This window comes from Danaus plexippus, chromosome 24, assembly GCF_018135715.1.
Source record: "Danaus plexippus chromosome 24, MEX_DaPlex, whole genome shotgun sequence".
NCBI classification, from domain to species: Eukaryota; Metazoa; Arthropoda; class Insecta; order Lepidoptera; family Nymphalidae; genus Danaus; species Danaus plexippus.
Window position 1 is genome coordinate 546,222 of NC_083552.1, and position 288,358 is coordinate 834,579.

General features: G+C 34.6%; 18 protein-coding genes, 1 long non-coding RNA gene and 1 other non-coding gene across 49 annotated transcripts; 10 read left to right on the plus strand and 10 right to left on the minus strand.

Annotated features, from left to right (window-relative positions):
• The first annotated feature begins 1,935 nt into the window (after positions 1–1,935).
• LOC116776071 (talin-1-like) lies at positions 1,936–32,000 on the plus strand. 3 transcript variants are annotated; one of them, XM_061524272.1, is made up of 93 exons: positions 1,936–2,018; positions 2,750–2,888; positions 3,241–3,393; positions 3,606–3,709; positions 3,948–4,086; positions 4,216–4,407; positions 4,488–4,569; positions 4,667–4,832; positions 4,942–5,114; positions 5,301–5,456; positions 5,536–5,621; positions 5,700–5,803; positions 6,091–6,184; positions 6,337–6,414; positions 6,694–6,812; positions 6,888–7,004; positions 7,577–7,699; positions 7,842–7,953; positions 8,298–8,375; positions 8,515–8,636; positions 8,727–8,819; positions 8,955–9,116; positions 9,323–9,536; positions 9,967–10,088; positions 10,231–10,336; positions 10,410–10,487; positions 10,567–10,688; positions 10,863–10,955; positions 11,210–11,368; positions 11,614–11,827; positions 11,902–12,002; positions 12,263–12,371; positions 12,447–12,524; positions 12,602–12,723; positions 12,909–13,001; positions 13,210–13,368; positions 13,474–13,687; positions 13,768–13,871; positions 13,963–14,071; positions 14,137–14,214; positions 14,306–14,427; positions 14,501–14,590; positions 14,713–14,871; positions 14,966–15,176; positions 15,276–15,388; positions 15,493–15,595; positions 15,673–15,741; positions 15,867–15,982; positions 16,060–16,152; positions 16,386–16,544; positions 16,856–17,060; positions 17,251–17,469; positions 17,551–17,628; positions 17,743–17,864; positions 18,047–18,139; positions 18,471–18,644; positions 18,763–18,976; positions 19,203–19,270; positions 19,356–19,496; positions 19,566–19,691; positions 19,808–19,912; positions 20,001–20,096; positions 20,169–20,288; positions 20,368–20,486; positions 20,552–20,681; positions 21,037–21,173; positions 21,241–21,364; positions 21,493–21,626; positions 21,710–21,872; positions 21,948–22,040; positions 22,110–22,181; positions 22,270–22,420; positions 22,511–22,620; positions 22,687–22,815; positions 22,891–23,064; positions 23,135–23,277; positions 23,349–23,477; positions 23,601–23,637; positions 23,708–23,745; positions 23,823–23,922; positions 23,993–24,102; positions 24,517–24,638; positions 25,360–25,499; positions 25,963–26,028; positions 26,240–26,351; positions 28,114–28,192; positions 28,399–28,546; positions 29,118–29,204; positions 29,713–29,833; positions 30,083–30,195; positions 30,524–30,614; positions 31,218–31,282; positions 31,691–32,000. In XM_061524272.1, exons 2-93 carry the CDS (start codon positions 2,753–2,755, stop codon positions 31,787–31,789), a joined length of 11,196 nt encoding a protein of 3,731 aa, XP_061380256.1. In that variant the 5' UTR covers positions 1,936–2,018; positions 2,750–2,752; the 3' UTR covers positions 31,790–32,000. The 3 variants fall into 3 exon arrangements, with proteins under 3 accessions (XP_061380256.1, XP_061380257.1, XP_061380258.1); XM_061524273.1 differs by having other exon boundaries at positions 10,231–10,333; XM_061524274.1 differs by lacking the exons at positions 11,614–11,827; positions 11,902–12,002; positions 12,263–12,371; ... (2 more) ...; positions 12,909–13,001; positions 13,210–13,368.
• Positions 24,958–25,030, plus strand: Trnar-ccu (transfer RNA arginine (anticodon CCU)). Its single transcript has one exon. It is a non-coding gene; the product is annotated as a tRNA-Arg (tRNA).
• Positions 32,001–34,080: 2,080 nt separating the features above from the next.
• LOC116776002 (uncharacterized) lies at positions 34,081–36,387 on the minus strand. Its single transcript, XM_032669073.2, has 2 exons — positions 36,194–36,387; positions 34,081–34,776 (listed from the first exon to the last, which is right to left on the minus strand). The coding sequence occupies exons 1-2, from the start codon at positions 36,345–36,347 to the stop codon at positions 34,295–34,297; spliced, it is 636 nt and encodes a 211-aa protein (XP_032524964.2). The 5' UTR covers positions 36,348–36,387; the 3' UTR covers positions 34,081–34,294.
• A 1,296-nt stretch (positions 36,388–37,683) lies between these two features.
• Positions 37,684–38,782, minus strand: LOC116775976 (uncharacterized). The gene is made up of 2 exons (XM_032669048.2): positions 38,565–38,782; positions 37,684–38,405 (listed from the first exon to the last, which is right to left on the minus strand). Exons 1-2 carry the CDS (start codon positions 38,710–38,712, stop codon positions 37,816–37,818), a joined length of 738 nt encoding a protein of 245 aa, XP_032524939.1. The 5' UTR covers positions 38,713–38,782; the 3' UTR covers positions 37,684–37,815.
• A 453-nt stretch (positions 38,783–39,235) lies between these two features.
• Positions 39,236–66,561, minus strand: LOC116775884 (vinculin). Its single transcript, XM_032668905.2, has 25 exons — positions 66,370–66,561; positions 53,000–53,107; positions 51,796–51,941; positions 51,435–51,540; positions 51,229–51,330; positions 50,649–50,781; positions 49,656–49,737; positions 49,138–49,255; positions 48,666–48,787; positions 48,326–48,392; positions 48,147–48,259; positions 47,918–48,020; positions 47,548–47,684; positions 47,347–47,477; positions 46,477–46,625; positions 46,182–46,247; positions 45,957–46,068; positions 45,511–45,604; positions 45,103–45,292; positions 44,495–44,734; positions 44,033–44,162; positions 42,433–42,545; positions 42,005–42,095; positions 40,718–40,782; positions 39,236–40,178 (listed from the first exon to the last, which is right to left on the minus strand). Exons 1-25 carry the CDS (start codon positions 66,424–66,426, stop codon positions 40,071–40,073), a joined length of 2,883 nt encoding a protein of 960 aa, XP_032524796.2. The 5' UTR covers positions 66,427–66,561; the 3' UTR covers positions 39,236–40,070.
• A 2,781-nt stretch (positions 66,562–69,342) lies between these two features.
• On the minus strand, positions 69,343–85,728 carry LOC116775887 (gamma-aminobutyric acid type B receptor subunit 2). Of its 2 annotated transcripts, none has more exons than XM_032668910.2 (31): positions 85,515–85,728; positions 82,205–82,357; positions 81,606–81,709; positions 81,173–81,310; positions 80,211–80,378; positions 79,894–80,069; positions 78,765–78,939; positions 78,126–78,204; positions 77,898–78,052; positions 77,580–77,728; positions 77,293–77,439; positions 77,009–77,118; positions 76,190–76,320; positions 75,950–76,096; positions 75,544–75,654; positions 75,276–75,404; positions 74,853–74,948; positions 74,507–74,692; positions 74,241–74,358; positions 74,051–74,144; positions 73,762–73,933; positions 73,333–73,488; positions 73,081–73,219; positions 72,553–72,654; positions 71,799–71,903; positions 71,579–71,651; positions 71,147–71,202; positions 70,979–71,055; positions 70,833–70,913; positions 70,403–70,766; positions 69,343–70,189 (listed from the first exon to the last, which is right to left on the minus strand). In XM_032668910.2, the coding sequence occupies exons 2-31, from the start codon at positions 82,350–82,352 to the stop codon at positions 69,939–69,941; spliced, it is 4,137 nt and encodes a 1,378-aa protein (XP_032524801.2). In that variant the 5' UTR covers positions 82,353–82,357; positions 85,515–85,728; the 3' UTR covers positions 69,343–69,938. The 2 variants fall into 2 exon arrangements, with proteins under 2 accessions (XP_032524801.2, XP_032524804.2); XM_032668913.2 differs by having other exon boundaries at positions 75,974–76,096; positions 85,515–85,727.
• Positions 85,729–86,973: 1,245 nt separating this feature from the next.
• On the plus strand, positions 86,974–100,420 carry LOC116778664 (protein transport protein Sec24C). Of its 3 annotated transcripts, XM_061524192.1 has the most exons (19): positions 86,974–87,089; positions 89,136–90,823; positions 90,916–91,037; positions 91,358–91,475; positions 92,168–92,253; positions 92,460–92,649; positions 93,043–93,152; positions 93,347–93,460; positions 94,136–94,225; positions 94,301–94,486; positions 95,027–95,174; positions 95,531–95,691; positions 96,347–96,515; positions 96,758–96,970; positions 97,571–97,765; positions 98,031–98,213; positions 98,552–98,745; positions 99,012–99,142; positions 99,582–99,723. In XM_061524192.1, the coding sequence occupies exons 2-19, from the start codon at positions 89,155–89,157 to the stop codon at positions 99,583–99,585; spliced, it is 4,083 nt and encodes a 1,360-aa protein (XP_061380176.1). In that variant the 5' UTR covers positions 86,974–87,089; positions 89,136–89,154; the 3' UTR covers positions 99,586–99,723. The 3 variants fall into 3 exon arrangements, with proteins under 3 accessions (XP_061380176.1, XP_061380175.1, XP_061380177.1); XM_061524191.1 differs by lacking the exon at positions 99,012–99,142 and having other exon boundaries at positions 99,582–100,420; XM_061524193.1 differs by lacking the exon at positions 99,582–99,723 and having other exon boundaries at positions 99,012–99,146.
• Positions 100,412–103,638, minus strand: LOC116776028 (uncharacterized). Of its 5 annotated transcripts, none has more exons than XR_004353887.2 (9): positions 103,528–103,638; positions 103,060–103,214; positions 102,678–102,953; positions 102,328–102,446; positions 102,050–102,146; positions 101,833–101,987; positions 101,269–101,434; positions 100,924–101,091; positions 100,412–100,666 (listed from the first exon to the last, which is right to left on the minus strand). It is a non-coding gene; the product is annotated as an uncharacterized LOC116776028 (long non-coding RNA). The 5 variants fall into 5 exon arrangements; XR_004353886.2 differs by having other exon boundaries at positions 102,050–102,190; XR_004353888.2 differs by lacking the exon at positions 102,328–102,446.
• A 2,997-nt stretch (positions 103,639–106,635) lies between these two features.
• Positions 106,636–174,467, plus strand: LOC116776027 (voltage-dependent calcium channel type D subunit alpha-1). 10 transcript variants are annotated; one of them, XM_061524448.1, is made up of 48 exons: positions 111,732–111,934; positions 128,811–129,010; positions 149,317–149,534; positions 152,312–152,417; positions 152,645–152,784; positions 152,987–153,093; positions 154,060–154,212; positions 154,755–154,951; positions 155,110–155,213; positions 155,311–155,486; positions 155,879–155,997; positions 156,419–156,534; positions 156,943–157,045; positions 157,295–157,446; positions 157,853–157,970; positions 158,186–158,278; positions 158,458–158,578; positions 158,899–158,984; positions 159,066–159,181; positions 159,250–159,401; positions 159,711–159,846; positions 160,942–161,077; positions 161,161–161,327; positions 161,445–161,532; positions 162,545–162,652; positions 162,869–162,921; positions 163,001–163,138; positions 163,210–163,324; positions 163,396–163,526; positions 163,645–163,870; positions 164,282–164,380; positions 164,698–164,730; positions 165,638–165,823; positions 165,899–166,001; positions 166,132–166,295; positions 166,443–166,540; positions 166,610–166,698; positions 166,876–167,016; positions 167,155–167,320; positions 168,470–168,638; positions 168,924–169,023; positions 169,115–169,190; positions 169,271–169,354; positions 169,467–169,504; positions 170,948–171,048; positions 171,155–171,261; positions 171,328–171,394; positions 171,594–174,467. In XM_061524448.1, exons 3-48 carry the CDS (start codon positions 149,323–149,325, stop codon positions 171,774–171,776), a joined length of 5,673 nt encoding a protein of 1,890 aa, XP_061380432.1. In that variant the 5' UTR covers positions 111,732–111,934; positions 128,811–129,010; positions 149,317–149,322; the 3' UTR covers positions 171,777–174,467. The 10 variants fall into 10 exon arrangements, 9 of the variants coding, with proteins under 9 accessions (XP_061380426.1, XP_061380424.1, XP_061380431.1 ...); XM_061524445.1 differs by lacking the exon at positions 162,545–162,652 and adding an exon at positions 161,669–161,776 and having other exon boundaries at positions 111,733–111,934; XM_061524446.1 differs by lacking the exon at positions 162,545–162,652 and adding an exon at positions 161,669–161,776 and having other exon boundaries at positions 111,733–111,934; positions 171,616–174,467.
• Positions 174,468–176,823: 2,356 nt separating this feature from the next.
• LOC116775992 (STING ER exit protein) lies at positions 176,824–177,668 on the minus strand. Its single transcript, XM_032669063.2, has one exon. The coding sequence runs from the start codon at positions 177,551–177,553 to the stop codon at positions 176,903–176,905; it is 651 nt and encodes a 216-aa protein (XP_032524954.1). The 5' UTR covers positions 177,554–177,668; the 3' UTR covers positions 176,824–176,902.
• A 251-nt stretch (positions 177,669–177,919) lies between these two features.
• On the plus strand, positions 177,920–182,145 carry LOC116775852 (mitochondrial import receptor subunit TOM40 homolog 1-like). The gene is made up of 8 exons (XM_061524174.1): positions 177,920–178,145; positions 178,775–178,842; positions 179,054–179,245; positions 179,478–179,609; positions 180,003–180,114; positions 180,540–180,616; positions 181,097–181,193; positions 181,274–182,145. The coding sequence occupies exons 1-8, from the start codon at positions 178,016–178,018 to the stop codon at positions 181,411–181,413; spliced, it is 948 nt and encodes a 315-aa protein (XP_061380158.1). The 5' UTR covers positions 177,920–178,015; the 3' UTR covers positions 181,414–182,145.
• An 83-nt stretch (positions 182,146–182,228) lies between these two features.
• Positions 182,229–187,940, minus strand: LOC116775851 (ubiquitin-conjugating enzyme E2 H). Its single transcript, XM_032668849.2, has 5 exons — positions 187,751–187,940; positions 186,313–186,389; positions 185,537–185,704; positions 185,127–185,255; positions 182,229–184,658 (listed from the first exon to the last, which is right to left on the minus strand). The coding sequence occupies exons 1-5, from the start codon at positions 187,801–187,803 to the stop codon at positions 184,516–184,518; spliced, it is 570 nt and encodes a 189-aa protein (XP_032524740.1). The 5' UTR covers positions 187,804–187,940; the 3' UTR covers positions 182,229–184,515.
• A 578-nt stretch (positions 187,941–188,518) lies between these two features.
• Positions 188,519–197,615, plus strand: LOC116775860 (adapter molecule Crk). The gene is made up of 7 exons (XM_061524351.1): positions 188,519–188,981; positions 189,775–189,897; positions 190,129–190,378; positions 193,063–193,191; positions 193,572–193,679; positions 194,209–194,304; positions 194,956–197,615. The coding sequence occupies exons 1-7, from the start codon at positions 188,932–188,934 to the stop codon at positions 195,058–195,060; spliced, it is 861 nt and encodes a 286-aa protein (XP_061380335.1). The 5' UTR covers positions 188,519–188,931; the 3' UTR covers positions 195,061–197,615.
• A 745-nt stretch (positions 197,616–198,360) lies between these two features.
• Positions 198,361–206,843, plus strand: LOC116775854 (oocyte zinc finger protein XlCOF6-like). The gene is made up of 11 exons (XM_032668852.2): positions 198,361–199,018; positions 199,784–199,890; positions 200,111–200,156; positions 202,180–202,373; positions 202,696–202,901; positions 203,024–203,140; positions 203,433–203,645; positions 203,766–203,816; positions 204,292–204,390; positions 205,085–205,298; positions 205,803–206,843. The coding sequence occupies exons 1-11, from the start codon at positions 198,757–198,759 to the stop codon at positions 206,136–206,138; spliced, it is 1,845 nt and encodes a 614-aa protein (XP_032524743.2). The 5' UTR covers positions 198,361–198,756; the 3' UTR covers positions 206,139–206,843.
• A 629-nt stretch (positions 206,844–207,472) lies between these two features.
• LOC116776069 (carbonyl reductase [NADPH] 3-like) lies at positions 207,473–208,362 on the minus strand. Its single transcript, XM_032669163.2, has 2 exons — positions 207,731–208,362; positions 207,473–207,663 (listed from the first exon to the last, which is right to left on the minus strand). The coding sequence occupies exons 1-2, from the start codon at positions 208,359–208,361 to the stop codon at positions 207,473–207,475; spliced, it is 822 nt and encodes a 273-aa protein (XP_032525054.2). The 5' UTR covers position 208,362.
• Positions 208,363–209,543: 1,181 nt separating this feature from the next.
• LOC116775858 (carbonyl reductase [NADPH] 1-like) lies at positions 209,544–210,836 on the minus strand. The gene is made up of 2 exons (XM_032668856.2): positions 210,123–210,836; positions 209,544–209,971 (listed from the first exon to the last, which is right to left on the minus strand). The coding sequence occupies exons 1-2, from the start codon at positions 210,754–210,756 to the stop codon at positions 209,778–209,780; spliced, it is 828 nt and encodes a 275-aa protein (XP_032524747.2). The 5' UTR covers positions 210,757–210,836; the 3' UTR covers positions 209,544–209,777.
• A 9,421-nt stretch (positions 210,837–220,257) lies between these two features.
• On the minus strand, positions 220,258–225,726 carry LOC116775856 (nuclear receptor subfamily 2 group C member 2-like). Its single transcript, XM_061524282.1, has 11 exons — positions 225,546–225,726; positions 225,042–225,181; positions 224,513–224,662; positions 224,132–224,229; positions 223,770–223,878; positions 223,502–223,603; positions 222,786–222,878; positions 222,053–222,218; positions 221,790–221,976; positions 221,223–221,370; positions 220,258–221,150 (listed from the first exon to the last, which is right to left on the minus strand). The coding sequence occupies exons 2-11, from the start codon at positions 225,160–225,162 to the stop codon at positions 220,918–220,920; spliced, it is 1,407 nt and encodes a 468-aa protein (XP_061380266.1). The 5' UTR covers positions 225,163–225,181; positions 225,546–225,726; the 3' UTR covers positions 220,258–220,917.
• Positions 225,727–226,041: 315 nt separating this feature from the next.
• Positions 226,042–227,875, plus strand: LOC116775855 (U3 small nucleolar ribonucleoprotein protein MPP10). Its single transcript, XM_032668853.2, has one exon. It carries the CDS (start codon positions 226,157–226,159, stop codon positions 227,858–227,860), a length of 1,704 nt encoding a protein of 567 aa, XP_032524744.2. The 5' UTR covers positions 226,042–226,156; the 3' UTR covers positions 227,861–227,875.
• A 9,483-nt stretch (positions 227,876–237,358) lies between these two features.
• On the plus strand, positions 237,359–266,474 carry LOC116776068 (nuclear factor 1 B-type). Of its 11 annotated transcripts, none has more exons than XM_061524213.1 (14): positions 237,359–237,491; positions 255,270–255,425; positions 256,508–256,699; positions 256,941–257,148; positions 257,434–257,505; positions 258,194–258,289; positions 258,529–258,690; positions 259,864–259,965; positions 260,298–260,407; positions 260,880–260,988; positions 261,299–261,438; positions 261,637–261,725; positions 262,109–262,212; positions 262,846–266,474. In XM_061524213.1, exons 1-14 carry the CDS (start codon positions 237,414–237,416, stop codon positions 262,995–262,997), a joined length of 1,770 nt encoding a protein of 589 aa, XP_061380197.1. In that variant the 5' UTR covers positions 237,359–237,413; the 3' UTR covers positions 262,998–266,474. The 11 variants fall into 11 exon arrangements, with proteins under 11 accessions (XP_061380197.1, XP_061380198.1, XP_061380200.1 ...); XM_061524214.1 differs by having other exon boundaries at positions 262,124–262,212; XM_061524216.1 differs by having other exon boundaries at positions 258,245–258,289.
• Positions 266,475–272,439: 5,965 nt separating this feature from the next.
• On the plus strand, positions 272,440–282,776 carry LOC116775928 (hepatocyte nuclear factor 6). Of its 2 annotated transcripts, XM_061524422.1 has the most exons (5): positions 272,462–273,205; positions 277,548–277,692; positions 279,422–279,445; positions 280,323–280,429; positions 280,929–281,061. In XM_061524422.1, exons 1-4 carry the CDS (start codon positions 272,485–272,487, stop codon positions 280,426–280,428), a joined length of 996 nt encoding a protein of 331 aa, XP_061380406.1. In that variant the 5' UTR covers positions 272,462–272,484; the 3' UTR covers position 280,429; positions 280,929–281,061. The 2 variants fall into 2 exon arrangements, with proteins under 2 accessions (XP_032524873.1, XP_061380406.1); XM_032668982.2 differs by lacking the exon at positions 277,548–277,692 and having other exon boundaries at positions 272,440–273,205; positions 280,929–282,776.
• The last annotated feature ends 5,582 nt before the right edge of the window (positions 282,777–288,358 follow it).

The window sequence follows — 288,358 nt, forward strand, 5'->3', positions numbered from 1 at the left end:
GAACTCACTGACCACTCGCCTAAAAAAGTGTCGCACTCTGGAATAGTATTGAGGCAAATTTTTACCGAAATTACTTCATGTCATTCCATATATATCCTGAATACCTTCCGTCTTTGATAACATCTATTAAAAAAATATGTGATAGAATTAAAAAAAAAACTAATAAAAAGTATATATGTAGATCCGTTTTTAAGTACATTTCCTTAAAAGTGGACAGAAAATTTTACTTACATAATTAATATTTATACGTAATATTATTTTTTGATACAGAGTGTTTTCATGAAGTATTTTCGTGTTATTAATCCACTGAACAAAAATAAAGAGATGCTGTATTGACTAAGGGATACATCAGTGCGGTGGGCGAGGCTTGAAGTGGTATGAGGTTTCGTGGTGGGCAGAGGAGTGGAGGGAAAAGTGATTTTAAAGAGAATATTTAGATACAATTCATCATTATATTCTGTGGAAATTGAGAATAAACAAATGATTTACGAATAACTTGTTCAGTTGTTAATTATTCTCTTTGAGAAGTTAGTTGTCTTGTTACTAAAATAATACAACTTTATGAACCAACTAAACCGAAAACTGTAACGGTCAAATTTACGAAAATACTCAAAATAAGAAACAATTAAACTGGTTAAGTTTTTGTAACAACAATACTATCAAAAGCACCAAACTGGTAACTGGATAGCGACAGTTCTAATGTTTCCCAACATTTTTGTAAGAATTCATTTAAATAAAACTAATATACTACGCGTTTTTTAATATTTTAAACTACATACTCACGACATTTCGGCAACATTGCAGCAACCGTGATCACGGGCAGACGAAATGAAATTTTTTGTCACTTGGTCTTGTTACATTTCATCTACAGCCCACGACTTCTTTATTTCCTATCGTACCGCTCTGGATACATGGCGAAACCGGTTATTGCGTTTTGTGGCCTTTAGATTTTGTCGTTGAAGTGAGGATGTTTTTTAATTTCAATAGCCTCGCGACTGAGTCTCGGTATATACCTGTCATCACGAGCAAGCATCTGTGGTTTGTCAAACTGAACGTAGTGGCTCGGTTTGTCAATTGTGTTCACACACCGCTGACTTCGACGCGCGCCTATTTTTAACGTCTGAGCCATGTTTCTTCACCCTTGTACCGAAGCTCCTCTTTGTCTGTCCAATGTATGACGAGCCAGTCTTAATCAAACTTGTATACACCCGCTAGTTGTAAAGGATTAACACTCGTAATTGGTCTCAGTAATTGGCTCACTTCCTTGCGTGGTTTGTGTTTGGTCTTGATAGAGATTTTATGCTTTATATCAATTTCGCACTAGCTATGACCGTGACTTCGTCCGCTCGGGATAGTTATTTTTAAGGCTCTATACTTAAAATGAATGAAGTATTTAAAGATGAACAGTACGAGTATTTATTCAAAGAAAAGACGAATGTGAGAATTTTTTATTTTTATGTTGATCCTGACCAAAAAATGTATGAAATATGAGTTATAATTCATGTAATGTAATAATTTTGTTATTCGTCTTAAACAAAAATGTGTTGGCGCCCATTTTCAAAAATTAACCAACTTTGTTGTAAGAAAGAAATTTCTGAAATGACGTTTTTTAAAAATAAACCGAAGCCTAAAATTTATGACATTAACATTTTTGTTAACTAAGACTTAAACTGGGATTTACAGACCCATATGTACCTTACTTTCTATTCAATTGTTTGCAATAATCTTCCGAATTAATTGGCAAATCTGTTGGTTAATCATTGAATGAACAGTTTTTTAAATAAAATATTTATTGTTCAATGAAACTACCCACTTATTCAGTTAACACAGTAAAAATGTTCGTAATACTTATAAAATCAATCATTTTTATTAAATAAATAAATTTAAAATAATAATAAATTAATTTAGCATTAAATATATATACGATAAGAGCATATCAGTGTGAGTCAACTTACGTTTGTGAGAAGGATAATAGCTAGTCAGTTTGAAATATTGACGGACGCAAACAACACTGACACGTACGTACGATATTAATTATTAATAGTAAATATTGATACTATATACTTATTTATATTTTAGCAAGTAAATCTTACTTGTAACATAATAATTTATAGCTTAACGTAAGTTTGATTTTAAATGTGTTTTAATTTTAGTTAAAATTATTGTAATAACATTTTTTTTTATGTTATAAATATAACGGCAACTATGTTTATGCACGGAACTTAAACCGTTTGGGGAAATAAGGTGTATGCGGGTGTATTTTTTGTTTTTTGTTTCTCTAATACATGTTTTTATTTGATTTTCCTATACTAACATAATATTCATGTCTTAATGAATAAATTATTGCATGCTACCTTATAATCTTTATCGTACAAATAAAGAAGACAATGCATTGAACTGTTTTCACACAGACGTATCGGGAACGTTATTTATGACATATGTGCTTTATAAATATAAATAGTGACATTAAAATAAAAGGAAAATCCATCAAAATAATATTGAGTGCGTGACATAAACTGATACTAATAGTTTCCTGCTGACTTTAGATATAAATACTTTATTATTCCTTAACCAACAAATTTTTACAGCTTAGATGATTGTTATATTATTTAAAAAGATAATTTATTCTGTGGCATATTAAAATTTGATCAATGTTTCGTAATGAGTAGATTATGCATTTTTATTTTGATTACGTTAGTCTGCTATATTCTGCTATATTAAATCAAATTAATAAAAATCAACATTTCAGACAATGGCACCACTGTCGTTGAAGATAATTTTGGGGGAAGGTGCAGTTACGCGAACTCTCATGTTTGATACAAAAACTACAGTGAAAGAAGCTCATGTGATAGTGAAAGACAAGATCCTGGCTTTAGAACCTAACAGAGGTATTAGCAATAGCTTAATATTTTAACTAACGTTTTAACTTGTAATGATGAATCTTATACTTCTTCCTTCTACGAAATTTTTAAGTTAACTATTTCGTGTTTCTGTACAAAAACAAAACAACGACATAAAGTCCAGTTGCTAGTTCCTGAGATAAAAGCGTGTAGACAATCATTATATTAATTTTAGTTGTATAAGTAATAATAAATTTGATGATGTTTGAGGGTATACAACATTATTTATACAATAAACTAACATGAAATGGTCCTTAACTATTTCTTAAAATTTACCAAATACTTCGGTTCCTAAAACTATATTCGATAATTTCCTCACTATTCCCTATGTATTTTATAGAGTACGGTTTCTTCCTTCCGTCGGCTGACAATGAGTATTCGGGAGTATGGTTGGAAGACGGTGGCAAAACTCTGGAGTACTACATGCTGAGAGAGGGTGACTCCCTGCATTACCTCCCCAAGATAAGAAATATGAGACTTCGAATGTTGGATGGTACTTATATTAATTTACATAAAAAGTCCTTATATAATGACACCTCATTGTGGAGTGTCTCAATCAGCCTTGCAAACCTTTAGCAGTTCCTCGATCCGTTAAAATTGAAATTTTATAAGAATTATATTTTATTTCTAACAATTTTTCTTCTTAGATTATAAAGGGCCAATAACAATCAATGATTAAAATTCTAATGAAAAATTAATTGACAGGTGCTGTGAAAACCCTTCAACTCGATGAATCCAAGAAGGTTGGCGATTTGATGGTCTACATCTGCGAAAAACTGCGGATTAGTAATTCAGAAGAATATGGACTGGTCGGTTACTTTTAAAAGTCAAAATGTATATATATAAAAAAAATATATTTGTAGAACTTAAATTATTAACTAGTTTTTTTAAATATTTAAATTAATACATAATAAATACGCTCAACAAGTTTAGTGCTAAAAGTTAACTCGTCTATTTTTAAATTTAAAATACAATTTTATTAGTTGTAATCTTTTTAATATCTCACAATACGTCATTTCAACCAAATATGTTTTCCATCATCATCAGTGTCGAGAAGAGAAAGAGTCTCTTGATGATCCAAAGGTCAATGCAATGGGGACTTTGACGTTAAGGAAGAAAACCGTGCAGAGAGAAAAGGACGCTAAACTCGAGCAACTGAGCAAGAAACTCAAAACTGATGACCTTGGTAAATTTTTATATACTCATCAAATATTTGCAAATACTATTGTTTTACATATTATCCCTTCAATAAATCTAATAAGATTACAATCGATGGAAATTGGACAAAACAGAATGAAAAAATATATAATTTCAGTGGAGTGGTTGGACCAGCATAAGACTTTAAGAGAGCTGCAAGTAGATCCACACGAGACGTTGTTGTTTAAACGGAAGCTTTTTTACTCTGATCGCAATGTCGACTCCCGAGACCCGGTTCAGCTCAACCTGCTTTATGTTCAAACGAGAGACGGAATTTTAGAAGGAAAACAGGTCGTCACTGAGTCTAAAGGTAATATTAGTGATTTATAAGGAAAATCGCGTTTAAATTTATTGATGATACATAGTGCGCTACTTTATTGATTCTTGCAGCGCTTGAATTTGCCGGCTTACAATGTCATATACAGTACGGTGATTACGACGAGGACAAACACAAACCAGGATTTATTCAAAAGTATGTTACTTAATCCACATTCTGTAGTAGCCTGATATGAATTTAATACGATGATAGATTATATTAAAAGTTTAGACAACAATAAATATTATTTCAGTTTAAAAGAATTTCTCCCAGAACAATACGTGACTTGGGGCGCCGAGAAAAAGGTTATCAGAGAACACAAAACGCATATCGGACTTCCTGAGATAGAAGCCAAACAAATGTACACAAGGATGGCGCGTGAGTTGCCCACTTACGGAGTCACCTTCTTCCTAGTAAAGGTAAAATAAATTTGTGACTACAAGAACTTTACATATATATGATATGACAAAAAATATGTGATCTTTTGGATAAATGATAACAAGAACTCAATTTTTTGGATCTGTTCAGGAAAAGCAATTAAAAAAGAAGAAGCTAGTACCCCGTCTATTAGGAATAAATGCAAATTCTATTCTACGTCTCGACGAAGAGACGAAGGAAATCATACAAGTTTGGCTACTGACTCAAGTAAAAAGTTATAGGGCTGATTACGAGTCTTTCGCTCTAAATTTCGGAGATTACAGGTGACTAGTATATATTAGATGCTTTTTTATACAAGTTTAGAATATTCCAAAACTAATGTTTTGAAAAAGTTCGCTTAAGTGTTCATAGTTTTTGGCTCTAGTATAGTTGTGTTTTTATTTTCAAATAATATTATTAATGAAATTTTTGTATACATTTATAATATACGTATTGTACAAAAAATTTAGTGAAAAAGAATATGTGGTCAAGACCAATGAAGGCTATCGCATTAAAGACATTCTGGAAGGCTACATCGACATTATAAAGCGAAGTCTTGCTGGTCCTAGAAAAGTTAATTTTATTGAAGGGGAAGCCATATTTGAGGATAATGTTGAAATGTCAAGGTACAAGTACTTGTATTAGAAATTTAAAAATTAATAAAATGTTCTTTTGAATATAAAATTATTCAATTCTCTATTGCAGAGGCACAACCTTTGTGAATTATGCAGCAAAGAAGGCAGTAGAACATTCCCTTGTTGGACCAAGCCAAATAATATCGGTGGAACAAGGTAAGATTTTGTCCACCATTAAACTAAAAATTCTATTCAATACAAAATATATGAAGTAACTCGATTATTCCTTTTTAGGACAACAATTCAAAGAGGGCACTCAAATTGTTACGGTGAACGAATTGATGAAGACCAACATAGGCAGTAAAAGCCAGCAACCAATCACGACCCATGGCGCAAAAGTAAGAAATAAATATTTTATTTTTTTCTATAATTAATTTCAATTCACAATGACACATATTGAAATCACATTATACATCTAATTATTATTAATAAGAGTTATCTTTTAGTCAGTATGATGTTTGATATGCGAATGAATTGCAGTAAAAATTATAGATAAATATAGAGCATGACAATATAAAAAATATGCGTTATTCATTAATTTTTTATCATCTTTAGATCTCCTGATAGATCAGGAGAATAGATAGAACACTAGAGTGTTTAAAGCATATAACCTTTTTATATTTAGGTGGAACCCCCTAAACACCACATTTCGAATGGGATTGAAAATAAAATGAAGACCTTCAACTCCAAATGTGTAACAAGTGTAGTGTATCTATCAGGTAAAAAATTTGATTATTATTTGTGTAGAGACAGACCCTATCTCATCATAAGCCGAAATCAACCCAAAACTGGACCGAGACCTATCTCATAGCAAGCCAGCATAAAATAAATGATAAAAATACTAAAATAACACAACAAATATTTTTTTTAGATCCCACAGAACTCAATATAAAAGAAGCAAGAAAAGTTGTAGCTTTTATGGAAGCTGCATTGCCCGAGTTAAAAGAAGGTATGTATGTCTGTATTGAGAACTGAATTTTAAACTTAACACGTTATCCTGATTTTTTTTCTCAGATCTTTTCTTAACCTCGGTTCTTCAATCGTTTTCTTATTTATTAATGAATCTTCTATAACGAAAAACTTCGGAGACAAATTTTAACACTTCATCAATTTGCAAATAACATACCAACATTATATGATAAGCTTCATAAATTCATTGTTTTTTACGAAAAATTGCATTCGTTTAATCGAGAATGTGTTAAGAATGACATGAATTGTGTTCTTCCAGGTGTGAACGAAACTGCTGCTAACTCAAGTCCATTAAAAGCTAAAATGCTTCTAAATAACCTTAACGACCTTTGTTTCTATTTGGACAGTTTATCGTCTGAAGCAAAAAATAATGATCTGGTAAGTACTTCAAGCAAAAAACAAAAGATTTCCATGATTACTATACCAGAGGCTTATAAACACCCGTGCTTATAGACAAATGAAGAAAACCTTACTAAGGCTCTGGATGCCGCGAACAAGTTAGCAGATTTATCAACGCAAATGCACCTATCTTTGGATCCAAATACCAAGAGACGGAGCAAAATTCTTATGGTACAGTTTTATATTTTTTGTGACACAATACATTTTAAAAAGTAGTCTATTTTTTAGCCCAAAATAAGGCTATATAACTGTAGGAGGTTTTGGAAATAAGGCACTGATATTAGTACTTAAGTTACTGTATTGAAAAATAATAATTGTACAAGAAGTTAATTACGAAACATATCAGTCATTTTGTCATTGCACACGATAGAGAGAAGTGGCGCCGTGAAGCGGCAATAATTGGAACTACTCCGATTGCGTTCCAATTCTACCTATATTTCTTACAATAACGCTTATTTACACAGGGACTACTATTACAATTACGTGTAGTTTGAGCGTAGAATATTGTAGAGCTATCCCGCCTCTCTGCTTGAATACAATGTGAACTTACTACCTTAAAGATCCCCCAAAAATATGCACGTATCCAGCTTTCTTTCTTCTCTTTCTTCGCTCACATTCATAATTTCACAAATTTAAGTATCTTGCTCATATTTACCTAAAAGAAAACCCAAACTTTAAATAAAATATTTTTCCAAATAACAACGAGTATTTGAAATCCTATTTTAACCTTTTCTATATTCCAGCGTTCTCGCCATAGTTTTATACAGGACGAAAAGACAGAAGCATCTTTGCGACGCGCTTCTTTCCTGACAGCAACCGACAATGCTTGGACTACTGTAGAAAATGCAGCTCACTATTTAGATGAGGTGCGTAAACTACGAGAACGTAGTGCTATATACTAAACATAAATTAAAACTTAGTAGCAGCCTATCTTATTAAATGAAATAAGATTAAATTGCCTGGATCTATTCAATTATAATTAATTGTCTATTATTAAAACATTTCCAGCCCAATGAAAGTCCTCTCAGTAGTGAGGAATGCCAATATTTGGCGTTAAAGTCTGAAAAACATTTGGGCAAACTGCAAGCCACGATTGCAATGATACTGAATTCGCACGCAGGTAAAAAGAACATAAAAAGACTGCCATTATTAACGCAATGATCTTATTATACTTGTCCGTAGTTATCATCTCATTTCTTCATTCTCTATTTGTAAGCAAAAGCAGGAGATTTATCCTAAGTGCTTTAATTTCTTCTTGATTACAATTCATATTAATTTTAATACTAGGTCATTAATTAATTATAAGTTATATAAATAAAGGACTTTATTGTTTACAATTCGTAACGCTGTATTGAAAAATGACCTCAATTAAAATTTTGAGAATGCTTACTTATTTAGATCATTATGTAAATGTAATTATAATAACCGTTATATTCTTTATGTGTTCCTTGTTGTATTTTACAGATCCATCTAATATAGATTATGAAAGCGCTGTTATGTCTATGAAAACACTTTCTGAACTGATACCCAGTTTTGTCCAAGGTGAAAAGATATTGATATACTTTGTGTATTGCATATTTAACCAAATTATTTTATATGTAAAAAGAGCAATAACTATTGCTAAGATGCTTTAAAAAAACATTTTATACCTTATTAATATCGGTCTCATTTCTCTGTTCAGATGTAAAAGCTCTAACAAATGATGAAAATAAAGTAAATGGAAAAGACCTGAAGGAATATGTGAAACAACTGCTTGATTGTACCCGAGCTATGTGCATGCTGACTGGCTCAGATAATGTTAACGTAAGTTGTTTTAACACAAACCAACACTAAAATCAGTTCTATAAAAATTGTTATAATTAAGAGATTTTTTTGTTAATTTTTTTTTTATAGAAAATGTACGACGTCGGAAACGATTATGCCTACGTTAGCACAAAAATCACTGAAATACTCAAATCACCTGACACATTCGATAAAAATGAAGAAGTAAGTTGTTTAACAAGACTTCTATTATATAATTATAATTCCATTAAGTCCTAAAAGCATTTTCAAAAATAATATATAATAATTTTATGATCAATTCATATGTTAACGGTTAAATTACTTCTTTTCACGTAAAAGTTCATTAAACTGGTCCAAAATGTGGGGAACAAGGTTCAGTTGCTACTAATGGGTACTAGTGAACTGACAAAATTGGAAGCCTCTGACCCCCGAGCCACCGAATTGGACGCCGCAGCCATCAAATGCACTGATGCCACCGAGGGCCTATTAGCTTGTGCTAGAGTAAGTCGACATTACATTTCTATTAGAACCTTCTACAGTCGCAAAACTAGTACTGCTTTTAATTTTAAGCAAATTCAATCACTCCTCTATTTAAGTAATTATACCCAGAGTATAATTAATCATCCTCTCACACTCATTCTAGTCATACATTTTTGTACATTGTCTAATCTATGTGTCTATTTAAAATTCACGTTGTCTCTGTCCAGTTGACTTCGTCGTCCATCCGTGAACCTCACAGTCAGAGTGCATTAACAGCTGCAACTGAAAATCTTGCGTCATCAGCCCAAAGAATGGCTTTATTGTGGAAACCCTTGTCTGAAAAACCCGACCGGAAGTCGTTCGCTAAACAATTAGCAAACGGTACCTTTGAATTGGCTAAAGCATTAGATAAACTGAAAAATGCATTTACAAACATCCCAGGTAAATCTTATTTTGCATCTATTATATAAAACTACAACACTTACCTATCTATATATATATATATTATAGTAAGAATTATATAGTAAAACTTATAACTTATACCAACGACTTCATCATTGCCCCGAAGTTACGATAGCAATGTCATTCCATTGCTTCAGCTGTACCATCAAAATTCTGGCTAACGAGGCCAGGTGTCCGTTTCAAAGAGCAAGTCAACAACGTCGCTCGTAATATAATATTTCATTATAACAACCATATTGCTCTGGGATGAACGTTTAATTTTAAATAATATTGTATGTAAATATACAATGTAAATTTTCATTCATAAGTACATTCAGTTTAATAAATACTTGCAACTAGCACTAATCTATCAAATGTAACCAATCATAAATTATACTTGTATATTGGAAACTTATGATTGGACTTCTAGTTCCAGATCAAGAACCAGAAATGAAACGTTTGAAATTCATTGCCACGGCGAGATCAGCCGATAAAGTTATGAGTAACTCTAACATAGAGCTGCAAAAGTTGAGTGACTTGCCTGTTGCGATGGTAAGTACCACACAATATCACTTTTATTTTAAGCAAGAACTTTTTTGCTAAAAATATATAAGCGCCATCGAACAAAGTGTTACTTAAGACAACACCATCGCTGTGCATACAGATTCCTATTTCAACGTGTATTTCTTAACAGATGCCCAAAAATGTCAAAAATGACCATCCAGGATTACAAAATAATTTATCGCAAAAACTGGCACACCTCAATGCAGCTGTTGCAGCACTACTACAGGCCACAGGCAGTAACTCGTTGATATTTTTCTAATTAATACCTCATTAATGTGGTAAATTTCTTATAATATGTCTTCTTTACAGATCCTAATAACGCTGATTACGATAACGCAGAAACTGCTGTAGATATCATCAGCAAATTGACTCCCGATATTATTCAAGGTTACAATTTTAATATTAAAATATATTAATTCTAATCATTTGTACTAAATAAGTTAATTTGTAATAAATTAATTTATAGATTCCAGATCTTTAAATGGACAAGTTGATGAGGCCACGTGGAAGAAAATAACAGAATATCTCAAAGAGATGCTTGAAGCTACAAGAGATATGTGTTCAAATGCTGAAGAAATAAACGAAGATGTAAATTTATATTATCACATAATTATTTAAAACATTTTTTATATAAATTCTTATTTAATTTTATGAAAATTAACTTTAGTCACTGAATAAAGTCTATGTAAGAACGAGGGTAAAGTTCTTTGGTAAGTGATATTTGGACTTAAAATATATTTATCACTCTATTTTTAATTTTAGGCTCGAAACAAAGCTGCGTCTAAATTTGCCAAAGCTTCGGGCCAACTGACTTACATTTACAACCCAAGGAAGAAATATGAACAAGAAGACCAGGTAAGAAATATCTGTTTTTTTTTCTCAGACTTTTGGTAAGTTTTCATATAAATTATTAAAAAAAAGTAAAGTTTTAGCAATGATTATTGTCTGGGAAACGTCTGTCTGTATCATAAATTTTTTAAATATATATATTTTAATCAGTAAATACTTAAGAATTCAGTACATTCATACATTTATATCTAAAAGCAACTGATATTCGATTAAAATACTAAGAATCAATAAAATTCAAACCAAACTACATTTCATTTAAGATTCTTGATTTGGCTAAATCTGCGGTTGATCAAATAAGTCAGATGCTGACCCAGGTCTATGATCTAGTTGAAAAAGTTGATAGAAGTGACGGAGATTTGCTTGACAACGCCGGTGTTAAAGTTGTTGGACCTGCGCAAAGAATGCTTAAAGTGGCCGAGGTAATAGAATTTAGTTTAATAACGGCATTGTGCTTAACACTTCAAAAGCAATTACACTATGAAATCAAATATTAAATATTTTCTATCAATTTCAATCTGTTTATTACACAATGTTTAAAGTGAAACAATATTGTATTACATTTAGTAATTTTTTCATAAATATATATAAATAATATCAAGATATATATATATATACATATATATGTATATCTCTTGATATTATTTGCATTTTCATAAAATTTTAGTTAACAGCACCAAATATTAATGAAGCTAGATGCCAAGAGACACTTCTCTCAGCAATAGATCTTGTATCTAATGAAATCCAGAGTCTGAGAGATACTTGGACACCTATAATCCAATCTGAAATATATAAAGACACCCACAATCAACTCGACAATAGCGTGCAGCTTGTACAAGAAAAACTTAATAAGTTAAGAGAAGCCTGCACTAGTAGCAATGGTAAAACAATTTTTTACACAATAATATAAAGGATTTTTGTTCCCATCGTAATTAATTTAACGATCATCTCATAGGTGACGAAAATCTGAATAAACAAAATTATTTATCTGCGACGTCTGCTGTTGATAGAGCATTAACAGAAGCAAGCAAAGAACTTGAAATAAATAACTCTAAAGTAAGTTTATGATATTAATCTGATATAAGGCTTTACATATATTTTTTCCTGTCTTGCTGATTAACCTACCATTCATCTCGATATTTGAACAATGTTTTGCGAACTTATTACATAAAATAAAACATTTTTGTTTTAAAAAGACCCATAATTTATGGTCAAAAATTTAAGCTTTATATTTAATACAATATAAAACATAATGTGCCCCTGAGATAAATTTCAAATTATGTCTAATTCCACATGCATACTATTACAATTTCTAGGAAGGTAAAAGGCTAACCAGAAACAATGATCCGGAATTACGAGCTAAATTATCTCAAAGTCTTGGACAACTAAATGCTGCTATAGCAGATCTTTTGCAGTCAACGAGTGGTAAGAAAATGTCTTATCGGCTACAAAGGTGTTCATTTCTAAATAACTCACAATTACTTATTTATTTCCTTTAAGTACCCAATCATTTTGATTATGATAAAGCAGAAAATGCCATGCAGTTCATCAAGAAATCAGTTCCAAATATTATAAAAGGTATATATAACAAAAATATATTTTTGCTAATAACCTGCTTTAGTTTAAATTTTGTTTAAAAAATCCTCTGTCAACAGATTCCAAAGAATTGAATGGACAAGTTGACGAAAACTCTTGGAATAATATAAAAGAAAATCTAAAGGAACTCCTTGAAGCTACTCAAGACATTTGTGCTAATGCCGATGAAACTAATAACGATGTAAGATTTATTAAATAGTATATTAAATATTTTACAAAAAAAAATACGTCAATACTGTCAGATTCAATATTTATGTATATTTTTCTTTATTTGACCTACAAGAAAACGAATATTGGAAATATGTATACGATATATTAATTATGCAAAGCATCGTATGTTATATGTAACTATTGTACTTATTTTAGACGTTAAATGACGCTGCGACTAGATTTGCTAAAGCATCTGGCCACTTGACTTATATTTATATCCCAAGAAAAAGATTTACGAAGGAAGACCAGGTAAAAATTGTTTTTACATATTTTCATATATATTTAATAAACAACGATGTTCTACACAAGTTAGATCAAAGCAAAGTTACGTTATTCGCTTAATCTCAGGCCAAATCCCGTTTGTTTATTGGAATAAAAAACAAAAAAAAATCCAATAATAATTATTATAAGACATGGAAAATTTTAAATTATTACTAACTATTCATACTTTTTATAGATATTGGATTTGGCTAAGTCTGCGGTTGATCAGATAAGTCAGATGCTGACCCAGGTCTATGATCTAGTTGAAAAAGTTGATAGAAGTGACGGAGATTTGCTTGACAACGCTGGTGTTAAAGTTGTTGGACCTGCGCAAAGAATGCTTAAAGTGGCCGAGGTATTAGAATTTCATATGGAGGATTATGCAAAAAAATGTTTTTAAATTCTTCTTTTTTATGTGTTTATTTTGATAACATTTTTCTATCTTTGCTTGGACCGTCAGATCACTGCACCAAATATACACGAACCAAAATGCCAGACATCACTGTTATGTGCAATTGATCAGGTTTCTGGTGAAATTAAAAATTTAACGAATACTTGGAAACCAATACTTCAATCACCTTCATATAATATATCAAGAAACCAACTTGATAATAGCTTAAAGACTATCGAAAACAGTTTAAATTTATTGAGAAATGCATGCACAGCATCCGATGGTAAGAAAATTCCGTATTGTCAATTAACTTGTTTCTTGTTCTGCCAAAAAATTCTAATACGATATAAATTATTTTCTTAGATGTTGAAGAAATGGGCGAACGCAAATGCATTGCTTCCATATCAGCTGCTGAAGATGCTTTAAACGGAGCTTATGAAGAGCTCCAACAAATAACTGTTCCTCAGGTACCGTAGTTAACGGTTAAAACATAATAAAAAAGAACTGTAATTAAGTTGCGATGAAGTATTTTATTTTATTTTTTTCTCAATATCATAGGTACCAAAAGGAGAGATCAGATATGAAAGTCCAAAATTACAAAATGATTTATCTAAAAAACTCTCTAACCTCAACGCCGCAATCGCAGCTCTATTGCAAGCTACAACAGGTATGGTTTTAAATATTCAAACTTAAAAATATATATCCATTGATAATAATGTGCTCTTGTCATAGGTTCAAATAATCCTAGATATGAAGAGGTGGAAGCAGCGATGGACGTCATTAGGGAACTTGCTCCGGCTATAGTTAAAGGTAGGAAATGATAGAATTATGAGTATACTTATTAAAGAGGGCAAAAGGTAATAATAATCAGTTACAAGCTTTACTGTCTGTTTATTTTTAGATTCCAAGCAATTACAAGGACAACTCGACGAACAAACATGGAAAAATATAAGCGATAACCTCGTAGATATGCTTGAAGCAACTAAAGATATCTGTACCAACACAAAGGAATCAAACGATAAAGTATTTTTTATTTTGTTTCATTATAAATTGCAATTTACCAACAAATTCTAATTTAAAATTATTTCATTATTAGGATTTATATCGCGCTGCTTCTAAACTAGCAAATTCGTCTAATAAATTACGATTTATTTTTAATCCTCGCAAGAATTCTCAGGAAGAAAAGGTATTTTTTCCCTATGTTCATGGGGTCTGTATGATACATATAGAATTACATATTTATTATATTTCTTTATCTTTCAACCAAATTGATTATTTGATAACTTGCTGTTCTGTCATTCGTTGCAGGTGAGAGATTTAGCAAAATCTATCTTGGATGAAAGTTCAAGAATGTTACCTAAAATGTCAAAATTAGCCGATGACGTCGGAGGGGAACATCGTAGTAGACTTTATAAATTGGGAAATGAACTGACAGATTCTGTGCAACGATTGCACAAAATCGTTGAGGTTGTATGAACACAAATTTACCTTTTATTTTTATCGAAACATATAAAATGATTACTGTAACTTAGTTGCCTTTAAATTTTTTATTACTCACCAGCTAACTGTACCAAGTCTTAGAAACGCCCAAAGCCAAGACTTACTGGTATCCTCAATCAACGAGATGTCTAATAGAGAGAAACAATTTCTGGACTCTTGGGAACCTTTCTTACTAGAACCCAATTGTATACAAAATAAAAAAGAACTTGAAGACAGTATGAAGATTATTGACACAAATAAACTTAAATTAGCAAAATACATTAACGAGTTCCGTAAGTAATTAAAAAGGATTGTCTCATTCATACAAAGATTAATTTATATATCTGGTAAACTTTGCGCATTCCTGTAACTTGCTCTTCCTTGTTTAATAGTTCATGACCATCCCCAAAATAAAGAATCGTATGAACTCAATGAAACTTTAGAAGAAGCCAAGAAGAATTTAGCTAAGTCAATGAAGGAATTAAAACATATTATGTCAGTAAATGTAAGTATTTATAGAACTTGACTATTATTTACTACACTACTGGCGACAAACTCTAAAGAAATATGCAGTATGTTTTCACTTTTTTATTATTTTTTCTGTTTCAGCCCACAAAATCAAAAATAAAACACGCCACATCAACGGAAAGTTTGGCAAAAAGACTAGCTCAACTAAATGCCGCCCTTGCGTCGCTTTTAAATGACAGTAGAGGTAAAGTCTTATAGAAAAAATAGCCTGATGTAATGAAATTTTATTTAATAATACGATATGAATGTATTTGTTTCTAGATTCAGACTCAAGCCGAAAAATACCAGCAATAAATAATTTCTCCGACCGGCTATCAGATGTAATTAAAGGTATAAATAGGATAATAATTGTTAATTTTCGCTATAGCTATAATTAAAATTTTTGTGGTTGTTTTTTTTAAGTATTCCATGTATATATTATAAAATCCTTTCAAAATTTTCTGTCCATAAATTAGATGTGGAACTTATCAACGGCTCTGTTGACCCGCACACATGGTCAGTTATATTGGACAATCTCAAACAAATTATTGATGGTTCAGAGGTCATCTATAATAGCTTAGAAGATCCGGAGGTAGGATATCAAATAACTATATCAACTAACAACGTACCTCCAGACTTAAGTTATAGTAACGTGTTACAAAATTTCAGGAAGTCGATTCTGCTTCTGGCGTCGTCATGAATTCCTTATCTACACTAAATTCTGTTTGCAACCAACGCGCTAATACTAGGAAAGAGAGCCAGGTGACTGAATACTTACACTAAAAATATGTTTAGATCATTTTCAGACGAGCTTGTGTCTGCAATTTAACATCTAATATTCTAGAAGATAGTAAAAAAATCATTTTTAAAACTCTTTAACTAAAAAATATCTGACAATATTTTAATTGTGGAACACTATTTTCCGAATCAGTTTTCTTCATCCATTATTACAATTGAATTTATGATTCAAATCAAATGTTCATAAACAATTTCAGATACAACATCTATCGAGAACAACCGTTGAGCAGATATCTTTATTGCTCCCACATGTGTACAATCTAGTAAAATGTGTTGGTGGGATTGAAGGCACAAATTTAGATCAGAGGGGCGTTGTGGTTGTGGATGGAGCGAAACAATTCCTAAAAACAGCTCAGGTATAATAATATCTAACACTTTCGCTATATTCATTATGTAAAACTAATATTATCGGATGTTCTATTGCTATTTTAAACTACATAAACCCAAACTTGTTCTTGTTATTTGTCATTTAAAGCCAACGATCTCTTAATTTATACGACAAATCAACTGACAGACATTCTCATTTCGTCTGCCTGTAATCACAGTTGCTGCAAAGTAAGGAGTATGTAGTTTAAATAATAAAAAATGCGATAGTACAGCTCAGGTATACAAGGTCTTTAATCGTGAGGAAGTTAATACGTTGACATTTAATTGATCATACTTTCAGATAACAGCGTCTACCATTGATAACCCTGATTGTAAAGAAGTCCTTATGTCTTCGGTTGATCATCTCAAACAACTTCTTCAAAATTTGAAGGAGACTTGGGAACCATTAGTTCATACTCAGAATAATAATGATATCAAACATCAACTTAACCAAAATTTTGATATGGTTAACGGCTCCCTCAACAAGATAAAGACCACATGTTTAGGTAACACGTCGTATATTTTTCATTTATTGCGTATAAAATTTATTAATGACTGAGCTTAATTCTTTCATACCTACTTTCAAACTTATCCAGTACAGATATTTATATCACATTTTATGCTCTATTTAGTAACGAACACATATATTCACTTTTACATGGTACCATTCATACATCACCCAATCTTTTTGTATAGATGATCCAGAAAACTTAGATATCCAAGAGAAACTAGAAAAAATAAAAATATGTGAAGTGAAAGAAATACTTAAAGACGCAGAAAAACTTCTTTCTGAGGAAAAAATTGCGTTGGAAGTAGATAGAAATGAAAAACCGCTTTTGGACCAAAGAAAGATGCTGTCTGAAAAAATAACACTACTCAATGAAGCCGTGGCTCGTTTGATACTAGCGATGTTAGGTAATGATAATTTGATTTGAAACCTTAATGACGATTCTTTTTTACACAAATGCTATATTAAAAAATTTATTCCAATTACAGATCGCAAAAACCCAGAGTTTAAAACAATCGAAGAATCTCTGACAAATATTTCCAATTTATCTCCGGCTATAATTAAAGGTAAGTATTAAAATATTTTTAAAGGCTTCTTACTTAAAACAAAAATGAGAAAAAGAAAGAAAATTCTGAGTAAAAAACTTGCACTAGAACTAATATTCTTGTAATATTTTATAGATATTATGTGCCTTCAAAACAAATTAGACGATGATTCTCGACAAACCATGTTCGAGGAGGCAAAATCATTGTGTAAAACTAACCAGTCGGTTTGTAGCAGTATAGAAAACAATAATTTGGAGGTAAGACAGATATTTTTTTTTTACTTTTAAAACAGCTCATACTAAATATCACAAATCTTTTATACCTTTATTTGAATAATGTTTAATGTGTCCAAATACAGAACCTATTTTTATTTCTTCGTGTAGAAATTCAAAATGTAGAAATTTGAAACTTCCTATTAAAAACTTTTCACATACTTTAGGAACTCCTACAAGAAGCTTCAAAGTACGCACAATCTTCAGCAAAATTAATCCACATAACAAATCCGCATAGCCACCCCAATAAGGAGAGAAAGGTAAAGGGAATTTCTTTACATTTTATTTTTAAACCTGAATTACTTCTTCAAAGCAATTCTTTAATTTATAGCTTTGATCTATGCAAATATGGAGATTATATTGCACCAAAACGCATAGAATGCAGATGATATGGAAATATTTATTTGCAGCAATTTTTTGAGCCTTTAACTTTATAACAGCTAAGTTTGGATCACACTGATGATTACGATTCCCATGCTATCCGCTATAATTTTAAATTTTCTAAATTGTTGTTTTACATTTATAAAGAAACTTAACCTTAGAATCGCAGTATATATAATAAGTTAAATGTATGATTCACCAACCATATAGATACTGGATCTGAGTCGCAACGCGTGCGAGAGGACGTCACTAATGCTGTCGCGTCTATCCCGGTTGGCTGGTGCATCTCAGGGTACAGAGAACCTAGAGGACAAGGGACAAAAATTAGAAGCCGCTGGAATTACAGTCGCTAACGCTGCCCATGCTCTCCTTACTAATGCTCAGGTATATGAATGACAGTTTGAGGACGATAGGCAATAAATCAATAAATGTTACTCCTTTAGTACCCCTCAGCGGTCTTCATTTCCGATTCCATGTATATTAAATTGGTTTTGGTCGTTAGATTACGGCTCCATCCATCAATGAGAAAAATTGTAAGGCAGTTTTATTATCGTCTACGGAGAGACTGTCAGGCTTGGCTCAAGATATTAAGGGACTTTGGCAGCCTTTAAGTCAGAATACTGAATCAAAAGAAATTATTGCTCAACTTCAAAGAGATCTTAATTTGCTAGACAAAGACTTACTGGACTTAAAAGATACCTGTCAAGATAATTTAGGTACTAAAATTTTATTCATAATATGCTCGCTATATAAATATCAAAATTAGCAAAAATGTAAGGACTTAAATTTTTGTCGTGACTTTCTCTTCTGTCGGCGACATCAAATGTCTTTAACTTTACCTTGAGATGACTAGGCTATTATAACTAATTTGAAATTGAATAACAACTTCAAATCTCTTCATCATTTATTGAGCAAATATAATTCGTTGCTTTATTTTTTCAGACCATGATTATATTAATTTGCATTACCAAAATAATGTACCATTAACAAAGGAATTACAATTGGAATCGGTTTGTATATTATTAACAATTGCTAAATAACAACATATTAAAAACTTTACTGCCAAAATGTCATGTACCTGTTCAACACTTGCAGCAATCAAATGTCGGGAATTTCCAAGACTGTTTACCAAATGATAGTAAAATAGACAGCAGTGAGAAAGGCACGAACGAACCGCTGGTTGTAGTTAACACGCCTTTAAGACAGTTGGCGCTGAAGATACTAGAGTTGACTAAGGTGAATCAAGTGATATACTCACATATTTCTTCATAGCATAAAACTTAAAATTTTACTCCCTTTTTATAGATGAAACTTAAGTCAGACAAACTGAAACAGCCAGAGCACAAGGACTTAGAACGTTTTTCTGAGAATTTATCCGCTGCATTGAATACCTTGGATTTATGTTATGCTAAATGTGTAAACAAACCTCTTGTGAGTACATCAGAAAAACTATAAAACAATGATGAAAAAACACTATTTAGATCAAGTATAAACCAAATTTTTTATAAAAGTAGGACGAATATTACTAACACTTATTTATTTTTAAGGATTCCAAAAAACATCAAGATTTAGAACTTGCAATTATGGACTTACAACAAATATGCCTACTCTCAAGACGTGGAAATTCGTCAAACAACATTGTAGACTTGACGGTAAAATTGGTTTATCCGTTCCTTGGAACTGCTGATTGTATTTGATCTTATGAACTTTAATTAGAATGAGTTAAAACAATGCTTTCAGGATTACGTTAATAATGTTACATCAGCAGCAAACGTTGTTTTGGAAGTTGCTGATAATCTTCACCTCACATCTGATAAAGGAAATGAATCTTTGAAGGTAAATTGAAAGCTGATCAGAATTTTTTGTACAGTTTGGTCCAACAAAAATTAATATCGTTTAAAATTACAGATATTGAAAGAACATTGTAATAGAATACAAGAAAATGAACGAGTGTTACAGAATTCTGAATCGCTTGAAACTCAAGGAGGCATTATTGACAATATGACACTGGTTGATCAATTCGCGAAGGTAAACAAACAATCGTAATAAAATCATTTGCGGTAAAATCAAAATTTAATCTGTTGTGCTATAACATACATACTTTTAGGACTGCGATGAACAAATCCAAGAAATGGCAAAAATTATTCCTAACATAGACTCAGAATCCGCAAGAAATATTCTGAAGGAAAAAGTTGATAATTTAACAGAATGCTGCGACCTATTAAAGTTTGTATGAAAATTAAGTATACATTATCAAAATTCAACATTTTTATTTCGTCGTATGTTATTAGGTTTGCTACCAAAAGCAGTATATCCAGTGCCGCAAGTGTGGAATTTGAGGATAATATTCAAAACCTTGAAAGCGTCGCTAGTAACATTGAAAACATATTGGAGATAAACGAAGGATTACAAAAATCTGATGTAATAATATTTACTATACTGCAATATGTTTGGTAAAATAAATACAAAAATTGAGTTCTAATAAATTAACAATTAATACTATTACTATATAATGATATTTAAGATTGTTCCGTGTATTCATTTAAATGAAACAAAATTTTTCGGATACTTGTTATTGGTCATCAGATGACAAATAACAAGACTAAAAGACACCTTCATCTCGTCTGCTTGTGATCACGGTTGCTGTAAAGGAACTAAAACGTAGAGATCATGTACATATAAAATAATTAATAATTAAAACACGCGGTGCTTCCGAAAAATTTGGTTTCTTTTAGTATATGTGTTTACGTTTTATTTTTCGACCAAAATATCACAGAATCCCTCAAAACAAGATGTGCAAGTTGCCCAAACGAAGCTGACTGCTGCGATCCTGGCAGGAAATGAGTGTCATCTTCCAAAGGAGCTGACTCGGTATGCGGTCGCCATTCAAAGCAATGAGGGGGATAATAGAAGGTACGCTTTTTAAAACATATTTAAATTCAACTTAATATAATATTTCATTACTATTATCTCCTTTAAGACTAAAAGAACACCTGCAAAAATTATTGGATCTCCTTAAATTGCAAACAATCACAAGGAGCCATAGAATAGCAACGTGGCAAGATGTGGATAGTAATAATACTATAAGAGAGAAAATTTTAGAGGTAACGTATGGGAAATCATACTGACAGAATATATACATAAACTTTAAATTGTACGAGTATACGTAGTAATTTTTATTCCGGCCAACTTCGTCTTTATCACTTTTCTTGATTTCATTTGTAATTTCAAGGAACTTGAATCCTATATACGTGATATAAAAAGTCCACATACAGAAGGAAATGTTTCGGAAGCTAGTTTAATATCCAACAATGATATTAGAAGACTATTGATATCGAATACACCACCAGCGGAAGGAGACAAAGAGTAAGTTAATTATAATAATTATACGGCTACACTTTATTTTATATCACACAGTAACAGTCTAATAAGTTACACTGTGTTTTCAGAGGTCTAAAGCATAAGTTAAACAAACAAGTAGACAAAATGGCCTCAATAACAGAAACAATAATGCAATCGTTCCAAAAACCTGATATGCTGTCTAAAAGTCTTCATATGGCTTTAGAAACTACGGAAAATATAACTTCTCTGTCAAAAGCACTAAAAGGAAAGGTAAATCTAATATATGTTATAAATTTAATAAATTTTAAAAGCGGCTCAGATAGCAACTTTCTCGACTCCTTACAGGATTTACTGCAAAGTAAAAAAATTGATGAAGCGTCCCAAGAAGTCAATATGGCTACATATGATGTTATAAAGACTTCAGAATCATTATGTCAGGTAACATAAAATGTTAGTTATGTTCTTACACGAACGAATAATTAATTTAATGCGATATAATATTTTCAGTCCCCAGTTCCTGGTTCAAAACGAAAGTTGCTAGAGGCGTGTAAAAATTTAAATGACGCGTTGAACAAACTGGTATGTACTCAAGAGTGTCTAAAATAACAACTTAGTCAACTTACTCCAATGCCTTAAACAAAAAACTTAACAAACGTTTTTAATTTAGGCTCGAATCTCATGTGCCGATTCAGACGTCTGCATAGAACTACAGCGCGACCTGAAGCTTGTGACACAGCTTGTACAGCACGAGACTGCTCCTATATCAGCATCACTCACTGATTGCGCGGACCAACTGCACAGTCAGTTGGAAGTCATGAGTAAGGACCTTTTTTTAGTATAGCATAATAAAACTAGGGTTAAAAACATTATATTAAGAAACGTTATTTTGATTTTAACCAAATTTCCAGACATACTACGTTCGTCCGACGATATGGCTAAAAATTATCGAAATCAACTACGTCACGTAACATCCGCTGTCTGTAACAGTGCTGAATTCGGAACACAATCTGCTTTCTTGGTAAATAGTTCATTTACCCACCTACAATTTCAAAACTCCAATACTAATATCCCCTTTTTTTTAAAGTTGTCCTTGTCTGATGAAGATAAAAACGTGGCTCGGCTTGGTGTTGTTGATGATTATAAAATAAGTAAATCGTCGGAGGCTATTCAAGAAACATGTCTTCAAATTATTTGTTCTAGAAACCCAGAACAGGTGACAGATACATCCTATGACTCTTTATAATAAATTATAAAGCGTGACTTTTACTGACAGCTTACTTAACTACAGGCGAAGGAGTTAGGGAATGGACTTAATAAACAAATTAATCAACTACAAGAATTGGTAGATGATACGACTGCCAAGGTGAATGACGAATATAGAAACGAAATAGTAAAAAACAATGAAGCAATCCATGAAAGTTTCAAAAAACTTCAAGATACATTAAATTCCACAAATTTTAAGGTGATATAAAAATAGTCAAATAGAAATTACACTTAATACAGTCATATAATCAGAATTGCTTGTGTTCTAGGAGAAAGAAATAACGTCACATTCTTTTAAATTAATGGATGCCATCAGAAAACTAAACAGTCAGATTGAAAGAATTCCCCGACCCAAAATCGATGAAAGCTTCAAGAAAAAAGAGATATCAAGAGAAGTCAAAGAAAATGTCAGGTAACAATCAGAAATCTGTTCATCATTTAACATCATTTGAAAATAGCTAAGAATAAATAATTATCCTCCAGAAAATTAATAAGCAATGCTTCGACAATGGTCAAAAAAGCAAGTTGCAGTGTTGAGGACAACATCACTTGGGCAAATATCGGCGGAAATGACGTCATTCAGGCTCTCGAAGCATTGATCTCGTGCATTAAGTAAGAATATAAATATTCATTTATAACACAAATAAGATGCTTTTGTGACAACCCATTTAATACGATTTAGGTTGTAGTAAGTAGTCCTTAAGAGATACTAAATCTTTTTTATATATTTTTCAGAAAAAGAGGAGTTGAAGCTGGCCTTATGGAACCAGAGGTATTGTATTAATAAAAACAATGGCAGATTAAATACCATATATTTTTTTAAAACCAAATTAATTTTCCAGGAACAAGATATACCCTCAAAGAGTTATGTTCAAACCCAGTAAGTAATTTTGATAAATAAATCTATGCTACTCATGAAAATTAAACATGAATATAAAACATAATATTATTTTGCAGAGTTGATTTGGCTAACACATGGCTAAGAAAGCCCGCGTCCAAAGACGACAAAGTCGCTGGCGTAGAAGCTGCGGAGTCTTTATTGGAATTAGCTGAAAAGGTACAAATCCACCAGTGTCCAGTTGATGAATTGAATAACTACTAAAATTAATTATTCTAACACGCTTTAGATGTGCGAAGATCTCAGCGGCGGTGAGAAAGAAGAGCTGAAACATCTGATTATTGATACCAAACAACTTCTTAAAGAATGCTCTAACAACTACAATAGCGATAAAGCAAGGTAAATACATACACTGCCAGTGTCGTCTTTCAACAAAGACGACATATATATACATATATCATATATATATATGATATATGTATATGTATACACGTTTGTATGTAGGTATATTGAACTCATAGTATACAACAGTAGCCACATTGTTTTAATAAAAACATGAAATGAATTTTTCTTATATATTTCTGACAGTAGACTAAGTTTAAGTTTCAATTTATAAAAAGTGAAGAAAGTTTTTATATTGGCAAACAGTTTTTTTTCCTTTGGCAACTAACAAATAAACTACTTCTTATGAGAAATAGTGGAGTACTGTTAAGTTAAAACTAAAAAATATTCTCACATAAGGTCGGGAATAGACCCAAAACTTCATCAAAGACTATCATTATAACCACCGTACCACTAATGTGTACCTTACAGCCAGCTACGTGAGCGTCTCCAAGATATTCGTAAGCTGTGCGAGCGTGGTGCTGTCACACGAGTGGTGGAAACCTTCCTGATGGAGCCGCAACATGATCTGGATCAAGTTACACAGGAACCAGGTGAGAAAACACAAGGAATTTTATTAGAATGTGTAGATGAATGAAATATTAACACAGAATCCTCGTAAAAAAGTTCAGAATTGACAATGCTGGTAAAATTTTACTTTTAACAGTGTAAATTAATTGTACAAATAAAGATATATTGTGAAATATTGTAATAGTGAAAGTTACTAACACATATAAAACCTCATTTCTAATATATTTTTTTCTATAACAATTATTTAATTTATAATAATTTTATTTGGGAACGGATGTGCACTAAAATGTAGTTCATGAAAATTACAATTTATTCCAAAGAATTTTATATCAATAAGCAACAGCCCCTGTGGCCTAATGGATAAGGCATCGGCCTCCTAAGCCGGGGATTGTGGGTTCGAGTCCCACCAGGGGTACGGGAACAATCCTTTTGGTTATGCCAAAATATAATTTAATTAATAACCACACTACAATGTATACACGTAATAGTAATAAATTAGATCATTAAATATCAAAATTATTGTTTTAATGAGTTGTGGAAATTAAAAATATCAATAGGAGGTTATAAATTTAACTGTAACAAGTTAACTAAACTCGGAATATAGTTGTACCAAACATTATTTTCTGTCATAACAAAATTACGGTGATAGATATGAGCTGTTGCCTTTCATTACAAGTATTTTGCATGCAGTAAGCCTTTAAGCAAATTTATGATAAATATTGATGTTTTAATTTTTACTTTCAGATGAAAATAAGAGGAAATTCCTTCTTGAGAGGAAAATAGCGGAGCTGCTGACACACTTGGCTAGTGTCTCCAAGACAGCACGTTTTGTAGCCGACACCGGCTTAGCCCCGCGACAAATTCTTATGAACAAAACTGACCAGGTATGTAAATTCTATTGGTTTATATCCTGCCTTCTATCAAATCTTTCTAATTTTTTTTAATGAGAAAAGTGGCAAAGGAGCAAACGGCCTACTTGATGGGCAGTAGTCGCCGTCGCCCTAGGACACTTCCCAAGATATTATGTTGCGCATGCGTTGCCAACCTTGGTTTTTGGGGAAGAGGGAGGGGTGGGAATGTGGAGATAGCAGAAAAGGGTGGAAATAGGGAAAAGGCATCCGACTTTCTCACGTATCGGACGATACGCAGCCATTAAAGACTACTTCACGCCGATCTTCTGTGAGAGGGTGGTACTTCGCCAGTCGAGCCAGCCCATGTTCGAGCTGTAGTTACTTGACCACAGCTAGGCTCTACCTCCTTAATATTCATTATTAATTATTCATCAAATGCTAGCAAAGGAATATTTCAAAAATGTATTATTTGTGACACATTTTTTTTTATCCTCAGGCTGAACTCTTGGCACCTGCGCTAGTAAAAGCTGCAGAGAAGAGAATCCAGCATCCAAATGATGAGGTAAATAAAAATACATTACTTTATATTTACATGTTATAGTTGTGAGTGAATTTGTTATAATAACATTGTAGAATAAGGATAACGTCGTGCAGAAAGATAAATCAATAGAAAAAGTACATTATATATTTGTGAACATGCCCACGAGTGTATATTAAAAAATCTTATAACATGTGTGAGCAATCGCTATTCATATTACCGTTGTCTCTCACAGGCTGCCATAGCACACTATCAGGAACTGCTGGCAAATTACGCGGAATCCTTGACAAAGATTCGCGAGCTGTGCGACCGCTCCGTAGACCCTATCGACTTCTCGCGAGCGGCTGGTAAAAATATCCTACCCTATTACATGTGAAAATTTGTGAGGGGATATAGATGTTTGCTACCCTGTCACACTAAAACTACTTAACGGATTTTGATGTAACTTTGCTGTAATATAGCTGGAACACTACATAACATATATAGGGTTTTCCAATAGGGACGCTTGAACTTTGACAGCTGATTGCGGCCATGTTGTTTGAGTGACAGCTGTCAAATGCAGTGTGTTATATTCATTCCGTCCTCCCAAACCACCATGGCAGGTTACAGTGTCGAGCAGCACGTGCAAATCATAATATTGTTTTATGAAAATGGGTCTTCAGTTCGAGCAACGTTCCGCGCACTTCGCCCGTTTTACGGTCGCGATGATCGTCCTGCCGAGTCGATTATCCGTCGATTGGTGGACAAATTCGAGTCAACCGGGTCAGTTAACAATCAGCCGGTTCCCGTGCGTCAACGTAACGCGAGATCTGCCGAGAATATCGCCGCTGTGCGCGACAGTGTCCTCGAAAACCCGCGGCAGTCAATTCCGCGTCGCGCACAGGAACTCGGCCTTTCGCAGACGACAACTTGGCGAATTTTGCGTTGTGACTTGAGCCTGCACCCGTACAAGATCCAGCTGACCCAAGAGCTCAAGGTTAATGACCATAGACAGCGCCGTGTGTTCGCTGACTGGGCATTAGAGCAGTTGGAAGTTGACGCCGATTTTGGCAAAAAAATCATCTTCAGCGACGAGGCGCATTTTTGGATGAATGGCTATGTCAACAAGCAAAATTGCCGTATTTGGGACGAGACCAATCCACACGAGGTTCACCAAGTGGCAATGCACCCGCAGAAAGTGACTGTTTGGTGCGGATTTTGGGCCGGAGGCGTGATTGGTCCGTATTTTTTCGAAAACGATAATGGTGTGGCCGTCACCGTCAATGGTGAGCGATACCGGTCGATGATAACCAACTTCTTTTGGCCTGAAATCGAGAATATGGATCTGGACAACATGTGGTTTCAACAGGACGGCGCTACGTGCCACACAGCACACGCTACGATGGAAGTTCTGCACGAGCAATTTCTGGACATGGTCATCTCGCGCGGAGGTGACGTGAACTGGCCACCGAGATCGTGCGATTTGACCCCGCTGGACTTTTTCTTGTGGGGTTTTCTTAAGTCGCAGGTCTATGCCAACAAGCCGAAAACCACCGATGCCCTCAAAGTCAACATACGCCACGCCATCGATCAAATACAGCCCGATTTGTGCGCCAGAGTCATCGAAAATTGGACCTTTCGTGTGCGCGCCACCAACCGAAGCCGTGGCGGTCATTTGAATGATGTCATATTCCATACATAATGGGGTCGATAGACCTTCCAAATAAAAAAAAATTTCGCAAATATCTTTCCTACATGTATTTTTTTTTTTGCATTTCAAAGATCAAGCGCCCTTAATGGAAAACCCTATATTAATTAAATCAATAAAAAAGAAAGAAGCGTATATTTTGTATGGTGTTTATTTTCTATCAGATAAGAAACCGACGTAAATTCAGGATATTAGCTTGGTAGCTAGTGCTATATTTAACAAAAGATATTCTAAGCTACTTTACCTCAAATATATATTTTAGTCAGTGTTTCAAAATTGCAAAGAAAACATCATGTCCAAATACTCTTGTAACGATGCGTCCTTTTTTAGTTTAGTGATGTCTAAAAATTATTAAAAGCTATATATATATAATATATTGAGTGTCGTAGGGTCCTAAACGTTCGTGAAATATATTTTTTCAGGAGAAACAATGCACCGCATCACAGAGGAGAACAGCAAGGATCCCCAGAGAAGCGTCTACACTTCCACTGTTATTAGAAAGTAAGTTGCGAGACATTTTATGCTAACATTTATAATTTCTATAGATTTATCTACCGTTATCGATCGTTAAATTATCGTCCAAGTAACAATCCTTAATTTAGCATGTAATACAAATGTAAGTTCCATGATTCAGATACATATGCATGCATGTTTTTAAGCATGCATTGATATTTACATATGATAGATTTATATGATATTTAACACAGGTTAGGTGAGCGTGTCGTGGAAGCTGGTATGCAGGCATCTCTTGTGAAGAAGGACGTTGAACTTCAACGTACGCTCGCTAATATCAAAGAGTCCCTAGACCGTGCTGCCTTGGAACATCATACCAATTGGAAACAAGTGGCTACTGAAGTTAGTCTCGTTATAATATGCCGATCACATCACCTTCAATTGAATAAAAATTTTAGGAACTAGCTCCAACTATTTCTACCTTTTACCTAGATATTTTGATTACTTAAAGTACTAAATATAATATGTTAAGAACCATTATATTATTACCTTTATAGTATTGCGACATAAAAATGTCTTTCAATGTATGAAATCAAAGTGGTGGTGGCCTAGAGGTTAAAAGCTCGTGTCTCATGCATGATGGTGCGGATTCGAAACCTAGCAAGTGCCCATGTGTGTTTTTTACGAATATATATGTACTTTCTATGAGACACCACTGACACATGGTGAAGGAAAACATCGTGAGGAAATCTGCCGCCTGGACTTATAATTTCAAAATATAAGTTTGAAATCCAATCCCCTTGAGCAAGCGTCGTGATTAGTGCTCTAACCTTTTCTACGTGAGAAAGGGTCTTTGCTTGGCAGTGGGCTAGGCTGATGATAATGATGATCACACTATCTAGATTTGTTATTTTTTGACCCACGTTACGCTTTACAGAATGGTTTATAATGTTTTGGTTAATATTTAATACAGGTATTGAAAAAAACTGGTGAAGTGGAGTCTGTTCTGGGTGGAGAGAACATATTCCAGAAGGAGCCAGAATCAGATCAACCTATTTATGTAAGCATGACTCATTACACTTGTATTAGAGACGGTGTTGATGTAATAACTCAAAATATGAAGTATACTCTCCAACGATAATTCTTAAGTATTAGGACGATTGTTCGTAAAAATCATCAAAGGAACATCAGTTGAAAACTTTATTTAATAGCTACTTCTAACTGCATATGGCTGTGGAAATTAATTGCGAGATTTTAACTAAACAGATTCAAATAACAAAATAATTAAGACTCTTATATTTTGTTTAAGAGAGGCAATTATATCCCTTACATATACAAACTAGTTAAAGGCCAATAAGAGTTTAATGGTAATTGGAAAGGTAATGTTAACTTCAATATTGTAACAACTTTTAGTATTTCGAGATAAAATCGTGATATTTCTATGAAAAATCTTGAAAGAACATCCTCTATGCCTATATAATTATAGTTTTAGTATAGCTAGGCTAAGAACAGGCACCAGCATAGCTTTTACATTAATATATATATAATTTTAATAAATTTTTGTTCAGACTGCAGCTCTTCAACTCCACGCGGCTGTCCGTGGTTGGAGCGCGCGCCAAAATGACGTCGTAGATGGCGCCAAGTTACTGGCGGTGCTGATGGCGCGGCTCTCCCACTACATGGACACCGGTGACATATCATTACATACATATTTCCCTAAAATAACACTTCAAACAAATAATTACTTTTCGGTTTCATAAGAATTTTTTTATATATTATTTTTCATTCAAACAGAACAATGTAAAACAGTTTAAACAGTGTACGTAAATTAATTTATTGATAAATTAATGACATGAAAAGTAGTTTTTTTTGCCGTTAGCGTATTTTTCTTTGTATATCATTTCATTATTATCATTACAATGTTTGTTTAACCTTCAGATAACACGAAGGAGCTGATCGCCACATCGAAGTCGATCGTTGAGAGATCCCGCGAGATCGTCATTATCGCCAGAAAGTTAGCGTTGGAGTGTACGGACATGAGAATACGAACAGTAAATATCGGTTATATTACTAGATTCCGAATCCCCTTATTAATCGTTTAAACTCATTGATAATGACGACATTTTAATTATATTTCTTAATTACACTCAATATACAGGTACAACAATAATCTACATCAGAATATCCAGACTGTTTAGGTGTAGCTTAGTTGACCTTGATTGATCTTTTACTTTAAATACGAGGGTAGGCTAAGTTTTCAAGTGATAGCTGACGAAACATTACCTTGTAATTATATATCAGAATTAAATAACTATGGTTCATGATTTGTAATATGTAATATTTTTTTAGCCAAATTTTGTATAAATATTTTTCTCATAGAATCTGTTACAAGTTTGTGAAAGAATACCTACCATCAGCGGACAGTTGAAGATGCTGACAACAGTGAAAGGCGCCTCGCTAGGACAACAGGGTTAGTCACATGAAATTTATTATTAAAGCCGACAATTATACACTATCTAGCTGCTTATTCTAAAGTAATTATTTAATTTATTAATATATGAATGTATATAAAAGGCTAATCAATAGAAAAGAAAAAGTTATGCACAATCAGTCCACTTACGAGTATAATAGTTGTATAGTGACAAGACCAACACATTAAAATAAGAGGAAGCGACAGAGGATTTAAATTTTATAAATTAATAATTAGAAACGAATTGACTAATCGGTTCCTTGATGTGGTTTATCAGAATTGATCAATACAAATAAAGAAAATGAAAGCAAACTTCTTCGTTATGTCAATTGTTGATTATTATCTAACGTTCACAATTTTTCGTATCCGTTGATAGAAATTTAATAATCGCTTGAAAGCTCAATAATATTATGAACAAGACATAGTATTATTTGATCTATTGAAATAAAAATACATACAAATTATGTAGTCGCCAAACCGTACCTTAAACGCAATTAAGAGCTACCAGCTGCACTGATTATCCAGTTTTATCACATCTTGGGGACCAAAAAGATCAAATTAATATATTAAATACATGTTTAGTATACTATTATGATACAACAGGAACCGCTGAAGACAAAGAAGCCATGAATATGCTGGTCGGTAACGCACAGAACCTCATGATAAGTGTGAGTAACATAATTTATACGAACATAGAGATTAACTCGTTTTACGACTACGTAATACAGCTGTTCACTAACAGATGGCGCTGTTTACAATTTTAATATTATGTTGATTTTTATTTTTAGTTTTATTCAAAATATAAACTTATTACCTTCATATAAGGATGATTTTTTTTAATGGGTACATTTAAAGTTTTCTTATGAATATTAAAGCAGAAAATTTAAACCATACATCTTCATATGGTTTTTTAAAAACTTTCATAGGTATACAAAAACAAATAGCATCAAATACGAAGAAAGAAGAAAAATTTAATGAAAGAAATAAGCTAACGAACGAATACCAGATTCATTTTGCATTGCAACATTAAAATAATAAACTCATTAATAAAGAAAATTTTAAATTATATTCTTCAGATCCAGGAAGTGGTTAGCGCGGCTGAGAGTGCCTCAGTGAAGATAATGTCGTCTCAAAGAGGCTTCCGAATGAAGTGGGTCCAGAGGAATTATTATTGAATTTGAGCAACAATTATTTTCTACTATCATAGTAGAATTATAATGTAACAATGATGTTATATATTGTTTCTTAAGAAATATGTTACTTTAATTCATTCATGTCATATTTTTGAGTCAGAATGACATTTGAAACGTCACTAAAATACTATTGATAATATAATAGATTACATACTTCTTTGTTTTATTTTATAGTAAATTTTATGGTCAAAAAGGTTTTTCAATTAAAATTCCTCATATCCATTAATTTGTTACTTATAAGAAGAAAATAATAAAATAGTATTTTTATTTATTTTTAATAGTGGTTGTATAAATAAATAATCTATAAATCAAACAAAAATTTTGTAATTATCATACTTCAGAACAATTTGTAGATTTAAAATCTCATTCGTTATATATCTGAATAACATTCAGGACACTTATCTAAGAAATGTCATTTTAATATTGTTTTGACTATTGCTGTCAGCTTTGACAGCTTTGTCAGTTTGACAGCTCGACAGAGAGAAGGGGTGCTGGCACAAAATAATAATGTTACCTTTTGAAAAATATAATTTTTAGACAAATCTTTTTCGAAGATTTCTTCTATTATTTACTCTCCATTTGAAATACATATTAATATATAAGTAAGCAACAAAATGTCGGTATATATTACAATATACGATGTTTATTTACGATAATAAATTTCACAAGAACAATAATATGCAATACTGGAATTTGAAACAAAAAAATGTTTAATCGAGTTTATATAGAAATCTTTTTCTCTTCGTGACCCTAAAATATAGATTTTTGGTAGGTCGATAAATCAATCGTATTGCTCTTATAAGTTTCGTATTTCTAAGTGTATGTTGGTTCTCGCACCTTCCATTTCTATGTAAAATAAAACCTATATTTTCGGACTAACTACGTTACTTTATTATTTTAAGTACACACTCCCGACGTGTCGGTTACTCTGCATCAACCGTGATCACGGGCAGACGAGACGAGATTTTTTCCAAGTAACCCAAACGTCGAAATCTCTAATATATTAAGTTTTATTTAAAAGAATACTCGCGAAAGTTAGTTCTGTTACCTACCTCTCATGAATTCTACTAGCCTCGTGTTTTTTCTTTGCGTTCAAGTTTAACTGAAGGGATTACGTCTAACAAATGTTTTCCAAGATCCATATCTTATACACACGGTTATTCTTTCACTTCATAGATATAAATAAATCATATATATAATTCTCCTAGCTAGTGTTATAGCAGATAATATAAATCAATATATCAAGAAACGTGAATTTACTGAACATAATCTATAAAATAAAATTAAAAAAAATATTTTTCTTCAATTACTTAATTATATTTTATTAAAAAATCAGGTGGAAGAAATCATAATATAAGTAAAAACTTATATCTAGTTGATCATGCGTGGAATGTCAGAAGATAGCTTTATACCTTATATATACATATATATATGAAATGATGTCTATAAAGAACGAGTTATAATTTAGTTAAAGGAAGGTATCAACTTTAAAGGCCCGCCTCTCACACGTGAGGGAGCGGGCGCGGGTTCGACTCCTGGCAAGTACCAATATGATCTCTTCCGAGTCACATGTACTTTCTAAGAGTGTTTAGACATCACTGACGGACGATGAACTAAAACATCGTGAGGAAACCTGGTCTTATAATATCAAATTATAAGTTTGTAATCGTCAACCCGCCTTGAGCAAGGATGGTGGTTAATGCTTTTACCTTCTCCGTATGAGAAGAGGCCTTTGCTCAGCAGCGGGCTCGGAGAGACTGGTGATGATGATGATGATGGTGATCTGGACTCTTCTACACATACATAGTATTTTACATACAATGTTATTGCCCCAGCGATGTTCGTTAAATTTTCAATTTCTCGCTAAAATATTACTAAATATTCTTTATCAACACGCGAAAGTGTTTTAAATAGCAGCATTAGGAAAGAACAATTCGAAGATCACGGAAGACTGTGTAACTCGCACGCACAAGATCTGCTCCTCATACCTGTACCTAACCACAAGTTTCCTCAGTGAAACTAAACACAGATAGTTTGTAGTATCTCTTTCATAATTTTTGCATATAGTATCATTAACGCGTAGTTTTCTGTTTCCATGTTCGCTAACGTGTCTAGGATATATTTTTTATCGTTTTAGAGAAAACTGTTCGAATACAAACATTTACTTGCCATTTGCCGGTTAATCTAATTTTTCCATTTAAATAATTCTGTTACTAAGAAATCTTAAATTTTTCAATCTTTGTATTATATGATGCCCAAATAAAACAAACCTATCAACGATATATAAAATGTTTATTTACAAAATCTTAAACCTAGTCTTAATACAATTCTTAGACGACTTTGAGCGACACTGTTTTAATTATATATAACGATATTTATAGCACCCTTTATGAAACATGACCTTTGACGTTACGACCAAAAAAAATATGGCCATCAGTGTAAGGTCAAGGGTCACTACTGTAACAGCAACCCCGACAACTAGTCCGTTCACCTGTTTGCGTCACTGTTTTCTGGTTGCTCGTCTTTGTTAACGATCTGCTGTAGCTCGTAGTCTTGGACCACTTGGAAGATTTTGCTCTTAGCTTGATTCAAATAGTATGGGCTGAACTTTCTTAAGGTTGAACCCACTGTTATAAGGAACACGTCCAATGGGTCAGACGGGTTTAGTTCTTGGAAGTCGTTTGGCAGGTAGTCTTCCTGCCGCTTCCTGAAGCCCACGCTGGGTTTGACTTCCCTCTCGTGTCCGAAGTCTTGGCTGTAATCTGGTAGTTCCACTTCGCAGTTAGTTTCCTGTAAGAAATCATTGAACTCGTCGCTGGTAGCGCCCTCGGTGAAGTATGGCATCATAAAAGACAGCTGGTCTTCGTATTTATAGTTGTAACTTCTGTGGCTCGGGTTCCTGAGCCGGTCCCTGATCTTCCGACGCATCATGTCCCGTATATTAATCCATCTAGATTTACAGATCTGTGCTGCAAATGAGGACCAAAGAAAATCATGACTGAATGAAACCATTGAATGTAATGTTCAGAGCAGAATTTCAAATTAACGGGTTATATTAAATACTTCTAGATTTTTATAACAAATAAGGACGAAACAAAAATTATAAGTAATGTTAAGTAAGTAGATGCGAAAAGGTTCAACAATAACTTCCTTTATTTCCGTCACAGTCGAGTAATTTAAAAGCAACATTGTTTTTTATGTATGTTATTAATAAAATTATTCTATATATGTTACTTGTGTGTAAAAGTTTCTATTAAAATGCTTTGTTTTGTCTGTCGGTGTAATAATTATGCGATACTTGAACGATGTTGATCTCTGACATACATTTGCATTTGCACTTTGTGTGTCGCAGCGACGGGGGAGGGGGCTGTCCTAATATATAGTACGTAATACACAAATACAATACAATTGAACAAGCTCAACGTCATTTAATAAATAAACTTCAGCATTCTTCAAGGGAATATAATATATATTAATATTATATAAATACTATATAATTCAAAAATATACCATTTATTTTTTTTTCTAACAAGTCATAAAATTTTATTTTATTTTAATATAAACGGGAAATAATGTTACCGTTTATTAAATTCACTTGAGGGTAGTGACGAAACAAATTAGGCTCACACCAGACGAGCGACGCGACGTCACAGCGTATCAATTAAAGATATTTTCTATTGATTTGGATATTGTCTTTCAATCGCGTATGTCTGTCGTGACGTACGAAGTTACAGATGATGTATATAACTCACAGTTACTATTTAATTTCAATATAATTAATACAGTAACTGGAATTTTAAATTATAATGAGATGCACTTGTTTATTTTATAATGAGTTCCTCGGGTATGCTCAGTCCAAGTTCGTAACGACAAGGAGTTAACAATTTGCCGTTCATAACTCTACGTTGCGTTAGTTTTAGAAATTACTTCCTCATGAACTTAAATTGTCTTAAAAAGACTTATAATGCATTGTTAGTTAAAAACAAATTAATAAAAAATATCGTAACGTGAATGTTTATAACAAAAAATATTATAAAAATTAAAAATAAACTTTAAACCTTACAAATAATTGAAACATCGGTAGGAATTCATATTGATTAAATTAACACATCCGAGATCACAGGTCTGTTTACAAATAGGTTGAAATTTTCTAATCTTAAATAACTATAATTATTATTATTTGTAATTAACTATTTGTCGATATAACCACATGTACAAAAAAACATTATACCCAAATCTTGTTATATATATAGTTTTATTAAATTTAAAAATAAACTCAACTTTAAAATTAAACTCGTATTAAATACATGTTAAAATCTATGTAAGTAGAACATCTCAAAATATAATATTTACAAATATGGCGCGTTTAATTTAACGTGGACTCACCTGGCCTGTTTAAAATATCACCGATTTTTTGCCACACCACCTCCCTCGAGTCAAAATCTAAATATTTCGAGTGCTTCTTGTTATAAATGATGGGATTTTCTTTGACCAGTTTCAATAACTTTAAATCCAAAGTCTTGTTGAAGGGCAACGGCATCGTACCGGCTCCGGAACGCGTCTGGTACTGGAACGACTGCGATTTGATGTGTTACTATACTTAAACTCTACAAATACCCACATTATTTTTTTACTATATTATATTTCATCGATTCCGCATATTGTTTTATTTTATATATATATATTTTTTTTTACTAAGGTAGTGAAGTTGTTTTCGATATTTTAATTATGTGGTATCTAGAAAAACAATTATATATATCAAGCGACAAGGACTGAGGCATACCAATTGTTTGAATAAAATTTAACAAAAGTTTGCAATATAACAAGCCCATAGAATCAAAAATCTTAAAATAAGGTAATTTTTTTTGCATTTATTATAAAAAGAATAATAATTTAATTCTGTTAACTACATGTGACATTTACAAGACTTGAACATAATATCAATGTTTATTACATATTACCTCCTTTTGTAACATTCTCATCCAAAGTGGGCAACACCGTTCCGATACGAGAACTGCACGAGACGGCAACGTCGCGTCTAAGCGACTCTCCGACAGCGACACGTATATGTAATAAATAGTATTTATCTAAACTCCAATATTATGCATCTCGTTGATAACAGTATCGGAGTAACGCAACGGTAGGTATATCCTTATCATAATTATATAACTAGTTGTTTTAATACTATACAATAAATAGAAATGTATTTTTTTATAAAAAAAAATGTGAAATCGGTTCCGTAACGCTCACGTATTGTAATCGTAGCAATGTCAACATTCCACAGCTATTTACTATTAGATTTTATGTTCAGGATTCTATGAATTTATTTCCTATTCGTAATTTTGATCCCGAAATTAAATTTGTATAAATAATCTAATCTCAATTAAATAGTATTATTTTAATACAATATTTCGATTTTTTTTTTTAATTTTCATAAACAAAAATAAAATCAATATTTTTTTATTGATACCCTCATGTTTAAAGATACACAGTAAGCTCTTCATTAAACGATAATGGACATCGCATCTATTAGAAGTTAATGTTTTTTTTTTAATTTAAATCAATGCCATCTATTTAAAAATAAAGAAACTAATTGCATTATATATTATTGACACATTTTTGAGGCAAAAAAATGTATGTTATTACACAGTTAATATTGTTAGTAATTAAAACAGTAAATAATAATTACAGACTTTTTTTACTTTATTTAAAGAAAACACTGAATATTTTATTGAGAAACTTAAGTCTAGCGATATCGATCGACGCAGTCGTATCGCCACCCAACGTACATGACGTATGGCCCCTATCATGTGTCTCTCGATTTTTTTTTTCGATTCAATTCCAGGGAGTGAGAATGTATTAATAATACAATAATATAATTTATTGTTTATGATTTATTTTTTTACTATAGATAAATAACAGTACTTAAGGATAATAACCTAATAATAAAACTAAAAAACAATAACGTTACAAGTTCATAATACAGGTTTAAATAAGTTAAATGAATATTACTGCATGTAAATCGCTTCCGACGCGGAAATCTTAATATCGTGCGGTGACACGTCATTGTGCTGTTGTTTTTGCACTATTTGCTGAAGGTCGTGTTCTTGGACCACTGAGAAGATCTTGCTTTTGGCGAGATTTAAATGATATGGCGAGAATGTCTTCAAAGTGGCGCCGATGCTCAACAAAAACGCGTCGACAGGGTCGGAGGCATCGAATTCTGATGGAGGAGCGCCATCAGCGAAGGTTGCAGCGGACATCGGATCCACTTCCTCAAACGTTTTCTTCTTCTTCTTCTTCTTGGAACTAGATTTACAGGATCTCTTTATTTTCGCTTTGTGTATGGGCCCCTCGGAGTTGTCGCTGTCCATGGGCGGTTCGTCGCCGCAATCGTCGTTTCCTTGGTCGTTACTTCTCTCATCCGTGTCGTACTCCTCGTTCTGTATCGACACATCCTTGAAGAACGGTCTTAAAAACGATACCTCATTTTCATATTTATACATTTTCGGCCTCAATCCGGTCGGTTCCAGATTTTTCCTTAAAATTCTCCTGTACACATCTCTTATATTAATCCACCTCACCTTACAGTCGGCGGCTGAAACAATTCATTACAATAACATGAACAATATTCGAATGATTATATTTATATATAAAATTATTCTCGAACGAAAATAAACACAAGTGATAAGCAAGTGAGTTATCATAGTAGGTGCAACCGAACGTCGTAATTTATAAAAGCAGGCATGTAACTGACCGGATCTCTTGAGCTCGTCGCCTATCTTCTGCCAGGCGACCTCCCTGGCGTTGAAGTCCATGTATTTAACATTGTTGTGGTCGTAGAGCACGGGATTCTCTCTCACCAGCCGGATCAGCTTGATGTCCAGCTTCTCGTGGAACAACATGGCGCGTCGGACGCGTCGTCCAGCGATCGTCGGCGATCGATCCGTGTCACGACTCACGACTTAGTGTTGCCATTCTCAAAATACATCTGACACCTGACGTTCACACTGACGTTTACACGTTTGACGTTCGTTGATTTTTTAAATATGTTTTACGATAAATGGTTTTTGTTGTGATTTTATGTCTTTTATAGTATTCTATACTATATTTAGTATGATAGTATTGTTGAAAGAACTTTAATCAGAAGCGAGTGAAATGAAAGTACTTTTGAAAAATATATATTTATTTTATAATGTTTTAGGCGACACCTGTTGCTACAAGCTCATACCAGGTTAGAAAGTTGGAAATATCAACATTAGTGTATAGTCACTGTATTTTTATTATTTATACCAACTGTAAAGCTATATTCGACGGGTTTATGTGCTGTAGGATAATATATATACAAAAATTTTATAAATTAAAACAAAAACGAATCAATCCAAAAATTAATATCGAAAAGAATCTTTAAGAAAAAAAAAAACAGGATTTAAATAAAAGCTTTATTAATACAATTAAAGAATTATAATATATGCAAAATAAAAAACGAAAAGGCAAGTTACTGATAGCATGAGAATTACTAACTAGTTATTAATATAAAAATATATATATGTATATTGAAAAATACAATTTCTTTAATATTCTAATATAAAAATCATATTTAGTAATTTAATATCATTCCAATACAATTTCTATAGATATTTCTCATTTCAAACAAAAATCTCTAACCATTCCTATCTTCACACACTAACTATACATGATGTATTGCTTTTAAATTATTGGTTTTCGTTATTTTCTCATATTAAATACATTTTTCATCTAAACATAGCTACCATATCTTATCGGGGTTCACATATCATCAACACACAGTATCGTCACAACAATACTTTAAACTATTAACTATAGTGTCATAAATGGTTCCTTGATGGCACATAACTGTTAAAATTATAGATAATTTCGTTGCTAAATTATATTAATTCACAAAAATTTTGAAAAATTATTAAATATATACCATAATATGGGTGTTAGATGATTTGTGATTTAGTTTTTAATTCCGACCAAATAGTTTTAAGTGTAAATTAGTGCAAAGAGGTTATATATATAACTAATTAGGCACCGTGGTATAATCTAATGTATTTGTTATATGACGCTAGTTAAGGTATATATAATGATATATTATATCTAGGGGTCTCCAAAATGGTTGTTTTCAAATCTGTTGAAGTTTTATGGGCACAACTATTTGTAAGTCAGAGACACATTCTCTATATAAGGTTATACGCTCTATTGACTGGTTGTCTAGTTGTGTGTACGTTTGTCTGTCCCTCTATATCTGGTACCAGGGCGAGCGTCGCACCCAACGCAGTCTATAAGCTCCTTGCTCCGTCCGTATCTTGATGGAGGCTCCCTCCGCGGCCTTCACAGTTTCCTTAACCTGAATTTAATACATTAGTTATTATAAAACTGTGGAATAACATTTATGTAATAAAATAACATTATTTAGAGTATATATCTATATATGTATATATATATATATATATATATAAAAATCACTTTACAGGATTTAATGGATACAGTGTATCTGAATATTTATATATATCAGTACAAAGTATCTAAAAAGTCGCTTTCTCTGTCCGTATGTCCCTATGTATGCTTAAATCTTTAAAACTACGCAAGAGATTTTGATGCGTTTATATATATATATATATATATATATATATATAAATTTTTAGCACACAGTTCATAAACTAAATTTTTTTGTTTGCAAATTTAATCTGCCTGTCCGTTTGTTTCTGGTAACCTCTGAAACCTCTGCCCGAATTTTGATGCGCTCTCATTAGCAGATAGCTGGTTGAATGACTCACTTGGGCTACTTTTGTTATTGACATGTTATTTATGAGGACAAATAATGATCGGGGTCTGTATTCCCCGCGGAAAAATCAGCGGCCACAGCTGCTATATCAATATACTTACACTCTGCATCAAGTTTTGAGCGTTGCCGACCAACATCTCGGTTGCCTCTTGATCTTCTTCGCTACCTGTTAAACATATAATACAATCAATTGCTGAACAAATAAAGGTAAAACATTACAGCACAGTTTCAGTGTCCAAAGAGACATTAACCAAATTGTGTGCTTATAAATTAAATGTACAATATATATATTATTTTTAATCTATGATCAATCTCCATGTAAAATTACACCGAAATCGTTTCAGCCATTTTAGTATTTAATTGGATGAAGTTAAAATTATAAAATTACATACAAATGTAATCGTTAAGCTTCTGATTTTAATAAATAAGCGAAAGCAGTACCTTTATAATCTGGCATCCCGACTGCGATATACAAAGATAGGTGGCGTTAGCGGAGAACAAGCACAGACATAAATATATATAGCTCATATGAGACACATATAAAATAATTAAATTATTGTTACTTTTGTTATTTCAGGAGTACTGAAATATTTTGTTATTAAAAATATCAGTCGTGTAAATATTCTTAAAGCGTTTAAGCGATTTTTGATGATATATATAAATTAGCATAAATATAAAATGAAAAATTCACTGGCACGAGCTGGTATTGAACCTGTGTCCTCCGGAACATAGAGGAACGTGGTCCACCAACTAAGCTGTGTTCTGTCTCGCGTTGGTGGTAAATATAGGAGAGGGTAGGGGAGGGGCGGACGGTATACACGCAGTTGTCAGAGGAGATCAGGACTGTCATAACGCGCGTTGGTGTGACAGATTAATCGATCGTAGATTTTCGGAGTGTTTAAATCTTTCGTTTGTGTTATTCAGATTTCATCTCACGATAAGTTTAAATCGAGACGGTTGAAAGTTATTAATTGAAAATTGTTTTTTAGTTTTGTGTAATTTAATAAATTAATAGTGAAATTGTATCGAATATTATTTTAAAAAAACTCGATTCTGATCTAGTGTCTAAGTATATATATATTAAGGCACTAGGTAGTCGTCATATGAGGACTGAGACGCCGTCTATATGTTTTGCAGAGCGTTTCTCTATCCGGTTCATCCCTGATCGTTTAAATGAATTTTTCATTCTAGATTATATTCAAATTTCAATTTTAATATAAAACTGTTAACTAATTCTAAGGGACACTAGTGGCTTATGTTTTAAATATTAAGCATGGTGTAGACTATAAAGCAATTAAGGACATATGTAATGTTAAAAACTTTTAGATAATAAATATATATCAGTAAAAGAATGTATTTAAGTTTCTAAGTACATAGTAACTGCTTACCCTGGGCTCCGAGCATAGTGGCCTTGACAGTTGACAGTATCTTGAGTTGAGTGCCGATGGTGGGGATACGTTCACACACCTGGAGAAGGTTCTGTCGAGAGAGGACGATTAAAGGGTTATTATTATAGATTAATAAATATAACAGACATTTAAGGAAAATAAATAATTATATATGTATAGTATCAAAGAACAACTAGTATATCGAGTTAAGAATTTTTTTTGCATGGAACAGAATACTTAATTTCGACTAATTCAGCTTGCCATGTTTGATAATGAGGCTATGAAATTATCGTAATTAAAATAAAGTTTTTCTAGTTGACAGAGCAAAATTGTATAAAAGTAACATTGCTATATTTTTTTGTAAGGAGATGGAGAAATAGAGCAATTAAATTTATTCTATAAAAGCCTATATATTGATTTTTACTCACAGTTCTGATTCTCTTATCAGTACACTCCAGAGCCAGTTTCTTAGCGAGGCGAGTCACTTCCTCTGAAGCCTCAGCTATAGCCTTCGCAGTAGCTATCAACTCACGCTTACTTCCTGTGAATTATTAATGGATATACATGAAAATTTATTAAATTATTGACATAAACCTATGACTATTTTAATTCGGCTTTTTTATATTAAAGCATAATAATAACATTAGATGCGAGAGTTTTAAAATTAACAACAATATTAGGTGCAGTGATGTCTTCTATATCAGTAACTACATGCTTACTTTGCCTTATTTGGAAATCAACTTTTTTAATATGTATAAGGTTGCCATAGAAAAAATAGTGATTTTTCTGTCATAACCGTCATCGCCAGACAGATTAAGTATAAAAAAAAATATTAATTCAAATTAAATAATACACTCAATTTAAAATTTTATAACATAAATCAGGAATATATTTTTTATATGTAATAAAAAATAAATATAAGCGTTTTCATAACGTTTAATTAAAAATATCTACCAAAAAAAAATTTATCCGACGACGTCCGAAATAAAGGAATATAATTATACACAGCCACTTACCGTTAAGGTTCAAAGCCACCTCTATCCGTGAAGCGACAACAAACAAGCGTGGTATGTTATACATGAAGCATTAGATATATACAAACACAAGCGGCCACTTTCTTAGCTTATTATTGATGTTTCTTTATACGATACTACTATTTTCTGTATGTATGTCCGTCGGTCAGAGATTTCAATGAAATTTCTGGACCGAAATTGATGGAACATTCACTGACAGATAGCTGATGTAATAAGAAATAACTGGGTATAGTTCTAGGATAAAATATACTAAACAAATTCATGTTCTAACTGATTGTATAGTTAAATAGCTCACTATATATCAACTGTTGTCTAAATTATTTTATTATCAAACAATAATGGAGGATTCATTACTGAATGATGCATTACTGTAGTGTTGCCAACGTTCGTACATTTTTTATAATGGTAACATTAGATAGTAATGAAATAAACTGCCTATTTAAGGAAATGCTGATATATTAAAAATTTAAATTGATGTAACCGTGATACTAGTGCTAGTATATACAAGTGTGTTTACAGCTTTATATTGTGTATTAGAAAAATAAAAAAACAATTACACCGAAGTACAAGACAAGTTTAGACGATCTCAATTAATTTATTAGTGAAGACTATCACTATCAGTCAGCTGATGTGACTAAACAATGATCTAGGAAGCTGCAGATGCAGCCTTATATACCCCCCTCCCCCCCTCCCATCATCTTCTACTTATCAGTTTAGATGTTTGAATATATATCTATGTATTTACTGTATCCCGTGGAATGTATTGTGAGAGCTTGGCGAAGGTTATGATTATTGTTACCACAAACAGGAACTTGTAGTATGGGATAACTTGCGTCTAATGTTAAGGCGTGATCGGAGCGAGTTATACAGAGTATAGAAGCTCTTTACTCCGACGATAATGATATATTCGAATAAAATGTTTCAATGATAAAGCCAATATATATATGTATATACATTTATATGTAGTTATCATGGGGGCGTCGTGTGTACCTACCCTTGGAGTCGGAGCGCACGAGGTCGGACAGGCGCGCCATGAGTATGGCCATCCGCTTGGCGGCCGCGATGATCTCGTTGTCCTTGGAGGACCACTCGCGGACCGCCTTGTGCAGGTTGTGGGCCGCCACCTGCCGTCGCCACAGCGCGTTAGGACGCCAGCGATATTATATACGGAGAACTTTGTGACGGCGAAAGGAAGTTTCGCTGCTCACGCACTCGAATATAGTGAACAGAATTGAGCTGAACTGAAGCTGAGCGGAATAATATGTGAGCTACACCTTACATCCGGATGATCGGTTGGAAAGTCATGCGACACGTGCTGTAGGTGTCGCTGTATATAGTTTGACCACGTTTTACACATTTCGCTCTGAGCTCAATTCCGAAGAAAAACTAGTGATGTACCTTTGTGAATAATCACGCGTTACAAACAAAACGAACGGCGAGACAGAAGGGAACTCACCAAGATAGGCTGGCTCGGGTGAGGCTGTCTTCTGAAGATGTCTTCACCCTCGTCGTCTGTGTCCGGCGGCGGCGGGCGAGGGGGCGCCGACATGGACGGGGGCGGGGGGCGGGGCGGGGCCGGCGACGACAAGTGGAGGGAGGAGAGAGGGGGGAGCGACGGCGGCGGAGGGGGGGACGGAGGGGGAGGGGCGTAGTGACGGGAGAGGGCCTCCTCCACACCGCTGATGGCTTGGATGATCTGTGGGTGATATGGAGTGCATATGTGTATTGTGATGGTAGACATCAGCTCAAACTGAACCTTGAATCATCCAACAACTGTCAACAGCGGATTATATCTACGAGTATCGTTGTGAAACTGTCCAGTAGATTTATTTACACTCTATGGATGCATAAACAGGATTTTTCCACCAGATTTCCTCTCCGAGGTCGGGTGTTCAGATACAGACATAAAAGATTAAGTGTAATCATAACTAATGTTCCCAGCAACGTCTGTTTTATTCCAACCTTCTTTCAGGCCCTCAAGGCCCCAAAACTATATCATAAGATGTACTTTAAAAGGTTTACTCTACATCTTAACTCTCGAGCCCTAACCTACACAGTGCCTACCTCTCCGTTAGCGGTTCTCCAGTGTGGGGGGGCGCCGGGTTGCCCGAGGGCGACACTCTTGGCGGCTCGGACGGCGGGCGCTAGCGCCGCCTGCAGCCTGCTCTGGGCTGTCCCCAGGGCGGCGCTGAAGGCTCCGTCTTCTGTGTTATCCCGCTCGCGACCAGCCACCAGCAACACGCGGTTCGCCAACCTGATCCGCGCGAACATGTTTATAATATCTATCTAGTCTCCATCATTAGCCGGGGTGAGCAGTATATCATGACATGAAAAACTATTGAACTATTGATCTCCACTCTAAACACGCGACGACTTGAATAAAGTGCCGTTAAGTTTTTGAGAACACTCCCCCCCCACCCCCACCACAGCCTCCGGTGTTGACTGCGGATCATGTGACTAATAATAGTTCACCTGGCGATGGCCGATGTGTTGTCCACCATCTTCTGCGAGTCGTTGTTCCTTATGGCGTCCTCGCACAGATACGTGTGCTTCTGAATGAGTTCACCTGCAACGTAATTAATATTCACATACGGGAGCTCCCAACGACGCTTCTGTTAACATGGAAGTGGCTTGTTTGCATAGCTTTTCTATTCTTGCGAGAATGTCATTTGAATCTGATGCTACTTTCCGACACTATGTAGTCTAGAGATCGGAAAGCCGTTTGGACTATGAATGATTTCCTAATTAGTTAACGGCCAAGGGATCATAGTGTGACAGTTCCTAAAACAACACACAGATGTCGCTGATCGTTGCATCATACATTATTTTAAACGCATTCTTCGTTGCTCTGACTCCGAGCCGGAAGTTGTCGCGAGTGAAGTCGCGGACAACGTTAAGTACTTATTATTATATATTACCAGCGGTGCGGACGAACTCCAGCGGGTCGACCGCCTGGTCGCAGAGGTCGCGACAGCGAAGAACGGCGTCGGAGTATTGAGACTTCAGGTTGTTGAAGTGTTCCTCGGCCACCTGGACATAGAGACGGTTGACACGAGCGGTTAAATAAACGATCGTCTATCTCATACAAACGGCGTTTGTTCTAAGCAAACATATTTCATTTCCCCTTCATGTGTTTCACTTACTTTGCTTTCTGGGTAGTGCAGACGGATCTTGCCGGCGCAGATCAGCTGAGGCGATAACTTCTCCACCTGCAACAGTCATTTCAACGTAACGCAACCGCCCTTAACACAACACCCACCGGGCGCGTCGTGGCATGACTCGTGAAAAATTATGTCAAAAAAATATATCAAAGAGTTGTTGTCACAATGTTGCTTTTCTCTATACACAGTGTATTAATCTGTCGTGTCAAGTGTGTGTTTGTGGGTCGTGTGTGTGTGTGTGTGTGTGTGTCGTGTGTGTGCGTGTGTGTCGTCTGACCTCCTGCGCGTGTTGCAGCAGCTGGTCGACGAGTCTCTTGTCGTGTGTGATGTCTGCGGCGACCATGGCGGCGGCGGCCGCGGCCCGGGAGCTGAAGCTGGCCAGGGACGAGGCCTTGTCGTGGAAGTTACCCTCGCGGTTCGGTGTACCTGGCCACGTAGGATACATATATATATTTAGTCCATCCACCAAAATCCTTGAACACCGCATGTCTTTCATCATCTCGAGGGTACACATTTGAATAAACTATGTGATTCCGAACAGAACACTTTGATATTTTGCGCTGAGCCGAGGTTTTGTCAACTTAACAGAACTTATATAATGGTAAAGTGGTTAAACAAGCGCACGGGCTGCCTGGCGGGAGGTAATCACCGTCACGTCTACAACGTGGTGGAGCGGACGCGGTGCCGACCTTAAGGTGAAGGGAATGACGGAATGTCCATTAACCATCCTGACAAAGAGCATTGCCTTTTGTCTGAACTGAGAGTTGAGTTTTTTGTGTTGCTGGTACAGAGTATGGAAGGGCCCCCAATCCGGCCCGCAATTGCAGGGTCTCTCTGAATCTCCTGCCCATGAATCACGCACAACACCTCAAAAAAAACTTAGGTTCATGCAGAACCGAAGGTCAAGTCCTCGGGAGAGGAAAAGGTTGGGGAAAGGACGAGGCCAACCGTTTCTCTCACTCATTGGATGAAACGCAGCCATTTAAGATTACTTCACGCCGACCTTCTGTGATAGGGCGGTACTTCCCCGGTGAGCCAGCCCGTGTTCGAGCTGTACTCGCCTAAGCGCAGCTAGGTTTTGTGTAATTTTGTAGATTTTTAAGAGTTCTTTAGCCAGATTTAACTTTATATTGAAACATCGTGTAACCTTCAGGCGCGTTCACAGCGTCAGTGAAGTGTCTGAGAGGAGCGGCCACATCTATGAAGTCCTCCACCACTCTGTTGACCACCGCTCGCTCCATGGCGCGCTTCAACTCGTGCAGCTTGCCGGTCAGCTGGCTGCGGGATATGACACCCTATCATCATGATCATGATCATCATCACAAAGTCACCAGTTTCCGTGACCAACCGTGTGAGCGTCCTGGCCTCCTCCTGGTCGCCGTCTCCAGTCATACAGAGGTCAGCGAGCTGGTCGGCCAGCCTTTGTACCTCGGAGCACAGCTGCATCACCTCGGCTTTCTCCCGCCCATGGAGGTTGTCAGCTATCTGTGAATGTGTGAAGATGATATGGTTTTAATTATCGTTATATACATTTCATATATTTAAAATATATCTTTACAAAGGCACTATTGTATTTTGACCTTTATCTTTTATCTTTAGACATTTTTCCCCCCTCCCCCGTCCTCTACCCCCTCCTAATCCACCCTCCCCGGGCGCGAACTCATTTTCTGAGTTCATCTCTAGCGGTACGGCCACTCTTGTATATACTATGAGCTCACCCTCTGTCCCTGCGACACGATACTGTTGATAGCCTTCTGTCCCTCGACCCTGGTGGTGGGATCACACGCGGGGTGCACCAGCCACTTGTGGGCGGTTTCCAATCTGGAAACATCAACATTAGATCACCAACAATGTCAATAAGGAATAAACTGGATCCTGATTGTCTCCTTTGGGAACACCTCAATATTATATATCATTGCAATTTTGTATATAGTAAGGTGCACGTACCTGGCGGCTATGGTCTTCCCTCCTTGTATCTTCTCCGCGGCTCGCACTCCCTCGTTCACGGTTCCTTGTATGTCCCTCAGCTGCGCCTTCAGCTCCGCGGCCAGGGTCAGCGCCTGTGAGGAGGTCGGGGTCAGTACGTGCCTCTCGTATAATCGTATATTTCGCTAGCACTGTCCTACCTTCTGCTCCCTCCCTCGTCCGTACTGCCGCTCATCGCACAGCAGGTCCGCGTTGATGCCGCCGTTCCTAAAAATAATCCAAATAACTAATTGGGTTTATATTAAATAATTACACGGTATGATGATAAAAGCATATTTTTTTGTTTTTGGCTACGTTCATGTACAGTGTTGCGTGTGCGTGTCCGCTCGTGTGTGTCCGGGCGATTGAGTGCGTGTGAGTTCCTATAGCGTGTGTTTATGAGTGGGTTGTACCATATTACCTGTACGTGTAGGTGTATCTCTCCCAGTGTGTGTGTGTGTGTGTGTGTGTGTGTATGTGTGTGTGCGTGTGTGTGTGTACCTGGCAGCTCGTCGCAGTCTATCAGCGAGGTGTGTGTCAGTGTGTTCGGCGGCTCGCGCAGCGGCCGTGAGCGCTGCTCGTAGAGCTCTCTCGCCGGCGCTGGTCCGCTGAGCCTCAGGGTCCTATATGGAAAATATAACAAATATAATATGAAGAAAGATTACTATCATTGGTATTGAGAGAGAGAGAGAGAGAGAGAGTACGAGAACGTAGTGTATATACACAATTTTGGTCATAAGACATAATTCTGAGTCGCAGAACATAATTTTGAGTTCCAAATACATTTAAGATGACGAGGAACGGGACGGCGACCACGAAACACGATATTATTATATTTCTGATTTAAGAACTTGATTATCTTCCAAGAAAGCGAGCTAAGATATTTAATTCTAAAAGTTGTAAAGAAATTCAAACCTAAAAAGGCCGTATAAGGCTTGGATATAAATCGAAATATCAATTGAAGTGAACTTACATCAAGAAACTCATTAGCGGCGAGCACTTTACTATGCACCAGACTCTGTAAGGCCTTCAACACGGCGATGTTGTCTTTCTCGCCGCCGTCCTCCACGTACGACGTCAATTGTAACACCCTGTACACACGACATGAAGTACACTCACATGACATCAGCACCGGCCACAGCTACCTTAATGAACTCAGTCGAAGCCGTGAAAGTATTAATAATATTATAAGCACCCGACGTGTATGTGCATGCAGGGACGAGCGCCTGTTACCGCGTGCAGCAGAAACTGCGGAGCGGATTTTAATAAAACTCTACAACAATATAGATCGTTCATTGGAATAACATATGGAGTGTGACGTATCCATCGAGACCCCGCGGCATTTTTCTGGTACTGAACTACGAATAATTCGCGAGAGAACAACACGTGGTCCCGCGGCACTGGCGATAGATGGCGCTGTCGGTTTGTACCATACATGTTATTTCCATACAATATGAGTGTCTCTGAATCCTATATTAAAAGTGAAGGTACCTGATGATTTCATGTATCTCGTCCGCCATCCTCTGGGCCAGGTAGTTCCTGTTCTCCGCCGCATCTTCAATGCCTTTGCCTCCTGAGAATCAGAGTAAGCGATGCGCGTTTAATGATTAGCGAAATAAACATACAGCGACGAGGCGGGGATCAGATACTGATTGAAACTGACCAACGGACGCGTCAAGGTAACTGAAAAACAATAGTATCCCTTGTGGCTTGTGTACTTTGTCTTATAAAACACATGTAGTGATATATATATTAATTGTCCAATCATTTGATTTTCAAACAGACAAAAGCAATGTTTTTATTTAGGCTGGCGAAGCGTCGACGCCTTTTTAATTGATATTATATATATTACTTAAAATTCTAATAAGATTTTCCCGCGTAAAATAATTTAGAATTTTTATAAAGTTACTGATCAATGTCAAGTCTAATGTTTTCCGTCGCCGATTTACAGATTTTTAACGAGCAGCGCCCGCCTCGTGCTGGCCTGACGTAATTCGCCCCCGGATATGCAGATGGCGCTATTGTCATCTAAGTCGCGTCGTCAATTATTATCGATGGATGTGACTGAACTGCTGCACTATATTTTTTTTAATCCACCAACTTTGTAATCAAGTGAGTCGACAGGAGACACTATTGTGTGATATGGCTTTGATTTACTGGATTTATTAGGACTTGTATAGCCAGCCCGCCGTTTCAAGCCTGACTCTAGAGATCAGGTACGTGGGCTTAAATTGTATCATCATCAATGAGATTCTGTGCCATTAAAATAAACTTTTTTTTATATGATCCAAGGGCGGCAAACAAGACCACGATCAAGCTCACAAATCAAGGTCGGCAACGCATCTGCAACGCAAGGGATGTTGTAGATGCCTTGCCGACCGTGATTGTGGAGGACGGGCATTTTCTTTTCATATAATTATTCACATTAACAGTCTTATTAAACGGAAACTATTGCGACCCTATCTAAATCACTTTCCTTGTTACCTTCTGACAGTATGTGTATGTATGTCTTCATGGCGCAGATGAGTACTGGGGCCAGTCGCTTGACGCTCTCCAGACAACGGGCGAGGGTCTCCGCGTGCGGAGGGTGGGTCAGTTCAGCTGCACGCGCCGCCACCTGGTGTGGTGGGTGATGCAATAATTTATATACTCTTGTATATTTGATACAACATTTTAGTAAATGTATCACTTTCAGCAAAGATTAACCTGTTAAACGATGAATGATAAAGAACAAATCAATTTTAACTCGTAAAACAGATTTTCCGCAGTTTTAGTCCTCGAAGGCTAGGAAATATATTCTCAGTTTTGTAAGAAAACCTCTATACAAAACCAAATATCATGAGATTATTTTCATATATTTATAAGTCCTATTAGTAAAGTCATATCCCCAAATTTTTTTCCCTAATGAAGATAATAGGGCAAATTATATAGTTGTTTTTTGCTTACACGTTAAGCAAACTATGTATTTAAGACTGACATAGAATTAAAACAAGGCCAACACATTTCTATACACTTCATCTTATCGCTAACATAATATAAAAACAGTAATTGTTAATCTACATACCTCCCTCGCTGCTTTGGATAGAGCTGGTGAGATATCTCGCAGGAACTGGGCGAGGTCCTCCATGGTATCGATCACTTCTGCAACACCTAGATAGTCTAACACCTGGAAAGTAAAGTTCATCATCATCAGGCGTATACAATCCGCTGCTAAATAAAAGAGGACTACAGATATAAACCTGTTGGTATTCAAGTCCATCAGTCGCCTACCTTTTTACACTCCTTGACAATTTTCCTAACTTCGGACTCGTCGAAGCAAAGAAGCAAAGCTGAAGTGCCTTGGAGGATACCCCGTGAGCCTTCGATGAGCTTTTTCCTATAAAGGACAAATTTTACCAAACATTTTTCATACAAATTCCTATGATTCACTAACATTAATCACAAAGCAAAAGGTTGCAGGGGCTGTATCTCATACAGTCTATGCCATAGACGAATATTGGGTACAAACTAGCGTTTATTATGACAAATTTTATAATCATACTGCAAGAACCATTTAACTATGACAAGATTATAAACTTTAACGACAGGTACAATATCCACGTGTTCGTCTTTTTCGTCCAGTGGTCCTCACCTGGCGGGTCCTGAGTAAGGGTCTCCTCTGAGCATGTCAGAGGCCTGTTGCAGTAGCGTGGCCGCCCCCTCGACCCTGTGCAGAGCCCCCGGCATGTCGGCCCGGAGTAAATTGTCATCAGCTGACTCTATGGTCTCGTGACCCACCTGAGTGTTCATGTATTATTTAGTTCGCATTATCGTAAAATGATCATACATTGGTTTAATAGAGTCCGGTTTTCGATGTATTGATTTTAATTCTAGAACCAATTTAAGTACAATGAATAATTATAGCAATTGCACTGGATGCATTTTGTTTCTTTTGTATGTTAATGTAAATTCCATTGGAACTCTAAGTGTATGAAGACATAAGTCCGATGTGGCACATAAAATAATGTGGCACATGCCGAAAAATTTGTCAAACCTGGGCTAAAAACAGGTGTCGTTATAGTTTTAAAATAAACATAATAGAGCTCATTATTTTCTGTGTTTTAAATGCATTGATAATAAGTCTTTAAGTTCACTTTGTGGAAACCGTCATAATCTGAATAATCTGAGACCCTCATCGATATTCCTCATCTTTGTAACGATCAGCTCACACCCGTGCGATTATAATATAAAAACTTAGTAAGTCTTGAATATCATATTGAACGAACACGCAAATTGTCTTCATTGTCCTGATCGGGAGAAATATTACAGAACACAGAAAGAAAACTAATCCGCTGGAGCTCTATTAGACTTAATAAACATAAATGGAAATACAAATGACACAAGTGTAATCCCAAGAGTCGTAAAGTGCTTTAAAAATATGACGACCTAATGCAGGTTAAGGACGATATTACCCTTCCATAATTAATAGACCATATATAATATATTAAATACATTGCAGGAAGGGTTTTGTACTTCACTTTTTATACTAGAAATAATAAAATGCACACAATGTATCGGAGTAAGACTTAAAATTAATAATTGCGGGTAAACACATGATCCGATATTGACAAGCGTTGAATGTTTTTTGCTTAGAACACGTAGCGCCATCTATTATCACTAGGAAGAAACTAAATCTATGAACAATAGTTTCCGTTACGACACGAATTCTATAAGTTTACTCGTGTTTTGTCTGTTGTCTGGTGTGTCATTTTCAAATATGAAGAGTTTTATCTAAAATTGCTATTAAAACGAAATCCAGAGATGCATTTCGCAAGTTAATTATATATTTAATTCACCTTAACGAGGTTGTTGACGGCCAGTGAGACGGCCTGTACCGGCCTGGCCAGGTCCGGCATGGCGTTCCCATCCTCAGCTTCCTCATGGAGTATGACGAGACGAGATACCTTCAACATTAAACAGACATTACATACTGTACATAGCGACAAACACTTTCATTACAAATAAATCTCACCAATTATTATACGAACTTGTTTTCAACGATTTGATGCCAGCTAACCAAAACAAACATAATTGTCTTGTAATAAAAAAAAGTAATTAGTAATATATAATATTTTTGATTCGGTTTTACAAGCAACTTTTTTATAATATTCTGATGTCCTATAAAATTGTTACTAACATTATAACATTGACAAAATGTTTAAATTAGAATTCGTACATCGAATATAACATCAGTGGATGAGTTAGTGCTACCTTAAATGGAAAAGCAATCGGACCACGGTCCTCGAGAGGTCGCAAGTTCGAATCCTGATCGTGCTTATGAATTTTTCATTATATTTCTACATTTGTATTTAATAAATAGCTGGTACATATCTGAATTGTTATACATAACACGCCTCATTTGATTTATAATATTTATCATTATTTATGTATATAAACACACTCATTAACTCAGACTTCATTAAGATCTGTGACGTCATATTTCTCTGCCGTCTGAGTCATTTCTAGATGAACCTTTTATCGTTTGTTCTAGGAAAACGAATAAACAATTCTAATATATATAGTGATAGATTGTAACGGGAAAAGGATTTAATTAGACTAGACATTTACCCGCGGATTTACTTGTCTCATACATATATATGCTCAATAAATTATGAAAATATATCTATTATTTAAAATATATATATATATATATATATATATATATATATATATATATATATATATATATATATATTATGACGTGTGTTTGATCTGAAACATGAAGCCGATTGTATTTTCAAAATCATTTCCCATGTTTAAAACTTTATTCAATTGACTATATCTAGTACACTATAAAAAGTATGTTTATCATTTGTATTATGACACAATATAAACGTTTGCAGTATCTAATTTTAATTTTTCTTTAGTTAAATTATATAAGTTTTAATTACAAATTACAAAGATAAGTTTAACGTATTTTATTTACGAATCATTTATGTTATACTTAATACGATACGAGAGACGTTTAGTATATAGTTTGACAGACTAACTTATGGTAAGCGAGCGTTTCATAGGCATCTAACTGCAATGCGACGGTAGCGTACGTTAAGCGTCTTACTGGTTTAACAATTTTATTATACTATAAGCGATTTGTAAAAAAATATAATAAATATTCAGATAAACTAAGAAAAGATATCTTTATTTTATCTTATCTTTGTTAATGTATGTGTCATTAAAATTATAGGATATTTAAAAAAATACGTACGAAGTTTTATTTAAATTTAAAAATGACATACGAAATATGATTGATTACGTATCCTTAATACTTGTTTGCACGACTTAACTACAGTTTCAAGTTTCTTATACACACGCCTACAAATTATGACGAGCGAAGATTTATTAATAATACCCTGCATACGGTATACGTTCAGTTTGTTGGTATAAACACGTGGTAAATGTATCCGTGTAAATTTTTTTCCGAACCGAGTTAATATAAGTTTATTTGCTGATGATTTTTCGATGTTAGAAAGAAATATACGCGCAAAATAATTTCAAGAAACTTTCCTTTAAATAAAATCGATTAATGTAATAAATAAATAAAAATAATATATTAATTTATGTAATTAAATGATAATATTTATGTATGGCAAAGGCTAATCTACATTTTATGCGGATATCGTGAATACTAATTAAGGTTCTCGAGATATATGGTGCACACAGACAGACAGGTTGGGAAGTGACGTCATGGCGCCATGTATTGATAGGTATTGAGTCATTAAACTACGTCAATAATATACAAAAGGAGAACCCTTTTTTGGACTTCATAGCGCCCAAGAAAATATATATGTGTAGAGAAATATAGTTTTATTCCCGTGTCATAAACAAACACCCAATGTTGTGTATTATCTGTGGTTTATTTTAATATTTATAACGTATAAAGAAACTATTGGCAAGAAGAGAATTTGTCAAATAAGCCATATTTATTTAAATTCTGATATTGGTATCATTAATATAAATTGAATAGATTTTAACCTTTGCAAAACTAACAATAAAATATTTATTACAGAGAAGTTTAGTAACCTTTTAATTGATTGTGTCATTCACATTACGAGACATATATATATTTAATAGGGTCATATAATTTTTTCCTTAGGGCCTGTTATTTATCTCTCCATCAGATTTGATGAGGAATCCTTTTAATGAGGGATTGCAACATTGGATTGGGATCGGAAGATTGCTTAACATCTATATAATAAAGTTCATATAAACCTGAAGAGTGTATGTTTGTTTGAACTAATCCCACGAACTATATCAATAAAAATTCTTACAATGTCCATAGTCAATCATACCACGACTTAGAAGCGTAGCGTCAACAAAACAGTTACCAAAACTGAATAAACCACTATCTCAACCTGAAGTTCGAAAGTCCATTTCTTACTAAAAGATTCTTATCAAATAGCGAAAGAAGCCGCGGTCCAAAGCCAGTCTCAGTATAACTAGTGTCAATAATATGCTCTACATATTCATATAGCCAGCCCACGTGTCTTGTACAAGGAGTGTCGTGTCCGCACCGTATAAGGGTCGACCACGCAACCTTTATTCATTCATAGTTTTTTGTGTCGCCTCTCATAGCGACACGTTCGCATTACGCCTTCCCGTACAGATAACGTAAGAATTACGTCGCCTTTTACGTTTATATTGATAAGTGTTGTTTCTTTTGTATTTTATAGTATATTTTTATGTCATGAGAAATATTATAAAAATAGAGCAACTATGGGGTTTTCCAATAGGGACGCTTGAACTTTGACAGCTGATTGCGGCCATGTTGTTTGAGTGACAGCTGTCAAATGCAGTGTGTTATATTCATTCCGTCCTCCCAAATCACCATGGCAGGTTACAGTGTCGAGCAGCACGTGCAAATCATAAAATTGTTTTATGAAAATGGGTCTTCAGTTCGAGCAACGTTCCGCGCACTTCGCCCGTTTTACGGTCGCGATGATCGTCCTGCCGAGTCGACTATCCGTCGATTGGTGGACAAATTCGAGTCAACCGGGTCAGTTAACAATCAGCCGGTTCCCGTGCGTCAACGTAACGCGAGATCTGCCGAGAATATCGCCGCTGTGCGCGACAGTGTCCTCGAAAACCCGCGGCAGTCAATTCCGCGTCGCGCACAGGAACTCGGCCTTTCGCAGACGACAACTTGGCGAATTTTGCGTTGTGACTTGAGCCTGCACCCGTACAAGATCCAGCTGACCCAAGAGCTCAAGGTTAATGACCATAGACAGCGCCGTGTGTTCGCTGACTGGGCATTAGAGCAGTTGGAAGTTGACGCCGATTTTGGCAAAAAAATCATCTTCAGCGACGAGGCGCATTTTTGGATGAATGGCTATGTCAACAAGCAAAATTGCCGTATTTGGGACGAGACCAATCCACACGAGGTTCACCAAGTGGCAATGCACCCGCAGAAAGTGACTGTTTGGTGCGGATTTTGGGCCGGAGGCGTGATTGGTCCGTATTTTTTCGAAAACGATAATGGTGTGGCCGTCACCGTCAATGGTGAGCGATACCGGTCGATGATAACCAACTTCTTTTGGCCTGAAATCGAGGATATGGATCTGGACAACATGTGGTTTCAACAGGACGGCGCTACGTGCCACACAGCACACGCTACGATGGAAGTTCTGCACGAGCAATTTCTGGACATGGTCATCTCGCGCGGAGGCGACGTGAACTGGCCACCGAGATCGTGCGATTTGACCCCGCTGGACTTTTTCTTGTGGGGTTTTCTTAAGTCGCAGGTCTATGCCAACAAGCCGCAAACCACCGATGCCCTCAAAGTCAACATACGCCACGCCATCGATCAAATACAGCCCGATTTGTGCGCCAGAGTCATCGAAAATTGGACCTTTCGTGTGCGCGCCACCAACCGAAGCCGTGGCGGTCATTTGAATGATGTCATATTCCATACATAATGGGGTCGATAGACCTTCCAAATAAAAAAAAAATTCGCAAATATCTTTCCTACATGTATTTTTTTTTGCATTTCAAAGATCAAGCGCCCTTAATGGAAAACCCTATATATATTACCTGCGACTATGTTCGTTCCAGTGCCTCTATTTGCAATACATTATTTTCATTTTAAATAAAACCAATATTTTCGGATTTACTATGCTTTTTTTTCATTTTAAGCTACATAATCTAATAAAAGTCATTTTCATCTCGTCTGTCCGTGATCACGGTTGCTGCAAAGTAACCGTAACGTCGGGAGTATGTACTTAAAATAATAAAATCCTCGTAATAAATCCAAAAATATTACTTTTATTTAAACGAATACTCGCGACATACATCACTTCATTTGTTTTGATAGTATTTAGTTTACATATATCGTCCAAACCCTGTCTATAGCTGCCATCCAAGCTGCAAATTTCCTCTCAGCTTCTCATCTCAGCGCGTGTTCAAGATGTAGTAAAAGATAAACGTGCATTGTTGGTAGTCTCAATGGCTCATTAAGTTGTGTTGACCTTACCATGCCCGCATCGAGCTCATTACGAACTGTTTCGAGTTTTATATTCATGTGACACGATTACTATGCTCTGTATTAACTACGATTATGCAGACTCATGGTAATAATACAATTCTTTGTTAATCGTAAATTATTTTTAAATTTTAAACATAGAATTGAAAATGTGGCCTCTAAATAGTTTATGTGGAGCCTAAAATCTCTTTGCAGTATTTATTTATTATTATTATGTATACTCTATAGAGTGGACTTTGACTTAAATTGAGAAGGTATCTCATGATATTTATATATGATTTTATGGACATACATATTTATTTATTTTATTATATATAATTGCTAAGTGAATTCCAACTCTTAATACATACATAGGAAATTAATCTTTATTTATATTCCAATAGAATTTATATTACTACCCCAAGTTTGAATTCTTCTCGATATATATATATCCTTAGCTTGGATCCCAGCAAGCCGTGCTCGGTTGGACACCTTGTTATGTGGATGGCATTTAACTGATAAGAAGAGGGAGTAACGAAAGGAATCCCGCCAGAGCTTACAAGGTTATAAGTCTACTAAGGATTATATTTTAAAACCAATATTAAAAAATATATTTTACTGAACCGTTTCCGAATATATATAATGATCGTATTGTCTGTTTGTGATTGTAAAGCTGCATTTTAGTTAGTGTGAGTGATGTCACGTGTGTGTCTTAATATTTTGTCCTGCATCGATCTTGATGAAACTTTGTATAACCGAAGAATCTTTTAATAGATGTGTATAGGATATAGGATTTTCTGTAAGTAGAACCTAGACGTCGTTAGTTTTTGATCTGAATATTAAGGCTTCATTGTTGTATTATTTGTGTGACATTCAACAATATTTTGAAGCAATATTCGTGCGATAAATATACAATGACGACGAGTTCTCATTAATCTCAAGTGGGAATGTTTAAAGTCAATAACTTGCAAAATATCCATTAATTTAAATATTATTTCTACTTATTATATAGGCGTGGGAGGTACAGATAACAAAGAATGGTTGAAAATACAAAATCTTACAATAAGTTTTATTTGTCAAAAACAAAAATTGTCTTCACATTGTCTTTTTTTATGTATTGACATTTCATCAGTGTTGCCACAGTAAACTTGTGGTTAACTTATGAAAATTCTAAGTGGTAGAAAATAATTTAAAAAAAACTTCAAAACTCAAACCCTCTTCCCACATATATGTGTATTGGTTAATCGCGAATATATTAAGTGTTACGATGCATCATCATTACTCGTACTAGGCATACTCATACCTAGGCTATAGTTAACTACGTCAAACTTGACACGGGCAGGTACCCGTGTTTCAAACACAATATAGATTATATATTATCACGTGTAAAGATTTACGGACGAAAAATACAATTAACAAATATACTTACGTTTAAACGAACAGATCGTTAGAAAAAAATTGTAATCTCTATATAAGAAATTTTCATATTAACTGGTTAAAGTAAATCCTAAAGGAACCGAGTTTTCTTAGTAACATAATATGAAACGCTGATAGCAGTTTTTAATTAATTTACCATCACTAATATATTTTTTCATATCCGACTATATATTTCAAATTCAGTGCATGCAAACAAACATGCCTCAGTTTTATAGTATTAATAAAAAAATAAGTAAATTTAACTAAGAAAAATAAATTTAATCAATGACTTTGACTAAATAGTAGAGTAAACAATACTTAAACGACCAAAATATATGAGAGTGAGCACCCTTGACCTGCCCTCAGTAAGGATCTAATACCCCATATCTGCCCTTCAAACCTGGCGAAGGTGGGTCCAAAGGGCGCGGCATTTCCCCTAATGGTCCAGACATTAACATTTCCGATGTCTGACATAAAGACTTAGTTGTATTAGATTGAAACGTACGGTACAAATGATTTTAATTTCAAATACATACGAAATGAAACGAGAGCGAAATTGTTACCCGGGATTTACACTCGCGTACGAGTCGCGAGCCGATGCACGAGGTGACGGTATATATATTCGCTCGAGAGTGTAAATTACTTAAAGCTATGAAATTCATGTTCAACATTCCTAAATGCATCCATAACAAATAAATCCTGCAGGATCTGGGTGTTGATACAGTGAAGCAAGAGATTGCACGTAGCCTAGAATACCAACAAAAATAAACAAGTCATGATAATGATCTAGCTGCTAGGCTAACTGTATCTGGAAGTATTATTTACACAAGACTGAGAAGGAACAGTGTTCCAAATCTAATAAAGCGTTTCCCAAAAGAAAAGATAGAGTGGTCAATGGACGACTCGTGGTCCAGGAAATAAATTCCCAGAAGAGCTCAAATAACGAAACAGCTAAATGTCTGTGATAGATTATTGTACTAAGCAGGAATCAAACGAAAAGAAAAATCTAAAACACATTTACTAGTAATATGATTAAAATATAAAAATAATATATAACTATGTAATGTGTAAATAATCCCTAAAGTAAAGTACTTCCCGAGGGAAAACGACTCCGAGCTGTATTTTATATAACCCAAATGTTAATGCAAATTAATAGCATAACGGTTTTTTAAGTACTTATTTTTTTATTAGTTTCTGTACTTTGTTACTCTTTTTCTGTTTCTTCTAAAATGCATGCGGACGAAATCGAGAGCAGGCGTTAATTATGCATATATATATATATACTAGCTGTGCCCTGGAACTCTTCGCTGTGAACAACAAAAGACAGTATATGTTTTAATGAAATTAAATTTTTAATAATTGTGGGTATACAATATTTTTTGTTTTCTCATTGTTTGTGTAGCTTCAGGGGCTATGTGGTTTTCCAACACGGGAACACGCAACATAAGCTTGTCCATGTGAAAAGCAATCCACATCCAAATCAGACCACACGGTTCTAAAGGTTGACCTTGACCTTTGTTAATTGTGACTGCGAACGATAAAAGAATTGGAAATTGCAATCTTTGAAATTGAAATGGTGCATCAGTCGGGATCATGGGAATTCGAAGAATGAGGACATCTTCACCTTTGAAAGTCTCCATTAAAATCGTTGCTTTCACTATTTTGTTCACGAATTTTTTTAACTGCGAGTCGTGTGCCGTTGCAGAGTTTTGGCTGGTGAACCCCTCACTTAGGGGTATGTTATTATCGTGAAAAATAGATGAAGCGTGATGCATATCATGTCAAAATTTCAGCTGAGCCGGTGCAGAACATATTGAGTTTTTGAAGCATAAACAAACCAAGTAAACATTTATATATATATATATATATATATATATATATATATATATTGATATATATTTCCGATTAATGTATGAAACTCGTATTGATAAAGTAATTTTATTATTTACATTTATTATAGAAACTATTTCTTTAATTCAACGGCGAGTATTTGGGGTGAATGTTATTTGCTTCTAAACTATAATTGCAGAAAAATTATCTAAAGCTACATTATACTTATTTAAAATTTCTTTAAAACATTATTTTTTTAGGCCAAGGTCAAATTTAAAACATCAAGGTCGACGAATGCAAAGGTTTACCGAAATTTCTTTCGTTCTTTGCCAAAACATTATGCTTAATTAGTATTTAATTACTTCTTGTGATATTAAATTCTATAATTCTTAGTTGTTTCTAAAATAAACGCAAAAAATTCCCATCCATACATATGTTAGGTATGATATATCAGCTAATTTGTTTGTCATTATAAAAATTAAGAACACTATTATGTACTTAAATTATTGTTTGCAACAATACATAAATAAAAGCCTCAAAATCCATCCGAGGCCATATAATCATTAGGTATAAGAATAAAAATATTTTCGACCTTTCATATTTGGTCTCAAAACCCATACATTTGATCTCATTCCATGTCTGTATAGTAAAGTATTGTAACTCAACGTATAAGAACGTCATGTAATTAATGAAAATATTATTTACTAACGTAAAACTTTTTTGCTCTTTCGAAAAAAAAAATATAAAAAATATTTCGTCCAGTATGTTTTTTGACAACCCTATCTTAATATTTTTTTTAAATACTATATTTATTATAATATTTTATTCTATTATCGGCGGTCGATTTGATATCTTGGATTATATGAGAATATATATTGATTATTACAAAATCGATGAAGGTTTTACAAGCTTATGGCGAAAGCGTGGGATAAGACCACCATATGGTGCGAGGGATATAAAAAATACTGTGTTGCAATATAATAAAATTTCAAATATAAATTATTACAAAAGAGGTTGCATTCAAAAATTAAAAATAAAAATACTTTTTATAAACTATTAATTCAAATACCATATATTTTATTTAAAATAATATGATTTTTAACCTTATCTAGTACTGTGAAATACTTCTGTAATAGCTTTACATACCAAGTACCTTTAATTCATTTAATCTGTCGCATACACGTAACTGAGGCATTTCTATTCTTATCTCTATCCCGTTGGAGTGAACCGGTTGGCGGCAATCAGCATAATTGTATCTGGAGCTGATGACCAGTCTAGATAACTAGGTTTACAGCTGGAATCTTAACTGGTTTTAAACCTGTGACGTCCGCTTTTAGGTCATGTACATTTTGATTAAAACTTTGATTAAAAAAAAATTACCTACCTCCTTCGTAGTGTTGATATTAAATGTGCATTTTAGAAATATTTAAGAATGTACATATATGTATCAGCAGCTCATAAAGTGTTTCAAAAGTATAGTTAAATATAATGGAAGAAATTGGTGTCCTAACACAAGCACTTTCTGCTTAAAATGAAGTTTTGGTCACTCACATTGTAAACAAAATGATATTGAAACAATAAACTATTATTATAATATATTCTATACTACTTCAATTTAATATAAAAAGTAAAAAAATGTTACTCATTATCAAAATTATTATTTTTTACTAATATAATTATTGTTATATTACCTATAGATACAAGCAGTATTATTTTAGCCTCAAGCAACGTGGGAAAAAATCATCGAAAGAGGTTACGAAAGTTTACGATTCCATTTTTAAATTCGGGCTCCACTGGACGCTCGCAAAATGGCGGGTGAGCGTTGTGACTCACGTCTTAAATATAACGTTTGATTATGAACATGTTGTTATTGTTTCAACAATTTGTTACTATGGTATTTGTTTAATTCATCACAAATAACACACACTTGTTTGTTTACAAATCCAAATATGTAAATTGATTTCACATTTAATTGTTTTATATGAAATGTGTTAGATAAAATTTATGCCAGATTTATAAGCACAATGATGTAATTGCCATACCAATTTATAATTGGAACGAATTTTCTTTTTTTTTTCTTAATACAATGAAGTCAATATCTTAATACGCATGACAGTGACGCCAAAAAAGTTTCGTTATGTTTACTTACATATTACTATGTTTCTTATTGTAGGAATTAGCGTGTTTGCGCCATATATTTTGTTTCCTATAAACAATAGGTACAATATTTTCATATCATCTTTTATCCCACAATTTTCTTTGAGTTTAACTAACTTTAATAATAGATAGCGTTGCATAAGCGGATGTTGGCTTTTGTTTTTGTCATAATTACCGCGACTTGGAAACTGAGTTCATTACGTAATAATATACTAACGTTATATATAACATATATCTTACGACGAGTTTTAATGTTTAACCCAACACGTATAGTTTCATCGTATCTTATTAAAAAAAAGAATATATTTATGAATGAGTAACATCCACTGTTGGTATTTAAGTAGATCAAAAATCATACTAGGGGTATATGGATATTGAAGTAATAATAACATCTGATTTAAGTTCATGTAAGGGGAATTTCTACACAAAGCGAATATAAATTATGAATATATGTATAATTAAATTTTTCTTGATTTCCGTTGTCACTATTCAGTTAAATATGGTAACACTGAAGACAAAAGTTCAAAAGCTTAAGTACAAAATCTACACCTCTGAACTAGCTTGACCAATTTGTGTATACTGTATTCATCTAATTGCCGGAAAAGAAAACGAAAAAATATATATTTCAATTTTTTTTTACTTTCCAGGTTGATCACGATAGATTAAAAAATTGTAATAACGTTTAAAAATAATAAACTAACCCTATATAATAATTAATAACAACCATCGGTTGTGGGGTCTACTTGAGAAATTCCTACTTACGATACTGAAAACAATAATGAATATAAAAAAAAACTCCAAACATAAATATGTTGAATTCTGTTTTTATTCGTGTATTTGACTAAGAATATGTATTATGATAATATGAATCTGTGAAAAGAAAATATTGTATCGCTTTTTCGAATCGAGTGAGGTACGAACACAGAATTTATCACAATCAAAGTTTATAGAATAGAAATACAGGAATAAAAAAAAATGAACAAAAATACGTTAAATTATTATTTGTTTTTTTAATACTATGCTACGCTCAATACGCACTGGAACTTGCCATTGTAACTTTTTCATTTGTTGAATGTAAAATCTTGAGTACTGTGCGGAGGAAACACGAAGGAATTTGTCGAATAAAGGCGTTTTAATAATAATAATTATTATTATTATTCAACGTTAAATTATTTAAAATAAACATCACACGTATAATACGTCATTCGTCAAGATTTTTCAATGTTGAATTGTCATCAAACGTCAAGCACAATGACGTTTCCATTGTAATAAAGACTTCAAAAAATCAATTAATTACAATCTTGTATTGATCTTACGGTGGTATTTTGTGTGTTTATATATTATATTTATAGTAATGCGAAGTTGCACAAAGCATACACGTTCGAGGTACAGTTTCAGATTTGTTCTTCAATGTCCAGCGTTACTTTCAGTAATGTCCTACGAAATAGCTGAAGCCAGTATTTATAGTTTTCAAATACGGGTTGACACTTAAACGTTGATACTTAAAACATTAAAAAATTACAATACTTCAGTATAATAATTAATTATAGTCAATCATAAAAATAATTCTAAGTATAATAGTATATAGTAATTCGTTGAGCACGCATGGCGCCTCTTGTAACATACATTCAAGTACAAACGATTGTTCGTTGTAAGTCTTCACTGGCGTACATCTGTTATAATTTCCGGCGCAGACATCAAGCCGTCTCTTTTAATAACATTACACGCAATATACTTTCTCTAACTTTATTAGTGAATTCTTAAATTAATTATTTTTGTTCATACAACTCATTGAACTAAACAAGGACATTTCAGTTTTACGTTCAAAAATCATCACATGATAGTGTCAAAGCAAATACGCAAGTATGTGAAAAAACTACATACAGTCTGTACTTAGTTAAAGATACAAACGTGGTTAGGGTACTTGAAATAAATGCATCGGGATTTGTTGGTACTAAGTTCTTACAATATTAGTAGAATTTTTAGAATTGAGTTAATATTGTTGCAGTTATGAAAAGCTTTTACTGTGATTGTCTTGTATTACCTACCGAACTTTAAGCTCCATTATTACAACACAATGACATTTTTCACACAGACTACTGGTGTTGGTACATCAAACAATCGGCCATCTGTTTTAAGCAAAAGTGATAGTGTATGTTACACTTTGAATATATTTTAAAATATTGTTACGATATACAAATTTTTATCTAAATTTTTTTTTTGTCTAGCATTTTCATTCGTCTTCTTCAGCATTGATGTGGATTAAGCCTATAAGTCTATATTCTTCTCTAAGCTCCTATCTATTTTCATAAAAATATTCACTAAATTTGGTTCAGTGCAATGACTATGAGAGACATGTTATAGATTTCTCAAAAATAAAAATATATGCGCAAACTCGGTTGCACATTCTTTTAAAATGTAACTAAAAACACGAAAAAAAATTGTAATTTTTTTTTATATAAAAAAGTCGTTTAGGAAATATGTATAAACCTTCATGGTCTTCAATAAAACATTGAGCTGTGAAGAGAATCTGATTTACACTTAATACTGTAACGAAGTACCAATGTCATTGAACTGACATCTTTAAATAGATATCGGAACTTGTGAATATTTAATATTGCACTGAGACTATCTCATATAAAACATTGTTTTGTATTCATATTATCATTTTAAAATATAATTTAATAATTTTCTTATTTAAGATTAATTGAAGGTAATTTATGTCTATATCTAAATCTTGAAAATAATATATGTCTATATAAATTTTGTTATTGAAGTTTAATTCTTGCTGTTATGAATGCCAGTAATTTTCGTAATTTTCGAACTTACACCATATGAGAAGTTGATAAGATTCAACAAAATTCTTAATTTAAAACTTCGAACAATTTAAAAATGTGACAATGAGGTAAACTTCAAATATAGGTATTTTGGCGCCTGCCTCGAGATAATTAATGCGATGACATAATCTTTGTTGTAATGTAAAGTAATGTAAACAACATTCTACACCTACCACTTGAGTTTTGACACTGAACTAAATATCTTGATCTTCTGATATATTAATAAGGATAACAACAAAAGTAAGACAAAAAAAAAAAGTGTTAAATTCATACTCAGTCCGAAACAAAATTATGTCGACGCGTTCTGATTGGAATTAAGATTGACTTTTTGATTGTTTTTATTTTTCTTACACGTATATTAAGTGAAATTAAGAGTGAATTCATGTTAGAAAGTACGAAATATTGGTTTAAAGGGTAAATTGGAACGAGATCGACAGTTGGAACTTCTAAAAATAGTTAAGGCATTACTCACCTGTTGAGCCACCGGCTCAAGGATGCTCTCTATGATCTTTGTATGGAAAACAGGCATTTTAAACGGGCTTAGTTATCGAATAACATTAGAAATTATACACAACACGTCGCACGTAATTAATTACTAAATAAAAATAAATGAAACACAACCAAACCGTATGGAGTACAGAAAAATACTGTGTCAAAATTCAAATGTCAACTTTAAAAACTATTACCTATACCTATTCAATTGCCAGATGACTTGTTCTGACATATGTCTGAAATAACGTCACGTCGACAGTAACAAGTTGGGTTGCCATAACAACTAATACCTTTGGTAATATAATATGATTAAATATTTTAAAAGTTTTGTGTATGAATTATGTTATTTAAATCTTTACCAAAAATGTTTAGCATCGTAATAATCATAAAATTAGAGATGTAAACATAATATTTTATTGCACAATATGTTATTGTTTTAAATTTTGACTGGATGGTACTTGACTGTTGTTTTTTCTGTTGATAAGTGAAAATGAAGTCGTAAGGAGTAAACGATTTATCTCAGTAACTTATTCACCCTTTTTTGAAAGGTGCCAAATTATAATTCTAAAGCAACATAGACACAGGCAAAGTTCTCTAATCTTTTGCTGTGGTGTTTAGCAAGGACGAAATGTTCTACTTCGTCCGGATGCGAGAAAGGTCTACAAAGAAAAATTTTGACGCCAACTGTGTATCTAGTTAGCCTATAGTAAAAAGGGGAAGGTAATTTAAGGGCTGAGCAAAACCTAATAACTGAAGGCGATCGGTGTATCGCAAGGACAGATTGTGAAGAGTCGAAGTCAAAGTGAACGGACTCACTTTATTTGATAAATTTAAATTTCAAAAGATTTTTATTGCCCTGTTTAGAGTCAGTTTGAAATGTGAAATTAACACTGTCTACCATGGTCTGTATTTCTTACTCTAATTGATCCAAATTGCTCACAGAGTTGGCTTGTTGCCACTTCTCAATTGTGCTGTCATCAGCGTAACTAAAAAAGCCTGGTAAAAGCAGATCGTTAATTTGCATCAAAATTAGAGTTGCGAATAGGGCAGGCCCCATGAGAAACAGTTTTTAACAATAACAAACTTGTAGAGCACAGTCTCTCAGTAAGTCCGAAATCGAGGCAATCGTAACATGGAATACGCCACAGTTAGAAAGCTTATCAATAAGGTTACCGTGCCAGACTCTGAAGTTTACGAGATTTCAGGTGAAACTGCAAGAGTTTCACCTTTCTTCTTAAGAACTCTCCCCCATAAATGTGGAGGGTCAATTGTTGGAATAAATATAAGTAATAAATGTAGGTCCCATTCAATATAGATATATAGTAATCGGGCCATAGTTTCGGAGGTCTTCACGACTTCCTTTTTGGGAAAATTTATAGGAAAGTTCCAAAATATAGGCACTGTAAAGGTAATTAAAGAGAGGCACTACAATCGTATCAGAACAAAAGACGACTCAGATGTATATGTTTCGGCACTTTAGTTGGAATAGCAGCCAGAACAAGGCTTCTCTAACGCCTATTCGCAGGATTTGGTGGCTTGTTAAGACTTTCTTTTTGAACATAATTTCTGAAATTTTGCAGTTTTGAGCATCAACTCAAAAAATAATAATACGCCGAATGCTTGGGTTTTCAGTCTCATCATTAAGCAATTTGGTAGCTTTTTTACCAGCTGGAATAAATTTACAAGATGAATTTTTTTTTCTTTTCTCCTAAGGTGGTTTTTATAAACCACCTTAGGAGACAAAAAAGCCACTCTACGGAGGGCATTAAAATCTCCTAAAAACCAGCTCCGTTTAAGGGGACCATAGAATAACATCAGCAGCCTTACTGAAGTATTTTAATAACCGAGTACAATCGGTAAACATCAGCATAAACTATTTTGTCTACCAGTATCCAGAGGTTAGGAAATTTGGGGTATTCAAGGTGACGGAGACGCTGACAGCAGATGTTATTGCGATAAACGCACTTACCCCGGCGCAGAAGAAAGTTATACTCGAGAGTGTAACCCGGAATCTTACAATAAGCCGCGTTTCTGTCAAAAACGTAACTTCTTACTAGCCTGTAGGTTTTGGTGAACTGGAAAGTGTTTGTGAGGTATTGTTTTAAAAGGAGGTAGTGCAAGCCGCTGTCCAATTTACTCATGGATAAGAGAATAGAAAAAAGGATATGAATGGTGAAAGTTGAACAAGGCCTATGCTTATAACAGTCAGACTGCTGTGCCACTCGATGCTTGATCTGGACACCCTGGGGACGCCTTAACCGTCTCCTCAGAGGTCACCATCGGGTTCTCTCATACCGCCTCAGTCTGCGATTATACAAAGTTGGCGAGCAACCTATTTAGAGTGGCTAGCTCACTAATTGCGCGCGCCAGTGAAGGAGTCTTCCTCAGATTGCATTACCAAGCAACCGCTACCAGAAAAAGCATAAGAATATTTATTTAAACTTATTACTTCTCATAGCCCAACTAAGGCTTTTTAAATATTCATTACAATAAAGGGAAGTAAAAAACAAAAATGGACATATTCAAATATTTTATTAATAATCTTAGAATTAAGTCAAATATTTTCTATCAAGTCTTTATTATGTGCATTAAATAAAAGTTAAATAGTAAAAATACCAAATTTAAATAGATTTTATACATAGGACTTACAGATAATTAACACAACACCAAGTATAGGAGAATTTGAATAAACAACATAATTTATAGTAACAGTGAGCGTAAGTCGAAAATATACAAATAAGTAATTATATCTAATAATAATATGACTTATAATATATAACAACAAATATTTCGTGTATCACTTTATTAACTACGACTACCGAAGATGACTTTTATTATTAGTTTAGAATATTTCACTATTAATTATATTGTGGTAACTTCAAAATACCCGTAAACGAACTTGTAATTTTTTTACTTATTTATACTTAATATTCTAAATCCTTTTGAAAAGCTTTAAAACTTACTAACTAGAACATTTATGTAACAAAAAACTTCCATTGATTAACTTATTTATGTATTCTGTTTGAAATATACAGGTTTCGAAACAGTAACTGATGTAATATATAATTACAGCTAAAAACAACAGTCATAATTAAATCTAAATAGGTAAACAACTGAAGCAATCGTTAAATTCAAATGTTGCCATTACTAAAAATGTGTCTTAGAAAAAGAAATTCGCGTACAAAGATTTTAACTATTTGTAACAAGAACACTATAATAATAGAACATTGCATTTTTAGACCGTGGTACAGGTAGCGCTATTAACATATAATTTAAATCTAATTCTACCCTTTAGTACTTATTGATATAATTTATGTACATAATTGATTTTAGCATAAATTCTAGCCGGTGTGTGAACCAAGCTCATTTACCTACCTAACACTAAACTATCGTCATTTTAATATTAATGTTTTGAACAGAATTCTATAGGAAAAATCCAACCATCGTAAATCATAAGTATTAATTATCCTAGAAAATCCTAAAACTAGATTCAGTACCGAATATAAATGGTGTTCCGTTTTAGGTGAAAGTATTCTGAATGGTATTTATTTATAAATATTCAACAATATCGCATTTAATAGAGATGTTAGGACAGCTGACACCGTATGTTAGGTTGAGGCCGTGCGGTTGACTCTTGTGTCGTTCGGTTAGTAGTTTGTGGAAGATAGGTAAAATGGCGCACTCGAATAATTCAGACTCTGAACTAGCTGTGTACATCTTGCGTTCCGCTGATTCCTGACGTTTGGAATCTGAACGGGAGTAGGTCGCGGACTTACGCTCTTCTCGTGATTTTGGAGATTCTGGAATTAAATTGACATTTTAAAGATATCATATGAACTGAACTGTTAACTCATAGAGACATATTTCAGAAAATTTTGACGAATTAGACTTGTTCCAATGATTTTTTGTTGACATTGTTTAACTATTAGAAGAACCTAAAAATTCTTAAGTATATTTTTTAATAATAAAAGTAAAACTCCGAAGATCATCAGACCTATTCTTCATGCACCTACCAGCTTTGTGTCTGGAAGCAACATTGGGGCTGCTTTTGTGATGGTCAGGTCTCGCCTGTGCTGCCTGAGTTAGTCTTGGCGAATCGCCAGCACCTTTCGCTCTCTTCAGTGGTTCCGCTTCCTGTCTCAGTCTCCTTGAGGGTGAATCCTGACCCTTCGTGACCCTTATCGTATCCGGGTCTTGGATTCTTTTAACTGGAGATTCTGGCTTTTTGGACACTCGTATTATGTCGGGATCTGGTTTCCTGTCTGGAATTTCCACAGTTTCAGGAGGTGGGATTGCTTCTATTATATCTTTTGGAATATCGTTTAATATCCTTTGTATCTCATTTTTATCGCCTCTCTCTTCCTGGTACGATCGCACCTAAAATATTATTTATATGAAAAGTCTTTCCATTTGAATGCTAAGAATTTACTTTCAATGTCATACCACAGCAGCTGATTGCCTTCGTTTGGATTGTATCTGGTGAGGCGGTGTGCTCACCGGCTGTGGAAATTCAGAACCACGTCTCTGAAAAAATTAAAAAATGTTTAATACATTACTTTTAAGTTTAGTTTATTATAAGTAATCCATACTTTCGAAATACGGTCGCTCATGCGAAGGGTTTCGGCTTCTCTATATCCTTCTGGGGTTCCAACTCTTGGAGCACCAACTGTATGAAAAGAAACAATAATGAAACATTTAAGTCACCGTATGACCAAATTCCGTTGTAATTAAGAGAATAATGATAATTTTAGCCATACCGTGGTTGATGGACGCGTTCGAAGCTCTACGCTCTGTACTTCGGGTTTCTGGTTCCCTGAAAATGTATTTATTCCACTGATGTTGCTAAAATCATTTACCAAATAATATCATATAATATAATGAGATTTAAGATTTAAGATATAATTGTTTTAACATTGTACTTTAGAAGTTTCAGTTACTTTGCAGCAGCCTTGATCACGGGCAGAGATGTGAATATTAATATTATATCATAGTTCTAGACTAACATTTCCGTCTAGACATAATTTCCTTGGCAGTCGTAATCGTCAAAAATGTTGGTAAGTTAAATATTTTATATTTTATTATTCATAGCGTCTCATGGTTAATAATTGTTTTTTGTCACATCAATATATCGGAGTTAAAGAGATGTTATTACAGATAGTTGTAATGGTTTGTTGAATTGTTTGTTATACCTGTGATGATGCGGCGAAGATTGTTGTCTACTCTTCTCGGAGACGCTCCTCTGCATTGGTGTATGAGGGTGGCCTTAAATAGATTTATTAAGGAGTTACGATTGTTATCAAAGTGTTTAGTTACCTATTCATCATATATGACTAAACTAATAGCTCACTTTCTCTGGAATTCCTCTTTCGTTTCAGGATTAAACATATTATATCATGTACATTCACTTACTTGGAGGCGTTTTCTGACAAGTATATTGGAAAGTGTTCGTGTCCCACAAGTCGCTTTGTACTACTATGAACTCTTTCTTCCTTTTTTCTGAATCTCTTCTTTGGCCTGAGTAAATAATGAGAAGATGAAGTTAATATTGAAAATGTCAGTATAATTTACTACAATATTAGAAAAAGATTAAGAGTGTAACCGATTTAGATTTATGCAATTATATTTTTTTATGCTAAAGGGGGCAACCGCGATGACGGCATACCTGATGGAGGTAGTACCGTAGCCCATGGACATCCGCAACGTAGATTTGCGGATATTTTGCCACACTTGATTGGGGAAGAGGGAGAGGAAAAGGTGGGAAAGTGCAGGAAAGGGTGGGAAAAGGGAAAGGGCAACTGGCTCTCTCATTCATCGTATAAAGATTAATGATGGTATTATCTTGTACCGTCCACATTAAAAACAATCATCATACTAATCTGCCTAGCAACTAATTTATGACAAAACCGTCGTACTTAGCCTACTGTTTTTATAAAACGAAGTATAATCAACCATAATAATTAAAATTTTAAAAAATTAGATGCCAATCTATATATGTTCAATATCCTAAAATCTTTAGTTACACCCTGTAATCCTCTGATCTACATATTTCTTCTGTAACATCCACAAACGTAGCCATTTGATGCCAAATAAACCAAACCGTAAACGTAATGCATTTGTTTGTCAATATTAATGCAGATTTTTATGAAATATATATTATACTCACATGTCTTTCTTCTTTCCGTCGATGAATAGTCGTGTTCGATGTCCAAAATATCTTCCGGTTCCTGTTTAGTTCTCACCGCTGGGGGCGGATCGCGTTCTTGCCCTGAAAATGTTTTATATGATATGTTATCTGCTACTACAGAATAAATGTCTAAATAAAATACACTCTGTCGGGCAAGTCTTTATCATAAGTATATTTGCTATCAATTCACAAGTAAATTGTTAGTCTATTCCCTTCTTCAAGCGTCATAACATTCTTGATTTGTAAATGTTCTATAACCTTACCATAAGTTTTTCTGTACACAATAAAATATCTACTGAAAATTTTTAACTAAATAAATTTAATGCTGATAGAGTAATAGTGGAAAGAATTCTTTCGCAATGTAAAGATCCTAGCAGATTCTCGTTTGTCACTATTGTCTTTTGCAGCTCTAAGACGAGAAATTCATCAAACGATTAATATTTTGAGACTGACAGACCAAACTATATGAGCTCAGTCCCCGGTTCACTCGGTAAGGTATTTTCTTACCTATGACGGTCCTCTCAAGTCCGGGCGGTGGTTCTAACAGCTCTCTGAGTCCGGCCGCGACGCTAGACACGCGGCGATGTGTTCGAGGACCCGATTTATACGGCTTGTCTGGTTTCGGCTGTCTCTGTTGTTCGGGAGTCTACGACAATTTGTATTACAATATATTAAAAAAAGTTATTTCTTAAAAGATTCTAAAAAATTGTGAAGAACGACTTTGTCTCATCAACAGTAGAATTGTCCATTCGATAGTACCTTTAATATTTTAGACGCAGCTTTAGTGTACATAGGTTCCTGAACTTTAGCGGGCATGGATTTCGCGACCGGAGTGTCGCTTGCTTTCAGCGCTGGAATAGTCTTCGCTTCTGCCTTCACCGGCTCTGATACCCTTGCTTTCGGTGCGTCTTGTTCCTTAGATGAAAGCAAATTCGTTATATTTCTCGAATATTTTATTTCTAACATTTTTTAATACTACCTAAGCTGCTATCGAAGTGAGTGTGCTTAAATGAAATAATTATATAGACAAACATATAAATTATAAAGTCCCCATATTTTAATTAAGGATCTTTTACAAAGAATACAGATGGAAATAAAATTACTTTAGTTGCAGATTATATTAATCTTCTGAAAATCTTTTATAGACTTTATTACAGGAGATGGAATTCCTAACAAAGTTGCTCAAACCTCAGAAGACCATCCGTAAGGAAGCTTGGCGAGTTGATCCTTCTCAGGAACAGCTTTTGATGAAGGCGGACTCGTGTAGTCCAAGTGGTTCTTGAAAGAGACCGCCTTTGTTTGTTCTTTCTTCGGTTCTTTTACTTCCTTTATAGGTTCCGGTGGCGCCGATGGCTTCAGTCTGAAAATTATATTTATGTTATGGAGAAAGGTTATTTTTGCATAAGTCAATGAATAGTAATTATTAGTACTTACAAATTGACAAATAAAATAGTTCGTTTAAATATTTTTTACTCACTTTTCAGTGGACATTTGAGTCTGCATACCGATAAACTCAGTTTCCGCTCCGGCTGAAGCACTGAGACTACACACCGATGTAATATCACTTGTCTCTGTTGATGTATGAGCATATAAGTTTTATAATTTAATATTTTAATTAATATAGAATATTAAAAGGGTATTTCAAATTAGAAGTTTAATTTCTATACCTGGATGACTTATATTTTCTCTCGGTACCGGTAACCGAGTTCGTGTAGACGAAGGTGATTTTGAATCCCGAATCGATGATTCTGAACTGGCGTCGCTTCCAAGTTTGCTCAAGAGCATCTATAAAACAAGTAACAAGTACATCATTTAACATTTTATCTATTAAAAATCGTCCAACAGGAGTCTGTAAAGTGCATTTTGGTTAGATATACACAGTTATGTAGAAAACAGACTAATGGTTAAATAAAGGTTATTTTAAATTTTCTACCTGTAGTTCGTTCTCCTTGGCTTGCAAGGTTCGTCTGTATCTCGTGTTGTACTGTCGCAGTTCTTTGAGCCGTCTCTCCAGCTCGGGACCTGGTGATCGGCAGTCGTGTGGGGCGGCTGGGCGGAGCGTGGCGCGGATGCGAGCGCCGCCCGTCCCGCCTTGACCGTTACGGCGAAGCTCTACCAACTGAAATACAATAGAAGGACGAGAAATCGATTATTAAAATGTTCATTTTTCGTGCATAATGGACTAAGTGGGACTTAAAATTTGTTTTAGTACATATTAGGCATTTCCCAATGATCTAAATAAAATTAAGTCATAATTTTTTTCCTAAAAAATAACTTACTTTGGGTACAAATACTAAGCATAGAGTTCCTGTCGTGCAAAAAATTATAAAAATTGCAATCAGTACGAATAGAGCGTCCTTATGGTCTGCCAGTACCTGTGAAAAGAAACGAAAGGATTTATATATCGGGTTTCTGAAGACATTTTTAAAAAATAACAAAAAATTTTCCTTCATTTTATTTGAAAAATATCGATGAAACAAAACTTTTTGAGAACTTTCTAACAGTTTTAATTTCTTGTTTGTCTTCGGCATATATATGGTAAATATGGCAATATTAACTACCATTTTATTTCGGATTAGTCATCCCTTTTTCCCTTTAGTTAGAATTTACTTTGGTCATGTGAATCATATATTTTAATACCGGTCATTAACTTAAAGTATAGGTAAAGTATATGGGGTGTTTTCTTAGCGACGGTTACTTACTAAAGCTATGGGAGCACCCATGATACACATGATGAGCACATTGTACACGGACAGACCGATGTGTTTGGAGTCGTTCAAAGCTGGGATTGAGACGTGTCTTGTTTCCCACGCCAGGAACGCTCCGAATATCTGTTTGAACGGAAATACAATGAAAATTAGTAGGTATCTTTAGTTTAGCTTTTTCTAATTTCTCTACACTTCCCATACCCCTTCGCGGTAATCAGAGAGGAATGTCTTTCCACACATTTCCGAACAATTGATTCCTTACCAGTAAAAGTCCTTTATAAGCATATATGATGCCAATGAATATAGGCATCCGCTCCGACTGGCAGTACTCATTCTCTTGTACTATGACTATGTCCTCGCTGGTCGGATGAGGCTGCAATGTATATAATAGATTACTTGTCAGAGAAAAATACAAAAAAAAACTAAAAATTTGAAAAGCCATCTGGGTTTCAAGTTTTTAGAATTCAATCTGAAATTAATTGCTTGCATGTTCGCAATATTTATATTTTTACCATTCATGTAATACATGTTTGATTTGGATGTTTTTTTTTTAAATATATCGTTGGGTTCTCAGACAAAAGTATTATTTTAGAGATTTTTGCTCTTTAATATTTTAAAAAGGGTTATAGCAATTAGCAACAATCAGAGAAGAACATATTAATGCTAACATAATCTTCGTTTGTTTGACTAACATAGGCCTCCATCTGTTTCGTTGCTCGGTAAAATGGGTCAGATATTTGCCACGTGGTCATGATGGCTAAATCGATGCACAGCAACACGCCCACCACCATGAACAGTTGGTAGTCTTTGATAACCTGAAAACATTTTGAAAGCGTTAGTAAAATAGAAAATTTTAAAATAAATTTATGTAGAGAAATTTATTTTGAGGGTATAGTTTCAAAATTTACCTTCTTGTTAAGTTTGACGTCCGTGAAGATTGAGTGAACGCGCCAAGTCTTGGAGAACATCGCACCGAAAGCGAGACTGAACCCCGCCATGAGGAGCCAAGCGCGAGCCGTGCAGATGTAGGGGAACGCGGCTGGGGGGTAAAACTAGTTAACTTCTATGTAAATTGTGGAAAGGTCGAAAATAGAACAATAATGAATTAGGATGTTAATAGGTTTAAGTATTATATTCGTTTTGATTTAGTAACTGTTTAAACATGCATTGGTTCTAAGCAATTTCGCCATGATTTATGGTGATTGTGATGTAAGTGCTTTATGATACACGAAACAATATAAGCATTGACGTCGTACTTACAAACACTGGAGGGCAAAGCTATGAAAACACAAGTTTAACATACCACCGAAAGCTATGGAAAGAAGGAAAATAAACCAAAGATTGGAAACATGCTGTCGACTCCGATGACCTAGAGAACGGCCTAGGTCTTTCTCAGAATCACTCTACGAGAAAAAAGGGGAGTTCCCAAAATTTGGTTAGCGGGTTCCATTCTGCCCGGGGACGAAGCTCAAGCTGGGGTTGTAGCAAGCTATTACCTCCACGTGGTACGTCCTGAGAAAGACCTAAGAATTAATGAACATGATGAGACCATGATTATGACGGTGTGCCAGCGTCATGCGAATCGAAAGTGCCATTTTATCTATTTTATATTAATAATTTATTTTATGTCAATTTTAAGTATGTTACCTTTCGATCCGATTAAGATAGAGAGAACACATATATTATGAATGATATAAACGACATGTACGCTGTGCGAGGCGACGTACCAATGCTGCTGAGGCTGGAGTCCAGGCCCAGGAAGATGACACTCATGTAGGTGAGCATACAGCCCACTATGATGAGGTTGTTCAGGTGAGGAGATGACATTTTTATGTACCTGCAATTCATGTCAATGAGAATATACATAAACTTTTTTAACTAACAAGCAGACCACGTTTAGAAAGACTTCCATTAATAGGTTTGGGGTTACATTAAATTAGATCAGACAGTATCTAAAGGTTTAGGTGCATAGAAATAAGTTATTCGTATGTACATATTTCCGGGAACGTACCGTTGATTTCTATAATGTATATTCATAGCCAAGAAGCCTGTAGCTAACAGGATGCCGAGCACGGAACACGACACCAACACCGCGTAAATAGTGATGTTGACTTGAGTGTGTTCGATCAGACGCAACGTACGATCTTTGGGAGGATTTCTGGAAATGTGATGCGATGCTCAAGTTAAGGAAAAACCGCTTCGGTTGACTCGTGACAAGAGGTGGCAGATGTGGGAAGCAGAATTGTGACTGAATTGAATAGACACTTTTTTACATTACATTATCCTCATGGTACTTACTTGCCGACCCATTTAAAAGCATCCCCTGCAAGATCGAGCCTATCTCTTTCGGCGCAGTACTCGCCGACTTTCACTTCCCCAGCTTCTCCCTGAAACTGCTTCAGCAGGATGGAAGCCTTGCGCTCGTTGTCATAGAAACGGACCGGACCCTATTTGTTGCATGGATTTCAATGTTCTAATATAATTGCAAGGCTTGATATGATTGTGGGTTCAAGGTTCATCAGAAAAATGAAAGCATTTCGTGATTTTTAGAATAAAGTAATATAAAACTTCTATGTAGCTAGTGAGTTTGATACAATTTAAAACTTTATCGCCTACCGTAACACCTTCAAACGTAACATTGCTCAATGCATCTAAAAATAGCTGCTCCCATTCCTTATCTCGATATCTGAAATCCTGGACTGTCTTCTCTTTATATTTTAACTTAACTCTATGAGCAACTGTCTGGATTGCTAATGCCATTGCCCATATACCTGTAATAGAAAAGCGTTTTTAATATGGTATCCAAAGAAATTGATCCACTTTGTATCAGATGAAAGCATATACCATCGTAAGTATATCCATGGAATCTAGAATATTCGATTCCTCTCCTTCTATCGTATTCGACTTGATAGTCTTTGGCCGTCTGAAAAAGGTTACTAATTGCAGTTTGATTAAAGGCAGTTTCTCAACAGTAGTTCGAGTTGAAGTAGAACGGACTTCGACTAATACGTAATATATGTATATAATATAAAAGTGAATAAACACTCAAGCAATAAAGCGATAAAAATAAGAAAAGAAATATTTTAGCGACAAGGGCAGAGTTCTTTTAAAAGCGAGTACACACATAATTAATTTATTAAGACAAATTCATCGACATGTATACAAGCAAATACGTGATAATATAATTAGTTGTCGAACTTGACCGTTCGACTAGGAAGTCTCCGCCCAGTCATTAGCGCAGACAAAAGATGCGCAGGCGCCATGACAAATAAGGTGGCGTAAACTCAATTATTGCTAGAGACCGGATGTAGGCTTGCGGTTCATATGCACAGGGCACGCTCTCACACAAAATAGTCTGATCTTGTACTGCGTTTAGTTACGCGAACTTATTTTGCTTAGTCGCCTCAGAGTTATGAATACACGCATGGGCCAAGATTAAGAGTCATCAATCAGATAAGTTTTTACATCCATATCCATACTAACGATGCCAGACACTGTTGTCTCCCCGGTGGTTGACAGTGGTAGGAGATCGGCGAGGATGGCAGTGTCAAGGGCAGCCCTGAGCTCGGTGCGGTCACAAGGAGCCCGGCGCGTCCACCACCGACCACTGTACGTGCCCAACAGTAGCCACGTGTACGCGCGACCATACATTTCCAGCCTGTTGAAGGAGAGCACAACAGAGAGGAGATGCAACGTAGTATCAATTGCCTTTTGTAACGTGGTTTACAATGATGTAGACAAATAAATAAATGTTGATGCAGATTTGAAAAAAAGATTGAAAATAAAAAAGGATTTTTTTACTACATAAAGTTTTAGAGAATATTGGAAGTTATTAGATCAGAAAGAATTAGGCAGAACTCTGAAAAGGTTTGCTAGGACTAACATCGGCCGTAATGCTCCCATCAACAGAATGATTCTAACTTATAATAACGTATTTAAAGGAGCTGGGTTAGATATTTTCAAGCATTCTCGTTTACCTTTCAAAAGACTAGCAAAAGGCTATCTGACTACTTGAGGTTAGTCTCAGTAATTCTACGAAGTAAGGTCTCTGTGGAATATACTGCGCAAGAATGTCTTGGTTTTTGGGCTTAATATTATCATAATTTTTAATTACTACTCTATTATCAGCCCAGTATTATTATTGCGTTTTGATTATGATTTGTGATCACACTTTTTCTTTTTTTGGTTCTCGTTACTTTTTCCTTAAGTCAGTGCTTGTAATTGTTTTACTTTATTTGTACCTCATTTTTTACCAATTGTTGCTTTCAACTGTTTCACATTTGCTATTGTTTAAGATTATTATTAGATTTTTATTATTATTACTATTTTTTTTTGTTCGTGAGTGAACATGCAAAGAATGTTATTTTCGCACATGATAATGTCGAGTTAGCCTATAAGTGGGGTGTACAATTAATGCATGTAACAAATTAAATTATTTAGTGTTAATTAAGACTAAGAACTAAAATTGTATACAACGTTGGCTTCCTATTTAAATAAATAAATAAATAAAAATGGTCCAGACTGTTGTATGTGGGACTTAACTTCATGACTTCAATAGTCCAAGCCAAAGGAGAAAGAGATTTTATAGTCACTGTATCTTAAGATAACTTACTTATAGGCCTCGCAGAATATTTTCAAAGCCCAAGTTTCATTGAAGTTTCCCAAAATGATCCTGATGTCCTTCTCCTTAAGTTTCGTCAGCGCGGTCTTCACTTCTGTCGCGAAGCTCTGTGATTCGTCAACTATAAATTTCGCGGCATCTAGCTCAGCTAAAAGGCGATTGTGGGCCTGCAATTAAGTCAATAACTTGCTATAAATTCTGTAAAATTTTATCAATAACTATATACAGTTTCTTTGAAATAGGATTCCAAATTCTTTTACTAGTTTTTGTTTATAGAGTATTTTCTATGGTATTTATTTTGGTCTCACCAGAGCATATCTGGGTTCATTCTGGTAAATGGTGCCAACTCTGGTCCAATTGAAATGCTCCAGTAACCTGATCCGAGGCATATTGAACGCGTTCTCTGATGGCACAATGCGAAAAAAGTTCGGAAATGCTTCTTTTGTGAACATCGGATGTGTATCGGCGTATGAGAGCTGAAATTTAATAAGCACTTATAAAAATTTTGGTTTATTTCAATGCATTATATTATTGTTAATAGTTTAAGAGGTTTAGGTGTAGTTAAGTTTAATTTAATGTGTTTTGTATGTGTAGTTATATTCTCCTTTCCGAGAGAGACGCGTTAGTCCCTGTGCCACAATTGGTCGGGTCGAAGAGTCTTGAATACGATTGGGCCGCACTTGGATAGGTGGGTCGATCGCAAACATGGATAGCTGACGTATCGCCTGGTGCAGATACATTCCTTACATGGCTGTTCCGGAAGTACTCACATCAAATCGGTCGGAAAGAGTCTTCGTCGTACCCACACTGTGGAGCGGTTTTTAACTCAATGGAGCATATGATGGGGGTGTGGTGGGTCCCAATGGTGGGTCCCATCATCGACGCGATGCTTGGAAGAGTGGAGGCCTAGGTGGGATTTCATGCCTTCTGCGAGAATGTCATCACGCAAAAAAGGTAGACAGAGAAAAAGTGGGAGCACGACTCTCTTGCTTTGTCACTCCGCAAGTAAAGAAGGATGCGTGCGAGGAGGAACTACCTCCGACTCACCGCCCTTCCGGGTGGTGGACCGTCCGCTCTAGGTTTGGGGACACCCGGGTCGGCACTGCAATCGGCCTCACCACCAACTGACGGGAGCACAGTAGCGTATCCGCCTACTCCTGATCGTCTACCTACCAACGCAGGGTGTTTTAGTGGATTCGTATGGAGTTCGAGTGACGGCTTGCCGGAGTTTTCCTCTGTAAAAAAAGGTGCAGTTATGTTTTGTACATACCTGTGTAAGATGCCAGTGCTTAGACGCCTTTGCTATAGGGTCGGTAACGTGAGTACAAGCAGCTCCGAACAGCATCAACTTGTGTGGTCCACTGTGCATCATGTCGAAGAAGGACTTCACACCGACAGCTGCGTTACACTAATATAAACAGTTCAATATATGAGTCACCAGATACATATAATCAGTTCATCATGAGAAGTTTTATTGTTTAAGATATTTTTCCATTAGATGTGGCTAAATTAAATTTCGATCGTAACTCTGATACCTGCTTGAAATCTATTCTTCTTAGATGTAAATAAGGAACTGGCACTAAACATATGTATTGCTCCGGTAAATAATTCAACGAGAAGCACGAATCTGTTAGATAATTAATTTCTACTCAAAATAAAAATATGTTACCCAAAGGTTTATATAGTTTTGACGAAGGAGTTACCTCTGTGTCATTCCACCACATATGAAGCCTGTAGTTCCTCAACACTGATTCGTGTTCATTAACATGGTCCAGAGCCAGCTTCACGCTCGGCATCACACCTCGACCTACAGCGGTTTTAGCATAGCTTTGGTACTCAGCTCTTACACGTTATGAAAGATAAATTTGATTGCCAATTTAAATAACATATTGTAGGAATATGAGAGGGTAGGAGAGGGGCGAACGACATATAAGCAGTTGTCCGTGAGATCAGGACTTTTTTTGTTTGTAACACGCGTTGGTGTGATAGATTAATCGATCGTAGATTTAATTCACAATAAGTTTAAATTGAAAGCTATTAATTTAAAATTGCTTCTAGTTTTGTGTAAATTTAATAAATTAACAGAGAAATTGTATTGAATATTATTTTTTAAAAAGTCAATTCTGATCTTGTTTCTAAGAATATATTAATTAGGTATTATCTATAATACATAAATTTAATGGAGAAAAATTATGCAACATCTTCCTTAATATTATTTGGAAATAAAGCTTAACTATCCGGCTACGACATTAAGTAACCGTTAATAGCCCATAAGATGTGACAAGGTATTATCTAAAGATACCAGTGTTTGAATTTTCCACCCCCTTGCCGAAAGGGAAGAAACCAGCTATGTAAACGTCCGTCCGCCGATTCAAGATGGCGTCCAGGTTGGGTTTCTGGGGCACTCCTGTGACCAGACCAGCCATCAACAGGACCATCACCAGCGACATGATGACTGAAAGAAACATGGAATGAAGGTTTTATATGATAAAGGTAAATGTCCACTGGCAGGTAACATTTAGACATATAGGTAAGGAATTTAAACATAATATTCATCTTCCTATTGAAACAAAAATGGCATGAAATATAGTATAATTTAATTGTATTTATTGTAGTATAACAGTTGATATTGTAGTTTTTTACTCGAAAGTGATTGTAGTGAAAGAGTTGACAGCTACTTTTTACTTAAAAATATTGTGTTTTAATTACTTTTCTGGTATACAGAACAGAAAAGAACAGAACATAATGAAAAAGTTTATTACTTGTAACGTAAGATAAAGCGTTTACTATTTGCATTTTGTTAATTGCGGCAAATGAGATAATTCTTGCATTTTTTTTAACAAGTGAATCTTTTATTCAGAAAGCTATTATTAATATATATTTTTTTTTTTATATTGTTTACATTTTTTGTGGAGACTAAAGTCTAAAAGGCCGGAATCAAATATAACAAGTTGAAATGAAAGACTTCGAGGCGCGAGCCCTTTGCTCTCCTCCAATAAGACCTTTAATATATAAACGGTATGTAGATGATACCTTCACAACTTTAAATAAAAATGAAACATCTGCTTTTCTGAACCACCTTAATTCTAAACTTAAATAGAAAGATTCAGTTTACTATAGAATTAGAGGCATATAATTCTTTAGCTTTCCTTGATATACTTTTCGTTAGAATCCTGACAATAATTTGGGACATACTGTTTATAGGTAACCCACACATACGGATAGGTATCTAAATGGTAACTCACATAACATCACCACCCTATCCAGTTAGCTACCATTGGCAAATCTTTGTTACAGAGAGCCTAGCATCTTGTGATGTTGACCACCTAGAGGCCGAGCTGCAGCATGTAAAACATGCTCTCACCATCAACAACCTGCCCGTGCCTCGCCAGCATCGCAAGAACCACTTGAAGCCACCCACAGTTAAGCGACAACCTGCGATACTACCATATGTGAAGGGAGTTACTGACAGAATAGGCAACATCTTGAAGAAGGTTTCGATCAAGACTATTTACAAATCACATAAGAGTTTGAATTGTTGAGACTGATAAAGACTACTATTCCTTTGCAACAAGCGGATGTATAAGAACTTGATTGTGACTAAGGCTTGTCATATATTGGACAGACGAAGAGGAGCATCGGTACAAGAGTTAAAGAACACATCTCAGATATCAAAAATAGGCGCGACTCAAGTCAGCAGTGTGTGAACACACATTGGACAAACCAGGCCACTACATTCGGTTTGATGAACCACAAATCCTCGCTTGTGAAGACAAATATATACCGAGGTTCGATGGCGGGAGATGATAAATAACAGGACCAACTGACAGACATTCACATCTCATCTGCCCGTGAAAACGGTTGCTGCAAAGTAGCCGAAACATCGGGAGTATGTAGTTTTTTTCAAAAATAAAGCACGCGTAGTATATCCGCAGAATCATTTTTGGTAATACATGAATAAAAAATGTTGGAAGTACATATTTACAAAGATATTTTTATGTTATTATTGCGACTTACTATACTGTCGATCTGTTTGTCACTAATCGTCAATGGTTCTCTATAATAACGATAAGTACAGAATAAATAAACTGTTTTTAAAATTAAATTTAAAATATATTGAAGGTTTTTGGTTAGCCGTTTAAAAGATTTATTTCATTTATATATGAAAAATAAAAGGAAAATTTACTTAACCGCTTGGCGTGTGACTCAACAAACATAAAGTCAAGAATTGCGAACAATATGGTGGGCTTATTAACTATGTCAAAAGACACTTACTTTTCTATACATAGATAGTTTTTTTATTATTATTCTTTTGTTTTATTCTTGCTGTATTCTATGTTATTAACATACAAATAAAAGATATACTGACAAAAATAATTTTATAAGTTACTTATTAATTACACACTTGTTTTACGGATTATATATTTGTACAGTAATTTTCATATTTTCCCTATTACGTGAAACGGTACATTAAGAGCATTTTCGGTTATTAAAAAAAAACCTATAATAAAATTAACTAGGTACATATTATCATGCAACTAATTGGATACATTTTATTCCTAACTAGTATTTATTTTATTTTATATAAAAGAATTAAGGACGAAAAATACTATAAACTCTATAAAGTATTGTAGCAGTGTGTGACGGAAAATTTATTAAAAAAGAAGCCGTTGGTTAAATTTCATTTAAATGAATGAAACAAAATGTTAGTTTTCAGAATATCGAACATTCAAATGTAAATGTCTTATATTAAAAAAAATATATATCAATATTGATGACATATAAAAGGTTTTAAATGTCATTTTAATTTTAAAACTTTCAGTTTCATTATTCAAATATAAGGAATCTATAGTTTTTACAAACAAATTTATTCTACAGGACGATATAAAGTTTTATATATATATATATATATATATATATATATATATATATATATATATATATATAAACGAATGTCTAGGATTATTTACATTCCGTCACAGCTAAAGATAGTAAAAGCAACAGATTGGAATATCAAGATTTAAAAAAAAACAAAAACGAAAATAACTGCCTCATAGATTCCATTTATATCGTAGTCTGCAAAAAGTTTAAAATATCTCATCTACTTAATTATAAATATAAAATTATTATATATTTCTTTTTATTTAATTTGTATTTTTCTTTTAAACAATACGAAGGATAATTTTACTTTATTATAATTATAAATCAATATATATTTTTTTATTTAATTTGTGATTTTTTTATTATTTCAATAATACGATTAATAATATAATTTTTCTTCGTCACACGAATAAAAAAATATTATTAAATAATTAAAACCTTTTTTTCGTAACCTCATTTCTGTCATTTCGTTTGTGTTCTCGACATTTATCGAGTTCACATTATTGATTGCTTCACTATATGCATTTTTTATATATTTAATCAGTCTGACGATTTTTTTAGTTATAAGTTAAAAAAGGTTTCCCTGTAAATGAGATTTAATTACATTTAGTTCTTAAAAATATGTAGATAGAGGTATTATTTGAAAATATTCCATTTTATGCCATAATAATAAATACTACTGGAATTATAAAGCCTACAATGTACCAAGCTGTATAAACTATTCCACTAACCTGTTTCTTTGAAAAACCACAAGTAAAACACTATTTTCGTCACAAAACCATCAAAAATAAAAGACAAGAAAATATACGGAGCGTCGATATCATACTTGGACACCTCACTGAAACCTTTACAGCTCTTCGCAAGTTCTGAATACTCCAGTAATGAAACACAACCAACAGTAAACCTTATTACACAATCATAGAGCACATAGTATTGTTTCGCGTGATGCTCCTAAACTAATCCCAACAGGAAACAAATGTCGTAAGTGGTTCTGATTAACAAGTAAAAATGGTTATTATAATAATATAAATAGTACTTATTTTTAAATACCCCGACTGTTATATACGATTCTGAAATAAAGCAAACGCGAGCAAACATACGAAATTAGGCTTTACCGGGGCGAATCGATAGAGGGTAAGTTTCTGGTATAGTGATGTTAATGTATTGTATAGATGAATTTATTCTATCTTCGAATAATTTGCAGAATAATTACAATATTAAATATAATTCCAGTTACAAAAAAATAATTGTGAAATGCAATTTCTCTGAAAAATTAAACATTAGGTACTCCGTACAAGATATGTTATGTCATTTTTTAAATAAATATGAATTTAAAAATAAAAAACAAAATAAACATTCTTACTGTAATACCTCCAACTTCAGTAAATCGTCGAAAATATTTTTATAGCGATATTTATGGTATTAAAATAAACTTTTAGTTTAAATATAGCTATATGGGTGGTACATCACTAGACATTGAATGGTCGCGCATGCCCAGAACACGGGGCGTGTCTTTTGAGTCGGTAAACATTGGTCACTTACACCAACATTTGATCAAATATTGCATAGTAACCGACCATCGTGTATGAATATAAATGCAATGCAATCAATGAAAGTTTTAACATGCTCCAAAAATATTACATTAATTGAATGATTAATATTCAATCAATACAATATTTTTGGAGCATAATAGAATTATTTACTCTCAGTAAAGGTAACAATTGAGATTATTAAATTTTTTTTAAAGTTCCTAAATTTTAGAGATCAATGGTCTATAAAAATATTTGTGTTTAAAAATAATGATAAGACTATAGAAACTAGGAAAGAATACACTATGTATTCTAGAAGAGAAGTATAATTTCTCTAAAATTTTATGATTCTATACTTTTTTGTAATGCATTACAGTCTAATTTTCAATAACTTACAATTTTTATTTGACATATCGAATTCAAATTTGCCATTGCACATATTGAATTTCGTTACAAGCATCCCTTTAAAGACATATACATTTTTACATACTCTTTAACTAAAAAAAATCTAAATGAAAATTGCATGAATTTTGTATATAAATAATTAAAATTAACTGTATTTAAACGAAGGCATATATTTTAGGCTATGGTTTTGTTGTAAAGGATGAAACTACGCTCCGTTTGACGCAATTAATATAAATTTTGAAAAGTTCCACATAAGCTGTATTTAGTTGGCAACATCGGAACTCAGAATACGTGGCCCGTGGTTCTGTGCGATTGATGTGTATTGTTTATATTTTTTATTGTTGAAATCCTCAAAGGAACACGAAGGGAGCCGTAAGTACATCATGTCTATTAAAATTTCTTCCATTTATTTTAATTTCGTAGTTCGTATTATTGTTTTTGATCGTAAAATTTGTGATTAAAATGACACAGCAGCTGTCAAACTAAGTAACATAATTTTGATAAAGTTTTTGAGTGTAATTTTAATTACGTTTCCTTGTTTTGTTCTTAAAATAATTGTAATAGTATGTTATTGTAAGACTGTCATATGAGTAATTTAAGTTTTGTCTACGATCTACATGGAATTGTCTTATAAGAAAGTTTACATCAATAATCTGAATATTACGAGTAATATTAGATAATTACAGTAATAAGTTAATAAATGACATACCCCATTTAAAAGTATTCTAATGTAATAATGTGATTGTCACATTTATAAGTTTGTTAAAATTTGATTAGTTTGGAATCATGTTTTTATGAATCAGCACAGAAGCAAACAATTTTAATGCACTGTGGTTAATGTAATGTGTATCAGAACATTTATATAAATATTCTATTATACCTGTAAGGTGTTGAGTATATCTAAAATATTCTCTCATTTACTTATATAGATCCATTTTTTTTTAATTTTACTTTAAGAGGCTTATTTGAACATATTTTTCACTATAAAATCAGTTTCAAATGTTAAAATTCCACCTAATATGTTCTGTGAGAATGATTACAAAAAAATATTAACCTGCTACTTAAAATTATTATTTCATTAGGTGACACTGCGAATATGAATGTAGTACAGTTATGAATCGGCAGATATTATTATTCCTCTCCGTATATGATTTCATTAAGTTTTATAGGAAGCCAATTAACTGTACATTCTTTCTATTGTAAAAACAATCACCTGAATTGCTACATTACAATGTTATGTTTAAAAAAAATTCGTTTGAAGATAAATATTCATTGAAATTAAGATAATTCTGAGGTAAACTAAATCGAAAACTAAAAAAGTTAGGAGTAAGAACATTTAAATGTAATAATCTCATTTAAATGAATGTATTTATCCATAAAATGTATATAAATTTGCATTCAACTTACAACATGAAGCTTCTGTGTTATAAGTACACAGATTATATAACTCTCTTATAAACTATCATAATACTGTCAACACGGTCATTCGTATTATAAGATTATTATTATATAGGGGAATGAGTTATGCACTTCTTACGGAGTTACCTGAACCAGTTGAAAATATATTATCTTAATTACTATAGAGATCAAAATATTCTGTATCTATATAAAATTATAAATTACATATTTTTCTGTCATTGCAAACTTGTCATAGTACTGGCGTACTGGCAATGGATATTTCAATTGTATATAAAATTTCAAATAACTATAATCATAATAAGGAAAAAGTTTATATAATAGCCTCTCTAAAACTCTCAAAATAAAATAGGGTATTTTAATAAAAATATAAAATAGCCTATTTTATTTTGAGAGTTATTAAACTTATATTATGATAACTTTCAAATGCTACGCCCGAGTTCAATAATTTCAAAAGTAATTTACAGATAGTGATGTAGGTTTGAAGACGAAGTTATTTATTTTGATAAGGATTAATACCGTATTTATGTAAATAGCTCTCCAATAAACGCTTTAGGAATGCCAATTTTTAAAAGTTGTAAAATGGATATAGTATGTTGTCCTTAAAGTATAGACATATACCACCGCGGACTTTTCTGTAGACCTATATAAGATACACAATTCCACCATATATTATTTTGTTATATCTCAAAGTCTTTAGGCAGCGTTTTCGTTAAAAGCTCTCAGACGGCTCATGTTTTCCTGACATTTTCAACAAATATCGTTTATGTACACTCAAGTAAATACAAAAACTTAACAAATTGCATACTAAAACCTTCATCAAGAATCACGCTATCGTGTGGTGATAACTGTTTGATAATCGGTGCAGTAGTTTTCCCGTTCATCGCGAACAGACAGACAGACGCGGCGAGGGACTTTGTTTTATAATATGTATTGATATTGAATGATGACTTTACATAAAGGATAATGATTTACTTATCGTTATATACTTTACTATTCCAGAGTACTTGGCTTCAACACCATGATGAATCCACAGTATCCACCTCCAGGAAACAACAATGCACCGAACAATCCACTGAGTTTCTCACAAAGCCAAGACTTCAATGGTGTCCATAATGCCAATATCTACAGCCAAATGCCACCAAACGGACCTCAAACGGACATGTCCCAAAAAATGCAGAACTTAAACCTAAATGGTCCACAACCCATGTCCAGTATTCCTACATCTCAATTACCACCCGGGCAGTTTCCTTCAAATTTTCCTCCTACGTCTAACTATAGCAGCCAACTGCCTCCTGGTGTAAAACCTCCTTCTCAACAGGCCAGGCCCCCCGTCAGTAATAGTCAACAACTTCCACCTATGAATCATAATTATCTGCCGCCGTCGTCAACGCCGGGCCCTAACCACCCTTCAGCTATGCAGGCACCCCCCAAACCACAGCCTCATTCTCAAGGACCTCCAAATTCTCAACATTATCCGCCAACGTCTATGGGAAGATCTGTTCCAGATCAATCGGTACAAGGCTTACCACCTCAATCTGGTGCACTCCCAGGTTTTCAAAATCTACAGATATCATCTCAGTCAGGACCGCAACCTCAATTAGGGAATAATCAAGGGTCAAACGCCCCTCCTTCAAGTCAACCTGGTATGCCACCTCAACCTGGACCTCCGCAAATGCATGCCCAGCCAGGGCATTTCGGAATGTCATCAGGACCAGGGCAAATGCCAAATTTACCTTCACAACCTCAAGCTCCGATTACAAGTCAGCCTGGTAATCAATCTGCGCCTGTGCAACAAGGTCAAAATTCTGGTATGCCACCAAATTCTCAACAAAATAACTTTTTCGGACAAACTGGTCTACCGCCACAACCCGCTGTTAGTCAGACGGGAATGCTTCCTCAACAAGGCCCGCCTAAATCTGGCCATCCAGGAATGCAAATGCAGCCAGGATTACAATCACAATCTAGTGCGCCGCCAAAACCAGGTATGCCGACACAACAAGGCATGCCTTCTCACCCGGGAATGCCTTCTCATCCAGGCATGCCACCGCAAGCAGGCATGCCACAACAATCAAGAATGCCATCACAACCAGGCATGCCCCCACAGCCCGGAATGCAGCAGCAACCAGGAATGCCAGGACAACTGGGCATGAAACATCAAACAGGAATGCCACCGCAACCAGGAAGACCTCAACAGGGAATGCCGCCACAATCTGGAAAACCTTCACAACCAGGAATGCCACCGCAACCAGGCATGCCACCGCAACCTGGAATGCCACAGCAACCTGGAATGCCACCGCAACCAGGCATGCCACCGCAACCAGGCATGCCACCGCAACCTGGAATGCCACAGCAACCTGGAATGCCACCGCAACCTGGAATGCCACCGTACTCTGGGATGCCACAGCAACCTGGCATGCCCCCGCAGCCAGGCATGCCACCGCAATCTGGAATGCCACCGCAACCTGGAATGCCACCACAACCTGGAATGCCACCGCAACCTGGCATGCCACCGCAACCTGGCATGCCACCGCAACCTGGCATGCCACCACAACCCGGCATGCAAAACCAGCTCCAATCGATGCCTGGTTTACCTCATATGCCGCCTGCCTTGAGTCAGCAACAGTACCAACAGCCCGGAAGTCAAGGATACGGCCCTCCAGGACCACAAGTGAATCAACAATATCCTGGTAACTCAAATACCTACAGTTAGTTAAAAAATGTATATATTTTCCTGGGGATGAAAGAGTGATTGATCAAAGTTATGTTTATTTTCTGACAGGTATGCCCCCTCAACCAGGTTATCAGCAGGGCTACCAGTTCCCCGGGCAGCAGCCGAGTTACGCACCGCCCTATCAGCCTCCACAACAGAAACGACTCGATCCAGATCAAATGCCTAGTCCAGTGAGTAAAGAAATTAAGACGACCTGCTTCTTATTGCTATCGTGGAAGAACAGTTCAGACTTTCTTTTGCCCTTTTGTGTTCATACATAGATATTCGATACTTGTTTGTGTTCGAGGGTTTTAAATTCTTTATCAATTTAGACTCTACAGTTAACCCAGGATCTTATTAAAATATTTATCAGGCCTAAGTCATTCTCATTTTCTCTTTAACAGAGACTATATTCCTATCGGCCTGAGAGACTTGGTATTTGGACGCTAATATTATATGCTATTTCTTTAACTATATGGGGGATATATCATATAAGTAAGTTTGTTCGTAGATCCAAGTGATGTCTGACGACCAACAGAACCGCAGCGGAGTGTTCGTGACCAACGACAAGGGTCTGGTGCCGCCGCTGGTTACCACAGACTTTGTTGTTGACGACAAGGGAAACGCCAGTGAGTGGTGTACAACACTGTTAACACTTATATAGACAACCCCTTACCATTTATATGCATCGCCCTACTCCACACGGACATCCAGTTCTTAATTAATAGACCGTAACACGTGATAGTAAAAAAGTCGTGGTGGCCTGGAGGTTATAGGCCCGCCTCTCATACGTCAGGGCGCGGGTTCGACTCCTGGCAAGTACCAATGTGATCTCTTCCGAGTCATATGTACCTTCTAAGAGTATTTAGACACCACTGACGGACGGTGAAGGAAAACATCGTGAGGAAACCTGGTCTTATAATTTCCAATATTAAGATTGAAATCGCCAACCCGTCTTGAGCTTGTTCAAGACGGGTGGGCGATTTTTAGCACTCTTGAGTGGTGATTAATTCTCTAACCTTCTCCGTGTGAGAAGAGACCTTTGCTCAGCAGTGGGCTCCGATAGGCTGACGATGATGATGATGACGTGATAGTATCGACGTAGGTATTGAACAAAAAAAGGTAAAAGTGTGTCTGTACTTTAATATCTTGCGGGTACTTGTAGAGTTAGTAGAATATACGTTGTATACAAGGAAGAAATTCCTGGTCACGAAAATATATTAAATAATATATGAATATGCTCCGAATAACAAGACCAAGTAACGTTAACGTGTGGAAACATGTGTTACACTAAAAATGTACATAATTAATCACATTTCAGGTCCAAGATTTATGAGGAGTTCCATGTACAGCGTTCCAGTCACCGCTGACCTCTTGAAACAGACCTCAATGCCTTTCTGCTTAGTCGTGAGTATTGTGTGCTGCCATATACATAAGATCTTATTATGGCATGTAGTTCACAGATTAAAAAGAAATTTTATCTCAAACGTACCATAACTACGCTAGAAATTATAATTTCTATCTCAATATAATACCCTCAAGATGGTTTTCGTTTTTGGCGGGTAGAGCGGGATTCCGATGACCGCACACCGATGTCGATCGCTACGTTACAGATATCACCAATGGCAGAGACTATCGGCACAGAACAGGAGCCCCCCCTGCTGGACTTCGCAGCCCTGACGGGGTCCCCCACCATGGGCCCGGTGAGATGCTGTCGCTGCAAGGCCTACATGTGTCCCAACATGAAGTTCATAGACGGCGGCAGACACTTCAAGTGCGCCTTCTGCAAGGCCACCAGCGAAGGTGACTTATTGTCTCGTAGTAGAGGAATAGTGGTCAAGCGGTTTATGTTTGTGTGTGTGCGGATGTGTGAATGTTGGTCGCTCCTTCACTAAAAATCTACCGAACCGATTTCGGTTAAACTCTCCAATAATATAAGCCAGAGGTTAATAATGGCAAACAGTTTAACTCTTGACTCTGTGTTTTTTGCACAGAGCACATAGTAACGGTTACATTCTGTATGAAATCACATCTGTGTAACGTGACCCGCTGTATACGGTACTGTTGAAGCACTTTTTAAATATCTCACTGAGCCTAATGTCGGAGGTCACGAGGCGAAGTCTCGGGCAGAAACGCCATAAATATTATAGAAAATCTATTAGTGTAATTGTTCTCATAAGTGTCTTCTACTTGCAGTGCCGATGGAGTACACGCAGTACATCACCAGCATGCAGCAGTACGGTCGCGTGCCGCCCGAGATGGCGCTCGGCACTTACGAGATAGTCGCCACCAAGGAATACTGTCGGGTACGGACGTTACCGGGGTGGCGGGCTCGGCTCTAACAATGACATACACTGGATTAAGTTGACCAATTAAACAATAGAGACATTAATACTAACATATGATTATATATGTATATATTAAAATTTTGATTTGAGATTGACATTCGTACAACACGTGATGATTATATGATTATGATATGATAATGATATGCTTCCAGAACAACACTCTTCCTAATCCTCCAGCTATAGTGTTCGTGATCGACGTCTCGTACAACTCCATAAAGAGCGGCCTGCTGCAAACTATATGTGACAATATACTGGAGATAATACAGGTGACGTTAAGATGTTGCTAACTTAATGACTGAGGAAATATAACTTGCAACACAGCGGGTTGTAAGTTTAATAGTAATATAGGACAAAAAAGTCGAAGGCGTGGTGGCCTGGAGGTTAAAAGTCCGCCTCTCATATTGAGGGCGCGGGTTCGACTCCTGGCAAGTACCAATGTGATTTCTTCCGAGTCACATGTACTCTCTAAGAATGTTTAGACATCACTGACGGACGGTGAAGGAAAACATCGTGAGGAAACCTGGACTTATAATGTCAAATTATAAGTCGCCAACCCGTCTTGAGAAAACATGGTGATTAATGCTCTAACCTTCTCCATGTGAGAAGATACCTTTGCTCAGCAGTGGGCTCCGATAGGCTGATGATGATGATGATGATGATAGGACATATCTTAATATCCATTAAAATTCCTCATGTTTGTTATACGAATAAATATTATATACGAAGTGTGCTCACGGCATAGCAGCTTATTTAGTCGACGTGAAATAAGACTATAATCTGTCTGTTTAATGAAATGTCTGTAATAGTGCTGAATAATAAAATCGTGTGAGATAGTTTTTATACCAGGAACAGTTTCAATGAAAATGATCGCATACAGACAATAAGCAGGTGGCAGTAACGGAGGCCGGGGTGAGGTATTCACGGTACATTTTAATTTCCAGTCGCTGCCAAAAGACGAACAAACGGGCAAGTGTTGTACCCGAGTGGGCTTCATCACCTACAGCACGACAATACACTTCTATAATATCAAGGTTAATATATCTACTTGTCTATCATTACAAATTACCCCAAAACGTACCCATACTCTACGTGTGATTGTACCCCAGGGTACCCTGGCGCAGCCCGCGATGCTCTCAGTGGGCGACACCGCGGACATGTTCGTGCCACTGCTAGAAGGATTCCTGTCCACCGCGGAAGACAGCGGGCCGGTGTTGACGTCACTGCTGCAACAGCTGCCGCAGGTGTTCCAGAACAACAAAGACACGGAGACCGTGCTGCTGCCGGCCGTCCAGGTGATGCAGAACTAATATTATATTGGTCAGAATACTAGGACGTACACCTTCGCATATATTTTTTTCTCGATTCGCCGGAAATAACCTCTCGGTTCAAGTTGAGTGAAGGTTTAACGTTTTTTTTGGACAGATTCCGTTTTCTGGCCCGGAAATTGTAATTGGGGATATATATATTTTTTTTGATAAACACCAACCCAGATAACAGGGCCACCGAACTCCACTATCTAATACGCCTCTTCATATAATATGTATATAAAAAAAATATTTTTTTTGTCAAATACGAATAGAAACTTCACTTGGTTTGAAGTATTATCGGATACCACGTTTGTAATGCTTTAGGAACAACAGATATTCATATAAGATGTGAGCCGAAAGGAATATTTAAAAAACCAGCCCTCTTCATGGCTTAGACGCGCCACCGCGAGCCGTGCGGAGTATTCAATAATCTAACTACCACTTAACCCGGATTGTTTTTGTATATTTTTAATTCAAAAGGTTTTTTCTTTTGCTTGTACAATATTTATTCCTTATACTCTCCAGGCTGGCTACGAGGCTCTGAAGGCCGCTGACACTTCCGGTCAACTGCTAGTCTTCCACACATCGCTGCCCACATACAACGCGCCCGGGAAACTCATCAACAGGGAAGACAGGAAGTTACTCGGCACAGATAAGGAAAAACAGATACTTTGTGAGTTGACGGCTTGTATACAGGGTGTATTGAACAGAAATACTTTGCGAGGTGACGGCTTGTATACAGGGTGTATACTGATAATAATAAGTCGAGATGGCAATGATTTAAATTTATGAACATGAGGAATTAAATTCAGTTTTTATATGGACTGCAAGTAACTACATTTTTAACCTTGTTCTTTAAAAAATACTCAAATCACTTTCTATTGATCATTATTAGAAATGTAAAATTTTCTCACTCACAGGTCTTTCAAGTATATATTTGTAGGTCTTTCCATACAATCACTCAGAATGATGTATAGTAAATAATTGAATATCTGGAACTTGTCTAACAAGTATGTACCATGCTTCCAGCCCCTCAGAGCACGTCATACAATGAGCTGGGGCAGCTGTGCAGCGCTGCAGGCGTGTGTGTCCAGATGTTCGTGTGTAACAACTCGTACGTCGACTGCGCCACCATCGGCCAGCTGGCGAGGCTCACCGGCGGACAAGTACACAAGTACACGTACTTCACAGTGAGTACACCGCCTTATGACAAAACGGGTATACTGCATACTAATATTAGAAGTGAGAAATCTCGGGAGCATGGACGGAAGGTTCAGTTCCTCCGCGCGGAAGAAGTGAAACTTCTTAATGCTGGATTGATAACAGGAGAGGGTCGAAATTGATTTTTAAGGAATTTTTCATTGTTTCTTTAAGACAAACTTTTTTAGCCTACCTACAAGTCACAATGTATTGCCTCCCGCTCTTTCTCATCTTATCCGCCCTCAGGAGAGGCGAACGTTTAACGCCACCTTGTTGGAAGTCGCGTAAGAACTTTCACTTCAAAAATACTTAACGAATGAGATCTAAGATTTTCGCGAGTATTCATTTAAATGAAACTAGTATTGTTCGGATTTACTACGCGGATTTTATTATTTAAAAACTACATAATCCCGACGTTTCGGTTACTTTGCAGCAATCCAAAGCAATAAAATCCGCGTAGTAAATCCGAACAATACTAGTTTCATTTATACTTAACGAATTTTGGTGAAATCTAATTAGCTAGCTTACACAACAGAATCAAGTTACGGCTATGATTTGTACCTTCATGCAGTTAATACGCTCGCACAGGGTAATAGTATATAGTATGAATTCTCGTGACATCCACTAACCCCCTCCCTCCTCCAGTCGGACACGGACGGCCACCGTCTGATGTGGGACGTGTCGCGTGTGCTGTCCCGCCCAACCGCTCACGACGCGGTCATGCGCGTGAGGACCAGCACCGGCGTGCGCCCCACAGACTTCTACGGACACTTCTTCATGTCCAACACCACGGACGTCGAGCTGGCCGCCATCGGTGGGTACACGGCTGCGTGTGACGTCATCCGGACACGTGACGTCACGTGCTGAATTTTCATATGCTATGTACAGTATTACGATGCTGTGGACTGATTTGAGTTGTATAAAAGTGGTCCTGTCTCATCGTGACCGTGCTAGAAGTTGTTCCGAATAACGTAATTTAGTGTATTTGTTTTATGACGTCATAGTCTTGTTCTTCAGTCAGTTGTATATCAAATTCCTTACTCCGCAATCCATCAGACTCGGACAAGGCCATCGGCGTGGAGATCAAACACGACGACAAGTTGACGGCGGAGTCCGGCGTGTACATCCAGGCGGCGCTGCTGTACACCCACCGCTCGGGCCAGCGGAGGCTGAGGGTCATCAACCTCGCGCTGTCGCTCGCCCACCAGCTGGCGGACGTGTACAGGTCCGCGGAACTGGACACCATCGTAAACTTCCTCACTAAACAGGGTCGGTATAATCGTCAGTTTCACTTAATTTTCGCTTATTTTTATTATAATCACTTATAAGGTCTTATTGCGTGTTATCTGTAACTTTGTCAGGAGTGTTTATCTCCACGTATAACCTAGCAATCTTTTTGTCTGGATAAGTTTCGTTCTAATTTCAAATTTTTGTTTCTTCCTCAACTCACTTCACAGTAATGAAGTGTCATGTACTGAACACGGTATCATCCAACACTCCGTATTATATTTTTCTCCGCTTCGTATGTTTGTATGTTTAACGTATAATATATTTATTTTTGCTGCTCGTAATAAGCTTCTGTTCAAACAAGTGAGTTCCCAGCCTCGTGTATTGCATACTTTGTCTCCGTGCATTAGTTATCTCTCGAGCTATCTTCATCATTGGTACCGTGTCATTGTTATGTTAAATTATATTTCATGTAACATCCCATTCGGAATATCCTCGCATACATCGATCACCTATGCCAACGAAACAAGATAAACTTTGTAATCAAACCCTGAACCGCGACTTTTCACTTTCTCGGTCACCTCATTAGTATTGTCAACTGTATAACGCATTGCTTATGTCGCCTATTCGCGTATATTCTAGCCGTGTGGGCGCTCCGTGAGGCTACGCCCCGTCAGGTCCGCGAGGGCCTCACAAGTCGCTGTGCTCGTTCGCTGGCCGCCTACCGACGTCACTGCGCCTCGCCCTCGTCCGCCGGACAGCTGGTGTTGCCGGAAGCCATGAAACTACTTCCGCTATACACCAGCTGTGTGCTGCGGTCTGATGCTGTCGGCGGTGGTAAGGGAACACTCCTCGATATTAAAGTGGTGGGATCTCATAGGAGACCGCCCATAAACATCCTCCTCAGTTTGATACAATGATACTGAAATACTAGCACATTGTTACATAAAATAATAATATATTAATTTTTTTTCATACAAATCATATGTAGTAGAACATGGTATATGTGAAGAATACGTAATGAAAAGTCGAGTAGAGTCTTAAAATATTATTAGTGTAGAATTACGACGACTGTATAAAGTATAAGCTGATGATGAACAAGGGCCGGACATAACGTGCGACGACCGCTCGTGCGCCATGTACCGCGCGCTCACGGCGGACGTGTCCCTGTCGCTCGTGTACACCTACCCTCGCCTGCTGCCGCTGCACGTGCTGCCCGACCAGGAGCCCGCCCCGCTCAGGGCCTCCATAGACAAGATGTCCGAACACGGAGTCTATTTGTTGGGTGAGTCTCGTCTATGCTTGTGAAGCTGATCAGTTTGTCCGCTTGGACCTCTATCTCAGAAACTTTGCTTGATACAATAATGACTCTTTGTGTGCTGTACAATATAATGTTATGAATATTGTTGTATGTAAGTCCTTATTATGTCCTTATATATATGTAGAAACCTTACATTATGTATACATATAAGATAAAATTTTGTTCAATGTGTTGATTTTAAAGCCCAAGTAATGTAAATAAAAGTAATGTTTTAAATTCTTCTCCATATTAAAAGACTGTTTTTTCTTTTATATCACCTTAATGCAAAGCATAATGGCCGTCTGAATGTTTCTGTTCATCAGAGAACGGAGTCCACATGTTGATATGGGTGGGGTCCCAAGCGCCGCTGGAGTTCGTGAGGGATGTGTTCGGAGCGAACTCGCCGCAGGCCGTAGACGCCCGGGTGTGCGAGCTACCGGAAATAGACTCGCGAGTCGGCGCAGCGGTGCGCAGGCTCGTGGACGACACTAGGCATAAGAGGAGGAACGCCATGAGGGTGAGTGGATACGTGCACCTAGAAGGTGATATATATGAGACTAGCAATAGAAATTTCTAGGGAATTTTATATGAGGATGTTATAATGAGTTATGCCAACGGGTAAGTAAAGACAAAGAACAGCTCATGCACCAGATTTAACTGCTTCTCTCATGCTGTGTGCATGCCTGCTACAGATAGTGCACGTCTAATATCTATCAGCTCCTACTAAGATTTTAGACGCATGATTTGCCTTGATGAGAAGCACGTAGCGTGTGATATCTGCAGTTGAGCGTGGTGCGTCAGATGCACAAGTCGGAGCTGGAGTTCCGACAGCTGTTGGTGGAGGACGCGGCCCGGGGGGCGGAGGCCTACGTCGACCACCTCATGACCACACATAAAGCGATACAAAAAATGCTGTAGGTTCCTGGGTTTGGACATTAGTATATCCACGTGGTTGGTTTTGGGAGGCTCTCATATTGGTTTCGGAAGCATGAAGGTTTCGCTACTGGTTTTGGGCGTGATTTATTTTCCCTTCGAAGCTGATATCTTTTTTGGATACTTCAATATTTTAATATATATATATATATATATATATATTTCTAGATATAAATACATATGTATAGCAATGTTATTTTTTTGCTTTTTATTTTACGTAGCATGGTGAAGGTCGCTTGCTTAATGAGTGTGTATCTTTATTGTGAAATTGGTATATATTTAATTTTATGGGAAGTGTTATAGTTTATTGAACGTATAAATTTTGTTAAATACTTAAGATGCTAGTTTATACCATTTTTTATTAATTGGAACAATTCGCTTGTTTGACTACAATATGTATTGAGCCGTATTTGCTTGCAGCTAACCGTATTACGGCAGCACGACAAGCTGGAGACGGTGCTGCGTCAGCTTTTAGTGGAGGATCGGGGGGTAGACGGCGGGGCTTCCTACGTCGACTACCTCTGCCATATACACAAGGAGATACGCGCCCTACTCTAGCGGCCCACGCTTTGGGAACACCTGTGGAAGTCCTTAAGATATCTGTCTGACCGCTGGAATTCTTGTGCCGTAGTCTGCAGGGTGAAGTGCTTCGTCCGTCAGATAGAGGGTTTCCTGTTATTGGTGAAGCGCTTCCTGTGAGAGTGTAACTTTAACTCAGTGGCTCAGGTGTTCCCGGAACTATGAGTTATGTTTATATTGTGGTTAACGACCAATGTACGTTCAGCTCGTTACTAACAACACGTAGATTCTGTTATTTTATAAGCTCATTCAAATTATATACTATACATTTTTGTTCTTTTTTTTCTGACGCTAGACTCTAAGGGGATTTCACATGGATAGGTCCTATTTCGTCTAAACTTCCGACTTTTGACAGAACGTGTAAGGAGGTTATGTTAAACAAATCGTTACTTGTATGTTAAATATAATGTTAATAAAGCTGATACACACTCGCCGAGTGAGCCGGCCGAGCGCTCACATTGTGAATGGAGATGCAGCCGAAGGTCCACTAACGTACTTCCATAAATGTAAATTGTAATAAGTATTCATCGATAGTATTTAATGACATTTCGTAAACATCGCTAGAGTCGCGTTGAACACATCGCAACCCGTCGCACACGACCCGGTACCCCACATGTGTTAGTTTTATCAAACGTCTGGACTATAATAGATTGTAAATAAAATATATTGGCATTACTATAGTTATTTATTTCATTTATCTGTTAAACAAAATGGACTTAAAAATTTCTTATATGAAAATTATATATATATATTTTTTTTTTTGGTTCACAAATATTTTTTTACATTTACGGTACTTTAATTTTTTTTTTTAATTTCTCGAACCAAAGTAAAGTAATTAAATATATAATAGCTCTATACGATTAATCGTATTGACAAATATCTCGTTTAGCGCTGTATAATTATTTTTGCAATAGCCGCCACTCTTTCTGAAACAAAGACAAGAAATAAATACATTTAATTCATTAAATAAATGAATTATTACAAATATTAATGCAAAATAACTTAGTATAAAACTTATATCAAGATAGCACATTATATGTCCTTAGATGGAAAAATATCTATGAGGCCATAAAAAATATATATTAACAAGTATTCTATTAACAATCTCCCAACAACCGGAAAAAATTCATGTACTGCACTAATTTCTAATATTTTTGCAGTTTATTTACCAAAAAAAACTCACCTCTTTAGGATACAGTACTTCAATGATAGGTCCCTTGTACTTGCAGGGCAGACAATACTTCTGGCAGTTCTGCCGTCGCTTGCAGCAGTCCACAGACGACAGGACGTACACCAGCATCAGGAATAATACACCAAACAACTTCTTCAACTGCATCGTTTGGCGTATTCACTTTATATGTAAAAAAAAAAATGAGGAGCTTTGGGGAAAAAAATCAGAGCTTTAGAAAAAAAATTAGTTTTAGGCTTTTGCGTCCAATCATATCCTCCTTTGAGGATTAAACAGCATACTTTTAGTAGCCGTATCATAGATTTTGTGATAATATGCCATGAAACTGAAAGTTATTACCTTTATCTCGAGCTTGGAACGAACTTTGGGCCCACCAAAATGGTTGCAGGGAAAGCAGTTCGGGTCTTTGCAGTGTTTCTTATTACGACATCCTTGAGACAGATTCAGTATGGAGACGGCGATGTGGAGAAACACGAGAACAAACTCATTTAGATAGTTCATTTTTCTGAAAGAATTACAAAAAACACATTAATTTGGAGAAAAAAAAAACGGTTCAAAATACAGTTAAACTCGACCCATAATTATTATATCTCCTGCGAGTTTCCTAATTGCTCGGCTTACTTCCTGTGTGTATTCTGAGAGAGCCTCTGATGGTATTTGGCAAACGGCGCCGGAAATAAAGCTCAGACATACATGTAAAGCGTCTAACACTGGGATCCATTTACAAATGCACCGTTGACGCACACTGTCTTTTTGAGATCGGACTGTCGTTATAGTTAACAGTGAGATTGAAAACATTTCAGACAACTCTGCTATTACTCACTCTAGCATTCATTACACAACTTATAAATAAGCATTCATAGAACCAAACAGTTCAAAATATTATTCTTACAAACAGTTTACCTTTCTTTTCACACAACGGGTTACGTGGGTCACAATCGATGTACGTGTGGCGAGTGCACCCGTAGCAGCTCTCGAGATAGGACAGCAGAAGAGTTACCAAAAGCACTATGAGTTCCTGGACCACCGCTTTGTCCATAGCACGATGACGAGATAAACTATAAGATGATTATATAAAATAGTTTTATAACACAAACATAATCACAAAAGGGAGACGTACTTATATTATTTCCGACAAGGCGGGTTATCAGGTTTGCAAACGACGTTTCTTCTTCCGCAGGCGTTTATAATTTGTAGAATCTCTAACAATACAGCCACTGCAAATATAAGGTGACGCCAAATTTTCATCATATGCCGGAACCTTAAAATAAACATTTTATTTCTCTACTGATTAGTTACCGTAATTCGTTATAATAGTAAGTAAATTATTTAGTTTGGGATAGAATAAAAATGAATTGTCACTAACGTTAGGCGATCGCAATATATATGTCTACTCACGACAATATTCCAAGTCTACTTTTACATCAATAATAATAGCCAAAAATGTGTTCTGTACGGTATATTTGGTGTTGAATTTAAAATTCACAATCCCATCTTAGATGTCCTGCTGTGCGAGTCTGTAAAAGAGAAACAATCGAGTCGAGTTCCACCGAAAATAAATCTGCAATAAATTTAACAAATTAAAAAGACTAATATACGGTTCGCGGGTGGAATTTGACCCAAAACAACATTTCTCGTTTACAGAAACACTCAATCGAAAATTAAAATTCCAAACTGTGTTCAGTTATTTATTAGCACAACACTTTTTGCTAACTACAGATATGTTCATAATAAGCATGCTTCAAAACCTCTAATGTAGGTCATGACGTCTCTGAATCCAAAAGTCCAGAACGAGATAATTTTATTCATTTACGAGTGTCGTTATACCTTCGAACTTTGTTATAGCGTTTGTGACAATAACGATAAATATTTATTCTCAGTTTCTATAGGGCCCTCGGCGACAGGGTGCTCGGCCGGAACAAGGTATATTTTTCTTACAGCAGGCACTCCCCATAGCGATTATAGAAAACATGGTTAACAGAATAGCAAAGAGCAAGCTCAGATCAAATCTAGCCATAGCGTTCCTGAAATCAAATATTTTGTGACATTTAAACAAACAACTCGCAGAACATCGAGCGTGTATATTCATTTTAATTTCTTTAAAGTCTCTATTATTATTGTAGTTCCTACCGAAATTACTTCCCACAGGGCGCTGGTTTTCTACAGGCGATATAGACTTTTCTAGTGCAGCCGTTGGCACTCGCCAACAAAGTTAACAAAGCGGAGAGTAGAAAGACGATACTCTGAGCAAGGCCCATTGTCTACCCGGACACCATAGCTGTTATCTGTGAAAATACCTACCTGTACCTCACGTGCAACAAATCCTTCATTTTTCGGACTTTTGGATCATGTAATTATCATACAATACATGCCCACGGAAGACGTGAAAATGAAAGGAAGATTAAATTTGAGAAAGCATTAATTTTTGGGTCAAATTCCAGTTTTTATATACGTGAAGTTTGTACAAACTATATATAGTATGACTAAGAGACTATGTCATATTTTATTAAGATATACGAAAATTTTATTTTATTTTATACAAAAATAGCTATGGTTACTTATCCAAAAGAATAAATACTCTCTAATAAAGGCACTTACCTGTTTTTTTTGGATTTTTGTTGTGTGAACACTGAAATTTTTGACTGATTTGCCAAATGGAATGTGTTTTGTTTTAAATGTGTCGGTTGATGACTTTTCTACGAAGTTTCTTCTAAAAAGAAACAAACAGCAACACCTCCTCGCTCGCGGACTGGTCACAGATTAAATTAATAATAATTTTAAACTAACAAATAAGATTACACGTTTTATTTTATCGTTTTCGTTCATATTTATTTATTTTATTTTCGCTTATACACAAGAAAAAAAAATACATTACTTAAGATGTATACAAATGATGTCAATTTATTAATTATTAATTATGAGACACTGAAGAGATTTTATGAAAAACATCAGTTGTCACTATCACACTACACACGGAACTGATAGATTTTCAATTGCATATTATATTTAATTTTTTTATTAAATTAGTAACGAAACGCTTCGATCGACGATGTCTACTAAGACTATTCTTACCTTTCTTAATAAAATGTTTTCTTTAAAGAAAAATGATACTAATGAAATAAGATTGAAATATAAAGATAAAGACAGAAATAAAGAATTGTATAAGAAATTAATTGTTGTTTCCGAAAATACAACATAATATGTTTTTCCAAACTAATTCCACGTCGTGTTAAAATGAAACCCGTTAGGAAAACGTCTGTAGTGTGGCAAACAAATGTTTGCTTCATCAAGAAAATAGCTGCTTCCCTGTTTGCGTTGACATCAGTGAGATTGTGAAAAACAGTTGTTATAATGTATTATATAAGGAAAATAGAATGATCAGGTGTCAATGAGAGAAAACCTAGATATTTTATAACAATAAGTATCTTTCAAACTCTTCAGCAAACTGTCATTGACTTTAATGAGATCAAAAACATTCGCGAGCATTCCTTTAAATAAAACTAATGTTTTCGGATGTATGTACTACGAATTTTTTTATTATTTTAAACTACATACTCCCATAAATGTCATTTTCATCTCGTCTGCCCGTGATCACGGTTGCTGCAAAATAACCGTAACGTCAGTAGTATGTAGTTTAGAATAATTAAAAATCCGTCGTAATCCGAAAATATAAGTTTTATTTGTCATAGATCTTGTCACGTGTAATATATTTATTTCTTTGTTATTCAAAAGATTTAAAGCTCAGCGCCAACAGATTTTTATAAAAACGACATCACCTCGGGATGTGACGCTCAAATGATGTGCGGACATTCATGTTCTGTCGTACTGTAGGTCGTAAATCCAACTCAATATAATATTTGTTATACGAAATTATATTCGTTGAAAGATATTTTTCATGTTATTTCAACACATAAAATATTTAATGTAACCAAAAGAATATAAGATGCGGATTTAAACAAAAAAAATTAAGTCAAATATCTATTATAAGGTATGTTTTGTGTGCTATTTCATTCTGTGGATTTATTTAGTAAATTATCAAGATTTTCACAGCTTTATATGTATGTAATATGTGTTTATTAATATCAGGAAGAGTTGAAAAAAAGCCTGTACTTGCTGAAATATGTTAGTTCTATGCTATGGGAAAGTGTAGAAACCAAAGAAATACATAAAAATATATATAAATAAATTTGGTTAAGTCGAAAGAGGAGCTTGGACGGTGGAGGTGAGCGTTTAACGTGCGTCAGATAGGGCTCCCTTAAAACTAGACCTGGGTAGCAAGTCCGAGGCACTGTCGAAGCTCCTCTCCCTGAAACGCGACGGACCCGGTACCCGCGCGGTGAATCCATTGAATTCTGAGAGCTTTTGTCTCAATATCTAAGTAGATGTATTTATGTTAAACAATTCCTCAATTAGAGAGAATTTTTTCATCTTAATAAAAGGCGTTTCAACTTTCAATAACCTCTGCTTAAATTTGTTTTGCTATAAAAGCTCCACAGACACTTAGGTAAAATTAAATCTTCCACAAATGCCGGAAAGATATCAAAAATCTGATTAATGATGGACATAAAATTGTTTGATACTAACAAAATGTATAAATAAAACTAACACGACGTAGTCGAATATATGGAGCTTTCAAATAAGGACGCGGTTTGTAGTATCGATAGAAAATTTTACAGAAAGTAACTAACTAAAGCGGCCAGTGCCCTCACTACTAACATCTATAAATAAGTTCAGTGTTAGCAGTTTGTCGTTATGTTTTTCATTTCTATAAAACTGGTCCCCAAGATATGTTTCCAACAAGGTACCTGCTCTGTACCGAGGACATTCCCCTGAACTCTGATTATTTTGTTTAGCAACAAAATAGTTGAAGAAATTGTAAAAAAAATAGTATCTTTATAAACACCGAAATATATCTACTGAGACAGAAAACGTTGAGATTCGATCTCATTACGCTTTTAACTACAAAATTAATTTATTGAAGTAAATATTGTAATTAATAAAAAAATCAAAGATTAGTTTTGGTATGTCTCAATCAAAAACTAAATGTATGTTTAGAGAAACATTACGATTATGTAGCTACAATAATACTTTTGATGCTATAACGCCCGAATCATATTCCCTCAGTATGTTTTCAAGGTAAACTCCGACGGAGGTAAAGATTCGGAAGTAGCCCAATAGAAACGTGTTGATCTCATTAAATATCAAAGGATAAGCAAACCGCTAATGTATGTTTAACTTTTAACGAAGTGAAAATAAAATATCCTTTTATATAAAAAGCGAAATGGTTGTTATTTCAATCATTTTAATTTTGACTATACTCCTTATAAAATCTTCAATAATGAATGTATGTAAGGTTTTATTTATACATTACAATTAGACATTTAACTATCTTTGTGTAATAAAAGGAAGTTAATATTGTCGAACTGTGTGTAAAACAGTTTTCTGACCTCAAGAAAAGTAAATGTAATAGGATTTGAAATGAACGCTATAATATGGAAAAATCGTTGATTAAAGGCCTTGCTTAATATTGCTTTAAAGCTAACCATCTAATAAAACGGTATAAAACTATCGATACCCGATGCAGTCATCTCTACAAATGTATCCCGCCAGCCACGGCATCACTTGTGCGCGTGCGACGACACGCGCCCGTATATTTTTATCGCGTTCCGTTCACATCACTACGTTAAAAATAACCCGTGCATTAAAATACTAAAATATTCCACGTGTTTCAACGAAAAAGTTAAGTGACAAATACTTATGGTATTCACGGAGACTACAATTAGTGATTCAGGAGAATTTTTCTGTATTGGAACAGTCGTTTTCGACTGTTCGTCGGGCGGTAGCGATCATGATTGTCTGGTCCAGTGATTGAAGTGCGCTGAAAATCAGTAACGGTATGTATATTCAATAATAATCAATAAATCTTGAAAGTTTTTTGCGTTCCTCTTGCATATTTTTAAACGATTCCGGCAGGCGGTAACTCAATCGATCTACCAATAGGTAATTTCAGATAAATTTTTCCAAATCTTATTTGATATACGCGTGTTAGTATTACGTTTCTTTATATCGTTCGAGCTCATTGATTCAAGATGTTTTATGTTCAAGGATTTACAGAACCTTTCTTTGAAAATAACAACATTGTATATTTCAATCACAGAATATATTTTCTCAACATTCTCGTGTACGCCAAAATCAATTTCGCTTGTAACTGTGATTCTTATCAATGTTCTTTGAATTATAAAATGAACAGCATCAAATCTCTATTAAATTAATTATTGAACGTGTAATTCCTCTTACTTAAGTGTATTTTTTTGTAGATTTATTACCGGCTTCATATTTTACAGTAATGTGATTTCTTACACTAGACGTCACACAAATATTAATATGTACTAATAACTAATGTTAGCGTGTGATATCGTAAAGATCTTTATACGCTGTTTGCTAAAATATTATTTGAAGTTAGTTAAATATTTTGATTGCAATGAAATTTATAATTTTGTATATTCTTTTAAATGAAAAGCTTTTAATAAAATTATTAATATGTATTTAAACACTCAAATTCTCATGTGCCTACTCTCATTAATGTTCAAAGTTACCGAGTAAAAATAAATTTCTACATATTTTTCTCTGATCAAATATAATGTAAACTTTATAATTTTTTAAATTATATAATTATTTACGAAAAATTGTTTTAACTAATGTTGTATTTATATACAAAATTCTCTAAAATAGTTCATATTCAAGTAACTATTTCTTCAAAATGTTCAAATTTTTCATAGTTTTACTGTTTCATTAATTTTGAGTATTATTTTATTATAGTATTTATAAAAACACTTCTATTCAAAAACAAAACAACAAAGAAAATAAAAATTTGTGATCGAAATTGTAAACACGCCAATTTTTTAACAACGTTATGTTAAAACATTTCTTTTATAACGTTATTCAAACGTTAAAACGTTAATTATATCGGGACGTAAATTTCCACATCGTAAATGTTTATTGTAAAGGTTGTGTGGAAAATTTTATATCCAGAATATATCAAATTAATATAACTACTTACAGAATATCTCAAATATCATTTTTTTAAATTCCTCAGCATCTTCGTAAATAGATCTAGCAGTTCATATTTTGTGAGATGAAACAGACAGTGTTTATAAATACACCGATACACATAAACAGAATGATTCTTATAAAATGTTTTGTATAAATAATCACTATTGAGGATTTTGTTAAATGTTTTCATATCCGCAATTGCTAGCTCAATCATTTTTATTTTGAATATAATGAAGATAAAACAAACAGAGACAAATTCAATCAAAACTTAAGCCATTCATACATAACCTTTAAATCTGAAGGATATGAATTTTAGAATTCTATAAAATTAGTTTCTTATTAACAAAGAAGATAGTGGATCAGTTTTTTTAAGAGCCACAGTATTATATACAGAGTGTCAATGTTCACTTTGACTATTAAATAATCATACAATAACAAATACTTGATATGCGAAGTATAGACCCATCGTATGCTATGGTTTCAGACCAACGTTCAGCGAAATCTCTGAGTCCTAGGTGACTTGTTTCGTAAAAAAAATGTTAAACTACATTTTCAACATCTCTTCTAGACAATTTTTTAACGGGATTTTTTTCCATGGATCAGAACAAAATAATCTGTCGTTGCAAGATCCGGAATAAACGCTGAATGTATTAGCAGTTGAATGCAATTAAGTTCTTCGATCGTATTTAGCGTAAATTACTTAGTATGTGGTTCAACATTTTCTTGATTTAAGAGAACTTTGTTGTAGGTTAACTTAACCTAAATATTTATCCCATAGAACCTCCAACATTAGCAACAGCTGTCCACTACATAACTCGTTGGATCATCTGGCATGATGTCCCAGTCAAGGTTTACCTTCACAATTCCACTAGACACGCAACACTCTGCTCGAGTTGACCTGTCTTCGCGACAGGTTCAGGGTAATTGTTTCTGTTAGACAGCTGATTTCCCATGTTCGGGTTTTTGGGATAACTCGATTTTGCATCTCAAGTAGTAATTCCTCTTATAAATCGTTCATCTTTCAAAACAAGTCAAAGTCGATTATCCAATATCGCTACTATCGAAAGTAATCGTCTCTTCACCTTTAATCCCACATATTTTCCTCGCTGCCACGGCTACTTTAAGCTTTTGTTTCCAATAATGTCTTAACAAAACATGCAATTGATTTCGGCCTCCATAATTTTTAATCTAAAATAATCCAACACAGAATTATGATTACACGAAAGTAAAACTACAACTCTCACATATAACGGACGTTACTTATAAGACAACTGTACTTTAAAATAAAAAAAATAATCTTATATTAGAGGTTTCATACTGGGGTAAGATTTCAAAAAGAAATATCTATTCTAAATAAATCTTGGCAATAAATATTCAGGACATAATATTTGTTTTTCACATAATTTCAATTATTATTTCGAAGTAATCATATTATTTTTTATTAATGGAACATTTCCCGCGTTCGTGTCTCATTTGAATGACGCCTTCCGGTTTTTTAAGATGTATATTTATAATGAAGTCCGCCTTAACTTCGTATGATGAATAATAAAAGGTATAGTTTGTAATCATTGATTACTGTTATATTTTTTTTTTTGGATATAGTGCGGTTATTAGATTTTTATTTTCCTGGAGTTTCGATTCCTTTACAGCAACTGTTAGCACGGGCTGATAAGATGATGATTAAAAATTGAGCAAGCTATGAGCTGCACCTTCGCATTATTTTCTCGCTTCGGTGCAAATTGAGTGAAGTGAGGTGCCGAACCGCTTTTTGGACATGGCTTCCGGTGTCCGACCCTAAAATTGTAATTAGACGTACGACCTAAGTTTATTTTGATAAAACTCATCCCAGATCACTGGACTATAGAAGGAAAGAACCTCGACTCTATCAGACATTCGGTTGCCGAGATCGTCTCCGTGGATGAATGACCTGAGTCGCCAGTATTGCGTTCCGCTCGCTTCGGTTGCATCACTCAAAAATAGTTTCATTTTTAATATATACTAGTTAGAGGCTTAAATTTCCTGAACTTATTTTTATTATTCTTATAGTATGTCATCTTTAGTGTTAGAAATTTAATAATCAAAGGCTTTCCAATCATTAGATGCTATTTCTTATTTAGGGACAATATGGTATTCGTTTATTGTTCTACGAAAGAAAGAACCTCTAAAAATCTGAAGTAAACTTATTAAATTCAATCTTATTTATATAACACAGTCAATATGTTTGTTTGTCCTCTCAGACGATGATCTGATTCAGAGAAATAAACACATTACTTTAAGTATATATTTATTGGAGAATTTTCCTTCAATAAATTTTGGAAAGTTTCAGAGTTCAGTGAAACTAAGGTTTTGGGATAAACTACGTGTTTTTATTATTCTACGTCTACATAATTCCCACTGAAATCAAATGTAGTTATAAAATAATAGAAAACGCGTCGTAGTATCCGAAAACCTTTAATTTCATTAAATGCACGCGAGTGCTTGCATATCATTATGTGTCAGAGTAGGCACACTCATTAATTTTTATGTGATGGTAATTTATGTACAAACATAGGTAAATAATATTGCGACATTCAGTGTTTACATTTATTTATTAATCAAACTTTTTCATGAAAAGTAAAGTTTTCTGCCATTTCTTATTGTAATATCTTATTATATTAATTTTTTTTGACGTTTTTATAACTCTAAAGAATCCGCGCTTACGTTCAGACCAGACGAAAGTGTGTGGCAGTTAGTCTTATTTTTCATGTAACAGTTATGTCTTGGAGCCTTGGTTGAGAGTCTTGGTTTTCTTCACTCTTACTCACAATCAGTGAGGCAACTCATTCTTTTTTAAATGAATGATTGAAGTTTTCTTTGTATGTGACACTCTTCTCATATTCCATGCTTGCCTTTTTTGTTTAAATCTTACTTATGATTAAATAAGTTTTATTAGACTCCTTCGTATTTCTCTTGTAAAGTGTTTAACTATATAATATTATATGTATGATAATATTTAATATAAACGATTTCAAACTTTATTCAAATACAATGTGGGACAGTGCTCAGTGTATGACGGATGGACACTTGTATGTTATCAAGACACTATTGTTGTCGACTCGACACTCTTGTTTAGAATGTGTCCAATAACCCAATATAATGAGATAAAAAGCTCTAATAAAATTATATTTCTACTCTATACTATGTTGTTAATACATTAATATATAAATTTATTGAACTCTACGTAGCTTCGTTTCAATCGTAGCATCCTCTACGATTTGTAGTACCGTAGAGGGTCTACGAATTTTTGAACTTAAATTTCGTCTACCCTAATAAAACTTATTATATTTTTGTCTATATTTGTAAAGCAAAAACAAATAGATTTTAAAAATAAATATACGTTACAAAAGTAATGATCTTTATTTAATATATTTTTGATGTTTATTTTCTATTTTTATCACCTTTACTTATATAAACAGAAGGGAGAGCGTTGTTTATAAATTTTATCAAAACTAAAGTTTTCTTCGTCCGTATGTAAAGTCATAGTATATAAAAATAACAAAACTTCCCGGTATGTCAACAACGTGCCAATATGAAGATAACAACAAACGAATAAGCCTTAATAGATCCAAACAATATGATATTATTAGGAGAAAAGTTGCAGCGTACGTTGCCATTTCTGAAATAATTCATTGCGTCCGAATTAGGTCACGCGGGCTGTTTGAAGTTGTCCGCGCATTGCGGCCTGCGCATATAGCCACGAAGTTAGCAACGAGTCTCAGCTTGGTCGCCCGGACAGACGCGTTTACACCAAAAATAATAAAAAATATATATATATATTTATATATACAGTAAAGGCGTATACCGACTGCCATTATAACAATGAAATACAAAACGCGTGTGCACACAAAGTGATCATGTTTTGGACTTAGACTGTGAAGTGTTATCAGCGTATTTTTTTTTCCTGTCAAAACCTGTAAGTTTCAAATGTACTTCATCACGATCTGTTAATCCTTTTTTTAATTTAAATAATATATGCGATTGATTTAATTATATAAATGACGCGAGCGGTCCCAGGTAGAGTAACGTCGACACAACCTCGAGATATAATGATTAATGATTAAATTTTTTGGTATCATTAATATTTGTCATTACTATCAGTCAAGGAAAACACTGAAATAGTTTTTATTTCATAATATTTTTATATAATATAAGTAATGCTATCATTAAAAGTTACAATAATATAAACGAGAAGGTTCCAAAATATGGTGAAATACATTAGATTTATATATTTTTTTTCTGCACAGATAGTTAATGTTATTACTATTTATATTAACAATACATAACGCATCAGTCTTTGGCAGTGCATCTGAGATATGTTGTTTCTATGTGCTTAAATAACTCGACCAGAACAGGGCGATAGAGCTTCACTGTAGACAAACAGCTTGAGAATAATTATATGTAGCTATACGCCGTTATAGTTGTAGAAGTACAGTTGAAGAATATTCTAGTGTTTGTAGTTGTAACTCTGAAGGCTTTAACGAGAAAAGTTTTCAATAGACCAACTCAAATATTCGTTTTCGCGATTCATATAGTTTTTATTCAGTAATATACGTTTTTTAGGTAAATAACACATATTTTTATATAAAACTTTATTATTTTTCAATGAAAATAATTTTCATTAATGCATATAAAACAACCGCTTAAGAATTAAATTTAACAAAAACACTTTTTCGTAGAACGTCAATGTTATGATCGTCATTTCGATCATTGAATATTTTTTATATAAATTCAAACAAGATATATATTTATATACATATATATATATATATATGTATATAAATATATATATATATATATATATATATATATATATATTTGGTATTGTTTTCATTATGTAAATTGCATCAAGAATTTATATTGCGTTTTAGTTATAGGACCTTAGTAATTTACAAGGACTTGAGATGATTTCTTTCAACGAAAGTATGCGTGATGAGTGATTCATTTATATTTTATTATAACGTGAGCGTTTAACGTTAGATAGGGGCCCCTTAAACCTACACCTGGGTCGCAAGTCCCAGGCACTGTTTAAGCTCCTCTCCCTGCAACCATGGACCTGGCACCCGTACGGTGAATCCATGGAACGCTGAGAGGTTTCGTCTCTGCGTTTAATAGTTACTTAGTAGTTGTATGTGAATAGATAAATGTATACATATAGTTACTATATCTAGATGAAAAAATATTTATAGACCTTGAAATAATAGATACAAACATCTAGAATATTGATTTCGTTTAGTAGTTAGCGTCAACTATGCAGAAAGTGTTGAGGTAATGTTAATAAGGTTGGTAAGATATTACATAGGAATCCTATCAGATCTCGGATGAAGGTGAAGAGCAAATATCCACATCCTTATAGTTATAATATATAAAAATGGGAATGTTTGAGATATGACGTCACCGACTCAATCATACAACACGACTGAAAGACGAATTTCGAGGAATATCGTCGAATTAAAAACCATGACCTATATTAACGGGACTATTAAATTTGAATACTGTAACAGAAAAAAAGTCTCAAAGAAAATCCCATTTATAATGGTAATGTTTTTTGACTGTATTGTTATATATATCGCTTGTACGTAATAATGTTTCGAAGTGTTGTTGGACAGGTTGTTGGCAGGAAATGATTTTTAAACTTCATTTCTTGAATTCGTTATTGTATTTAAATTAAAATGAAACGTATGACTCTGCAGCATTTTTGCTGTCCATGACTGATGTGCTCTCAAGGTGAGGCGATCTAACCAAACGAAATAGTTTTTTTCCAAGAACAGTGATAGCTCATAACATTCCACATTACCAAAGAATTCATTGGTATTTTTATGTTCCAGTCATGGTTTGAATTTCAATAAATTCTAGGTTTACTTTTATATTGCTGCTTTAGCTCTCGAAGAATTTGTGAAGGAAGTTAAAGAAATAATATGATACGGATAGTTGGAAATGTGGGACAGGGATGACTGGCAGTCTGTAACATCGTCAACATAAAGTCTATTTTCTGAGAATAAATAAGGTTATCCCGGTTAAGTCCGCGCGAATGAGGGGCTACCGCTGTTTGCCTTTAAAGAGAACTCTCTAGAAGTAGTTATAAAAGTAAAAAAATATCAAAATTTCAGTTGACTATAATATGTTTTAAAAAAAAAGTTTACCTGTTATTTTTTTAATTTCAATACAACACAACTATTTATTGAAACTTTAACGAATGGTATAGGACTAACTACCGCAACTCGGTTCGTTGGAAATGTAGTTTGTAATAAGAAATTTGAAATTCATAGAACAAGATAATAAAATTATTAAGTCAAATCAAACGTAATGAAGAATTATTTAATTAGGATGTTGGAACAGTGGTCTTTCATTCGTCTGGTGTTTGGGGAACAAATAGTCACTTTTAATTTACACAACGATTTCGGGATTTCAATTCTCTGATGACATGGACAAACAGACGGTGCGGACTCATCGACGTTAAAGTGTAAATCATATTATATTATAAGTTATTTTCTTTGCGTACTTCGAACCCATCGTTAAACACGGATTTATTCTTACATGTATGTACATTTAATAATGAAATCGTTCAATAAAACGCTAGACTTAAGACCACCATGTTTTCCTATCCATTATATAATTTGCGTTTTTCTTGTATTAATAACATGCCCCGTAGTGTCACATTTAATAAAATATCGGTCTTGTCTCGCTACACAAAATAAACGTGAGAGTCTTCACTCTAATGAGCATCTTGTGGAACCTCCTCGGACTTTAATGATAAATGTATATTTCTAAACATTTTTCTTAATTATATATTATTATAGTATTATTATATAATAGCACAGGAAGTGAAATTTCAATATATGTCAGCATTAAACAATAAAAATGATGAAATTGCTGATTTAATCACAAATAATTTAACTTGAATTAACGTGAGCAAAATTTCTGTCAACGCTTTAAATGTTCAGGCTCTGATGGAGGACTTGTATGTAATCGATTCGGAAAAAATTATAATAGTAAAGTATTTATTACGAAATATGGGATCATATCTTATCACTGATGTCACTCAACTAGGGCTGGGCTATCAGCGACAATTAATACGGACGTATCGTTTGTCTCGTCTTAGTTGCTCTCGTCACAATGTATCACAACCTCTGCTATAAGTTAAGTATAAGTAATATTTCGTGTCATTTACTTACGTTTCATTATTTAAATGAAATTATTATTGTCGGATGAACTGAGAAAAATAATATATGACATTAATCCGACTTCGAAGACTTTCTTTTCGCCTATCCGTGATCAGGTTTCCTGTAAAGTAACTGAAATTTCTTGTAAAAATATAAATGCGAGTATCCGAAAATCATACTTTTATTTAAGTGTGTACACCCAACAAATCTTATATATAATTTGATTTGGGTACAGAGAAATAAACGCTATTTGAAAGAGAGACGAAACCTCTTAGCATTCAAGGGATGCACTGTTCAGGTGTCGGGGTCCATCGCGTTGCAGGGAGAGGAGCTTTAACAGTGCCTGGGACTTGCGACCCAGGTGTGGGTTTAAGGGCGCTATCTAACGCGCGTTGAACGCACACCTCCACCGTCCAAGCTCCATGCCATTTATTTATGTCAAATGTACGAAAATAATATTTCATCCATGTATAATCGCAAAAACACCTGAATACTCGAAAGAATTAGATCCAGAAGATTAAATCCTGGACATTTAAATACAAAGTAACGTGATTAAGGAACTAGATATTTCATCCACCTAATAAATTTTCATGTCCGGTTTAGCTAAATTGTAAGTAATATTACTTATAACATTTACCAGCGAGTTATTAGGATGATTACACACCAATGGTAGTTGAGACCTCTGTCGGCCATCACCCACCCGTACATAACACTGACGTCACATCCAATGCCTCATTCTCTGTCATCAATATAAACAACTTTGATATTAACATACAAACAGACATTGCAAATATTCTGAACCACCTTAATTCCATCAATAGAAAGATTCAGTGTACTATGCACATTGCAATATTTATCAGAGTTTATTTGTGTTTTTGATAGAACCTTTTTTTAACTTATATTAGAATTTATTTATAACTTTAAAGCATATTTTAAGTTCAAAGGATTGTCTATAATTTTAATAGAATATCATTGTATCCTGACTTTACATATTAGATCAAAATTCTTCTTCTCAAATTGTTCCTCATTTGTAAGTATATCGTCGGGATTTACTAGATAGAAAAGGCTTAGTTTCAGAAAGATTGTATAGTGACAGCGGAACTTAGCACTTTCAATACATACCTGCCTTTCAGACCTATCGCATACATTGGTCTAATTTTTTAACGTGTAATAAAAAAAAATGAATACACAAAAATATTCACTGACCCAAGAGAAATTCATACTTTTATCTCGGAATATTTCGTCGCTTTTTAAAGGCTTTTGCTCTAAATTGTCGCAGAAATATGATAAACACTATAGTCATATTGTTGACGTGGAATTAAAGGTGACATTCCGCGTGCACACGAATCAGTACGGGAGAGAATTAAGAAGTCGTTGGCGGTAGACAACTAATAGTAAGACTAACTGACAGACTCTTTCATCTCGTCTGCCCGTGATCACGGCTGCTGGAAAGGAACCGATACGTCGGTTATAATGTGAAATAATAATATACGCAAAGTATAATGTTACAATATTTTTTTCATTATTAATATTTAATAACTACAAAATATTAGTGACCTTTCATTGAACGCAGCGTTACATCCTGGAATCTAGATGTAGCTAATGACGTCATCCGCAGCGACCTATGACATCACTTTAGTGACGTCAGAATTTAAATGTCTGCATACAAAGATGCAATAAAGCTCAGCCCTGGGTTAAACGGGGCATGTAAAAACGCAGATGATTACGGCTATGGACATTTACAACAAATATTTATTTTTTCTGTAGAAGAGAAAAGATTACTTTAGGAATTATCGTTGTTATTATAGTATAAAATAAATTCGTTTAAGCTCTGTAAAAGCTTTCAACAGCTGTTCATCATGAACTTTTTTCCTTGTTAACTTTATCATGGTCTTTGACCAACAAATCTACCCAAATATTAAGTGATTCAGTTCAGATTAAGTGCAGCTATTATTCTAAATAGAAAACACATAATTTGTGACGTATGAAAAAGTGACTGTATTAAAACTATCATGCCTACAAAATAACATATTGATGTGAGTTTGTAACTAATTTAATGAAATATTTTAACAATATTTTACTTGTTTAAATTGAATTAGTGAAGCGCCAATTGCACATATGTTGGTGAGGTATAGTAGTTCTTTGTTAGAGGCTATTACAATTTACAGTTATGCTTAAAGCATTGTTAACAAAAAGGTTGCTATAATCATGAATTTTTTAAGTTTATTTCTAACTAGAATCTATACAACAAAGCTTGTTTAAATTATAACAATATTTTAATAGAAGTATTTTACTTGTTCTTCCTCATTTAATTTGATATTGCAATTAAATTATTCGAACAATCAATGAATATAATATTTTTAGATTTTAAAATTTTCTGTTCTATTAATCAATATGAATATGTTATGAATGAGATAGATTATGATAGAAGAATATGTTGTAGTCTGCAATACATTTATAAACAATACTCATGAGAATTGTACCAACAAACTTTCACGTAATGACAGACGATCTTTCACAGATGTACAGACGTTTGATGTGGAAGGAGACATACAAATACGTGATATATACACGTTACTTATAAGTACATAGCCTACTTGTAAACGTGCCGATAAAAAAAATATAATGTTTTATTCTTAATTATCTTTCATCATAAGCTAATCTGCATGTTATATAAAATTATGAGAAACAAAATAATGAATCCACTCCAGTCTCTTCCTAAGATTAAAGCTATTTAGATATAACAAGATTAATTGCCACCCTTCAAGAAATGAACATAAACGCTTTGTCACAGCCTGTGAATCGTAACGGAGGAGCTTTGTAGTTATTTACTTCCAGCATCCTTTCTATTTGCGGAAAGCGCTACAGCGCTTTGTTGTATAAATTCTAGTTAGAAATAAACTTAAAAATTTCATTTTTATAGCAACCTTTTTGTTAACAATGCTTTAAGCGTAACTGTAAGTTGTGATAGCCTCTAACAAAGAATTACTATACCTCTTCAATATATGTGCAATTGGCGCTTCACTGGTTCACACAGGAGAATACATTTTCTTATTCTCGGGAAGGAAATCTGAAATAAAACTAAACATTTGGTAAAGTAAGCCCACAATTTTCATATTTGTTGCCAAAAACGCAACAATTTAAGAAAAATTGCGACATATCACATTTTTTCGTTACTCCAAATGAGGGCTTTCAAAAAAACAACAACATTTCTCAAGCCATGAGCGGAAATTTAGTTATAATTGCTGGATTAGAGCAACAGGTTAGCGTCGGAAGATTAAATAGCATTTTTATAATAATATCCTATGAGGATATAATTGTTAAACGCTAAAAATAACGTATCAATCCTTCTTGTTCCCTTGCATAGGAAAATTTAGGTAAATGACAATTCAATGTCTAAGTAAGCAAATAGTTTTTTTTTATGAAACCTAACAATAAAGTCATATCCGTATTAAAATGTCCAATTTATTACATTTAAATACATCTTAAGTCGTATGTATAATACAGATGTTTTTTAAATAAATCCTATATTTAGAGCTGATAATTAAGATTTCGTCGCTATTTTCTGGTAAGTTGTTTTAAGAAAAGTAACTTTATCATCCCGATAAAAATTTCTTGCCACTCGTTCCTCTAATAGGAAGAAAACAGATAAATGGTCTGTCTGTTTTATCTATATACTTGTCTGACATTTTTTAATATACTGTGATATTGCGATAGAATTAACAGGTTTGAGTGGTCAACTTCTAACTAATTAAAAATGATATATATAAAATTCTCGTATCACAATGTTTGTTCCCGTACTCCTCCGAAACGGCTTGACCGATTCTCATGAAATTTTGTGTGCACATTGAGTAGGTCTGAGAATCGGCTAACATCTATTTTTCATACCCCTTAGTGATAACGGTTGTTCACCTTTAAACTTTTTTTTAAATTTTTGAACAAAATTTTTGTTTTAATTTTTTTATAATGTGGCATCAAAAAAATACAGACAACCCCCGTTTTTTATATATATGTAAACACAATACGAGTGTATGTTTGTTTCGGCTAATATCTAAAATGTCTGAACCGCGTTTAACGGGACTTATTGGCAGGTAGCTGACGTAAAAAAAAGTAACTTAGGAGGCAGGGCACATACGGGGCTTTAAAGTTTTCTCATAGTTTCTTATTATTTTTCTCACGCAGACGGAGTCGCGGGTAACAGCTAATTATATTTTAAAAATCTCCTTGGCACTTATACTGGCATATGTGGGATATTTACTTTAATAATCATAAGCCAAAAGTACCCTACATTCAATTAAAAAGCTGTCAAATTAAAACTGTTAGAGAGGTATTAACCAAACAGTTAAGCATTACCGCAAAATAACCGACATTCAAATAAAAAACCCGCATCGAAATCGGTCAATCTGTTTGAGAGTTATGATGCCACAGACAGACTCTCACACACACACACACACACACATATCTCCGTCGAATTTTTTACACATGATGTTAAAACGTGTGTTAAAACTATATTTACCTCTTATAATTAATTAAAATATTATTATAATGTGATATACACAAGAAAAGATTTTTTCTAACAAAATTTCTACGTCTGGAAGAAAGAAAGAGCAACTAAATAATAACGCAGAACGCAAATAGAAAGATCAACAAGGAAATGATCTCATTTATCACAATTTACAGATAATTTGGACAATAAAGGAAAGTAAGTCCAGCGACGCCCTAGTTTGGATCGGCCCCAAAAATGGTCCAATAATTACTCAGTTTGCGACAACATAGATAGATATAGATGTAATAGATGTAGTTATAGATATAACGCCGATACTGATAGCTATTGCTCGTTCAATACAGAAATATATCTATTAAGTGTGCGTGTTTTCTGATCCGAGTTCACGGTAACAGACGTCTAATTTAATTATATACTTTGTCGTACATTTGTTATGATAAATCAATTTACTATATAGATAATACTAAATGATGCACATGTCTTTGTCTACAACTGTCACTACTGAAAGTAAAAACCGAATTAATATATTATACGCAATTTATCGTGAACAAATCCCCTTAAAACCACTAGTAAAATAATTCCAGACAGTGTCGTATGCTGTCAAGTGTAGCCGAGATATTTCTTCCACATCTGGAACAGTCTTATTCGCACTTAATGTGCCCTTTTGGGATTTCGTCTATTATTACATTATATGTATAATACTTGTTGCGTTCTGTAAAATATTTTTAGACTTCAAAGCGCCGCAAAAACTTTTTTTGTTTGTGAAATGCTCGCGCCATTTTGTAAGAAAGTTGGTAACAGTTTCACCGCTCGGTGGCATATTTGAAATTTCAACGAAATTGAATTTCAAACAAAGGCTGTTTTGAAATATTTTTAAATAAGTTTTGACGTACAATTTAATAACATAACAGTGAACGGGAGTAAGTGAGCTCTCAGTGACACGTGAAGAAAAATGATTTCCTCTTTTGGTATAAATATTTTTTTATTTCATATTGCTGTTTTGATATGATATTACTAATTTGTTAAACATTATCGTATTTAAATCCGAATCAATTAGAGATTTTTTTATTTTAGTTAACAGGAATTTAATAAAAAAAATTCGTTATGAAATATTAAAATAGAAGAAAAATATAAAAGACGTCAACGATAACGGAAAGACAGTGACATTTAAATGTATAATTAATGTGTTAGTTAGTTTAATTGAAATCTAAATACGAATGTAGAACACCGAATGCGTAATAAACGAAGACGTTAAAATTACAGACGGAAGTTAAAAACTTAATATATTAATTATTTAAAAAGCTGACCAAATGAAGCTGGTGGGGAAGTTAATATGTGCAGTAACCTTCTGTCCTGTTCAAAAGTGCAATGGCCTTTGTCAGGATAGTTATTGGACCATCGTCATTCTTCCATCATTCCCTTCACCTTAAGGTCAGTCATGCGTCCGCTACACCACGTTGGAGATGTCCGTGAGCGACGGTAACTACTTCTCCTCAGGTAGACCGTCTGCTCGTTGGCATTTAACATAAAAAATACCTAAAAACCTTGAAGTTCCGGAACAGGTAAGAATATTGAGTCACTAACATGATGTAAAATGAGCTAAAACGTACCGAGGTCATTAAATTAACCCCTATTCGCGGCTGCATGTAACGCAACATGCGATAGATGGACGAAATAAGACGATGTATTTTTTTCAGTTTATCTTATTAATAACAATTAATTCGGCCAATTTGATAGATGCCTCTTTACTTTTGTAATTACGTTTCGGTTACTTTTCAGCAACCGTGATCACGGTCAGACGAGATGTGAATTCACATGTAGTATGTAGTACTTTTTTTTTAATAATACAATACGCGTAGTAATCCGAATAATATTAGTTTCATTTAAATGAATACTCGCAAAAGTTTAGATTTCATTATAAGACTAAATATCCTTATTGGTTAAATTAAATAACCACAATTTTACTGATCTTGCACCTTAAATGGTATTACTGACATTATCATAAGAACACTTGGACTCAGCCAACCCTATTAGATACGTTTTACTACAAATGTGTATATGAATTATTTTCTTTCATGTGAAATACTAATCAATAAGATAAATAAAACGGATATTGTAGTAAAAAAAATATTTATGATGAAAATTATGACTAATTTAAATTATGTAAATAGAAAAAGCATTTTCGAAACCAGATGCTATGAACTGGCGACGTCGCGTCGATTCTGTTTTATCGTAACGAGTAATCTGAAATAATTGGAAATAAAAAATCAATGTGAAGAGTTATGGCACGATCGACCTTTCATGACATCCAGCTCGCAGTAAGTGATACAGCTTTTAAAAATTTTAAACTTGTGACATCAAAACGTTATAAGTTTTAAGACAAATCAATGTAAGTCTAGTCTTGTAGGACTCATATTATTATTCTGGTTGGATTTTGAATCAAAAATTTATATCTTCCTCCCCTTTTATGAACTTGTTTATGTGATAATAGATATGACATTAAAAGCATTATGGCCTTACAATGTAAATTTTATTAATAGGGTATATAAACACTTAGTTACTGGGAACAAACTAAATGGTAGATAATAATTTTCAATACATTAAAATTAAGAGTAACTTGTTTATTACAAAAATCTTATGTTATCGACCGACGGAATTTATACGTTATTGTTATAACATTTTTATAAAGTAAGATTGACGATATAAATATCTTAAGAAGCGAGGTTTTATTAAGGCAATTATAATTCCCTAACAAAAAAATTTGGCCTATCTAGTATTGGTGCAGCCAATCCTGAAGATTGTGACCAGGAGAATGGCTAAGCTAATAGGATTATTTCAGTATCATCACCTCTGGATAAGTTTACGAAGTATTCGAATTTCGAAGTAAGTTAAAATCACGTTCAAAGATAACAAATTAATCTACATAAAAACCAATCTTATAAACGCGTGTTGCAAGAAAGTTTGTTCGAAATCTGTCAGTAATGAAAGCATTCCTACAGACCCCAGTATTCATGTGATGTAATTTCATTATTTCCCAAACATTGGTAACCAGGCAACCGTTGTGATGTCGCGGAGTGTCTGTGACGACTTCCTCTTAAGCACCAGCCTCATCAGTCAGGTTTTAGTCCTGTAGTGATACTGACCCAGAGATAGTTTTATCCCAATTTTGATTTAAATAAGTTCCACCAAGTAAATGTTTTAGCCACAGTCGACATTGAAAATAGTGCTTACTACATACCCATAATATATAGAGCAACGAGGCATTGCCTAATGGTATTCTAAATTATTCAAGAAAATATTTTTGAAAACCTCGTAACCTTAATTCGAAAACTGGGCTGTAAAAATAATAATTATTTCTTTATTTATCAATTATTTTAAAAACAGATCAAGATAACAGAATGAGATCTCAGACTATCGCGAATATTCATTTTTTTCACTAGTATTTAAGTAATATTTTTGGATTCCTACTAAGGTGACATAAACTTATAGCTCTGTTAAATACACAATCACTGAAAGAGTTACTCGTTTATAAAAAAAAAAGGAATCAATGAGTACTCTAACATGTTGTCTATTTAATGAGATCTAAGATTTTCGCGAGTTTTATTCATTTAAATGAAACTAATATTTTTCGGATAAACTACGCATGATTTATTTTTGTAAAAATCTACACACTCCGGACGTTTCGGTTACTGTTCAGCAACCGTGATCACGGGCAGACGAGATGTGCCGTGATTTTTTACAAAAATAAATCACGCGTAGTTTATCCGAAAAATATTAGTATCATTTAAATGTTGTTTATTTTCATAAAATTACTCATTTAATATCCTTAAATTATTTTTCTCGTTATAAATTATAAACATAGCGTAAATTTCAACACCACTTTTAATTGAAACAAATAACTTTACACGGAAGCACATTACGTGATATACGAAACGGTCTCGTGTTACCTCATACTAATCATTTTCTTAGAACATTGTATAACATTCGTATATCAAATTAATATAATTCATATACATTTTTATATCTGAGGAACGGTAAACAATAAAGTAGAAATCGATTTTATATCATGTCTGAGGGCTTTATTACACAGAAATATATATAAATCATATTATACTACTGTTAATTAAAGTTTTAAGGACCCTTAACCTAAAAAGATTTTACGTATTGTTCGCCAAGATTCAAAGAAAGAGCATCACAGACAATTGTTCACAATATAATAACATTCAATATGTTTTATATTAAATAAGAAAATAATGTTTTTGATAGTATTTTTCATTTTATTATGAAGAATGTGTTTAATGTGAATGTGGTATAACGGCAAAATCTCTCTACAATATACCAAAAAACCTGGGCATGTCCTGAACTAATATCAATTCATTCTTGGAACGTACTCGTACTTCTAAGGTAGCCCCTAGTAGGTTCGTTTCAAATTTGGTTAGGTAGAGAGAGAAGCTTGGACGGTAGAGGTAAACGTTTAACGCGCGTTAGATAGTACCCCTTAAACCTACACCTGGGTCGCAAATCCCAGGCACTGTTGAAGCTCCTCTCTGAAGAATATTTGTTTTCGGATCGAAGCATAAACAGGTATAACTTATAATGATGACGATCGCTAATCTGATTCCAGTCGCAGTTTGGAACATGATTTTAATATTTTACTACGTAAGATTAGTAAGTTAAGTATTAAACGTACTACGTATGTATTAAAACAAGATATATATTTCAAACTTAGTGGATCTTAAAAGTAAGGAGTAAAATAAAATTAGGTCTTTTTAATAAACAGTGAAATAAAGTATGATGTCTACGCTAAGTTCAACCTTCACTTTACTCGAGTTTCTTTATAAATAAGTGAAATTTTTGGAACTCTACTACTGGACTAAAAAACTTTAAGTTTCCACAATTGTGGCTACTGATATAATAAATTGTAATAATGATTTTTTTTAAATTAGAATAATAAAAGCAACGGTCGATTTGGTATTACATCACAATACTATTAATAAATTCCGCAAGGTATATTATGATGTGACATAATGACAGTGAGGAAAAACTCCTATGATCTGTGCAAAATGGTCTTCAGAGGCTTTGGGGTTAACACCATCTGTTTACAGGACCATACACTAACAAACGTCCCATTGGGAAGCAAGGACTTCCTTCAAAATTTTCATTTATAACGTAATATTAAATAGAATTTTATTTTTTGCTGTTTCTTCTTATATGTTAAAATAGAGTTTAGGTAATCGACTACTGGATATAAGTGTTCTACAACTCTGTGTAGTGTAACACTTAAGGTTGGCTTCTCTTCATAACGTGCTTAAAAAGTCTAAATATATTAAAGAGATGTTTAAGATACAATCAATATCAAATAAGACAGGAACTGTAGTTTAAATAGCGCTGAAAGACAAGAGCGTCCAATACGTTTTTTTTTTTAATTTTTCATTAACCATAAAGTTGTATTATACAGCCACTGAAAACGGAATATTCAACATAAAAACTAAGTAACATAACACGCAGTCAAACAATCTAACAAGCTCTTCGATTTGACACTAAATATAAATTGGATGTCAATATTTTCATTAAAAAGTTCTAAATCTGTTTTAGTTAGACCAATATTTATTTCAGTTATTTAATAACTGTCGCTTTAATTGAAGTATTTTCATTAAATTAAAAAGATTTTCGAGATGTCAGCTTTGCGATGTTTTGATATATCATAAAAACAATAAGGGACGGAAAGGCTCCCTTGGGTACCCCAAAACTATTTATAATGTGGTCTGATATTTATTCTACTTTAGTTGAAGCATCCCAAACATTTATTTTCGATATGATTTATGTGTCTCAAACCTTTATTACGCTTATTTGGTACACCCTGTATAGTTTTAATCTAGTTATTATAATTTAATGAGTGACAAAGTCAAATGTTTTGGGAATGTCGAAAAATATAGGGGCCATTAAACTTTACTTCATATGTCTTGGAATAGTCAAAAGATAACAAGTAAATAGATTAGGTTTGTTGTGTAGGAAACTATTTGATGTACCTACATATTTGGTCCTAAAAAATGTTTGCGCGTAAATTTTTCGTAATTTTATTGGGACTTTGATACATCCCGGAACAAAAATGTTTTGACAGTACTTTTAGTGTATTCTGTGTACGTGTGTAGTTGCCGTCATATTTTTCGACACCTGTCATTCATGAATTTTTAAATTTTATCCAAAAGTAAGTTGTAACGCTTTAATAATTTTCTCAACATGTTTACCAATTGTAATATAATAACATTTTATATATAGATTTTTATTTTTGATATCATTAACCAACTTCTTCTCCCGTTTGAAATGTTTGTAATTCGCCAATCAACATTAGTTTTTTAACCTAACACTTAAATTTAATTAACTTATTATTACATTATTTTTTATAATTTTACAAAATTTAATTTTTTCCTAAATTCACGGAAAGACAAAGAACTTTACTAAGCGTCGTATTTTATAACGTAGTCTAAAGTAAGATTTTTTTATTTTAAAACAGATAATATTGTATCTTTTGTTCGTGTATTATATTTTTAATTATTTTACGTTACATTGAAAATAAATAAATACCGCTCTTCCGAGTGGACTAAATTTAATAAAAAAATAATTTTATTTACAATTTTTATTCAAAAATATATTTATTAAGCCTCGATATCGATTGCATTATTAAAATTCGTTTCGATGATAAAATGTTATGACATGCAAATAGAAAATAAAAGTATTGATTGTTCTTGTTAGGTAATATTTAAAATAACGCAAGTTTTAGTTCCAAGATATGAAACACGTATTTCCTTCTAACAATTATATAATATAATAATTGAGGTTTTATATTCTAAGGCTTCATTCGCACTGGACTCGTGGAATATTTTGTCAATGTCGACGTTTCTATTTGCCGGACGAATCATAATCTTGAGTACTGTGTGGAAATATTTTGAGTCTTTTCTTTCTGCTATGGCAAATAATTTAAGTTACATTCGCTTATATAAGTCAAAGTGACACAGCTCAGCCTTAGTAACTTTAATATATTATCAATTTTCCGTAAATTTTTTAATGTGTTTAATTTAACAAATATAGGTAAAGATAGTTCTTGGGTTGTACATAAAGTTATGAGGACTTGAAATACAAATCAGACAATGTCGTTACATTACGTGATACATATCACTAAACTTTTCGTTACCGACTTGTAATTCACCTGAACGAATCATATAAGGTGGCACCCGGAGGTTCCAGAAACTACGAAACTTACTTATATGTATATTATAATAAAACAATTACATATTAAAACTTATAACCTATACCTAAGACTACATGATTGCCCCGATGTTAGGATAACAATGCCATTCCATAGCTTGTGTGGTATCAGGAATCTTCTGGTTCACACGGCTTGGTGTTCGTTCCGCGGAGTCAGCGGCGTCACTCGTTATATGATATTTTATCCATACAACGATGTTGCCTCGGCGATGTTAATGTATTTTATAATATGTAGCGCGTACGTAACAAACGTCAAATTACACTCACTATTTAGTATTTGACTTTGAAAAGTAACTCAAACACGTACATTCCCATAGACTTCCATATTTATATTACCAGAAGAATACATCAATTCCTTAACTCAGTAAACACGTTGTGTGTACAAAAAATTTCAGACCTTTTATAACCGACTATATCTGAACAAGTACATTTTTATACCGTCTTGGTTGTGACACAATGCTTCCATGCAAATATCATATTATTATTATTATCCTATCCCTTTTTTAATATGTAAGGACCGAAGATATTTTTGCTCTTCTTAAAAATGTGCGTATTACTTTGTAAGTTTTAAGTTTCATGTTATAACTTTACTATAGCCGTGTCCGAACCTCTGACTCAATACATGACCCAATTGTAGTTTAAAATAGTCTACAGCTCACCGATTAGAGAGCGTTGCAATCTCAATTTGTTGTGATATATATCCGTACCAATTGTAACTGAGTATGAGTTATAGACGAGAATGAGAGGTCAGTTTTAATTGTTTTATACTTTAATTTGTGCGTAAATTACTTATAATTTAATTGAATTACATAATATTATTGTTAAACGAAGCCACATTTAGAGGTTAAGGCTCTGAAGATATTGGAGGCTCCAGGAACTAAGAGGATTTGACTTTGTACAAAGGGAAATAAAAGTGTGCGGTCTAGTAATGTAGCTTACGGATACCCGGGTTTCCAGGGCAAGGAAACTCGTATGAGTATTATAACTAAAAATTAACCAAATTTATATAGAAACAGAGAACAATAATTTACTATATTTTTTGTATTTACTTTTTCTATTTAATCGTGGAAACACACACCTTAAACAAATACACGAGCGGCCTGATAATTTATTTACATGTATTTAACGAGCTCCTCAAGGACGTATGAATACTGTCTTGACAGCACTTCATGCTATAGTGTAACTGAAATTTAAAATTTTCGACAGCTGACCAAACATAGGTTAGTAACGTAACGCAGTATATGCAATTAATGTTACGCGTTGAAAATGTTGACGTGATAGTTCACAGCGTTTAGGTTTGCTATGAAAATTATTATGATTGTGAAAAGCCTGGGCTTACTTTGCAAAAATTTTACAAGATCTTCAAGAAAATAATGAAGATATCTTTTGGTTTTAAAACAGTATAATTCATAAATTTTCCTTGGCGTTTTATTAGTGTTTGTTTGAAACAAATATAAATTAGCATAAAGTTAACTTCATACTTATATATAAATTAATTTTTGAACTGTTATTACTACTTAATTACGACATATTTATAATTTATATTCTAAAACTATACCAACACTCGCCAAATTATGGGGTGATATTGTAGTGTCAAAGGGAACCAAAAAATTTAACAAAACCTCGGTTTAAAGAAGTCGCTGATGTGAATTGATACAGTCGGTTGGTTTTGGAGCTCACACGTACGGGAGCAGCGTCTGCGGCGTTTTGTGGAATTACTTTTAAAGCTCTATTGACGAGTTAATGAGCTTTAAAATTTAACAGTTACAACAAGCAATTATTTTAAATATATACATATATATATTAAATGATTTTAGATATAAAAATAGTTTACTAAATTTTATTTTTCTTTGTTTCAGGGGACCAAATCCGGTTTATTATAATATACAAATAATTCACTAAATAAAATTTCAACAAACAATAGTTTCTAATCCTAAATCCTTTAAGTAAATTAATTAGTTAGATCCATTTAAAATAACATCCCAGTGACTTACAAAAGGCGTATGGAAGTGACTAGTGAAGACTTCTTTGAGCGGTCGAGTGAAGAGGAAATAAAGAGGTTTGATATACTTCATAAATATTTATATGAAACTACCCACTAGTTACAGATAGATGTTCTTGTGCCTTAGACATAAACGTATTTACATATATATACCTCAGACCATCTTCAATGTTCGATAGCAAAGGACAAAAGGTATCCAATATAAGAACATGTATCTAATCTCACCCGCTTTGTCAAAATTAATCATTTACCCTTTAGATTAAAATACATTGACTTACATAAAGCTATAAATATATTTTACTAAGTTAATATCTAAACTATGATGTTCGTTGCGAACGAAGTTTTTTTGAAAATATAATTTAGTTTTTCGGATACTACGCGTTTTTTTATTTTATGTCTACATAATCCCGACATTTCGGTTTCCATAGCAACCGTGATCACGGACAGACGAGTTGAAAGATTATTTTGATAATTCTATATTTTCATTTCTAGTCAAAAACTAACAACAATTTTAACCAAAAACTGAAATTGAATAAAATAGAATGACATTTATGTTCAATGATAGGAAAAAATCACGTTTCAATGCGTCTGCAATGTCAATATTGTCATTTTTATTCAAGAAATAAAACTAAAAGTTTCTAAAGATATGTTATTGTGAGATACGAAGGTCTTTAGCCTCATTTATTACGACTGTTTATTTTCTTACACCGTCATCTCTTAAACGTTTTTGTTTGAAGGTCCTCCCTTTGATTCAAGATTTAAAAGACAAAATTATACGCTGTAAATTGTATCAATTTTCATATAATATAAATTAGGAATCGATCAGATTGCGAAACTAATGTCATAAGTGTTCACTGTTAGTTATTCTCTCAGGTTGAATGTAGGAGCCTTTTGTAACTCACTTAATAAAAACTATTTGTCTACTAAGAGATTTTAATCTGATTTAAATCTGTAATTTAAAATGTGCTAGTCTTTTTTGTGTATACCCGTAAGTTGACATTCTTTTTGAACAATGAATACTTATAAAAGATTTCCAATAAATAGTCGTGGGTTTCAAGGCTTAGGTGAAAATTATTTGGTAAGAAAATAGCGTAATTTATACACGATGTATTTCTTTATGTACCAATTTTCTCATCCTACTAATATTACAAACACGAAAGTTTGTGAGGTTGTATGACTATGACTATGACTGTTGCTCTTAAACACAAAAAACTGCTAAACGGATTTTAATAAAACTTTAAAATTATAGTAGCTTAGACTTCGAAATAACAATTTATACCGAAACTCACTGTATTGTATCACTGTATTGTAATGTAATTTATACCGAAACTCACTTTATTTGTATGAATTATCGTAAGAGAGACTATATATGTCACTGGCTGTTGATTACCATACCTATTGTTTAAAACGTTTTTTTAAATTTGTCTCAGAGCCCAATTCGTAAGTTCAGTGTGGCGAATTCTCGAGCAATAACTAGTCTTTAATACAATCCTCGGTATCTTTAATTATACTACACTCTGATATGGATGGATAAGAGCTCAGTGGACCGCAAAAAGATTTGCTCTTTACCGCTTGGCTAAGATTGATTAGAGCCTGGTCAATTGAATTTTGTATCCCTGATTTATTTGTGTTTACACTAATCTGTGGCTACGGACAAAGTCGTAAGTAGATTATAACATTTGTTTAGCATAGCGATGATAATAATTTTAGGTTTGGTCCTTTGAGAATTCTTTTTAAAACAAAAAATGAAATAAAATCACCGTTTTGGGTTTTTTTAATAATTATATAAAAGCTTAAAAATTAATATTATTATAGGAATGTCTTTATGACGTATGTAGGTACAAAGCCGCAGAAAAATAAATTTTTGGGTATGCTCATTATTATATGATAGTGTTTTGTCTATAAACACATGTATATCTTGGAAGAGAATTTAAACGAAACAGCTATAGAGAGAAGAAATAAACATACACACCTTAGGATATACAGAACATTAATGATTTCATGCTATGAACGCAATAGAAAAAGTAGATAAGCAAAAACAAGGAAGACAGTATGAAAAGATAACTTATATCTAAATACTTTAAGTTCAATCTTCAAAATTCTGATCGCATAAGCTGCTTAAGTAGGCTTCTGGTTATCATCGAATGATAACAGTAAACAAAGGAATCGAGTAACCAGTAGAATTGAAGCCTTTTGATAACAGTCCCTTCAAAGTCACGTTCGTCGAGGATAATATCTCTGAAAACCCCGAGCATAATCACCTTGGATCGATTCAATCTACTTTGATGTAACCAAGTTCAACCTTCGATAAGAAAACGTTTGTAACAATACCATTATACTAAACTTGCAAGCGATTTATGTTGATATGGCATCCAAGCAGAGAAGCCTTAGTGTCGGATAACTGATCACCGTTTACGGATTTTTATAAGATTTTGATGACCCTGACAACATTTTATCATATGATGCAAGGTTAATCAACGTTAAGGAAAAGTTGATATATAAGTTAATATATTTAGAACTTCCTTATATATTAATTACAATAAGTCAATAGAGTTACTTTATATACAGTATCATAACAAAGGAAAGACTTTACCTCAGTAGGTACAAGAAAAGGCTTTTCTCATTTTTTAAGCTCTATTTTACCAATGTTCATGTTGTAAGATTTACCAAAATCACAAGCACAAATATTTTTTCAAAAAAAAAAGACAATGCTTACTTTATAATGCAGGATTGGAAGATTTATTTTACCTTTTTCTCCTCTTTACAAGCTATAAATTATTTCGCGCCTCTAAGAATGTGTAACTTAATGTATTTTAGTTTTAAATGTACCTTTACCAACAGGATAAAGAATGTCTGATACCTATCATAAATCAGATTTATGAGATCTAAGATTTTTGCGATTATTCATTTAAATAAAATAATCATTTCGAACTTACTACGCGTTGCAAATGTACGAGTACTTCGACATTTTCATCTCGTCCGCCCGTGATCGCGGTAGGTACACGGTAACTGAAACGTTGTAACTATGTAGATTAAAATAATCAAAAACGCGTTGTAAATCCGATAGTATTAGTTTTATTGAAATAAATCTCATTTTTTGAGTAACGATATCACTCACCGAAAACAAACATACATACATACATACAAATCATTCATATAGTTTACGTTTACATCAAATGATATAAACTCTTAAAATGCAGCAACTTTTTCACAAGCCCTATCTAGAGAATCGTTATAATGGTAATATCCACTTGTATTTAAGTCATTAATTTATAGTAACTAACTTATCTGTTCTGTAATCTCAGATATTAATTCGGTTTCTCTCTTGGTAAGTACACTTTAACCTGGTGTATCTTATTCTTACCTCTCCAGTTAGTTAACTCTTAACTCTTCAGTTACTGTCAAAAACTCCGGTTATGGTAATCACTTGTTTATTGAGTTATACACCTTTATATATTTCGTCGACTCTCATGAGAAGCTTTAATAGATTCCATACAAATCTCCGTCGATAGGCTTAAGGAAGTCGAAAAAATATTCACGAACGCATTCGAGGCAGTAGTTTAAACACATGTTGTTTAAATAGAACTAATATATTTCGGATACTACGCGTATTTTATTATTTTTAAAAACTACATACCCCCGACGTTTCGGTTACTTTTCAGCAACCTATACTCTCATCGCGTCTGCCCGTGATCACGGTTAGGTTTCAAAATAATATAATACGCATAGTAATCCGAAAAATATTAGTTTCATTTAAATGAATTCTCGCGAAAGTCTTAGATCTCATCACATGTTGTTAAGTATGTCACGTTTTTGGACATTTTGGGCATTTTGCACATTCACTTGTCAACTTACGAATATCCGAATCGTGACCTGAATAATAATTTTATATCTAGAATTACTATTAACGCTATTTTTTTCAGCATGTACTATAATCTGCAATAAATGGCAAACATTTCAAACAATCTGTTTCTCGTTTTCATTAGGAGTTCGTTCAGTCAAAGATATGTTATCAATTTGTTTTGAATAAATTAATAGGAGATTTTTGTGCAGTTTTAAAGTCCTCCAAATAAATAATATATACAATATTTCAAAGACCAGTAAGGCAGACCCCACCATCAGATGGGAAAAATAAAGGCTGCGGTGAGAGAGAGAGAGAGAGAATATTTCACTGACCATACCATGCCCACTTACGTTTCGCTCTGTTGCCATGAAAAACATATTTTCCAAATCTATCGGCACCCACTGTAGATGTTAAATTTTAATTTCACAAAACAGATCCTATAAATATATTTGAAAAGTGTTTTTACCATAGAAATTCAGTTGTTTCATTAATATCCAGGTATTCCAATATTAATGGTAACACCAAAGCAGAATTAAATACTATTCGACAGCCAAAATTCCAAAGACCATCCTTAAGAAGTACAATACATAATGCAAACGATTTAATAGCTTTATTACTTGAATGGTTGTAACTTAAAATGTTACTAAATATAACCATCGGTCAACGCTTTACTTGTTAATGTCTTGAGCAAATGAGACTGTTTATACTGACTGATTTCAGAGGTTAATTTAAATTGGCAACACCTTTATTATAAAACTAATACTGTCTTCTCTGAAGCATTAAATCTAAAATATAAGTTCTGTTAGCTGATGGGAATCATAATGTTTTTATTTAAATAAAATAAGTCGTACTTCTATTACTGAGAATTCGGTTTTATTGGCGATGTGTTGTGTACGTGTCACTTGAGTATATTCGTTATATATGCTACGTTATATATCCTTCTATGCTACGTTATCAAGAAAAAGTATTTTAAACGTATTAAATATATAGTATAGAATAAAATTCATTTCTGTTATAATTGGAACCACAGCTATTTGTATAATTAATATTCCTGTTATTATTGTAATTAGTTTGTTTCCTCTACCATTAGTCTGACCTTGAAACCGAAAAGTACCATCACAGTATTTTAGTCACAGTAACTAACAAGTTTTCCGAGTTTAATATTCTCTTCCCAGACATGTTATCATTAATTCTGTATGGAAGTAGAAGGTAAATTTAATTCTCCATATTTGTGATCACTTACTTTTGATTCTAATCTTAATATAAGCACATTCATAAAGTATCATTAATATTTGTGTCCACACGCTCTATTGAAATTATAGTTTTACTGAATGGAATATCTTAACTGAAACTTTATTATGAGATGAAACTTATTAGCATTCAATGGGTTCACCGTAAGGTGCCGGGTCCATCGTGTTGTAGAGAGAGGAGCTTCAACAGTGCCTGGGACTTGCGACCCAGGTGTAGGTTAAGGTGGCCTTATCTAACGCGCTTTAAACGATCACCTCCACTGTCCAAACTCATCTCTCTACCGAACCAAAATAGAAATGAAATTAAAAATTATCTAAGAAACTATTAAAGTAATGAACACGCACTTTTATGAGCTCTCTTTTCGAATATGAAACACCACATGTAAGAGCCATCACCCAGGGCTCAGAACAGAGTCAAGTCAAGGTGTTACACGAACGGTGCAAAAGTATTATAGAAAAAGTCAGTAAAAATATGCACCTTCTCTGTTACATTAACGTTTTCCAAATAGAAGGTCTAATACTTAAGGTCTAAGTAGGTCTGTTTAAACTCTTCTCAATAATGTGCTCTATAGCGTTTTTTGCTTTTATTTTAACTTTAAATAATCCAAGACAACTGGAATGATTCCACTAGTTTGTCCTAATTTTGATTTAAAATAAATATAAATTACAAATGGGTTGCTATATTATCAAATACAAAAGTGGTGTTGGTTGCCAAAACAAGAAAAATCATAGCTAAAATATTGTTGATTATATATGATAAATAATCTTTTTCACTCTTTCTTTTCTTCAAAGATAATTTTAATCACAAGTCACGTCAAGGCTCTCCACATATTAGGTATAAAATAAATTAAATACACTTTATATATGTTTTGTTTTTTATTTTGTGAAGGACTTGTCTCTTTGAATTTTCAAGATATTTAAACAAATACATTCCTGCACACTGTCCTGTTATTTATTCCGTACAAAACAAAATCCATTTAGTTTAAATAGTCTTAAATAAACGTCGTTAATCCTAACTATAAATAAACATCACGCCTTTGAACTTCAAAATGAATGAGAAACAACTAACAGACAAAAATCTTAAACATTTATACATATTCCAATATAACGTTTTTATTCGCATACATCGATAAGGTTTAAATATTTTAACTATGAAATACTTAACCGATAGTTAACGACGTTAAGCCAACGCAACTTCCCACCACAGAAACTTTATACACCATTAACATTACACGTGTGTAAAGTTCTTAACACAATCTAGTGTTAAGGACTTACACACTTGAAGTCTAAAACTTAGATATTAATTGTACTTGATATTAGATATAAAGCAACATTATCGAAGTCAGCAGTGTGTGAAAACACAATGGACAAACCAGGCCACTACATTCGGTTTGATAAACCACAAATCCTCGCTCGGGAAGACAAGTATATACCGTGGTTAATCCACGAGGCTATTGAAATTAAAATACGTTCCAATTTTAAAAGAGAATATAGCTGGAATCTAGCCAACACCTGGGACCCCCTTCTTAAAAATATAAAATCCCATGTCCGTGACCGCACCACAGGACCTCCATAGATGGTAAATAAAAGACCAACTGACAGACATTCACATTCACGTTATTGAAAAGTAACCGAAACGTAGAGATTATGTAGTTTAAAGTAATAAAAATTCTCGTAGTAAATCCGAAAAGGTATTCGTTTTAGCAAAATTATCGATTTGTTACTAAAAATATCACTCTATTAATGATTTAAAATTGATCAAATACAAAAATATAATCTTCAAATGGAAGTCAAATGTATGAGATATGTTTTATGAATATATGTATGGATGTAACCACACGACAATGGTATACCTCAACGGCCAAGGTACTTAATGAAAGAAAAGTTTATTTTTTTATATTTATTTTTCAGTATAATCACCCTCAAGTGAAATAGACTTCTCACATCGAGAACACAATACCTTTAAACCATTGAAATAACATTCCAAACATCTGCCTTGAAAACGGCTCTCAGCGGTTGTTTTTAAGTCATTGTTCCTTATCTCCTTTTCCAATTTCGATAAAAGTGAAACGTCCCTGGGAACCGGGGCCGGACTGTAGGGGGAATGGTCAGTTTCTGCAGACCGAACAACTTCTGAGGCATCCCTAGAAACGCGAGCGGTGTGAACGAGCTCATTGCCTTACAAAAGCATACCTTCCTCCAACTGATAAGCCGCCTCTTGTATTTGATCAACTAGATTCTCGGCTTTTAATTACACAACTGCCATTGATCTTATTAAATATTGATTAATGAAGCTGTCTAACAAAGTAGTTAACATTAATTAAAATATCATTCAAATGAAGTGCTAAATTAAATACAAAATTAACATAAATATATGAGTGAAATAATGATTTGTTAAAAGTTTTGACAAAAGAGTGTTAGTAGTTAAGTTATATGTATGATTGTCCAGTTGGAAGCTCTTAAGTTACAAAGGGTAGTGGCTGATATATATATATATATATATATATATATGTATATATATGTGTGTGTGTGTGTGGGTGTGTGTGTATGTGTGTGTGTTTGTGTGTAATTAACTACTATATACTACATACGTACTACCTTTTAGCTTTCAAAAGGAAAAAGTTAGTAAATTCTATTCCATTTCTTTTATGACAACTGATAATTATTATATTACTGGACAGTAAAAGTGGAATACTCTTAATTAAACAAGGCATTTTACATCATAAACACTGTGTCAGTAATGGAAATATTCCGGAAGAATAAAAAATAAGGTTCTGAGAGGAAACAGAGAAAAACAAAAAAATTAAATACGCATATTAATATAAAACCCACCTAGACACTTGTGGTAAGGTTAATGTGCTAAATAAACCTGCTTTGCAATAACATGGACGAGGATTTATGAGTGAAAAACTGGAAACGCTCCGTATTCGGTTTGACGACACAAATCCGTGAGAAGAATACAGTAGCCAATGTAGTACAACTAAACATCCATCGATTTACAATACCTTATCAAAATAATTTATATATTTGTAACGAAAAATACTAAATTAAGTAAATCCCTATCCAGTTTGAACATAAATTACAAATGAACAAAGTCACTTACTTAACAATTATCACATATAATGTTTTTATATAATAACATCTTTCAAAGCATTTATAACAGAATTTTTTAACGAAAACCGAACGAAAGATATCGATTCATATTTATATTTAAAGCCCAGCACTAATTAATGACGCTGCTGTCGAGACGCTTCGGCCTTTGATGCACCGCTGAAGACGCTTCGTGTCGCTAAAGATCTCCGTATAACAAAATCACTAAGACTTTCGCGAGTATTCATTTAAATAAAAGTAATATTATCGGATTACTACGCGTTCTTAATCATTTTAAACTTCATGCTCCCGACGTTTCGGTAACTTTACAGCAACCGTGATCACAGGCAGACGAGATGAGAATAGAACGTGTGATTAGTAGCCATTCTCTCGCGTTAATCTGAAAATATTACTTTTATTTTCCGTATAACACTATTATAACTTTGGCACTGTTTATGACTTTAAAGAAATAAATTAAATCATTTAGTTCCACCGGCATAAGGAATAAATTAATAATTAAATGTATTTTATAACTATTATTCTTTTAACTACACGTTTTAGATAATTCATCGTTTAACCTTAAGCATTATTAACATCCAATTAGTTTAAACGGATAAGTTATAACCTTACAAACGAGTAAACATTCAAACGACCTTTTTTCAGTCATTCGTTATAACGATCGAGTCAATGAATAACAACGTCACTTGTTAATTATTTGTTATTAAAAATCATTTGAGAGGTACATTCTACTGCTATCTGTTAACAATTTAAAGTATTTATTTTATTACCTTTTGAAAAGTACATAAATAAAGTACACTTATGTCTGATATCAGATCCAAACTGAACTAAGGACCGTTGAATTTTAAGACTGTGTTAATTAAGGCACTCTTCAGAGTCACCTTGCTCTTCTCCGATGTCCCCAATGCTATAAACTCATTCTCCAGTTTATTTCAACTCGAGGATCGCCACTAACTACTGACCTAATTGGGTATTGTTATGACAGTCCCAGCAACGAAAGCATTCACGTATATAAGTCTAACTAACTCTTTATGATGTTTTATATATTAATAAGTGACATTAAAATAGTAACCAGAAATAGTTTTTCTATATCCGAATACATCCGATCAGTTATTCACTTAATGAGATCTAAGACTTAGTTATAACTTATATACTTATAGTGAACAACTGTCTTAGATGTAAGATCTAAGACAGTTGTTCACTATAAGTAAGTAAATAAGTTCACTATAAGTAGATGTAAGATCCAAGACAGTTGTTGACTTTTCGTGTATAACATTTTTGGGAGGGTTTATATTATGGAATAACCCAACAAAATCCTAAGAAGGTACAATCATGGGATTCTTTTAAGAACGAAATGGATATGAGGTGCTTCTTAAATGTATGTAATGATTTATTTACAACTAAGTCTTTTTTTATGAACTACAAAATTCTTAAAATTCGACTTATAGCACTTATACCCCAAATAATCTTACAGGTCAAGGTTCATTCGGTAAATAAAACAGTAGCATACCTAAATAAGAACTGTATTTATTAAAATTTTATTTAATAATATTATGTACGTGAAGAATAACTCTAAAGTATTTATTACACAATCGTTGCGAGTTGGGTCGTCTCATGAAACGTACTCAGCACTGAAATGATGTGTTTAGTGCACGCAATAAAATAGTTAATGAGTTTCCAATAAAAGTCACAGTTTGCAACGCTATGACCTACAACTATTAAGTTATACGGATCCTTGGTTATTTAGAAACGAATTAACTTTTTTTTTACCTAAAAATAACTATAGAACATTATAACTGATTTAATTTAAATGAAATATATTAACGTTTTATATATATATATATAAAAATATATATTATTTGATATACTGTTATTTTGTTATATATTAACATGTTTTAAACTAGTGTTTGTCAACGACATTGCTTGCCGCTTATCAGATGATGATTTCATATCGTAAATTTCATATACACAGCCTTTGAATAAATTTAACGATTCTAACTTTAAGTTTCGGTTTACGTAAGGGTCCTATTAATGAATATTACAACTAATATAATCGTTCATATATATAGATATATATATATATATATATGATTAATGCATTATTTTCGTCTTGTATAATGAATGATGAGATTGTTGATGACGATGTTCAAGAGGTAGTCTATGATCGTTGACATCGCGCTAGACTCTTCTATAAAAAAAAATTAAGTGGCCCCTAATGACCACACGCCAACGATATCTCTATCTGTATTGCTTGTGTTTTTTATTTATAAAAAAAAAAAACTTAAAAATCGTTTTGAAATTCCGAAGCTAAGTTTAAAACGAATGTCATTTTTGTGTCATAAATCTCAGAAAAAGTAGTTATGGGATATTATGTAAGGGGAGTAAAGTAGTAAAAATTTTGCAAAAAGTATTTTATTTTATTAAATTTACCAAAATACATATGTTATTTATGTAACGATCGATTTAATTTATACCAAACCATCATCACTCTGTCATCATCAGGCCAAGTGGTCATAGTTTACTTCATCATCAATGTTTCTGACACTTGATATCACAACAATAACCTATATATTATTTATATTGTGTGTGTGTGTTAGTTAAGAAATTAAAATAAAGTGAGAATTATAATAAAATAATGTCTATTAATTGGAATCGTAGTACAGAGTGTAGAAGTAACCACAGTCTAGACGAGTCATAGTCTAGACCATACATCTAACCCGTGTGCGCTTGATAAAAAACTGTCGATTAATTCCAGCAACAAAGACAAGCCATTGACACATTTAATCAAGATAAATAAAAGGTATTCAAATACAATAGAACACAATCCATTTGATGAATTCAAATGATTTTTTTCTCTTAAGTGTTGCCGAGTCAAAGCTTTTAGCTCTTTAACTGTTTCATGCAGTTATTTAAAAGCACTTTATAGAGAAAAATTTTAATAACGGGTAACATTAAATATGTAAATACTCTTTGGTTATCTTTGTTTCAGGCTTTGAGTAATATTGGTGTAATGATATTTTCTTGTATATGTTGTTTTTTAAACTATCTTTACCGATGTATCTTTGTAAAATATATAACTAAACTCTGACTTAAACACCGTACACTGTCAATTGGGGAAGCAACACCGACCTTGATATTCCTATTGGAGACGTAACTATATGTCTTACACTTCATATTCGACATACCCAAGAATTGAGAAGAAAATTCTGAACCGATTTGGAATGCTAAGTACTAACTAAATACTAACGTCCACTTCACTGAAACGCCGAGCAATTAGAATCCTAGTCTTAAAGATGTTCTTAAAATCATAACATAGGTTTACGCATAACAGTACGTGCGGGACAATTCTTCTTTCTATTTACGTGTAGGAGTGGACCACCTTCCTCCAGAGTATTTCTTTAAGAACTCCAGCATGAGATCTATCAGAAATCGATTGTAAACCTTACATCTTCAAAACAATGTTATTCTTCTGTTGACCTCATCTTCATTTCTTGTTTTAGCAAACGATACTTGTTTGCCTAAGTATAGGTACTGTTCCACATATTCAAGTTCGACACCATCAAGCATTACTTTTCCTCTCTTACCGTTTGTCATTATTTTTGTCTTGCTTAGATTCATATGCAGGCCAACATGTTTGCTCTCTAAATTTAGTTGCGATATCATATTTTCTAACTTCTTAGGAGTTTCGGCAAAGATCACGATGTCGTCAGCAAATCTCAGATGTGTGATGCGTTCGTTGTTTATGGGGACACCTTCAGAAGTCCGGTTCAATTTGGACAATATGCATTGCAAGTCGGCTATGAATAATTTTGGAGACAAAGGGTCTCCCTGCCTGATGCCTCAAGCGATTTTGATTTCGTCTCCTCTAGACTCTAGCTAGACTCTGCTAACACTGTTCTGGTATATATTCTTTATGATTCTTATTAATATTGGATCTATTTTGCAGATATGTAGGGCTTTCCATATAGAGTCGTGATAGAGGCTGTCGAAGGCTTTTGTGTAATCGATGAAGGTTATACATAGATTTCTGTTAAATTCTGTGTATTTCTCTATTACTTGTTCAAGTGTATGGATGTGATCCATGGTCGAAAAACTGGGGCGGAAGCCTGCTTGTTCTACCAGTTGCTGACTGTCTATTGTTGGGCTAATTTTACTATTTAAAATAAAAGTGAATAATTTGTACACTGTTGAAAGCAAGCCAATTGGACGGTAGTTTGCGATGTCCAGTTAGTCACCTTTTTTTATAAAGGAGTATTATATCTGATTTCAACCATTGCTTCGGTATTTTACCTGTTTGTAGACACAGGTTGAATATACATGTCAGTGGTCCGTCTAGTAATTTCGCTCCCACTATCAAAGCTTGATTTTTTAATCCGTCGGGCCCTGGGCTTCAACTTTTTGATATGTTCCCAGAACTCACGCTCATCTATAATAATTGTTTCACTGGTATTTGACTGAAAACTGTTTATTTCTGTAAATGAATGCCTGTCTCGTGGGTCTTTGGAATAAAGATCCTTCTAAAAGTTTGTAGCGCAGGTTATTAGGTCCTTCCTTGATTTTGTCTCTTTTTGTCCGTCTTTTAAGCCCTTATCCAGTCTGTGTGAATGGTAAGTTGCTTATAAGCCCTTTTGGCGCTTAAGGAAGGAAGGGATACTTAAAATAGTTAAAATTATTAGAAATTCTGCGCATAAAGTCTTGCTATTCGTCGCTATTATTTAAAAGGCTCAATTTAATCAAATTTTAACTTTTTTACCTTAAAATTATGATTACTTAACGTTTCATTTCTTTTAATTCCGTTAAGAAATCGATCAAATAAAGAAAATGTCAACAAGATTGTTATAGCTCTTTTAGTCTGAACGAATGCCAAATTGAAGAGTATTATATGTATACTCGTATAGTCTTGATCGAAACCTAATTAAGATGTTAACTATTCTGTCAGTAACTCCATCCACATATGTTATATCGCAGTTTGTCACTCTACTGTGGGTGGCTCGCGAGAACCACTTAAAGCTTTTTTTTATGTAAAAGTTGGCAAACAAGTAGACGGCCTTCTTGATGGTCAGTAGTCAGTTGCGGAAGAGGGAGGGGTGGGAATAAGGAAATGGTAAAAACAGGGAAAGGGCAACCGGCTCCTTCACTCATCGGACGAAATGCAATCATTAATGACTACTTCACGCTGATTCTCTTGACACTGTAAGCACCTTCGGCCGGCATCCAGAGCGGTACGCCAGAAAATTGAGAAATCGTTTGCGGTTGAGATAAATAACAAGACCAACTGACAGACACTCACATCTCGTCTGCCCGTGATCACGGTTGCTGAAAGTAACCGAAACGTCGTCAGTATGTAGTTTTTTAAAATAATAAAATACGCGTAGTGTAATCCTAAAAATATCCGTTTCATTTAATTCAATATTCACGAAAGTCTTTGATCTCATAATGTGATGAAGTAACACACAAAATTATAGAAATAAATATTGCTTATATATATTATGTTGTAGACTCGTGTCATCGTTTTATGTCAAAACAAAAAGATTGATTTAATAGGAACAGCATTCTTATCGGTTTTATTTTTAAAATAAAACGTAATCTAAGAATAAAACTTTATTTTTACGCTCAACTTGCTCATATTGTGTACATATTTGATTGCTAAACCGACAACTCAATTTGTTTGCGGTGATCGTGCTAATGTGAATACAAAAGCGTCTATCAAAATGTCACCAAAAACTTACAAAAACTACACATTATAGTGTTATTTTTATTGTTCATATAAAAATAAACATTAAATGACCGATACATTTCGTAAATCGATACGTATAGCAATTATTTTTCTCTGTGACTCATGCCGTTCACACTTGGCAATCACTTGTACATATCTGGTACACCGCTACAAATCTGGTAAACCAACTCAGAGTACTGAAAGACTTACAACGTCAAAACAGTCAATGCCACTATAAAACTAATCGTTCAAAACAAAAATAAAATGATTAACACTTAGGGAAATATTATTCAGTATGTACAACGAATATATTACTGTATCTAATCCTCTAATAGCGATTCACAAGATAAATTAATTTATTTTTTTAACTCTCGTTGAGCAACAGAAGATCCCTGTAGCTTCAACTCTGTCATTTCCACATTTAAGGTTAGTCGATAAATATATTTTAAGGCAACAAAAAACATTACATTTCCATTGAAATATTTATATTGATTTTATTGTGTTTGGGATGAATAATCGGGATGGGATGGGATGAGTAAGAAATATATCTGGATTATCCGATTTAATATACAATACATATACATTGTTTGCTTTGGCATGTTTTTGAATAAGATAAATTTATTAATAATAAAATGAATTCGGTTTCAATAATGCGTTGTAACATTCAGCTCAGCTTCAATACAAGCGTTAGTAAACACAACAGCTAGAAGCTTTTAGTTGTCACTGTTATCTCTAAATAAATGTTGCTTTAAAATCATTTCAAATAAATAATTTGAGTTGAACGTGAATGAATTAGGACTTGCAATTTCAATTTATCATAGGAGTGGTTTGAGAATTAGATTATTTGAATTATTTAATAGTCCCCCGTCCCGATATTAAATATATATACTAAATTAAACCGCTCGAATAAGAATAAAAAGCTCATTCTTTGGATATAACTCTAGTTATTAGCAAAAAATACCCCAAATGTACACCATAGTTACGAAAATATTTGGACTACACACCAGTCAGTTAATTACTTCTGTAACACCGATGTCATATTTGACTTCTGATTAATGTGTTACTTGTTTATTCTTGTAATATTTATCATGCTAGAAACGAACGTATTCAGCTGTAATTACCATTGAAGATTTCTTAAAAACAAATATATTAAAACATGAGATTGATTATACATCCATATATTCGTGATACGGAATAAGTGGCCGACGTACAAAACCTGCCTTCCCTTATACTCCCTCAATGAAAATTGAAAATACTCAAAAACAATTTATCACCTCTTCTTCTCGGAAACACCTGAAATGTTATAAATAATCCTAATACGAGCTGGGATATAATAAATATAAAACACATTAGTATGATTCAATGTGAAAAATGTTTAAGTTCCAACACGATCTTTCATACATACATACAACAAACGATGCAAGGAATTCAATGAATCACTTAGCATTAATTCGCGAACACCAAACAAACTAATGATTTAGGATTGTTATATATAAACATAGACCAATACATTCCTTACATCACATACAGCAGCTCAATAGTATGATATATTACTTAGGAATAACTAGTAATTACGATATATTTTTTTGATATATCGATCGAAAATACAGCTGATATTCGTCTTCTATCTCATTTAATAGGTCGTATTAAATGCTATTTTTACCAAGAGTATCAACAATTCATACAGATATGAATTCCTTATTCTATTGTTGGTTTATTTCAGTTAATGTCAAAGCATTCACCGCTATCACATCTATTATATCATTAAATACACACTCCGGTAAATTATTGTCATATCTCGATAACCTCTCAATTTCCAGGTGTCCGATTTGTCAATGTCTTTTCTATGTTTATTCTCCGAGTTATATATATATAAACAGTTTGGGAACTACATCTTGCTTTCGTTAAATTTTAACATTTAATATGTTATAATTTTCTTTCCTTTCCTAATTTTGGATATTATAAATATTTTATTAAAAACATTATCTACTGTTTATCCAATGTATGTATTTTATTTTTTAATTATAACGAAACGTTTTCAGAAGCAGATAATATAAGAAATAACGAAGCCATGTTGTTTATTAAATTAATATATTTATAAATAAATTAAATAAAAGTTTTATATACCACATTGATGTATATCACATTGATTATTTATCACTATTTTAATTTTTTGAACTTATCTTACGTTTCACATGATTTAGTAAGAATAAATACATACTTATATAAAATTTAATTATAAAAAAAATAATTTTCTTAATATAAAAAGTACTTATTGGCATTCATTAGTAAAACATCATCGTATTTATATAATTTTTTTTACAATATATGTATGTCTTATCACAAGTTAACATGATGAAACAACAACGGTTAGCTACCAATGTTTCATTCACGTATTACCTCCGTGTCGTACTAATTATAATACACTATAATCCTTATTATATTTACCAGTAGACGCATTGTAATTTTGTAATGGCAACATTTAAGTATCAACTTGTATTTGGAAACTATAAATACGGCTTCAGCCATTTTGTGAGATTACTGGAAGTAACGCTGAACATTGACAAAGAAATCTGAAACTTTACCTCGCACACGTGAGGAGATTTTTAAATAAAAAAATGAAAAGATGCCTGTACTTACTTCCGCAATGCAAACCGATGTTATGAATACTATTATTAAACATTCACTATTTATAGTAAAGCTTTACTTCTGTTCGCGTGTCCAGCGATCATTTGTTACACTTCACACAGACATTCTCAATTTTTTATGTCCTTACATTTTTTTTATTCATTATAATATCTGATAAAAATTTATGTTTACATAACTATTAACAAACGTACGTGTACGTACGTCATTAATTTAGAGTACTAAAATATTTTTATCAAGTAATTGTTGTTTAGCGTAAAAAATATAGTTTTATCAAATTCAATCTTAAAATCAATTATCACACAACACAACCGTACCATTAAATCGAGATTATACTTAGTTTGTCATCCAGCACGTTAAAAGTATAAAATATACGTTGTTTTTAATATGTAAATTGCTATTATCGATTCTGAACACACATAAAAATGTTCGTATGATTTATACCGTCCGTAAAAGTCACTTTCGATGATCGGCTGAATGTTTATTGATAAAATTTTCAGACGTTCCATTATAATCAAATAGTTCGTTCCATTAAAATAATTCCAATGTTTTGTTTACATTATGCAATTTGTAGTATACTTGGCTTTAATAATATTGTCATTCGGTATGTTGGTATGTGTTATTGGTTGGTAACGAAAAGGCGATATATGAGGCCTCAATATTTAGCTTATTTATAGGATTGGAGCTTTGGCTTATTATAAGAAAATTTTATTTTAAGTTACGTTATTGATTTTCGCAAGCGTATTAAATATTATTTTTGGATAAATATATATTAAAATAAAATTAATATTTTCGTATAACTACGCTTTCTTTATTATTTTAAAGTACATATTAGCGAAGTTTCGGTTACTTTGCAGCAACCGTGATCACTGGCAGACGAGATGAAAATGTCTGTCAGTTGGTCTTGTCATTTATCATCAACCGCCAACGATATCTTAATTTCCTGGCAAACAATGACGAAGCTCTATATTATTATAATGATTACACATTCGTCTCATTAAATTTCTATCAGTTGGTGCGCTGTTAGCACATATTACTTGAGACAAATGGAACGAGAAACTTACTTAGATTTTAAGATTTTTAAACATTAGGATATAATAGTTTTATTTATGTATTATTCTCATATATATGACAATGTGTACTATAACGAATTTGTGTCAAACTATTCTGATTATGGTTATTTATATCTCGAAAGGTAAAGAAAGATAATATGATGGTTTGAGAATGTTACAGAGGGTATGAGAGGCGTGATTGTTCTGATAAGAAGCGACAGAAATATATGCTTGTTAAAGACAAGTAAGTTGGATAATGAAGAAGAAATAAGTATAATACTGTATAATATTTCTTAACATTACAGTCATTTAAATATGTTTATGCTTTAAAGATATTAATGGTCAGTTATTAAGTCAATCATATAAGGTGGCAACCAGAGGTTCCAGGAAAACTACGAAACTTACTTATATGTATATTATAATAAGAATTACATATTAAAACTTATAACCTATACCTAAGACTACATGATTGCCCCGATGTTAGGATAGCAATGCCATTCCATAGCTTGTCTGGTATCAGGAATCCTCTGGTTCACACAGCTTGGTGTTGGTTCCACGGAATCAGCAACGTCTCTCATTTTATGATATTTTATCCATACGACGATGAAATATAAATATAATAACTATAGTGAGTGTATGAACGTGTGACCTACATACAAGCGATCATACGTGTGATGGATAGTTCAAAGCGCATACAAAAGTATGCTTAGTAGAATTTAAATGAAACTAATATTTTTCGGATAAACTACGCGTGATTTATTTATGTAAAAAACTACATACTCCCGACGTTTCGGTTACTTTTCAGCAACCGAAAAAGTAACCGAAACGTCGGGAGTATGTAGTTTTTTACAAAACAAATCACGCGTAGTTTATTTGAAATTATTAGTTTCATTTAAATGAATAAAACTCGCGAAAATCTTAAATCTCATTATGCTTAGTAGAAGTTTGCATACGCTACATACGAATCGTTTGTCGTTTCGAAATGACAATAAACTCGGGTTAAGCGTACAGTTACGTTTCGCAAAGAAATATTAAGGTCGATACGGTTGGTGATTTAAAAAAGATTTTTTGTTCTGCTTTATTATGTTTCAATGTATATTTAACTAAATTTAATATCGTATTTTCTATTAAATAACTAAACTTTAAATGTTTCTGCTCACATTATTATTAACAAACAAAATTTGCGAGAACAAAGGAAATCACGTCTACTTTAAAACATGTGTGAAGCTTAAACACGTGAACTTTTTCTCATCCTTCAAATTCGGTTTAAAATAAAACAAGACATTAATAACTGTTCTCATAATTTCAGTGGAAGCCTCAATACAAGCGTATATTTTTTATAACTCTTCCGCGAATCAAGAATCGAAAGCACTTTAATTATAACGTTACACACGTAGCGATCAAGCGGTCAAAATTAACTCGAAGATTAAGTTAGTTAAACAAATGAGAGTAATTTTAAAAGGCTTTTATTGGATACAAAAAATTATTCAATTAAGTTATTTTTAAACTTTTCATCTCATGCGTGTTTCATATTTTTATTTTTGTATGCAAAAATATGTTGCAAATTTTATATATTAATTGAAAATTTTTTATTTTTGAAAAACATGACTTATATCATGTTTTATTTTTAACAACTCGGGTTAAAGGTTAAACAAAGTAAATATACAACTAACTAACGAATTACGTCGTATTATAAGTAACATATCTCATAAATAATACATTCCGACCCACTGTTAAATATTGCTTACAACTTTTAAGTTAAATTAATTATCCCTACAAATTATTATAAATGCGAAAGAAACTCTGTCCGTCTGTTACGTTTTCACTCCTAAACCGCTAAACCGATTTTCATGCATTTTAGTATAGAGATGGATGTAACCCTGGAGAAGGACATAGGATACCTTTTGTCTCGATTTCGAAACCCAATCCCAAAATTTACGCCGCTTAAATTGCGCACCATATTTTTGTATCGTGATATCTACCGATAATTAAAATAATGAGATTATAAAATATTTCATCCCACGCCGGATGTCGATGTCGACACCAGTCCCCATCCGGAACCCGAGCAAGATCTCAAAACTACACGGGTGGTACCATGTTGTAGTTCGGGTTCAGTGACCGTAATGTTAATTTTATAACTGTATCCCAATCCCGACCCTGATCCCAAAACGACACCGGTGCAACCATGAAGTGCGGTTTGGATTCAATGGCCGTAGCGTTTTTGTAACTTATCCCGATCCTGATCAAGAAACTACTCGGGTGGGACCATGAAGTGCAGTTCGGGTTCATTGACAGTAGTGGTAGAGAACAACTCTGATCTTAACGCGGTTGGAGTCGCGCTGAAAGCTAGTTTAATATAATTTCATTTAGGATTTCATTTAAAAATCGTCTATCATTTAATATTCCTAGTCGTTGTAATTTTACTAAGAGTATTAGAGGGAGTAGAGTAGGAGTAATTACCTACTTAACGAGAGCACCAAGCGACTCGTTTCATACCAATACCAGTTTATAATTTAACTATCTTTAGTTTCACTACTAGCTGTGTAAGAGACCTAGATTCCATTTTTCTCGAAAGTTCTCCTTAAAGTTATAAAGGCCACGGTATTAGTATTAATGAATTGAAATCAATGTTGAATATAAGTGTCTAACTTAAAATTATGTTTATCATTTTCTATAAAATGGTATTTTGTATAGTATTCTTTGCTAATGTATTACATATTACAAAAAAATAATATGTTTCTTTTCAGGTCAAAATGAATGCTCAAGATGGCGGCGACGTGGCCGCCAGCACACCAGTCACTAACGCAACACCTGACGCTGGCCCCCTCATTCCGGTCCCCGTGGCCCCCCGCAAGCCGCCGCGGAGAGGCCCTAAGGTTCCACAAGAGAGGCCCAAGAGGGCGCTCTTCTGTCTCACCCTCAAAAATCCACTCCGAAAGCTCTGCATTAACATCGTTGAATGGAAGTATCCTTTAAAAATTACAAGAATATTATTGTCTCTCACGATAAATAGTTTAATTTATAGCCTTTCCTTTATAAGAAGTTAGAAAATATATGACTTGTTTGCTAGAGATAATAAAATAAATATTCAAAGTCAGAATAATGATGTAATAAACGAGACAACATGAAACGTATACATTTAAAATGTTCGCGGCTTCCACACGTAAACATTATTACTCTAAAATCCAATCGTTACTGATAAATGTATTAAAAAATGTATGCTACGTCCACGCGGAGTACCTGCAGCACAAGCAGTGACCTATATTACTTTAAAAACCAATACCTCTGGCAGCGAGCCAACTAAAACAAGCTATATTCACTTGTTTACTCAAATCAAACTTCCGTTGTGACATCTGTTTCAATAAACACATCTACATTAGATAACCTGAGTAAGAAATCAATTTATTAAAAATGATATTACAATAGAATTAAAGTGTGTTTAATTCGTCGCATTATTCTCTAATACTTGATCTAAAAAGAAATTATTTAAGGGCACTCAATCACATATACACGTGATGTTAAAAAATAAGAAAAAAAAATTGGTTTTATTAAGGTTTAGAATTTTTGCAATAAATGTGAACGTGGATTTAGTGGAGCATTGACTTGTTAAACATTGGACGAGCGTGATTTTAATTGAAATGAAACGAAGTTTTTTGTATACAACGAGTTTTATTATTTTATATCTATACAACCTCGACGTTTTCGTTCCTTTACAGCTACCGTGATCACGGACATGATATAAAAGTATCCGTCTATACTCTAACATGTAAATATAAAATTATAAAAAACAGGATAGTAACCGGTGAACTTAGTTTCGTCACGTAAAAATTCGCTGTTTTTTAGTTATTAGCTTGTATTTTTTACACAAAAAGACCCATGGGGAACTTATTAATCCCGGATGGTTGTTGAACATGAAATTGGAATCAAGTTATAGCTAATATAATTTGTTCAGTCTTGGTTCTTTCACGGAATAACTATTTTGACTTTTGTCGAATGTCAACATAAAATCAATTTTATTTACTCAAACTTCGTCATACCTCAATATCTTTTAAGACACAAATAGTTAGTGATTGTAATTTTCAAACTCTTTTCATGCAGTAAACAGCCTATTGTTACTTTTAACAACTCTATAGATTGCAAAAGAAAGATTGAATTCATCCGTAGCTTCGATTGCTTATTTAATAGTTAAACGAACAAAGGCCAACCATTCACTGACTTATACAAAGATACACGACGACCTCGAATGGTATTAATTTCAATGGAGAACAAATAAACGCATTACAAATGAATAAGATTCTTCAGATAGAATAATAAATATAAAAATTATCAAAAGAATGTTAAACTCACCATCTCAAAGTTGATCCGCAAAGGCACGACGCCCTTTCAAAAATAAACAAATAAAAGCGAAGTATGTAAAAATGGCGCGAAGCCAAAATACCGCGTGTATGAATGAGTACTACAAACATATACGAATTACCCTTCAGGAAACAATGAAATATTTTTGGAAAGCGGAAATAATCTAAATAGCAAACATTTTTTGTTTAGCAAAACATTTTATAAAAGTCCAAGCTGTGGTTGAAAACTTATTTAAAAACACGACTTCATTGAAATATTTTATAGATAAACAAGACTTACAACAAGTTAAACATATTATACGCCTATCAGGGATACCTTTTAATGTAGTAAACAGGAAAATTATTTAACCTCAATTTTGATATAAACATCAATGTTCCAAAACTCCCTAATTTTTTCTTTACATCATCATAATATCAAAAAGCTATTAGGCATATTAAATTTCACGTACAACTATTTCAACATTAGCTCAACATATTTTTTTTGACCCTAGAATGATGTAGATTTTATCGTATTACATTCGATTAGATGTTAACAAAAATATATTTATTTAGCTCACAAACATACCTCGCGATGTTTTATGACACGTAATAAATCCCTACTAACATATAAATACAGATGAAAATCAAACTAAATTGTTTATTAATGATTCAGATAAACACGCTCTTGTTTCTTAATTGTTAGTTTTGGCTCGAGCTTCCGTTAGTCACGCTGAAATGATTTTTAGGAATATATGACTATTTATGTGATTCATCATTATTCCTAGATTTATGGAGGTGAATGATCTGTTCGTAAACTTATTCATTATCTTTTCAAATTTGGTTAGGTAGAGAGAGGGGCTTGGACGGTGGAGGTGAGCGTTTAACGCGCGTTGGATAGGGGCCCCTTAAACCTACACCTGGGTCGTAAGTCCCAGGCACTGTTGAAGCTCCTCTCCTCTCCTCTCGTGAATCCATTGAATGATTAAAGGTTTCGTCTCTTTACTCTTTAAATTAGTTACATCGTTCAAATGGGGTAATCATCATCGAACACCGCTGATTTGCCATCCATCCATTCCCTTTCTAAAGTCAAACAATGCTCTTCTCGATGGCCGTCTTTGCTATAATTAAGGTAATCAAGCGTTGCTATAATAAGAATAAAGTCCTCCCGGGTGGCATTAGTATAAGGATTTTAATATTGTGTCAATATTAAGTTCTGTCTGTAAATGGTAGTCTAAGTAATTGCTTCTCCAATTAAATATCCATTATATTTGAATTAAATCTATATTTAAAAAGGCCTTCACCGCCCATAGAACTTGACTAGTTAATAGCATATTTCTTGTGTGTATTTTTATTAAGTTTTAAATTTATAATAATAGATAAATTTCCTCAACTCTACGTCTCAATAAAGACCATTCGAATGGATGATTCTGACTACTATATTCGCTAATTGCATCGCCCTCGCCGTGTACACTCCCTACCCCGCCAGCGACTCCAACTACACGAACTGGGTTCTGGTGAGTTTATCTTAGCTGTAATAAAACTCTGAAACCGCTTAGCCGATTGTGGCAGAATTCTCGTTAATAGATAGCAAATCTTATAAGGAGTTATTAAGTTTAGCTACTTAACAAACAGTCTTCCATACGGAGAAAGTCGCAAGAACAGCAAGTTTTTATATAAATACAAAATTATTATGTTTAGTTTAAAGAGCATTACAACGTTTTTTTTTTTATTATGTTCGCAGGAGAAAATAGAATACATTTTCCTAGTGATCTTCACTGGAGAGTGTGTTATGAAGATAATCGCGTACGGTTTCGTCATGCACCCGGGGTCCTACCTGCGGAACGGCTGGAACCTGTTGGATTTTACCATCGTTGTTATCGGGTGAGAAAAAATATTACATACAAACGCCACAACGTACGCTATCGCCGATTTATATAAATGATTATTAGCAAATTAAAACTTCGATATACGACAGATCAGTACTATCTTTGTCGCTTTTGTTACATTAACCACTAGTTGTCAAAAGCTATACTCAGTTATCAGTAACACAATTCTTATGATGTATATTCATATTATTTTCCAGTATGGTCAGCACAGTTCTTTCGAGTATCTTTAAAGACGCGTTTGACGTCAAAGCGCTGAGAGCCTTCCGCGTACTGCGACCTCTGAGGCTCGTCTCAGGAGTTCCCAGTGAGTGGAAACTATTTATTTTTATATAGCACCAGAAACAAAGATATAGAAGATCTATTATTTGAAATAAAACTAATATTTTCTGATTTACTACGCGATTTTTTTTTGTTTTAACTACATGACCGCTTCGGACGTTTCGGTTACTTTGCAGCAACCGAGATTCTTATCGCGTCTGCCCGTGATCTCGGTTAACAAGTTGCAAAAACCGAAACGTCGGGAACATGTAGTTAAAATAAATAAAATCGCGTAATAAATCCGAAAATACTAGTTTAATTTCAATGAACGCTAGCGAATAACTTAGATCTCATTAGATCTACCATTCGCTTACAACTAGGATATAAATTATAACGCCCGTTAGACAACACAGATCGAGGTCACCACCCAGATCAGATTAAAGAGTTAATATTGATCCCTTCCGACTAATTAATTTAACGACTAAGTAATATTGATTCATGAAAATGGTTATTTTACTGGTGTATCTTTAAATAAATTACTAGAGGAATGAATTTTCACTGGAACGTTAGCACTCGCTACACGGTTATCGAAATTTCCGCTCCACTATAATATTGCACAAAACAAATTAATATCGTTAACAAATAGTGAATGTTCACAAAGCTAGAAAGAAAAAACAAACCTTTTTAAGTAATATATATATATTGTAAGCAAGTCACAGTTAGTGATGGCATCAATCGCTATTACCGTTGCGAAAATCGATAATCCGTTTATCCTGTTATTGAGTCATTTAAAATTAATATAAGTCTGCAATATGATTTATTATATTTTACCGATTTTAGATCTTAATTTATTGAACATCGATTTAGTGAAAGTAAAGATCCCATCATGAAGGCATTAAAATCATTTCTGAATGTTATATCTAAAGCTTAGTTGTACTTTTGCTCCTGTTGTCAGTTAGTTTATATTAATTCGTAATTAAGTTATTTATTTAAAGCATGTCACTTCTTCCAGGTTTACAGATCGTGTTGAACTCGATCCTGAAAGCGATGGTTCCCTTACTGCACATCGCGTTGCTGGTCATCTTCGTCATCATCATATACGCCATCATCGGCCTCGAGCTGTTCTCCGGCAAAATGCACAAATCCTGCTACAATAAGAGAACAAGTATTCATATATTTTTTGTCCAGTATTCATTTCTGTTACTGAATCAAGGAATAAAGAAAGAGTATGCAATTTATTACATTAAATTGACTCGTTAAACATAAAACTATTCAGTGATCCACTTACAAATGGTAACGCAATTTAAATACAGGGAAACCATGTATACAATACATGTTTTAATTCTCCAACTAGAAATACACCAATCTCAGTAACTTCATTTATTTATTAGTAATATTGGTATTTTTAAACTTTATTAGGACCCTCGCAACAGGGTATTTCTAAAATAGGGCACTGGTGATAAATTACACATAGAAAAAGATCACTGTGACAACTTTGCGTGTACCAATATAAAACGCACATTATTGACAATGATATATATAGGATTTTTATTCAGTCTCCAGAAGATAAGCCTCACCAAAAAAAAAATATTATCCAAAATGTTATGTAGTTTTATGCAAAAAAAAAACCTTCAATATTTTTTCCTATCAAGGGCTTTCACCCAATTAAGTCTAAAAAACTTTAAACATGTTTTCATTTATCTTTAGACGAAATAATGGAAAACCCTCACCCTTGCGACGTGGACAACGGGTTCAACTGTTCCTCCATCGGCGAGGAGATGGAGTGTCGAGATGGCTGGATAGGACCTAACTTCGGCATCACCAACTTTGACAACTTCGGCCTCTCCATGCTCACCGTCTTCCAGTGCATCACACTAGAAGGCTGGACTGATGTCATGTATAATGTACGTTTAGGCTTCACTGTAACGAATAATCTTTGCTAACAAAGTATACGAAATCTCAGCGTAAATTAATAAAATTCAAAATGCGTTGGTGTGTGATAGTAACAAAATACTCGAATATCTTAATTTTTGTTTTATCTCTTTTTGCGTGTTTTCCACAGATCCAAGATGCGATGGGCAACAGTTGGGAATGGATATACTTTGTGTCGATGGTAATTCTCGGAGCCTTCTTCGTCATGAATCTTATCCTCGGTGTGTTGTCCGGGTTAGTATACTTCGGTCGCGAATCCCTTGATCGACATCTACATTTAACTTAATTTGAAGCAATATTTTCCGTTAATTGCTACGATTTCATTTTCCAGAGAGTTTTCTAAAGAGAGAGAGAAAGCGAAGAACAGAGGCGACTTCCAGAAGTTGAGGGAAAAACAGCAGTTGGAAGAAGATTTGAAAGGTTACCTGGACTGGATCACACAAGCGGAGTACCTCGAGCCTCTCGGAGATAGAGAGACGGAACAAAGAGACTATGGAATTGGAATTGGTGATTATTGTACTTACGTATAAAGATACATTTTGATAATTTTCGACATAGGTCCTGTAGGCGATCCACGTAACTGAGTCCTCGCTTTGCCAAACTCCTTGTTAGGTGCCGGCAGATGAAGATTCAGTCACGTGATTTGATGACAGCGGACCAATCAAACAACTACAACTACAATGTTACAAACTAAACAATACTTTAATGTTTATAACGCTTCTACCTATTTGACTTGAATTTGCGTTTCAAATAAGTTCAAGTTTAAAATATTTATCCTTTTATAAAAATAAATATCTTAAATTATTTAAAACATTCTAAGTATTAAAAAAAACAGCCCAAAAATATATCTCTGGAACATATATTATCATCCCTCTGATATAATAATTAATTCTATTAAGATGTGAACTATTTGGGTCAAACACAAACCGAGCACGACTCCACGGATCATCTCGGAATCGAAGCGATCGAGCCGCAGAAGACGGCCAGGGGGAAAATGTGGAAGAAAGATTTCGATAAGGTAACGGATTTTACAAATTACCTTTAATGTGTTAATTTGGATAACAATGGGAAACTAATTAATGATTGAATACTAATTTGAGAGATATTTAAGTATAAGGTATGTTTGTATGTTTGTTTGTTTGATCATTTGCTATAATATATAACTAAGAGCTTACTGTCCCCCATTTTATACAACATCCCCGATTCTGTATCTATTTAAATAAATGTATCCCCGGATTGCGTTCTCATTAACTAAAGCCTATGTTATAAATGCCTCTCACGTCACGACTCCCTCGACTCTTGAGGAACACTAACACTTTTATTTCTATTAATGCTTTAACATTGCTAGTTAATAGAGAAATAAATTTAAATATTCATGTAGTATTACTTATTGAAAGCGTAAAACATGGCCAGGCATTAATATTTTATAAAAAATTAAGGTGAATCGTCGTATGAAGCGCGCGTGTCGCAGGGCAGTGAAATCTCAGACCTTTTATTGGCTCATCATCGTGCTGGTGTTTCTGAATACAGTAGTCCTCGCCAGCGAACACTATCAGTGAGTATGGAGTATAATATTCACCAAAAAAAAATAAAATATGAAGTAATGACAATTATGATTTCTTAGTGCACTCATTTAAATGAAACTTATTTTTTCGATAACTACAAGTTTTTTTATTATTTTATATCTACATAATCACGACGTTTCGTTTAACTTACAGCAACCGTGATCACGGACAGACTAGATAGAAAAAATATTATAGTTCATAAAATAATGTAAAACGCGTAGTATATCATCCAAAAACTTCATTTACATTTACATGAAGTAATTCACGTACTAGACTAAGACATTTCTAAAGATTATCATGTTCGAGGACATGAATTGTTTGGAAATTTATTAGGATTTTTCTAGGAAAAGGTACAATATTTTTTTAAATAAAATGAAACCTTTTATTGATATTTTCAGCCAACCAACTTGGCTGGATCATTTTCAAGAGTACGGCAACGCGATGTTCGTAGCTCTCTTCACGTTGGAGATGTTGGTCAAAATGTACAGCTTGGGATTGCAGGTAAATAACATATACATATATATATGTATCCAATATTATTTTATACTTTATATTTCTAAGGCCCCAAGTTGTATAATATAACACAAAAATCTTTTTTTAGCCCATTCCCTTATAATTAAATTGTAACTAGCCAGAATATGCATAATTTTGCAGATCATAAGCGAAAACTTTCCATTCATTGGACCTTAAAAAATATACACTGTTCTTATGTACATGTATTTAAAGAGCATTTTCGTTTAACACGTCCAGGGCTACTTCGTGTCTCTGTTCAATCGATTCGATTGCTTCGTTGTGGTCGGCTCCATCAGCGAGATGGTTCTCACCAAGACGGAAGTGATGCCGCCGCTGGGAGTGTCCGTGCTGCGCTGCGTTCGACTGCTCAGGGTATTCAAGGTCACCAAGTGAGTCAGTTCTGCAAGACATCATTTAAAGTTCCGGCAACTTGGGATACATAATTCTTTATTATTCTTTTCAAAGAATTTTTCCAAACACTTCTATAATGATACTTAGTGAAACAAATATTTGTTTTAATAGTATATATTATTCTAAGAAACCACGTACTAAGAAAATCCTGTATTTTTCTCCAGCGATGTATATACCTGTTCATAAAAAATACATTTGATTTCAGCAATAAGAACAATCAATAAGAAAGAAATTTAATTCTGGACTATGAAAAAATTTTCTTCCCAAATTTTTATACAAAATCTTGTTGCTAATGTAAAGAAACTTTTAACAAAAAACTTTAAGAAAGATAAGTCAAGTTACCTTTTTGATTTACCCGTTACAATAACACCAACCGCTTCCAAGGTACTGGCGCTCGCTGTCAAACCTGGTGGCGTCTCTGTTAAACTCGATCCAGTCAATCGCTTCGCTGCTGCTCCTGCTGTTCCTCTTCATCATGATCTTTGCTCTCCTCGGGATGCAGGTATTGCAAACACTAATTTAATACTTATCAGATACACATAGAATGAAGAAATCGGAATGATCTGTTTATAATATATACTATGTAACGTCTTTCGAAGACTTTGCTAAACTAAATACACCTGATGAATTCTTATATTCCGTATATTTATAACTTTAACAATTGATACATAACATACAAAATTAAACTCTTCCCCCCTTTTAATCTGTCAATCCCAGGTGTTCGGTGGCAAGTTCAACTATGACCCCGTCGAAGAGAAGGACCGGCACAACTTTGATTGTTTTTGGCAAGCGCTGCTCACAGTCTTCCAAGTATGAACAATAATTACATCTCTTGAATAATCTAGCTCGCCCTTTAAAGAAAATGAAATATTATTTATTCCGATTCAATAATTATAAACTACCTTATAAAATATGATGACTTGTTAACTTGTCGAAAACGCCCAACCATAGCTAAATGTAGGAATTGCATTATGAATACCTGAATTTAGATCCTCACGGGTGAAGACTGGAACGCGGTGATGTATGAAGGCATCAAAGCGTACGGCGGCGTTGGAACGTTTGGAATCCTTGCCTGCATCTACTTCATTATACTCTTCATCTGCGGTAACTGTATCCTTTTCGTAAAAGAAAAAAATAGATATTAAGTTAAAATATACAGTAAAATAATTTATGTGATAAAGCTTTGTAAAAAAAGTTACTTAGACCGTGTGCGTAACCTTAGTAAAATATTTCTACTTTGACTTTGTAACATTATTATAAGTTAATATTTAACTTATTCTTGATAATAAATAATCAATATAAATGATTATTATGAGATCAGTTTTCATAATGTCATTTTCTATTGATATTATTCTGTTATATACTTATAAACTATTCTTTGGAAAGCCTATTGTTTAAAACTGTGACAAACTTCCTTAAACGTAGAACAGATATTCTGCTAAATGTTTTCTTGGCCATTGCCGTCGATAATCTGGCAGATGCTGAATCATTAACCAACATCGAAAAGGAGGAAGGTGTAAGTATTATTATTTAATTAAAGGAAATCAGCTGTCATCAAAACCTTGCAGATAGCCAAATAAAAAGTATTTTCCCTCAGCAAGCAACGGAAGATCAGCAAGGAGTGGAAGGCCCTGAAGGAGAAGAAGTTGAAGGAGCACTCGCAGACACAGACGACGAGTACATACACGATGAAGATGCCTACACGACGGATAAGTATGTCCGACTGATAATACCAGTCCTGACAAATTTCTCTATACTAAACATATCTACTGACCTCACAGTTCTGAAAGAGATTACGAAGAAACAGGTTCAGAAGGCGAACATCAGGAGGATCCAGAAGGAGAAGTAGAAGAAGGTGCAGAAGACAACGGAGAAGGAATCGAAGAAAATCAAGACAGAGACGATTTGGATAATCTTCAGACAAACCACACAGGTAAACGATGCAATATCTTAAATAAAATATTTTATTGGTAAAAAAGAAATATAAACGAAGTTTGGAGTCTCTAAAAGTGTTAAATTAACGACAAGAAACTTGGAAGACAAATATCAAGGACTAAAATCACAAAAAATTGTCGACAAAAATGAAATACTCTAAAATTAATAAATAGCTGTCCCGAATGGACTAAAAGCATTTTTTGATGATCGATACATAAAAACCCTGTTCAAATTGAACCTCGGCCTTCGAGTCAATCGAAGGCCTGTTGGGTGAGGTCCCCGGTGAGTGTGTGAGAGTGGTCCGCAGCGCGCGGTCCCCGCCTGCGCCGCGCGCCGACCTCGTCGTCCGCCCGGCCTCGCCGCCTGTCCGCCGTGGACCTCGGCGTCGGACCCAAACCCATCCCCGAAGCCTCCTCCTTCTTCGTCTTTTCACCCACCAACAGGTCAGCGGCGAGTCACGCTCACCCGCTATTGTCGCCGGTTTTATTTTATGTTTGACGATTGATTTCTCTCTATCGCTTCACGTATATAGGGTTCGGCATGCTAGGAGTGGTATACGCGTAGGTAGCTCATAGTTTTTTCTATCTCACGAAGATGGCGAGTGCGAGGAGGAGGGGACGCTCGTTACCGCTAGACCGCGGCGCATCTCTGAACTGAATATGCCAAATCAGACGCCGCCGATACCGAACGCTAGTAGTTTCTTCATATTCTCACCGACAAACAGGTGATTGGTTCGGTACCCATGTCTCATTGTACGAACATTGGCAACGTTATCTCAATTCTTGATTGGCCATATCCTTACTTTGCATTTACTTTTCTCTACGTTTTTGTTTTGATGTTTCCTGTATTCAATGTGCAAAGTTCAGTCAGTTTATTTTAAACTTCATACTTATTTATTATCAAAATTCTCCGCAATGAGATCCTAGGGTACCTAAAAACATTCAAGTTCCGATGTTAGAGATTCGGTTTTGTTTTCGTAGTAAATATCCCAGTTAGAGCATGTATAGATTTTATTGTGAAATTATAAAATGTGTTAGAAATCCGTCCTAGCCGATAGCCCCGTCATAGATTATAGAAATGCCCTGCCCGAAGATCACGTTAGATGCATGTTCTTAGAATTTAGAAGCTTCAGCATGGTTGGTAATTTAATTTGAAATATTGTTTTTTTCCTTAGATGTTCGATTCATGCATGACACCTTAGCTTGTCGTTGTTAGTGGAACTAAATGTATAATTCATGTTGTCAAAACATAGCCTAATAAAAAGTGTGCTTCATTTTTCCTTGCTTAAAAAAGTAAGCAGACAAGCAAGCTAAATACTTTACCATGTAACAAAATACAAATTAGAAATGGTTTTACATGTGATTATTCCCTTAAATATCATAAATAAAAAATATTTAATATACGTTTCCATAATAGGATTTAAAAATTACCTACCTAATTAATTTGCATCGATAAGTAATGAATCATTAAAAAGAATGTGAATGAAAGTGAACCAAATCGTAACAATAATAAGAAGTACAAAATAACGTAATAACTAGGTTTCGAGTGTTCTGCTACAAAATGTCTTCATCATCAACGTTCGGAAACATCATCCTGGTGTGTATCATGCTGTCGTCTGCTATGTTAGCAGCAGAGGATCCGTTAGACGCTGTGCAGAAAGGCTTTAGGAATTGGGTAAGATATAGTTAACATTTACGCGGAAGCTGAGCAGGAGAATATCAAAATTAAATAATTTTAAATCATTAAATACCTCGCAGCTTCTCAGTCAGTTCGACATGTTCTTCACGGGGATCTTCACGTTGGAGCTGTTCCTGAAGCTGGTGACATACGGCCTGGTACTTCATCGTGGCGCCTTTCTCCGTTCAGCATTTAATGTGTTGGACATGCTAGTCGTCTGTGTGTCACTCATCTCCATGAGCTTTAAGTAAGACAATATATACATCAGATAACTTTTCAGAGATTGGGTTAATGTTCTTTGCAGTATATTTATCTATTGGGTAAACAAATTTACTTGTTATTCTATAGCTATATGATATTTCAGGTCTGGAAGTATATCAGTTGTGAAAATATTGCGAGTGTTCAGGGTGCTGAGGCCACTAAGAGCCATCAACAGGGCAAAGGGCCTTAAGGTCAGACATAATTTCAATTAAATAATACAATATTATTTAAAATCAATGAAATCCCATTCAATAGATTAGAATAAATACAAATTATGATATATGAAATACTGAAGGCGTGTAATGTAATAGTTTCTCCTGATTATAGCACGTTGTTCAATGCGTGATCGTTGCTATCAAAACGATCGGAAACATTTTGTTGGTAACGTCCTTGCTTCAATTCATGTTCGCGGTCATGGGAGTTCAAATGTTCAAGGTAGGGGGCACTTCGCCTTGAGACACTTCTTCTGTATATCACGTGTGTACACAATGCGTTCGACCAACAATTTACTCTGTTACACCTTTGGGTAATATCTTATTAAATGATTTATCTATGTATTTATAAATACTCTTCTTCACTCATTTCTCATGATTTTATTTTTCTTTATTCTTGTGGGCTTTTGATTTCTGCGCTTTCTTCCGCCTGATTATCTTTTACGCTTACTTTTTTGTCTATTCTGAATAAACTTAAGATGTAAAGTGGGCATATTTAATTTTAAACTTTTAAATTTCACTGGAGATCAAAAAAGATTTTTCTAATAAAATTATATAAAATATATTTCTTTGTTACAAATAGAATGGAAAATATTTCCGATTGGAAAATTGGTGAAGGCACCAAAAAACATTAATTGGCATGAGACTAAAACCTTCTAGACTATACTTTCATATTAGTATCTACTAACGCATGAATATCCATTGAACCCAAAGGTGTAGTATACATTGAATCATTAGAAAATTAACCCCGGTTACATAATATAACCATCCCCCTACCTTGGCGTTTCTTCAAATCCTTGGACGGCATCTAACAGAGAAATGTACATAACGTATGTAGAATCGTCCCCCCGATCGTTGTTTTTGTAAGCCCGGTTAATTAAAAGATCTGCTTTGTCCCTATGTCCCGATGCTGCCTGGTCACTGGATTCTGGACTATCCTTCCCTGGTAACGTATACGCCACTAACTTGCACTCTGTCCTCCACACCGTAGTATGTAGTGAAATGTGTGATAGTAGCCATTAAGACTATAGGAAATATAATGTTAGTTACGTATCTATTACAATTTATGTTCGCTGTCGTCGGTGTACAGTTATTTAAGGTGAGACAAAAAATTTGCAGTTATTATTTTCAATATATAAAAATATATCAAAAACCGAAATAGTTTTCATATTCGCATATCATATATATAAATGTTTGCTGTAATATAAAGAAATTGCTGTCTATCATGAGAAATGGGTCGCATTTGTGACGCAAAGAGATTAAAATGACGAAATTTATTATAGGGTTTTATTTAATCACCTGAGTTTTGTTTCAGGGTAAATTTTTTAGATGTAATGATATTTCAAAAATGACTAAAGCTGAGTGTCAGTAAGTAGCCGAAATATAAATAAGTTTCTTTGCAATAAAAACTAAAAGAGGTTTTTGTGAAATCGGTTTATTTTTTCAGAGGGACGTATTTAGTGTTCGAAAACAGAAATTATGTAGTTAGGGATAGAGAATGGAAGAGAAATGATTTTCATTTTGATAATGTGATGAAAGGGATGCTTACTCTCTTCACTGTGTCTACTTTTGAAGGATGGCCAGGGTAAGAATTTAGGTGGTTGTTAATTTGCAGATTTCTTCCAACTTTGTATGAGAATTGTCTTTTGTTTTCAGGTTATTGTATGTGTCTATAGACTCGAATGCCGAGGACCGTGGTCCTATAACTAACTTCCGTCCAATTGTTGCAGCCTACTACATAATTTATATTATTATTATTGCCTTCTTTATGGTTGGTGCACATACAAAAATTAATTGAAGTCTTACTTCAAATTGAATGCACTAGCAAACTTTTAATTCCAGGTTAATATATTCGTGGGTTTCGTCATAGTGACATTCCAGAACGAGGGTGAGCAGGAATACAAGAACTGTGAACTTGATAAGAATCAGAGGAATTGTATAGAGTTCGCTTTGAAAGCCAAACCAATAAGAAGGTAAAGCTATTTGAAGATCTTACAAATGTATGAAAAGATACAAATCTACAGATAACAATATCTGTAGAAGACCAATTTAACATTTTTCCTCATCCTTGGGCTAATTTTGCCATCCCAGGTACATCCCAAAACACCGCATTCAATACAAAGTGTGGTGGTTCGTGACGTCACAGCCGTTCGAGTACGCGATCTTCGTCCTCATCATGATCAACACCATCACGCTGGCGATGAAGTACCACGATCAGTCCCCGGAGTACAGTCGGGCTTTGGATATGTTGAACATGATATTCACCGCGGTTTTCGCTCTAGAGTTTATATTCAAACTAGCGGCCTTTAGGTTTAAGGTCAGTTTAATATATATTGCTTTAAATATTACGTTAGACACATGTAAATTAAAAAAAATGTGCGTGGAGTCAATCCACGAGGAAGAAGTGAAACTTCGTAATGTGGAAATGAAAATAGGATGAGCTATAAATAATTTTTTTGTGAACTTATATTGTTTCTTTAAGACAAAAATTATAAACATTGCTTACAATTCACAATCGACCCAACCATTTACTCTCGCTCCGTCTCTTTCTATCCCCATCCCCAGGACCGTTGAACGTTTAACGCAACCTTGTTGAAAGTCGCATTAGAAGTTTCACTTTAAAAATATTATACTTTATTCATAGCATACGATTGTACTACTATAATTATACTATATCTTCATGAATCATTCCTACTTTTATTATGATAATTCTATATCATCAATCTAGAACTATTTCGGGGACGCGTGGAACACTTTCGACTTTATCATCGTCTTGGGCAGTATCATCGACATCGTTGTCTCGCAAGTAAACGAACTCAAGAACCAGGTAACGTTAGCAATTATGTATGCTAAATAATTTTAAAACCACCTTCACTAAGTAGCTGTTGAAATTATCTTCTTTGAAAAAAAAAAACTACTTCTGACTAAGAAATATCATAGCAGCAAGCGTATTTAGAGTAGTTAAGTAGGTAGATAATATATGTATTTAACAAATATGATAAACGTTGTAAAATAAATCCAAAGAAGATAATTTTAACACAAATCAGTGTAGTTACTGTCCCGAGCATGGACATAGATGTTGTTATAACAGACGTCTGTCTCTAGCTACGTGTAGATAATACAGACGATAACTATTTATTTCAGGGAAGTGGCGTGCAAAGAGCGCATGTCGTCAAGGTAAGCGCACGCTTTAGATATACGTCACAAAATGACATTTACATCATCAGATATTTTTGAAAATAGAAAAATATAATAGATCAATTAAATTAATATCTTCTGAAATCTATCTGCTATCGAAAAAAGTCTTGAATTATAATGTTATAATTACTCGATGTTACTAATAACTCAGCTTTAGTTGTTGCCAAGCATTAATATGTTAGGGTTAGCTTTAAATGTTATTTGCATCTGGGACAGTAACAAGTTGAACTACATGAGAGAGTCTCTTAGATCTATAGACGGCACGTAAGCACAACAGCGTATCAAAACTTTAGCTCTACATAGACGACTGTTATACATTTTTAGATTCCCAACGGGAGAGTAGGACTGTAAATACACGTTTACATATTTCGCACTAATTAGATTTTTTTTTTTTCGTTTTACTCTAAAATTGGAACAATATTAACTATTATCAACCATAACACTTGTCAGTTACTTTTTATTTCGCATAATACTCTTAAGCACTACCTTATACTATATGGTAGAAATATTAAAGTATAAATTTTTATTACAAAAATGAATATAGACAAGTATATATCTATATACAAAGACAGATAAATGTTTCTTATATTATTGCATATGTAAAAAAATAAATGAAATATTTTGTCTAATTACTTGTAGAGTTGATTTACCTTATAAAATATTTTAATGACGTTTGGCTGAAACCAAATAATGTTATAAAAAATATGAGTTATTTGAAATTTTTCTCGAAAAATTAAGTGTATTTTCATGTTCGAAAATTCATAATGTCTTATGTTTTTAGATTGCCTTCAAATATCGCGACAGAAAACATTACCAACTTATTTACAAAATTGATAATAATTTTTATGTGAATGTCTGTATGATAATAAATCCAACATATTTCCAGGAAAGCTCCATCCCATCCATCAACTTCTTCCGTTTGTTTCGTGTCATGAGACTTGTGAAGCTACTCTCCAGAGGCGAGGGCATACGAACACTTTTATGGACTTTTATCAAGTCTTTTCAAGCACTTCCCTATGTAGCCTTGCTCATCTTGATGCTATTTTTCATTTACGCCGTCGTTGGGATGCAGGTAATTAAAAATTTTTGTTAATTTGTGTAATAGATATACATATTATTTATTAATATGCAACATTTTTTATTTTAGGTTTTTGGTAAAATAGCAATAGACGATGAAACGCCCATCACCAGAAACAATCATTTTCAAACATTTCCGCAAGCTATACTCGTGCTCTTCCGGTCTGCTACCGGTAGGTTTACTCTGGTGTTGAGATTTTCAGGATATTATTCACTGTTTAATAATAAACACTTGGGGTTGACTTTAGCCGACATACAGACAGACTCGGAGTGAAAGGAAACTTATTTTTCTGTTTATCGCAGGTGAGGCTTGGCAGGATATAATGATGGGCGTGTCTCCGGATCCAGATGTACGATGTGACGAGAATTATAAAGAAGAAGAAGGCGAAGACGAGGGCGGTGGTTCCTGCGGCTCAGTGCTAGCCTTCCCATACTTTATCTCATTCTATGTTCTTTGTTCCTTCCTTGTAAGTAACTTTTTATCATTCCCTATCTCTTGCCAACTCCGTTCTCTTCTTCCTTGGCTACAATACCATCGTTATAATCTCTTCTCATCCTCAGTAAGTCTCTTTTCATCTCATCACATGAAAAATACAAGTCTTTTTTATTTACAGATTATTAATTTATTTGTTGCTGTCATTATGGATAATTTTGACTATTTGACCAGAGATTGGTCAATTTTGGGACCACACCACTTAGATGAATTTATAAGGTAATTAAAATATATTTTCTATAACACAAATAAAATTCAATTGATGTAGCACATTCAATATAATTTCAGATTATGGAGTGAATATGATCCTGACGCCAAGGGACGTATAAAACACTTAGATGTAGTTACGTTACTAAGAAAAATAAGCCCACCATTAGGTAAGATATTATTCTGGTTTAAACATAAGATTTTAAAAACTTTAAACTTTTGACAAAACGTAATAAAACTCCAACTAGTATCATGTAATCTTTAAAAATGCCTTGAAAACATAATTTAGTGTTATAATTATTTAATCGAGCTATTGTAACTGAAGTTTTGATTGTTTTCCAAACAAGGCTTCGGCAAGTTATGTCCTCACCGCGTCGCGTGTAAGCGTCTCGTGTCAATGAACATGCCACTCAACTCGGACGGCACCGTCCTGTTCAATGCGACTCTGTTCGCCGTCGTCCGGACCTCGCTCAAGATCAAAACTGACGGTTAGTTCCTATCGACTTCATCAATTCATTTACATTGATGATATTCTTTCCTATCATTATGTTTTTAATTAGTTTCTTGCATTTGACCACCTATCCAGTAAATATTTCGACAATTCTGAAATGATGTTTTCGGTCCAGGTAATATCGACGACTGCAACACAGAGCTTCGAGCCGTCATCAAGAAGATCTGGAAAAGAACTTCTCCAAAACTTTTAGACCAGGTGGTACCTCCACCCGGAGATCCTAACGAAATCACCGTAGGGAAGTTTTATGCTACTTTCCTTATTCAAGATTACTTCAGACGGTAAGCCTGATGTCACAATAAATAGATTAATTTTGGTGACTAAATTGTATAATAAAATATATTTATGTTTTAAATCTAATAGTTATTTGTAGAACATAAATAATATATTAAATTAATTTATTGACAAAGTAGGAAAGTTAAAAGGTAGCTATTAACGAAATCATTTTACGTTAAAGTATTAAATAATCTAAAAACATTGCAATACAAAAGATTTCTATCGGCACAAATAAAGCATCTTCTTTGCAGCTAAAAAAACAAAAATGGCTCGGAGAATTAAACGAGGCAAATTGGAATTTATGAGAAACTTAGATTTTATGTTGTGTGAAACCTCTTGTTTGTTTCAATTCGTTTCGGTCCAACATTGACATTTTATTTTTGTTCCATAGGAATCACGCGTAAGTAACGCATCTCAGGAAACGTATGTTGTTTAGGAGAAAGAATGTTCCCTTTAGTGTTTTTATCTTGCAACGCTCAAAAATAGAAAACTATCGATAGTTTAATAAACAAACAAAGCGACGCTATTGCAAACATCTGATATTTTAGCTGTTTTCGGTTGAACCCCGCATGGACCTCAGAGATTATAAGATAACCATGAAAAATCAACGTTTTTATATATTTGCAAAAAATCCACACCACAATCTAATCATACTCCCACATCTACTTGGCATGCTTGTAAAATATTATTGACAAACAAACAGACGCCATTTTTAATTGTGTTTCCCACATGTTTTAAATGTTGTGTTTTTTTTGTGATATATTTTTATATACGTAACTATAGAGATAGAACAATTCATAAGGGAGATGCTCAATCAGAAATACCGCACACTACATGTACAGTTTACTGTCATAGGACTCCATAAAGACAAATATAGATAATCAAGTTCATTCAAGTTCAAACGTAGTGATCAATTGCTTAGATTAAATATTGTGCTAAAAATATAACGAGCTTATCTTACAACTTTAGATTAAAAGCAATATTAGTCTAGCAAAAAAAATAGAGGCACAAGCTTAAAAAAATTCAAGCATTGAATGTAAATATGGCATTAAATTCCGGACTTGTGACTTAAAGTAACATAAGGTTGTCACAGTTTTTCTCACAAGTACGGACGGTCATCCACAATCAATTCACTTTAACCCGTTAAAATAAAGGTTCAAAAAGCGCAAGGAACAAGAGTTACGGCAGAACGACGAACAGACACATCAGATGACGCTACAAGCTGGGTTAAGAACTCTACATGAAGCAGGGCCGGAGTTGAAGCGAGCCATCTCTGGGAACCTCGACGACATCGTTCCTGAGAGCGACGTGCCTATGCACAGGGTAATTTGAAATAAAATCTACTAAAAAATCTTTTGCTACGCATAAACTATTATACACATAAAATGCTAAGAAAATAATAAAATAATTATGTAATAAACGCGCTTAAAAACTTTTTTAATTACTGTTATGTTGTTGTGAAGACATTGCTTGCAAAAACGCAATTGCAATAGTATTAGAAAATGTTAGTTTTCGACCTTCTATTCAAGCATCATTGTTTTTTAAATGATATGAACAGACGACATACTTATACGAAGGTTTTTAATCAACAATTTACTTTTCCTTCAGAGAAATCATTCACTTTTCGGAGGAGTGTGGTCAAGCATACGCAGGCACGGACCAAACAGACATTTTCACAGACATCGAAAACACGGGGATTCACCTCAAGGTTTAAATAATTTTACAATATTATATTTTCAATAGATCTTGATATTTAATAAGTGAACTTAATTAATTTTCTGTCTCACTCTTGTTAACAGAAAATGTTGGAAACCATTTAAGTTCCATGATGCAGCGCGAGTATGGAGTGGGACCATTACCCTTAGCACCTAATCTGTATGTACAGAACCCATTAGTATACTTTCCACACAGCGCACGCAACTATACAAAATTAAATGTGTTATAATTCTACACAGAGCCAACGGCCAGCCTAAGGAACAAATACCGCTTAGACCATTAATATTCAACGGGGAATCAGAGAAAATATACCAAGTTCTAGAGTGAGTATTACAGTTATATATTTCTCAAAACCAGCGATTTAGATGTATTAAATCAATAATAAATACATTATCCATGTCTTAGTAAATGACACTATCGCTTATTACATTGCAGAGCAACAACAAATGATCTAAAGAACGCTATTTACAAAGGTAGCTAAATTACAATTGCAAGTTGTGACAGAGTGGTTTTCCTTTCCTTAGAATAGATAATACTAACAATAATCGTGTGATGCTAACGTTAACTCTATCTATGCACGCGGCTCTCGGAATAGCAATCAAAAGTCTAACTACCCAGAGATGCTCGGTCAGATCGGTCTGGCATTCGGCTGCGTCAACTATTTATCGACCCCAGAAACTTCCGGTGCAAAGTCAACTTCCCCAGTATCCCGGCAAAAGATCCATCCGGAGGCGTCCGAGAAACTATCCATACCGCGGAAAGCGTCACCTGACAAAACTCCATCACCGGGAGAGACGATAGTGCCGAAGATATCCTCCATACCGACGCGTACGGTGGCGCCAGCAGAGTCCCGGGCGATGACGCTGTACGGCTATAACGCGGCGGCGCGGCTTCCGTTCGCGTTCTCGCACGCCCGCGAACGCCGCAGCCTGCGAGCTCCTCCGCGACCAGCACCCGCAGGTCGGATGGTCCGCAGCGCGTCGTCCGGCGCCGCCCCCTCGCCAGCACTCCCCTCTCCGCGCCCAGCGCCCACGCGACCTCACGCGCTTGTAGATACGCCTGAGCCAGGTCTGCACATAGGAAGTTTCCTTCTAAATCTTAATGGAATTAATAATAAATATTTTTATTAATCTTTAATATAAATTAAAACGACATATGAAGGAACCTTCTTTACATCATGCACTCATTGATCTTCAGCTCTCCAGGTGGTATAAAAAGAAAAGAAAATAAAAGATATAACTATGATGGTATTGTCACTTGCACAATGACGCAATCCTATGATTAAGATCACAAACCTGCATACATTTTTATCGCTAGGAATATTAACACTCCATCAACTGTTTTATAATTTTGTTTAATTCTAACAATATAAGTTTTAAATCCAACTACATTTAAGTCACAAATATACACAACACAATTTAGAAATATACAAAAAAGCAAGGAGTAAAGGCATGAAAATTCACATATCATTGGAACGGCTGAATAGTTTCGCATTAGACTAGTAATACTAACACAACTTTAGAAGCTTTTAGATAACACTAAAGAAAATGAGATAACAAATGCTTACTTAATAACTGCACGATGTTTGTATGAGAAATAATAAAAGATCATGAGAGTTCATTAGTGATTAGTTGTTGAGTGACAGTAGAGATAGCCATCGCTTGAAACGAGAGACAAATAATGACAAGGCTAGCTTGATTAGGCTCTCAAATTAGAAAATGTACTTAAAGTCGTTATTAAAATAAATTTATTCACATTAAATAGCTTTAGACGAAGCTTCAAGTTTACTACATGTTTTAGATAACCCCTTATCAACAACAAACCATATATTTTCAAAAAAAAATGTTTTTGCCCAAATGTGCCATTATATATAAGGATCTGATCTGTGTACAAAACTAATACAAAATCACAAACAGGGAGCGATAATTCAAGTCGGGGCGTGGTTTCTCTTCCTGGCAGTCCTCGGAATAGCTCCTCAGTACCAGTAGTTGGTTCAGCGGAAAGTCTCGTTACGAGGGTTGGTATTATTTTTGGATATCCACTTCCACTTGATAATAACCTCAAGCTAGGTTAACAGTCGAGAATTAAACATATTAACATTTTAAATGAATTCATTACGACAGGTGCTCGCTGAACAAGGCTTGGGAGAATATTGTGACCCAGAATTCGTGAGGAACACGTCACGAGAAATGCAGGAGGCACTCGACATGACCCAAGAACAAATGGATAGGTAATATTAGTTAAGCAACTGAAATCCACAATTGGACAAATTCGATCATCGCATTTATTTTTTCAGAGCGGCACATCAATTAATGGTTCAAGAAAAGAACTTAAAACAAGTTCAAAACCAACAAACCCAAGTGGTAGGTATATTATAATTTCATTGAGGTTAATTTTACCACCGTTTCTATTGGTATTTAATGACACAGAAACTGACATGGATATTCCTTCCCAAGGATATGAAGCAAAATTAATAAAAAAAGTCCAACGGTGTTGAAATGAAACCTGCAGCACTGTAGCGTTTATTTTGCTCAAGATCCAGGGAAAGTATAATGCATGTAGGATAACTTTTGGGATGTTGTAGGGCGAGATTCTAGCCCGACAGTACCACCCCCACCACCAGCCAGCCGCGCCTCCACCCGGAAAGCGGTTATAGCACCGACACAAAATGGCGTCCAAGACGGCGCCGACAAACGTCACTCGCACCATAGGAGGAAACGGAAACGCAAGCCAGTGCTTGTCTAGACACTTAAAGTCTTTGATTCTTAATTTTACAGTTTGATAATGCTCAATTATTTCCAGATACTTTCGTATCTTAGAGCCTTTTGGCGATCGAATGGCGACTTCAACGGGCGGAACAACACTAGGCACTACAAAAAATTATAAATTTCTTAAACCCGTGACTAGCACGGACCAAAGTGAGATTTGTAGTTCTGTAGGTATTTAACGGATTATTGTAGATTAATAACTTACATTAGTATGGAATTGTAAAACTTTTGATGCGATTATACAGTATTCGTCGTTTTCCTACAAGAAAATTTAATGCATGGAAAAAATGAAAGAATTTTTTTTTTGGGATCATAGTTTAAAATTTTCCAAGTTTGAGAGAGAGATGATCATGTAAAATGTCATAAGTACTACATTACGGCGTGGCGAGAATCTTTCTCAATGAAAGCTTTTATACGCACAATAGATAAAGGATGGCATAATTAATATACTTTGCTACAATTGTAATACTTTAAAATTATATTTGAAGAAAAAAAATGTAACTAGAAATTTCTTAAATGTTTGTTCGAGCTTTAAGCAATGTTTTTGTGATGTAACTTACATATGGTATGCGACCTTGATTGATTTCAGTATTAATTATCATTAAGTGATTAGATGATAAGTAGATAATGTCTCTGTCGATGGACCATGATCTTAGTGTTTTTCAATTTCTTTTTCGGCCGTTAACCAGACTGACCTGTTAGCATTTGTGATAGTAGAACCCTAATTATTACTCGTGATTTTTCTAACTTTTTAAAACAACACAAATTTTGCATTTACACAATTAAATTTAATAATATACCACAATTACATCAGCGACAATACCACACTTAAAGACTTGACGAACTTTATACTAAGATATTTCATTCAGTAGATCGGAATATTCACACCATAGAAATCAGGGATTGAAATTTTATTGATAAACAAATATTCTATGGATTACAATATTTTCACGAAGTTTGCCTTACGTCATCTCCAAACATTGTCACATTAACGCAAATTACAAATTATTGTAATAAATATCGTTGGAATTCAAATCTCACGTCAGGTATCGCCATTTCAAAGTAAAATGATAATTAACGTTCTATAAAAGACAACTGGCAACACCATCACACCCGTAATAGCATTTATAATGAAATATTTTCTTGTCTTCCGTTTCGAACAGCACTTAAGAAATTCATTAAACTTTATAAACACTTGAAAATATTCTAAATTTTAAATAATAGTTAATAGTTAAATATAAATAATATTAGTATATCTATGTAAATTGTAACTTGAAAAAATTCATACAAGTTTTTAAATTTTCGTTCCTCAATTAAAATATCTCTATACAGATTTCTCCAAAAGTATTCAAACCCTTTACCTTAAAATATAATGGAAATTGATTAACTTAGCTTAAGGATTCCCTAGTAAGTGTCCTTTTATTCTTGGTGTATTTAAAATAAATATTTGTATTACCTTACCCGTTTGACGAACCACATTCCTCTAGATTTAAGAAAATTAAAATCAATTAACTGTGGTGGTAAAGTTTGATATTAGCCGGACACAAAATAAAAATCTCAACATTGTGAAAGACAATTTCTATATTTATGCGTTATATATCATTTGTCCTTATATGGGTTTTATGGTTAACAAAAAATGGCATAGTCTTAGATGAAGCCGTAAATTTGATGAACAATCGGAATAATTATCATTACAACTACTTTTCTATATACAAATTGTTGTATCTTAAACTTTGAGATTTTAATTTAATTATATCTTCTCTAGTATTGTAAAAGTTTCTGAGTATGGTGGTGTAGACTGTAGTGATACTTTGGTTTTAAAAAATTATTGCTTGTTACAACTTTAACAGTAAAAATGATTATGCTCATTCTTTGTTCTATAAAATCCATAGAATCAGAAACTGTTTTATGAATTTTATTAGTTGTGAACCAAACATATAACTTTGTTTTTTTTTTTTTTTACAATTAAAACTAACTCATTTCGTTAATAATGAGTTTAATTATTTGTTTCTAAACGATCATTTATTTTCTATTATTTCTGTATAATCTGTGTTTAAAAATATGTATTTCCAAATAGAATACCGAGTGCCAACTCTATTGTTTTTCTTTTTTGTCTTCGGAGTTTAAGACACGAACACTCTTTTAAAAATGCACAAGTTTTGAATTTTATAGAATACAAACTGTTAAGTTTTCAATATTTATTCTTTGTTATTATAAAATAGACGATTATAACTGTTTTTGAAATAATTATTTACTTGAATTTTGCGATTTTAATATTTGACATCAACTTTCATACCTAACAAATCTATTTAACAATATTGTACATATTTAAATATAATCTTTATTTAAAAAAGCAAAAAAAAATACAAATATGCAATTATTATCTGTTTCACAAAATTTATGACGTAATCATTTGGTCCCAAGACGAATTTTGAAAAAATGTAAATAATGTACAAAAATAAGGCATGTATTTTAACGTTTGTCGACATTTAAATATTTCTTTTTTTTTCTAGCTTGAGGCTAGATGTAATGGGACTTTTGAATGTAATTATGTAAATAAAAATACCTATAATTAAAAGATATATTTATTCCGTCAGTCATTATCTATATCTATTGTTTTAAAAACATTGTAAAATTGTTTTCATATAAATAAAAACGTAAAAAAATATTGCGTGTTATTTTATGATTTTCATTATAAAAATAAAGATTTTTATTGAATATGAACACACGGTTTAAGATAATACAAGTTTATGAACCCACATCGGCACATTTGGACGAGGAAATGGAAAGTGTGTATGAAGACATAACTAAAGCCTTTCTCAACACCATCAAGGCTCACTTCAGCTTCAGAATCATGCATGGGCACTCACGACTTTGGAGCCAGAAACCATACGGCTCAAATGCTCGTCAGATTACTCGAAAGAGAAAGGGCTATTCTTAAGAACACATTTTTCCAGAAAAAGTCCCAAAGAAAGTGGACTTGGCGAAGCTCAAATGGTCATCAGCCCATATAGGGTATATCTCGTCTCGTCTCGCCACTTCTCCAAGGAACTGTCAAACATAAGTCTTGTGGAAATCGAGCAGGTCCTCGAGCAACTTAAAAATGGAAAATCTCCAGGTGGGGATGGGACTACTGTTGAGCTCTTGAAGGCCAGTGGATAGCCTGTACCTACTTCGGGAGCTTTGTAGAATCTTTAAATCAACCTCCTAAGGCATTTAGCAGGACCATTGTCGTCCTGTTCCATCAAAAACGGGATAGGACATCGCTCTAAAACTATCGGACTATCTTGCCCCTGAGCCATGTTATAAGTTGTTTCCGAGGAACATCACAAGTCGCCTCCTGCGAAGACTTGACGCCTTTAACCTTGGGAGCAGGCCAGGTTTCATGAGGGATACCGGCACGACCACATCCACACAATACAGCAAATTGTACAGAAGACGTACGAGTACAATCAGCGCCTATACTTTGTGTATGTGTAGTACGAGAAAGCCTTTGACTCTATCGAAACCTGGGCTGTTCTGGGCAGCTTGCGGCGATTCCAGGTCGACGATCGCTATATGGAAGTATTGCCAAGTCTTAATAACGAAATCACAATGTGAGTCCATATTCAGGGCGATCTAGAAAGACCAATCCAGTTGCATCGGGGGGATTGGCAAGGAATTATTATATCCCGCAAAATTGTTCACCAATGCATTGGAGGACGTCTTCAATACGCCAGACTGGCGTGGACTGGGCATAAACACACACACCTCTGATTCGCTGACGATATAGTCATCAAGGCCAAGTCACCGCAAGAGCTGCAAAGGATTCTGAACAGTCTAGTTAAGTCCTCGCGACGCATTGGTCTGAGTATGGATCTTAAAAAAAACCAAAGTCATGTTCAACAAACATGTCACACCAGAGCCAATCAATGTCTATGGCAAAACTCACAAATTTGTCCACGAATACATTTATCTAGGGCAACTTGTACAACCAAACAGAAGACTTCGAGAGGGAAGCTGATAGGAAGTTTCAGCCGGGCTGAGCATCATTCAGAAAGCTTCGTCAGTTCTTCTCGTCGCCCATACCTCAAAATCTAAAACAAAGTTTTTCAACCAGAGCGTCCTGCCTGTACTAACATACGTTGCCGAAACGTGGACACTGAGTGATCTACAAGCTACAAGACGCTCAGCGAGCCAGGGAACGTGCTATACTCGGAGTGCCATTGGCGGACAGTATTCGCAATGAAATCATCCACAAACGGACCAAAGTTACCGACGTCGCTCTCTGGGCTTGCAATCTAAAGTTGCAGTGGGCTGGAAACATCTGTCGCAGAACTAATAACCACTGGAGTAAGCGTGTTCTTCAGTGGAGACCGCGTATCGGCAGACGAAGCGTGGGATGCTCCCCGCCACATGGAGCCACGATCTAGGAAAGGTGGCTGGCAGAAACTGTAGCCAAGATCGTGCTAAGTGGAGCGCCATGAGAGAGGTCTATGGCCAGCTGCGAACTTCCGTAAGCTGATGATGACTTGATTGATTTTTATTCAGAATATCAATCATATTAATTAATAAAAAAATTATAACGTAACAAAAACCTATAAAAATAAAATCGGGGATATTGTTTATAAAAGCTTATATAGTATACATTTTTCGGATGATTACGCGTTTTTAATTTTACATGTTCCCGAAGTTTCTTCTCAACTTTGCATGTCTCCTACCCACAATTCATGACTACGGTTACTAAAAAGCTATATATATATATGTATATATCATTTTACCCGATTGTAATCCCTGGTAGGGTTCTGGTGTCTCCAGTCTCCAGATCAAGCAACCATGTGCACACTGCACAGCTAGTCTGGCTGTCTTGTTGGGTAATAATGTGAAGGACTCATTCAAGTCTATATTTCCTATTCACCTTATAAAATTTAATGAATGTTTCCACCTTCCAAATGATGGAATGTCAGTTAAGCAATAATCAGTCGAAATTAAATAAAATAAACAATTATTAATACTGTTTCTAAATGTAAAATAATACAAGGACAGATAAAAAATAATTTTATTAATATTTATATTAAAAAAACAAATATTCTCTTGTCTTTATTACTTTATATTTTAGCCTATTCACTTATCTATTAATGTTCCTCTAACTCTCTTCTCTGAGGCACTATGAGATGGTGTTTCAGCTTGCCGTTTGTTCATGCCTTTCCTTTCTAATTGTTTTTCTATTATCCTAGCGTTATTGGCGTAACTATCAGCAACCTCCCTTGCCTCAATTTCATCTTCTTCCTCGTCTATAGTTGACACAGTAACACTACTGAACTTGCCCATGTTCTTAGTATGTTTTGTAACCATTATCTTCTTGGGCTGTGCGAGTGCCACTTGCTTATAAATATCTGTAACTGCTCCTTCAGCAACTGATTGCACTAGCGCACCTTCCATGATGAACACTACGTTGTTGCCCTGTTCGTGTTTATAGTAAATGGGAATGGAACATTTTTTACACTTTAATCTGAATTGTTTCTCAATACCCTTTTCGCGTTTCAGATATACTGTTTCATCAGTGTCCGCTGTTATTTTATGAGCATGTTTTGATCCATCAATGACTCTCGCTCCGTCTGTTGGTCGTAAAGGCAACCTATCTATCGTACAATCTAATATTAAAGACATCTGACCACATATACAGTAGTAAATGTGAAGAGGTTTCGTTTCATTATATTCTTCTTGATCTTTTGTATCAGAACACACAATACTTCGGGATACCACTTTAGGCATAGTGAGACAAATTTATTATTGTATCTTTTATAAATCGTCACTTTGATTTTGATGTTTATAATTAAAAAACAATTTTAAATTTTTAACTCTTGATGGCAAATTTGTCAAATTTATTGTACATAGGTAATTAATAATTATCCAAGTTCTAGATTGTCAATTCTACACACTTCTTTATGTGAAAATCAAAACGAAAAAAATCATTTTGTAGACTCATGTACAAATCATAATTAAAAGTAAAAAAATGTATTGTTAAATTAAATATAATAATATTACAAAAAAATTCAACTAGATCCACAGAGCTAAAAGTTTATTTGGAAAAAAAAAAGTTTTATAATCTATGTAGAAATTCATGTTCTGTCAACTTCAGACCGATTGTCTTTTATTCGGCCCAATCGTGTTTCATTGCACATGTTCATCGATTTCTTAAGAATTTGGTAAAAGTGAAACAAATTCTTAACTAAAATGGGAGCAATAGCCAGCAGGTACCGTGTATCAAACGCGGGTCTCACTAACGCGGACATACAGAATATAGAAAATGCTAACAAACGTGAAAACCCGGGAACTTTGGATGAACTCCATAAAAAAACTAAAGGTAAGTTTTGTTAAGTTCTTACAATAAGGATTAACTAAGAGAAATATTGGTAAATTTAACCTAAAAGTCATAAAAGTGCCGCTTTGCTGTATTCATTCAGAAACTCATATATATATATATGTTCGGAAGGCTCTCAACAATCAATCAAAAGTTTGGTTAGCCTGTGATGTAATATGTGTCTCAATGTTTATAGTAACTTATAAATGTTACTATGTGAGTTTTGACTTTGAAAATGTTGTCAAATAGTTTTTAAACTACATAGCATCATTTGAACATAGATAAAAAAATATTAATATAATTAACCTACTTTTTGTGTAACTGCTCTATATGTATGTCTAAGTTGCCAGTAAACACAATTTTTCTAGACTATTACTATCGTCAGTAAAAGAGTTAATATTTTATAAATAAATTGATTTAATTATCTAGGAAATTTATATCAAAATTACTGTCTCGTTAAACTAGACTAAAATAACTAAATACATGTACACATTTGTTTTTTATGTAGGTATAAAAAAATAAATAATTAAAATTTAATAAAAAAAAAAATAATTTCAAAAAAGTTTATATTAAGTTAATAATTATATCAGCCAAAATATAATAAGGTTATCATTAATAATTATATATTCCAGATGTATTGCCAGTTAACTTTGAAGGCGGTAAACTCATGGTCAATAAGGGAATCTCCAACCATTTTCAGGTTTGTCTGATGCATAAATAAATAAAATTAAAAAACTTAATTGAAAAATAATAATTTTAATGTTTGTATTTTTTAATTTTTTTTTTTTTGTCAAATTGTTTTAAATAAAATTAAAAAATATGTAATGAATGAAAAATAAAAATCTATCAACTATCCAAATATTGTGCAATATGTAGAAATTAAAATCCATAAAACATTGATCTATCAACAGATGTCCCACACCTTAACAATGAGCTCAATGCAAAATGGTTACAAGCTGGGTGCAACATATATCGGTACAAAGCAAATATCGCCAACCGAGGCATTTCCTGTTGTGCTGGGTGATGTGGATCCCGCCGGAAATGTTAACTTCAATCTAATACATCAACTAACCCAAGACGTCAGAGTTAAAGTTGCTGCACAGGTACGGGTATAACATTAGAGGGCAAAACAAATAGTTAAATTTATTGCTTAATAGGAATTATATAGTGAGAGAGTCATTGAGAGCAGGATCTGAGATGAAACTGGCATACTGCGATCTTAGTTAACTAAGCAACTGAAATCTTATATTCTGGCGGCAGCGGGTTCAAATCCTGATTGAGTTTAATTAAGTATATATTTAGAAAAATTATTTTATATATATTTTTTATTTAAAGGTTCAAGAATGCAAGTTGTCAGCGACCCAGGGCACAGTTGAATACAAGGGTTCGGATTATACTCTAGCCCTGGCCGTCGGTAAACCTGACTGTAGTGATAAATCATCTGTGTTTGTTGGACATTACTTGCAGGTAATTTAAAATATTTACATACATGTGTGTGTGTGTGTGTATATATGTAGGAATTGAAAAAAATTTAATAACAGTATCTGACAATTTGACGAGATTATAGTTAAAATGAACAAATATAAAACGTAAATTAAGCAACAAAATAATGAACTGCGAACACCAGTACAACAAAATAAACTACTTACAGCGTAATGTCCTTAGCCTTAAAACTAACTGCCAATACAACATTAACACTTAAAAACCTTGAGTGATCTCACCTCGACGACCGACAACCGGAAAGCGAGTAGGCGGCTCTGTCACACACTGCTTCTGTATTGTCTTTTTGAGGAGTTCCTTACCATATATATATAAATATATAATCTTCACTCATTATATATATGATGAAATTATTTCCAGTCAGTCAGTAAGCATCTAACCCTGGGTGCGGAGCTAGTGTATCAGAGCAGCGCACGCATAGCCGGAGGAGAGGTGGCCATCGCCTCGGCCGCAGCAAGATATACTATGGATGGTACGACTCATATTATAAATACCCAACATCACTCATATTTATATTACACTAGTTCATGACCACGACATCATGCGAGTGGACTGACAGACTGGGTTTAGAAATTATAATAAAGTACTATATAGTAAATAATAATATATAAAGCATCAACGACATCTGTTGTTTGCGTAACGGAACTACGTATCCTTAGTTAACTACTAAGATGTTTTTAAATCATATCCCATACCTAATTCTGATATATGAGCTCCTTTACTGTCAAGTTCTATCATAATCCGTTCAGTAATTTGTAGGTGTAAAGGCAATCTATATATGCATTTTATAAAATTTTTGTAACAAAACCATGCATTTCTATGGCCATTAATAAGTAGGCAATGACAAGATATTTATTAGAGGATATATTATAATAAGGGGTTTGTTTGAAACCACAGATTCTGAGGTATCGGCAACGCTGGGAGCTGCTAGCTTCCATGTCTGCTACTTCAAACAAGCTAGTGAACAATTACAGGTGAGAATATATGTACACATATACACACAAATCTATCACTTAACCACTTAACATGGCCGATACATACAGCAGGGTGGTTTACAATTTGTAATCAGGAATTGCCTGCAATGATGGTGCCATAGACATAATTTAATCAACCTAAAAATAATTTAAATAAATAGAAGTGGGATTGAGTATGTTAAAATGGCTAAATCTCTCCACAACCTACTAAAAGACTAGGGCCTGTCCAGAACTAACATCAGTTCATTATAAAAACCTACTTCAAAGCCAGCCCTAGTAGGTTCGTTTCCGATTTGGTTAGGTAGAGAGAGGAGCTTGGACGGTGGAGGTGAGCGTTTAACGCGTTAGATGGGGGCCCATTAAACCTACAACTGGCTCGCAAGTCCCAGGCACTGTTGAAGCTCCTGTCCCTGCAACGCGATGGACCCGGCACCCGCGCGCTGAATCCAAGGAATGCTAAAAGGTTTCGTCTCTTTACAGGTGGTCGCTGAAATGGAGACTTCGTTCAGGGGTATGGAATCAACAGGCACTATTGGATACCAAGTGACCATACCTAAAGCGGAGCTTGTCTTTAGAGGTACATATTATATTAAAATATATCTTTATCAACTTTTTTAAAAACGTGTTGGTAATTTATCACTTATCAATATGTTTAAGGCATGGTAGACTCAAATTGGAACATCGGGGCCGTTCTGGAGAAGAAACTCCAGCCGTTGCCGTTTACGTTTGCTCTGTCAGGTATGAGCAACCAGGCCAAACAGCAGTTCAAGTTTGGTTGCGGTCTGATCATCGGATAGTTGTGAACAGTTGTGATAAGTCGTGCAAAGTTGTCCATTTGTAGAAAGTTGCCCTATATTGGTATTGTGTGACAGTTTAGTGTAATTTCAGCATATATTTCTGATACGCTGAAATTTCAAGTGTTTCGACATTGAGTTGTATTAAAGCTTGGAGCCAAACAAACCGGGAATACATCCTATGTATATATTGACAATTATTCTGGATGCAATGTATATGTCGCTTCTACATAAACATTATATTCGTTCAGTTAAATGTAATTGAACTGACATAAAAAAAATTATCAAGTATAAATAATAATAGTCGGTATCAGAAATGCGAGCAACTTGTGTTGTGAATGTTTGTTTGCTGTTGGAAATATCACAATAGTGTGTGTCCTTGTGTATTATTTTTTACATAGATGTCTGTTTTAATATTACACCGCTGCGGCTAAACCAGAACGGCATTTACAAATGCTCTAGGGTTATTGTGTCGCTTGTGATTTAATTTTGTTATAATCTGTACATCAAATATCTGTTATATTAGCTTCATAATGTATTTAAATATTGCACAATGAAGATAAAAATCTATTTTAATACCCAATAATTATTACATGTCACGCCAAAGGTTCGTAACCCTAGAGAGGTTTGGATATCAGTCAGTTGCTTGTGTGGCTCGTGTGTAGTTTAAAGGTGAATGTACATAGCATATTGTTGAACTGTTTATTTTTAATAGAGTTATGTTAATAAATCAAACATGCTTTCATTTAACACCTCGTAATGATAGTCGAACACTCGAGTATTGTATTGGGGAGGAACGTGGAATAAAACGACACGGGTAGTTTAAAAATAACGTAAGTTTATTACATGTAATGAAATAAAAATATACTATAAAGTTTTATTCTGTTCACATATAACTGATTTCATCTGCGTCCATAGAAATTCTTATACAAATAATTCAATCTGAGCTGTCGTTAGTTTAATAAAAGCTTTGTTTAAACATCTCGTACACGTTTATGTTGTGATTTTACAGAAATTCCGGCATCACAGGTATCGTAGTTCCTAATGATGTACGTTTATTTTGTATCGCTCCAATATTAAACCAACTCCAGCCCAACAAGCTGGGTGGACTTATGAAAGCTCATCTACCAAATCCATCGAAAGAAACGTCAACCCAACTCACATACCACTAAGAATTTTAACTTTTCATCTTCTTATACCAAAATATATTATTATGGCTTGAGTTATCATTTCAAAGATACATATATGTCTATCAATAATATTTAGTAATCTATTTATAACCTAGACTTATCAATAGACGATTGCAACACTTTGAGGATCGCAAAATGTCGTGGAGATCTGTTATTTATTCGCTATTGTAATGTTCTTTCTGATATTAGAATTTATTTTAAACCCTGACCGAAATTTAAACCTATATATGATATATTAAGCAGAGGTCTATATTAATTAGACCCGAGAACATTACAAACAATGTTTGATTTTGACAGATCAGCAATGTTGCCAGTCATCAAAAGAAATGCTTAGTATTTGGTAAAGCGCTAAGGAGCAGAAAACCGAAAAAACAAAAACTTATTTCTGTCATGGCGTAAAAATGTTTGAAGTAAAAACGGTTGTGCTAAAACAGAATTAAACTAAGTACAGTCAAATGTAAAAAAATATAAATCGGATTGACGCATCGGGGCCATTGATTTAGAGTGTTGCATGCACGGTGTAAACGACGCCGAGTTAAATGAAAGTTAGACACATACATGACATCAAAAATTAAAACTAATAAAAATAATTAAATACCTATGAGATACAGTGATGACTGCAGTCAGAAGACCCGATATAGATTTAAATTGGTTTTATGCTATGGGGACAGATTAAAATATTTACAAAATAATACCCTAGGTCACTAGCGCCCGTTGTGTTGCCAGTTGTATTATACCAATTTATATATAATAAACATTATGAAATAATTTCAAAACGTTGTTTTTAAGAAGGCGAGTACACATTATATATCAAACCTTTTCGAACAACGGTTATATTATATAGAACCTACATCCCATCAAAATACGTCACAAGCTCTACACCAACGTGAACATCTTAAAATATTGCTGCTATAAGCGTAATTATACTTGTATCTGCCCACTTTGTAATAGAATTTAGTAACTTCACAATATTGTTTGGTTTTGTGCCAAACGACAAAGAAAAGTTATTACGTGAATAGAGCAAATACCATTCCTCGCATATTTTATTATGTTTCGACAAATAAAGATAACCCAAACGATTTAAAAAATTAATTCAGGTCAAAAAAAAAATAATGCCAGCTGACCAAAGACAAATCGCAGACGTTAACCATAGACATTTCCTTCACACCAATATTTAAAAATACCATTAACAATGAATTAGTTTTTAAAGCACTTGTGTGTACTGCGTTTTATGAGCATTTAAGTGTAAAAATTGGCATAACGTGGTCCATTCCACAGTACACGTGACCGGCTCTCTACTATCGGCTCATCGATAAACCCTTAACAACTACAATACATTACTAAATAGGTGTTATCAATAAGGCGAGTAGAATTATATTACTACCTCAGATTCAATATTTGGCTAATACCTGTCGGTATAATATAAAATGAGATATGTCTGAAAAAACTTTTAAGTACAAAAGTGAAATTATTCTTTGAGAAAAATCACTTTTATTTATGTTATAAAAATATTGAGGTAGTAAAATAATTTTATTTGACGCTTCTAAGCCGAGCGAGATGCCTCAACACACAATCAACGAACGAGAGTCGTTTAACTTAGAACTTTGACAGTTTGATCGGAATCTACACATAGAAACATCTAGAAAAAATTGATTGCCATTAAAAATTATTCAGTAACACTAACCACGATATAAAAATTCCAATCGAGGACAATTTATATATCGCTTGTATAAATCAAAACTAACTATCATATTAAATGAAGATAATTTTACATATTCCAATACCGAGAGTATAATTAATACCAGAGATTATATATACCGAGAAATGTTATTTTTTTTTTACAATGGCAATACTCTGTAACAACGTCAAAGACCAAAGTACAAAGACATCCACGGGCTCACAACGGGTCATTGCGTTATAATTCCATGTCGTGGGCCTCATCATCACTAAATTCAGACATCGAGGATTCTGAATCGCTGGGGGTTTTTGAAGCCCCAAGACCTGTAATGGCGTCCTTCTCTAAAAGGGCCTCCTCAGTAGCGAAACGACGAACGTAGTCTGGAATTAATGTTCGGTGGAAGTATATACTAACTTTATAAGACAAATAACCCAGATTTAACTTAGGTAAATGGATTATTACTTAGAATAGCCTGGCAGACATAGTTTTTTTATATTTTAATCTGCCTTTTCTAGAGTTTTTTTAATGTATATTTAATTTTGAGGAACAATAAAGAATTATTATCATATTTCTGTAATTACCCATAAATAAAAACATTTCTCTGATAACCTTAATTAAAATATCACTAATTTTGGGTACATACGAACACTTCACAAGTCCCGCTTAGGTTCAGGTGTAAAAATTTGATATATCTTGATTTTACAAACTTAAAAACGAGAAATATTAACGGAAGAGACAGTTGCGTCTTTAATGAAACAGCTCTCATTTATTCATAATTTTCACATTACTATAAAAAAACTTATAAACAGTTAATGAGGTGAATCAAATGCTCAGTGCTGAGAACTCACCTGATACTTTTTTCTTGTACTCCTCGGGCTTGTGCAGATACATGGCAGCTGCGTCCCCATTGAGAGGATCAATGGGATTCGGATACGTCAATAGCTGTGGCAGGAACGACTCAAATATGTTCGATAGATCTACAAGCAAAAGTTCAATGACATTAAAGTTATAACAATTCCTACATAAAAATAATAAAAAATAGTAACATATTGAGTCGAATTAATTTCTATATGTAATAAGTGCAAAAGATTTAAATGATAATAAAATCGAAATCATGTCATTGTGACGGTGAATAGTAATACATATCATTTAAGTAGTTTTTTTTTTATTTACCTTACAAATACTTTATAAGAATATATTTCTTATTAAAAACTAACAGACCAAAGCTGAAAGCCAACAAGATCGGATTATAACATACCATATAACGCCGTCCAAGCCTGGTTGATGACATCCAGGCACACGGTTCCGGAGACCTCGTCAATGTTAGGATGGTACACTTTGTTCATGAAGCCGATCGAAGGGGATTTGAAGGGGTAGTGATCCGGCAGATGAACTCTCACCCTCCACACGCCACCCTCGTATGGCGCTGGAAATATGAGTATGGCTAGTTATAATACATACTTGGCATAATTATATATTATTTGTTTGTTACCGACTCAATATTCCTTTTACTTTTTGTAGAATATTATGTTCAATTGGAATTAATTTTACAAGGTAGACTTTGCTATCTTTATTAGAAATTTAGTATGAAAATTTAAGTTATAACCCAAACAATTCTACTTCACTTTACTGATAAGAATTAAAATAAATCAGTTACTTTTGCTTTATAAAGGCTAGCGTTAATTACATACAGTGAATTACACATAACTTTTTTATGTTATTGTTTTTTATAATGGCAATGTTTTTTTTTTATAGAGTTGCCATATATGGAAAACATACCACAGATAACATTATATGATTATAAAACATTAGTTTGACTATAATTTTTTGTTACTTCTTATGTTAATATAATTAATAAATGTTCTTGCTTGAAATTTTAATAATGATAAGATTAGTTAATAATCAAATCAATATAAATATAATTAATGTACAACTAAGTGCATGAAAAACATTTTGTGTACTACTAAATTAAAAAGTGAATTCACTTGTTAAAAAAAAATTGATATATCATAAATTATGTGGGTGTGTACTTACTGCCGGGAGGTCCGAAAAATTTGACACAAAACTCATTCAGACCTCCGAGTATAGTGACCTCATGCTTACTTTCAATACTGTTATCATTGTTAAGAAGAATTACTTAATAAATGCATACTTTTAAAATATTCTATACGGACAGATAAAACAGGTCATCATATTTTTTAGCAAAAAATACAAAGAAAATTTAATGAAAATGAAAGTGACCTGTAAATAAAAATTATTCTAATTAATTTAGATTTACAAGTAGTTGTGTAAATAGTATTAATGGCATAGTCGTAATGAGTGACAAGGTGATAAGTAGTGACTTTTATACATATATATATATATATATATATGTGTGTGTGTGTGTGTGTGTAAATAATTCAACATAATAACATCATTGACACAATATATCATTTTACTATAGTAATCTAGTCTATGAACAAGATTAAAAAAACAAAGTAATTTTACCGCAAGCATGTTTGGTTAAAAGCTTACTGAACCTTCTCGCACCATGATAAGCTGAGGTCCAAGGACATACAGACGTATTGAATTAAAAAATATTATTAGTTGCCAGCCAATTAATAATGTAATTAATTTTCCTATTGCAACTTTTTGTGTTATATAATTATAACAATGTTCTAGATTTTTCTTAACTATGATACAAATTAAAATTTCCACAGCTTTGTTATGAAATTAAATTCAGATAAAATATATACATATATATATATGTATGTATATTAACCATTATCAAGTAGTGTAAGTTCATCAAAATTATTTGTTGATAAAATTTAATAACTATTTAATTTTTAATCTATTATACAGTTGTCATTAAGGAATTCCAGAGTTTGTCAATTTCAATATATGCTATTTATGTCTCCTGAGCAAACATAATTGGCAAAATACCAAAAACCATGAACTTAAATAGCTTTATAATAATATTTATTACTTGATTTATACTTATATACTCATAATTATTATAATTATATCATATGTGTTAACAATAGAACAATGATATGCTATATATATTACTTATGTTCGCAAATACTACTATATTTGGTTTAATGAATTAACAAGAACAGGCAGCGACGAAAAATACGCAATAAAGACCGTGGCCTACATACAGATTATGAAATACTACAATCTAAACACACGGAAGATCATTAATAGTATCCTACACTAACTGCGTGTTATATATAGATATGAACACGATCTGACAAAGACGCATACATCTACCAGCCCTTTAAAACATTATACTGAGAAATATTATAATTATAACGACTTTTATAGCATAATTGTCATGATAAAGATAAGATGACCGTTGAATTCATATAGAAAATATTTTTTATCGATTGCGTGTAGAGTCGTGACAATCAGCTGATGGCCCTTCTACCTACATGTAAATACATGGATCCCTAACGCAGTGAGTGCTTTGTAAGATGATAACAAAGGATACAGTTTTATGACGTCTGTGTCCATGCGACGTTTCCCAGCGCTCGGTGACGACATCTTCGTGATCTATTACAAATAAATCACTGTATCGAACACGAACACTAGCACAAACCCACACTCGACGCAGCGAGATAAATTTTTCGTCCACCACCAGCAGTCAGAAAAATAACATTGTAGAAAAACAATGGACACTAACCATAGACTAAAATTTCCAAGGTGATGTGTAATGAAGTGTCGTACAAAACAAACTTTTAGGTCTATACTGTAAAAATATTTTAATTTCTTTATGTAATCAAATTTTAATATATTAATAAAATTCAAGAATTTTTTAATCTGCCATTTATATATTTTAAAAATATACAATTTTAAACATTATAAAATTACAGTTATATTAACTGATTAGAAAAGTGCCTTATAATCATGTACATAGAGAAGAACCATAAATATATTTTTAAATATGTAGGAATAGAATAGTTATATGATAATAGCAGGAACAAGGAACTAAATGGTCCTTTATTCCCGTTTGTAACGAAAGTAATTTTTGTATTTACTTCCTAACAGGTGATTTGTTACCTTTAAAATGATTTACCCCAGTTGTACATTAGCATATGGCCCTCAGAACTTAGTATATGAAGAATTTGTTAATGTAGATAGTAGTGGAAACGAATATGTTTATTGTTTTGACAGAGGTATTCTCGATTTTTCAAATTGATATTTAGACTGTGTTCATGCCAAAGACAAACCGAGAACATTTTGCGTCATTGCGTCAAAATAAAAAAAAAGCTGACAGTTTGTCTACGCCCTACCATCCAAAACTTCGCGTGTGTGACCCGTGGAACATTATTTATAATTTGATCTAAATATAGATTGATATTATTTATCGTATCCCACAGTTAGTTAGAAAGGTTCGAGAGAGTACAGTGATTCTGCATGTGCAATAATATAGTGGAAACATGTGTTTCGATGTGAATATATCGTGATTCAATGACACTACCAAAGATAGTTGTCAACAAATTCTAATAATTATATAGAAGTTGCTCTTTATTTAAATTTGCTGATAATCCGCTGAATTTCTGGGTGATGTGAGATTTTAGTTTGAATTGGTGATAGCGACGGGGTGTTGAACTGAAACCCATTTCCGGTGATGTAGTGTGGGTGCGTTATTGGTTCACGATATAACACAGGATGGCGAATCCTCCGGTCGGAGTTTCGTTCGACCAGAATGATATGTCCAGGTGAACAATCAACTTCCAGATGTACAGTTTGTATGATAAAAAATGCCTCCTATAAGAACATGCAGCTATAGCAACTACTCACAATTTTATATAACATAAAACTTTGTTTAGAAAACTTTAGTGCTCGTTTTATATCTGCCCCAGTTTACTTACTAAATTTGTTAGTGACCTTTGAGTAGCGTGCTAAGTCTTGCCAGTAATCATTATCCTCAATAATTGCTTCATTGTTAAACATGATTTATGCGGTTGTCCTACTGTGAATTTGATATTTTATTAAGCTGTGTACATGTCATCATTTAATATTAATAATATGATAATAAAAATAATAAATACAAGAGAGTATTATTATTCATTTATTATATAAAATAGTTTGACATTACTTTTTATCTGATTTTCCTTATATAATATATTAATCCATACTGCATAAGCCTGAAATACAGCAATATCAAGAAAAATAAATGATTTTAAATGACATGTTTTTTAACTCTCTAATAATGTAACCTGTGCCTAAAAGACTCTACTAACATAAAAACAATAATATAATATTATCTATTAATACATTTGAAATAACTAAAAGTAAATAGATATTTACCATACATTTTATACATATATAAATATGCATATTCTGTCTGTCCGTGTTTAAGGCTAGAATAGTCATTGAATTTAGTAAAAAGCAAGTAGTAGTTAAGTAACTATTTCATAATTTTTTTTCAACATAGGCAAATGGGTCTCATATTATATACTGTATATATTATCTAAAAAGGTTAGTTATATCCGTCTTTTCTATTTCCAGCTGGTATTTCAGCGGTCTCTCCCGCGCGGAGGCCACCAAACTGCTTCTCAATGAGACGGAGAGCGGCGTTTTCCTCGTCCGGGATTCCAAAACAATACACGGAGACTATGTACTGTGTGTCAGGTGATTATGAGAAATAGAGTCATTGGTTGTATGTTTTTCCTTTAGTGATGTTATTATGGTCGAATAAGATTTGTCGTCACTGTTTTAAAGCTTTACCCATCAAGTTACGCATATAATGTAACTATATGTAAAAAGGTGTGCTAACACATTTTATACAAAAAACTTCATAATGTAGCGTTAGTTTCTGTTATTGGTCAGCACAGACAGACAGTCATAGGCTTTATATTCCAGGGAGGACGACCGTGTGTCCCACTACATAATAAATCGCATGGTGTCCCCGGATGGCACAACTCGTTTCCGTATCGGGAACCAGTTGTTCGCGGACATGCCGGCATTGTTGGCGTTCTATCGTCTCCACTACCTGGACACGACGCCCCTGGTGAAGCCTCTGCCCCAGGCCAGTGTCCAGGCGACCGCGGCCCCTACTCACTCCTACCACGTGCTCGAAGTTGTCATAGCCAAATTCGATTTCGTCGGATGTGTGAGTATTGAGTGACATCGCGTGACTAAAACAAGCTTTAAAGATGTCTCAATCGTTTTCTTCATTTATATATAATTACGTGTTTTATATATTTGTATCAACTTGTATATTATATGTATGAAATCCCACTTTCTATGTATTGCGGCTTAGCAGAGTATATAGTGTGTGTCTGTTTGTCCCACAAGAACTAATAAATTGGTTATATTTAAAATTTTCAACGTTGGAATTATTATATACAAGAAAAGTATTGGTTATTTAAAGTTAATTTTTGATGAGTTCTTACCTACTGTATGTCCTGCTGTGTTACTAACATTGTAAATGTTAACGTTTATGAGGATGTATGTATGTATGTTTGTGACTTTATTACACAAAAACTACTTAAAGAATTCTGATGAAACTGTACAGTCATTTAGCTCAGACATTGGAATAATACAGGCTATACTTTATCCCGGAATTCCGTGCGGTTCCAACATATCCAGGCAAGCGTGTGAAGTCACGTGACACATACCATAGATGTCGCTGGCGATCAATTAAAATATCTGCTGTTTATGAATTAAGTTGTAATTGCTCTCGTCCGAAAATCACAGTCCGACACTTCCGACGACGTTGCGTTCAAAAACTAATTTTCAAAATTAAGGAATTTTAAAGTTCAAATCAAAAGTATTTATTTTAATATTCTTAATGACAATAATAAATAATCTTAGATATATATAAAGAGAATCGCACGAATATATATATATATATATATAATAACAAAATATAATATAAACAAAATATTATTATAATCTTGAACCGTTATCGAAAACAAACGTTCTTTAAGTTACAAGTTAATTCTCATTCGGATCTGTGTGACGATTCCAAAGATTACTACATATAACAGTTTTAATATCACGTAACACTATACTATATAACAATAAGTGCTGAGAAATAATTAAAAAGTATTCTATATAATTTAACACACACACACACACACACACAAACACACACACACACACACAAACACACACACACACACACACAAACACACACACATATATATATATATATATATAGTCTGCGATCCGTTACCGAAGCCGTCTCTCCTGTCCTAATATTAAATCATCTGCGTCCCATTTTCGCCAGATTGCCGGAAGTAACCTAAATGATTCCGAAAATATAGACACCTTGATCCAAAGCTCACGAGCGCCATTGACATCCTAACATAATAGGTTGGAAAATGATATGTTTTATATAATGTAATATATTTTAATAAATATTATTGCGGCTTTTTTTGGTCAAAAATGTATTAAAAAAGGTTTTATACTATCTATTTAATTATATCGCAAAGCGAGGCGTAACAGTAGCAGTATACTGAAATCACGTCGTAGACTAAAATCGTATCACACAGACCTGTTCCAACACGGTCTGTGGCTGACTTCCGTTGATAACGGAATAAATCATATCATTCATGTTATCCCGATATCTACGTTATCGGAAACTACGTTATCGGAAAAGTTGCATCAAAATCTGTCAAGTAGTACAAACATGGAGCAGCAATTAACTATTTCAATGCTGTTGTTCATCTCCAATAGTATATAATATTGTTATTCATATATAAGAAGATAATCTAATAAGTGACGAGAAGAAATGGGGATATCGGTTCAAGAGAAATACACAAAATCAATTTTATCACACGCTGATGATCTCGCAATACTGACACGTGACCCCAACCACGGTCAAGTACTATTGGATGAAGTGGATCAGTTCTGTGAGTGGACGGATGGATTGAGGACAAAACCAAGTAAATGTCACTGTCTGCGTCTCGGTAGGCGGAATACAAGATACACCTCATACGATCCGGGATTATGGTTAGGCGGTCAATGCGTTTCTAAGTTTACGCAAAATGCTCCGTTTAAATTTCTCGGTCGTAAGATTGATAATATAGGTCGTACTCCATCTTTAGAAGGAATAGTAGATAGCTTTTTGAACGACCTCAACAAGGTCGATAACCAACCAATAGGTAACTTCAAAAAAGCTTGGATCTACGATAATTTTCTAATGTCAGGTCTGGATTGGCCTTTCCTCGTCTATGATTTTTATAAAACCCTTTTGTCAAAGTTAGATGCAGGCGTCATAAAGATGTTGAAGTTGTGGCTCGGGCTCGCGCTAACGGCTGATTCATCGGCTTTATTCAGGGAACGCAATAGTTTTGGGATGAGTTTAAAGGGCCATCGGAGCTCTATAAACACCTGAGAGTTCCCAAAAGACAAAGATGCCCCAGAGCTTGAGTCAAGGCTTCAATTCCACAAGCAGTTTATGATAGGAGCGCAAAGTAACAGAGTAGGGTTAGGATCAAGTAGGAAGGTCCAAGATACGGATATATTGAAGTCTTTTATTCGGCAAGACGAGAATGATAAATATAAGATCCATGCGATGAGTTTAGAGATGCAGAACGAGTGATTAGACAGGAGGTTTTTGCATCCCATTAGCACTAAAATGGCCCACCTTAATTCATGACTGGATTTATAATAAGATTTTATTCCAATGCGTTCCAAATAATTCCCAGATCAGAGAAATTTAAAATGGGGTAAATGTTGAGAATTTTCGTCTCTACGTAAAAGAATAACGAAAAGACTTTTAGACTAATTTATAAGTGGATAGCATGTGTCATACAGATGTCTATTATGTTGGCAAATCGATTTTAGGACGCTGATGATCTACCCTTCCGCCGTGGAGAGAGGTTGATGGTGATAAATCGTGATGAAGAGCAATGGTGGACAGCCAGGAACGCTCAAGGCAGGACGGGTTCCATACCCGTCCCGTACGTACAGAGGGTGGGTATAGTTTACCGATTGTCTTATAACACTGACTCCAGCAACTATAAACACACCCTGTATATTATTCTATCACCTAAGTTCCAGTTTCTCCAGATTGTCAGAGGTAATGTAAACGGTTTCCAAAATAGTGCAGGTCCCAGGGTTACATGTGGCCGACACCATGACCGTACATGGAAAATAGTACAGTTCCCTCCACATACTACATGTTTACAGTCGATGGACTGAGAGATGGAAAGTGATGGGTAGATGGAAAAAATAATGATATAATTTTGAGTTATTTACATTGTAGATTCAATATAAATCTTGATTGAATTAATTTTGATTTTGGAACAATAGTTATCGCAGTATATATATAAATAAGGTCCGTTTGTTTCCAGTTACTGGACCCGTCGGGCGTGCCGTACCCCGCGGGCGAGGCCATGTCCCAATTGGACCCCCCCAGCCCGCCCGCCAACAAGACGCCACAGAAACCCACGAACATGCAGGTGAAGGAAATATTTTTTGTTATTTAAAATAACTTTTACTTCAAAGAAAGCCACAACACTGAATTATAATCAATGTTTTAAAACTCGCCCACAGCCTCATTAACAGCGGTTAATTCAATTTATTTGAAAATAATAAAAAAAAAATCCTTATTGTCTGATTTCTTCAGATTATTTTATGTATAATATTTAGTTATTAATTTTTGTTTATTTTTTCGTACATTTCTCTCTACTCCTTAGTTATATAGATGGCACCTATTTTTCTCGCATGACTAGCATATGTCGCCCACTCAGTGTCTTTACGATCAACGCTCTCGGGAAAGAGAATTAATCTTATTCCTCACATATTCGAAAGTTACCTAATACTCAACAATTTATTCAAAATAAAAAACTATAGTTTCCCACAAAAATATAAAAAAAAATATATGATAAAAAGTATTTATTACTATTATATATATAAAATATAGGAATGTTTTTCCAGTCGGCGAGGTATGTTTTTAACAATAATCAAATTAAATATGTTCGTTTCCAGCGGACGCTCCCCGCGTTGGCGCGGGTGCGGCAGACGCGAGTCCCGAACGCGTATGACAAAACAGCTCTTAAGTTACAGGAAGGGGATATACTGAAGGTTCTATATTATTTTTTTATTTATGCAGGCATACCCGCCTGCGCTTAGCACGCCGTGATATCTACGAAATAAAATCACTTAGAAAAATACTGATTTTTTTTTAAGGAATAATATGTACTAAAATTCGTTCTAGGAGTAAATTAATACGTGTAGTTGTTGCTTCGTAGTCGAGTTAAAAAGTTTAAAAGCTTCTTTTATTGATTTTATTTTAAATTTGTTAATTACGTAATATGTTCGATTCTAACCCTACCTCGAGTCTGAGTTTCCGCACTACAAACCGTTCGTTTCTAGTTTTTCGTTCGTAGTTCGCCTAAGGCTATGTAAACTTTCGTCCGTGTCAGGGTTACATAAAAACGTTAATACAAACATACTACAAAATAACATTTTTTACAATGTTTGTCTGTCTGTTCCGGCTAATTTCTGAAATGGCTGGACTGATGTTGACGGGACTTCTATTGACAGGTAAATGATGTAATAAGGAGTAACTTATTACATCAGTTAGGCTACTCTTCATTCCGATCCCGAAATTAAAAGTCATCATTCGCGAGCGAGGGGCGGGGCGCATGCGGCGCTTAAAAGATTTTAAAAAACACACGGAGTCGCGTCCAACAGCTGGTGATAAATAAAATCCAATCTAATTTTTACTTGCAGGTAACAAAAATGAACATAAACGGTCAATGGGAGGGCGAGCTGAACGGGAAGGTTGGACATTTCCCATTCACATACGTAGAGTTCCTTGATGACGTCACCAGCTAATAAGGACCAGCACAGGACTGTGATGCCTTGCGACACACACACACACACACATTCACACATTCATATGGCAAATATGTGTGTCGTCAAAGGAAATTGAACCTTCAATATAACTTGTTATGGTAACTTACTGAATGTTAAACTATGCAAAGAACAACTGCCTCACAAGAGACGAGATATATATTAAATATGTACAAAATAAAGGCAAAATATTAGTGTACGGAACTTGATAGATACTGTGACAAGTACTGCAGTTGGGAGAGACCGTTTCGGTGGCTTAAAAAAAATTAAACTTAATACAAGTTGTCATTATCACACTATATACGACGCGTTTACTGTTTGTCATCTGATAACTCACGTTAGTACTATCGCAAGCGAAGTATTATTTATAAGAAACTTTGTACTTGTAAGACATACACAATACATGCGCCATAGTGAATATACGGATATGAAAAATTGTACAACAAATGATAGTACTGAAACGATTCAAAACATACAGATTAATAAAATATCTAATCAAAACTTTAAAAAAAAAAATCTTGAAAAGTTTCTCTCTCTCTAACTTATTGGCCTTTCCTTGCAGACTTCGCCAACGTTTCCGAAAACATTCCTAACATCAAAATAACTGTCAAAAACTAAAATATTATCAAAATGAATACAGTATTATTGTATAAAGTGAAAAATCTTTGTTTTGCCCAACACAGTACTCATATAATAATTGGTCTAGCAAATAAAAACGTAGACATTGGCATAATACTCCTTGGTTCCGGTGCGAAGGTAGCCAAAGCTTAAAAAAAAATCACTAAGGCATTATTTAGTATATTGAAAGTTTTAGAAATTGATATCTATTACCATTCAGTTAAGGTACTTTTTCAAATGAATTCTAATTTTTTGTTAATGTTTTATATAATTTCATTCACGTTTCCTCCAGCATATTATATTCAAGGCATCACAGTTGCACTCAGCCCACCGAGAGGGCTATGTATTTTAAATGTAACATATATGTATGTATGAAAAATATTAATATTCTGGGTCGCACAACATTTCCAAAAAGGGCAGCTCTAATTGCACAGTGCTTAATATCTATACAAACTATATACTAGTTATATTTCCTTGCACAAATTATTTTTTGAACTCATTGTGCTGTTTTACTCGAGACATTTATTACTACGGTGTATACATTTTGTTATTTTTCATATTTAATTATTACTCTATTACGTATTTGTATGATATTTTCTATTGCATTTATATAAAACCTTTTTTTAATCAACGTGGAATTGTTTAAATGATTTAATTTATAAGATTATTGTAGGTACGTCCGAAACATTTAAGACAGTCTATGGGCATTTAACAAAAATTCATTACTGTCTCTCACTCTGGTACTGTATTTTCTCATTAAACTTAATTCCTTTTGCTTACACTTCAAACATCTCTTGGTGTGATTCAAATAACACTGGAGTTCGTCTAACATATACAAGTATGACTTAAACCTGTTGTTCCATATAAGGAATTGACAAAGTTACATCGAAATAGTTATAGCTTTATAAAGGTTTACAATTTTTATTATATAATATAAATGCATGGAAGTGAAAAATATTAATTAATTTATAAATCAGTATGAAATTGTCAGCATGATACTAAAATCTATCGGTTATATATTTAGTAGTTTAAGGCATAAGTAATAAATTGTTTCAATAAGGCTTCATTCTGACACGAGTTTATGTATTTTTAGTACGGAAACGGTACTATAACATGGTAATTTATTAAAGTAATCTTGTTAAAACATTATTGAACGTAACGTTACACAGGCGTTTTTAAAAAACAAAAACACTTTGTTAACAAAGTAAATCGTGTTATTGTCAGTCATATCTAGATATAGTTACGATTAATGCAATTTATTTGGTTTAATTATAACGTTTAAGCTTTTTGAAACGAACTCGGATTTTTGGGCGATTTAATCTTGACGTGAAACTGGCGCCATTCCAACTGTCACCTGTCACTTACAACATAATGAGGTTAGAAATAAAACGGGCATTTTAATATAAACTAACAGCTCAATATAAATACAGTAGAAATATCTATATTTAAACAAATATACATGATTACTTTATGTTTAAAAATTGGTATGTACTGCTTGACATATCGCCTCCGAGACGAGTTCCATTTATGAAGTAATTCTTCCAAAATATGATAGTCAATATTTTTATAATTGCTGGTGCAAGAAAGTATTTAGTATAGTATTAAGATAAAATCGACTGGACAAGTTCTAAGGACATTTCATGATATGTTACTAACAAATAAACATTAACTATTAACGAAAGGTTCTGTTATAATTAAATGTCTTTCAATTTGTCCGGTGATTGATTATTGAAATGCTCCATAAGAGTTGGGGTTAGTTAATACCAAATGTTATTCATTGTATAAATCGCTAAGGAAATATATTTTGAGATTACGGAACGTATAATGTATGTATTGTAAACTTTTTGCGTAAATCAAAAATTTGTCTAATTTTTTTATAATGTAACATTTTAGTAATAATAAATTTAGGAAGGAGTACAGTGATGTCGTTTCTTTTCTTAAACATAATCCTTTTAGGTATCAAAAATTTTTAGTAGTATGTCCTATGAAAGCTTCCTACATACGTAAAAAAAATATTTTTCTAAAGTTGATGAGAGGTCTGATTACATCTTAACACTAAGTGCCGTCATGATAACCTAATTTTTTTTTAAATGGTAAATATTTAAGATAAAATCATTATTACGTAGTGGACTTATGATTTGTAATTTGAATCAAAAACTTCCAAGAAAAGAAACATTCTGCCTCACAAACAACATTTGTAAATTAATATAGAAATAGAGGAGAAAATAAATTTACTATTTCGAGAATTATGCAGTCGATATTCTTGCGCAAAAAGGGTAACAAAATAAAATTATAAAACTATAAATTTAAAAAATAAAATTTTATTATAAAATATCACCATTTATCGGGAATGGAAAAGAATGAACCAAAACATTTTTGGTCAATAAAAAATTACGCAGATCTTTTTTAAAAAGGAAACGGGCAAAGGAATATAAAATATTCGGACATGCGCAGGAATAAAGCATTTTTTTAACGATTATTAGCAAATTATAAAGAAATTAACCTACATTGTCATCAGTTATCTCATAACATCGTTAGTATCGAATTTCTTAAATAAGAAAAACAAATTTTTCAGTTAAAAACTATATTACACGCGAAAATTCAGTATATAGTAACACTAGTATTATGATGGAAAGCTTTTTCGCAATAGCAATGTTAAAAGTTTTGACATTAGCCTTCAGTTTAGATTAAAGATTTCGGCTAAAAGGCATTTCGTTAAAAAATATAAAAAAATGTGGTTTTTTAATAAGTGTAACCGACATAATGATGAATGTGAATGTTTCTTAATGTCGAGATTTTAACAAACTGTTGCGATTTGTAGTGTCACTTTTGGTTAATCAGTTCAGAAAAAGGTTTTATAGAAATACTATAGAAGCCATACATACATAATCATCTACTGTTATAATTTGACACAGTACGGTACATAATGCCAATCAATTTTACGTAAGAGTATACACTTTTCTCAATTAGAGAAAAGTTAGTTAAATACAATTACATCTAGTCAAAATATTGATGATTAAAATAATAAAAATTAATAGCAAACACATATATATATAGAAAATGGCACAAATACAGATTAAAATAGAGCCTGAAGAAGAAGACGATTCTATGGATGTGGAAGTGAGTTTAAAAATGGAAAATGGAGATGAGAGCCAATCGGCTGTGAGCATTACTTCACAACATTTATTAGAAGAGAATGTAGTTGTGATTAAAGAGGAATTACGAGATAATATAGATGTAAAGATAGAACCTCTAGATATTAAAGATACTAATGAAGAAGATGGGGCTTTAGATGAGAAACAGGGAATATATTACGAAAGTGGTAATTAATAAGATTTAAAATACTTTAATTTGCACATTTCCATTATTTATTAGTTTATTTAAATCTTCATTAATTGGTTAGTTTATTTAAAACATTTTAATCATTACTTCTTAAACATTATCACAATTATAAAACAATATATTAGAGCCTACTTCTCACGTATGAGATGTAAATTTTCTCCTTGTTAGTTTTACTGAATGGCAATTAATGTGATATTTAATTATTGTTAGAAAAGAGTTAAGTTTTGATTTAAAAAATATATATTCAACATTTAGCGCATTATTAAAATTTTTAGATACATATTATACTTCATATAAAATAGGTACATATTATTTTTCATATAAAAAATCTTATTATCATAATTAATAATTATATTTATGCATATTTATAATAATTTAAATGAAACTAATATATTTCGGATATACTTATATAATTTTATCATTTTAAAACTACATAGTCCGGACATTTCGGTTACTTTTCAGCAACAGTGATCACGGGCAGACGAGATGTGAATGTCTGTCAGTTGGTCCTGTTACTTATCATCTGAAATATATTTGTTTCATTTAAATTAATAAAACTAGCAAAAGTCTTAGATCTCATTATACGTACTTATAATAAATCTAAAAGAAATACTTATCAGTTACTACAAAAAAAATAAAATTTGTTAAATAATTTTAGAATCATAATTTATTTCATTTCATACTCTGATTGAGTCACTAATAATCTTAAATATAGATGAATCAAAGTAATTTCTTATATATGTAGAACCCGAAGATCTCTCGGTACGGAAGCCCACCAGTTATAGCTCTGGAGATGAAGATAAATCACAAGGTTCTGATCTGGACTTCCTCCTGCCACTCGCTGAGGACAAGGTACTATGTTGAAACATCGTTGCATGATCTTTAAAACCCAAGGTCGCTTACAAACTTCTCTAAACTTCCTTAGCAGAAAATTCCAATAAGATAGGACTTGGATATTCACTGACTGATAGATATAACTATATATATCATTTATTTTTAAGTGTTCCAAATTAAATAATGCAATTAATAACTGTTTGTAGGTTGTTGATTACATGAGTATTTTTATTTTCAGACAAAGGAACCAAATGTGAAGCCTACGTTCAATGGAAAAATTAGAAGTAGGTATATAATAATCAACATATTATATTTTTTAAGACCCTATAGGTATATATGTGTTGAGAGAAATTTAAATTATTTGATAAGAGTCCTTTTAGAACTAGACAAGTTTGTAAACCAGAGAATAGCTTTTCTAAGATGACGTTCTAAATTAAACAAGTTGTTGCTAGGATTTTCAACTTATTTTTATCAACCATGACGTTGAGGCTTTAAAAAATAAGAAGTACCGCATCCTTACTTCTGTTGTAGTATAGTAAATTCTCAAAGCAGTTTCTCTCGGAAGCAAATACGTCCAAGGTTTGTGGGAGACAGCCCAAATTGGTATAGGTCCTCAAAGTCGTTAATCGTCGCCCTGCATATAGTGGTCAAGATTGCGACTGCAGCAGACGATCTCGTTCTCTTTCTATAGGGTTTGGACGTAACTCTTGCGTGACGACGGCGTCTGTCAATAAGAGATTGACTGATGTTTCTCCATCTATGTCAAAGTCGTGAAGATAGAGATGAAAACTTCACGAATGGTTTGTCGTCGGAGCGAACCAGAAGTTATTTAGGGTGTTGAGTAAAAGAATCTGCCTAAACCACATGCAGTTTGTTCCGAGACACGATGACATAAATTTTGCTGAATTTTGTTCATTGTTTTTGAATTTATTAAGTGTTCTAATAGGTCAAGGATATTAGATAACTGTGGTCAGTTTCGAAATCATCTCGCTCGATCATACCGTTCCTTTGATACCGCAGAAGGCGACGCACTGAAGCCAGAGCTGGGATAGAAATAGATATTGATTTTTTTATCGCTTCGGTTCAATGAGTTCGTGGTGGAAAAAGAAATACGAAAGAGCTTTGAGATATCTGAGGTCCTTTGATCGGTGAGACACAACTAGGTATTTCTTTTGTATCGATTATTAAACCTGCCTAGGTAATTCTCACCTTAAATGCCAATGTTGTTTTGAGGGATATTTCACTCATCTAATCTTCAGAGCGAGATTATTAGCCAGTAAATCACCTGCCACTTAAGTCAGAGATCTTTGAGAGGTCAATAGTTCACTACATATACACTATGTAGGTTTCGCGGCTGCCCATCTGGTCATAATAGTGACTTAAATTTCTCATTGCACAAAAATGCTCTAAGGAGCCCCCTGTGCTTGAAAACTATCAAGATTTTACAGCAAAATTACCATCACGAACGATCTCCGTTGCTATCCTGACCGTCTCACCAATATACCTATTAAACGAGACTAGAATTTCTTAGAGCGACTTGTCCTCGAGTTACAGAGTTATTCAGCGAGAGACAGTTACAGAGGCATTCAGCGAATAACCACTGTTCCCTTTGACTGTCAATAAAGATAACGGTCCAGGAGTCAGTTTAAAATATGATAAGTAATTCCTTTTAATTAGGTAATTAGTGAGGAGTATCAGAGATTTAAATAATAAACGTACTCCGCAGCTTCAATAAAAAAAAATCAGTAGGAGGTAACGCCTCAATGTATTTTCTTCTAGGTGCTTGGAACACCACCTCACGTCCATAAGGCTATATATTGTACAACTCTCTGATCTATCTTCTATTTACTGCATAAAAGGAATTTGTTTGTATATTTCTATGAAAGGCTCTTGGACCTAACCAAAAAATAAGGGCTTCCAACTTGGCCTACTTGCTTAGACAATTACCCAATATAATTCGTATTTCGAATACAATCACCCAAATCCTTTAGTTTAACCAAATTTTGAAGGTTTCTCTGTAGACAATATAAGAGCGACCAGTGCTAGGCTATCGTGAACTCTTAATATATGATTAACCAGCCCAATCTCTACCATTTAATCCATCGATGCAGTTAGTAAAGTTCTCGTATTGTTTGTACTTAGCATATGATAACTGACCCTAATTTTATGCGTATTGCCGAACCAAGTACACTACACTGTGCATATAGTTTGAAGAAGCCGTCAGTAAAAGTCATAAAACAATTAAAACATTATTAGAACACTGCGTTATTAGTCCCAAAGCTACAAGAAATTCTACATAAATTTCAGAGGACAAGGAACAGAAATATTCAGACGAGATAACGAAACACATAGAGATAGTGACTATAGATGAACCGGCCCGTCAGCTGGAACACCGCGAACTGCTGGCGGGCCGGCTGCACATGAACTACACCTGTGAACCTTGCGCGCTCGGGTTCGTCGTGGAGGAAGCGTACGTCATGCACATGAAAATACACTCGCCGGTAATCATATAGTATGTAGATATAGATTTATTAACACAGACGATTAAGACGATACAGCAATCTATAGATTAAAATATATACTCGTATCATTAATTCTAATTAAATTATTCAATTGAATTATAGTTCCAATAGAAAATATAACATAAAAAATACGACCTTCCTATATTCGAAAATATGCTCTAATATTTATCTAGTTATTAGTATTTTAATTCAAATTATAGACCAACATTTTTACATCAAAAACATAATTAGAAGCAATCAATGAAATCTCACCAATACGATTGTAAAAACACTTTTAATTTGTTTAAAATGTTTTGTCCAGGAGAATGGTCCACACGAGTGCAGTATATGCAAGTCTCGAGTCAAATCCCTGGACGTGTTGTATCGTCACCGACTGCGTCACTACCGCCGCTACCGCTGCGCCATCTGCCGGCTTCAGTTGCGTGATAAAGACACGGTCGCCGCTCACGTCATGAGAGAACACTTGGGATCCGCTTTCCTTTGCACGCATTGCGGCAGAGGGTTCAAGTAAGGCACATGTGACGTCATTCGCTAGTTTTGCTACTACCCTCTATTTCTTTAAACTCATATTCCTTGTATTTAATCGAAGTTGTATAGAATAGTATAACTATATGTTGTGCCTCTTGTAGACGTCCACAATATCTGAAGCGTCACGTGGAACAGATGCACACTCGCCCGCTCCACCTGGAGTGCCCCGTGTGTCACAGGGTGTTCTACGAGCGAGGCTGGTACAGGTGTCACGTTAGGTGCGTTCTATGTTTAGATTAATTGCATTTAGAACCACAATTACTGAAAATCTGTTAAACCAAGAAAAGAAATTTACCAAAATATTGTTCGTTCGGCAACACGTGGTTATCGACATTTTTTAATGCATCTGTTGTAACCTTAAATTACTTTTTTCACAGTTATAAGATCATTTTTGTCAGAGACACATCCATTCGATAATTGTCTTACAATTTTTATTTTTCTTTGCTCCCTTTATAATTTCCTTTGTTGTAATCAGATAAGGACCTCTATGCTAGTGAATCTATTCACCAGAACCCACAACGAGCAAGTAAAGCAGCGAGCTGATCGTAAAGCGGTGTGTTCGCACTGCGGGCGCGAGTTCAGAAATAAGTCGTATTTGATACGACATCTTCAGACTCACGAGGATCGACGACAGGTGCGGTGTCCGCAGTGCGCGCGCTCATTCAAGAATAATGAGGTGTTGAGAGTTCATAGACGACAGCATCACACCGAGAACCCCTCCAGGTTAGTGATGTTTATATATAGACGGATGTGCTATCGCGTGACTAAATATATCTTAAGTAGAGCAAAGTAATTTTTTGTAAACTACCCTCTAAATGAAGAAACCCAATTTCCTCATTACAGATACAGCCTCGACAGCGACGGCTTTAAGATTTACCCTTCAACTCTATCGGGGTGAGTTTTGCCAATGGTTAAGATATTAACAAACAGTTTCCTGCCGAACCCTCAAATGACAAAATCCAAATATATAAGGCGTTGCATAATATACTCTGTTTTTGTTTTATAAATGAGCTCTGTAGACTAAATATGTGTTACGCTATCATTATTCATTTATAAAAAAATTGATATTCTGGCAGTCGCTTCATATTCCATTCATATATATAATATTTTTTTACACCCAATCAAGGGCTCTCTGAACTTGTGTGAAGCTGAGGTTTCATCAAACGTACCGAAAATATAAATTGCAAATCGTGAGTCCAACCCACGATTGAGTTGATATATGTCAAAATCAGGGGTTATTTCATATTACTGGAAATTGAAGAGACAATTAAAGAAAACAATATGTATATTAAATTAAAAAAGAATTATCTCCAATGTTATTTTTCATTTGAATCAAAGATTCTCATATAATATACTCGTTCATCATCAGACCAGCGAGTACAACCTGCGAGCAATGCGGCCGAGTGCTCACCACACGCGCGATGCTCACGAGACACGTTAACAGGATGCACACGGACAGGACCAAGAAGTTAGTATACAACATTAACCTACGAAAAATAAGATTAAACACTTTAAACTAGAGACAGATACTTTATGATGTAAATAAAAAAAAAGGGAATTGTTACGACGCATAAAACTTCAGCTCTATTCCGAGTCGGCAAAATCATTAGAAAAATACTAATTTACAAGGAAGCGTATTCCAAGTACTTGAACTTAGATTTCTTGAATTTATATCAAATATATTTAAAATTATATGAACTCAAGGTACTTTTCTGTTATATTACAAATCAAAAGATTTTTACTATTGCTGTGATTTGCTCATTCTCTTAGCCATTGGTACGTGATTAAACCCAGCTTATACATCCATACTATGATGTACTTTGAAATTATTATTACGATCTCCCTAAATTGAGTTACATTCATATAAAAAGAAGAATCAAGACCGACTAGATATCAAAACGAAAACGAAGATTGGCCATGAGGGTAGTTTTGTATTCCTCTAAGTCGCACAATCATTATTAACACTATTGCGACTACACGAGTAAGTCATCGAGATATACACGAAATACTATTTAAAATGTTTAATTACGCATGAAATTTTGCATCAATGTTTATTATGTATCAAACAACACTAAAGTAAAATGTTTTTTAAATTACAAGCTACCCACAACATTACATCACAAGTATTGGTACAAATGGTATTTGATGATACGCTTCATCAGGTTCCAATGTGATTACTGCAAACGTCACTACTTCTCGAAAGCGGAGGTCCGTTCTCACATCGAGTGGACCCACCTCCAGCAGCGGCGACACGCGTGCACCTGCGGGCGAGTGTTCCGTACACCGGCTCGCCTGAGGGCCCACGCGTGCGCCGTACACCTCAGGATACAGCAGCCGAGGGACAAGACGTGCCCCGTCTGCGGCAAGATGTTCGCGGTGAGACATCAACTGTTGATAGTAGAATATTCTCGATGGATGTACAAGCTTCTTCGTATTGATAATGTTTGTTCACAAGTAGGTGTGTAGGAATGTCTTGGAATGTTCTAGTAATCGGACTGTTCTACAAAAAAAAAGACCGTAAAATCGGTTTACAATCAGTGTATCAATGAAGTATATATTTGCGTTGCTTGTTTAATACCGACTTTAAATTACCTATCAATTCCTAGCTCGTAATGATATATACTATATATATAGTATATATTTTTACTATATTTAAGTATAAATTAAACCAAAAACATTACGAACTAATAAATGTTAATAGTAAATATTAGTATAGCGATGACCTTAACTTGTATTTTTGTCTTCTGTTCGTAAAATTAAATTTTTTCCGACATTATATCCATCTAAATGATATTTTTTTTGTTTTTGCATGCATGTTTATTATCATTGCTAGTATTGCCAGCTCTCAGATATAAATAATATGGTTTCAATGATTCCCAGAACCAGCAGGTGTTGACGCGTCACATCCGGGGTCACTCCGGAGAGACCTACCCCTGTACGGAGTGCGGGCAGTCCTTCAAAACACAATCCTACGTAAAGATACACTACAAGATAAAACATCTAAATATGACGCGAGCGGAAATTAAGGCTCAGAGCAAAAGGAAACTGATCATGTTGGAGAACGTAGACGAGAGTATGAGCGCCAAGATAAAGAAGAAGAAGAGCTTAAAGAAGGATCCCTTGAATATAGAGGGGGCTGTCAGGATAAAGAAGGAGATAACAGAGCTCACGGTACCTCTATTTGAAACGTTCGTTGATATACAAAGGGAGTATTGAATGTTAGTCAGGTAATAGACAATATAGAGGGCGCCCAGTGTCGGGGACTGGCGCTCTATGGTACGTCATAGTCGTTTTTGATTCGGTAGAAATATTTTAATTCGAATTAAGTACAAAGCGCTCGTAAACAAGTCTGGCGTGATGCAATGTTCGTTGATCTCTTAATCGTAAGCACAGAATAATGTCTTTATAGCGAATATAATTATGGCAAAATTAATTTTAATTACGTTGATATGAAAAGCAATACAAGCGATGCAATATAGGAAATACGAAGCTATAAGTATATAGTCACGAATCTCGAAGATGAGAAAATTATTCCAAGCAAACGAGGCCCACACAAACCAGGCAGGGTATGTAGGCAGGAACCGATACATGTTATTGATAGAATTTAATATGGAACTATTTATAATACGATGATCTCGGTAGTGTAGACTATAGACCTAGTTAGTTAGTTAGTAGTTTAGAAGATTCCTTAGCGTATAGGCTATATGAAGGTTTCTTGTGAGGTTCATGAGCGAGGGATTTTATGTTATGATTATTAATGGCAGATGTTTATTTATATGAAAGGTAATTTTATTTTTGTTCCGTTACGTGTTATATGAATAATTCGATTTATATTATATTTATAACCAAAAGTAGATTCAATTCTGGTAAGTTCGGTGGCGCGTTGTACAAACATTTTAATATATATATATGAAACTATTATTCGTGGTTTTTCTTGGTGTACTTCAATTACACTGATGTCGCTTGATGTCTGACTTATCGCTACTTCATGCTTTTAAAGAGCGTGACGTCATCATTACTGACGTCATCTAGGCTTCAATGTTTGATTATCGCCAGTGCCAGGCTATTGAAGGTAAACTCGTAGATAGTTAGACGAATCCTTTACTTGGAAGAGATCCGTTCTCTGCAACGGCTCGAGTGAGACTGTTTTAAATTTGTACCCTCGCCTCTATTTATACCAACCGAAATTCATTTATTGTGAAAGCACTAGCATAGGTGGCAGGTTGTTTTATAGGTGAAAGGGATAATTTCAACTACTGAAAAGTGATAATTTCAACTACCCTTAATAATTTATATATGATTATGGGAGGTAGTTTTATTTATTTTTTGGTACTTTGGGTAATAACTAACTGCTCTATGTTACATTCTTTAAAGTGTCTTCGTCTCATTAAAATGCTCATGCCTTAACAGAAATCTATTAGTTTATTTAAGGATATAGTAAATTTATAAGGAATTTACCTTCATCAAAAACAACATAGAGACAGTATACTCACAAACATCGGTACCTATTATAAAATAATGTATATTTCGTTTGGTTTATATAATTATATTTACTGTGGTATTTCTCCGCTCCAATCGACTACTTTCTTGTTGTACCAAACATATTCTCCTCTGATGTTATCTGGTGCATCCAAGGCTAAGAACAGAGCCGCCTCAGCTCCCTCATCTATAGACATGAATCCTTCATGTGAAGTCATATCCGTCTTGACATATCCCGGATTCACAGCGTTCACTTTAATATCTGAAAAATTTTTAGTTACATTTGATATCCAATAATTCATTGTTGAGATAATGTTGGTCAAACTCACGTCTGTCATTTAACAATCTTTGATGTATTTTTGTCAACGCTGTCACACCAACTTTTGATACCACATACGCTGAGTTACCCCACTCCGATGTATAATTTCCCTGTTTGACTGCGGCTACATATTGAGCCATAAGTTCTGATAAATCCAATACTGTCAAATTCGGATCTTGGAAGCGCTCAACCAATTTCTTACTTGGTATACGACTTAAATGGCCCCACAAACTGGACAGGTTAACGACCCTGGCGCCTTTACGGAGTAACGGAAAAAGAATATTGCAGGTCGATAGAAGAGAGAAATAATTGACAAATATAGTTTTTTCAGCTTTCTCAGACATCGACACGGGCGCGTAGCTCATTGTTATTCCAGCATTGTTGACTAACACGTCTATACCAGAATATTTTACTCTAAGATGGTCTCGTAATGCTTCGACACTCCTGGGTACCGTGATGTCTAATTGGTGATATTTTGGGTGAAGACCTTCTCTTTTAAGATCATCTACTGCTTTCCTTCCTAGTTTCTCGTTCCTGGACGTAAGATAAACGATGCCGTCAAAACGCTTACAAAGTCCTCGAACTATCCCAAAACCGATCCCCTTGTTACCACCTGTCACAACTGCTACTTTAGTACACATTCTGGATGGAAACGAAAAACGAATACACTGCTTTGAACTAAAAAGAACTACTAAATAAATGATTACATTGAATAAATATGCAAATTCGATGTTTATGTTAATTGCCAAATTTGTAAATACTTTTTAAGTGTTATCTATCACGCTTGAATATGACAATTCTCTTATAACATTTGCCTTACTAGACTCTCACTGTTTCATTTTAAACTTGCGTATCTCTAAATCAATTGGTACCTAATAATGAGAAATATTTTGGACATCCTTTAATCTAACATGTTCGCGTCAGCTGCTCTAGCGATGCATGCCCATAACTGAACGCTGGCGTGAGACACCGGATGAATTGTCTTCCTGGGATATCAAATGCTTTTTGTCTACCAATGACCTAATCCCGGGAGTAAATGAACTTGGCCGAGAGCATTCAACTTCGGCAGCACTGAGATAGACATACCAGATCCATTTGCGAAAAATACTCTCTGATTCGGGTGGTAATAAATCGCTTCAGGTGGTTCTTTGGTACGTACGGTCACACATATAAAAATATGGATATATTGAAACTCATACAACATTATGTAGTGTTTCGGCGATACACGAACAGCGAAGAAAATGCCTGACAACAATATAATCCAATATATCCTATTATTTTTTCTCTAAATTGTATCCTCTTAAAGATATTAGATTGAAAACTTAAAATACAACATCATTAAGTGTATGCTCTGTGTAAATCTTATTCCTAACACACGTTACTAAATTGCAAAAAAAGGTTCGTTAATTCCAAATAAATCTTTATCCTGCTTCAGTCCTGCAGCGGAGATTTTAGAATTTTGGGGATAATATAAATTTTATATATAACCGTGAGACGTACCTATCAAGAGTTATAGGGCATGACACTTTAAAGATACCTGATCAACTTCGAGCACAAGAGACGTAGGAGCAATCCTTGAAGACATGGTTAGTAACTGTGTTGCGATAACTTTGGGAATAATGAGGGCTTTGCCGCAAACTATTTTCTCGATTACATACATCCAGCAATCTGTGCAAGTTAATAAGACCTTTAGTCTATTTTGACTGGACTTTTAAGTAATAAATATTATTAATCAAGTTAAAATTCCCATTTCTAATTAACAAATGTGGACTGAATCAATTTTATTTGATCGCTCAATATAACATAACAGAAATTAAACAAAATTAACAAAAATACTGGTTTATTTGAGTGTCTTAAATATATTTAACAATATTTATAAATAAAATATATTTATTTGTAAGTTCATAATAAAATATAAGGATTATTAGAAAGCATTTTGTTTTTACTCCACTAAATTCAATCACTTTGAATGAAGTTAAAAATGGTAAAATATTAAGGCCATTAATGGCAATATAACATTAATATTCTGTAGCAGGTAGGTTGGTAGTAGGTGGAACTTAAAAATTCGATTTCTCTCCGGTCCAGCTCACTATCTTCTTGTTGTACCAGACATATTCCCCGCGGACACTATCCGGTGCGTCCAAAGCCAAGAACAGAGGAGCCGCAGCCCCTTCATCAATAGACAGCGGACCTTTGTGTGATGACATGTCCGTGTTCACATATCCCGGATGTACAGCATTCACTTTAATGTCTGGAAGTATTCAAACAATCATTATTTGGCCATCACTATATAAGCATTACAATCTATATTGGAAATTTTCCATTCTGTTATCTTCTACAGTGTTATTATGTTAATATAATTATAACATGTTTGGGTGATAAGATAAATTGTGGTAACTCACCTCTATCATTCAATAGCCTCTGTTGTATCTTTGTCAATGCAGTTACTCCTACTTTTGATACAACATATGAGGAGTTACCCCATTCCACTGCTTGTGTTCCCTGTTTACTTGCTTCTATATATTTATTCATGAGTTCAGATAGCTCCGGGATAGTTAAATTAGGATCCTGAAATCTCTCGACTAACTTCTCACTCGGTATGTTTGAAAGATGACCCGCTGAACTCGATATATTTACAACTCTACCTCCGTTACGAAGTATTGGGAATAAGATCTCACAAGTGGACAAAAGGGAGAAGTAATTGACGAAGAGAGTTTGCTCTGCTTGTACGGCAACAGGTTCAGGGGCATTACTTTTGAATGCAATCGCAGCATTGTTGACTAAAACATCTATACCTCCATATTTCGCTTTAACGTAGTCACGGAATTCTTCTACACTTTTCGGTTCTGTGATATCTAACTGGTGGTATTTAGGATTTAAACCTTCTTTTTCAAGTTCGGCCACTGCCTCCGCTCCGCGGTTTTTGTCTCTGGATGTGAGGTAAACAATGCCATCAAACCGCTTACAGAGTCCTCGGACTATTGCAAAACCTATTCCTTTATTTGCACCAGTCACGACGGCTACTTTAAAGCTCATTATTGAGATATACAGTTAAACAATACAATAAACAACTTCAAACGACGGCGGTTTGCCGGCGAATGCGGAATGACAAGAGTAATTACTCTTTACAGTAGTAGATACGTCATACGATCGAAATATTTTAAATTCTGGAAACGACTATAGATTATAAATTTTAAAGTATGGTATCTATATAATGCATATCTTATGTTGATAAAAATTAAATATCATTACTAAAGTATTGTAAAGTATCTATAGGCATCTGTCCTAAGCCATAAACCAAATAAAAATGTTAGTCTATAGTCTATGCAATCAGCTTGACAGCATAGACAATTTTGATATGTCATCTAAACCGCTCATTGTTTTATTTGCTTTCCTATTTTAATTAAATACTACGTTACATGGTGTCAGAACTATTTAAAAACGTGTTAAAAAAAGGAAACGAAGAAATTCGTGAGAAAGTTGTAAAATGGCTACGAACGACGCAGTATCTGGAATAAAGCCGCCGGCTAACCTACAAATTGACTCGGACAAATCAACGTGTTGGAAAAACTGGTTACAACAGTTTGAGTGGTATGCAATCGCTGTTCAGCTAGATAAAAAGCCAGCCGATGTCCAGGCAGCAACATTTATGGCAGTAATAGGCCCAGAAGCGATCGAAATATACAATAGTTTCAATCTGAGCGATACAGAAAAAAAAAACCTGGCCGCCATCAAAAACAGGTTCAAAGAGTATTTTGCACCAAAAACAAATATATCATTCGAAAGATATATATTTTTTAAGATTGAACAAAATGAAGATGAATATTTTAACGAATTTTTAACCCGAATAAAAACTCAGGCAATCAAATGCGAATTTGACAATTTACTGGACGAAATGTTAAAGGACAAAATAGTTTTTGGTATCCGATCCAATCAAGTCAGAGAGAAATTGTTGACAGAGGATAAATTAGACTTAACCAAAGCTATTAATATCTGTAAAACTAGTGAACAAGCGTCCAAACAATTAGATGAGTTTGAAAGCAAAAATAAAACAGATAAAGTACTAGTAGTCAAAAACAAAAGTGTCAAAAACAAAGAAAATGAAAATTTTGACTGCAAAAGGTGTGGTTCAAATCACAAACGCAGAGAATGTCCAGCATTTAACAAACCCTGTACCAAGTGCAACAAAAATGGTCACTTTGCCAAAATGTGCCGCACAAAGAACTATAATCCTAAATTAAAAAATAAAGTGAACACTGTAGAAGAAATGTCAGATTGTTCAGAAGACGAGGTATATATATCAGCTGTAAGTGGTGGAGATAAGAAAGACTGGACAGAAACAATACAAGTTGGTAAAATAAAATTTGCTGCCAAATTAGACACAGGAGCACAATGCAATGTGTTACCGAGACACTTGATGAACAAACTAAAGGCAAGTCTGAAACCAAGCCGAACAAAAAATTTAATAAGTTATACAGAAGATAAAATGGCAGTTCTAGGTGAAGCAGAGTTACTATGTAAAATAAAAAATGAAAAAAGAAACATAATATTCAAGATAGTTAAAGAAAAAGTTACACCAATTCTAGGACTTGATACATGTGAAAAATTAGAACTTATTGCACGAGTGAAAACACTGAAGGAAAGTGAATGTAAAAATGATATCTTCGAAGGCTTAGGATGTTATAAAAACTTTGAATATGATATTGACCTTATTGAGAACCCGAGACTGGAAATTAGACCGTCAAGAAGAATTCCACATGCTATAAGAGACGAGGTAAGGCAAGAACTTGATAGAATGGTTAAGTTAGATGTTATTAAACCAGAAACAGAGCCTACCCCTGCCGTGAGTCCTATGGTAATTGTGAGACAAAAAGGTAAAATAAGAATCTGTATTGATCCGTCAGATGTAAATAAAAACATTCTTAGACGTCATTTTCCACTTACTACTATAGAAGAAATTTCAGCAGACATTAAAGGTTCTAAATTCTTTGCATTGTTAGATTGTACAAAAGGATTTTGGCAGATTAGACTTTCTGAAAGAACACAAAAGATATTAACTTTTGCTACGCCATGGGGAAGATATTCTTTCAAGAGACTTCCTTTCGGAGTATCATCGGCTCCTGAAATATTCCAAGAAATTTTAACAAATTTGCTCAGTAAATTTAAAAACGCAAGAGTGTCAATCGATGACATCTTTATCTATGCAAAAAGTAGAGAAGAACTTAAGAAAACTGTTAGCAAAGTTATAGAAACACTGAAGAATTCAGGGTTCAAACTAAATAAAAATAAGTGCATTTTTGAATCAGAAAGAATTAAATTCCTGGGGCACATTGTTTCAGCTAATGGACTAGAAGCAGACCCAGAAAAAGTTGAAGCCATACAAGCAATGAAGACGCCAACAAATAAAACGGAGCTACAGAGACTACTAGGAATGATCACATACCTAAATAAATTCATCCCGAATATGTCAGACCTAACAAATCCACTAAGAGACTTGCTACACAAAAATACAAACTTTATATGGGAAGTTCATCACGAAGAAACATGGAACAAAATAAAACAAGTTCTCCAGAGGCCTCCAGTATTAAGACTATATGATGTAAATAAACCTGTAACATTAAGTGTAGACGCAAGTTCAAAAAATCTTGGTGCTGCACTCCTCCAAGAAGGACAACCAATAGCATTCGGAGCAAGGGCGTTGACCAAATGTGAACAGAACTATCCACAGATCGAAAAGGAAGCACTCGCTATACTGTTTGGATGTAAGAAATTTCACGAATATGTTTACGGCAAAGAACTGACAGTAGAATCAGACCATAAGCCACTTGAGTCTATCTTCAAGAAAAACATACAATCTGCTCCAGCAAGATTGCAACGGATATTATTTAATCTTACACCATACTCACCAAAAGTTATATTTAAAAAAGGTACAGAGATACCACTGGCAGACTTCCTTAGTCGAGACTGTGATGCCTCTAATCTAAAATATGAACAAGAAGAAAATCTGAAAGTTGCAGTTATACTACCTATGTCAGTAAATGCTAAACAAGAGTTAATTACAGCCACAAAAGAAGACCAACACTCACAGTTACTACTTAAGACAATAATACAAGGATTTCCAGACAAAGTCAGGGACCTTCCTACAGAACTACAACACTATTTTAATTTTAAAGAAGAACTAAGCTATCTGAACGGTATAATTTTTAAAGGAAATAAAATTGTGGTACCTAAATTACAGATCCCCAAAATGCTAAAGAATATTCATCAAGGACATCTAGGTATAAACAGCTGTTTAAGAAGAGCACGACAACTTTTCTATTGGAAAGGACAGTACCACGACATTATAAAACTAGTCAAAACCTGCTCCATCTGTGAACAAACACAAAGAGATAACATAAAAGATATAGTGCTAGTTAAAAAATTTCCTACACTTCCATGGCAAATAGTTGCATCTGATCTGTTTGAACTAAAAGGTAAAACTTACATAGTAATCTGTGACAGCTACTCCGGATATGTGGATTTTCGACAGCTAAAAGGTCAGTCATCGTATGAAGTTATAGAACAATTGAAACAATGGTTTGCCGTGCATGGAGTACCAGAAGAGCTACAAACTGACAATGGACCACAATACATGTCCAGAGAATTCAAGGCCTTTCAAAAAGAGTGGAAATTTAACCATGTCACCTCCAGTCCACATCACCCTCAGGGCAATGGGCTTGCTGAAAAAGCAGTTCAAGTAGTCAAGAACATATTGAAAAAATGCAGTATGGACAAGTCTGATGTCCAACTTGCTTTATTAAACTGGAGAAATACTCCAAGAAATGATATTTTAGGCTCACCCAATCAACGTCTATACAGCAGAATTACCAGATCTCCATTACCTATAAACGACAACAACTTAAAACCAAAAATAATAACAGGAGTGACCACTGAGCTTAAACGACTAAGAGAAGTACAAGCCAAATATGGTAATAGGCACACTAAAAAACCAGATTCTTTTGAAATTAATGAGAAGGTCAGACACAAAGTTGCCCACCGTCAATGGGAGGGGGCAAGGGTGTTAGAAAGGCCTGAAGGTTTACCAAGATCCGTTATCATCCAAACTGATCAAGGACAAATACTACGCAGAAACTTCAGTCATTTGCACAAGACTCAAGCAGACATAACCAGAAACAGAGTGGTAGTTCCTGATATTAAATATACAGAAGAACCAACAACACAACAGGTTCCATCACCACAATCACCTGCTGCCCTGGAGTCTCAACCGACATCAACAAGTTCATCACCAAGTAGTTCTAATCACATGCTGGAGTCAACACTCACTCAACCATCAACAGCACCTAGATCATCAAGATATGGTAGAATAATAAAACCAGTAAATAGACTTGATCTTTAATAACACTTAAATCAGTACTTATTAAAGCTGTGCTCAGTAAATTTACAATCATTTTATATTTTCTTGTGCAACATTAATTATTAGATGAATAATGTTAGTTTACTATTCACATAATAGTAAGTCATTGTTTTGTCATATAAAATTTATTATGTTCATTCATGTTAATTAAAGAATAATAAGTTAGTTTTAAAATGTAAGAAAACGTTTTTAAGTTTGTTTAGTTTATAAAGAAAGGGAGATGTAAAGTATCTATAGGCATCTGTCCTAAGCCATAAACCAAATAAAAATGTTAGTCTATAGTCTATGCAATCAGCTTGACAGCATAGACAATTTTGATATGTCATCTAAACCGCTCATTGTTTTATTTGCTTTCCTATTTTAATTAAATACTACGTTACAAGTATATTTTATGAATATATTATGTGCTATTTGTTCTTTATGAAAATGTCTTTCATTTTCACGTCGTCTTGTCTTTGTGACAGTAACATCGGTTTAACAATAAATAACCGTAATATAAGCTTATTTAAATAAATAATTCCATAAGTATGTGTTGAGAAATAATTTGAATATATTTTGTTTTATATAAAAAAAAAATAAGAATTAATTTTTGAGATATTTTTACAAAAACCTCTTAAACATCCAAGATTGTTATTAACTTCTATAAAATTGAAAGATGTCATACTTTTTTATTTGCCAGGTGTCTAAGATGAGACGTAGCAAATAGCTGATGGGCTTGCCCTAGTAGCAGTCAATATTAGTTCTATGTATAATTATGTGGGTAAATGTTCGGTTTAAAGACATTTATTTCTCATAAAGAACACAAAAGTTCACTTATAATAAGAAATTACAATAATTTTGCTTGAGGGTACATTTAAAAGTCTGCCTTATGAATTATATACAGTAAAATGAAATGTTGCGGGTAGTTATATTAGACAAACATGTTTAGGTAGGGGTTACATTAACTTATAAATTATTTTGCACATATTCCATTACACGTTTTTTGAATATAGGAAAACTCTTGCTATTAATAATTAAGTCTGATAATTTATTATAAATTTGAACTCCTTCAAATAAAATGTTTTTCTTTCTATAGTTGGTTCTGGTTTTTGGAAGTTCTAGTTTATTACGTTTTCTAGTGTGGTATGTATGTGTTTTTTTATGAAAGTGTAATTGTAAATGTGTTTTATTTGTTATTATTTTTCTAATCAACATGCAAGTTTTTAAAGTGTATAATTGATTTATATTAAGAAATTTTGTTTTTTTGTATAATTCAACGGATGGAGTCATATAATCATATTTATAAAGAACTTTAATAATTTTATTTTGTAAAGTTTGTAATGACTTTATGTTAGACTTCGCAGCAGTTCCCCATATTTCAATAAGATATTCGATATGAGGTTTTACTAAAGAATTATAAATAATAGGACGAATTGTATTAGGTATACATAAGGATATTTTACGTAGTGCTCCTATCAAAGGGGATATTTTATTTTTAAGATGATCAATATGATATTGCCAGGTTAACTTGCTATCCATTACAAGACCTAAATATTTTTCATGATCAGTTTTATTTATTGGCTCGTTAAAAATTGTTACTTGGTCATGATTTGGTATATTTTTATTTTTAGGCGCGAAGATCATATATGATGTCTTTTTGGTATTCATAGTTATCACCAAAGTAAAATAAGCTTGTGTCATCCGCATAAAGAGCTATATCTCCAGACAAATCAATTGTACTAATGCTATTTATATAAATTAAAAACAATAGCGGTCCCAAGATAGAGCCTTGTGGTACTCCATATGTTACCGTTGCGGGCTTACTTTGAAATTTTCCGATTTTAACAATTTGCTTACGACGATGTAAATATGATTCTAAAATTTTGATTGCCGAACCTGTTATACCTTCTTTATGTAGTTTTTGTAATAATAAATTATGGCTGACCGTGTCGAAAGCCTTTTTTAAATCGATAAAGATACCTAGAACGATTCGCCTACTATCCAACGCGTTTTTAATTTTGGTGACAATATCCACAGTTGCTGAGAGTGTATTAGATTTCGGACGAAAGCCATATTGTTGACTAAAAAAGAAGTTTTGTTTATTGAGGTAATTATAAAGACGGAGATATATTAATTTTTCTAAAATTTTTGACAAAACTGGTAAAACAGATATCGGCCGATAATTCCCCGGATCTGTTTTACTTCCGGATTTATAAACTGGCGTAACTTTAGCAATCTTTAACTTTCGGGGAATTTTCTTTGTGTAAGACATTTGTTAAAACGGTCAGTAAGATTATCTAGAATAAAGTATCTTATACACTTTATATCTCTTACGTCGATGTCATCGATGCCTTTACTTGTGTTTACGTTCAATTTGTCAATTATTTCACCAACCTCTTTTTTTGTGGTGGGTGCAAATGACTGAATAGTGTTATTTTGTGAATGTGCAAAACTGGAAGTAAGTTTTTGATGATATGATTGGGGTATTTTACTTGCTAAATCCGAACCAACAGTGGAAAAGAAATCGTTAAAAAGTTGACAAATTTAATTCTAACTTAATTACTATTGGAATCTCGAACAAGATTTGGAGGTATGATATTTATCTTATTTTTGTTATTGACGAGACTATTAATTAAATCCCACATTTTTCTTGGCCGCTCATTACATTTTTCAAAGGCGTTAGAATAGAAGTTAATTTTAGCATTTCGTGTAGTTTTGAGAGCTTCGTACCTTTTGGTTTTGAATGTTGTTTCCCTTTCGGTATTTGTAATATCAGCTCTATGTTGGTTCCAGGCAATATTTCGATCACGTAAACTATTCAACACCTCTTTGTTTATCCAGTCTTCTCTGGGTTTATTTAAAAATTTTATTTTTGTGCATTTATTTTCTTGAATTTTAGTCTTAATTAAATTTTCTAATATTTCATAATCGCAGTCTTTATTTTGGATCACAGTTGTTTCCATTGATTTATATAAAGCAGTATAGTCAGTTGCCAAGTACTCATGTGTCTCTCTTTTCTTATCAACTTTAATTTGTTTGATATCTAGGTAAATCTGCTTATGGTCAGACAATGGGGTATCAAGAAGAGCCATGTGGAAATTCACACCTTGCATATTTGTCAAAACGTGGTCTATAATAGATTTTGTTGTGTGTGTTTCTCTTGTACAAAAGTCTTCATTGAGATTGTTAAGGATTGTATATCCGGCATCATTTATCACGTTCTTATAGTTATTTGTATTATGGTCATCACTTAGCAGGTTAATATTAAAATCTCCGAATATTAAGCATCTACGTTTTTTCTCTAGCTGTTGACTGTAGCTTTCTATAAAATCTTTTGTCTTTGTATTAGGTGGTTTGTATATAGCTCCAATATTAATTGCATATTTTTCTATATACACCCAAATGTATTCGTTTTCTTCTCTATTAATAACTTCAACATTTCCATGCTTCAGACAACTATGAATATATATAGATACTCCACCCCCGATCCGACCCTTTCTATAACTATATATGTGCCTATAGTTTGGGATCTCAAGTAATGCTGCATCTAGATCAGACTTTATCCATGTTTCAGTAATCAGTATTATATGTATAGTGCTTTTTATTGAGTGTAGTATGCATTTTATTTCATCTATTTTATCAATTTTTACAAGACTTCTTATATTTGTATATAATTTTTTTTATAATGATTTAGTTTTATGGATGTCCTCGTAACAATTTAGTTTCTGATAACTAATGTTAAGTTCATCGTTGTATCGACTATTTATTTTGACAGTTTTGGTCCCTGTCGCGTACTGTTTTTTGGGTTATACTTTACGATTTTTGGAACATCATTCACATATTTTATAATAAGGTCTTTTTCTCCATTTTTTTGTCGGGATACCAGTTCGTCTTGTAGTTTTTTCATGTGTTGTTGTTGACACTGAGTTTGATCGGCGTAAATTCGGATTTTGTCTAACTTATGTTTGCGTTTATTTTTAACTATATATTTTGCAGTGTCCTTTTTCTCAAAGCACACTTTTTAGAGATCTATCTTTATTAGGGTTGTATTTTCCTAGCCTAAAGACTGTAGTAGGGTTTGGGCAGTCCTCATAAATAGCATTAATTACCTTCATAGCTTCATCCTTGTCATTATCACGTCTGATTGTACTAGTATGAAATTTTTTCCTCGCTTAGAGCGTTCTTGTAGCTCTGAGATGGTTTCCTCGCATGGGGATATTCTTTAGGATAAACAGTTTTAAAGTTATTTTTTAAATAACAAATATCATTTTCAAGATGTACAAATGTTACAGATTTTATTAAATTTCAGTAACAAATAAACCATACCAACGCTCACGTCGCTTCATAACGCATATTTCCGCACATTCTAAATTGATCCTTATCGTCTTGAACACCGGGGTTACTGTAGATTTTGACTTTAAGATTAATCGTTAAGGTTTTGAGTTACATTAAATTTTTCCGAAATTATATGATTCAGTTTAAAACAGATGTCTACATTTGTCTTCACCACTTATATTTTTATCGATTCAGGAAGTCGGTGACTTCCGGCGTCTATATTTTATGTGAAACTTAGGTCTATGGTAATTTCTTTATAAACCCCTTATTTTATTACAAGTTTTCCAAGCAACAGTCGCTGTGCATCTTAAAATAATATCAGCTTACATTGAAAGCTGAAGTGAAGCCAACGCTGGGTATTCACTGTGGAAGCAAATAAATTTCTCAGGGAATTATGAATTATGGAATCACATTATTTTTGTCACTGAACCCTGGACCCCAGTCAGCTTTGTAAGACCTTAAGGCACTATTTGGAACAATCTAGCGTGGTGGCCTGGAGGTTAAAAGACCCGCCTCTCACACGTGAGGGCGCGGGTTCGAATCCTGGCAAGTACCGATGTTATCTGTTCCGAGTCATATGTACTCTCTAAGAGTGTTTAGACATCACGGACGGTGAGGGAGAACATCGTGAGGAAACCTGGACTTATAATTTAAAATTATAAGTTTGAAATCGCCAACCCGTCTTGAGCAAACATGGTGATTAATGCTCTAACCTTCTCCATGTGAGAAGATACCTTTGCTCAGCAGTGGGCTCCGACAGGCTGATGATGATGATGATGATGAATACATATACAAGTAATAAAACGATACAAGTGTCTTATGATTTATTAAGGCATAATAATTTTAGTATAACATTAAGGAAGTAGTCACTAACTAATGTGGACGGCGCTTCATCAATACACAACTATCTCATACAAATATAGATTCAGTACATCTTAAACAAGTATCAAAAATAATCACCTACTCCATTATTTCTTATGTATATAATAAAATAAATTTAGAATGCATATAATTCCATCACACAATTAATATTTTAAGTTAGAACCCCGTCCGTAAGTTTGGCAAATTTTTAATGTTAAAATACATATAAGGCCACTAAATTATTACTGGCATTACGTCTCAGCTCTTAGATATTTTTTAACACAAATTAGAAAAAAATCCATTGCTTAGATTCTATTTCTCTCTGACCAACCAATAAAAGGCAATAACGAAGTAACTCATTCATTCCTATACTGAAATTGGTATCTACTCTCACACCATACAACTTGAAGTCAGCTTCATATTATCGTGACCAACTCCAAACAGATAATTATTTATCAAAAAGTTTCTTTATATACCAAATAGGTATTTTACAAAAATAGGTAATGTATAAGAGAACACTTATATTATGGTCAAAAACAGAACATACTTTTTTTAAGTCGGTCAATAATGATAACATATAACACAATGAACGTGAGCAGGCCTAAAGCCTACCGCTCGGCGTTGAGCAGGCAGGGTATGACGTCATCGATGCTGACGTCACCGACGAAGCCCACGAAGAACACGTCCTCGATGAAGCTGCCGCTGAAGGTCCTCAGCACCGGCAGTTGCAGCAGGAGGCAGGCGGCGCGCTCGTCGTCCGAGGAGCAAGCGGCACGGAGCGAGCGGACCACGGACGACTGGAGCTGATGCAGCTTATGACTCAGGAAGTCGGGGGCGCCGTCTGGAAGATGAACAATGTGACTGATTGTATGGAACGAGGTTGTGTGTCTGAATGTGATATGAAGATACCAACCGGGCGAGAAGAGACAGAGAGCTCTCAGGTGAGCGTACTCCCGGTCAGACACGCGGAACTGCTCCATGTGACACACGAACTGGTGGAGGCGGCACAGCATCGAACACACCTCCGAGATGCGCTCGTCCGAGTAGTCAGAGATACTTATCTAAGGGCAAGGGTACACGAATGCTAAAAATATAATATTTGCGCTATTATTATAAAAACAGTAACAAACTTATAGTCCTCCATATACACTTAGCACTCATGTCAAATTCATGGAGACGAGGACATTTAAATTACGTATTTTCTGCATACTCATATTCCTGACAGATTTTCTTTTAAGGATAAAACTGTGAATATTATAAATAATATTCCTCACTCATCCTTATATTGGCGGACATATCGCAGGATATTATTTCATGTGCGTTACGAACACATTGGCCGTGGCCACTCGATTTAATTTCGATATTTCGACCTCTCCGTCTTCATAGGTCTAGGTCAGGGGAGGTGACTGGTTCGCCAAAACTGTAACGTCACACAGCTCTACTTCCGGTGCTTTCCCTCAATATATACAAGTGCTCGTACCTCTGCGCCTCCGTCGTCATGTGAAACCCCGTGTCCCTGCTCGCTCCTTTCCCTGAGCTCGGCTCGCAGGTGCGCCGCCAGCGCCGGCAGCAGGGATCCCAAAGACAGAGCCTCGGACCAGCGACACAGACCCAGCACAAACAGCTCCGACCAGCACTTCCGCAGCAGGGACACTCGCGCCTCGAACCTGTGACACACGGCCGGTTAGTGTATCTGTGGCTATGTGCATGTGTGTGTTTTTGTGTGCGTGGGTGTGTACTAACGGCATGGCGGCGGCGGCGGGCACGCTGAGCGTCCACCGCACGCAGGCTGCCAGCAGACGGGCGGCGGCCTCGCAGGCAGCGTGCAGACGGAGCGGTCCGCCCGCGCCCGCCGGCAGGGACAGCGGCAGGCTCAGGCTCTGCGCTGTGTTCAGGATCACGCCCTCCTCTAACACACACACAAAATTAACGTTAATATAAAATTTTTGCTCATGACAGTACCAACATAGTCCATGAGTGAGGTTGTACATCCTCTATGAAGTTTAGTTAAGCAAACTTGTGGTATAGTTGCCGGCCCGTTACTTGGCAAGGTTTTGGCGTCGCGGGGAATAAGTTTGCGCAGGTACATTTGGTGCAAACAAAAAGTGCTCACTTTTGATGCTTACTATAACAAAAACAATGGGTTCAATTTAAGCGGTCGCAAGTATAGTTGCGTATAGTCCCTTTTCCTTGTCACACCTATAACATCTAAAAAGCCTCTTCCGCTTATCTACCGCCTCTTGCTAAGTTAGTGCGGGATACTATATATATGTAGTTCCTCGTCTATCCACTAGATGTCGCTACTTGTAATGAATAACACTACACATCATACCAACAACACCTAAAAATGCTATTTTGCTCATCTACCGCCTCTTGTCAAGTTAGTGCGGGCTACTATAACTGTATAGTATATGTAGTTCCCCGTGCATCCGCTAGATGCCGCTATGTATAATATGTATGTATGCATCCGTCTCACCGTCGTTCTGTGCGTCGTCGGCGTGCACCGCGTTGAGGTTCACCTCGGCCGGGGTGGCGCCGTACGCCGTCTGGAGATACTCGTTAATTGCACCTGAAAAAAACGTACCAATACAGATTATTTAACATGTCAAATAAGTCAAATGAGCTTTTTTACTTGATCTTAATATGAATTTATATATAACTATTTAATTCAAGATAAGTATACGATAAATTCGTGTCTAAAATGTTTATACACTACATATATATCGGCGCTATCAGCATTATCACAAAACTCGTGTCTGTCATCAACTATTATATAAACTTGTAGGTAGTAATAATTATTAAGACTGTTTAGGAGAATTGAACTCTATTTGAATTTTGGTAGAAATACGACCTCCGGACGCACGACAGCAGAGTTCAGTGTGATTATGAAGAACCTTCGAGAACTACAAGGACATTAAGCAGAATTGAAGGTTCACTTTAAGATATCATGGAACGTAATGACATGTGACGTGGAGCCAGCGGTGGGAGCGGGAAATGGATTTTAACATATACTCGGTCTGGAGTCAACCGCTGACTTACAACACTACTTCAGGATGTAGCTGCTCAGTCGTAATTGTAACCAGAATATAGTTTTATAAGTAAAACTGATTTCCCCTGCATGCTCCGCTGACACCAAACGTAATTATTGCGTAAATAAAGTGTAGTATCGTCCTGTAATGTGGTGCAACTGACCGAACTGCCCCATCTTGAACAGGTTCTTGGCCAGGTGTGTCTGCAGCATCAGCTGATGTCGCCTCGCTCCCTCGGCGTCTCCTCCCGACAGGTACGGAGACACTGGAACACATGAACCATCCACATGACCTTATATGACAGATATTATTAGTTCATCAGTATAATACAAATATTTTTTAATTCTAATGTCTTTACGAAGAGATATTTAATGTTGAATGACCAACCAAAAACTTATACATGATATTCTTTATATACTAGTATGTTTCACCTGGATTTCCTTTATTGAAAGCTACAGCTGCAGCCAGCGCGAAGTTAAGAGCTGGGGCAGCTGGGGACACAGCGCTGAATGTATCTGAAGGCTCGTCCTTAGGATTTATCTGGAGATATCAACATCATTTGTATATGAACATTACATTAAACAATTTACAATTATCTCTGTTAGTGCATACATGAATTCTTCCTCAAAGATCAGACCTGCACAAAAAAGCATTTCGACATGTACAAAAATTTATAATTCAATTAATTTTAATGCAATTATTAATTCCATAGATGATATATAATTAAAATGACATAGTAATGATAAGATCCGACACTATTAACTGTTATATAGAGTATGTTAATTAATTTCACCTGTGACTGAGCGCTGCCGGCCAGTCCCAGCAGTTTGGAGTACGCAGTTCGTTCCTCTTTGGACTTATCAACGATAGGCTTCCGCTCATGTTGAACCGCTGTCATAAAGCAAGAATTACTGCTCATAGACCACCACATAGCCCACCAACACAACAAATGGTGTGGTGGGCTAAGTAATGTTCATATAATGCATGCAAAGCCAAATTTGTAGGGAATAGTTTATCAATTATTTAATTAATTTAATTGATTTTGTACATAGAATATTATTACCGTACAGATAGATGTTATGACAAAAAGATTTATATACCTATGTACTTATAATTATTGCATATAATAAAACTATTTTTTTTTATATACAATGTTTTACCCAGTATAACTCACAGTCACTTCTCATTCCGCAGGCGAGACACTTCTGCAAGCGGCAGTATTGACATCGGTTACGATGGTGCTTCGTCACCTCACAGTTCATGCTGCCTCGGCATTGATATCCTAACTTCTTGCGGATGGAACGCTTGAAGAATCCCTTACAGCCTGGAAAATATGACTAAATTGTTTTAGCTGAGTATTTTGAGTAGTTTTGAGTATAATCGGGCTTTAACTGAGTATTCTGAGTGATTTTAATAATATTTTGTGTGCTACAAGTCAATTCTGATCTGTATTTATGCCAACAGTATGTATGTTATATGGCATTTTTTTATAAAATCAGTATTATTATTAATTATTATTTTCTGATATATTAAAGAAAGATGGGATTTAGTCTGATCCTAGGCATGAGCCCGTTTCTATAATAGCCTTAACCAGCTACAGTCCTTTCATATAAAAATAACTATCAGATATATGTTATATTTGTTTACATGACAGTGCCTTAGAAACTTAATATATTGACATAGTATGTTATATGTGACCTCACCTTCACAACTTATAGCTCCATAGTGTCTACCGCTGGCTCTGTCCCCACACACAATACACAACTCCAATCCCCCGACTTCATTGCCGCTGTACTTGATCTCCATTTGATCCTGGGCCTCCATAACCAGTTTACCATGAACTCTGAACACAAAGTGAAAATTACGTAGAACAAAGCATTTAAATCATTCTATGTAAAGTTGATACTGCTAAGTTAGTAATGACTTAAATTTTTTTTTTTAAATATAATTATATTTTTATGATAAACACGATATGCGAAAGTTGTGAGCTACATATACAGATCGGAAGAAATGAAAAAGGCCTTAAGCCTTTCACTTCGTTACTTTCAAGTACTTGGCATTTAAAAACAGGTTAAAAAATAAGTAGGCGAAAGAATTATATTACATTAGTTCTATATAATATACTCTCTTTGCTCATTGATGTAGAAAATATTACTAACTCTATGAATGCCTTGAGAAAATAGTTCAATGTACAAAGTCATTCTCACCTGATTAATTAGGTTTTAATTATCTAGAGGACGTATGAAACATTGAGATTTACAATCATACTTCGTAAAGGAACAGTTCGTTTAATAATGAGAAAAGAAAGCGTAAATAAAGCTTAATTTATAAACACGTTACATATGTGTAGGAAAAGAATGTTTCACAAACACTGTCATACAGATTATAAAGGAAATAGAGTTAGAACACAGATAAAATTTACGGAAGAAGGAAAATAAATTAACGGAAAAGGGTAGAGGTTTATTAAAAAAAAAATGCTTAAATTGTTTGAAGAAACATTAACTTTATTGAAATTAAAGTCAAAAAGGTCAAAAGGATTTATTAAAATTAATCAATTGGTATGTTCTACTAATTTTTAATTTTATGTTATCGCTTTCGCTTTTCAACGTTATTGTTATAATTTGAGTTTTTGGCGTGATTATTTAACTATCCTAATATTCTATATTAACAAGTATTTTTAGGAATTACATATGTCACTTTCGCATGTTTGATACGTCAGTGTCAAACAATAACCTCGTGTAAAATAAAAAATAAAGTTTATTTATTTCAGTTTTCAAGAAAATTACAATAGAATATAAGAAAAGTTAGAGTAACAAAAATGACGAGTGAAAAAATTGATGATATAATAGATAAATTCAGTGTGCTCACTGAGAAACCTGTGAAGTTTTTAACAGTTCAAGATGATATACAGGGAGATATCAGGAACTTGGTGAAGTCCATCTATGATCTTACTAAATCACAAGAAATCAGCAATAAGAAGAAACAGGCGTTATCGAGTATGATAGTGAGTGATTTCGACGAGGAACAGATTTGGCAACAGATAGAGTTGCAGAATTCAGAGCGATGGGACGAACTGGTCTGGGATGTAGCTAATAGCGTGTCCAGTAAAAACGATCTCACGTTTCCTTTAGAGTTTCCAGAAGAGAAAGACGACGAAGATATTAAAAATGAAGATGATGTTATGTCAGAAGAAGAACATCAAGAAGAAGTAGAACAGTCTAATGTTAAAGTGGCCAAAACGAAACCTAGTAAAAAACAGTCAATTGTTGATGACGATTTCTTTAAATTACAAGATATGGAAAACTTTTTATTAAAAGAAGAAAAAATGGAGGGAAAAAACAAAAAGAGTGAAGACGACGAGGACTCGATAGACATGTTTGAAGATATAGATAGTGAGGGATCTGACGAAGAAGGCGGCAAAGATGTTAAATACTATGACTTTTTCAATGAAGACAATGAAAGTGGTCAGGAAGACAATGACGAGGAAGATGATGATGAACATGAAGAAAATAATGAATATAAGACCGAACCAAAAGAACATAAGAAAAGTGACAAAAAAGTCAGGTTTCTTGAGCCAGATTCTGAATCAGGTGATTCCGAGGACAGTGAAGAACAAAAATCTAAGCACATCAATGGCAGTGATAAGGAAAATAAATCAGAATTTGAACTTCGGCAAGAGCGGTTGCAGAAGCATATTTCGAGGCTGGAAGAGAAATCCATAAATGAAGCCCCGTGGCAACTGAAAGGTGAAGTCGATGCCACGAAAAGACCACAGAACTCATTACTTGAAGAAGTTCTCGATTTCGATCTCACAACCCGACCACCTCCCGTCATAACAGAACAAACAACAGTCACATTAGAAGGCCTCATCAGACAACGCATCAAAGACAAGGCCTGGGACGACATAACCAGGAAAGAAAAGCCAGTAGATGATCAGTTTCTGTTCAAAAAGCCCGAAGTTCTAGATCAGTCTAAGAGTAAAATGAGTTTAGCACAAGTCTATGAAGCAGAGTATCTTAAACAGAAACAAGCGTCGTCTGGTGAAGTTGATGATGAAAAGGAACCTGAAAGTCATACTGAAATACGGGAAGCTATGAAAAATTTATTTTCCAAGCTCGATGCTCTGTGTCATTATCACTACACACCAAAACCACCTCAAGCTGAAGTTAAAATTGTTAGTAACACTCCGGCCATATCCATGGAAGAAGTGGCTCCAGTGGCAGTGAGTGATGCCACCCTATTAGCACCCGAAGAAGTTAAAAGGAAAACAAAAGGAGATCTTATGAGCAAGGAAGAGAGAACGCAGACAGATAAAAACAGAGAGAGGAGGAAAAAGAAGAAACTGCAAAGGAAAAAGGGTTCTGTTACGAAAGTCACAGATAATAGAAACACTAAGGCAGCCGTTGAAAGCAACGACAAGTCCCTCAAGACGTCCAAAGCTTTCTTCCAACAGCTAAATGATAATTCAACTAGTCTCATTAAATCTAAAACTAAGAAGCTTATTAAAAATAAGGGACAATAAAGTTGTAAGTTATAACTATTGTGTCTCATTTTAACAATCACGTATAAAATATGTTTATAAGTACATGTGACAAACATTGTAACGCAAAGGTACTTCTATGTTTAATTTTGACTTACTTTGTTCAAAAGGTTTATCACTGACATGTATATCAGCTTAACGAAGATATTATATAACATAATAATTTACTATTCCCATTATAATATAGTCAGTTTAACTAAACCGCCATCGCCATTATATTACAGAAATGAAACAAACACTAAACTAAAGTTTTCGTTACAAAACAAGCTCAGAGGCATTAACTTTAGCCCTGCCATTAAAAAAGATTGCGTTTCTATGTAATCTTAAAACTACGATTAGCTAACATCCCCGAATGCCACAAACTGCGTTGGCTCGCGGGCTGTTCGTAATTAGCGCGGGAAAAACGAGACGATATGGCGCGAAACGAATCTCTGTCGCGGGAATGTTGCAATTGTTGAGTGGAGTCGTTTCTATTTCTTATTTTTTAAATGGCCGTCGAAGTCATCTCGTATTATTTTATAGCTTCATATTCTATTGCAATATATTTAACTTAATACGTTTTTCGTAACATTTATTGAATATTTTATTACACTATTTAAAGTAATCACAAAACATTTTAAATGTTTATTAGAACTGTATTAACGTTTTTCATACATATGTATATTCATTTAAGAATCTTTAAAGAACAGATTACTTTAATTAAAAATATATAGACATAATAAACCAATTTGCCATCATTAAAAAGACGCGAGGTTAAATTTAAATTTAATTACACTGAAGTAAAGTGCCTATTAAAATAAAAAAGCAAAAGCGCATTCGTGCTTCGTTGCTCCGCGGGCACGTCTATAGCATTTAGTCCCCGCCTAGAAGTTACGTAACGACGCCGTTACTTTTTAGCTACAGTCCAAATGCTAAATGCCTATGCACTTACATAGTAGTGCTATGTGAAGAAATATCATCGAACTCAGGTTTATATGAAAACAAATATATTGAAATAGTTTGAGGTTTTTTGTAAAACTCAATTAGTTGTATCCGCGTTCAGATATTGTTTCAATTATTTTATTGAAAATTCAATTTTGCCGTTCCACCATATACGAAATAAAAAAATTGTCGTACACAAAATTCATTCCGTTTTGTTAACTGCTGTTAGGATTCTGTTACAATTATAAATTTAATGAAACCGCATGTGGATATTTTTAAAATTTAAAATATAGTGACGTAACGTATAAAATAGATTAATAATGTTTCTGTATTTGACTGTGTGTGTATAATATATCATATTTGTGCAGTCTGTTGAAGATGTCGCGGCTGTAATCCACGTCCTTCGGTCACATGTTTATAATTTGTACAATTACCACCGCGCTACGGAAACTCAGATCTTGTTACGTATAGAGAGGACATTACAATTATTTAAAAAAAAGTAGATTTTTTTTTTTATAAAATAGCTAGTTTTAAATTATTTTATAACTTATTTCTGTCCGTACTTTGCTAATATTAAAACATATATGATGTTAATATGAAAAGTGTATTTGTATTCTTCATAAAGATGAGTTAAGATCATAAAAAAAATTACATTGTATAACAATTTGTTTATTTAACAAAATAAAACAAAATCTGACGTCATAAAAATAGTTTGTTCATAGCTTTTTTTTTAAATTAAATAGACTCAAAACTTATAATTACTGGAATATAGCAAAACTTATGTGTAGAGACATAATAAAATAATGTAAAATATTTATAGGTAACTTCTAAATGTTTCCAATTCTGTACAGAGCAGCATCGGTGTGCTGCAACGAGCAGACAAATAAATTTAGGGGCGCGATAAGCGCAGCATAACTCAACTGAAAAAAAATAAGCTCTAGGCTGGTCTTGAGATACTCCACACTCTGAAAATTACGACTTAGATATATAGAAGATATATGTTTAAAGTTTTGCAAAACTTTATTTGCATTGAAAATAATATACGAGTATATTTAATAGTCAATCAAATTTGAGATATCATGTAAGTGTTTTCATACAAGATATATGAATGTTATTGTTATGAATATTTTTTATCAGCAATACGATAGTTTTTTTCTAGTGCGAGAGTAAAGTTGGTATTCTCTTAAATCCCCGGTTCCGATGTCGCGTGCTTATAAAAGATGATATCCTTTCTTAAAACATATTAACCATAAATACTAACTCCGGGTTTGAGCGGAAAATTGTAAGTTTTATTTAACGCGACGTCGGTAGCATAAGAAAATTGCAATTTGCCACAGAACATTAAAATGGCCGGAGGATTTGTGAATATTGGCCTGGAATTTATATTAGACGAACAGTATACGTGCATTTTAGAATATTTAGAAGGTGCAATACATTATTATAACATATAATTAATTGAATTATTTATTATATTTTAAAAATTTCAAACCATCCTTTGTTCGTACAGGCACACAGATCGAATCCTGGGAGCTATAAAACCTTTTTATTAGATAAGTAAGGATGCTAGATACTGCTCTCTCAATTCCCGCCTGGAGTGCACATAAAATAAATCCTGGTAGTGTCATGGCGCCTCTATAATTTGTTACATCTACGTCACGTGAGATTATATTTTGACTTTCTTCTATTAAACTATTTATTGGTAACTTTGAACAATTATATCTGAAATAATACTTAGTTATTATAAGCTTTTATTAAGCTCAGTTACATTCTGTGATAAATTTTATATGTAAAACATATTTTATATCGATTCATTACTTAAATAATTGTGTAAACAATGTATAAGACAGACGAAACTTCTTAGCATTCAATGGATTCACCGCGCGGGTGCCGGGTCCATCGCGTTGCAGGGTGAGGAGCTTCAACAGTGCCTGGGTTTAGGTTTTAGGGCCCCCTATCTAACGCGCTTTAAATCGCTCACATCCATCGTCCAAGCTCCTCTTTCTACCTAACCAAATCTGAAGTTCCAAGAATAAATTGATATTAGTTCTGGACAGGCCCAGGTCTTTTAGTAGGTTGTAGAGAGATTTTGCCGTTATACCTCTCGCTCCCACTTCTACCGCGTACAAATTTACGATGAACCTATTTCGAGTGAGTTCGTTTGTGAGCTCGTAATATTTATTGACCTTGATGGCGTGGTCTTTGGGGAAGTTTCTTTCTCAAGGAACCGTGAGCCCTATTAGTACAACGCGCTTTAAAATTCGCAAATACAGAAATGTGTCTAGTCTGGGGCCGACGCACCAATATCCTCTGGGATTTTGTATTGTTTCTCATACGTATTCATCATTATATTTACAATATATTATAAGTTGATTTTTGGCTAGTTTTAAGTAAAGATCTTACTACCCTACCCTAGTAAAAGGCTTACAGACAGCGTAAAATAAGTTTTTTTTGTTAGGATTTCAATTTTCAATCTAGAAGATCCATTTTTCGTTTAAACTCTGTAGCAATTTAAGCACACGACCGATTAATAATAAAACCGTTTAATTGTGTTGTATATTTAAATTTTATTACAAACTAGTGTTTGCCCGCAACTTCGTCTGCGTGAGTTTCATAATTAGAAATGTATAGCTAAACGGGCGAGATCTATTCCTCCTCAAAAACAGAAGATAAGAAGATTTTGGATTTGATCAACTTATTTTCTTTTCCTTTTTCAATCGAATGAAAAGTATCCTATGTCCTTCCCCTTACTCTAAGCTATCTCTCCACCAATTTTTAGCAAAACCCGTACAGCCCTTCTTGAGTTATAAATAGTGTAACTAACACGACTTTCTTTTATATATAAATATTTAACTGAGTCTTGATACCTTCGGGTGCGTTATAGGAAAAACTGAAAGCGGTATCAGGCACATGACCACTATATCTGACGTCATTTTGAGTTAAGTGCGGCAAAAAATGCTATATAGTGATCTTAGGAGCAATTAACATTATATGATAATGTAAACTTATTTTTTTGCGCAAACCGTTCGTTATTATATCCTTTTATATATAAAAATAATGAAAAATAGTTAGGCATTTTTTTGATAATTATTGTCTTTATGAAATTTCTATATATACCCACTTTTTCATTTCATCATTTTTTTTTATTATTATGATGTAATGATATTTATTTTTTAACAAGAAAATATTTGAAATGATTTAATATATATACGTCTGTGCTACGGTTAGAGTATGGAGTAACGATTATTTAATTATAAAAGACCCAATACATTAGTCTGGCAACTATACTGGCAAGAGTGTTGTATTAATGATGTACCCGTAAACCAGAGATGCTCTACATCATGTGGAAAGCAACTGACTCTTACAGGGCTGAACTGATAATAAGCAAACGTAGCTAATAAATTCTGCAAGGCTTTCAAATGAGAGGAACCGAATCGAGATCGGTCTATCCGTTTCAGAGCTACGATGCTACAGACAGTTACACGTATTGGTGTTAAACACAACACCTCTCTTTTGACTCGCGGGTTAAAATGTTAATCTGTTTCACTAAATGTTTTTAATTAATATTAAATATTAAAAACAGTATTCATCCCTATATATATATAATACTACTTTTACCACCTTATATTGTTGCTGTACATTATCTGGTAATGTCATTTATTATCTACAGTTTTACATCTAGTATTATATCTAGCACTTATTGTCCTTACATCTGTCATTTCTGTTCTGTTTTGACAATTGTTATCTTTTGACATAACTGTCAGATTGATGAAAACTCTGAAATAGCTTTGTATCTGAGAGTCAATAGAGTTTTTCTGACCAGTGTGCCCAGTCCAAGTTATATCGTGATCCATAAAAGGCTATGTCCGTTTTTCATCCAATATTTTAAGTTAATACTGTCATGAATGACAAACTGTTACCTCTCCGTGTGTAGTCACGATTCGAGCTGTTTTTTTATGTGATAGTTCGCAAACGAGCTGACGGTCTACTTGGTGGGCAGTAGTCACCGTCGCCCGTGGACATCCGCAACGTCTCTGTTGCGAAAGCGTCGACGACCTTGTTTTTTAGGAATAGGGAGGGGTAGGAAAAATGAAATGACAAGAAAAGGTGGGAATAGGGAAAGGGCAACTGGCTGTCTCACTCATCGGACGAAACGCAGCCATTGTAGGCTATCACGCCGATCTTCTGTGAGAGGGTGGTACTTCTCCGGTCCAGCCAGCCCATGTTCGATCTGTAGTTACAGGACTACTGCCAGGCTCTACCACCTACAAGCTCGGACTAAGCGTACAATATTTTTAGTGAGTTTCATGTTTTAATTAGCCAATCCTCAATTCCAGGGTCATGGTTTTATCAGGTATTCCCTTTCTGCATCACCCTCAACCTTGAACATTTCTGCTACCAAAGTATCCAAGCAGGTTCTCTAAGTGCTTCATCATATTCTGAAACCGTATCAGCTCTTTAAACACGAATTTGTTCCAGCTTGACAATTTTTTTGTTTTTTTTTCTTATTTGTTATGAACTACAGGATTTTTTTTTATTTAAAATTATACTATATTTTTTGATAGACTACATCATATTTTATTTACATTTTCGTATCGTAACGGAAATTAGCCTTAGTGAATTTTGACACTTTTCTTTTTTTATGTACAACCTTTTACCCTAAAATATATTCCGCTCGCATGTTTTAAGTATGCGTGTCATTAAAGGAACTATTTAAACTAACAGTAGAGCTGCAGACTTAAGACCGACAAAAAAAAAAAATAATATCGTACCAACATAACAACACAGAATCAATGTATATCCGTCGATATTTAAATACGAACGGCCATTTAGCAATTTTCAAATAACCATAAGCGATATTCAGTTCAGATAAGACCAGTTCCCGGGCTATCGGGAACATAAAGTCGGACGGGCGAAATTAAAAAGAGTTACTGCATCGAGGCCCCGGGCTCGACTGACATACATTTTTTACTCCCTATAGTAATTAGTGCTGTGTTATGTATGTGTTATTAACATTCGACTGTGTTAGAAAAAATCGATTTTATTGATGTATCAATGTTCATCGGATACTACAAGGTTTTTATTATTTTATTGCTATATAATCACGAAGTATCGGTTTATTTACAGCCGTGATCACGGACAGACGAGATGAGAACGTATCTCAAAAACTTATTTTCATTTATATTTATATGTACACTCGCAAAAATCTTGTATATCATCACATTCATTGTTAATTTAAAACTAATTAGTAATTATTAATTATTGTATCGTATACATACAATTTTTTTTTAAACGTTTCTCCTTGTGTATTATCTGACGCATATATATATTGGTATCGGAAAAACCAACACATATGACAATGGCTGGAACTAATATTTTTCGGATATACTACGCGTGCTTTATTTTTGTAAAAAAAAACTACATGCTCCCGACGTTTCGGTTGGTTTTCAGCAAACGTGATCACGGGCAGACGAGACGTAGTATATCCGAAAAATATTAGTTTCATTTAAATGAATAAAACTCGCGAAAGTCTTAGGTCTCATTACATATAGTGGCTTCTTGATTTGTTACACCCCATATACTAAATGTGTGAGTTATATTATTGCAAAGTTACATGAAAATCTGTTCAGTGTGATAAGGGTGTATGGATTACAAACGTCACTTATCAACATACATCTATACAAAATTTCTCATTAAACATATTTAGAGAATTTATTCATATATATGTATATATATATATTTTCACCGTCTTATTTAAAATTGTCCACGCTAACGAGACAACGTAGCACGTGACACGTTGGATTTAAAACGTGAAAACTTAAAGATTCATCTCGAACGGCATCCGTAGAGGGGAAATCAAATCTTTATTTAAGTCGTGTGCACACTCGCTTGAATAATTTAGCCGGCGCTCTGTTCTCGGCCTAATATAATATATGGCCTCGGATTTTGAGTCTCTTACTTGTGTTATATTAGATTTACTACCCCTTGATTATTTACAGAGTAATCGTTAACACAGAACTTTATTAGTATTCAAATATTAATATAATTAAATCTCTCTTTCTCCCTCTAACTCCCTCTCTCTCTCTCTATATATATATATATAAATTAGTTTTAAGTAAGTGTATAAACAAACGCTATTGTAATTTGTATCCAGTTTATGTACCAATTGTTTTAGAAAAACAAATCTTTTAGCTTATTATATATGTATCTGAGAAATAATTAATATATATATATACGTGTAATATACTGCCTCTGCGTGCAGGTGATCTGTGACCTGCGCCTGTAGCTTCAGCCTGCTCTCTACTCTAATACTAATCACACCCAAATACATTATATGTGCCGCTTAATGTTTTAAGTGCAGCGGATTTAATGAGAGGGAACTCATTATACACTCGCATCTAGTGCTGTTGTACTGCTCCGAGGGAAATGTGGAAAAAGACGGGCGGAAACGATAGTTTATAGAGGATTGGGATCGAGGGATGGCTACTACTTATATAGTATATATATGTATATGTGCATTGTATATTTGTAAGGTTATAAGCGCCTTTAACATATATTATTATGTTTTTTTATGATAATTGTCTGTGTTTCCGTCCGTCTGTGTGTTACGGTTAATCTCTGTAACGTCTGAATAGATCTGCATGAGACTACACTGGCAAAACAGGATATAATATGGAGTAACTTAAGTTACTTTTATATTTAAAAAAAGTGGACCAAAGTCGCGTGCAAAGGTTGTATATTATAATTAATATAATAAACCATATAATGTATGTCTTACATGAATTTACGAATATTATCCCTCTTCCCTCAGTTACTCACTCTATGACTTACAAACTCATTTTACTTAATATATTTTACTAGTATGAATAACATTATCCCCAGTAATGAGTTTAACGTAAATACTGACGGTGTGGACGTTTTACTATTCGTAAGTTAAAACTGAAAAAGTTTAGTTTTGTGGCAAACGTTTGTTAGGGGTATTTTAATATTACAGATGTAAGAAAGTTTTGACTCAATACTGTCAGTTTTTCAGTTTATAGTTATTCTTATTTTACATTAATAAATATTCCGTGTGATGTGACGATAAATACATTTTATTGGTCCAGTAACTTTACCTCAAGTATACGTAGACATAAGTACCTACAGTATCATCTTTTCTCGTGTTGGTACGTTGATAGCATCATTAGAGAAGAATTATGGTTGTTTGACAGCGAACTGTTCGTATGCAGTTTAAGGTGAGAACTTGTGGTAAAGGCACATACGATTTAGTTTAATTTTCTTTATGAGTATCTACGGTTATTTCATTGAAGGAGACTAATTTACTGAAATATGTACTAATATATGCACACTACAGATAATTTGAAGGTCAAGAAACATGTATATATGTGTGAGCGCGCGTGTGTGTTTGTGCGTGTGTGTTAAAAATATTTAGAATGAGAAATATTAAGACATTCTTCAAATAATTCTTTCAGTCCGGAATCGAACTGGCGACAGTGCGCTGACCGCAGAGTTACTGCAGTAACCACTGATATGTTCATAGCGTAAGAGTTTCATACAAACATACATCTACATCAGAACTAATATATATATATATATATAAGAGATACATTCATTATATAAAAATATGTATATAATATTCAACATATATGTTACTTATATATATAATGTTATAACCATATTAATATATGTAAATCAATACAATCTCTTAATTACTGTATTAATAGATTTCTTAAGAAAAAAAAATGCCCAAATCGCTACGCCGTTCCGCCCAAGATGTGTTTTCCACTCACACATGCAAGGGACGCGCGCACACACACACACACACATACAGCACGTGACATTTATAGACTCGTCAGCTGAAACACGGCGCGAGCGATTGTAACACTTATTACAAACAGATAGAGTCCTCCACATACAGTCGGACCACGATAAATTAGGATATTTCAAAAGTCGAATACAACACTTACAAGTGTCCGGGTTCAAGGTAAAAAGAGTCGTGTGTGCAAGGAGTAAGGTTGATATTAGTAAGAGCCCGCCCGTAGCTCCGAACGGAGAGAGCTTTCCGAAGACGACCGAGCGTGTACCGATCGGCTCCGAGCGGCGCCGCGAGTGCATCACCAGTCGGGACTCAGGGCTGCCAGCGGGGAAAACTTCACGGACCTTTTATTACTTATTCTATCACTATACATCACATGTCTTATTGATGTTTTTTTGTATTGAAAAATTTAAAGTTTTTATCTAGCTTCAGTTATAACAGATGATCAATTTTATCTGATCTCTTTGTAATTTTAGAGTAAATAGTATAATTATGTGCATTTTCATAGGACTGTGTGTAATATCATGTACGACGATTTAGTAATTCTCGGAAAGCCACTCACGACTTATCCCTTAACATAAGACGTCTAATGTATGCATATTTCCTCGAATATTTTTCGTGATATATTACATTGCGGAAAACTCATAAGTATCACCCCTAGTGGGTGGGCGGGCGAGAGGGGGGTGAGGGAGCGGGGCTGTGAAGGGGAGATACGGTGAGGGGCGAGGGAGCAGGGCTCGCGCCAGTCGGACGCGGCGCGCCGCGCAGCCCGCACGCGTTATGCGCGCCCTATAGCGTATTATGTTCCTCCCCGAGCTCCCGCGAGCCTGCATGGTGGACGACGTAGCGACGTACCTGCAAGCGCCCTCCTCGGGACAGGTGGCTACAATATATTAACAACAAAGCCCATATGTAATTAACAATGATCATATTAACAGATGTTGTGAGCTATTGTCGCTTACCCCGCGCGATCGCCGCCCGGGTATTTTCGGGTACGTTCTTCTAACACGTGATGACCCTGACGCCGTACAATAAGGTACCGTTCAATATAATAATTATAACACGAGAGACGTCACACGTTATGTACTAGTTGATAAACAAACGTGTAGTAATCTCGTACAAAAAGATAGCTCGCGTCTGTAAACAGATCGAAGTTTAATAAGGGAAAGCTCAGGAGGCTCTACACGCAGAGCTTGGGATCGTGAAAAACATATATAATTAAATTTAATATCTAGTACATCGAACGATAAATATTAAAATATTATTATATCTTAAACTAAAACAAATATAAAACGACAAAATGTCAAAGATGATTTATATAATATTTTTGAAAATTTACCAAATTGTTTGTTAAGTCCACTAGTGAAGACTGTAGCCACGTGCGAGTCGACGTTTAAATGAGAGTGACATTTGAAATTTCATTATTATTATTATTCACTTTATTTTAATATAAACTGATAAGACATTTACAAATAAAAAAATCACTATATATATAACAAAAAAATCTAAAAACTACACAGTGATATATATATATAGTTTAAACGGATAATTTGTATTTATATAAAACATTATATTAATAAAAATCGGGTACCAAAAATCTATTTTATATCAGACGATCGTTATATATATATATATAGTCGCTTCATTGCGATACTGTTTGAGATATTTTTTTGGGTAAATCAATATAAGAAGTAATGCAGTGGAAATACGCCATCGCCTCCATGGTATCTGCAGTCAGGACGCCATAGATTTATGGCTTTCAGTTTTATATTGTTCACTTTATCATGTGAGCGTCTTTGTTACTTACAATATACTATATATATACATATACTTATATATATATATATATATATTATATATTTGGAGTTTTTCATTCCAAGGTCGCGTTCCCAATACCATGTTCAGGCTCTCGTTTCATAACGTTTTTTTTTTATAATATAAATATAATGAACTAAATATATATTATATAAAATTTATTAATTTTTCTTATGTTCTGTTTCAAATCTATACATATTTAGACGGAAAAGTACCTACGTGTTTGATATTTGGTTATAATATGAAATTGTTACGAAAAGATTATCAGTATGTAGAGTTAAAAAGTATTTTGTTTTAAATGATTATAGATATGAAATGTGATGTTAGTATAGTCTACCTCAAAATTTAACAATATAATCTATTTTTTTATCTACAGTCGACAAGAGTCTAATTTCGAATCAATGATTACTGTGTTAACGAAAGAGGTCCGGTATAAATATTATAAAATATTTAAATTAAAAAAAAATAATATCAGACTAAATTAAACGTTGTAATGGATAAAAATTAATTTAATGATGAAAATAAGAAAAACTAATTTGAAAGTAAAATCCAATGAAATAGAATTTCAACGTTGTCAATAAAATTTCAATTCTAGGATGAAACCGACAAAATTTTAACATAAAAAATTGAATCAAGTAATGATAATGATAAATATACACAATTTAATTCAAACAAAGTAAATATCACGATCATATGTTAAAATCAAAATTAAAAAACTCATCAATAATGTTTTTTTTTTAAATTGGAACCCAATACAATCAAATTCAAAAATGGAATGTAATTTAAATATATTCTAAAAAAAGGATCCAATGTTATAGAACAGAATCAAATTCAAAAATGGAATCCAATAACGGCGACTGTAACGTCCGAGTCCGGGCGGGCGGTGTACAGTCAGCACTACACTTACGGCTCAAATAAAACTAACTTGGAAATCACTAATTTAATTTAACTTTTAATAATATGATAAAGCGGAAGTTTCAAGTGATTTTTTTATTAAAAGTAATTAATCAGTCTTAAAATGAAGGTAAATTAAGTTGTGAAGTATTTTGTCTATAGTGTATAATAATGTGTGTGTATCCGAAAGTACCCGGGCGCAGTGGCCGGTGGCCGTCGTGCGTCGCTCGGTGTCTTAACGAGTATCCTCGATGTTGTCCGTCCCCCTCTGACGTGTTTCTTTTCTCTTTCTCTCACCTTTTCTTGCCACTCTCGGTGTTTGAATGTTTATCACTAACTGTTAATGTTGATATCTAGTTCTATGACGTTTTTGATACACACACCACAGATTATTAATATATGTATACCTTGATGTCAGTGATTTCTTGTCTGTGGCGTTTGTATTAAAAAGTTTGTATATATATTAAGGTTAATAAATTCGATTAAAAACTTTTATGGATATGTTATTTTAACTGTGATATTTAATCTAATTTATTAACGGTGTATGTGCATGAATCCTGAATGCACTCCCTACAAGAATGTATGCACGTGCCCTTTTCGTTTATATATATATTTTTTTTTTCATCCAGAGGCAAAGGAAAGTCCATTAGTGGATTGGTGTGTTTTGATTTAAAAACTCTTTGGTAAGCTGTATATAATCAATTATCCTTATGGCTATTCGATAATTAAATCACGTAAACCTATCGGCTTACTCGCTCCGATTATTTGAGCCGAAATACGAAATTGAAATCGCAATTTTTGGTTGAATTATTTCACTAGAATCACGTTTGAGAATTTAAATCAATTTGTATAGTAAATAAAATTATATGTGAAATTGAATGAAAATATACATTTTTTTATGAACAAGGGATAGTCAAATATTTTGTTTTTAATGTGCATCGCATACACTTTAAAGGTGTTATAAGCTTTTAGGTGCAATTCTTTTTTTTATTTTAAAAATAAAGAATAAATATATGACATTTAATATCAGTGTTTCTTAATTATATATAATACTAAATATAAAATAACATAAGAATTATTTCATCTTTAATGACAGTAACTGACAGATGACAGTGTCACCCGTAAAATTAATGTCACCGTTAAGTTTCAAGAACGACATTGGCAAATATACAATTCCAATATGAACGAAACTATAGCATAATAAAAAAAATAAAATAATAAAAAGGTTTTATATATTTTATAAAATTGTTAAAAATATTTGATGTCGAGAAGAATTTTTTTTTAAAGTGTAATTTTTTTTTATGTAATGTTTTTACTATACTCGTTAAATATATTATACGAGTATAGTGTCATTTATATAGTTTTGTTTATCTCGTTGCTGTTAATATATTCGTTACCAAAATAACATAATATATCCAACGTTTTATTAACTGAGATTAAATAATTGGGATGTTACAGAAACTTTATTTATCTGATTTAAATTTTGTTTACACGAAGCAGTTACACCGATGTAGTGTTGCCTTTCTTAAGGTTAATAGTGTTTGGGCAGTATAGATTGGATTGGCAGCCGATTTAGGATTTGGACTAATAAAACCATAGTTTAAGTCTATTTGAGGATGGTATTGGTCGGAGTCGTACTGACAGTCTTACTAAATGTATATTGTTCTTTTTTTTTTTGCTGCTGAATATAAGACAATACAAGCAAATAAGATTCAAATATTAATATAATATAAGAATTAGTGTGCGTATCAGTGATTATATTTACAAAGTATTGGCTGTTATTATTTCATTATATAGGCAAAATATAACATAACTATTCAGTACTCGAAAATAGTTTTAATTTGTGTAATTCAACATAAATATGTTTGTTGAAAAATTTAAGGCTCGCATCTGATATGAAAGTTATGAAAATTTATATTTGTCACAACTTTTATTTGTATCTACGTCGTTTTATAGACATTACTTTCGATAAACGTACTATCCAGTTCTCAAATATTTAGAGAACTGCGTCCAACGAGACGATCACCAGATTTATCACAATAGTATGTAAAACGAAAAAAAAATTACTGAATTTATGATTAATTCAATTATTATTTTGTATAATATTTACTATGTTACACATTCATTTTGTTATGAACAGTGTTGTATAAATATTCTGCGATAACTTGCTAACAACGCCACCTGCGGTATCAGAGTACGGGAGGCAATAGATTCGCTCGGCTACCTGACTTAGGACACTAAAACCTACGTATCAAATACGTCGCATAATAAACACCTCACTGGCTGTATTAAAGGTTAATTAATATTGAGTGTGTAGGAATATAAAAACTTTTTGGTGAAAAATCGTATAGATATGAAAGAATTAAAAATTATCAATGATATTCGAAATTTAAAATGATTTCGATGAACTGACAGATACTATCATGTCATGTCCGTGGTCACGGTTGCTGTGAAGGAACAGAAACGTCGGGATTATATAGATATAAAAAAAACGTGTAGTATCCGAAAAGCTCGGTTTCATTTGAAATGATTTTGATAATAGTTTTTTCTATTGATATAAATGTTTGTTAACATTAAAATGTTACAAAACATAAAAAACACAGTATAAATTTTCTTCATAACATTATTTTTAGGACCCGTTTTTTTGGATCACTATCGGTTGTTTAGTCTTAATTAAAAGCTATTATAAAATGATTAATTTTGATATATTATAGTTTTTTTCTTTGAATATAAATTGTTAGAGTATGTATTAATATGAAAATAATTAACTAATACTTATTTAAAACCGTCACCATAGAAACTACACGTATATATATATGTATTGTCGGTAGTGTTTCCTGTTGTCATAATATAATATTTTTAAAGTAACATCTCTGCCAACTCCTTTAGCCTTCACTGTAGTCATTGTCAATACCATCTGAGAAGGCTATCCATCGTCGGGTGATGTGTCAGATATAGGTACAAATCAATTTAATTGCTACTCTCATTCTAACATAATATTATATGTTAATAAAACCATATAATGTTTAGGTTAACTGGTCTGTTTAACGGGATTTCAGTCACGTGTATTACAGAAAATATAATAATTAAAATAATACCAAAAAATACATTATTTATAATATAATATGAGTATGTTGAAGAGATAAAATACCGTTCATATAAGAGTAGAAACCTCTCAGCGTTCCATGTATTCACCGTACGGGTGCCGGGTCCATCGCGTTGCAGGGAGAGGAACTTTACCAATGCCTGGGTTTAACGACCCAGGTGTAGATCTAAGAGGCTTCTATCTAACGCGCGTTAAACGCTGAACTCCATGGTCCCAGCTCCTCTCTCTATCTAACCAAATTTGAAAAGAATCTAATAGCGGGCTGCCTTGGAAGTACGTTCTAAGAATGATTTGATGTGAGTTCTGGACAGGCCCAAGTCTTTTAGTAGGTTGTAGAGAGGTTTAGTTGTTATACTTCTCGCCAACGTTTGCAAAATTACTACAAACCTATTTTCAGCGAGTTCCTTAGTGAGCTCGTAATATTATTGACCTTTGTGGCATGGTCTTTGGGGATGTTGGTTTCCCAAGGAACCGTTAGCTCTATTAACACAACCATCATTCGTGTTAAGATGAAACGAAATAAAAAAAATTAGTGGAAAATTAAATTTAACACAACCATGTTTTTTATTAAACAAAATTAATTTTTAAATTCCGTATGTAATTTATATATTTGCTTTATTCGATTCATGTTTACTAAAATAATAATAAAGAATTTATTTATATATGATTTAGCACATTAATTGATGGACGACATCACATACCTTTTTATATATAACTCTTGTTAAGTTATACAATATTTGAGTAAGCTCATACATGCATTTTATTGTTCGTCCCAAGTTAGTAACTGTGTATCGAGTTGGGGAATTGAACTCGCTGAACCCACTGGACATTTGTATACAAAACTTTTTGATTAAATGCCTTTTTTCATAGATTCTTTATATTTAGTCTTACTATTCGTATCGTATTAATTCGATGCTTGCGAATAGAAAAGTGGAGAATTAAATTGCAATTATAAATATATTAATATTCTCTTATAGAATCTCATCTTTCTTAAGTTTATTTTATAAAACGTCCCCTGGTTAGTCTTACTCAGTTGTAACAAGTTTTCAGCTGCGGACTTGCTTCGCGACTTTAGTTATCTAAACTTAGGATGTTTGGGTTTTTTGTCATTTTGTCTTGTATAAATTCTGTTACTTAGTGTCTCAGCAGTAAGGATTAAGTTATTAAGTATTTTAGTGATTTTTGAGTGATCTCCGTTTCTCTCAAGCGGTTTGTACGGCGACGTGGTTTTTTTTTTGTATTTATTTCTATTAAAAGTTTTAAAGAACATATTTTCATTTCAAAATTTAAAATGCTATGCAATGTAAGAACTATGTGAGTTTTAACATAAATGGTAAACAAATGTGGCGTGATTTTAAAATCATCTAGATTTAAAATGATATTTCATTTTAGAAAGGGCGTTTATCTAAAAATTATCTATTATATATTAACTACATAATATTAGTAATAATTTTAATACCTTTTATAGGAAAAATGGGAAATCTGGGAAAAATAATATTTTCTGTTATACGAAGCATAACCACTGTCATATTAAACGCCGAACGCCGCTTTTAGCTTTGTACTTACTCCGCGATCGGTTACAGCGCGACATGCGATAGATAAACGAAAATAGACGATGTAAAAATTATTAAGAATTTATAAACTTTTTGTTCACCTAAAAAAATGGATATATATTTTTTTATTTAACCTTCTCTAGGAACATTTTTGCAAACCGAAGTCTGTCCGTGTACACGGTATGTAAAAAGTAATCGAAACTTAAGGATTATGTAGTCAAAAAAAAAAAAAAACAAAAAACGCGTTGTAAATTTGGAAATATTCGTCTTATTAAATTGTTTATAGGTTAGAACATTTAAAATATGCTTAGTACAAGTCATTCGGATTTCGCTAGTACCGTTGAAAATACTTATCACAGTTGTTGAGGGGATGGTAACTTCGTAATATTTGGACGTGTCTCGCAATCACCTCCTCAAAATTGTGATACTAATTCAAATCACTTATGTTTTAGAAATATGGTAATTGTACCTCCATTTTTATTTCAAATTGTCTTTACATATAAATGAATATAATGTTCCTATTTATATAAATTATAAAATCATATATATTCGTTTTGTGATTCAAATAGATTTGATTTTAAATGTAATACCTACCTGAAAAATAGTATCTAACTTGTTTCAGATGATCTGTAGATAGTTGTTTGTCTAAATATATTGTGATAGTTATTGAATGCTGTATAATTTCTTAATAGGAACTTATCTAGGCCTGTGTCGGACGTTAGATCTCGCGATAGACTATCTCTTACTTAGAACCCCTTCAGATTCAGACGCCGTTCACGGATAAACATGCATCCGTACAGTCCGTTATAGTAATTCTATTATATAGAGAATTAAATATTATTTTTCCGACCACAATATATTCAGCGTAAAGATATTTTTCAAAATTTTACTTGTTTTATAATCTATTTTATCCAACGTACCAATACTGTCAAGTAAATTTTCTTGAGCAGATAAGACTTGCTGTCATATATAATGGTATTAAGTCAAAAATATATTTATTGGTAGACATTTAAACCGTCCACTTTATATTTAATTTCCATATATTGATGGACAAAAAGAAATATTAATCACAAGGATATATAATTGTTGAATATTTTTAAATAGTTTTTCTGAGATCGTTTTGTTTGTATTTAAGTCCTAATTATGAATCTGCTGTCAACGTAAATCTTAGTTATTTATATAAAACTAACTTTATATACATAAGATATTTGATGATATTTTTTATTATATATAATATAATTTTTTTCAGTTCCTTCAGCGATAGTTTCCCATTCATAACATTTCTTGCTAAACAAACGAAAATTTGATAAACCGTTAAACATTTTTATTTGGACAGCATTAGGGACGTGTTTTCTACAATAAAAATAAATCATAACGCTCACTTCTCAGAATAAGACAAGCTTTGGAGATTTGTGGCTGGCTTTGTATCTAAATTGAAATAATCTGTTCTAGTGAAGTTCCTCAGATGATACAGTTAACTTTTTCGCTTATATCTAGATTTTCAGACCTGCGACGTCTCATTTACGAACAAAACTTTGATGCTCATAGTGATTCTCTGTATTGGAATAATTTTCAGGTGACAAGAACTCACTCGACGCGTACATATTATAAATAGAGTGTTTATAATGTGTGAATAAGTATTACAGGAATAGTATGAACTGTAATTTGAAGACAATTAACACATTTAAAACAAAGCTGAGGCTGGCTATAATTAGACGTGCGTTTTCACATACAAATGTATCGCGAAACGAAAACAAGCCGCAGCATTGGAGCGGAGTTCTAGAGAGGGACAGTTAAAGATCTTTAGAAACGGAAGTTGTGGAAGCCGTGGAGGCTGTAAATGACAATATTTCTCAAGGTATTGGTCCATTTTTCCGATAATAGAACGCTCGAGCGCGAGACGACGTTGCGCAAACGACGAGACCCAGAGCTAAAACAGCTCCACTAAATATAGATCTGCAACACTGCATCGGATCATGTCATGCCCATAGAAAACATTAACACCGTTACCAGATGATATACGGACACCGCATACACCCGGCCAGCTTTTCGGCCGCACAAATTCCCGTATAATATTCAATTAGGTCGGCGATATTGATGGTGGACTCGCCGGGCCGCAATTTCGGTCAGCGCATCTGGCGCCGGACACGCATACGGTAATATACGATTAGTTTTCCGATCGCTCCCGTCGCACGATATCGACGCCATTACGGACTCGGGCCGGTCAGGGCTGGCTAGGGCTAGCTAGGGCCGGCTCCGGGCCGCCACTCGGCCTGAACTGCGGGACATCACTATATATAACCTCGCACGCGGCCGCGTCTTCCATTTTCCTCGGTCCGGCCGGCGTACTCCGTCCGGCAACATGCCAGCCCTACGTCACACTTCCATTACCTCATAAACGATAAACTTTCGGAAAGGACTTTAAAATTAGCAAGGACGCGGCTTCGGTGCGACGCGCGGTGGTATTTCTGTGCGACACCAGAGCTCCGATAATTACGCAAGTCGTTTCGAAGATGGCCGCCGCACCATGGCGGCACACGCGGAGAGATGTGCTGTCGCGGGATATTTATGAAATTAGAACTAAAATAGAACCACTAGCCGCTACGGACGAGTCACCTTGGCGGAGCGGCTTATGTAACGAGCGGCGGACTCCGATACAGAATCGACGTTCGATATATGGACGGATCGTTTTCCAAAATTATGAAAATTTTCACGCAATCGATGACGTATCGACGAGTGACGCGTGTTTAGTGTTGCCACTCCTCCGGTCGGCTAATAAATTTATTGTTTGGCATGTAAACGGATGCGTTCGAGCCAAGAAATTACAGCTTCGGTGAAAAAAAAAATATTGAATGAGCCGGCGGAATGATGGCGCAGTCTGATCGGGAGTCGGGAGCGCCTTGCAGCTTGCCAAACACTATCTTGTTTATAGTTCGACACTTGCACAACATTTTTTTGATTATTGCCTGTTTACAAGCGGCGCCCCACGCGCCCGACCCGCGCCCGACCCTCTCCAGACAACACTTTTATCTCAATATTTTTTGCCGTCCTCTTAATTAAGTCTTCCCTAATGACTGCTACTCCATTCAAATCCCTCTCCTCATCCGCATTTCTTCTAGTTTTCGCTAAAGGAACAGCAGAGTCTGTGACCACATCGTTATTCAAAAGCTGCATCAGCCGTGGCGCAGCATTTCAAGTGTCTTCTCCGAGTGTGATCTATGTAATGAATTAATGATAAATATTTGTTCTGAATTTTATTGGCGTTTGGCGCCACGTCTTTAACGTTACTAGCATCGTCTTATTATTAATGATTTATAGTTGTATGCTATTAGATGAAGTTCGTTCGAGTAATATTAAAGATACATCGATATTCGTTGGTGTACATCACTAATAGCCACTGCGCAAATTACCGCTTGAATATTGTCATAAGTCGATGTGAGTAGTGTATAGGGGTATATCAGTTCACACATTACACGGATATTCAAACATACGAGGGCTATATCTTACCCTAAGCCTCGACAACAGAGCTAACTTACACTCGGATTAGTGACGTGGGTAGTTGTAATCCCGTACTATCCCGTGCTATCCCGGGACAACTCCGGGATGTATTTGCATACGAATGTCGTTAAACGTCATCCGTTGGTGTTCGAGACGTCGCCGTCTTAGTCGGATTTGGTAGTTAGGTGTCGTGAATAATTTTCCCTTTTACGGCTCGATGGCTGGATTAGCACGATTCTGGTGAACAGCCTCCGTACTAATGGCCATATTCACGGTTATCTCGACTCATGTTATCATCAGACTGCCTTTAACTTTACACGTACTTTAAATAATCAAACTCATTATAAATTAATCGTTGAATTTAATTTGGGTTCCGCTAACCTCAGAAATCAAATTACGCAATGACACACCGATGACAATAGAAATGACAATAAGCATTACCATAACATATATTATACAACGATAGCCATTGTAGAAAAAAAGTAGGTGCGTGATCAGAATACAGCAGCGAAGAGCATCGAACGAGAGTCACCTTGTGCGACCCACCAAGAATACAAACAAGGGTATTACATGAAGAACAGAGGAGACGCGTGTGCTGTGATAGATGGAACGTGGGATCCCGGAACAGGGCACACTGACATCAAATATTATACAGACGATAACATAAAATCCATATTAATGATCGTTCAAATGTTGTACGGTTATTCTCGAGTAGTTGATGTAAATTCCCGTGTTGAAATTCCGCGTGGAGTGTCGTCTGGAAGACAATTAAAGTTACTTGTAGTAATGAGTTTCAATTTCGCTACATTGTAGAGCACGTTCGCCCGAAGAAAAACTTTCGAGTTAGTTTCCTTTTTTTATTGGTTTTTTATGTCAAGCGTCGGCTTCCGCCTTTTAGCTTCACATACGACACAATAACTCCGTTGTCACATTTTTATTATGACCTTATATTCTGTATTTATATCATCACTTCAATAAAAATTTAAATTTTTTTCTTAATTAAACTTTTTCGAATTATGATAGACTAAAACAATGTCGCAGATTTGATACGGTGAATTAAAATCAACAAAATAAAAGCTCAGTGCTACAATAGTATGGCGTGTTACGTTAAATCAGTTTCATTAAATGGGAGATCACTTATGTAAGATGTCGGTAGTAAAACCGATGTTAGTTAAGTAAAGTAGTCTGATAGCTGAGACAGTTTCCTCATTTGCTAATGAACGAGTGACTACATGGAGTGACTTCGACACTTAAGAGATTTCGACTTAATTCAAGTATTTTTCCACGATTTTGTCATATAAAACATGGTATATTTATATATATATACTATAATGATCTTGTATGTATGTTTGAGTCAAGGAAATTTATGTAAAACGAATAGACCGAACGCAAGTTCAAAGAAACTAATCCACACGAATTTACGGCGGCGACACAGACAACATACAATCAATACAACAATCTGTTTTAGTGGACATTTAAAAAATCTCATCAAATATATTTCAATATATTTTTCCGAATATACTATTTCAGAGGCATTTGAATGTTATCTTCAAAAACAGTTGGGATGATATATTTGCTTTCTTTTTATTATGGACTTATTTTTATGGCGAACAATAAAATATATCTTAACATCTATCCAGCGTTGTTTGTCTCGTTTAAGATGTTTTTCATAAAAAAACCAATATATCTTTTTATTTATGAAAGTTGCAATATTGAAGCTGATTTGTAACAATTCATAGATCGATTAGAATTTTTTTCTAATTATAAATATAAGTTCCTTTGATAGAAATTTCAAATTATATTAAAATTTTACTTATAGTGGATATTTTTTTTACATAAATTATATTTATTGCTAACTAATGAAGCTTTCAATTGATTTTAACAGTACCAGGAATTAATTTATTTTAAATACATGTATCAAGATATTAGTTTTTGACTGTATGCTGACAAACAACGCGGTTGACAACAGACTTATGTTCACGCATTTAATGAGAAGAGATCTCTGTCCGAAAATATAAAAGTGACAGATGAAAAAAATTTACACGATTTTTATATTGTTAATTGCAACACTTGCCATATATAACGAAACTCGTGTAATCTTTATCATTATTATTAAATAATTTTAAATTTACATTAGCACATATTTTATGACGGAATCAAACGAATAGTTTAATGTCATTATTGTATCAGTAGTTAGAATTAAATATATGACAGGTAAATTTTATTTTTATAAATTTTGCGGGTATAATATTTCGTCTATAGTTTTTTTTATAGAAATTACTGAATAAGGCAAATTTCACCTTCATTTATAACACACACAAACATATATATAAACAAGCAAAAATTAATTCATCAAGATCAGTAATTTGTGTGTTGACACGAAGTATATATATATAATGTGTTTAGTGTTGACATCATTATCGTAAAGCAGTCTCCACAAATCCCGGACCAGCTCCAGGATACAGAGGTCCCGTGATGTAGATACGCGAGGAATCTTAATGTATTGTCATGCATAACAGAACTCGGTGGTAGGAAAAATTATGTACCGCTTCTTGAATTATAATTTTATAAACGTTTAAATGAAACTAGTATTATTCGGATTTACTACGCGGATTTTATCATTTAAAAACTACATAATCCCGACGTTTCGGTTACTTTGCAGCAACCGTGATCATGGGCAGACGAGGTGTATTATGTAGTTTTTAAATAATAAAATCCGCGTAGTAAATCCGAATAATACTAGTTTCATTTAAATGAATACTCGCGAAAATCTTAGATCTCATTATTTATAAACGTTTTACGATATCAATGTCTTCTATTGAGCCTATTCTAATAAATCAGTGAAAAATTCTATAGACTATGAACGGACTTAGCGTTTGTTATCAAGTAAGATATTTTGATAGTAGCGTTGGTTGAATCTGTAATAATAACAATAGTAAGGGATTTATTGTAATTGGAAATTATTGAATATAAATACTTTATTAGAACATCGATTATAATACAGTGTTTTGATGTAATTAAGAAATAAGTTTTCTTATTCTGTATCGAAGCAACAAATACGTTGTAACATCTTAATTGTACCCTGGAAGATCTTATACAGAGAACTTTTTGTGTTGTGTAGGTTTTAATTGTATAGGTCATATTGAAATACGATCCCCGCTGTCGCAGAGACAATTTCCTGAAGGAGCTTTTATATAATAAAAATTTTGTATCGTAAATCGTTTTTAAACTGTTATTTCGTGACGTAATCGAATACCTAAGTTTTATAATTTGTGACATCCTTCGTTTTTAATTTATGGCTGTGATCGGAAAAATGTCTAGTCTTGGGCAGAAAAGCCTACGTTCTCTGACACGCTATATACCTAGTGACAGAATTGATCTAAGACTTTCGGGAGTATTTTTAAAAAAAATTAATATCATTCGTATTACTAGGGGTTATTTTATTATTTTAAACTACATACACCCGACGCGACGTTTCGGTTACTTTGCGGCAACCGTGATAACTCATCTCGTCTGGCCGTAATGAATATATATATAATTGTGAAGTAACTTTTTTATTAACAGAATATTTTTACTAAAGGATCATTCGTGTTACAACAATGTCCGTCAAATATTAATTTAAAAGACGTTAATAACGTGAACGTGTAAACGTAACATTGTAATATAACGTTAGCGGAGTTGATGAAGCAGTGCTCTGTTTATTAATATAATATCAATAGTATCGGCTGCATTAGAAGCCGGCTCTCCGAGGAAGGTCGGTGTTGGTGCACGGAGCGTACGACCTCACTGACAGAGGGCGGGCGATTCATTTACGCCTATGACCATTGTGAGAGATTTTAATTTTCAGCTAATGAAAAACTATACTATTTCCCATACACAACTTATAATATAATACAACTCGAGTATGATACAGAGCAAGTATCATCAAATTATCTGCTCGTCTCTGCTTTGATGCGAATAAAGCACGTCTTATTGGAGACGAAAGAAAATATATTTCACGACAAATGTGCTGTTCCGTGCAGATAATATTAGTTAAGAAATTTTTTTTTTTGCAAACGTATAAATTTATTCCGTTCTATCAAAAATATATTAAAGACAAATAATTTGATCGTATAATATAAATTACAGTTGTTTGTAACTTAGTAAGTTTTAATTTTAAATTTATAAGTAAGTGTGCTTTCTATTTATTCAATTTATTGCTGGAGTTATTAGTTTTAATCGTGAGTTATTTTGGTATCTAAGTGAATTGAGATAACTGGATGCTGTACGGAATATAATAATTGTGGAACGCTTTGAAGGATCCATCGCTAGGACTGATAATGCTGCATTAGACTGTTTGGATACCACGAAAGCTTTTATTAAAAGGTCTACACGAGCACTTATTAAGTGTCTCTAGAAAATTTACATAGTAATATAACCTTATTTGATTTATTTTCTGTAAATAAAATACATTTTATGTATATATAAAAAAAACAAATTGAAAATAATTTATTAACTAAATACTAATGAAATTTACGTAAACGTTTGAAAGTTCAAACAAAATTACAAATACCGTAGTATCATTTGGCACATAATTTTAACTTTAAAGCTGTTGTAGAAGAAAAAAGTAATCAACACAAAACACACACATAGACGAAGTCGCGGTTATTAGCTTGTGTGTGTAAATATAATGAGCGTGACCATCAACAAACACCCCGCTACAAGTGGAGCCGCGCGTTTAGTTCTTCAAACTATTTTCTATTTCTGCACAAAGTGTTCAGCTGCTCCCGAGCTTCAACTTGTTGGCTGTATAAATACATCACACTATAAACGATTCAATGCTTTTTAAGCGATTTTGGGAATTAACGGAATATTCATTACTATTATATTGTTATCGAGTTATTGGGAAACGAGGAGACGGTTGTAATTTTGGCGTTCTGCTTTTATTATTGCGTTGTCTTTGATGGTGAGTGTATTCCTAGGTGTTTCTTTTTTGATATCTCACTCCAGCTTTACGACTGTGATCGTAAAGTGAGTTTATTTTATCCTGTTCATTCTCGGTCAACAGAATTTTAACATTTTAAATTGTTTGAGTGTTTCTGGACGGTAATTATGAATATTTTATCGCAAAAAAATATGTATTATAAAATTTAGGGAACAGAAGTTACGATATCCGATCCGCGAGTTCGGTCACAGCCGTCTTTTATAAACAGTATTTATGTTGTTTTATTTCTATAAAAGTTTCTCCCTCTCACGAATGCAACTTTTCTCCACTGTCTTTATATATGTCGATGTTACGTTGGAATTGTTTTGGAATGGGCTTTGTAGGAATTCTTCGCTTCAAAGCTTGGAAATTCTGATTTTAAATTCCGTAGGCGTGCAGGTTAAGTACCTAAATGCATATAATCGAATTTTGCATTCAGTTTACAACAATGGGATTTATTGTAGATATACGTGTTCTGTCCGCTAAGCGTATGCGTTTTTGAACGGATCACTTGTTGCGCGCCAAAACGGCGCGTGGCAAGATGGCCGGTTCGGTTTTTTGATGGCGTCTTTCCGCGTGTGCCGTGATTTTGGCCAGAGCTCCTGTGTGACGTAGTCGACCCAGTTAGGTACGCCAACCGATGCCACGGCCAAGACCAGCTGGGCATTCCCGATGAACCAGCGCCAATATCTATAAAATAAATCTGACGACCGCGAAATAAAGACAAAAAATAATAATAATGCTCCTTGTAAACGGTCGGTTTGCCGCCAAAATTTTCAGGGTGAACGCACTCCAGTGTTTTGGCAATCGCTGTTGGAAGTTTTCCTAGCATTCGGTGTGATTCGATAAGGGATACCTAGTTTTATTGCCCCAGCTACAGTTTGTAAACAGTTCTGGATGTGTGAAAGTCACTCTAGTCGCCTCAATGTCTTTATGTTGTTTTTGTTGTTAGTACCTAGTCTGACTGATCCCGCCACATGTTAACCTAAAACTAACTGCTTCAAACAGCCTCTCGGAATACCATTAAAGTTTGAGACGTGTGAATGTGCAGCATACTGCTATTATTTTAGTATAAGTTAAGCAAATCTCTCAGCTCGCGTCACCTAACTATACCCTAACTTCAATATAGCGGCAACTTCGCAAACTGTTTCCTGTTTAGCATTTCGTTCATATGCTATGTGTTTGCACCTCTTTAGAGGCGCTGAATTTGTGCATCATTTTGGAGCGTTCTGCTGAAATGGCTTTTGTTGGAGCGGGTTTTGCTAGATATCTTTTATTTCGCAGAGTTTAAATTTTTATCATAAGTTTTTTATCGTGTCGCCTTGAATGTTTCCATGTTTTATAATAAATGGTGTGAATCTCTAGATGTCACCAAGTGCATTAACCTTCCCTGGTCAAGTCACTGGCATGTTCTTCGTCGAGAGCTGCCAGTGCCACGTGTCAGATCCTGGCAGCCCAGCAGTGTTCTGTCTAGCCAATGTTTTGACTGTTCTTGTTTATAGTAAATTTTCTTGGAAGTGTAATCATTTAGCGTATGATTCTCATTGATGCTTCCGTACGTAGGTGTTGTTGTGGTGTACTAGTGTTATGGTTATGTTATTTTCGGTTTTATTGCGGGTCTACACGCTCGTTTTACGCGCGGTACACATATCTATCACAATGATTGTCGTGTGCTGTATGCACAGTTGCTGTCACTTGTTAAAACACTCGGTAGTCGTATCGGAGGGAAATCGTGATTGAGCAGACATGACAAATCCTCAATATATTCAAATTTGAGTTCCGAGAATAACCCACTTCATTCCTCGAACAATTACGTATGCACCTAAAGCCGTCTACCGTTATACTATAAAATGGTTGTTAAATTTTGAAAAACAATTGCAAATTCCAATACGAGGAGGAATAAATCAATTGCATTGAATCATGCATACATGATTAGATCAAACTAACAACGCCTTTCGGTTTAGTTAACTTTCATTCTCGAAAGTTAATCCTTGAAGTACGTATAGAACTTCAAACGTAGTTCACACTGATTATAATTTTAAGAAAATAACTATTGTTTTTTTTTAAATCTTAAATGGTTTTAGCGATAAGTCTGACGAATTTCAACGACTTTCATATATATAACAATCTATGTAGCAGTATGGCGTTACTTTGTTATTGCCGAACATATCAAAATGATGTAATATAAAGACTTTAAAACGGAACTTTTGAACTGAAATTCAAATTAGGTTAACGACACGAACAATCGTAACAGTTTTAAATATAGACCGATGTATTAGATGTAAGAAAAAGAGGTCTTCATAAAAGGTTATTTATACTAAAAAATAGAAAAAAAGTCTATTTATAAAATATGTTCGTTAGATATTATTGATTAGGAATTGTTTAATGTAATTTTTGTAATGAAGTTATGTATGTAGACATGTTTTACTTCTAGAAAGGGTAGTCAGTAATTTTTTCATTTTATTCGATTATTAGATATATTATCTTTGAAAAATTCAAGCGCTAAACGGCCATCTAAAAAGTTTATACAATAGAGTTGAGTAAGATTTAACCAATCCAACTTGTATGATGCGACTTACTTTGGCCTCTGGTTTCTTTTGTTACTTTATGAATGCTTTGTATGTAAATAATGTTTCGAGTGCAAGAATAATAGACGTAAAGTTCTACTGTGTTAACATTGTTACTATTAACATTTATATGATTTTTTTAATGTCAAATAAGAAAATCAAATATGACAAAAAAAAAAAAATTGGTCCCATGTCGGGCGCCAGTGACCTCAGAATTACAATAACCTTTTTAAATCCGGTTGATTTCTTGAATGTTCACAGGACGAGTTCCATCCGTTCATAGAGGCCCTGATGCCTTTTGTAAAGTCCTTTTCGTACACGTGGTTCAATTTGCAAGCGGCCAAAAGGAAATATTACAAAAAGCACGAGAAACGGATGAGTCTAGAGGAGGAGCGACACACTAAATATGAACTACAGGTAATTCTAATATACTATATCCCATGACTCATATCACAGATACATTGAGTTGAGGTTCTGTATGTAACGATATAAGTATACGCTGTTTGTATTAATATTCAAAGTGCACTGCAAACAAAATACAAGCTCGCAAAGTTTCCAGTCGACTTATCAATATTGCAGGTCCTACAGAATTCAATTTTTGAAATGTTAACGAATTTTCGCGATGCGGAAGATACAAAACAAAGATGTCTGCATTCGCAGGCAGTCGCAATGCGTCTATCGGTAAAAGATATTCCCGCTACGAATGCTGAATACCGCGGCACACGACCATACAACACAGATATCCTAATTTTGATTAAAACTAACCCCCAACAGGCCAGAATTTATGAGGGTATTATTAAAAATTATTGTTTAATTTGGTGTTTGTATTGCCATATTTACGATGTACTTTACTTTTATGATGACGTGGGATGGTCTTTATGCATTTTGCTATTAACGCAGATGACAAAGTGCGCTAACTATTCGATAATCAAGCTTTGTATTTACTAGTAATATACCATTATTATAAAAACATTATATATTTTAGTATACATAATTTATGTGTAGAATATTTTATCATTTTGTGTATTAATTACTGAACGTATATATGTATACGTGGTATTTGAACGTGTGATGTGTCTTCACACTGATGGATGAAGCTCTTTATGAGTGGTTCGTGTAATTTACAGTCTTAGATTAATAACCCAGCTTTATTATAAAGATGGCTCGGGTTCCGTCCGTCGGTTATATCAGCGAGAAAATTAAACAAATGATTCATGAATATGAAAAGTGGTCGGCTTATTTGTATATACGGTATACTATCATGACATATCACGAAGGTTTTGAGGCGCTGTGAGGAATAAAGTTTTCTTTTTGGTACATAAAAATTTCACATAGCCATTGTAATTGGTAATATTGAAAAAATAATATAATATTGATAAAAAAATGAATTTAACCGTCGTTTATAATGCTTAGGTTTCGTCTATTGAACACGTAGTAAGCGACAGTTCAAATAACTTCAACAAATTATAAAATGATACCGAAACTAAAACGAATTCCAGAACGAGAAAGCAGAAGTGAAACATAAATGGGCATCGCGGTTATTAGGCAAGTTGAGGAAAGATATCACACAGGACTGTAGGGAGGACTTCGTGTTGAGCATCACAGGGAAAAGACCAGCCGTCTGCGTGCTCTCCAACCCTGACCAGAAGGGGAAGATGAGGAGGATAGACTGTCTGAGACAAGCTGATAAGGTGAGCATCAAGACTCTCACAGACACCGGACCAGTACGAAACACGACACTTGAATCGTCACATTACGTTCCAAGTTTTTCATTGATGAACATTGATACTATCCTGGGATACTATTTATGAATGAGAACCTGGGGACGTTCCGTAGTGTGAGGGTGCAAAGTTGTTGTAATGCTACAAATCGTGATATTAAACTCGACGTTATCTTTAATTACGATACTAACGGCAGTAACTCTCGTTCTAGGTGTGGCGATTAGATTTAGTGATGGTTATATTGTTCAAAGCGATACCCCTAGAGAGTACGGATGGTGAACGTTTAGAGAAACACCCCGAGTGCACCCAGCCGGGGCTGTGCGTGAACCCCTACCACATCAACGTGTCAGTGAGAGAACTCGACCTGTACCTGGCGAATTTCATCAACAGCTATGGTAATGGAAGCGACGGTCTGCCAGGTCTCTCGCTCTGTTATATCATCGCTTAAAGACTTCTGCCAATGAGTTCCGATGGTTGTGCCACTGACTGATTCGCCTACCCTCGTTCGTCGCTCGGATTTCGATTTGAGCTCGTCCTCCATTACTCCAATGAAGTGTTAATCGTCCTAGAATCTATTTCATAGCTTAAGGAACTCGTTGGCACTGGTTATTTTTTTACCAATATGTAGCGATATCTCTGCATGTTATGCTGTAACAGCTGTCTGTAGTCGGCTACTTTGTGTTCATACTGTCGATATGTTTCAGATATACTTAGCGGATCTCTCTCGCCTCACCCGAATAGGGACAAAGAGAATGAACACGAGGCTAAGAACAAAGGTAAAACCGGCTCGTGTCGGTCCCGTGTCGTGTCGTGTCGTGGTCTTGGCCGTGTCGTGTCATTACAGATGACGCTCTCATTATATAACTCGATATATTCGTCTCGTGCGCGTTTTGTGCGCATTTAATTCCGTCGGTCCGGAGTGCAGCTCGGTCCGTCCGTCTTATACAATGTGAGCGTCATCGTTAGTGTCATTAAACATTTTTCATATAAATCCACACTAATGTTGATGTCTGTTTGTTTGCACTCGCTTTTGTTGTTGTAGACTGTGTTCCTTCTCTTTCTCAATCTCTGTCTCCGTGTAACTCTTCACAACTATTATCCAGTGGATGCTTTCTACACGACGGATCCGTTCTCTTAACTTTCGGATCTTTTTTGCTGTATAAATATAGTTTCTTAATGTGTTCGTATTATAGTTTGTATATAGACTTGTTATCTATGAAAGTATGTTAGCTGTAAAAAGTTACATTACGAGATATAAGTTCCGGTGTTATTTTAAAAACTCTGAACTCACAGTATCACAGTCATCTATTTCACACTTTAAGATAGCACCGCGGATCTCTGTTGGTTTTAGCCGTGTTTTGATGTATGTTGTATGCTGGCCACACCTCTAGTCCGCGCTAGTCCCCGCTGTGGTGTTGTGTGTATGTTAGTGTGTTCTATAATATCTCGATACGTGGGTTACAGGGTATACCCATAATCCATACAACGGTGTTATTTGCAACGATATCATTTTAGCGACCGGTGTCTTCTCTTCGAAGGAGCTTTGGAAGCTGTCTAAAGGTTAGTTCGTTATCTCTACTCGCATTTTCTTATGAGACTTTAGGTCACCATCGCTCTGTATAGTATGAGTTAAATCAAAATTTATTTGATTCCTACCAAATATTAGAAATATTCTGAAGACTATTTTTATTACAAATAAAAAAAAATTAATATCACGAAATTTTTTTGTTAATAATATTTTACAACATAATTTGTGGATGGTTGATCCAGACTGTTAATAAAGGTATATGGTGTTCCAGCGTCTATCCTCCAGGAGACGGGAGCGGAGTCCCCGGGAGGCTCCGGCGGCGGTATAAAATTGGAGTCCACGTACTACGGCTACAACAGTCCAGCGCCGCCCGCCTTCGAGCCGCAGACCGACCGGGGCACGCCCTCCGCCATGCTGGTCGGACAGTGCTTCAGTGAGTAGCTCTCACATACACATCATTTAGGACGACGTCTCAGTGAGACGAAACCTCTCAGCATTCCATGGATTCACCGCGCGGGTGCGGGTCCATCACGTTGCAGGGAGAGGAGCTTCAACAGTGCCTGGGACTTGCGGCCTAGGTGTAGGGTTAAGGTGCGTCTATCTAACGCGCTTTCAAACGCTCACCTCCACCGTCCAAGCTTCTCTATCTAGCTAACCAAATTTGAAAGAAACCTACCAGGGCTGCCGTCGTAGTACGTTCCAAGAATGAACTGATGTTAGTTCTGGACAGGCTCAAGTCTTTTAGCAGGTTGCAGAGAGATTTAGCCGTCACACTCTTGAACAGCCTCACACGTATTCTCAGTTCCCGACTTCTTCAGATATAACAATCACTTTGTTTCTTCTTAAATCCCATGCCTTTTCTTGTCATCGCTTATTATCCTTCAAATGATTTCGCGAACAGCGTCACAGACCAAAGTACAACGACCTCAAATCTCTTCCTATATAAAGTGTTTGTAATACCTCTAAGTCATCGCGGGGCCCAAAATTAATTTAATATGTCATACGTTATTCAACATTAATTCGTACATAATATAGTAACGATTGTTTAATGTATCTGTTCTGCAGATCTTGGTAACAGACACACATACATATTGTAATGTGTAATGCGAGTGTTAGCGATTCGGGTCGCGTCCGCGTGTCGTATGTGCGCGGCGTATAGCGCGTTGAATCATCTTGTTATTAGACTACCTCCAGTTCATTGTTTGGGTCGATGACTTTATTTAATTGTTTGCGATATAAATTGAGGTAGGTTTATACAGATACATGTGTTTACATTTAAATATACAATTAATTTATTACATTTAATGTGAGTGAGTCTATTTCTTTATATCGGTAGAATATTGTAAGTAATAAGATTGTTTACGAAAGCATATCTTAATGTTAATTTGAATTTTAAAAATATGGGATTTACATTTTTAAATTCAAATCAAAAAATTAGCCAATTAGTTAGAGCACGGTAGCCCAGTCAGCAAAGCGACTGGAACGCGACATTGCTGTAGTCGCAGGTTCGACTTTATTTCTTATCAGTGAAGTTCAGAGCATATTTCCAAATCGGTTTTCATTATATCTCTATATCCATGTAACGTGTCCGTCGTTCCGTCCGCAGGTATCCCTCACAGCTCGGCGGGCCTGAGCGGCCAGTCGCCTCTCGTTCCTTCCAACACCATCTTCTACCAGCACGCCCCGGCCGCCGACACTCACTCCACTCGTTAGTTATATCACATATATAATATATTTATTAATTTTCGTAACCGGTATCTATGGTCCCACTCGCTGTATGTATGTTTCTCTTGGGAACTATAGATCACTTAAATATCACAATACTTGATTTTTCTTCTCTTTATTTATCCCGAAATTCCGTGTAGTTCCCGCGGGAACTACACGGAACGCAAATAGCGCTGCGCTTTCATTCATAATTTTATTAATCTATCGATATATCTGTGATCGGCGATTCCGACATCCGAGCGGCGAAAGTCGCGGTCAAAAGTTGTATCCCTTTGATGTAGTCTAATCTAATAAATCTGTCTGTTTCACGAACAGCGTCGGAGTCTCTGAACCAGCACGGGAAATACGAGGGCGGTCAGGACTCGCTCGGGGACTTCGTGACCTTCGTGTGTCAGGAGCCGCCCGCGGACGTGCAGCAGCTACAGGTGGATATTAGACACCGCACACTTCCATCCACGTTCATCTCATGCGCCTTCACCCAACAGGCGACGTGGGAGGAATCCCTCAGGCTATAGGGCCTGGCATTGTATTTCACGCACAATAAAGCACCTCGTGTCCTTGGAGCGGATCGAGCACGAGAAACTATGTTGCTATATTAATTATTATCTTTTCAGTTGCGGGTATTTTTAATTCCACGTACAAAGGGTCGCTACCCGATCCGTAATGAAATTGCTGTAAAGTAATCAATAAGGTCGGGAAAATGAGAATCAAAATAACATCCCTAAAAAAATTATAGTTTCATTTTAATTGTATTCAATTCGTCTGTTTTCTCCACAAGAATCAAATTTCAATGAATGTTATACCAAAAATATGCAGCGATGGTTTGTAAGGACCTATCGTCTCACCCACGCTCTTGGACTGTCCATCATTCTCTGTATCTGTCGTGTCCGTGTCCAGGTGCACAGCCTGTCTCGTAGTCCCAAACCGCCGTACTTCAGCAGCTCGATGCTGCCCCCGCCCCCGCTCCCGCCCATGGCCAGGCCGGTCACCATCATCAGATCCACGGGTATGTTTCACAGCTTCCACTTATATAAAATTAATACTTTATTTACATAACTTTATAATTGTTTACGAGATGATTAAATGCCAATAATCTTTGTAATTTGTCAAAAAAGCTTCACTATATGCTAGTCTAGTCCTGCGTGTTTGATCGTATTAAGTGTACCACTAACTGCAGTATTTCGGTCTGTAGTCATATTCTTGTGGCAGAGACAGTGAAGTCCATGTAATGCTAGCGCAGGCAGCGTTTATTCTGCCCGTGTGTACAGCCTCCTATTCTAAGTATCGTTAAGTTCATGTGTGTTGTACATGTGCAGCGAGCGAGGCGGGCGGGGGCGGCGGATCCCCCTCGTCCCCGGAGCTGCGCTCGCCGCCCGCGTCTCCGCGCCGCCGCTCCCCTCACTACCGGGACTGCGCCCCCATCAGCCACTTCAACCACTTCCACCAGCCGCAGCAGGTGTGTGGTCGCCGGGTCCTTGCAGTTCTCATGAAGGTCGTCTAATGACCGACGATCATCTGTTCGATGTTTATTCCTTTATAGATCGCGTGACTGTGTGACCGCGCCGGTACAAACTCATACACCCCGCGTCTGTAGCTTCTTGTATCTGTGTCGTGAGTGTCGGTGTTTATATTCTTTCCAATATATGTCCCCCAGGTGTTCAGTTACGGTGCTGTGGGAGGGAGCTCTCCCCCGGGGGGACTCGGCCTGTACGCCCCGCGGGCCGCTCCTCGCGCTCCGCCACGGTAATACACACATATGAGCACATATTGTATACAGAAAAATGCAAGTAAATGATTAGCATTCCCGAGTCACGAGGTCTGGACGCAACGCACTATGCTAATGCACGTCCCTCACTCGCTCACACCAAAACTACTCAATGAATTATAATGAAAATTATATAAGCTAAATGATGTTTTAAATACGAGTCTTAGCGACGCTCCCTCGAACATACATGACAATTAGTTGTGTTTGAAGTTACAAACAGACAATAGATGGCGCTGTCGGCTGGTCGGCTCTCCATTTATTGAATTCAATTTCAAATGCCACGGAGACAAATCTAAAAAATACTAGCGTTTTTTATTCGTACTAATCGCTTTGTTCAGGATAGTGCTAACGATCACTACAGTTATGACCCCTACAGATGGAACGCGCCCTTCCCCACGCTGGAGGACGAGTTCAACATCATGACGGCGCCCGCCGGACCCGACCACGTCGTGTTGCTGGATGACGGTAATCACACTACACACATAACACACGAGCGGCGCCGCGCCACGGGAATAGTATCTGGGGGGCTGTAGCGCCGCAGAACGCCTGTCGGATAAGGTCATGACACGGATCAAGCAGTCAGGTTCCGGCATGATACCTGAGGGAGCCGGCTCTTAATAGTTGCCTTATCATTAGAGTCGAGTACGATGTACCAAGCATTTAGTGCTTGGTTATGAGGGTAGTTTGATAACGTGATGTTTTCCTTCTTGCTCATAGCAGCAAAGGAACAGCTCAGTTTCCTGCGTCTGTGTTTTCCTATTATAATTTGTGTGTCATGGCTAGAGTCAATACTGTGACGGTTCGCTCACCACCTCCGACTTTGATTCAAAGGCAGGAATGTCATCCGAGCGATATCCATTGAAAATAAAAAACACTGATCAACTTCTTACGAATTACAAAAGCGACTTTAGTAGAAGTTATGAGTATAGCTTTACGTTGCTACGGGAAGTGTTCATTAAAGGTTTAAAGAGTTTCCTCTAAAGTAGTAAATTCCTCTCACCAGAGACGTGAGGCTTTAAACAGGGGGGAGGGTGGTGGCCGCAACTCTCGCTCGATGGTTAATCTTGGATCATAATTGTGAAGTGTTCTACATTCCAGAGCGGTTCTTCCAATCGAACGTGATATCGTCGGACGGGTCGGCCATGGACACGTCGGGCGCGGGCGTGGGGTCGGTGGGGTCGGTGGGGCCGGGGGGGGAGGGCGGCGAGCTGGCCCCGGACAAGCCGCCGCCGGAGCTGCGGTCGCCGTGATCCCCGCACGAGGCGTCCCTGCCCCGCTGGACGCCCGCGCCTCCCCCGCACTGGCGCCCCGTCACACATCGGACTCCATGACCGCCGTACTGCACATTTCGTTTCTCGACAATAATTTTGGCCACACTGAGGTTCCGATGTCTCGCCTCGCGGAGTGAAGCGGCCGGTGTGCGTGTTGATGGTCGAGGTGGGGCTTCGATCGGGACTTTGGATGTTCGTTCGGTCGGGACCGCCGCGCCCGTCTGTGGCGGGGTGCGGCGGCCTCCCGCGGCCGGCCGCCGTGTGGGCGATGAAATGGATCGCAGCCGTCGGAAAAATGATGTAAAAAATATGACGTTACCGTACTGTAAAACATATATTCTAATATTTTTATAGAATATGATCGAGCCTTCCAGTAGTTTAGTGAGACGTTATAAATCTGCTTAAAGGATCGTGAGCCGCCCCGCCGCCGCCCGGGCCGCCCGGGCCGGCCGCAGGGTCGGTGTGATATTTTGAATTGTTTTTGTTTCGTTGTTGTGCGTTTGTTCGACCTAGTGTAAGCGATTAGATTAAAAGGTTTTTTGTTTAACTTATTGAACGAATATTTAAGACAGACGGAGCCTTGCTTATGATTACTTAGACGTATTTAGACGCTGGGTCCTCATCTATTGTTTCGGAACGAACTTTCCGTTCCCCCGGACGCGCCCGCCGCGGCTCGCGGGGGCGCCGGGCGGGAGTAGTGCGGTATATATAAAAGTTGAAGTCAATTACGAGAGTTCGCATCGAAACCGATAGCCGTAGATCTGTCGAGGGATATTATAATGGGTGCCTTTACTAAAGAAAACGTATATTGAATAGGATATTGTAGCGTTTTGTTTGATCCATCCATTTAAAGTTATATGGTCTCATCGTAGTGTCGGTCGCACCGGACACGCCGACAGCAGATCAATGTCGGCCTCTCGTTCATCGCACGATGTGTAACCCGCCTTACATCACCCGATGTCTGTTCTCAGCCTTCATGAAGTCATTCGTTCCTTTCTCTACCCTGTGTCGTTCGCTATTCGAGTCTACCCTTCCCGCGGCCATAAGTGAGAAGCTAGTCATTAGTGTTACAATGTAAATTTATTGTACTTAAAAATAGAGAGTATTTACAAAAAAAAACCTCCTTACGTTTACTAGTAAGGGAGAACTAAATTCGTGGCCAAATTACACTTAATGAGATCCAAGATATATATACACAATTTTTAATAGATTTAGATTTAAGCGGTGTACGTTGATTTGTAGGCGACTTCTTTCTCGGTATTTTTTCTTTACAATCTAACGTTATATATACGTATATATTTTGTTTCCGATGTTTTTCAACCGACGAACTCAGTTTTTGAACTCAGTTTCGTCGACCGTTATCTTTGTTCGGAGATATTGTTTTTTATGGATACAATACTTTGCCGTACGATGATTAGCGTAGCATAGTGGAACTAGCAATAAATGACAAGCAATAAAATATATGATATAATATATAAACGGCTTTAGTGAAGCTAGGTCGGTACTGAATCCACTGGAATATTTGTATTGCCATATATTTTGTAGACACGTCGACGGGCCGAGTCCGTCTCGGAGGCGCAGCTCGCCAGTCGGACGGTCGGAGAGGCGGGGACTATAGTCAATTGCTAGCTGTAGATGGAGGGTAGGACGTAGACAGTAGACGCGTAGACCGACAGACGCCGGCGTCGCCGACACGGAACGCCGGCGCGGCACCGACTGTGATCCAATCGTTCGTTCAGCAGGTGTCTCATATTGGAGTAGGTTGTGTATGGCACGGAGCCGGTCGGTGGTATATTGTCACATAGGGCGATGCGTTTTGTTACGGACGTGCGAGGAGATGTACATTTGTTATGGACGACCTATATAGATTCAGTAGAAATAGCTTCGCAATAGAACCACGCGACAGGCGCCTCGCTCACGCCGAGGTGTCCAGCGGCCCAGGAGGCGCGCGTCGGCCCGCGCCGCGCGGTGTCAGCGACGAGGTCTGTCGTCACGTTTACTTTACGGGAGTTCGGTTAGCATCCTTGTTGTGGTGTGGAGTAACGGAGCCTAAACATTATGTGCCTTAGATACAACAATATTGTATATTTACGATGCGTTCTATACAACGTGCTAACTAGAAATAAAAATTTTAATATTATTTTAAAATGCCTCGTCCTCTTAATGTCGTTGTTGTATTGTTTACGCGAAGGCTTGTACGGATGTCTTTACTGTTGTGTACTGATCCTGTTTTCGTGGTGACTCCTTCGACCCACCTTCCCCGTTTCCTTTGTCCTCTTGACTCCGATAGTTGTTTTGACCGACGGAACCCTCGTCATCACAAGTTAAGTAATGCTTCGACGCGTAGTTTCGCTAATGATAATGTATCCTATAATTTAGTACTTACCCTATACCCTTACCTATCTATATGCTTATATAAGAATCGCGTTATCGATTAGCCTCGCTTTTTCTTTCCTTATCTATATCTATATCTATATCTATATCTATAGTTTCCGCGTCGCTTCTTTATATCTATAATCGTTTATATTTTCATCCTAAAGTAAAATCCGTCTTAATAAGTTTTTCTTTTGTATGGACTAACGTACGTAATTAATTGTAAAGTTGTAACTTAGATCTAGTTATGTTTTAGTTGAACGAATTAATTTAGCGAATTTAAATTATATTTTCTCGTCGATGTCTTTTGTTTCTTTGTAAATATATTATTTATAATTTTCTATATCAGAGTTGCGATGTTTCTGTTTAACTCGTCTCGGTAATGTCACTCGCGTCTTGATCTAACATAACTCACCGACGCCGTGCTGTCGCCGATGGATTTTTTTTTTATTTTTTCCCTTTTATATTACGATGGTTTAAACTTTAACTTGTTTCATTATAATTCTGTATTGTGGTACTGCTTGGGTGAATCGGACGAATGTGACGTCATTATAAGTACATTCGTGTCGATTTACACACGCGACTAAACGATAGACTTGTAAAAATGTTATTACATGTATTTTTAACCTATACATAGTAAGATATTTATAGAATTTTGGTCGTTTAATTATTTTGAACGACTTGTTATAAAGAAAATTGGTGCTTAAAGCTTAAACAAAAGGAACAGTCACGAGCTGTGTATTGTCGGAGGATGGAGCATACAGCATGCGTTGTTATGCTCATTTATACGGAGTTATTGGAAACCATGGTTAAAACAATCAAATTGTTTATACAAATCAGTTTAAAAGAGTTTTAATGTTAAACACTCACCGTTCGACATGACATGACTTCCCGCGCTGTCACTTGACGCACACTACGATGGGTTCTTTATACGTCGCGTTTCGTTTATGCATTGGGTGTTTTATGATGCGATGGTTTTAAATGATTCCGTACTAAATAAGCAATTATAATAATGTAGGTAAACTTTGCTCAATAACGATGAAAACTGAAAGTGTTACAGTTGATGCAATACAAAGATACATATATAGTTGTTTTATTTCATTATCCTGAAGCTGTTTTATTATTTTTACCAATAAAGTGTTAGTTTTTATTAGGTTTTGGAATAAAAATTCAAAATGATTATTTAATAATGCGTCCCCCATTAAAAAAAAATTGTCTTTAGTTTGTTTGTCACTCAGTACTGACAGATAACGAGGTTCACATCTGAAGACATCTCGGGTGAAGATGTGTTAGTATATCTATGCGAAATATTTTATCAATGTGATATTTTTTTTATGATAAAACGAGCAGACGGCCTACCTGATGAAGGTAGTTACCGTCTTCCATGGACATCCACAACATAGTTTTGCGGATGAATTGCCACTCTTGATTAGGGAAAGGAGAGGAAAGGGAAAAGGGAAAGGTTGGGAACAGGGAAAAGGCAACCGGCTCTCTCACTCATCGGACGAAACGTAACCGTTAAAAGGTACTTCTCGTCGGTCTTCTGTAAGAGGGTGGTATTTCCCCGGTCACACCAGCCCATATCCGGGCTGCAGTAACTTGACCACAGCTAGGCTCTACCACCTGAAGATTGATATATATTACAAGACAATATAACTCATGAAGGTCTTCATGTGTGAAGAGGCCTTTGCTCAGCAGTGGGCTCCGATAGACTGATGATGATGATTATGACTATAATTGAAGCTGTAGAATACTTGTTGATGATATTTTATTTCTGATATATTTTTTTATAAAGCCGTCGAGGATTTAAAATTTTATAACTTTAATACTCTTGATCCTGAATACAAATATGTAACATACAAGTGATATGTTTACACGTAGTTATGTAAGGATTGTTTCTTTGTTCCTTTTTAATACTTTTCTATATATATATATATATATATATATTTGCATTGTCCTCGATACATCTTTCGTTTAAAAAAATACTAGACATGACAGGCCACAGATAAATATGGGATTTAAATTTAACATAAGTAACAAGGAATTAATAGAATCAGGACGTAAGTTATGGCATTTACTTCAGAATGTCAGAATCGGTTTATACAGAGATTGAAGGAGGACTTTGAGTTAATGAGATCTAAGATTTTCGCGAGTTTTATTCAATTAAATGAAACTAGTATTTTTCGGATAAACTACGCGTGATTTATTTTTGTAAAAAACTACATACTCCCGACGTTTCGATTACTTTTCAGCAACCGTGATCAGGGCATGGCATGAAAGTCTTTCGACGAGATGAAAACCTTATTTTATTACAGAACTATATATTCCAGCACATCAGTCCTTAGAGACGGAACCTCTCAGCGTTCCATGGATTCACCGTGCGGGTGACGCGTCCATCCCGTTACAGGGAGAGGAACCTCAACAGTGCCTGGGACTTGCGACCCAGGTTTAGGTTTAAGGGTTCCTATCTAAAGCTCGTTAAACGCTCACCTCCACTATCCAAGCTCCTCTCTCTACCTAACCAAATTTAAAACGAACCTACTAGGTCTGCCTTCGAAGTACAATCCAAGAGTGTTCTAGATTCTGGATAGGCCCAAGTCTTTTAGTCCAGGCATAAATACATGGAAGTATTAGTAGATATTATATTCTCCTAGCATGAGCTACTAGATATGGTGTGGTCTACGCCATAGTACTGTTCTTCGTGTGAGTAGAAAGTTGGCTAGTTACATAATACAGCGCACAAAACTATATTGGAATCATAGATTCTGGAGAATGGAAGTCAAACACGTTGTTCAAGTAAATACCCGAAAAATACTACTACGACCTACACATAAAATCAGGAGTGATTGTTTAGATTGAGCCCCTTAAACCTACACCTGGGTCGCAAGTCCCAGGCATTGTTATAGCTTCTCTCCCTGCAACGCAATGGACCCGCACCACGAGAATCCATGAAATACTGAGCTCAATATGTCTTTGACCTTAACATAATTCCAAAATATTTTTACTCATGTAAAAACGTAACTAAAATTTTAAACAGCCTGAATGTCCGGAACTTAGATTCATTTTAACAGGAGTATTAACCTAGCTTAACAAACATTCAGGGCGGTTCTTATAGCAATTCCATATAAATAAATTAATATTATGTTGTATTATTAATAATCTTTTACTTTGTCAAAAGTATTTGCAATGTGGTTCACATATTTCTCTTTGTTATTTTTAATTTTGTTTCTTAATGTAGCATGTTTGCGACGATTATCTCGAACGGCTCAAAGCTGTAATAAAAAAGGCCTACTTTCACCAGCTACAGGTACTCCAGGAAGCTGATGTAGATTCCTTTAGATACAAACAATTACGTATAAGGAGAATGAATTCCTAAACGTTTAAGGCGCGTTAGATAGGGAACCCTTAAACCTGCACCTGGGTCGCAAGTCCCAGGCACTGTTGAAGCTCCTCTCCCTGCAACGCGATAGACCCGGCACCCGCACGGTGAAACCATTGAATGCTAAGAGGTTTCGTCTCTTAGAAATGTTATATAATTAAATTCTGTATATATTTCTTTCTTACAATTGCATCGTACAGATTTACATTATGTAGGTCATACATCAATAGTTTCGTTAAGGGTTAATTTAATTAAAAAAAATATATTTTAAGTAAATTCTGCTAGCTGTTTTTGGTGCTGGTAAAAATATAACAAGGGTCTTCTTTTAATGAAATTATTAATTATTAAAAAAACGCCTCTATTCCATTCGACAAACTCCTACGTGTTTCCTCCACACAGGAGATGCTCAAGATTATAATTTGTCTAACAAATAAAAACGTATATTTGGGAAAATATTCCACGATTCAAAGTTTAAATAAAGTAGAAATTAATAACTCACCAGTATCCTTAGTATAAGTGTCTGTCGTAACACTGCATACGGAGCGTTCGATAGTGTAACGAAAAGAACTCTGGAAATAGTCTTGAAAAAAAACGGAAAAAGTATATAAAAATGTAATTTGCTTGTAATTAATACCTAGCTAGAGTGTTTCATTATTGCCGCCTTATTCCTAGAACAAAGGAATTATTCAATTAAGTAAAGACATGGTTTATTCAGTGGAACTAAATTATTAAATTATTAAATAAGAAATATAAAAAAAACAACATCGATCTAACAATGTCATTGAACTGTATATATATCGAGAAGATCAGAAGTATCTGTCATTTAAAATAAGTTAATATAACCAGCCACGGAGGTTAAAATATTTTCGGAAGTGAAATTCTACTACGGATAACACAATCGCCTTTTAACTTTTACTCTCAAAATGCGATCATGAAAACAAGAGGACGGAGGAAAGCGAAAACGATGCCGAATAAACTATAAGCGAATAAAAAAATATTAATCGATTTTATTTAAATACATAATATGTAACATATTATATTTATAGGATATATTATTTAGCTATATTGTATTATTTGATAATTAGAAGTAATTTTTCTTATTCAAGGATTCAATATATTGATATTTTAATTATATAATATACGATTGTCCTAAATAACATTTGTTATAATAGTATTGAACTTAATATCCAAGTCCAATAAATCGAAGTCGACATTTCGCGATCGCAAAAATCAATAGTCGATGTAACGAGCAGTGAGCTAGCGGACAGCGCACCAATATTATAATGTATTGACGACATATTCATTTTAAGCAAAAAGCAACCTTATTGCTTAACATTACATCTGAATTTCATCTGTGTAGTTTCCTGTTTTGTTACTTTACGTATTGGACGTTGCATAGACCGGATAATCGACGGCTAGCCTTGTGCGATATCGATTTTACCGAGGGCTGTTTTATAGCGAACCGACAGATATACATCTATTTCGCTCACATGCAAGCGTCAGAGCGTTCGAAAGAGAGAGAAAGCTATAATCGAAGAGTACTTTTATTTGGTGGTCCGTTGTCATGGCGACGGGCGCAGGGGTAAAATTTTCCAATACGATCCCGTTATCAATTTTCGATAATTCAGGTCATGGATGTCGTTGTAAATGTATTTATTGATGGGAATATTCGACAATAACTACAAGATGACGATATTGAGAAAGATATTAAACTATGATAAATACTAAAGATTGATTGTCATTGACGATCATTCGTAATAACTATCATTGTAGAAACGCTATTATTTACATTGTTGGGAAATCAATAAGAAATAGGTCATTATTTAATACGACCAAATCTGATTTTTCGTAATGATTGTTTTAAAACTATCTAAAAATTCACCCTAAATATTTTTATAAAGTATCCCTTCATTGTATGGGCCCGGGTTATCGACCCCGTAGTCAGTATGAGCGTGTCCCTTGATCGATAAAACAATCGATGTGACGTCACGCCGGCTGCGCGCGCAACACACGCGGGGCGCCATTACGATACGGGTTCATAATAAAAATACTCTTTTAGGACATTACTATTGTTGTGCTCAGTTTTTTACTTATACAAATGATTTAATATTTTTACCATTTATAGATAGCTAAAAAAAAATCAGTGATATATTTGAGTTATGATTTTATTGCGAGATCGAACATGTATAAGAATTATTGTATTTAAAGAATATCCCCATTATATTTTTTGCAACCTGGGTCATATTTACGTGACAGATGTGACGTGAGATGGAAAAACCGACAATATTTAATTATATGTATTTTATTTTAAAATAGATTTTTATCATATTGCGTGTCAAAATGGTATTATTAGACATTGTTATGAATTTAAAGTATTATAATTATTTAATATATGTATGTGTATTTTAATTTTCAAGTCATAATATATTTTCGTACCTTTCAACAATCGGCATGATGAAGACTACTCCTTTATGACGTAATGTAACACTATCATAGCTAGTGACGGGATTATCGATATACTACATATCGATAGTTTTATGTCACATTTGACGAAGAAATCTTAGCTAAAATACAATAGTTCCAATTATGATTTGTTTTAAGTAAAAAATATTTTAATCATTTTTTATGTATATCTATCGATATTATAAATTATATATAGTGTCTATTTCTTTTTAGAAGTAATACATTAATTGTAGTTTGTATATGTAATGCACATTATCGATATCATTGGTTAATCACTACATATAGCTGTGATCCGCCAGGTGTCGACTGTAGAGGGTAATGTCATACAAGAATGAGTTTGTTTTATATTTTAATTAATGTATTTTTTAACATAAATAATACAAATAGCGATCAATTAATATGGTTGAAATTTTATTAGGCTTTTAAATATAAAGAGTACCTACGATAGTTCGAAATCATAGATACGAATATTATTATGACTTTATATGATAATTATATGTGGGTATGGTTTCCCTTTGTGTAGTTTGGTATTTTTGTGTTCCGGGAGGCAGATCTAGTGCAACGAAATTTGTGTTCTGTAGGTACGGGCTTATATATGCTGTTGTACGTACGGCCTCGTGGGCCAAGAAGGATATCAAATACCTCCTTTGTGTAGTCTTAAAGGGATATTTTCTATGAAGCAAGCCAAATGGCACGTGTACACTTGGTCGGAAAATTCCGAGCTATACACATTTACCGTGCACGGATATTGTTCGAGCTAACTGAAGGGTAATTTTGAAATGCTGTAATTAATAAGTTTCAATATTAAGTATAGGAGTAAGAACAGTCGCAGTTTATCGCGGATGACAAAACGGGCCGGTGTATGAACAAAGATGATCGGAGTCTCGAAAGTGCTACATTAATATTACATTGCTGTCGTAACGAGGTTCCGACTGCTAACGAAGACCTCGAGCCGGCGATGGATCACAAACACCTAGAATGTAAAGCATCAGAACCTTTCATTCCGAGCCACGGGGTAGGTTGAGGGTGCATCGTAGTGTTCACGTCATAAAACAAGACTCGAAGTGGCTCTGCAGGCGAATATGACCCTAAGTGTGAGGAGTCAGGGTCTCTGATCGTTCAGGCCGTATGTAGGACGTTCTCCGCCGAGGGTGAGAGCGGGGGTCGCGGCGGCCGCTCGGAGCAGGAAGGGTGCGGCGCGCAGGCGTGCAGCAGTCGCCCGCGCGACGCCGCCGCCGCCGGCCGCGCGCCATGGACGATACACGGCTCAGGGAGCGAGCGCCTCTCACGGTCATAGTGGCGCCCAGTAACGTGTCTCCACCCCGGCTGTCCCCCGCGGACCTGCTGCCCGACGGAGACGCTGCCTTCCACCCGCTGTCCGCCGTCAACGGCCGCCTCACACCGCCCGGGCTCGAGCCCGCGTCCTACGCTACTCTGACGCCCCTGCTCCCTCTGCCCCCCATCAGCACCGTGTCCGACAAGTTCGCGTACCACGCGGGCGGCACTTTCACGGTCATCCAGCAGCAGCAGTCCTACGCGTCCTTGTCTCCGACCGCCTACAATGAGCCGCTGTCGCCGCAGTCCGCGTACAGTCGGCGGAGCGCGTCACCCGGCTCGTACGAGCGCCGTTCCCCCTCGCCGCCGCTGCCCAGCCCGGGGCTGGACCTGAACGCGGCGCTTCTGGCCAGAGAGACGAGAGACGAGCAGGCGCAGCAGACGCAGCAGAACGACACGGAGGAGATAAACACCAAGGAGCTCGCGCAGAGGATAAGCGGAGAACTGAAGAGGTACTCCATACCTCAGGCGATATTCGCTCAGAGGGTGCTGTGTCGGTCGCAGGGTACGCTCAGCGACCTACTCAGGAACCCCAAGCCGTGGTCCAAGTTGAAGTCGGGCCGAGAGACCTTCAGGCGGATGTGGAAATGGCTACAGGAACCCGAGTTTCAAAGGATGTCGGCCTTGAGACTTGCAGGTATGTTATAAATAGATTGTAGCTAATTTAATATTTATGTATCTGTAAAAATGTTATGTTTCATTTAAAATATCATTTATTTTTAATTTATATCTGTTCGACACGAAAATATTAGAAAAACAACATAACGATTAAGTTACGTTAACTTAAAATGAAAATGTTACACATACCACAAAAAAACTTAATAGTGACGTGACATGTTATAATCGATATAGCGGTTTACAAACATCGTCAGCTGTGCATCGATTGTCGAGTATCGACCGCGGCCGCTCGATACGACGCGTCACTATCACTAGTGACGTGTCTTCGGCATACATCGATATACACATAGTGATGTTATTAAAAGTATTTGTTTATGATAGCGATAGTTATAAAATTAATTGAAAATTTTAGAAGCGTTTCCAATGTTTGAACTGAGGATCGCGTGTCTTTGTGTTGATGTATACTTAACGCGATTAATAATGTTACTTAATGTAGAATATTTTCCGTTAAATAAAAAAATGCTGGATCGTTGTTAACATTAGAATCGCGAATATTAATACATTTATTCTATTATCTTCATAATTATGCGTATTTTTAATTAATTTATTACCTACATACTTGATGTGAAAATTATCGAAAATCGACATATATGTGCGTGCATCACTATATCGTGATCATAGCTGGAGTTGTCATGGGACATCGCTAGGGGTAGTCACCCTCAGCAAACATGAACCTCATTGTTCTAAGTAACACCATCTGCTTATAAAGTTGGTGTACACTATATGATACGAGGCTACCGCGGGGCTTCGGCCTCACTTGTTACTCTACCGACACAGACTCGCGAGTATTCATTCAAATAAAACTAATATTCTCGGATTGCTACTAGTTTTTTATTATTTTAACTATACCCGCGACGTTTCGGTTATTTCGCGACACTTTGTTGTACTGCATTATGTCTAACACCAGTTCTGATTTTTACTAAATACGAAGCGTCTACCGTTTCTCAGTCAATACCGCTTTACTAACTGTTTAGATTTGTTAATGGAAAACTCTTAACGCTCCGTGTTGCGTGGGGATGAAAACTTTTTGTAAGCATAATAGTTTATTGCGCGTCACAAGTAAATACATATTTTCAACTCTATCAATGATATTATAGTAAATCTGTATAGCTATAGATATTTTTAAATAAATTGTCTACCTTTTTCGTACGTTTTGTATTGAAAAATATTTTTTATATTTACGTATCTAAGAATTTATCTTCCTAACTTTAATTTACGAACAATAATATATTATATTTTAAGTGAGTTTTTTTAAACTCTTAGTATATTTAATATCTGACAATTCACATAACTCAAGTTTTCACCTTTTGTAACTTAAACTTAAACAAAGCTGAGTGCTGAAATAACTACAAGTGAATGAAACTAGTATTATTCGGATTTACCGTGATCACGGTTGCTGCAAAGTAACCGAAACGTCGGGATTATGTAGTTTTTAAATAATAAAATCCACGTAGTAAATCCGAATAATACTAGTTTCATTTAAATGAATACTCGCGAAAATCTTAGATCTCATAACTACAAGTGTATTGAAATCCTGAAGAAATGAGCATAGTAAATTGCTCTGAACCAGGTCACGGCCTAGATACGAGATCTAGGGATTGCCACTTTATACGACTGGGGATCTTAATTACTTGGTTAGATAGAGAGAGGAGCTTGGGCGGTGGAGGTGAGCGTTTACGCGTTAGCTAGGGGCCCTTAAACCTACGCCTGGGTCGCAAGTCTGAGGCACTGTTGGAGCTCCTCTCCCTGCAACGCAATGGACCCAGCACCCGCGCGGTGAATCCATGAAGGACGACAAGTTCCGTCTTATTTGTTTATTATGAGAAAACTATTTGTAACAAGTACAGTGAATATGAAATTACTTTTTGTCAACAATATCTTGGATCAGTACGGGTGTTTCCATCAGCTAACGAATGGAAAGAGTTAGAGATTAGACATAACTCCGAAATACATTGAAAAGCAAGAAAGCCTTTTATCTTAGTAGGGGTTATAGATCGCCAGAAATACATTTTTTGATGATTAAATTAAGAAATTATAATTCTTGTCATACAGGAATTCCTAAATAATAAGAAAATTTAAGTGTTAATAAAAATACATTTTAAATTTCTATAAGGGCACCGAAATAGATTTTTAACATATAAAAGCCACGAAGCCTTATCCCTGTCGGACCCCAATGTGAAAACCCAGTCGACGATACAAAAATAATAAAGGGTTTAAAAATATTGCGTGACATTGCTCTGTTAATGTGTATTTTTTATATAAACAGTTTTCTGCTGTCGCCTATATATGGAAATTAATTTATAGTAAAGCCTGAGGCTTTGACCGCGTATTAAACCAGCTTTATAGCTTCTACGACTAAAATTCCCTTGACATCAACACGTTTCGGATATCAGTCGGAACAGACAGACACATAAACATGCAGTAAATGTATAGTATTATATACTTTCTATTGGATTTTGTGAAAATTTTGTTAATATTAAATTTTATTTATTAATATGTCTTAATGAAAATTTTTTATAATTACGATTTTGAGTTTGAATGGAAAGATTTAATGAGTCTAAAGTAATGCGTTTGCTTTAAATTGTGTGAAGAAGATTTTTAAGTTGATGTCTTTATATAGTGGCTATTGAGATTGACGATAGACTTATACAAATTACGAGCGATAAAAAATAGGCGAAGCAGTGGCATATAATATAGTTATGTAATTAAAATTCATATAAACGATATCCGATTGTATTTTTCAAGCTAATAACGATTATAAAGAGGGTAGTTCAACCAAATATATTGAAAGATTATTCTCTATTACGAGATTCAGTAGTTATTATATATATATTTATATATAAAAAAAATAATTGCTATTAAAAATACGTAGGCATTCTCATACATTTTTTATTCAATTCAACACCGCTCCGGTTTAGTTAGTGTTTGAAAACGTAAGATGTCAATTGAGGTCAAACGAGCGCTGACATTTATACTAAAAAATTATTACACTGTATCTGCTATGGAAATGCATTTAATGATCATATTTTTGATGTAACTTAAAAACGAACAGATAAAATATTATTGATAGAAAATAACAATAAAAAAACAGACATACATACAATTTATGGAAGTGACTTATGTCATTTCTACAAATTCGTCTCCCTAGTAATGTTAACAATTCATTTATTTGTGTGAATATCTAAGCAGATAAAATAAGAGGAGAATCTTATACCACGAATTTGGAAGAGCAATATTAGATGCAACTTTTTCTTTGATCGATTTTTAAGCTGATCCTTCATCATATTTTGTACTGGTTGGACTGGTTTGATACAATTGTGATCGTTAGGTCGCACCTTGACTGTGACACGTGTTTTTCCAGGGGGTGTTAAGGGTGGGGGAGTTTAGGTACCCGGGAGGTGAATGTAAAGGACAATGAGAAAGTTATAGAAACGACACCACCATGGAAATGTATAGACTAACGAATGTCCGGGAACTCATTTAATCATACTCTGGAGATTATGTAATATTTATTTCGATATTTTATCATATACATATATGAAGCGGTACCTTCATAGAACTATTTACGTTTCGATGTAATCTAACTTCATCTATACCTTCGGATTATTTATTTGTAGATATATTAAAATGCAGTCATATGTACGAGATGTGGTTTTGCTTCATTAAGACAATGATCGCTGAAAGTTATTCAGTTACTAGTTAAAAAAATTATTATTATAAAAAAAACTTTCCAAACCTTAGCGAAGCTCAGATTAATACAATATTATAGCTGTAGACCCTGCACATGGTGCCCCCCCAACCCCTCGCCCTCCAACCCCTGAACCCTCCGTTGTGACGTCACTCCCCGAACCCCCTCCACCCGGTCGCTTTATCGATCGAGCGACCCCCTCGTAGACTGTTCTAGTGTTATTTAGGTATCTCGAGATCTTATGGTCTTTTTATTATTGTCCATGGCTTTTTTGGACGGTTTATTTCAATGTAAATGTATTATGTTTTATCTTTTTGTTATTTTATTTATTTTACCAGGCCATTTTTTTTTCAATGTTATACGTATTGGCAACTGTAGTGGGCTCACTCAAATAAATGTTATATATTAATTATGATGTACATGGCAAGAGGGAGTGGGTTGTTTAATGTAGAAGATAGCTATACGTTTCTATCTTAAAACTTATAGAATGTTTTAAGACATCCGTGATCTATATTTAGTACGTCGTGTATTTTCTTGATAATCAATTACATCAAAACTACAGAAAACCTAGTTTTATTCATCCGAAACAATTCACTGAGCTTTAATTTTCCAGATGCGCCCAATCAAACGATAAAAGGCGACAATGTAAACAACATGCAGCAGCAGTCATATCCCAGGGAGTATCAGCCCGTGGCCCCGGCCGTGTACCCGCCCTGGGAAACTCCGGCTTACGAACCCGCCGGGGACGTAACAGGCTTGTGAGTCCTTCCCTTGATTTCATTCCTGAATACCGTTCCTACATTTCCCCTACCTCCCATAATTTCCTTCAAAGCATCACTTCAAACTGTTGGCCGTGTACTTCACTGTACGGGAAAATTGTCTTAACAATGTCGATGGCCTTTTCCGCTTGGCGAGCTCTTGATTTTCTATTTTCAATTTAATTTTTTTTTCAACGATGAGCAAGTCTCTACCTGTTCCTCTGATTATATGATTTTACAAGAAAAATCTGTGATGAATTCATGGCGTGCACTTCACGCTTTGACACAGCTATTTATAAACCTTTTATGAGGGTTCAGGTTTTATCTTCAACTACATAATTATATGTTGCCTTTCAAGCGATGGTTAAGACTGTTGTCAGGGACAACAATCATGAGGATTTCACTGCGTATCCTTAACGATGTTCCCTTTACTTTTGGGGACATTCGTTTCAGTTTCCACCACAAAAAATTTGAGTTTAAGAAGTACTCTAATGATTCAACTGCCTGATTTCATCAAATTCCCAACGATTCCTTTTCCTCGAGGATTTTCTATTGCTTTGTTTCTTTTAAATTTCATTATTATTATAATTTTGACAAAAACAAACCGATTGTACAGTATAATTGTGATAAGCATAAATTTTAATTTCGTTAACATTTTAAAATGTTTTCATATAGTTTTGTTTACGTGGACGACATGTTAGCCGGTCGACTAAATTATGTCTTTTCTTTATTTATGTTGTTTTATCCTCCGATCCCTTCCTTGGCTGCGTAGCAGTGGACTTGGTTTCTAATGTTAATCGTTGAGAGTAGCTTGTCGCAAAGGTAATATTTGTATATACGTATGTATTTTATTATGTATTTATAGTATATGTTATAACTTGCTTTGTGACAAGCCTTTTTAAATTAGACGATTGATAATAAAAAAAAAAATGTGTAAAAAATAGATAAGCTCTCCATAGATGTTTATTTTGAATAGGCAGTATCTGTATAGCGCTGAGTTGTTGTATATAATGTCTTTTATAAGACAAGCCAGAGATACTGCCTGTGCAATGAAGAGTTACTGTAATTGTTTTAGTTTTTAATATTTTTTAGCATTAGGTAAGTATTTTGTTAGCTTCAGGAAGCCAAGATGTATGTTAGACTGCTAACGCTGCCCTATCCGACCTTTTTGTTTCCCCCCACCCCTCCCCCCTCCCCCGCGCCCGGGCTGCAATAGATTTATTTCAATATGATTTTATAGGTGCCTGCGAGATTACAGATCCTTTATTAATGTTGTTTACATTGTCGCCAGGTATGCATTTTAATGTAATGTGGTGTGTATTGAGACTGATTGCAATAAATCTCAAGGCACTATGATTTAACATATCATGAGGTTAAGTTCAACAGGCAAACAGTTTGAACCGACATTTAAAAATTTATGTGGGTCATGATTGGGAAGAATCTTTTAGGCTATTACAAAATAGATATTAGAGTTATGTGAATAGTTATATTAGATTTATATTTTATTTCTTCCTTCGCACTGCGAGACGTGTTTTGATAAGGACCAGTGCAATGGAAGATGAGGTAGTCAGTGTTTAGTGGCATGGTTGTTGTCAATAGTTTTGCAAGGGCTTACATCGGCCTCTAGTAAACAAAGAGACTTAATATGACTGATGCAAGGAGTATGTATATACTAAGGATTGCCCTTATAAAATACATCTATAATCAATTATTTTTGTATTTGTTTCAGCGGCCCAGATACCACAGAGAGGCAGTGAGTATTTTTTACGAAAATATTATCTTAAAAAAGTTTAGGTTGTATATCTGTTTCTGGAATAATTGATTACATTTCCTTATATATTGAGTTCATGATTATCTATACTTAGTTTAGTTTTTTCTTTATGTATTTTTATTTATATGACTATTTCTCTATACTTGATTATGAATATTTAAATCGTTTTTTTTTTGTTACTTTATGTGATAATAATATTCTTTCTTGTCATATTTATATATATTTTTATCTGCGTTTGGAATTTCATTGTAAGTCTTAACGACATGTCACAAATAAACGATTTGAGATTAGGCAGTTTTAGTAAAGTAGAAAATATAAACAAGCATTTAAATGGTAACACAAATATAGTGATATTAAAATCAATACAAATGAAGTTTAAATGACGACACGAGTAATTTTGTGGTTCCCAATCAAATTTACATGTCAGTAGAATGAATTCATAAGTCACATTTATTATAGGATTTAAAGTGTGTGTATCGGAAGGAATTTAAGTGAATTTGAACACTAAATGTAAATGTCATTTGATTTTATTCTTTATGGTTTTGTTTATTACAATATAAGGTTAAATAAAACTAATATCTTCGGATGACTACGCGTTTTTTATTATTTTTAATAACTACACACTCCCGACGTTTCGGTTACTTTTCAGCAACCGTGATCACGGGCAGACGAGATGTGAATCATATTCATTTACATTTCGTCCGCCCGTGATCACGGTTGCTGCAAACTAACCGAAACGTTGGGAGAATGTAGTTTACAATAATAAAATACGCTTAGTAATCCGAATATATTAGTTTCATTTGAATGAGTGCTAGCGAAAGCTTAGATCTCATAAAATAAAGTTATTTTCATATTTCAGGCTGCAAGCGCAAGGAGGATATGGCCTCGGATACCCTTCCTTCCCCGAAGAAGCCGCGTTTGGTTTTCACAGATCTGCAGCGGCGTACTCTGCAGGCTATTTTTAAGGTAATACATATTTTTGGGTGACAATAAATGACAGACCTGATGATATATAGAGAGCTAATCCACTTTTATTGTTTTTATGGAATAAAACCCTTGGAATATCTGTTTGAATCTGTTGATCTATGATTCTACTGATGTGATGAATTCGAAAGATTGTGAAGATGCAAGAATTTTTGATGTTCTTTCCTACCAAAACAACCACAAATTTGGATGATACCTTCCAATAATGTCGTTTTCATAACAGAATAACTTGTAGGCTATAATTTATCCCGAAATTCCTTGCAGTTCCTGTCTGATCACGGCATAAGAGTTGTATTCTATAATGAGTCACGTGACGGACTGTGGTTGTGCTATATTTTACCTGATAATTGTAGGCATACTATATTTATATTTGAAATCATTTCCATAATCCACGCTGGCGGAATCGATCACAAAAAACATTAATTATAGTGTCTATTTATTCCTTCGTATATCACTAATATTTTCTTAAAACACATTCCAGGAAACAAAGAGACCATCAAAAGAGATGCAAGTAACGATAGCGCGTCAGCTCGGTCTAGAGCCGACCACTGTTGGCAACTTCTTCATGAACGCTCGCAGACGATCCATGGACAAATGGAAGGATGACGACGCACCATCCACAGACTTGGACCAGCAATGCGACGGGCAGGATCTAGACCACGTCCCCAGTCTAGACTCGGCGGAGTCTGAGGAGGATCACGACGACCAAGACGATCATCTATTGTGACGCCCCATACCCCAGCAGCATTTGCTAGTTCTCTGAAATGAATGCGAAGTTGCCGGGGAATTCGGATGTTACTGATTGCTCGTTTTCTAGCCAACGCTTTATTTCTAGTCAAATCCGAAACCGAGTGACTTCGTGTCGAAGTGTACAGGAAGTGACTGTAGTGATTCTGGTCCACGAACTGATGAAATGATCTCTCAATATTAAATGTTCTAGTCAAACTTAACCCGATAGTCCGCCGTTCTTCAGTATTAGGTGAGATGTGTTTTATTTTATTGTTTCATAGTGTATGTGTCCTGTGAATACATTCAGCGTAGAACGGAATAGATTAATATGTATGGAGATTTATTTATTTACTGTTAAATACGACTAACGTATATGCGATTGTAATTCTGGAGGTTTATTTTCAGCGACGTTAATGTATTCAATCGGTGCGGCTTTTGTAGTTAAAATGAAATATAAACTATTAAATGACGCGATAATTAGTTGGAATGTCCGATTTAATCGGATCTGTATTACGTGAGAGTTTTGTACGAGTGCTATCTGTGCTTCTACCACGTGTTTGCAATATCGAATCGAACAGATATTATTTTGTTGTTCATTAATAAATTTCCGCAAGTGATTTCGTTATGAATAAAGTGGAGACTCGTGGTAGGGGTGCTAGTGTTCGGCACACCTGGGTAAGGTTCCGTATGATTTGTCTTTTTGCTTTACAACTTAAAGATGGTATTTGGACGGTATATAGTGAATGTAACTTCTAGTCAAGTGATCCCTACATTCCATTACGGGACAATGAAAGGCACGTGATATTACTTAAATATAATTAGTTAAGTGGCTTCACTTGTATGTAAGTAATTATAAATCTAGTCCGATTTGAGCAAAAAACATTAGTGTACTGAACGATATCAATAAAGCTTAATGTACCTATATTAGGCCGTAGTATAAGTTATTGCTCATGTTCTGGTCACGTCGCCCACGTTTTATTTCCCATGACGGCTTTAACGCCCATCACCGGTTAATATTAAGTTAGCATAATATATTTTTAAAATAAGTTATTTATTTTTACACTATATTTGTACTGTATACAATCGCTCACGGTTAATTTTGTTTTTTTTTTTGTACACATTTGTACTTATCTGTACCAAAGTAATGCGGAGTGCAATTTATTTATATTAAGAATGTATGTAACATTTTCTATTGAGGCGTATATTCTGTATTTATTGAGAGTAAGCTTAAACTGTGAATGCAAACGTTTCTTTTATATATGGGGGGGCTTTTGATATGGAAGTGTTTTAAAATTATTTATTATTTATGAAACCAGCTATAGTGTTAGGCCGTTTTTGTCCTCCCTTACCCCGGCGCACAAAAACTTCGACAGTCTTATATATAACGCATTTAACGAGTTCAAAGCATGATTTAAATCAGATTTAAAAAAAAAGTATTTATTTTATAAATCATTATATAATAATAGTGATATATTTAGTTGATGCATTGTTGAATCGGATACATTTGAAATGATGATGAAATATTTTTGTGCATGTATAGTGCGCTCTCACTGTACATAGTACGTGGTCATGTAAGAATAAATGTACATTTTATAAAGTCTCCATTCTTTTATTTAATAATTGGAAATAATTTTATGTATTTTTATCTTGTTTAGTATTCTCTCTTAGTTTTAAAAGAGCCTTTGTTCTTGATTATCGTAAGTCTCAGACTTTCGAAGGTAAACTCGTAATCACTTAGACGAATCCCTTATTTCGAAGAGGTCCGTTCGCTGCAACGGCTTGAGTGAGAATGTTTTAAATCTTTACCCTCGTCTCTATTTATACCAACTGACACACATTATTGTGAAAGGACTTACACAGATGACCACGAAGGTAGTTATGTACGTGACACCTGATAATTTTAACTACCCTTAATAATTGATTAGGTAAATAAATAATTATATATATGTATATAATATCTATTTATACAACACGATCACGTTAATATCAACGTGTATTGTATATTAATGTCGGTTTTTATTGGGTCGTTAAGATTATGTTTAAAAATAATATATGACTTGTATTTTGTTGTGATTTAGGAAATATAGCTGTGTTAGTGATTATGATGTTAAAGGATTGCTCTTAACATAGTATTAGTAAGTAAGAATAGTGAAAATGAAATATGTATCACAAACTAACAGAGGCCATTCTTTTGAATTGCTGGAATTGGAATGTAAAATTCTCCCAAATAACACAAAGTAATTTATGAAGTTGGTTTTAAGTTTTGAGTTGTAAGGCAGCAGTGTATCGCAAGACCGCCTCGGAGTACCGTGCCAAGGACTGGCGTAAGATTGTTGTAGAGTAAGAAGAAATATTTTCCAGGAGCTTTTACCAACGTGCTCCTGGATCTGCAAAGAAAGAGAGAAGTAAGACGGACACTCTATTTTCACTCCAATTGAGATGATTATTGGATAAGACGAAGAATGTTTTAGAGCGTGTTATCTGTTCCCTTAGCGGGCATCAGTTGCTAAGGAGCTTGTATTAATGGTAAAAAAGCTGCCAACGTTAGCTGGTGGAAACAAAGAATTAAGCCCAGACCCTTTCCTGGCAGTCCCAGACAGGGTGACCTCCATCACGAGATGTCTCCCTGTTGGTGGAAATGTCAATTCTTTTAATTAAATCACAAACTGCAGAGTGTTTGACAACTACAATTTCATCTTAGGTAATTAGAAATAAAATCTTAGATGGTATAACACTATTGCAGAAAAAAAAACCAGATCGCAAACTGTTCCAATTATTATTTTCCTAAGAAGATGAAGGGACCGTATCGCTTTGTTAAACAGCAAGTTAGATCTACAAAGAAAGTATAAAGGCTCACCGTATTTCTGGATATCAAACGGGAATAATGTCTGGGTCTGGGCAGGGGATAAAACTGTAGAAATGGGAAAGCTGCTTAGATGTCAACTACATTTCTTATGGTGTGGAACCGTGGGCATTATCTTTCGCATCGATCTTCCTTCAGATATCAGATTCTCTTTATCGCCAAGGAGCTAGGCTTTGAGGAAGTACTTACTACGACCAAAATAGAATAATGATTTATTTCCGCTTCTTATGATCACCTCCAAGAGCATTTTCGGCGCTTGTAGTTTTATCCAATTCGTGTTCAAAAGATGTTAGCGGCATACAAAACTATGATTAAATTATTGTTTCTGAGTACACGGTCTTAAACGCCTGGGTCTTCTCATATTTACCTGTTTTGTCGTGAATTCATTCTGGTTTTACCAGAAAATCCAAATCCAAATCCGGTTTTACCAAAAAGTCCAGAACAGTATAATTGGGGAGTGAAGTGGCGGAATCATAACACCATACCTCATTTATCCTGATACCAACATACCGCTTAACTAAGCTCAGCCTGGCTTTCCCCATAACTCTGAGAGACGTAAAAGAAGCTTATCTTACAGCTTTTTAAAATCTTTCAGTTTGTAGCTATTAATTTGGAACAAAGTAAAGGGAGCACTAAATGCATCTTATTCATTTCAAAATTTTTCCCTTCTTTACTACTGAGGAGAGGGTTGGGTAGGCCCGCAAGTCCGGTAGAGATATAATCCATATAATCCACTCACTTTCTCAAGGTTACACATTATTTAAATGAAACTAATATATTTCGGGTATACTACGCGAATTTCATTATTTTAAAACTACATGCTCCCGACGTTTCGGTTACTTTTCAGCAACCGTGATCAGGGTCACACGAGATGTGAATGTCTTTCAGGACCAACTGAAATAATAAAATTCGGGTAGTATATCCGAAATATATTAGATTCATTTAAATGAATAAAACACACGAAAGTCTTAGATTTCATTATAAAAAATCTTATAAATCTTTCTTGGAAAATCGTCTAAATACATTGAAATCGTAAAAATATTTGTTCTTTACCCTATAAAGTCAAACGTCAAGCCTTACTGTATCCTTAAAGCGCGGATTCAGATTGGGTTATAATGATGGATACGTATGAGAAACAATACAAAATCTCAGAGAACATTTGTGCGTCGGCCTCCGGAACAGACATATTTGCGTATTCGAGAATTATAAAGCGAGTTGTGTTAATAGAGCTCACGGTTCCATACCATCAAGGTCAATAAGTATTACAAGCTCACTAATAAACTCACTAGGAACAGGCTCGTCGTAGATTTGTACGCGGTAGAAATGGGAGCGAGAGGTATAACATTTAAATCTCTCTAAAACCGACTATAAGACTTGGACCTGCCCAGACCTAATATACCCAGCACCAGTAGCGTCTTTTCAAATTTGGTTAGGTAGAGGGAGGAGTTTGGACGGTGGGAGTAAGTGTTTAACGCACGGTAGGTAGGGGTCCCTTAAACCTACACCTGGGTCGAAAGTCCGAGGCACTGTTGAAGCTCCTCTCCCTGCAGCGCAATGGACCCGGGGCCCGCACTGTTAATCCATTCAATGCTAAGAAGTTTTGTCTCAGATTTCGTAAAGTTTATTAACAACAACATTCATTTTTTTTTGCTTGACGTTTGGACGAAGTTAAACGGGCTGTGGTCGGAATTTTAAGCGTTGTCACTTCGTATCCGGAGTCAACGAATTTTTACCAACCGTTGTATTTTCATTTTTTCACCTATGACTGAATAAATTGGAATTGAAATTGAAATTTTGTTCGATGAAGAGGATTTGAGGATGGTTTAGTAAATGATTTGCATTTGTAAAGTATGTGCTGTGCTATTGATAGTTTATTCGGCTTCCATTTTTCATTGCTGGTAGTTTGTCTGACCCTTTCCGTAATCGCACGCTTTGTAGTAACTACCGCAGCCATCATCTATTTTGTGGATACTTGGCGTTCGTAAACGTACTACATACCTCGAATTCACAAAGTTTTTTCCCCTGGCTTTTGTTGTACAGATGGTTTGAATCTATCAAGTCTTTACAATGTTGTCGGTAAGTCATTGATTTATGCTTGTAGATATTTATGTGTCAATATATATGCCTCCGGTGTGTAGAGTGAGTTACGGATCCATCTTTGATGTTATCTTGATATCCAGGGATTTATTCAGTGAAGAAATTTCTGATATCTAAGAAGTAAACAATATTAGGTAGTCTAAAGGTGGCCCTGATAGGCTTCTCTGCCCCTAGTCTACTCATCCTTATTTAAACACTTACAAAGTATTATTTTTATTTGCGTAGTATTTAAATTTTCTCAAACATTTTTGTTGCGAACAGTTTGCTAGTGGAAATGCAATTATGGAAATCATATTAATTTTTTCTTTTATATCGTTTCAATATTACGCAGTTTTTGGTATGGTACCTTTAAAAATACTGATCCAACGGTTGTTAGTTTAGAATTTATCATAAACACTTATACTTATGTTACAAAGTGGATTGAAATAAGTAGAAAATGTAATTACTCTCTTTTAACCTGAATATAAACTACAAAGTCATCACAGACATTAGTACTCTACTATTTATACAGACGCACGTCATTTATTTAATAACTTAAGGTTTTAGACTCTAGTTTTTACTATAATATCTGTTAAATTTGTAGTAGACGTGGAATAAAAAACTCTAAAGAATTATAATTATAAAGAAAATTACTAGTAATATTTCTTAAATGTCACTGGATATAGATATTACATTATTTTTAAACATTTTACCGTATTTACTATGGTGAATACTGGGAGGAGTACTACCTGCAGTTCCATTTCACCACCGCACTGGACGTCACAGGCTGCAATACCATCCGCACCATCTTAACAGCTGGCAGTCAACCACAGTGCGCTTCAAAAAGAAACTCCGTCACGCACCAGCACCCTGTGGAATCAGTTGCCTCACGACGTATTTCCCATTCAATGTGACTTAGACTGCTTCAAGCAGAGAGCGTACCTTTTTCTGATAGGCCGGCAACGCACTCTACAGCCTTCAGGCTGCACGAGTTTTCATGGGCGGGTATGACCACTTACCAAAATGAGGCTAGTCTGTAAAAAAATATAATAATTATTAAACATAAAGACAGATAAACGACATAGAGAAATATAATATGAGGTTGAGACTGATATCAAGTTAATATACGTGTGTATAATATTGCCCTAAGTCGTTTATTTTGGACCTAGGCCTAGGACCTAGGCTAGGATACTTGGATACGTGTTCTGATCGAAGTTTTCTATAGTAATAGTTTTTTACTCTCAATGCTTTAAAAATGTCGCAACAAGTAGTATTAAAAGATTTATTATTTATTTTAAAACTCGTCATATTTAGCCCTAATACTATATATCACACTTCTCAGATTCATTATATAGTTTTTCCGAGAGAGGAAAATATATGTATTAGGTAAATTTTCTGATAGCCCTATTGATTGGTGGTCATGTAAACAGGTAGTTAGTGTAGGGGAAAATACTATTAACTTCGAAGATATCGTTTCTTAGTTAAGCAGTGATGTACTTCTTGTACACAAATAACATGACTTTGTTTAATAATCATAAAACTTATAAGACAAAGAAGAAAACATGTATGAGGTATGATAAGACTGAGGAATGATTTAAGATAATAAAAACGGTCGCAAGGAGCGCACGGTGCTAAGATGTATCTTCCTCGTAACTTTGATCTTTCAGAATATAGAAGTTCCCTTTAAATGAAACTAGTATTATTCGGATTTACTACGCGGATTTTATTATTTAAAAACTACATAATCCCGACGTTTCGGTTACTTTGCAGCAACCGTGATCACGGGCAGACGAGGATCTCATTATGGAAGTTCCCTTTAAATTTATCCCCTAATCTTATTATATTTCTTGTCATGAAACGTTACATCAATCAACGCCAAAGAATTTAAATACTAGAATAATATTAGGACCTACGCCTTCCTTGTTAATGAAGTATTGGACCAAAATCAGGTAACAGAAAGATCCAAAAATGTACAGAGGCTAGGAAACTTCTCAGTATTCTATGGATTCACCGCGCGGGTGCGGGTCCATCGCGTTGCAGGGAGAGGAGCTTCAACAGTGCCTGGGACTTGTGACCCAGGTGTAGGTTTAAGGGGCCCCTACCTAAAGTGCGTTAAACACTCACCTGCACCGTCCAAACTTTCCTCTCTATCTAACCAAATTCAATACGAACCTTCTAGGGCTGTCTTCGAAGTATATATATGTTGTATATGAATAAACAGATTTTTTCTGTTTCATATATAA

What these genes read in the sequence shown, in the direction of transcription:
- LOC116776071 (XM_061524272.1), top strand. Translation starts at nt 2,753, where the DNA reads ATGGCACCACTGTCGTTGAAGATAATTTTGGGGGAAGGTGCAGTTACG. An exon ending in TCTATTGCAAGCTACAACAG is followed by an intron (nt 14,072 to 14,136) that starts GTATGGTTTTAA and finishes CTCTTGTCATAG; the next exon opens with GTTCAAATAATCCTAGATAT. An exon ending in ACTTCCACTGTTATTAGAAA is followed by an intron (nt 28,193 to 28,398) that starts GTAAGTTGCGAG and finishes TATTTAACACAG; the next exon opens with GTTAGGTGAGCGTGTCGTGG.
- LOC116776002 (XM_032669073.2), bottom strand. Translation starts at nt 36,347, where the DNA reads ATGCCGTTGCCCTTCAACAAGACTTTGGATTTAAAGTTATTGAAACTG. An exon ending in TGATATTTTAAACAGGCCAG is followed by an intron (nt 34,777 to 36,193) that starts GTGAGTCCACGT and finishes CCTCATTTGCAG; the next exon opens with CACAGATCTGTAAATCTAGA.
- LOC116775976 (XM_032669048.2), bottom strand. Translation starts at nt 38,712, where the DNA reads ATGTTGTTCCACGAGAAGCTGGACATCAAGCTGATCCGGCTGGTGAGA. An exon ending in CGACGAGCTCAAGAGATCCG is followed by an intron (nt 38,406 to 38,564) that starts GTCAGTTACATG and finishes GAATTGTTTCAG; the next exon opens with CCGCCGACTGTAAGGTGAGG.
- LOC116775884 (XM_032668905.2), bottom strand. Translation starts at nt 66,426, where the DNA reads ATGCCTGTTTTCCATACAAAGATCATAGAGAGCATCCTTGAGCCGGTG. An exon ending in GGAGTTCGTCCGCACCGCTG is followed by an intron (nt 45,605 to 45,956) that starts GTAATATATAAT and finishes ATTACGTTGCAG; the next exon opens with GTGAACTCATTCAGAAGCAC. An exon ending in CGTGCGCTCCGACTCCAAGG is followed by an intron (nt 42,546 to 44,032) that starts GTAGGTACACAC and finishes AATAATTCACAG; the next exon opens with GAAGTAAGCGTGAGTTGATA.
- LOC116775887 (XM_032668910.2), bottom strand. Translation starts at nt 82,352, where the DNA reads ATGTCGCTGGTGATGGTCCTGTTGATGGCTGGTCTGGTCACAGGAGTG. An exon ending in TTACGTTTGAAGGTGTTACG is followed by an intron (nt 77,729 to 77,897) that starts GTAGGCGATAAA and finishes TGCAACAAATAG; the next exon opens with GGTCCGGTCCGTTTCTATGA. An exon ending in CTCCAGCCTCAGCAGCATTG is followed by an intron (nt 76,321 to 77,008) that starts GTACGTCGCCTC and finishes TTTACCCCCCAG; the next exon opens with CCGCGTTCCCCTACATCTGC.
- LOC116778664 (XM_061524191.1), top strand. Translation starts at nt 89,155, where the DNA reads ATGATGAATCCACAGTATCCACCTCCAGGAAACAACAATGCACCGAAC. An exon ending in TAAGGAAAAACAGATACTTT is followed by an intron (nt 95,175 to 95,530) that starts GTGAGTTGACGG and finishes CCATGCTTCCAG; the next exon opens with CCCCTCAGAGCACGTCATAC. An exon ending in ACAAGTACACGTACTTCACA is followed by an intron (nt 95,692 to 96,346) that starts GTGAGTACACCG and finishes TCCCTCCTCCAG; the next exon opens with TCGGACACGGACGGCCACCG.
- LOC116776027 (XM_061524442.1), top strand. Translation starts at nt 149,323, where the DNA reads ATGAATGCTCAAGATGGCGGCGACGTGGCCGCCAGCACACCAGTCACT. An exon ending in AAAGCCAAACCAATAAGAAG is followed by an intron (nt 163,527 to 163,644) that starts GTAAAGCTATTT and finishes TTGCCATCCCAG; the next exon opens with GTACATCCCAAAACACCGCA. An exon ending in ACGCCGTCGTTGGGATGCAG is followed by an intron (nt 165,824 to 165,898) that starts GTAATTAAAAAT and finishes TTTTTATTTTAG; the next exon opens with GTTTTTGGTAAAATAGCAAT.
- LOC116775992 (XM_032669063.2), bottom strand. Translation starts at nt 177,553, where the DNA reads ATGCCTAAAGTGGTATCCCGAAGTATTGTGTGTTCTGATACAAAAGAT.
- LOC116775852 (XM_061524174.1), top strand. Translation starts at nt 178,016, where the DNA reads ATGGGAGCAATAGCCAGCAGGTACCGTGTATCAAACGCGGGTCTCACT. An exon ending in ACTCCATAAAAAAACTAAAG is followed by an intron (nt 178,146 to 178,774) that starts GTAAGTTTTGTT and finishes TATATATTCCAG; the next exon opens with ATGTATTGCCAGTTAACTTT. An exon ending in GAATCTCCAACCATTTTCAG is followed by an intron (nt 178,843 to 179,053) that starts GTTTGTCTGATG and finishes ATCTATCAACAG; the next exon opens with ATGTCCCACACCTTAACAAT.
- LOC116775851 (XM_032668849.2), bottom strand. Translation starts at nt 187,803, where the DNA reads ATGTCGTCACCGAGCGCTGGGAAACGTCGCATGGACACAGACGTCATA. An exon ending in GGCTTGGACGGCGTTATATG is followed by an intron (nt 185,256 to 185,536) that starts GTATGTTATAAT and finishes TTTTGCTTGTAG; the next exon opens with ATCTATCGAACATATTTGAG. An exon ending in GTACAAGAAAAAAGTATCAG is followed by an intron (nt 184,659 to 185,126) that starts GTGAGTTCTCAG and finishes CATTAATTCCAG; the next exon opens with ACTACGTTCGTCGTTTCGCT.
- LOC116775860 (XM_061524351.1), top strand. Translation starts at nt 188,932, where the DNA reads ATGGCGAATCCTCCGGTCGGAGTTTCGTTCGACCAGAATGATATGTCC. An exon ending in GACTATGTACTGTGTGTCAG is followed by an intron (nt 189,898 to 190,128) that starts GTGATTATGAGA and finishes TTTATATTCCAG; the next exon opens with GGAGGACGACCGTGTGTCCC. An exon ending in CCGTCCCGTACGTACAGAGG is followed by an intron (nt 193,192 to 193,571) that starts GTGGGTATAGTT and finishes GTTTGTTTCCAG; the next exon opens with TTACTGGACCCGTCGGGCGT.
- LOC116775854 (XM_032668852.2), top strand. Translation starts at nt 198,757, where the DNA reads ATGGCACAAATACAGATTAAAATAGAGCCTGAAGAAGAAGACGATTCT. An exon ending in ACATGAAAATACACTCGCCG is followed by an intron (nt 202,374 to 202,695) that starts GTAATCATATAG and finishes TGTTTTGTCCAG; the next exon opens with GAGAATGGTCCACACGAGTG. An exon ending in CACACGGACAGGACCAAGAA is followed by an intron (nt 204,391 to 205,084) that starts GTTAGTATACAA and finishes ACGCTTCATCAG; the next exon opens with GTTCCAATGTGATTACTGCA.
- LOC116776069 (XM_032669163.2), bottom strand. Translation starts at nt 208,361, where the DNA reads ATGTGTACTAAAGTAGCAGTTGTGACAGGTGGTAACAAGGGGATCGGT. An exon ending in AAGATTGTTAAATGACAGAC is followed by an intron (nt 207,664 to 207,730) that starts GTGAGTTTGACC and finishes AAAATTTTTCAG; the next exon opens with ATATTAAAGTGAACGCTGTG.
- LOC116775858 (XM_032668856.2), bottom strand. Translation starts at nt 210,756, where the DNA reads ATGAGCTTTAAAGTAGCCGTCGTGACTGGTGCAAATAAAGGAATAGGT. An exon ending in GAGGCTATTGAATGATAGAG is followed by an intron (nt 209,972 to 210,122) that starts GTGAGTTACCAC and finishes GAATACTTCCAG; the next exon opens with ACATTAAAGTGAATGCTGTA.
- LOC116775856 (XM_061524282.1), bottom strand. Translation starts at nt 225,162, where the DNA reads ATGGAGGCCCAGGATCAAATGGAGATCAAGTACAGCGGCAATGAAGTC. An exon ending in CCCGCCGCCGCCGCCATGCC is followed by an intron (nt 221,977 to 222,052) that starts GTTAGTACACAC and finishes CGTGTGTCACAG; the next exon opens with GTTCGAGGCGCGAGTGTCCC. An exon ending in ATGACGACGGAGGCGCAGAG is followed by an intron (nt 221,371 to 221,789) that starts GTACGAGCACTT and finishes CCTTGCCCTTAG; the next exon opens with ATAAGTATCTCTGACTACTC.
- LOC116775855 (XM_032668853.2), top strand. Translation starts at nt 226,157, where the DNA reads ATGACGAGTGAAAAAATTGATGATATAATAGATAAATTCAGTGTGCTC.
- LOC116776068 (XM_061524213.1), top strand. Translation starts at nt 237,414, where the DNA reads ATGTTCCTCCCCGAGCTCCCGCGAGCCTGCATGGTGGACGACGTAGCG. An exon ending in ACACTAAATATGAACTACAG is followed by an intron (nt 255,426 to 256,507) that starts GTAATTCTAATA and finishes AACGAATTCCAG; the next exon opens with AACGAGAAAGCAGAAGTGAA. An exon ending in GCTCCTCGCGCTCCGCCACG is followed by an intron (nt 261,726 to 262,108) that starts GTAATACACACA and finishes CGATCACTACAG; the next exon opens with TTATGACCCCTACAGATGGA.
- LOC116775928 (XM_032668982.2), top strand. Translation starts at nt 272,485, where the DNA reads ATGGACGATACACGGCTCAGGGAGCGAGCGCCTCTCACGGTCATAGTG. An exon ending in GTCGGCCTTGAGACTTGCAG is followed by an intron (nt 273,206 to 279,421) that starts GTATGTTATAAA and finishes TATTTGTTTCAG; the next exon opens with CGGCCCAGATACCACAGAGA. An exon ending in CCAGATACCACAGAGAGGCA is followed by an intron (nt 279,446 to 280,322) that starts GTGAGTATTTTT and finishes TTCATATTTCAG; the next exon opens with GCTGCAAGCGCAAGGAGGAT.